Below are 288,358 nucleotides of genomic sequence, written 5' to 3'. Positions count from 1 at the left end.
ACACAGTATTTCTATTTATTCACTTTTTGCACGGATTCATGCAACACTTCATATTTCTATTTATTTATTTTTTGCACTAAATGCACTTTATCACCTATATGCATATATATGTGATTATGTATTGATTTATTGATTGCGACTTGTTTAATTGCTACACCCATTCCGTTATTCAATTTCCTGGTTTGGGATTCACACTGTAAACAGAGTATACCAGTATTATTATTGACAATTGGAACATTCATTCAGTGATTTGCACTTTGCACATATTTACAACACGCAGAGTAGCGCCAAAGCCCATAAACCTATCTCTATTCCTGATTTCTCACTATTAGTGGAAAATATTCTGGGCAGGCAGCAACTCCTTCCAATTATTTTCCATTGCACGGGACCCTTAATTTTTACATTATTACAAGCAATGTCAGAAGTAATACAACTCTATAGAGGGGTGGGTGCTGTGCCCGTCAATCAACATCAGAGAAAAGAATTTTGCCGTAAGTCAAAAATCCCATTTTCTCTTTCGTTCATCGACGGACACAGCTCCTGATCTTCTTGACCATTGGGACATCCCAAAGCAGTGTCAAACATGAGTGGTGGGGACAGCAAGAAAAAAATACCCAAGGCTAAACCGTAGCCAACCAGGTAACAGGAGCTCAACCAAAACAAATGGAGCCCATGTGAAAAACATTAAACCCCCAAAGAGGAAACAAGCCTCCTAAAGAGCAGCCTGCAAAACTTTGAGGCCAAAAGAGGCATCTGCAGATGCCACCACATCCACTTTATAAAATTTTATGAAAGTGTGCACCGACGACTAAGTAGCTGCCTTGCACACCTGCATTACTGACGCCTGAGGACGAAAGGCCCAAGAAGCAGTGAGCGCCCGGGTAGAGTGTCCCTCAACAGGGAAAGGAGGAACCTGACCCTTAATCGAATAGGCCTGAGTCACTGTCTGTCTGATCTATATAGAAATGGTCGCAGAAGAAGCGGATAGTCCTTTTCAGGGTCCATCCGTAAGCACAAATAGTGAGTATGACTTCCTAAAAGAATCCGGACGGTCGCAAGCCGAGGTGGCTCCCTATTTATCCGAAACGCATCCGGGAACGGTTAAAGCGATTCATACGTGCATACATGCACCTGGAAATGTGAGTGTACAACTTTTCACTTGGCATTTAATAAAAAGAATAAAACGATATAAGCACTATCTGGAGCTATCTCTTTCACATGGTATCATCCCCTATGGAGTTTTGGAGTTACATGTAGGAGGATACTGCCAGCGATCTTTCGGTATCTCAGTGGAAGGGAGGAGAAGTGCCCCAGAGGAGATAATATTGTATACGATTAGAGGCATATCTATATCGGTCTTAAGGTGAGTGCCCAATTACGAGGGGGGTGCATGGAGTTTGGTGATATATCGGTCAAGCATACCGGTTGGGAACACACCCACATGTCCACAGACTTGGTGGATTGAGCACCTGCAGCTGATTATTCCACAAGCACCTGGCACTTTTTCTTTATATTAAGGACTCACAGATTATAACGCTTATAAGCACTTTATGGACTATTTATATATTAGAATCTTTATATATATATATATATATATATATATATATATATATATATATATATATATATATATATATATATATATATATATATATATTGGTTTCAGTTTGCATGAGAGAACATAGCAAATATTGATTGCAAGGATTTTTTAAACACAACGGTATCAGCACACAGCACTTTATATTTGGTAACACTGTATGATTATTGAAGCGGGTTACACATTTATTTTTATACTCAGCATTGGAATCACATCAAAACATTGACTTTTCACGAAACAATTTATATCACACAGGTTTATTTTATTTTATATTTTTGGATAGCACACCATACACAGTACAATCTGGATTGGTCACCAATATCGTTGAAATAGCAACTAGGCAGATTTTTGCTCTTGCGCAACACTATTTATTGTATTTAAGATTCCTTACCCATACTAGCCTGCGAAAGAAAGCTGCTCTCCCCCCCCTGTGAGACTCTTAATGTCGTCATCCAGGGTAGCTCCAAACAGACGATCTCCTTGAAAAGTTAAGGCTTTTTTAGAGGTCTGGTCTGTAGACCAACATTTGAGCCACAAAACACGCCTAAGGACCACTGCCGAAACAGACAGTCTAGAAATCAGGGGTGCCGCATCACAGACGAACTGCGGCCCCTGAACCAACTGGTCCGCCAGCTCTGCAAAGGCATGGGGGAGCTGCTCACTCTCCAGGCCACTCGGTAAGAGTTTGTGACATTGGGGCAATGGTGAAGACCGGTCTGAATGCAGAGCTTGCCACAGTGAACATACTGCGGGCCACACAGCCTCCACCTTTCTGTCAGCCGGATCCTTAAAAGACGGCGATTCTTCTACCGGAATCATGGGTGCTTTATTCAACCTGGAAACCGGGGGATCCACCACCGGTGGAACAGTTCACTTCTTAAGGAGGGACTCTTCAAATGGATGCCACTTAGGGACCACAATGGGACGTTTTGGACGTTCCCACTCTTTTGCGACAAACCTGTCAAAATAGGAAGGAAACGGAAACACCTTTGCCGCTCTACACAGTTTGTGAGTGCCAAAGGGAACTGGTACCTCCGCCGAAGCTTCAGCTGCATCCTCATTTTTAAAGTCTCACGCACAGACACAAATCAGTGTGATCACCAGCGCTTTTTCGTGCCCGGCTACAGGAGTGAAGGAATCATACTCACTAATTGAAAACTCAGGGCGTGAGGCCGCAGTGGCCGCCCAAAGCCACCTCTACCCGGGACACAAAGGACTCCAGGATAGATAATTAGGACCCAGAGGGCCCTGCAGGCTGAGGTCGGGTGGGGAAATGTGCTCCAAGGACTCGATGAGGAATAAAGGTAGGTACCCCACAAAAGTGCAAAAACACTGCTAAAGGTCACCCCCAGCACGGTGGTAACACTACCCGGTCGCCCGCCACAGAGCACCCCCTGATCTTGCAGCAGAGAGAGGGAGAGGATCCCCCCCAGACTGTCATCGGCAGCACCAGGATCAAAGTACTCCACGTGCAATGTCCAGGAAGGAAAGAGGACCCAGAAGTCAGCACCAGGGGGGATAAGGAAGGGCTTCCACAGCTAAAACAGATGCCCAGAAGGCTCCACAGTAATGGCCGCCATTCAATTCAATGCTAGACTAACGCAAAATGGCCGCTGCAGCTACACAAACATGGCTGTTAGCCAATGCAGAAAATGTGTACAAAAATTGTTTCTAAACAGATAGAGGACATTAGACATATAAATATAGTTCTATATAAGAACACTATATTTCCCCAATAGTCACACTTATCCGCCGACCCTGCTGCAGTTGGGTGGTGGATTGGTTCTCCACAAAATTGTATTAGACGCAGGTGGGTTTCTCGGGGCAACAGCCCGCTTCTTCAGGAAAGTATTCGATGGCGAGCTTTTCAAACAATAAACATATAGTAAACAAGATCTTCATACAACAGCTGTCATTTTCTGCCCATTGGATCTGGAGAGGTCCCAACTAATCAAAGGTCATCATAAAGTTTAGATATATCATATATCACCAATAAGGTAGACTCTGTATGTAGAGGATATCATATTGGATCAACAAATGGGAGAAGTCAGGAGAAGTCTGAGTCAGTGGAGAGCTTAATTGTTATGCATCCACCAACAGCAGCAGGGTGGATGGATAAGTGTCACTATTGGGGAATTATAGTGTTCTTATATAGAGCTATATGTATATGTCTAATGTCTTTTAAAAATCTTTTAGCTGTATGGTTTTAAATGAATACTTTTTTTTTTTCTTGGGGAAAAAAAAAAAAAAAAAAAAAAAAAAAAAATCGCACTATATGTGCTTTTAAGGTACCTTTTAAAGTCCTCTATCTAGCTTGTTAGAAACAATTTTTGTTGTACACATAGCTTTTTAGGATGTGGTACTGGACAGAAATCTGTCCTTTATAGGGCTGACTTTGTCACTCTCTCCCAACAAAAAATATTCCCATATACAGAAAAAAACTACAACAAAATGGTTGCCCAGCGCAGCTCCACAAGAGAACCATGGGCCCAGGCAAGACAGAGCAAGAAGGGGGGGCCATGGCAGGAGCCCCCAGCCGAGCGCCGGCGGCATAGCCCCACTCATCACCAGTACAGCACCCTGCCCAGGAGGTAGCCAGACCACCATACATGGGGGGATGGGGAGGGGGGACAGATGACCCACAAAACCATCAGCCTCAAGGGGGGGCCTAACGGGAAGGAGGGGAACCCGAGGGTCCGGCCGTCCCAGGGAGGGGCCCACATCCACCCCTAAACCCTCTAGGGGGAAGAGGGGGGGATAGGTACTCACCATACCAGGAACCAGGTGGGTACTGCTGCAGAGAGAACCTCCTCGCCGTGGAAATTGGGGGGGGCTGTCAGCCAGGAGGAACGCTGCAATGGCTGACCTAGCGCGGAGCTGAGGTCTGCGCACGCTTGCTGGCCAGACTGGGGTGACCACTGGATCTAGCTTATCCAGACTGTCGCCCAGTCCGGCAGTTAATTGTAGATCTCACAGGAAAAAAATAAACAGGAGAAAAAAAAAAAAATCCATCTAAAAATAAAAAAAAATTGCCAGGACCAGAGATCCCAGCAAGGAACTAGGTCCTTACTCCTGACTAGGCAAAAAAACATTAGTACCTATAGCAGTATACCTCCTGGGACTGCCCATAGGTGTAGTCAAGTTCTTTTTCGCCTAGTGTCTTACTCCTGTAGGGGGCAGTATAACCCAATCGTCAAGAAGATCAGGAGCTGTGTCCATCAATGAACGAAAGAGAAATAAAATGTTGTTCTTTTGGATTTAGTACTGCTTTAAGTGCTATATTAAAAATCTTACCAACATTTCGAGTCCTTATGAAGATCACATTATTGGCTCCACTCTCCAATGACTGAAACCTGCGTAGATTTTTCTCTGTTGATGTGCGAATCTGATCAACTTCTTTTTTCAATGCTGCTTCAACATCATCATCATCCTCTTCTTCCTCCTCACTGCCTGATGCTATGTCATCCTTTTCACCTAGCTGAATGAAAAGGAACATATTTTTCCTTACCATGGCCATTATTTGTAGACTAATTGGATCAGATGATATTTTTCAGGACAGTGCAAAATAACACGCATGAAAATTCTTTTATGGCATGTTGCAGGTCTGCAAGCCCCACTATCTGCATCAACAGAAACATATAAATCAGATAAATACAGCAGATATCTGAAGGAGCAAAAAGCAAAGTAAACCTACCTATAAAACTTAAAGGGTGTTTGTTGCAATTTACTGCAATAAGCAAATTATCACTCCACACCATGTCTTTAGTTAGTGGGCTCCGTTCACAAAGCAGTATCTTACCACATCAGAGTTATTTTATGAAGTCATGCTGCATTTTAGCAGTGAAGGGCTGTGGTAGTTTACCGCTGGCAATAGTGGGCATCCTTACCACAGGTTCTCACTAGCTGGGTGTTAAAGAGGAGCTCCAGGCACCCCCCAAAAAGTCACCAACTACTAATACTGTAGCTGCTGACAATTATTACTATGGCACTTACCTGTCCAGGCATCCAGCGATGTCCTCACCAGAGCCGATTCTTCAGCTGGCTATTGGGTCCTGGCGCCGCCATTTTCAGTTGATGCTTCACAGTCCATTTCCTGCTGCGTTTTTGAATTCCCAGATTCTCAGTATTCTGGGACTGACCCAGAAGGCTGCAGAGAAAGGAGGGGGAGCCGTGCAGTGAACTGATCTGAAGTGGAAGCGTGTACCTGTGAAACCCCCCCCCCCCCTAAAAGAGGTGTCAAATGTGGCAACGGTGGGTGAGGAGGCAGACATGCAGTGCCTCCCCTTTCAGGTAGAGCTCTGCCTTTAGGAGCGAGTGGGCGGTCGCCGGCGTCCCTAAAAACCAGTAACTTTTGGTTGTGAAAGAGCGGGCGGCCACTGCGTCCTTAACTGATGAGTCATCAATAAAAGCTTTATTTAAAAACAATATATATATATATATATATATATATATATATATATATATATATATATATATATATATATCCCCTGGTTCCTTAACCACTTAAGCCCCGGAGAATTTGGCTGCTCAAAGACCAGGCCCTATTTTGCGACTCGGCACTGCGTGAATTTAATGAACAATTGCGCGGTCATGTGACGCTGTACCCAAATGAAATGGAAGTCCTTTTTTTCCCACAAACAGAGCTTTCTTTTGGTGGTATTTGATCACCTGTGCGATTTTTATTTTTTGCGCTATAAACAAAAAAAAGAGTGACTATTTTGAAAAAATAACAATATTTTTCAAATTTTTTTATATGAAATTCTCAAAAAAAATGTAAGAATTAAAATTTAACATTTTAGGCCAATTTGTTTTCTGCTACATATTTTTGGTAAAAAAATAAAATAAATCGCAATAAGCGTATTTTGATTGGTTTGCGCAAAAAGTTATTGCGTTTACTAACTTCGGGAAAGATTGTCATTTTTATAGTTTTTTTCTTTAACTAGTAATGGCGGTGATCTGCGATTTTTTTTGCGGGACTGCGACATTGCGGTGGACAGATCGGACCCCTGACTGACATTTTTGACACTTCTGGGGGTACCAGTGACATTACTACAGTGATCAGTGCTATAAATATAAATATGCACTGTTACTGCAAAAATGACACTGGCAGGGAAAGGGTTAACTTTATTGGTGATCAAGGGGTTAAGTGTGTCCCTAGGGGTGTGATTCTAACTGTTAAGGGGGGGGGGGTGGCTAGTGAAGTAATCACAGAGACATACGATCCTACATAGCAGGATCACATAGCCTCTGTCATTACTTCAGGGAGAATGACAGACAGCTCTTTGGCAACCGACGTAGTACTACGTCACTTTGCCTGTAAGCGGCTGCGTGCCGCAGTAAATGTACAGGAGGCGGTCGGCAAGTGGTTAAAGTGGTTGTAAACCCTCTCATATATCCAGTGAAGTGAATAGTCTCAGAGATAAAACAAATCCTCCAACATAAGTTTTTAATTGTTTATCCGCAGTGTTCTCTTTTATACACCCATTCAAAAGTGCTAAATTAAGATAAGATCCTTCTGTATTTTCAGTATTATAGAGGAGGGGGTGGAGAGCTCCAGTTAGAGATCTAAGACACTTTGTGAGAGCTGATTGGAGAAAAGGAACACACCCCCCTTCACACACAGCAGAAATATGTTCTGAATAGACAAGCTGTGTGCTGAGCTCTCCTCCTCAACACTAATTTTTTCTCAAGTGTCGGGAAAACTTATCAGAAGTGACTCCTGCAAATACCAGAGGAAAAAACGACACTCAGAGCTCTGGAGAGAGACAAGTAAACACTACAGATATGTGCTCAGATTGAATGTTTGAGGTTTACAACCACTTTAAATATTGCATGCTGCGGCCACTACTTATTTATCACATGCATAGGTTACTAAGATTGAGGCAGACCAACAATATCCACTCATTAGATCGTGTACCATAGTGTATATGTTGCCAGTGTTCTGTGAAAACACCAACTCATCAAAATCTCCAATTACGGAAGCTAAAGAATCAATGGAAGTGCCGTGAATTAAATATATTGATCCTGCGAGCTACTATCTAAATTAAGTGAATTTAATCTGCTAGCATTGTTCACAATCCCACTCGTGCTAACTAAATCAATACAAATGCTGCGCTATGTGAACGCTAAATGACTGTACAATCAGAATATAACAATATTAACCACTTGCCGACCAGTCACATTGACTGTACTGCGGCAAAGTGGCTCGTTCCCGTCCAGCGATGTAGACCTACGTCGCTGGACTCCCCCCCTTGTGGGCGGCGCGTGCGCGCCGCCGGAGGCTCGCTCCTGCTGTATTCAGTCACAGCGGGAGTCGGGCCAAGGGGGGGAGCGGAGGTGATCACCGCCGCTCTTCCCCGATCGTCGGGGAATCGAGTCTGGAGATCCGCCCGCTTGTGTAAACAAAGTGGGCGGATCTCCTAAGTGACAGACAGGGTCAGATTGCAGGGTTCAGCATAGCTGAACCTGCGATCTGTCCCTGTGTCACTCAGTCACCTCCCCCCCACACACGTTAGTAAGCACCAGGCATACATTAACCCCTCCCTCTCCAATAAAATTAACCCCTTCCCTGCCAGTGTCATTTTTACAGTAACAGTGCATCTGTATAGCACTGATTACTGTAGTAATGTCACTGGTACCCCCAAAAGTGTCAAAAATGTCAGTCAAGGGTCCGATCTGTCCACCGCAATGTCGCAGATAAATAAATAATAAAATCGCAGATCGCCGCCATTACTCGTTAAAAAAATAAAAAAAACCCACCAAAAATGACAGAAATCTTTCCCTTAGTTAGTAAACGCAATAACTTTTGCGCAAACCAACCAAAATACGCTTATTGTGTTTTTTTTTTTTACCAAACATAGGTAGCAGAAAACAAATTGGCCAAAAATTTTAAAAAAATTTGATTTTTACATTTTTTGGGGGGAATTTCATATAAAAAAATGTGAAAAATATTGTTATTTTTTCAAAATTTACGCTCTTTGTTTATAGCGCAAAAAGTAAAAATCGCACAGGTGATCAAATACCACCAAAAGAAAGCTCTGTTTGTGGGAAAAAAAGGACGTAAATTTAGTTTGGGTACGGTGTCATGCGACCGCGCAATTGTCAGCTAAATTCGCACAGTGCCGAATCGCAAAAAGTGGCCTGGACGTAAGACAGCAAAATCCTCCGGTGGTAAAGTGGTTAAAAGAGTGCATAAGTATAGTGAAATATTGTCCAACATAAACGAGATATCACCATATAACAATGAAAGAGTCCATGCAAATGATTGCAACGAAAATATAAAGCAAAAAAAAAAAATTATATATATATATATATATATATATATATATATATATATATATATATATATATATATATATATATATATAAAACACACAGTGCTTGAACCGCCGTGCAATCCCTTCTCGGTGCAACCTCAATGTGCTCCCCCCCACCAGGAGCCAACTAAAATCCCCCTTGAGGAAGACACCTGACTATTGTGTTGATTTATGTTGGACAATGTTTCACTATATCTTGGATAATTTGGCACTATATTTATGCACATTTTAATATTGTTTTATTCTGATTGAACAGTCATTCAGCATTCACATAGCGCAGCATTTATTGCGTATTGAATAGAAGTGACATGGTTGGAGATTTGATTGAAGAGTAATTTAGCATTCACATAGCGCAGCATTTATTGTGTATTGAATGGAAGTGACATGGTTGGAGATTTTGACGATTTGGCTATTTTGACAGAACGCTGGAGAAGATGGAAGTGCCTGTGACACACTGGTGTGCTGCTATCAGCGCAGTGCTGGATTGGTTGTCAGCAGTGTCTGGCTTGAACACAAGTCCGAACCCACCTGAGCCATCCCACTGGGTAGCTGTCAGCCAATCATAAGTGGCCGCACATATACAGGCTCCTAAATACATGTGTCTGACAGCTTCCCAGTGGTGAAATCATATCTGAACCCACCAGGGCTCTTCCATATTTGCCAGGTAAGTCTCCCATAATGTGGCACACTAATACATTACAGCTAAAAGCTCCTGGGACTCATTTACTGTGGCTTTAACACTTCACTGCTCCTTCCATATCAATGTAAAACATGAGTGAGTTAGATGTAAGAGGCCATGTGGTGCCAGTATAGTAATGTTATCACCCACCTTCTCAGCTCCATACAGCAGGTCCCCATACTCGTTGAGCAGGCTGTAGGCTTCTCTCACACACCTTCCCTCATTCATGTTGCAGGTGATGAGGATGCCCTGCATGCCCACCTCCAGCTGCTTGCTGCCCTTGTGCCGCTTAGCATTGCTCAGGTACTGAGTCTTCCCTCTCTTCTTCCCTTTCTCTACCTCAGAACTCATCCTGGCACACGGCCTCCACACCTCCAGGTACACACACTCACTCGCGTGTCCCTCCGGCGCTTATCTCTGACGTCACCACAGCGCGACTGTGTATTGGATGAGCCATGCTGCTGTGCTTTGCTGCGCTGTATTCTGTGCGGAAGCACAGCTGAGAACAGTGGGATGGAGGGATAGTGTAGGCTGTAAGTGCCTTCCAGGGACAAATTAGAGGTAAACCCATCACTGAAATCCTAAAAGTGTCACTAAACGCTAAATAAGAATATTAACCACTTGCTGCCCAAGACTATTCAACAGTTCTCACATAGGTGTAAAAATCTACTTTTTTTTTGTTTGTTTTTTGCTGGAAAATGACTAAGAACCCCAAACATAATCTATTTTTAAGCAGAGGCCCTAGAGAAGGAAATGGTGGGTTTTGCAATTTTTTTTTATGTCATACGGTATTTGCTGAGTGGTTTTCAAATGCAATTTCAGCCTCGGATGGTTTACCCCCCTTAATGACCAGGCCATTTTTTTGCGATTCGGCACTGTGTTACTTTGACAATCGTGACGCTGAACCCAAATAAAACTGATGTCCTTTTTTTCCCTCACAATTAGAGCTTTCTTTTGGTGATATTTTTATTTTTTGCTCTATAAAAACAAAACACAATTAAAAAAAAATATATATATATATATTTTACTTTCTGCTATATAACATTCCTAATAAAAAATTAAAATCACATTTTTTCATCGTAGGCCAATTTGTATTCTGTCATATATTTTTGGTGAAAAAAAAAATTAAAATCAAATTTTTTCATCATTTTAGGCCAATTTGTATTCTGCCACATATTTTTGGTAAAAAAAACAAAAAAAATCCCAATAAGTGTATATTGATTGGTTTGCGCAAAAGTCATCGCGTCTACAAACTAAGGGAAAGATTTGTGTCATTTTTATTAAATCGTTTTTTTTTTTTACTAGTAATGGCAGCGATCAGCAATTTTTAGCGGGACTGCGACATTGCGGCAGACAGATTGGACACCTAACTGACATTTTTGACAATTTTGGGGGGAGTTACTGTACTAATGACAGTGGCAGGGAAGGGGTGATCAAAGGGTTAAATGTATGCCTAGTGGGTGTTTTCTAACTGTGAGGGGGATGGGCTTATGGAATCAACACATGGACCTGTGTTTCTAAATAGGAGGAACACAGGAGCCCCCTGTTGATTGCTGACAGAACAGCAGTCTGCCATGTTTATAATGGCAGACCGCCATTCTGTCTCCCCATGGAATGATCGCGGGTGCTTGGCAGCAATCGTGGTCGCCGGCCCCATAGATAAGCTTCCCCTCTCGCAAATTCCCCCGAGGAGCGACGTATAGGTACGGCAATTCACACAGCTGAACCACCTTGCCTGCAGTATATCTGTGGCGGGTGGTCGGCAAGAGGTTAAAAAAAAAAATGAATATTATTACACAAAAAAAAAATATAATACCAAACTGTTTGGTAACATATAAAAGATGATGTTAAATAGATACCTAACATGTCAGGCTTCAAAATTATGAAATGGTGCCAAACTACGGTACGTAAAAATCTCTATAGGTAATACTTTAAATGCCTTTACAGGTTACCAGTTTATAGTTACACAGGAGGTCTGGTGCCAGAATTATTGCTCTCGCTATAACGTTTGCAGGAATACCGCACATATGTAGTGCGAACACTGTTTACATATGTGTGCGTGACCTACGTATGCTTTCGCCTTTGGGGACAGGGGCACTTCAAATTTTTTTTTTTATTCTATTTTATTTAAAGTTTTTTTTATTATTACACTGTCTTTTTACATTTCTTTTTGATCAACGTTATTGCTATCACAGTGGATAAACAACATGCGTTGTAATAGCATGGGCAGTGACAGGTACTCTTTACTAAGACATCTGGGTTCTATTAGACCCCAGATTTCTCCTCTGCCCGTAAAGTCGCAGTCCAGGCAAAACCTAACTAACGCTAAACCTGCTCTGTGCCGCATTCTAGACCTAATCCATAGCTCCCAACTGTCCCTGATTTCGAGGGACCGCCCCTGAGTTGGGACAAAGTCCCTCTTTCCTCCTCATTTGTCCCTCATTTTGGTCGATATAGATGTATATAAAATGCACTATTTATCTTTCAAAAAGTGTTTCCTGGTGCTAAACCTTTCATTCAGTTTCTAAATTGCTGCATTTGTAGTTTTCAAAAGCCAGTGTAAAGAAATAGTAGTGGTTAAAAAAAAGCACTTGTGGATTTAACTAATACTTTTTTTGTATATTTCTCCTTTAAGGGGATGTGGCAAAAATCGCTGTACTTATCTATTCTGCAGCTGATCTGCTCCGGTCTCCAGCGGCGGAAGCTGTGTGCAGGAGAGAACCAACAATGGCTGTGAAATGCCAGGGAAGTGACATCACCCATAGAGTTTCCAAGGAGCTTCCGTCGTCGGCTGTCTCTCCTGCCCCCGCCTCCACACTGAAGCAGCCGCTGACAGCTGATGCTGGGACCAGATCGGCTGCAGAATAGGTAAGTTCAGGGATTTTTGCCTTACAGGGTTAGATAGATTAGGTTTAGAATGTAGCACAGAGCAGGTTTTGCATTAGTTAGGTTTTGCCTGGACTTCTCCTTTAAAAGCATCTGCTCACACCAAGATCAGTTTAATTAGATGCTTTCACAGGCCATTAACAGCCTGTGTACATTACACCGAAACCAGAAGTGACAAAATACCCGTTTCTGGTTTCTTAGACCATAGAGATGATCAGGGATGTTCCGGTCCCCAGTCATTTTTATGGCGAGCCAGCGGAACCACCAGCTTCAGTGGGACGGGAGAGCCGAGTAAAGGGGGTCCTTCCGCCGCATGTAAAAGCAATCCAGGGGCTTTTTAGTTGCTTGGATTGCTTTTACATGAAAGAGCATTGCTGGCTGAAAAAAGCAATAAAAATGTAGTACATGAAAAATAGCTGGCTATACTGTTTAACCACCTTCCGACCACCCCACGCAGATATTCTGCTGCAGGGTGGCTGCTGTGCACTGGATCACGTATCTGGTACATGATCAGCACTTCCAGGTAGGAAAGTATGCACACACACGCGCCACCCTGGCTTAGCTGGGATTTGTTACAGCACAAGCTGGTTAGTGGGTCCCAGCCAATGATCGAGAACTGGAAACGGCCGATCGGCTCCATCATTCATGGAAGGCAGCTCTGTGTTGTAAACAACACAGAGCTCCGAACACTGACAGGCAATCTTGCTGTTTTTTTTGTTCCCTGCAAAATGAAAAAAACAGCAAGAACGCTTAGTAAAAGTAGCGCATATTGCACACATTACACACTGTTAGGCACCCATTTAACCCCTTGATGGTAACCCCTTCCCTGCAATAGTCATTAGTACAGTGACAGTGTATAGTATTAGCACTAATCACTGTATAGTGTCACTATTAATGTCAGATTGTCTGCCATGTTATCACAGTCCCACTATAAGCTGCTGATCACCACCACTACTAGCAAAAGAAAAAAAAAATATTCCCGTACCTATACCAGACACTATACCTTTTAACGCATACCAAACATTATACATTTATTGGGACTTTTGTTTACCAAAGACATGTAGCAGAATCTTTTTTGGGCTAAATTCATGAAGAAATTTTATTTTTTTTAGAAATTATTATTGGATTATTTATAGCAGAAAGTAAAAAATATTGTTTTTTTTTTTTTTTAATTTTCTGTATTTTTCGTTTATATCTCAAAAAATTAAAAACCCAGTGGTAATCAAATACCACCAAAAGATAGCTCTATTTGTGTAAAAAAAAATATCAAATATTAATTTGCGTACAGCATTGCATGACCGTACAATTGCCAGTTAAGGTAACCCAGTGCTAAAAAGCAAAAAATGCTCTGGTCATGGAGGTGGTAAAATCTTCCAGAGGTCAAGTGGTTAAAATCCAGTAATACACAGTTTCACCCTGCTCTGCACATGCACAGTGGCTCAATATTTTTAGGCACAGCCGAATTTGTGCAGGCCGATCTGCTGACAGTCTTACAGTGGAACTAAACCCTCCTATCCTCTTCAGCCAAAGAAGCTACCATCCTAGCTAATGTTTGAAATGCAACTGCCATGGTGCTGCACATGTAATCACTTATGACACCAGCCATTTGATGATTTGACTATTTGGTTTGAGGACACAACAAATGTGACAGTTAGCAACCCCAGCATTCCAGGAATGTATGTTTCTGTTTTTTGAAACTGTTAAATCAATTGGTTTAGTTCTGCTTTATAATTCACTGCTGTTCAGGGGCTCTGGGCTTCAGCAGAATTGCAGACTCCAGCAAGAAGAAACAGGAGCAATGCTGGAAGCAATTTACAACACACACTCATTTTGGTAGCATAATTATTATTGCGGGATGTATGTTTCTTGCTAAATTAAAGAACATTATTTTTATCAAGTTGTTATGAGTAAAGTTCTGCTTTAAGTATACGGTATAATCAAAACCTCAGTTTATATCTGTGTGGGCTGCATGTAGGGCAGCACAATAATTTCCATGGGCTGCACTACCTGGCAGAAAGGCAGAGAAAGAGGTCCCTAACCCTATTGTGATATTGCACCAAAGCGCAGGGTACTGTGGCACCCTGCAGTTTGGCGCACAGGAAAATGCAAAGCCAATATGTGGAGGTGCCAATAAGAATTAATGGCACCTCTGTACATCTGCTACACTGTAGCGTGTTTCTCTGTGTGTCTGGAAAACACATGATTTTGCGCGTTCCCAACACAGAGATATGAAGAGGACATCCCCCCCATGAGAAACTAGCAAAAGTACTGTATATGATACATTGTATATAAACAATTACTCCCACCTATGTCCATGCTTCCTTTCCTTCTTAGGCCCCTTTCACACAGGTGGACCGTTCAGATCCGCCTGTCTATTTTTGGCGGATCTGAACGGATGCCCCATGCATCTCTATGGGGCATTGGATGTCAGGGGAGACATGTCCACTGACATCCGATCCGTCAAATCTGGACGGATGGAAACCATATTTTCCATCCATCCAGCGGATCGGATGAGAACGGACAGACGGTCCGTTCCCATCCGATTCCCCCATAGAGAACAGCGGGACCTGACAGCTGTGTTTCTGCACACAGCGCGGAGACACAGCTGTCATCCGCCTGCTCAGCGGGGGATCACCGGATCGATCCCCCGCTGAGAAAACCGGAGTCCGCTCACGGACTCCACTGTGTGGAAGGGGCCTTATGGATCCCTTTTCAGGCTGCTTCTGTGCAGCCACCGTCTCTGCACCCAGTCCACCAATTTGAAACCATGTGTCGTCCCGAGCATGCATGAAATGGAACACATGACAGTCATGTGCAACATCTTGCACATTCTACAAATCTGTTTATAAAAAAAACCCTACAGCTGCAGTTGATGGAATCGTGTTTAAAACCTCCCACTACCATCGCTGATGGCAGTAAAAGGGTTAAGGGAGGTAAATAGTGAGACTGAATGGTTTTCATGTAAAGTATCACTGTTAGATCACACTACTTTGTAGAGTGTGTATTCCAAATTTCACAGCTGGGGAGCAGCATGCGAACATTCATTTGTAACAATGAAGCACTGCAATTTTACCCAAAATGAATTGCCAATGCAGTATTTACCCACACCCAAAAATTCAACAAATTCTACCTCTATAAACACAGTGCATCGCAGTTTGTTGATCTCAATCATGCATCTTTGGGATGTACTGGAAAAACAATCCATAGAGGTCCCACCTCGCAACTTACAGGACCTAAAGGATCTGCTATTGACAGCTTGGTGCCAGATACCATAGCGTATCTTCAGAGGTCTAGTGAAGTCCGTGCTTTAACCGCTTATGGTGGATGATCATAATGTAATGGCTGATCAGTGTACTGGATGTTAGTAGGGACATATAATGTTCTGTGCCATGAATGGGGCTAATAACTCCTGCCAGAGAAAAGCAAAACTCTATATTTACCATAGGAAGTACATTTCTATATCATCTTCAGTGGTAACTGAAAAAATTGCCAAAAGCTGCTTATATTTGCATAGGTTTTGTAAAATATCCAGCTCTTTTTTAACCACTTCAGCTCTGGAAGGTTCTACCCCCTTAATCACCAGGACATTTTTTGCGATTCGGCACTGCGTTAATTTAACAAAAAATTGCCCGGTCATGCAACGCTGTACCCAAATACAATTGATGTCCTTTTTCCCCCACAAATAGAGCTTTATTTTGGTGTTATTTGATCACCTCTGCAGTTTTTTGATTTTTCGCTATAAACAAAAAAAGAGCGACAGTTTTGAAAAAAAAACAATATTTTTTACTTTCTGCTATAAAACAATCCCAATAAAAAATTTTTTAAAAATCAAATTTTTTTTATCAGTTTAAGCCAATTTCTATTCTGCTACATATTTTTGGTAAACAAAAATCCCAAAAAGCGCATTTTAATTGGTTTGCGCAAATGTTATAGCGTTTACAAACTACGGGATAGTTTTTCTACGTTTTATTTATTTTATGTTTTTATTAGTAATGTCGGCGATTAGCGAATTTTAGCGGGACTGCGACATTGCGGCAGACAGATGTGACCCCTAACTGACATTTTTACACTTTTTGGGGACCAGTGACATTAATACAGTAATCAGTGCTAAATAATATGCACTGTTACTGTATAAATGACACTGGCAGGGAAGGGGTTAACACTGGGGGTGACCATGGGGGTTAATGTATGCCTAACAATGCTTACTGACTGGATCTGTGACAGGCACAGAGAGATCAGGGTTTTAGCTTAGCTGAAACTCCTGATCTCTCCCGCCTGTGTGACAGAAGACTCGCCTGCTTCATTTACATAAGCAGGTGGATCTTCTGTCAGTTTCTCTGATGATCACGGGAGGCCGACAGCGATCGGCGCTGCTCCTTCCGCGGCCCGCCTCCACTGAGACCGTGTGCATGAGATCACGTAGATATACGTGAGTTTGCGCAGCCGAGCCGCCCTGCCGCAGTATATCTGCAGTGGGCGCTTGGCAACTGGCTAAACAATACTGTATATTGTATCTACTAGGACCGTTTCCTGAAGAAGAACATTTTACAATTTCCCAGTTGGTACCATTTGAAACCCTTTCTGAAACAACAATAAAATATTTGACGTGCTTCAAGTATTTCCTTAATTTAGATGTCCCTCTCAGAGTTCCTAACAATTCAAATTCCAGGGCTTCCTTTTAGTGAATTTCTGTGGGTGACACCTTGATCTGTACCCAGAGTTCCACTTTTAAATATACAGTAGAATATGTCTTTAATGTAAATGTATCGAAACACAAAACCTTGCTTTTAAGTTTTGAAAACAGGGGAGAAGGGTTAGAAACCATGTTCGTTTTTTGTTTAGTTTTTTTTTTTTTGCGGTCTCCTCATCAGGCAAAATTCACATGCTCTATTTGTCCTTTGACCCTTGTCACTAGGAATGAAAGTGAATGAAAGTGAAGGAAAATCAATCATTTTGAGTTAACCAAAAGAGGAATAGGGAAACAATTTCCTCACTTCTGTGTCTGTGTACAGGTCTGGCAATGAAAATAATTCTCCCCCAATGGAACACAAACAAATGGCAATATCCAGAACCTACAGGTATGGGCAACAATAGTAAACTATTAAACACAGGATCACTTGCCTAACAATCCTTTCTGGTCTGGATTTAATAGCAGCTTTTCCATTGCAGTTAAAGCTTATATGCAATGTTTATTGCTGCTTTTTCTAATTTATGTGTTAATTTCATTCTAGTGGTACAGAACTTTATTCACTTTGGCATATCAATTATTAAGTCTAGCAGACTGTATCTGAACCTACCTTCTGTATGCTCATTCATGCTCAGTCCATCATTTACTCTGACCTGTAAACTGTGTCTGTTTTCTGGTACTAATTCACAGCCAAGGCAAAGGTATTCATGCTCATCTTCCTATACTGTAAGTACTTGCAGTAACTTTCATTTAAGTGTGTCAGAGGGGCCTGAGGTTGCTCTTGGAGTTGAGGCACAGAACAGAGAGCCCAGGTTAATAATCGGCTCCTGCGGGGGTAGCACTACAATAGCTAGTTTTAGCTTAGAGCTCAAATGCAAGCATAGGCTAGAGCTAGTCATACAACAGCCACTTCTGGTAGTTAGGGGTCCAGTTGCATGACAGAATAGAAGCTACTAGAGACTAATGGGCCATACACACTATAAGATTTTCTGAAGACTTTTTCCTTTAGATTTACCAAAACCATATAACCATATAATATGAGGTCAAACCTAAACACTTTCAATTTGTATGCAATCTGGCAGGCCCTTGCACTACATAGAAAAGGTAAATCTGAAGAAAAAAGTCTTCAGATAATCTTATAGTGTGTATGGCCCTTTAGACACAAGGGTTGACTGTGAATTCCAGTGCCACACCACAGTTTTTACTGGTGAGAAACTGGCTTCCAGGCTGCTTGGACAATGGTCTGGAGGATCTATCCATCACCATTGATCTTGTCTTCAGGTCTTCGACAGCAAGACAGAGACAGCATTGCGAACAACCAAACTTTGCTGCAAGATTTATCCTGAGGTATCATATATGCCAGATTATATGTGCTTGATTCCACCAGGAATCGATGGGCCATTTGCTGATAATATCTGTTTGTACATTGGATGTATGTACTAGTAATAATCTTTTCTTTTATAAAAACTTGTATTTTCTCCATACTGGTGTGCATCTATATACTTATGGTTAATGCAATATGCTGGTTGCAGTCATTCATATGCTCCTGATTACTTTGATTAGATTGCTGAATAATTTCCCCAGGAAGGGAATTCATATCTGTTCAGAGAGGCCTCTTCCTGGGTGAAGGCACTGCCAGCTTTATTATCAAACCCACTCTTCCACAGGTTCTGTTTCCCTTATTTACCTACAGGTTTAGTGCACTATCCCATATGGGTAGGGTCATTTCTCATAAACCCCCCCCCCCCCAAAAAAAAAGAGGGCTAGATTTAATTTAAAGAGAAAATGACACACAGACCCCAAAGGTCCCCTAACATATATAACAGACCCCCTAAGGGTCTCTTGTGTATTGTGGGGAACTTTGGAAGGATCTGTGTGCTGCAAACGGAAATCCAGTTTTATCTGCTGGCAATTAAAATTGTAATTGTTTAAGTAAGAAAATGTCACCTTTGCTGCAGCACAAACTACAGCAAGAATGAAAAAAATGTTTAGAGTCCCCACTAAAATGCACACCAATCATTTTCAGTCTGCTATTGATTTTAAGGGGACACCCCACAAAATGTATGTAGCACCCTCCTAGGTAGGTGCTAGGAAAAGGAATAGTTTGCTCCATCTGCTTATCAGGGGAGCCTGATCAGTAGTTAGGCCTGTTGCATGTGTCCATGTGTGATTCATCTGGCCTTAGGGAGTGTCCCCACTGTATCCAATAGGGGAGCCTGTTGGACAGTGGAGGAAACATAGCCAGTGACACACAGGCTTTTATGACTATCCCAGTGGGTAGGCACAACATTGGTGCATCCTGGGATATGTTATAAAAGCCACTGGCACATGTGACAGGGTGTCTTTGGGTGGGAAGCCAGGTCCCAGAAGGAGGGTGACAGTTGTCCCTCCTTCTGCTGCAGTGGATGGTGGTCACAGGTGGTTGGCCTTGTGGACCAGGAGTGTGGAGCTGAGCCAGGAGGTCCAGTGTATGCTGACTAGTGGAGTTGGAGGCAGAATGACCTTGGGAAAAACAGTGTTCGTGAGTACCGGAAAGCTTGCCGGGGGTCTGCCCAGGAAGGGGACCACTCCAGTGGAGAGTCAGTGGACAGGTGTCAGCGCACTCAGCAAGTGAGAAAGGGGGGTGCCAAGTTAGAACCCTGAAGAGTGATTCAGACAGGAACAAATGATCTATCGTCACTTCAGTGGCAAGGTGAAGCAGTGGCCTTGCCGCACACTACAGCTAGTTTCCTCAAGATTGTGCATAGTTCATTGTTGGAGTATCCCACTCATCCCCTCTCCTATCCCAGTTTCAAATAAAAACACAAAAAACCAACATCCCCTGGATTGATTATTGACTGAGCCAAGGACTTTCAATGCTAATTATCTGCTATCCGTTGCTAAGGGTAACCCTGGGGAATCCAGAAAGTGTAATACTTAGCAGTCCTTTAGGGGGCAGTGCTACATGTATAAGGTCTCCATACAAATCCAAACCAGACCATTACTCAGAGCATGCAGACTGGTTGACCAGGAAAGAAAGGGGGGGGGGGGTAAGGATGCGCCCCTCCTCCTGAACCATACTGGGCCATGAACCCTCAACATGGACAAGAGCCTCATACCCACAACCCTTGTCTGGTGGTTGTGGGGGTCTGCAGGCAAAGGGCTTATCAGAATCTGGAATACCTCTTTAGTAATAAGAGGGGCCCCGGATTTCCCCCCATGTGAAAGAGTATAGGGTACGCAGTATCCCTACTCATTCACAAAAAAAAGATATCACCTAGAAATAAAGACACCAAAATGTTTGACAAATCCTTTATTAAAAAAAATATATATATCCTTGTTGTAAACCCGCTGTCATAGCTGACGACCCGCCACGGAGGGCCAAACCCCTATGGTAATACTAGCTGAATGACAGGTCCCTGAAATGTCATCAGTTATTTAAGGGAAGGGACAGGCATAGTGGTCACATCAATGTCCAAATATGGCCATGTGCCTATTTGCTTACATGGCTGGGGCTTCCCTACTATTGTTAGTAAATGAGATGGGTGACATCAGTGGTTGGTAAGGATGCAGCAGGTGCAAGCAACCGCTGCTTCCTCAACAGTCATTGACAGCCAGAAACTGTCATACCATAAATGTTCAGGCATTTTAACAAACATTCAAATAGCTAGTGTTCAGTCCAAACTTACATTCGGACTGAACACTGAGTTCAACCCTAGTCCAAACCTGACAAATAAATTAAAGACATGAATATACATTAAGGTCTCATTCACACTGCGGTAAAAAAGTTGCATTTGCAAGTGTTTTTTATTTAAGGATCTGAATGCAGCTGCATTGTTTTCAGTGGAGACATTCTCACAGCTGCATAAACATGTACTGTATTCAGATCCATTACGCAAAATCCAAAAATCTGCATAGTGTCTACAAAGTATGGGATAGATTTATGGACTTTTAATTTTTTTTATTATTGTTTTTACTAGTAATGGCGATTTTTAGCGGGACTGCGACATTGCGGCAGGCAAATCTGACATCAAGTGACACTTTTTGGGGAGCAGTGACACCAATACAGTGATCAGTGCTACAAAAAAAATCCACTGCTACGGTATAAATGACACTGGCAGGGAAGGAGTTAACTCTAGGGGTGATCAAGGGGTTAAGTGTGCTCTGGGGAATGCTTTCTAACTGTATGGGGGTTGGATGTGCAAGAGGAAAAGAGAGATCTGTGTTTCAGCTTAGCTGAAAACACAAGATCTCTCTCTGCCTTTGTGACAGAACAGCCGTCTGCCTTGTTTACATAGGCAGGCGGCCGTTCTGTCATTCCCCTACACGATCGTGGGTGGCCGGCGGCCATCGCGACCGCCGGACCCACTGATTGGCTCCCGCTGTGTCTGATCCCCGAGAGCCCCTGCACAAAATCACGTACCTATACATGATTTTGTGCAGCCGGGCTGCCCTACCGCAGTATATGCGGTGGGCGATCCGGGAGTTGTTAAACCTGAACACATATTAATTATACGGGTTCCGTGGCTGATTAAGGTGGTAATAAAGCACACGGAGTGCCTTAAATGCATTAAATTAGCTTCACAACCTGTGTAATTAATATATTTGTGGGTTTGAAGGGATGAGGTGGCAACCCTAGCCCCCCCCCCCCCCCTCCTAGCCTGTATATATAGCTTTTTTAGGGTTTTTAGTCAGTCATTTTACTTTATACATACACTACATAGTTAATAATACCTAACTTGTGCAAACTCTCCTCTGGCCTCTCCCACTGTGACTATTAACAAGCATACTTTGAACTGAGTCAGGAAATAGAAGGATCACATTTCTAGGATCTTGTCAGGCAGCCTGTAAGTATTCAGATTAAAATTACCTATCTTATCTAAACTCTGAATATCAGACATTGCTTATGTTGTATTGTAATTGCTCTAGAAATCTGTAATGAAATGCAAGAGATCTGTGATTAGCTGCAGGCAGGGTGAAAAATCAGTTTATTTGTGGGACATGAACACCACACATAGTGTCTATTTTTATCAATGCAATGGCAGAGGCGCCTCTAGGCTTTGTGAGGCCTAAGGTAAAACTTAGACATGAGGTCCCACTAACGCCCATAATGGGAAAAATAATTCAAGCGATAAAAACTAACTGTATAAATTGCATATATTAAGAGCCCTAACCTTTGTACTATGAATTCACGGTTTTTAGAATTTTCTCTAACCAATTCTTCTTTAATCAAAGATCATTAAACATTAGGTATGTATGCAGGGGCGTACCTAGAGCATTTAGCACCCGGGGCGGATCCTATATCTGGCACCCCCCTACCCCAGGCGTGCAGGCGATGAACCGCTCATTGACTTGTCACGTGTAGCGCCTCCACGCACTGCAGCAAAATGTAGGAAGGCCCCCTTTACATTACACAGCCCCCGGGCCCCTTTACATTACACAGCCCCCGTACCCCTGGACCCCTTCACATTACACAGCCCCCAGACCCCTTTACATTACACAGCCCCCGTACCCCTGGACCCCTTCACATTACACAGCCCCCGTACCCCTGGACCCCCCAAATAGAACCCCTTTACAATACAACCCCCCCCAATAGAACCCCTTTACAATACAACCCCCCCAATAGAACCCCTTTACAATACAAACCCGCCCAATAGAACCCCTTTACAATACAAAGCCCCCGCCAATAGAACCCCTTTACAATACAAAGCCCCCCCATAGAACCCCTTTACAATACATCCCCCCCTCAATAGAACCCCCTTACAATACATCCCCCCTCCCCAATAGAACCCCCTTACAATGCAAGTGCCCCCCCCCAATAGAACCCCTTTACAATACATCCCCCCTACCCAATAGAACCCCCTTACAATGCAAGCGCCCCCCCATAGAACCCCTTTACAATACACCCCCCAATAGAACCCCCTTACAATGCAAGCCCCCCCAATAGAACCCCTTCACAATACATCCCCCCCAATAGAACCCCCTTACAATGCAAGCGCCCACCCCCTCAATAGAACCCCTTCACAATACATCCCCCCCAATAGAACCCCCTCACAATGCAAGCGCCCCCCAATAGAACCCCTTCACAATACATCCCCCCCAATAGAACCCCCTTACAATGCAAGAGCCCACCCCCCCCCAATAGAACCCCTTCACAATACATCCCCCCCAATAGAACCCCCTCACAATGCAAGCGCCCCCCCCAATAGAACCCCATTACAATGCAAATGCCCCCCCCACAATAGAACCCCATCACAATACATCCCCCCCAATAGAACCCCCTTACAATGCAAGCACCCCCCCTCCCCTTAGAGCAGAGGAGGAACTGTTGAAAGCAGAGAATGGGAGAGAGACTCACCGTCACTCACGAGCCCTGAATACACAGAGGTCAGCGGGACATCGGGAACTGCCGAAGTTAACTGTGCTAGTTAATGAGCAGGCGATTGGTTGATAGACGGTCCTAGCAACCAATCGCCTTCTCATTAACTAGCACAGTTAACTCCGGCAGCGCCCGCTGTGTATTCAGGGCTCCGTGAGTGACGGTAATCTCTCTCTCATTCTCTGAACAGTTCCTCCTCCTCCGCACTCCTGTGTCAGCGAGCGGCGGAGGCAGTCCGGCGGCCGGCCCCGGGTGTCACCCTGGTGCTCCCTGACACCCCCCCTAATCTGTGGCACCCGGGGCGGTGCGCCCCCCACCCCCCCTGTTGGTACGCCACTGTATGTATGTGTATATATATATATATATATATATATATATATATATATATATATACGTCTGCTCTTACATCACAGTCCCCAGCATTTCTCTATAGGTCATGATTCCCTGAGTCCCTCCTTACATCAGAGTTCAGTGTCCCCCCTTACATAAGAGTTCTTCTTTAAATCAGATTCCCCCCAGCATCTCCTCCTTACATCAGAGTCCACAGAATTCCTCTTAACATTAGAGTCCCCCTCTTAAATCGAATTTCACAGACCCCCTTTACATCAGAGTCTCCAGAGTTTCCCCCTTACACTGTAAGAGGGAACTCTGAAGACTCTGATGTAAGAGGAGTTCTGGGAACCCTGATTTAGGGGGAATGTTGGGGACTCTGAAGTAAGGGAAGTTCTGGGAACCCCAATTTAAGGGGAAATGCTGGAGACTCTGATGTAAGGAGAGTTCTGGGAACCCTGATTTGAGGGGGAAAGCTGGGGACTCTGGTGTAAAAGGGAACTCTGTGGTCACCAAAGCTCACCCTTGCATCAGAGTTTCCAGAGACCCCCTTACACTTCCCTTCCTCAGTCCGCCACAGTCTAGGGCACGACAAGTCCCACTGCAGAAGGCTGCCATACCCGAGTCCCCACAGAGGGCACTGTAAATTCCAGTATAGTGCACTGCCATTCCTCCCTGAGGAATGGAAGCCTTCTATGCTTGGACTTGTACTGCTCTCTGTAGGGGACTGAGGAACTACTGCCTGCTATGCTAAGACTTGTAGTGCCCTCTGTGGGGACTAAGGCTTGGCAGCCTGCTATTCTGGAACTTGTAGTGCCCTCTGTGAGGGACTGAGGATTCCTCAGTCCTCCACATTCTAGGGCACTATAAGTCCCAGCATAGTGGGCTGTCATTCCTCAGTCCCTCACAGCTGGGGGGGGGGGGACAACAGAGTTAAACATCTAAAGGACAACTCCAACCAAAACTACCAATAATGTACAGAGTCCATATGCTATATAATGTCACAGCCCCACTACCCCTCACCTTCCACCTCGGGTGCTGTCATTGTGTAGGGCAAAGGGCTCCAGCTCCACCATGTTTGGCTTTGACGTCAGATATGCAAGACTGGCTCAGCTCCACTCTCTTCCCTGGCAAATGACTCTGGCATCACGGGGGGCCTCTCCTTCTTCCCCAGCCACCCAGGGGCCCTCTCCTTCTTCCCCAGCCACCCAGGGGCTCCTCTTCTTTTCCTCCAGCCACCCAGGGGCCCTCTCCTTCTTCTCCTCCAGCCACCTAGGGGCCCTCTCCTTCTTCTCCTCCAGCCACCCAGGGTCCCTCTCCTTCTCCTCCTCCAGCCACCCATGGTCCCTCTCCTTCTCCTCCAGCCACCCAGGGTCCCTCTCCTTCTCCTCCAGCCACCCAGGGTCCCTCTCCTTCTCCAGCCACCCAGGGTCCCTCTCCTTCTCCTCCAGCCACCCAGGCGCCCTCTCCTTCTCCTCCAGCCACCCAGGCGCCCTCTGCTTCTCCCCCAGCCACCCAGGGACCCTCTCCTTCTCCCCCAGCCACCCGGGGGGCCATCTCCTTCTCCCCCAGCCACCCGGGGGGCCATCTCCTTCTCCCCCAGCCACCCAAGGGCCATCTCCTTCTCCCCCAGCCACCCAGGGGCCATCTCCTTCTCCCTCAGCCACCCAGATCCCTCTCCTTCTCCTTCAGCCACCCAGGGGCCCTTTCCTCTTCCCCTAGCCACCCAGGGGCCCTCTCATTTTCCCCTAGCCACCCAGGGGCCTTCTCCTTTTCCCCTAGCCACTCAGGGGCCCTCTCCTTTTCCCCTAGCCACCCAGGGGCCCTCTCCTTTTCCCATAGCCACCCAGGGACCCTCTCCTTTTCCCATAGCCACCCAGGGACCCTCTCCTTCTCTTCCAGCCACCCTCTTCCACCCCAGCCACCCAGGGCCTTCTTCTTCTCCTCCTCCACCACCAACCATTCTAAGACTCTTCCAACTTCCCTGGGGCTACTCGCCCCCTTTGCGTAGTAGACACCACAAATCTATGACCAGCCTGCAGAGTGACAAGTCGGGGCCTGGTTACCTGTATGTTCCATGCCCCCCACCGATTCCTCCACATCTTAGGATTACATGATCAGACGGCCAATCCCCAGGCAGAGGAGGCGGGGTAAGTGTCAGCAGACAACAGACACCTGGCAGCCGCAGTGAAGGGACTGCAGCACACTGCTGAAACTTTTATATCTGAGGATTTAAAACAATCTTTTACTTGGGAGATTTCCCTGACTGTGCCCTTCTAAATGTTGTCGCTCCGCCACTGGCCACGAGGCCCTGTAGGTGCGAGGCCTTAGGCGACCGCCTAATTTGCCTAATTAGAGAGCCGCCTATGGCAATGAGCAATGTACTGGAACCCACAACAATCTTTTGTTATTCTAACTGCTTGAAACTAGTAGAAGGTGAAATATGTGCTTTTCTGGAGAAGTAAGCCTGAAAACATAAATAAGTCTAATCTCGTTTAGAAGGGTGTAAACAACATGTGTTATCAATTAACGTTTTGCATCTAGCTGGGGCAATGTTCACCAGACAGGAATTCAGTTGTGTAGTAAATAAAAAGGAAAGGACTAGCGTGCATGATCCACCTGCCCTCATGGAAGAGTGCTATGGAGCTCCCTCTGTTGTTACATTTACTGCTCACATGTGTTCAGGGTCAAATCAGGGCAACAAAAATCCCACATGCTTTGCGTAACATTCAGGTGTACGGTTACCTATGTGTTTCATTTCTACCCTCTACCTGTAGACCCTTCATTAGGGGAGCAATTTGACAGATGGTGGAACACTGTTCTGACAACATGGTTGGTGAATAGTTTTCTGCATTCAGAGCCCATATGATTCCATCCTTAGGCCGGCCATAGATGGTCTGTACCGTGTATAGGCAGGCTAAAGGTAACAAGTTGATTGATCGATCAACTTGGGTACAACCAGCCTGCTGGATTTTACTTGTGATTATTGGCTCCACCACCCAACCTCCCCCCCCCCCCCCCCCCCCGGGAAAATACAATGTCTCGGCAGGAGAGATTCCCCTGTGAGCATTATGGTTTCCTATGTGTTTCATTTCTACCCTCTACCTGTAGGCCATTCATTAGGTGAGCAATTTGACAGATGGTGGAACTCCGTTTTGACAACATGTTTGGTGAATGGTTTTCTGGCTTCAGAGCCCATATGATTCTATCCTTATGTCGGCATAGATGGTCCGTACCGTGTATAGGCAGGCTGAATGTAACAAGTTAATTGATCGATCAACTTGTGTACAACCAGCCTGCTGGATTTTACTTGTGATTATTGGCTCCACCACCCAACTCCCCCCCCACCCCCCGGGCAAATACAATGTCTCGGCAGGAAGGAATCCCCTGTGGGCACTGTCTGTTGATGGGGGAATCGTGCTTTCCTGCAACCTGTGGTACATTCAGCCTGTCCATACATGGTTTGAACCTCGGCCGGTTTTCTCAAACTGAAAAAAAAAAAAATCAAGAGGAATGTGGTCACACTTGCCTTCTTTTATCATTGTATCTATAACCAATTCAATACTGGGCACATTCACCCCCTTCCTGTCCAGGCCAATTTTCATCTTTCAGCACTGTCGAACTTTGAATGACAATTGCGTGGTCATGCAACACTGTACCCATATGGAATTTTTATAATTTTTTTTACACAAATAGAGCTTTCTTTTGATGGTATTTAATCACCACTGGGTTTCTATTTTTTGCTAAATAAAAAGAAAAAAGACAGAGAAAGTTTGAAAAAAAATGAAAATTCCTATCAGATACTTACCGTAATTTTCCTTTCCTGATGGTCTCTATGGCAGCCTACGTGTGGGTTAACCCCGCCTCCACTACAAGGGTATAGAACCCCCCTCCCATAAATTTCAGCTCACAGGTACAGCCAGTGTTCCATATCTTAGCCGAATCCAAGACGAGAGGGTGGGAACTCCGGCTGCCATGGAGACCATCAGGAAAGGAAAATTGCGGTAAGTATCTGATAGGAATTTTCCATTTTCCTGACAGTCTCCATGGCAGCCTACGTATGGGAAATAACTAGCCAAACCACACGGGTGGGAATACTCAAACAAAGAAAATTTAATTCATATTGTTAGCAGACAAAACAGTCAGACCAAAATTAACTGAAGATAAGGAGGCAGGCTCCACACAGTAGTGGGTCATAAAGGTGTTGACAGATAACCAAGAACCTGCTCTACAGATTACGTCTGGCGCTACTTGACGTGAAGCCACCCAGGACGTCGCAATACTTCTCGTTGAATGGGCTGTCACCGCCTCTGGAGGAGCCAAACCCTCTGCTCTATAGGCCTGCTGAATAGCTGCCACAATCCAAGCTGCAATGGTCCTGGACGAGGCACGCTTCCCTCGGTTCTTTCCTGAAAAGAGGATGAAAAGGTTGTCTGACTGTCTGAAGGGTGCTGTAGCTTGAAGGTAGACTCAAGGTTTCACCCACATCCAAGGGATGAGGACTGGAATCCTCTGAAGACTGGAAGGTAGGGAGAACGATCTCCTGGTTTTCATGAAACACAGAGGTGACTTCGGATTTGAATTCAACATGGGTATTAGGACCGCCCGGTCCGGAAAGAAGGTAAAAAATAGTTCCTTGTGACCGAGGAAACTTATTTCTGAGACCCTTTTGGCCGAGGTGATCGCCACCAAAAAGACTGTCCTGATAATAAGGTCTTTGATAGATGTAGAGGACATCAGACCAGACTTTGAGAAAGAATTTAGGACGGGAGGAAGGTCCCATTTAGGAGATCTGGGTTTCCTTTGTGGTCTGAGCCTGGCCGCTCCCTTAAAGAATTGCTGGATAAGTAGATGTTGGGCCCACAAGACACCGGAGAAAGCAGACAAGGCCGAAACTTGAACTCTAAGAGTGCCAACTGAAAGGGCCATATCCAGACCTGCCTGGAGAAGCTTCAGGACCTCTTGAATCTCAGGGACTGAAGAAGAACTCCCTTCCGAGTGCGTGAATTCCATAAATTTTGCCCAGATTCTGCAATAAACTCTATTTGTGCTTGGTCTTCTAGAGCACATCAAGGTGGAAATGACCCCCGAGGGAAAGCCGAGGGATACCAACCTTTCCCTCTCAAGAACCAGACCGTCAATTGGAGTATTGCAGGGCAGGGGTGTAATGTTATCCCCTGCGAAAGAAGGTCTGGTCTGAGGGGAAGTGGGATTGGGTTCCGATAGCTGTTCGGCCAGTATGGAGCCACCATCACGATCTCCACATCTTCTGCCTGGAGTCTCTGCAGGAACTGGAGGGAGGCTTGGTGACACTTGCTTCTTGTGAAGTATTTCTCCAACTTGTGATTGCAAGGAGAGGCGAACAGATCAACTTCAGGAGAAACCCCAAGTGACAGAATCCATTTGAATGACTCTACGTGGAGAGACCATTCGTTGTGGTTCAACTGGACTCTGGACAGGAAATCCACTTGGACATTCTGAGATCCCGGAATGTATACTGCGGATATGTTGACCAGATGAGCCTGGGTCCAGGTCATGATCGGATCTAGCTTCCGCAAGAGAAGAAGGCTCCGGGTCCCACCTTGCCTCTTTACATAGGACACTGCTGTGGTATTGTCCATCCTGAGCAGTACAGATTTTCCTTCTATAAGGTGGCAGAAGGCTCTGAGAGCCAGAAATGCTGCTCGAAGTTCCAGGATGTTGGAAACAGGAGTGTGGACTTGAGGAGGCCACTTCCCTTGTGTGACCTCTGTCAGACAATGAGCTCCCCAGCCGGAATTGCTGGCGTCTATCGTAATGATAGTCCATGAGACTGGAGTCAGAGAATGGCAATTGAGCAGATTCTTGCGCTGGAGCCACCACAAAAGACTGGTCCTCATGCTGGAGGAGATGTGAATATATTGCTCCTGCTCCTCTGGGTTCCACTGCTGCAGAAAACCTCTTTGAAAAGGCTGCATTCGACACAGAGCCCATTTGACCATGGGAGCTGTCGACACCATTGTGCCAATGATTTTGAGGCACTGAGAAGCCTTCAGAAGGAAGGAGGATAGAGCTGGAAGGATCCTTTCCCGAACCACCAGGATTTTTTCCAGAGGAAGGGAGATTGTACTCCTGATGGTGTCGAACTGAGCCCCTAGATAAACTAGGGATTGAGTGGGCTCCAGCTGGCTCTTTTGTAGGTTCAGCAACCAGCTGAATTCCATGAGAGTCACAATGACTTGATCTATGTGGGCTAGCAGTTGAACCCTGTTCTGAGACAACAGAAGAAGATCGTCCAGTTAATGGTGTAGACTTATTCCTTTTAACCTTATGAGGGCTACTACAGCCAGAAGGAGCTTGGAAAACACTCTCGGAGAAGTAGACAGGCCGAAAGGAAGACAGGTGAATTGGAGGTGCCGCTCTTCTACTGAGAAACGGAGGTACCTGCGGAAGTTGTCTGCTACAGGCACATGAAAGTAGGCGTCCTTGAGATCTATCGAGTCTAACCAGTCGACTGGTAGCAGCCTTTTGTATAGTGGACAGGGTCTCCTTTTTGAACTTTTAGTTTTTTATGAATTTGTTCAAATAGGTGAGGTCTATGACGGGCCTCCAGGATCCGTTCTTCTTCTGTACCAAGAAAAGAGGAGAATATACGCCCAGGAATTTTTCCAGATCGGGCACTGGAACCACTGCGCCTTGAGACACCAAAGCATCTACATAAGCAAGCAAAACTTCTCTTTTCTCTTCTTGACAAGGTAAACGAGTTGGGATAAATCTGGGGACAGGATCTCTCAGGAAGGACCATGTGTGGCCTGTGGAAACCGTTTTGACGGTCCAGAAGTCCGAGACTGAGGCCGCCCAGACACCCCGAAAGAGGAGCAGATGTGCCCCCACCTGGTATGTCTGAGCGGGCCCAATCTCAAAAAGACTTTGTAGTTTCCTGCCCAGAAGGGGCAGGGTTTCTGGAAGATCTTCGGGAGGATGTCTGACCTCCTCTCCAATTCCTCCTAAAGTCCTGACCAGGTCTGTAGGAACGAGCATTCCTTGCACGATCAGAATACTGCTTCCTGGTTTGCTGAGACTTTTTCTGGCCAAAGAGACGTCTATCTTGAGGAAGGAAGCCTGGATCAGCGAGCCAGGGGCGGAACCATAGCTCTGGATAGTAGACGGAGGACGCCTATGGAAGCTTCTCCCAAAAAGACTGAGGCTATCTTAAGCTCTTGGACTGGAGAGCCATCTATTGCCTCATCCGAGATGCCGCCCAGCTTAGACTCAATGTCAGACACCCAAGTTTCCAAGGCTTTGGACATGGCTGCTAACGCCAAGATAGGCTTACAGGCTGCACCAGCCGTCACGTAGATCATCTTCAGGTCCAGATCTATCTTCCTGTCTAAGGGATCCTTAAAGGAGACTGCATCATCTAATGGCAATGTAACGTGTTTAGCCAGTCTTGTGACTACTGCATCCACGAGAGGGGCTGACTCCAAATGAGTTACATCCTCTGATTTAAATGGATAGAGCTTCGCCAGCTTGGAGGATAGGGAAGACTTGCTGTCCCCTTTACTCCATTCGTCCGTAATGGCGTCCTTTAGCTCAGTAAGGCATGGGAAATTAAGGCGCTCTTTACCCAGGTGTTTAAAGAATTTCCTTTGTTTTACCTGGGGGCCACAGGATCTTCCCATTTCAAGGCTTCCCTAATAGCCTTAATCAATGACGATATGAGAGTGAAGTCGAAACCTCCTATAGCTCCATCCTCTTCAGAGTCCCTGTCAGATGACCTTCCAGAAGTAAAGCTCGGCTGAGAGGGGCCCTGATTGTCACGTACCTGGGAGGAGTCTGAGTTGACGAGGTCGGCCTCTCTTATATCTCCGGCCCAGACCCCACTCAAGGGGAGACAGAGGGTGTCAAAGGCCAGGAGGGACACGAGTGCCTGTGGTTGTTGATGGATCACGATAGGCTGCTTGTCCGGATCCCGGAAACTGGAACATGCAATGATGTATGGAACAGGTGCAGCAGATAGCCAGGCAAGCACTCGGGTAGTTCTGAGAGACAAGGTTTGAGACAGAGTCAGAGTAGTAGGAAAGCCAGGGTCATCAACAGGCGGTGCAGCAGGGTACCAAATCGTAAGCAGAGCCAAAGTCAGGGACGGAGCCGGGTCAGGTTTAGCAGAGAAGCAGAAGCAGAATCCAAGTCCAAGTTCAGAACAAGCCAGGTCAGCAACAGAGAAGCATACAGGTATCATCAGGTCACAGGAAACAGCTGAAGATCAGTCAGCACAGGAAACAGGATTGAACTTCCTTTAAATAGCCTGTCTGGCGCCACACCCATTAGTCATTCTTCTGGGAATAGCCTGTGCACGGCCACACCCCAGACGTCTCCCAGGGATTCCCTGACACTGATCTTCTGGGGCCGCAATAGGGTGTAATGTTCTGGTACCTATGGGTACCCTAATTACTCTTTCATAAGTGTATGCGCCCCACCATTCTCTTTTGGTAAGGTGCGCATACACCTTTAAGACTGATGCTGTCATCACTGAGCGCCGGACTGATGGCTATTTAGATCGCCGGCTCTCACTCACATGTGTTCGTTCAAACTGCTTTGTGCCTTGATGCTAACCTGTCTTGAAGCTCTCATGCTTGCAAGCTTACCTCGCTGTCGGAACCACGCTGCGCTGATCCCTGTATCCCGCTACCGGATCATCCGCTCTTGCCGAACCTCTCCTCTGCTACATTGCTATTAGTGATAAGTACCCCGTAACTTTCATACTAAAGCTTACACTATCTAGCTCTGCATACTAAGGACTATTACTACATCTGCATTATCTAAGATTGCTAGCTCTTGAGCCTACTACCACCTGTTCTTGCACTGGGTTGATCTCTCTTGTATGTCCACCTGCTACTCTGTCATCTGCTACCATACATGATTGCTAAACCTATCTGCATCTCATCTGCTACTATCTTACTTTCAAGAACATTTCCTTTCAAGTGTCTGTCATCTACCATCTCTACCCAACCTGTCTCTTCAGCCTATCATCACTGTGTTACTATATACATAAGCCACTCTAGGAAACATCTTATTGAGTGTGTGTATTTACTTGCTGAATTGAGATCCTCCACACATGATGAGTCATTGAGAGTTGGGAATGGTGTCTCAGCGTTTCTCTACATGACTACTGAAGTGGAATATTTCTGCAGCTGAAAATCCACACCATACATAAAACGCAGGAGCGTTACATAGGGGAGCTGGTTGTAGCTTGACCTTGCACGGGAGCAGCACCCTACTCCTTCAGGGATTGCTGCATTTTCATATTATCATATTTAGTGTGAATTATCATATATAATGTGTGTGTATATATATATATATATACAGTATATATATATATATATACACACACACACACATTATCATCTCAGAAAAGTGAGTACACCCCTTACATTTTTGTAAATATTTTATTATATCTTTTCATGTGACAACACTGATGAAATTACTACAATGTAAAGTAGTGAGTGTACAGCTTGTATATAACAGTGTAAATTTGCTGTCCCTTCAGAATAACCCAACACACAGCCATTATTGTCTAAACCTTTGGCAACAAAAGTGAGTACACCCCTAAATGAACATGTCCAAATTGGGCCCAACGTGTCAATATTTTGTGTGGCCACCATTATTTTCCAGTACTGCCTTAACCTTCTTGGGCATGGAGTTCACCAGAGCTTCACAGGTTGCCACTGGAGTCCTCTTCCACTCCTCCATGATGCGTCTTAGAGTGTTGTGCGTCTGAGTGTGTTGTGCGTCTGAGAGTGTTGTGCGTCTGAGAGTGTTGTGCGTCTGAGAGTGTTGTGCGTCTGAGAGTGTTGTGCGTTTGAGAGTGTGGTGCGTCTGAGAGTGTGGTGCGACTAAGTGTCAAGTGAGTTTAGCGGAGTACCAGAGGGTGAGAAGGTAGATTTAGGAAGCCAGCAAACAGCCACACAGGACAGACTTTAATTACTAAATCCCCATTAGATTAGATTAGTAGGTACAATGCCCGGCGGGTGTGGAGATGCGACTCGGTGTACATCTTGTGGTATGTATGCGTTCCTCGATCATGCGATCAAGGGCGAATACGAATGCGCAAAATGTAAGCATGTTGCTTCCCTGGAAGCTCAGGTCCTGAATCTAGGGAAGCAGCTGGCAACACTGAGCCAAATGTCCATACCGAAGGAGAGCCAGGATCGTACCAGTCAGACGCAGGCTGGGGCCTGCACAGAGGTGGGCGTCGTATTGGAGGTGCAGGCATCAGAGCAGAGTAGAGGGGTGACAGGAGGGGTAGAAGGGGACAAGGCAAGGAGGCTGATCCTGGGCTGGAGCACCCCAATAGATACGCCCGTTGCGTGATGTTGGGGAAACCAGTCAGGGACCAGCATTGCTGGAGCAGAGCGACGCCCCTAGCTGCCAGGGGAAGAACTCCTCCAGTGAGGCTGGGAAAAAGGGAAAGGAAAGACAGGTGCTGGTGGTAGGGGACTCAATTATTAGAAGGACAGACAGTGCAATCTGTCACAAAGACCGTGAGCGCCGAACAGTCTGTTGTTTACCGGGCGCTCGGGTTCGGCACATCGTGGATCGGGTGGACAGATTACTGGGTGGGGCTGGGGAAGACCCAGCTGTCATGGTACACGTGGGTACCAATGACATAGGCAGAGGAAGATGGAGAGTCCTATAGGATTTCAGGGACTTAGGAGCTAAGTTGAGGACTAGGACCTCCAAGGTAGTATTTTCAGAAATACTACCAGTACCTCGAGCCACACCAGAGAGGCAGCGGGAGATTAGGGAAGTTAACAAGTGGCTGAGGAGCTGGTGTAGTAAGGAGGGTTTCGGGTTCCTGGAGAACTGGGCCGACTTCTCAGTCGGCCACCAGCTCTATGGTAGGGATGGATTGCACCTAAATGGGGAGGGTGCAACCGTACTGAGTGAGAAGATGGCCGAAAAGTTAGAGGGGCTTTTAAACTAGGTGATGGGGGGGAGGGTACAGATGTAGAATTAGCCAGTGGAAAGCAAGATCCAGAGGGCAGAAATGGGGACATTAGCTGTAGGGTGTTCGAAGCTCCTAAACCCAGGGGGGGTATGGGGAGAAATCACAAGAGCAGCCTAAAAACAACAAATGAGGATATATGCAACCGGTCAAAATTGCAAGGCTTGTATACCATTGCCAGAAGCCTGGCTAACAAGATGGGAGAGCTGGAGCTGCTGATGTTTGAGGAGGACTTAGATTTTGTTGGGATAACTGAGACTTGGTTTGACAGCTCTCATGACTGAATGGCGACCATTCAGGAGTATTCCCTTTATCGCAGAGATAGAGAAGGCAAAAAAGGGGGAGGGGTATGTCTGTATATTAAGAACAGTATACAGGTAAATATGAGGGATGATATTAATAATGGAGCTATGGACGAGGCAGAATCCCTATGGGTAGAACTTCAAAGGGAAGGCACAGTGGGGAAAGTAATATTGGGCGTATGCTATAGGCCCTCCAACCTGAGGGAGGAGGGGGAGGCGGACCTCCTTTTAAAAATAGGATTGGCAGCAAGGATGGGAAATGTCATCATAATGAGGGACTTTAATTATCCAGATATAGACTGGGCAGAAGGAACCGCGCATCCAGCCAAGGATCGGCAGTTCCTAAATATTTTGCAGGATAATTTCATGGGTCAGATGGTAAATGCACCGACAAGAAACAATGCGGTTCCTACTGATTACCAACAATACAGACCTGCTCACGGATATAGAAATACGGGACAACTTAGGAAACAGTGACTATAGGTCAATTAGTTTCAGTATTAATTACAGTAATAGGAAACACAAGGGCAATATAAGGACACTGAATTTCAAAAGAGCCAATTTCCCAAAACTGCGTTCTCTGCTAGAAAATATCAAATGGGATAGAACCCTGGGAACAAAGAACACGGAGGAAAAATGGGAGTGCTTCAAAAGCATACTTAACAAAGGGACTGACCAGTGCATTCCAAAGGGAAATTAATTTAAAAGAGCAAAACTAAACCCTGGGTGGCTAAACTCCAACATAAAAATGCATGTTAATGGGGGGGCGTGTCAGTGTGGTCATGTGAGCACACGACGGCGGACTCGCTCTCTCCTCACCCAGCTGGACACGCTTACATCAGGAGACTCCCGCAGACCGGGTGCAGGCACTCGAAAGCCCGGCGTGCTACGCGTCCGACACCGCTAAGGTACAGCTTCACCAGCCGGTGAGCATACTGCGCTCGATCCCGAAGCGTGGTGAGATCAGGACCCGCAGCCATCCCAGGAAGGAAAGGCAGTAGCACGGCGGTACCGCAACGGAGGCGGGAGAGACAACACTGACGAGTACCACGGACGGAAACACGGAGCTCCCTCCCCTCCGAACACTGGCGGAAAATCGTGATTCCGGAGCTGCAGCATAATAAGATTTCAGCAGCAGTGAGTTATAAACAAACCCCCCGGGACCCTGAGGTATGACAGAGGAATATGTCTACTAACAAGTATATGACATGCAAAATAAGCAGGCGGTATAATTAAATTACTGTGTGAAGGGATACCCTGAGGGGACAGTGAAAACTGCATAGCAAAGCGGGTGAAAGAAGGGTGAAGCAAGGGGTCCCTAAGCCTGAGTCTCACCAGCAGTTAAATTCTTGAACAGAAGCCTTAAGGGAATTAATAAACACCCTGTTTGAATTTAACCCCAAATTGAGATATGTGACCGGGATGCAAAATTCAACTAAAAAACCCAAAACACGCTCAACTGTAAAAAGACTGACAAACGCTAAGCAAGTGGGAGCCATACATTCTTATTTTCCCCCTACACATGTGATTGACTCTGATAAAAATACATGCCCTCCAACTGATATAAGTAAGGATTATACCCAGCCTCCTATTATAATGACATCAACCTCTAAAAACCTAATACCTATTCACTCAGATGGAGAGGAAGGCTTACCTAGAAAGGGGGGTGAAGCCGACTCGGATATGACCTCTAGTACAGATATTAGGGACCTTATACGGGCCCTACCAACCAAAACGGAAATTGAATCTTTGATCCTTAGACTGGAGGAGAAGTATCAGAAGGATATTCAAGAGGTGAAGGAGGAGCTAAAAGAAACCTCCAATAGAGTACAAAATGGGGAGAAAAATACATCAGAAATAGCTAGGAGGGTATTGAAGCTGGAGGAGCTTAATGAAACAAATACGGAGCGAGTTATCCGATTACAGATACAAATGGAAGAGATGGAAGATAGGAGCCGTAGAAATAATATTAGGATAAGAGGAATGCCGGAAGGTAAAGCAGGGGAAGGGGAAAATTTAAGAGAAAAAGTAAAGGCTATAATAGTGAAGCTACTGACGGAGGAAGACCCTATAAATATTGAAATAGAACGGGTACACAGGGTTAATGGCCCCAGACAATTGGAAGGGGGTAAAACCCGAGATGTACTATGTCGTTTACTAAGATACCAACAAAGAGAGGAGATTCTACGGAAAACATGGGACCTGGGTACAATTGACTATGAAACAGCAAAAATTAAGATATTACCAGACATATCAAGACCCACCTTGCAACGTAGAGCCCTATTACGTCCCCTACTGGATAAAGTGAAAGCTAAAGGCTATACCTATAGATGGGGATACCCGTTTTCGGTAACTATACGGAAAGGACCTAGGTCGTTTATATTAAGGACCCCAAAAGATCTAGAGGGGCTTTTTAAATTTATGGAGATGAGCCCCGAACAAGTACCCAATTGGCTTATGGATCTCCCCCAGGGATCCTTCTCTTCTAATTTTGGATACCACAAGCACGGGGAAAAGACATCTGAGTAATAATGGAAAGAGAGTGATAGAAAATATCAAGGAAAACAGCCTTAATTTTCTCAATCCCACAGATGGACAGACGTTGGAGACGTTGGACCTTTTTCCTTTTTTTCTTTTTTTTTTTTTTTTTTTGGGGGGGTGTACATGGATGCTCCCTACCCACCAAATGGGGGGAAAGGGGAATTATAGACTATATGGTTTTTTTTGGGGTGAGATGACCAAGGAGAGGAAAGTATGCTGATGGATAGACAGCTGATGGTCTCCTCCTCGAAAAACTCTTTGGTATCCCCCCCCCCACCTTTTCCCACCTCCCCCCTTTTTTATTTATTTTTTTTTTTTTTTACGCTCCTCACCCCCCAAATGGAGTGAAAGAGGGAGCTACAGACTATGAAGCTAGAGGATGTTTTATGTGTAAAGATAAGATAAGTGGAGGGCTGGGTGGGGGCAGGGATGGGAGAGAGAAGTGATGGAGGATCTATTTGGAATACATGTATATAGTGTGGTTTAGTAATACTATCCATAGGATGTACATGAACTTTTTTTTTTTTTTTTTTCCTTTACTCGCTGCTCCCTGTCTTTCGCCCCCCCCCCCCTGACATCCCCTGGCGACTCTTCGAGTAGAGGGAAAAGAAACACTATGATAATACTTTGAAATGAACGCCCTCAGGTGATAAGGTATAGTTTTTGGTATATAATTTTTTATCCCCTCCCCCCTTTTTTTTTTTTTTTTTTTTTTTTTAACTGGACTTTTTCCCATCCACCAATGAGAAGAAAATGGGCCCTTCCCAAGCCCAGCATAATTAAATATGTTTTTGTTCTTGATTATCTCCCCCCTTTTTTTTTTTTTTTTTTCATTTTTGAGTGGACACGAGATTTTTTTTTGTTTGGTTTTGATTAGACACAGAGGTTTATTTTTTTTTTCTTTTTTCTGGCTATGTAGCACGAGTAAGTGCCTTTTCACTAAAAATATACACATAAAATAGGGGAAGAAAAAAAACACATTATGTTTTGCATCACACTGATTTTATTTTACTTGAGATTTCACACATCGGAGATAGATGGATATAATACCCTCCCCCCCAGGAAACTGAGAGGGGTCTTTACACCCCCCCGTTTTTTTTTTTTTTTTTCTCCCACACGGAGGTTTTGTTCAAACATTGAGGTTTTATCACAGTAAACATTAATATTATCACAATTACACACTCTTCCCCCTCCACCTCACCCCTCCTTAGGGTTTTTTCTTTTTTTTTCTCTCTTTCTTTAAATCCCTGGTGGATGGGAATGAACTGTAAGAATGAACCGACATATAATGTCAGGAAAGTTAATGGTTTGGATTATAATTTTATTGTAAACATAAAAAAGTTTGATATATCTCCACTTCCCGTTATTTTTCCTCCTCTCCCTTTTTTTTTTTTTTTTTCTTTTTTTTTTTTTTTTTTTTTCGGATAGTAAAGTAAAGCCAATGCCCAACGATTATAATGTGGAATGATGTCATAGTATAGAAAGTAAAGAACTGGGAGTTAAAAATATGCGGTAATGAGTCTGGGTGGGTGAGGAGGGGTGAGGTAGGGGTGAGCTACCCTGATCATATCTGACCCTAAACCCCAATTAGGAAACAAGCTCTAGATAGCAGGTGGAAGTCGAAGAAGGGAGCTTCATAACAAGGGTTAAATAAGGAGGAATCTAACCTCTTTTTAGGGGGGTCTCGAGGGGTTAGGACCCCGAGAGTTGGTGTTTGTGTTTTAGGGAATTTTTTTCTTTTTTTTTTTTTTTTTTTTTCTTTTCCATTTCCCTGCACTGACCCAGGGGAGGAATATGGAAACAGTACGTATCTTAACAATAAACGCGAAAGGTCTTAACATACCGGAAAAGAGACGAATTTTGTTAAATGATCTTAAAAGTTCTAAGATAGATATAGCCTTCATACAGGAGACGCATTTTCGAGACGACAGACTACCAATTTTAAAAAATAGATTCTACCCAACAGCATACCATGCAACAAATGAAGAGACCAAATCCAAGGGAGTCTCGATTATCATTGCACATAATGTGCCATGGAAATACGAACAGATGACCAAAGACCCCAATGGGAGATCACTTTTCCTAAAGGGAACCATAGGTAACGTCAAGGTTACACTAGCCACACTCTACGCACCCAACAGTCAACAAGATGCATTTATAGGGAAGAAGATCAGGGAACTATCAGAGTACAAAGAAGGCCATCTAATAGTGGGAGGTGATTTCAATATCCCTCTAATCCCCTCAGAGGACACATCAGTAGGAAAGTCCTTAATTTCAGTAAAGACCAGGAAACACATATCAAATACCCTAAACGACGCCCAGCTGATAGACGCGTGGCGTTTAATACACCCAGGCGAACGCGACTACACGTTTTTCTCCTCGGTACATCATCAATACTCGAGGATTGACTATTTTTTTATACCGCACAATCAACTACACGCTATTAGGAATATCCAGATAGGTCTAATTACATGGTCAGATCACGCCCCAATTAAGATGGATTATGAACTGGGTGGCGATCAGGAGGGGGGACATCGAATATGGAGGTTGAATGAAAGCCTATTACAGGATGAAACAGTTAAAATGGACATAAAAAGAGAATTAGAGGAATTTTTTCTAATCAATAAAACAACAGAGACAGATACAAGTGTCATATGGGAGGCACATAAAGCTGTAATTAGAGGCACTCTGATTAAACATGGCTCTAGAATAAAAAAAAAACGAACAGCACAATTAGAGAACCTTCTTTTAAAACTACAAAAATTAGAGGCAACACATAAACATGAAAATTCTTTATCTACGAAAGATAGCCTGTTGGCAGTAAGGAAGGAAATCAATGACATACTCTTTTATAAAGCAAGATCAGCGCTACAGATTAGTCGTAAAAAGGCATATGAATTGGGAGATAAGTGTGGGAAATCTCTAGCAAGGGCGCTTCGTGAACAGACGTTAAAAACATACGTCCCACAAATAATAACGAGGAAAGCCCAGAAGGTAGTACATACAAGACAGATCGCTCATGAATTTAGAACATACTACTCATCATTATATAATCTGCGACCTCGGAATCTGACTCCATCTCAAATAGAGAATTATTTAGAGACATCTAAGATGCCATGCTTATCAGAGAGTGAGAGAGAGGACTTGGGTTCCGAGATCACAGAAGATGAATTAAATGCAGCAATCTCTAATTTAAAAGAAGGGAAAGCACCAGGTCCTGATGGATATACAATTCACTATTATAAAATGTATGTACCTCAATTAAAGAAATTTATGCTGGAAATGTTTAATGCATGGGGTAAAGGCAAGAAAATATTAAAAGAAACCCTACAAGCACATATAACAGTAATACTTAAAGAAGATAAAGATCCAGCATCCTGTTCAAGTTATAGACCAATCTCGTTACTAAATACAGATTTGAAAATATTCACAAAAATTATAGCTACTAGAATTCAAAACCATCTAGTAAAATTGGTAAATCTAGATCAAGTAGGGTTCACGCCGACAAGAGAAGGTCGTGACAATACAATAAAAGCATTGAATCTGTTATATGTTGCTCAGCATAAACAGATAAAAAGTATATTTGTAAGTACAGATGCTGAAAAAGCTTTTGATAGAGTAAGTTGGAGGTTTATGATGGCAGTATTAAGACACGTGGGCATGGACGAAACCATGTTGAACTGGATCTCGCAGATCTATTCGGACCCATCGGCAAAGGTGAGAGTGAATGGCGTGTTGTCGGAAGACTTCTCGATCCAGAACGGAACCAGACAAGGTTGCCCCCTTTCCCCTTTTTTTTGTTTATCTTGACATTGGAGCCCTTCTTATGTAAAATAAGATTAAATCCAGATATTACAGGCATTAAAATTGGCCAAACTCAATATAAGATATCAGCCTTTGCAGACGACATGCTGTTCACTCTCACCAATCCGATTATCTCACTCCCGAATCTTCTGAGAGAGTTCGATGAGTATGGAGAATTATCCAATCTTAAGATAAACATAAATAAATCGGAGGCAATGGGAGTGGGGCTAGGACAGGAACTGTTACAACAGTTGAACTCAAATTTTAGATTAAAGTGGACTAGTAGATCGTTGAAATACTTGGGAATACAGATAACATCGAAATTCTCCCAGCTGTACGCAGAAAATTACCCCGTATTGTTGAAATCTGTACATATATTGCTGCAAAAATGGGGAAAGGGAGTGCTCTCATGGATGGCAAGATGCAATATTGTAAAAATGTCTATCTTACCAAAATTTTTGTACTTTTTTCAAACCTTACCCATATTCATTCCACAGAAATACTTTAAACAGATAGACAGTATATTGAAGGAATTTATATGGGCAGCTAAACATCCCAGACTGAGTAAGAAGGTGATGTCACTACGAAAAGAGGAAGGAGGACTGTCAGTTCCAGACATGAGGAGGTATTACCAGACCACACAGTTGGGTAGATTTGTAGATTGGTGCCGCCATAGGAAAACAAAACTATGGCCAACCATGGAACAAGCTCAAGTGGAAATTCCACTGGAAAGAGCTCCGTTTTGCAGTATCATCCAACCAGCTCCTATGAGAACACACCCGATTATAGGTCTTACAATTAAAACTTGCGCAAAAATTTTTCAACAATATAAATTGACAAGAAAATATTCCGCCTTGTTCCCAGGTCCTGGGAAATCCCAAATTCACACCTGGTTACCAAGACAAAAAATTTAGAGATCTGATGGAAAAAGGTTTTTATCAGGTAGACCACTTCATGACGTCAGAGGGATGGATAACAGAGAGGGAGCTGGTGGACCCCCTAGGAGACTTTCGGCTGGATAGATGGAGAGCGATCCAGCTTAGACATTTCCTGGGGACTCTACCAAAGCCCAACGAGGTGACATTACAATATACAAAATTTGAAGAGATTTGTGTACAAAAAGGGACACTAGCACATTCTATATCTAAATTATACTCGATGCTGGGGGACAATGGAGATAGCCGCCAATTACTATATATGAATGATTGGGAGAAGGAATTAAATAATACTTTCTCAGACGTAGAGAAAAAGCGGATATTCCAGTTGGCCCACTCAACATCCATTAGTACAAAAATACAAGAGATGAATTACAAAATACTGTCGAGATGGTATCAAACCCCAGTTAAAATGCATAAAATATTACCAACGAACACAGATGGATGTTGGAGATGTGGAGAGGGAAGAGGAACATTACTACACATATTCTGGCTATGCCCCAAAATGGAAAAATTCTGGAAACAGATTTATGAAATTACACAAACCCTGACAGAATATCGGTTGACAATGGATCCAGCCCTCTTCCTCCTTCACAAAACTAACATACCATCTAAACAATACAAAGATTCAATAATACCCTACCTATTGAACACAGTGAAAATGTGTATTCCCTTAAAGTGGAAAAAAGAGGAACCACCAGACATAAATATGTGGATAAATAAGGTGGAAGAGATTAACAAATTAGAAAACCTGGTACTGAATGCCAATCATAAAATAGAAAAATATAAAGCAATATGGAATGGATGGAATGAGTATATAATCTCGAGACGGCAGAATCCAGTATGAAGGCTTAGGATATAGGGGGAACCCCATAACCAGGGAGAACTCCCCCTTTACTTTTTCTGGCCACTTTTCTCCCTTCCCCCCCTGGGTCTCCCTTTTCCCCTCCCCTCCTTTTTTCTACCCCCCATTTTTTTTTTTTTCTCTGCTTTGTTTTTATTTAGTGTTCTAGTGTTTAGTGTATAGTCTTGTTGTTTCCTCATGGTCTCTGAGTATTAAAAGAGAGGTCAGAGGGTTAAAAAGGTACACAAACAGACCAGCAAATTGGGGGAATACGTAAGATGCGATTATTTCTCATTGATATTGTTTTGTTTTCCCTTACTTTTGTACCCTCCCCAGAGTGGGAAAGTTATTGAAGCTATAAATCTTAACCTCTTTTATAATGTGAATAATACAGGAAACCATGAATGTATAAGAAATGTATGTGAAAAATTATAAATAAATAAAAAATTTAGTAAAAAAAAAAATGCATGTTAATGCTAAAGGAAAGGCCTTAAAAAAATACAAGACTGAGGGGTCATTGGCAGCATTCAAGCATTACAAAGAGTGCAATAAGAAATGTAAAGACGAAATCGGGGCGGCTAAAATAGAACACGAGAGACGTATAGCAGAAGAGAGTAAAAAGAACCTCAAGAAATTCTTTAAGTATATAAACAGTAAGAAAGCGAGGCCAGAACACATTGGCCCCATAAAAGACGATAAGGGAGTTTTGGCCACAGAGGACAGGGAAAAGGCGGTAGTGTTAAATAATTTCTTCTCTTCAGTCTTCACAAAAGAATCGGGGGGCTACACTAACCCAGCTTGTAAGGCCAAACTAAACAACACACCTCAGGAAATACCGCCGTGGCTAACAGAAGATAGACTTAGAACTAAACTAGAGAAACTTAACATAAGTAAATCACTGGGACCGGATGGCTTGCACCCGAGGGTTCTTAAAGAGCTCAGCCAGGTGATTGCCAGACCATTATTTTTGATCTTTAAGGATAGTTTACAGATGGGTATGGTGCCAGCTGATTGGAAAAAAGCCAACGTGGTACCAATATTTAAAAAGGGGCCGAGATATATCCCGGGTAACTATAGGTCGGTCAGCCTAACATCCGTAGTCTGCAAGATTTTGGAGGGGATGTTAAGGGACCACATACAAGACTTTAGTAATGAAAACGGTATTATTAGTAGTAATCAGCATGGATTCATGAAAAATCGTTCTTGCCAAACCAATCTATTAACCTTCTATGATGAAGTGAGCTGCCACCTAAATAAAGGTAAGCCTGTGGATGTGGTGTACCTGGACTTCGCAAAGGCCGTTGACACTGTTCCCCACAAACGCTTACTGTTCAAACTAAGGAAGGTAGGTATGGGCCATAAGGTGAGTACCTGGATAGAGAACTGGCTCCAGGGGAGGTTGCAAAGGGTGGTGATTAATGGGGAGTACTCAGATTGGGCGGGTGTGGAAAGCGTGGTCCCCCAGGGTTCTGTCCTGGGGCCAATCCTGTTTAATTTATTCATAAATGATCTAGAGGAGGGGATATCGAGTAAAATCTCAGTATTTGCGGATGATACTAAACTAAGCATACCAATATCTTGTGCAGGATGTGGAAACCTTACAAGCGGACCTGAACAAAATTATGGGGTGGGCAACTACATGGCAGATGAGGTTCAATGTTGATAAATGTAAAGTAATGCACCTGGGTGCCAGAAACCAGAAAGCAAGCTACTCACTGAGGGGGGAACCTCTGGGTGAGTCTAGGAAGGAAAACGACCTGGGGGTACTGGTAGACAACAGGCTTGGCAGTGGCATGCATTGCCAAGCCGCTGCAAGCAAAGCCAACAGAATACTGGGATGTATAAAAAAGGGGATTCACTCCAGAAATAAAGAGATTATTCTTCCACTCTACAAGACTCTGGTCCGGCCACATCTGGAGTATGCTGTCCAGTTCTGGGCACCGGTCCTCAGGAAGGATGTGCTGGATCTGGAGAAAGTCCAGAGAAGGGCAACAAAAATAATTAGGGGAATGGAGGACATCAGCTATGAGGAAAGACTACAAGCACTGAACTTATTCTCTCTGGAGAAGAGACGATTGAGGGGGGATATGATATCAATGTACAAATATTGTACTGGAAACCCTAGCATATGGAAAAACCTTTTCAGAGAAAGGAAATACAATAAGACGCGTGGCCACTCACTACAACTAGAGGAAAGGTGGTTTAACCTTAAAATTCGCAGGGGGTTCTTCACTGTAAGAGCAGTAAGGATGTGGAATTCTCTTCCGCAAACAGTAGTATCAGCAAGGAGCATCGATAGTTTCAAAAAACTATTAGATGGGCACCCTCAAGACCACAACATACAGGGGTATACAATGTGTGGTTAACAGTAGACACACACACACATCATAGGTTGAACTGGATGGACTGATGTCTTTTTTTCGGCCTCACTAACTATGTAACTATGATGACATCACGGAGCTGGTGGATGTTAGAGAACTCCTCCATCTTCCATTTGAGGATGCCCCACAGATGCTCAACAGGGTTTAGGTCTGGAGACATGCTTGGCCAGTCTATCACCTGGAGGTGTGTTTGGGGTTGTTATCATATTGGAATACTGCCCTGCGCCCAGTCTCCATAGGCAGGGGGTCATGCTCTGCTTCAGTATGTCACAGTACATGTTGGCACTCATGGTTCCCTCAATGAACTGTAGCTCTCCTGTGCCGGCAACACTCATGCAGCCCCAGACCGTGACATTCCCACCACCATGCTTGACTGTAGGCAAGACACACTTTTCTTTGTACTCCTCACCTGGTTACCGCCACACAGGCTTGACACCATCTGAACCAAATATGTTTATCGTGGTCTCAGACCACAGAACATGGTTTCAGTAATCCATGTCCTTAGTCTGCTTGTCTTCAGCAAACTGTTTGTGGGCTTTAATGTGCATCACCTTTAGAAGAGGCTTCCATCTGGGAGGACAGCCATGCAGACCAATTTGATGCAGTGTGCAGCTTATGGCCTAAACATTGACAGGCTGAACCCTCCCACCCCTTCAACCTCTGTTAAACCTCTGAATGGTCTTTACCACCATGCTGCAGCGCAGTTTCAGGGTCTTGGCAATCTTCTTATAGTCTAGGCCATCTTTATGTATAGCAACAATTCTTTTTTTCAGATCCTCAGAGTTCTTTGCCATGAGGTGCCATGTTGAACTTCCAGTGACCAGTATGAGAGAGTGAGAGCGATAACACCAAATTTAACACACCTGCTCCCCATTTACATCGGAGACCTTGTAACACTAACGTGTCATCTGACACCGGGGGGGGGGGCCATGGTTAATTGAGCCAAATTTGGACATGTTTACAAGAATGTGAGGGATGTACTCACTTTTGTGAGATACAGTATATGATACTGTTTTAAACTGAATATGTTGTTTTACAAGGTAAAAGTTCACATATTCTTTGGGTACCCTTGGCCGCTGGTGCTCATCCCTCTGACACTTTGTGTTTGGAAGGCCTTGCTCCCTCACATAAAATGAAGAACTATTGATCCAGCATTTTACTTGAGTGTGACTGCTAGCTGGAATGCCATAGAGAAGAGGCTGTGGGGGACCAGTCACACAGCAATGAGTAAGTCTGCTGGAGCAAGGCAATGAAGTAAGCTTATTCCTCTACCTGTAGAGTACAAGGGGGCACTGCAAAGGCATTTTTTGATGCCTAGATTGGGCTTTCCATCCAATATCCATGAACTACTTGACTACATGGGTATGTTATACCTCCTTGTGGAGCTCTTGAACCCATTAATCCAGGTAAATGGTATTTCATGTCACTAAGCAAGAGAAAAGGTCAAGAGAAAAATTTGACATGTACATGCAGATTGTGCATAAAATGTCTAAGTTAAACATTCTCTCGACTTTTCTCGCTTTTAAAAACAGTGCATGAAGTTAAAAAGAAACTAGGCTCTACTTGATCTATTGAACTACAAAAACTAAAAGTGAACCTCCAGCCAAAATGTTTTGTGGGTTTTTTTTTTTTGAATTTAGATTTGCGCTTATTTCCTGTGATCTTAACCACAGGTCTAAAGGGGAACTCCCTAAATGAGGACATCTGTTTATCAAATTCTGTGACTAAATTGCCTGGATGGGTGACAGATTTACTGTAAAATAAATCTAGGGTCACTTATTGTAATGTTTTATATTAAGACTAGTAATTGTTTGCCAATTCATAAATGGGTCAATTTAAATTAATGATTTTGGCCTTTACTTATATGGTAGGACATAGCTAAGTATCACTGCCCAGTCAGACAATTTTGTAGTTTGATATGTACTATATGCTACGACTGATTATGGGAGAAAACAAATGTAAGTTGAATTAAGGAGGGGTCTGTGTCAGAGTACCAAAAGAAAAAAACAAACAAACAAACATACTCCGCAAGCTTTCAGGGCCTATTGCCCAATTTTATTAATATACATTTTTTGCTCTATGCAGGGTGCAAGGTTAATTCGCAATAAAAACCGCCATAGCAAAGGATGAGGCTGGCTGACTAGCCATTTCTCTTTAGAGGCTCACAAACCAGTGCATATGCACACCATCACCTGTAAAGTGGACGAGGAACCAACAAATTTCTATTTTAAATACATGACTCCATTTTGGTAAAATCTCAGTAAGTCAGCATGGAGCAGTTGCCAGGGAACCCATCCTTATTCTCACTAGTCAGACTCCAGAGGCTAAACAAAATAAGGATCTGAAATCCTGTCAATGGCCCTAACGCCTCTAGCGCCTTTTGCTAAATTTAACCCTTGTGTGGTATATATATATATATATATATATAAACCAACCCTCAGGCCAACTGGGTGGTTTGTCACAGGGGAAGAGGGGGAGTTAATAGTAGACTTCTGGGAAAATAGGCAGAGCAGGAACTAAGCATGGACCATTGGAGATAAAAGAGACAAACTGTAGGCTGAACACAGATTTAGGGTAGAGACAGAAGAGGTAAGATGGAAATTGGTTGTGGACAAGGGGGCATAAAGGAGGTCAAATATAAGCTGATCATGGCAAGGGGGTTGAGGGAAGAAAGGAGAGACAGATGACCATTAAACACTGGAAGAGGCAGGGAAGGAAGCTAACTGGATAAAAAAGAGCAAGAAGACAAAATATGAGGTGTGCAAGTATCAGGGAGAGTGAAATAGAGAAGCCAGAAAGAACATGAAGAAGCAGGATAAGGAAAGAGGAGGCAGAGGGCAGATGAAGATGGATACCTGGTGACTGAGTGTTCCGGCAGTGTGAAAGCTAACGTTATAATCTCTTTATAATACAAAGGTGGCCTCACAGCTAGACAGGGCCAAATTCCTTAAAAACATCCTAGGGGTATGAATGTATAATATAGGGTACACCAGTGGTGTATTTTGGTTTTGTGCTGCCCTAGGCAAGACTAAAATTGGGCGACTCCTATGTAAATTTGTCCCACTCCTTCCTTTATAACGGATGTGACTCCCTCCAAAATTGAAGGACTCCAAGTCCCAGCATGAACCCCTGAGATCTCACGGGAGGGGGGTGAGAGGGGGGTGGGATGAGAGAGAGAGAGGGGTGGGATGAGAGAAAAAGAGGGGTGGGATGAGAGAAAAAGAGAAAAAGAGAGAGAGAGAAAGAGAGAGAATGAGAGAGAATGGGGATGAGAGAGAGAAAGGAGGGATGTGAGTGAGAGGCAGGTCTAGCAACCAGTGGCCGAAAGAGTCTCAGGTGGAGGGGGTGGCTTTTTTGCTGCCCCCCTGCAAAGTGCTGCCCTAGGCCTGGGCCTTGTTGGCCTAGGCCAAAATACAGCACTGGGGTACACAGTTCCTGGAAATGTAACAGTTTAGCACAGCGTACATAGCACTGTAGTTTTGTTCAGTGTAGTAATAACAGGAAATGGAATAATAATGTAGGTGTATTGGTAGCCAGTGGGGTAGTGCTCATTGGTGCAGTGGTGGCCACTAGAGCAACATTGACTTATTTATTGGTCGAGTAGTATTGGGTCTACTTGAAATGCTTGATCATGCTTGTTCAGTCTCTATCCAGGCAATGTCATGCAGGCTAATCCATTTGCACACTGCCTGTGTACATGTGCTTTTGATGTTATTCCTACAACAATCTGCTTCTCCATATTGCTGAGGGCAATGTGTCTGGACAGGGTAATTAATGGAAGAACTCAGATGTGCATGTAATAACTACATACTTGTTGCTCTCGGCTGCTATACAGTAGGTGGCTAAGAGTCACAAATCCCACTGCCACTTTGCTGATAGCCCAGGGATGAAGGGCAAAACTAGCTCTCTCTCTCATTTCCTGGGTTCTCCTTTGATATAGAATATATAAGGATAGGATTTAGCATATGAAGAATGGGGATAACTTTATTATTGATTGTTTTCATTTGTTATTTTTCTCTATAGATTTATCGTTTGGCAAGGCAATTGTTACCATGAATAGTCTTCTTAAAGTCAAGCCATTCACCCACCATTTCACTCCAAGAATCTGTTACAGATTTTTCAGCAAGGACAAGACTTATTTTGCCCCTCAAAATTTTACAGACTATGAGGATATTAAACAGATCCATAAACTTGAGGTGCCAGAATATTTTAACTTTGCAAGTGATGTCTTAGACAAATGGACAAATGCTGAGAAGGTAATCTGTTCATCATCTATTATTATTACATTTTTTTATGTCACTATCAGACACCTTTTCTAAATGTTATCTCTATTCCTAGGATGGCACTAAGGAGCCCAAACCTGCTCTATGGTGGATAGATGGCATTGGAAAAGAGATCAAGTGGAGCTTTGAAGAGCTGGGTTTTCACTCTAGAAAAGTGGCTAACATTCTTTCTGATGCCTGTGACCTGAAACCAGGAGACAGAGTTATTGTCATTTTGCCTCGGTTACCAGAATGGTGGCTGTTTAATGTTGCATGTTTAAGAGCCGGTATGTACATTGCAGTCTTGGAATTTTTTAAATTGAACTAATTGTCATTTAGTAGGTTTGGATAAGCAATATTGCAGTGGCATTTGCTTTAACTAAACTTGTCAAGTATAGGACTGCTGACCTTTTTAAAGGTAAAAAAAAGTTCCAGTGACATTATCCTTATTTTTTTTTCCAACCAGAGGGATAACTGACTTGGAACAATTATGTAGTAAGTAAAGCAAAAAAAAAAAGAAACATATCTTTTTGCATATGTGTCCTAAAGCTGGCCAATCACCTGTAGAAATGTATGCAAATAAATACAAATACAAATATACATATACAAATATGTTTGTTTGAAATTGAGAGAAATCATTTGGCAGAGCTTATGATATTACCATTATGGTCTCGACAAATTTCATCCAAAAAACCCAGAATAATTTGGTTAGATTGCCATACCAATGTTTTGAATTTAATGTTCAATTTCAGGATGCACATGTGCATTACAATAAGTACTATTTTTTTCCCAATGATAACTACATTCACAGAATTTTGTTTGTTCGAGAAAACATTTCTATCCCTACCCTTTGATTTTCCTTGTCACTACGGTCAAAAATGATAGTTGGTTTGATCCTAATAACTATAAGAAAACCAAATGAAAGTTCCAAAAACACATTTTTTAGACCTTAATGCCACTGGTGTATGGCCTGCCTAAGTCAGTGAATTACAAAGTGCTTTATTGCACATTCCGTAGCCCTCTAAAGAGCAATCTGCGGTGGGTATGCTTGTGAGATGGCACTTGACAGGCAGTAAGGTGGCATTATGTTGCCCCCTTCAGCCTGTTTACCACTAAAAGCCAACACCACTGCACCACAATCATGTACATTGCACATGGTTGCCATGTTACACTATTCAGTTGAATGGGTCATGCTCAATGGTTGGTACGGCAACCTTTGCAGCTTGGGGGAGGGGGGTGGGGGAGTATGTAAAAAAACTGTGCTTAACTTTCTGTTTCTACAGTCCCCATCTGCAGCTGTAAAGTAAGTCTAAGTATTAATTGTAGGATAAAGTCATCAGCCTCAAAGCTCACATTTTTAACAATAGGTTAGTAATGGTTACTTCCATATTTCTAAACTGACACATTCTCTATAGCATATCTTGTTGTCTTTTATTAACTGATATACACAGTGCTACTGTTCAAAGAAATTAGAACCATTCTAAGCTGGGGAATAACTATTGGGATTGGAGAGGGTTCAGCTACTAATAGGTCAAGAAGGTCAGTGAGTCCAAAGTACAATTGCTATCTCCTGTTGTGTTCCTGTGTGGTCACTTTACATTCTGTACAGAATAACGCTTCATGCCCACTGGGCTTAAAAAACCGACAGTTCTCCTGGCAGAAAAAAACGCTCATATAGAGCATTTTTTGTAGAGTTTAGACAAGTTTAGGAGAGTGTGACAGGAAGTCAGGTAAATCTGTGGATGTAGTCACAGACAGGAGATACATTTCCACCTGGTTTAGAAAATTCACCAATTACTATAGGGCAGGCATCACTAAATGGCGGCCCGCGGTCCGTTTCCGGCCCCCCTCCTTCCCCCTCCCGGACCGCAGCTGTCTCGCCATTTATCAGCCTGCTCTCCTTTCAGCTGTGATGATTTCTTTGCAGAGCCGACAGCGTGAGGCAGGACAGCTCTGAAGGGAGGGCGGGAACTGCCCTGAAGGGAGGGCGGGAACTGCCCGAGGTAAACAGCCAGTGATTGGTTGCCAAGATGAATGGCAGTCTAAGCAACCAATCACCATCTTGCAGCTTCCTTCCTCCAGACCTGCTATGCCTCGAGTTCTCCTGGCTGTGTAAGGTAGGGGAGACATAATGTAGGAAGGGGGAGAGACACTGAGTACAGCAAAGAAGAGTACTCTAATGTGTATGGGGGCTATGTACTATAATGTGTATGGGGGCTATGTACTATAATGTGTATGGGGGCTATGTACTATAATGTGTATGGGGGCTATGTACTATAATGTGTATGGGGGCTATGTACTATAATGTGTGCGAGGGCTGTGGGCTCTGATATGTGTGTGGGGGGCTGAGGACTCTGATATATGTGTGGGGCTGAGGACTCTGATATATGTGTGGGGCTGAGGACTCTGATATATGTGTGTGGGGGCTGTGGACTCTGATATGTGTGTGTGGGGGCTGTGGACTCTGATATATGTGTGTGGGGCTGAGGACTCTGATATGTGTGTGGGGGCTGAGGACTCTGATATGTGTGTGGGGGCTGAGGACTCTGATATATGTGTGTGGGGGCTGAGGACTCTGATATATGTGTGTGGGGGCTGAGGACTCTGATATATGTGTGTGGGGGCTGAGGACTCTGATATATGTGTGTGGGGGCTGAGGACTCTGATATGTGTGTGTGGGGGCTGAGGACTCTGATATATGTGTGTGGGGGCTGAGGACTCTGATATATGTGTGTGGGGGCTGAGGACTCTGATATATGTGTGTGGGGGGCTGTGGACTCTGATATATGTGTGTGGGGGGCTGAGGACTCTGATATATGTGTGTGGGGCTGAGGACTCTGATATGTGTGGGGGGCTGTGGACTCTGATATGTGTGTGTGGGGGCTGAGGACTCTGATATATGTGTGTGGGGGGCTGAGGACTCTGATATATGTGTGTGGGGCTGAGGACTCTGATATGTGTGGGGGGCTGTGGACTCTGATATGTGTGTGTGGGGGCTGAGGACTCTGATATATGTGTGTGGGGGGCTGTGGACTCTGATATGTGTGTGTGGGGGCTGAGGACTCTGATATATGTGTGTGGGGGCTGAGGACTCTGATATATGTGTGTGGGGGGCTGTGGACTCTGATGTGTGTGGGGCTGTGGACTCTGATATATGTGTGTGGGGCTGAGGACTCTGATATATGTGTGTGGGGGCTGAGGACTCTGATATATGTGTGTGGGGGGCTGTGGACTCTGATGTGTGTGGGGCTGTGGACTCTGATATATGTGTGTGGGGCTGAGGACTCTGATATATGTGTGTGGGGGCTGAGGACTCTGATATATGTGTGTGGGGGCTGAGGACTCTGATATATGTGTGTGGGGGGCTGTGGACTCTGATGTGTGTGGGGCTGTGGACTCTGATATATGTGTGTGGGGCTGAGGACTCTGATATGTGTGTGTGGGGCTGAGGACTCTGATATGTGTGTGGGGCTGAGGACTCTGATATGTGTGTGGGGCTGAGGACTCTGATATGTGTGTGGGGCTGAGGACTCTGATATGTGTGTGGGGCTGAGGACTCTGATATGTGTGGGGGCTGAGGAGTCTATGTTGGGGGCTGAGGACTCTGATATGTGTGTGGGGGGCTGTGGACTCTGATATGTGTGTGGGGGGCTGAGGACTCTGATATATGTGTGTGGGGGGCTGTGGACTCTGATATATGTGTGTGGGGCTGTGGACTCTGATATATGTGTGTGGGGCTGAGGACTCTGATATGTGTGTGTGGGGCTGAGGACTCTGATATGTGTGTGTGGGGCTGAGGACTCTGATATGTGTGTGGGGCTGAGGACTCTGATATGTGTGTGGGGCTGAGGACTCTGATATGTGTGTGGGGCTGAGGACTCTGATATGTGTGGGGGCTGAGGAGTCTATGTTGGGGGCTGAGGACTCTGATATGTGTGGGGGCTGAGGAGTCTATGTTGGGGGCTGAGGACTCTGATATGTGTGGGGGGCTGAGGACTCTATGTGTGGGGGGCTGAGGACTCTATGTGTGGGGGGCTGAGGACTCTATGTGTGGGGGGCTGAGGACTCTATGTGTGGGGGCTGAGGACTCTGATATGTGTGGGGGCTGAGGACGCTGATATATGTGTGGGGGCTGAGGACTCTGATGTGGGGGGAATGGGGGTTAAGGCTGAGTACTCTAATGTCGGGGGGGGGGGTGAATACTGTAATGGGGAACTGAGGACAATGTGGGGGAGCTGAGTACTGTGATGAGGGGCTGAGGATAGTAATGTAGGGGAGTGGGGTTCTGTAATGAGGGGATAAGAAGGGTGTTGATGTTAAGGCGGTATGATAACACAAAGGGGATCTTGGTGAAGGGAAGGGAACTGTGATGTGCAGTGGACAATGTGGAATAGATGTAAGGATGGGATTGTGATATGGGGCTCAGTGTCACAGGTAGGTCAGCCCCTTCATTTTAATGGGCTGCACTACCCATGTGAAATGCAGGAAAACAAGTCCCTGACCCTTTTTTAAAATTGCGCAGTACCAAGCTGTGCTGAAGTGTGGCGTGTTCCTCTGCGGGCCGGGAACATGTGCAGTTTCACCTGCATTCCCCAGCTGCAGAGATGGGACCGCCTAGGAGAGGGTGCTGTAATGTAAAGGATCTGAATCAAATCACAAACATGATTCGGACCTCCGCTAGAAGAAGATTTTACTAAGTGGACCTCCATGAATTTTAATTCAGTACCCCTGCTATAGGGTGTCGGCTGCAAAGGTAGCCAGAACTGTCTAAGGACGTTGAACAGACTTCAGCTGTTCGGAATGAGGAAGTTAAGGCCTCTATAATTTGTCCAAAGGAAGTCTATTGATTGCTGCCTCCTGACGCTGTGTGAGCTAGGGAGAGGAGGACAGTCAGATGTGTGCCTCCCGACGCTGCGTGAGCCTGGGAGAAGGATTGCTGCCTCCTGACGCCGTATGGGTAGAGGAGGACAGTCAGATATGTGCCTCCCGACGCTGTGTGAGCATGGGAGAAGACCTCCTGAAGTGATGTGCGCTGAGGAGGGTAACAAGTTTGAAGACTACTCAAGGTGAGGTCTTGGATCGTTTCTATGTAAAAAGAAACCAATGGACATTTCCTGTGTGAAGGGGAAATTAATTAAGACTGAAGACTACTCAAGGTGAGGTCTTGGACTATTTCTATGTGAAAAGAAATAAATGAACTGTTTGCTATGTGAAGAGACAAGCAAAGGAATGTCCTCTATGTGAAGAGAAAAGGGACATGTTCAATGGACATTTGTTGTGTGAAGAGAAAATAAATGGACTATTGATGGTCTGCTGTAGGATCAGCAAAGTCTGCCCAACAGTAGTTTGGAGACAGACTTCCGTAGGTAGGTTCCTGTATGTGAGAAGGTAGCCGCCCACAGTGGCAAGGATTTAATTTGTGTTTTATTTTATTTTGATGTTTTTGACGCTTGCACTTGTGTGAAGAAAATTGCATTAATAAACCAAACTGTTGTTTGCAACCACTTCTCGGCTATCTCCCTGTGTAAGGAACCCCCCCAAAGGGGTCATCCACGCCCACCACCGAGCTAATCCCCACAAGAGTTTTTTTCTCTTGCCTCTGAGGCTGGGTTCACACTAGTGCGAATTGGATGTGGGTTTCTCCTCATCCAATTCGCATGACAGGAGAGCGTGCTCGGCTCTCGATGGAGCCGGTTCACACATCTCCGTGGCGGCTGCAGAGCGGATTGCTCATAGTTCCTGTACATCCTTGGTTTAGTTTAAGGTCTGAATTCCGGCAAAAATTCAGGTAACCCCTGCTGTGAGCCACATCCGATTTAAGTGTGAACCCTGCCTGAACGTTGAGCTCAATATATGCCTGCAATCGTCCTAATGTGCATGGACACAGGATAATATTGAGCTGCTTCTGCAGGCAGAACACAAAACTCCAGTAGTAGCAGCGATTTTTAAGCCAGTGTGCATGGAGCCTTAACCAACATTTCTTTTTTCGTATCCCTTACTCAGTTATCTGTTTTTGTGTATGTAGGAAATTAATAATTAAGCAGCTGTCTAGCTTCACTAATTGCTGCACCAGGGCACTATGGCTTTTATGAAAACCTTGCTACACCAGTCCCTGCTTTCAAAGGATTATAAGGTATTTACAGCTGCCATACACAAAAAACTATTTGCACGACTTAGATCAAATCCAATATGCCGTTATTTTTCTGGATTGTGGAGAAAAGTTTTGAAGCACTCAATCAGAAAACTTGGACAAGTATGGGGAACATATAAACTGTATATTTATTCCCAGGATAATATTAAGTAGTTTTATTTCCAGTTTCCCAGGACAAGTAAAAATATTTTTCAATGGACAGATATATGATCAAGCGCCTTGGATGATAACTTTGGATAGGAAATAGGACAATCCCTATGTCCTAAGGGTCACTCTACATGTAAATAGGGTCAATGGAAAATGCTGCTGGTTGCCTGTAGATATACTACATATATATTGAAAGGAAAAGAAAAACTAGCGCAAATTCTCTTGAACCCAAATCTAGCAGAAAACTAATTATATTCTTTTAGATGGGCCAAATAATTAAAATTTGATGCTTTAAAGTGCCAGTGCAAGGTGTCGTAACTTTCTTTATATATGTGATATTACAGTTTTTGATTGAAGTTTTGGGGAAGTGTCTGCCAAGACACATTCTTGCAAAGTTGCATCAGTTCCAGCACCTTTATATTTGGTTATGCACATCAATGTATGTTTTATATAAGTCATCTCATAGGTTTTATGCACTGTAGCCACTTTAATTCGTTTTGTTATTTGACTGCCATCTTGTGGTCAGGACGTTTATTACATAAGGCACATTTATTTAAACTTTGCTATTGTTTGCACATTGCACCCTAATATATATATCATTATATACTAATTACATAACATCTGCCAGTGATAGATACCATTTTTATGGTCTCATTCATAATATATTTTGCACTCTAGCACATATTTTTGCACTTTAGCACACATTCTCCAGTGTGCAGGTCGGTTTCTCATATGTTGAACTTTAGCTAATTTTTTGCACTTTAGCATATATTTTCCAGCGTGCAGGTCTGTTCTCATTTTTTGCACTATACCAGGCTAGGTAAACTAGCTGGTAGTCTTTCCATCTTTTCTCATTTAGTACATTGTCTCTCATACCATATATAAAGAAAGTTACGACACCTTGCACTGGCACTTTAAAGCATCAAATTTTAATTATTTGGTCCATCTAAAAGAATATAATTAGTTTTCTGCTAGATTTGGGTTCAAGAGAATTTGCGCTAGTTTTTCTTTTCCTTAAAAATATTTTTCAAGCTCAAATAATTTTTGAGGCCAGGTATTAATTATGTACTTTATTTAGTTATGGGCAACATAGTGGCTAGCAGTGGAGCTTTGGAGGTATTGGGAGCTGAATTTGATTCCCCTCACAAAGATTGGCTTCATGACATTTGTATCATGTTTGTGAATTTTCACGAAGATTTTTCTTTGAGTTTCCTCTCAGCCAAAAATGTACTGCTAGGTTAAGTAGCTACCTTCAAAGAAGTGACATTAGCTGATGATTGAGGAGAAATTTTCCAACAAGCCCCTTCAACAGAAGTCAATCATTAGATTGACTTCTGACAAGCAGAAGCAGCCACACATGGATCGAAATTTGACCAAATTCCAATCTATTTATCCATCTATAGTGGTGTACAACCACTTTAGGAATTCATAAGTTTCAATATAATGCATTTTTGCTTTTGGGTTTATTACCACTTTAAAAGAATACGCAGTGTATGTATATATATATATATATATATATATATATATATATATATACACACAAAAACTATGAAGCTTTTAGCATGGTGGTGATAATAATGATTTCCATTACAGGTCTGATTTTAATTCCTGGGACAACGCAGCTTACAGCAAAAGACATTTTACACAGACTAAAGACATCAGATGCAAAGTGCATTATTACTCATGATTTCCTGGCACCAGTAATAGACAGCATTGCAGCACAAGCTCCATGCCTGAAAAACAAAATGGTTGTATCTGAAAGTCCAAGGGAGGGATGGCTGAGTTTCCAAGAGCTTCTCCAGTAAATATTTTTAATATATCTTTTCTGCTGTAACACACTAAAATTATGATATGAAACTTTCTTTGAACTGGTTTCAGGGCAGCTAATGACAAACACACCTGTGTGAGGACAAGGAGTACCGACCCAATGACTATCTATTTCACAAGTGGAACAACTGGCGCACCAAAGATGACAGAACATAGTCACTGCAGTTATCCCATTGGATTAACTGTTCATGCAAGGCAAGTAGCATTATGTTATATATATTTCCTCAATACCTTGCTATTAGAAGAATGCAATATTGGAGATACCAATAAACAAGTAACCCGACAGAACTGTTGAGAATATAGGGAGTACATGCCAGGGATATTATCTTATGTATCTTTTACAGCCATCTACAATGTTGGATTCTAGTGAATTTCTCACCTAATGCTTTTTCCAGATATCAATGGAAGTGCATTAAATTTTAATTTCAGGTATGGTTTTTATTGTGCTGGACCAATGTAAGTATGCATGCATGTAGTAGTCAATACTGTTACGGTGATTGCCATGGTTTTCAGGATCCCATGCTCACTGGCCGCAGAGTCTCGGCGCTGCAATTCATAGAATGCATTGCATTTCCCTCAACGCAACACGCTCTCTGATTGATGAGGTGGAGAGGCAGGGCGGTGACATCACAGTTTTCACCTGGTGCAATTAGAGAAGGCTTTGCCTTCATTGATAAAAATGCAGTAAATATTTGTGGTTTCCTCCAATGCCCAACATATCCAGGATATGTGACAGTTTAGATACCCTGATCTTTTTAACCCCTTCCCACCCATGCCATAGCCAAAAGATAGCTACAGCGCGGCTCACCAGTTTTGGGAGGACGTCGATGGATGTCCTTTCATGTGCATACCCCCCATGTGGCCCTCTGGGGTGCACTCTGTGAGTGCTGTGTTCTTTGGACACAGTTAAACACAGATCGTGGTAAAGGACCAATAACAGTGGCCCTTTACTATGTAAAGAACCAATAACAGCAGCCCTTTACTATGTGATCAGCTGTGTCCAATCACAGCTGGTGACATGTAAACCGACGTGCTGGTTATGGGCATTTCTTTCCTCACCTACTGTCTCTGTGTGAGGAAAGGAGAGCCGATAACTGGCAAGTCTGACAGGGTACAGTGAGTACATTGTTTACACTGATAATCAGGGCACTGATCATTAGTGCCTTGATCAGTGCAACCCCATAAATACAAATCAGTGCCCATCAGTGCACTGTACAGTATATATACTGTGTCATTGAGGTGATTTATGTCCAGTGTCAAGAGCATGAGGAGGAGATTCAAGGAGACAGGCAGTTACTCTAGGAGAGCTAGATAGGGCTGTAGAAGGTCCATAACCCATCAGCAGGACCGGTATCTGCTCCTTTGTGCAAGGAGGAACAGGATGAGCACTGCCAGAGCCCTACAAAATGACCTCCAGCAGGCCACTGGTGTGAATGTCTCTGACCAAACAATCAGAAACAGGCTTATTGAGGGTGGTCTGAGGCCCCGATGTCCTCTAGTTGGACCTATGCTCACTGCTCGGGACCGTGAAGCTCGATTGGCATTTGCCATTGAACACCAGAATTGGCAAGTCCGCCGCTGGCGCCCTGTGCTTTTCACAGATGAGAGCAGGTTCTCCATGAGCACATGTGACAGACATGAAAGGGTCTGAGGAGGAGTGGAGAATGTTATGCTGCCTGTAACCTCGTTGAGCATGACTGGTTTAGCGGTGGGTCAGTGATGGTCTGGGGAGGCATAGCCATGGAGAGACGCACAGACCTCTACAGGCTAGACAATGGCACCCTGACTGCCATTAGGTATCAGGATGAAAACCTTGGACCCATTGTCAGACCCTACGCTGGTGCAGTGGGTCCTGGGTTCCTCCTGGTGCACAACCATGCCCGGCCTCATCTGGAGAGAGTATGTATCCAGTTCCTGGAGGATGAAGGAATTGATACAAATGAATGCCCCCCCCCCCCCCCCGCTCGCCTGATCTAAATCCATTAGAACACCTCTGGGACATTATGTTTCGGTCCACCGCCAGGTTGCACCTCAGTCTGTTCAGGAGCTCAGTGATGCCCTGGTCCAGATCTGGGAGGAAATACCGCTGGACACCATTTGTTGTCTCCTTAGGAGCATGCCACAAAGTTGTTAGGCATGCATACAAGCACGTGGGAGCCATACAAACTACTGAGTACCATTTTGAGTTGCTGCAATGACCTTTCAGCAAAATGGACTAACCTGCGGCATCATTTTTTCAGTTTCATTTTTGGGTGTGGGGGCTTTGAATTCAGCCCTCTGTAGGATGATCATTTTCATTTCCATCAAACTATGTGGCATCCTTTTGTTCTTAACACATTACCCAGTCCATATCAGTATAGACATCCAGCATGATATTTTTTCCTATTGAAATCTGATGTATTTTCAAAGTGTTCCTTTAATTTTTTTTGAGCAGTGTATAATTATAGCAGGTGGAAAAACAAAGCTAAATAATGAACTTCAAGGATTTAATAGTGGTACATGTAGTGTGGCTTGGCAACATGGATATGTGACAGGCATGAAAGGACAACATTATAGAAATGTTCATTTATCTGTTGGTCGTGGTCTGACAAAAGTTTGGATAGAGGGGGCAGCTGTAGTCCAAAACAAAAACTGCAGATTGGCTGTCCCTGGCCTATTCAGCCCTGTCAGATACCAACTGCCTACATGTGCATCCTCCCTTGTGAAGTGACAGGCAAGATCATGACCTTTTCAAGCTGTGCTGCCCACCTGGTTTACTTCAGAGGTATAAAGACTAAGACTAAGCCCCTTGGACACTCAGTGGAACCAAGGATCCCACTTAGGTTTCCCTGTGGATGATCTGGCTCTGATCAGAGGAATTTATTGTCTTGCCATTATTGTGGTTTAGAGAAGTGTTATGCTAAAATAAAACCTATAAGGGCATTAAGACAACAAAAAAACAATGAAAGTTTGCTAAACAGTGAGCTCGCCAAACATGGTCAACAATGGCTTCCTAAAATGGGTATTGTCCATTGATAATTATACCTTTATCAATGAATAATAACTATATTACAATAAAAATAGTAAGCAGTAGTGGTTTCCTTTTTTAGGTATTGGCTGGACTTATTACCGTCAGATGTATTTTGGAATGCTTCAGATACAGGTTGGGCAAAGTCAGCTTGGAGTAACGTCTTCTCTCCTTGGATCCAAGGTTCAACTGTGTTTGCCCATGGTATGCCAAGATTCGATGCAGCTGTCATTTTGGAAGTGAGTCACATGAAAGTAGTTTAATGGAGCAGTGATCATTTACCAGATTATGAATCATTAGTATAGATATGTTTGAAAAGTAAAATTGATGAAGTCTGCATAAACACACAGGTCACATTCCCACTGCTTTCAACTAAAGTTAGATGAATGTGTCTGCAAATTGATTCGTGTTCACCTAATTCGCCCCATTCTACAGTCTTATCAGGAAACAACAATGTATCTGTAGGCCTTCTGAGATGACCCTCTGTTTAGGGGAAGAATGGATTGGGCAAAATAGATTTTATTGTTTGTTTGCTAGTCTTCCCTCATGACAAGCTGGAACCCAAAGAGCTCCCCACTATCTTCTCCATAGAAACAAACATGCAAGTTTGCATAAAATAAACTTGTAGGTTTGTTCAACAGTCATTTTACTAACAATCGTTATTTGGTTGACTTGTGTATGCACAGTCAGCCACCATTTGGTCTTTAGGCACATGGTGTAGATTCCACGGGAAGCAGAGGCGGCTCTAGGCTTTGTGAGGCCTTAGGCAAAATTTAGACATGAGGCCCCACTGAATCCCTTTGCAGAGGTTAAGGAGAGAGAGAGAAGACCCCTCACATCAGAGTACTCACTGGGAGGCAGGAGAGACAAGGGAGGGACTGAATAAATGGATGGATGGATGGATGGATGGATCAGGCTTTACATAACTTTTATTGCCATTAGACAGAGGACCAATAGCCCCCTATGTGGTAGCATATAGGTGATAGGTACTCTTGATTAGAGAGAGCCTGGTGGACAGGAGAGGGAGGGTGCAGCCAGGTGGAGGGGGAATGCAGCCAGGTGGACAGGAGAGGGGGGTGCAGCCAAGAGGGGGAGGACAGAGCCAGGTGAACAGGAGAGGGGGGGTGCAGCCAGGTGGGGGCTGGACAGAGCAAGGTGGGCAAGAGAGTGGGGTGCAGCCAGGTGGGGGGGGGGGGGCAGAGCCAGGTGGACAGGAGAGGGAGGGTGCACCCAGGTGGAGGGGGAATGCGGCCAGGTGGACAGGAGATGGGGTGCAGCCAGGTGGACAGGAGAGGGCAGAGCCAGGTGGACAGGAGAGGGGGGGGTTGCAGCTACAGAAGGTGGAGGAGTGTGTAGCCAGGTGGGGGGGGGGGGAAGGACAGAGCCAGGTGGACAGGAGAGGGGGGAGGGTACAGCCAGGTGGGGGGGGGGGGTTGGAAGGACAGAGCCAGGTGGACAGGAGGGAGGGTGCAGCCAGGTGGAGGGGGGATGCAGTCAGGTGGGGGGGGGGCAGAGCCAGGTGGAAAGGAGAGGGAGGGTGCAGCCAGGTGGAGGGGGTTGCAGCCAGGTGGACAGGAGATGGGGTGCAGCCAGGTGGAGGGGGAATGCAGCCAGGGGGAAAAGAGAGGGGGTTGCAGCCAGGTGGACAGGAGATGGGGTGCAGCCAGGTGGACAGGAGATGGGGTGCAGCCAGGTGGACAGGAGATGGGGTGCAGCCAGGTGGACAGGAGATGGGGGGTTGCAGCTACAGAAGGTGGAGGAGTGTGCAGCTAGGTGGGGGGGGGGACAGAGCCAGGTGGACAGGAGAGGGGGGGAAAGAGCCAGGTGGACAGGAGGGGGGGGAGGGGGAAGAGCCAGGTGGAAAGGAGAGGGAGGGTGCAGCCAGGTGGAGGGGGAATGCAGCCAGGGGGAAAAGAGAGGGGGTTGCAGCCAGGTGGACAGGAGATGGGGTGCAGCCAGGTGGACAGGAGATGGGGTGCAGCCAGGTGGACAGGAGATGGGGGGTTGCAGCTACAGAAGGTGGAGGAGTGTGCAGCCAGGTGGGGGGGGGACAGAGCCAGGTGGACAGGAGAGGGAGGTGGGTGCAGCCAGCCAGGTGGAGGGGAGATGCAGCCAAGTGGAGGGGGGGACAGAGCCAAGTGGACAGGAGAGGGGGGGAGGGTGCAGCCAGCCAGGTGGAGGGGGAATGCAGCCAAGTGGAGGGGGGGGGGACAGAGCCAGGTGGACAGGAGAGGGGGGGAGGGTGCAGCTAGCCAGGTGGAGGGGGGATGCAGCCAGGTGGGGGGTGGTAGAGCCAGGTGGACAGGAGAGGGTGGGAGGGTGCAGCCAGCCAGGTGGAGGGGGGATGCAGCCAGGTGGGGGGTGGTAGAGCCAGGTGGACAGGAGAGGGGGGGAGGGTGCAGCCAGCCAGGTGGAGGGGGGATGCAGCCAGGTGGGGGGTGGTAGAGCCAGGTGGACAGGAGAGGGGGGGAGGGTGCAGCCAGCCAGGTGGAGGGGGGATGCAGCCAGGTGGGGGGTGGTAGAGCCAGGTGGACAGGAGAGGGGGGAGGACAGAGCCAGGTGGACAGGAGATGGGGGGTGCAGCCAGGTGGGGGGGGGGTGGACACAGGGCCGGTGCAGGAGAGAGAGGGGAGAGGAGAGAGACTGGTAAGTCACAGTGCTCACTCACTTGGAATGGTACCGGGTGGGGGATGTTATTAAAGCTGGAGGTGGAGAGGACAGAACAGAGGGGAATTGATCCTCTCCACCTAGGACAGTTACCCTTCCCAAACCATCACCTGAGCACAGTGACAGAGCAGAGAAGAGAGGGGTCATCGAAGGAGAGAGGAGGAGGGGAGGTGAATGGGATTTCTGAGTCCCTTACCTTACATAGCAGGTGGAAGACAGAGGATGCAGCATGTCCGAGCAGAGGGCAGAAGCTGTCCAACTTTTCATTTAACAGGCAGATGATTGGTTGCTAGGACCGCCCATACTAACAAATCACAAGCTTTTTTACTTGAAAAGTTTGACAGCTCCCGCCTTCTGCTCGGACATGCTCTCTTCTACATGCTGTGTAAGGATGAAATTGGCGGTGGGGGAAGGAGGACACACATAGGCAGTCTGCCAGATACCACAGCACTTGTCACCTGTGACCTGCACATACTCCCCCTCCCCCCCAGCCTCGTGTACCTGATCAGGGCGGGCCAGGCACAGTCCTCTTGGAAGCAGCAGCACCTTCTCTCCTGCTGGGGGGGGGGGGGGGGGAGTTCTGTTCTGTGTCATCTTATGCATGCAGTGCGTCTGGCAGCACAGCTGAAGTGCTCACTCCTCACCGCTGCATGCATGCAGCCAGCAGGATGCCAGCGCGATGCTCCGGGACCCCACGCTGTGCTGATTTCAGGGAGATCCTTGCTGCCAGGCTCTTTAACTGGGCAAATTAGGCGGCTGCGAGGCCCTTGTGAGTGCGAGGCCTTAGGTGACCGCCTAATTTGCCTAATTAGAGAGCCGCCTCTGACGGGAAGCTTGACAAATGTAAAGCACATAAAATGTTTTATAAGCTCCTGTTAGCATTGAGTTTTCTGCTCAAAAACCCTCTTTTCTCTTTCGTTCATTGACTGACACAGCGCTCCATATTTAGAACCATAGGGTTATATCGCTTCTTACAGGAGTAGGACACTAGGCAGAAAAAACAACCTGGCTACACCTATGGGCAGTCCCCCTCTGCTACAGGCCTTCAGTTTTTTTTTCTGCCTAGTTCAAGAGTAAGGACCTAGCTCCCTGCTGGGATCTTTGTTTCTGCCAATTTTTTTTTTCTCCTGGTGTTTTTTCATGTGAGATCTACAATCGACTGCCAGACTGGGGGACGGGCTGGATGGCTAGATCCAGTGGTTCCCCTCAGTCTGGCCATCGAGTGCACGCAGACCAGAGCTCCACGCTGGGTCAGCCCTGATATAGCCCCACTCGACAGGGGCTGGCCTGCAAGTTTAACGTCTCGCGAGGTCGCATATGCCCGAGTCGCAGCGTTCCTTCTGGCCGCAGCCCTCCATTTCGGTGGTGAGGGTTTCTGTCTAGAGTGGTGCCTGCCTGGTTTCTTTGATGTGGTGAGTATGATGTCCCCCCTCTCCTCTTGGATGCAGGAGGGGGGTTGAATGTGGTTACCCACCCGGGACGGTCAGACCTGCGGGTTCCCCTCCTCCCCCCGGGTCCCCCTCTGTTTTGTGTGGTCCCTGTGGGCCACCACTTTGTCGTAGCGCATGAGACGGTGGTGGATTTTGACTGGTGTGTGCAGCACAGTACCGGTGGGGGAGCGGGTGGGCGCTGCACGTGTGGTTGTCTTTCCGCCCGGGCACCTCTCCCACTGCAGAGTCATGGCCTGGGTTTCAGGGATGCTTTGGCTGGTCCCTGGGAGCCTCGTGGGCATCGCGTGTGGCAGCCATTCTGCCGTGGTCGGCGCCATGCTTTAGGGGCCTGTACTTCTTTTTCTCCCAGGGCCATGCTCGTCCGGCGGTCATTTTTGGTTGGTCCAAGCATTCGCAGGAGCTGCAGCCATGACAGTGGAGCCTCTAGAAAGGTGAAAATGGCTGTGGGGACCCCTCCTCTTTCCCCTGGTGTGCACTCCTGGGTTTTTCTTTTCCCCTGGAGGCCTCATGTAGACCATTGGCTATCTCTGGTGCGGACAGCGCTTCTCTGATGGGGTGGTGAGTCCTGGTGGGATCCCTCCCTCCCTCTGCTGCAGGTTGTGGGGTGCTTTGTCTCTGGGTACCCCTGCGGTAGTGCGGGTGTGGTGCCTCAGGTCCTGGAGTCCTTTGTTTAATGGTTAGAGGTGGCCTTCTGGTGGCATGCTAGCAGAAAACGCGCCCCACACTCCCCTGCCTCATCTGTCTCATCCGATCCTGAATCTGGCTCTGTCGCCGCAGACGTGGCCCACCCTGCGGGGCTTGTAGCCATGCTCCCTGTTTTGTCAGATAGTGAGGATGATTCCTCCACTACTGCAGCAACGCACTAGAAGGTACTGGTTGATGCACTGATTACATCTGTGCGGGAAACTATGAAGATGGAGGATACAGCTGAAGCGACTGTAGGTGGCCGATCCTTTTGGTACTCACAAGCTGTCTCCCACGGTAAAAATGTTTCCTTATCCCTCCTATTTTGACAAGTTTGTCTACAAAGATTGGGAGCACCTAAAACGCGCCTAAAACGTCCCTTTGCGGTTCCTAAACATTTTGCGGTGAGGTACCCCTTTGAAGAGTCACTTCTGAAGAAGTGGGCTGTCCCACCAGTGGTGGACCTTCTTGTCTCCAGAATAAATAAGGCAATCATGATTCCGGTAGAGAAATCCTCAGCTTTTAAAGATCCGGCTGACAGAAAAGCAAAATCTGTGGCCCGCAATATGTTCACTATTGCTGGTTCGGCGCTAAGGGCGGTCCTGGCTATTGCCCTGGTGTCGCAAACTCTAACTGAGTGGGCTAATCTTTTGTGCCATGGTCTGGGGGGTGAGCAGATTCCCCTTGCCTTTTTTGAGTTGGTGGACCAGTTGGTCCAGGGGCTGCAATTTGTCTGCGATGCCTTTCTGGATGCAGACCCCTTGATTTCTAAGCTCTGTTTCGAGTGGTGCTGGCTTAAGTGTTGGTCTGCGGACCAAACCTCTAAAAAAGCTCTAACTGATTTGCCCTTTCAACGCGATCACCTGTTTGAGGCTACCCTGGATGACACCATTAAGAGTTTCATAGGGGGGGGGGGGGAAGCACATTTCCTCCACGGTCTGGGAAGGGGAAGGAGCCTCGTCGCAAATGCGGCCCTTCTTTCTCGGCACATAAAACGTTTTTTCGGCCCTCAGGGTCCACTGACAAGGGTTTAAAACCTTTCATTCCCTCCTCGGAGGTTCCAAGTGGCCCTGGTCTGGCAAGCCAAGAGCGGACAAGGCCCCTTTAGCATGAAGGTGCGCCTTCACCCATGCCTGGGGTGGGGTGGACATCTTTGTTGGTTTCCGGGCCCGTGGACCTCCTTGGTGAACGACAAATGGGTCCACAAAGTAACTCTGTCCGGTTACAAAATAGTTTCGTTCTTGCCCTCTGGAAAGGTTCTTTCCCTCCAGTATGCGTCTCTCCCGAACCGGCTGCAAGCTCTCTCGGGGCGGTGCAGGACCTGTTGCTTCAGGGTGGGATTGTCCCAGTTCCAGTATTGGAACGGTTTCAATGTTTTTATTCAAACCTGTTTACAGTCCCAAAGCAGGAGGGCAAGGTTCGTCGGATTCTGGACCTCAAGGCCTGAACTGTTTTGCGCGGGTACAGAAATTCAGAATGAAGTTCATGCGCACAGTGGTGGCAACCCTACATCAGGAGGATTTCCTAGCCTCTAACGACATCAAAGATGCTTACTTGCACATTCCAATCTGTGCCCAACACGAGCGTTTCCTCCGCTTTGCTGTGGGAAAGGAGCGCTATCAGTTTGTGGCGTACGCTTTGGTCTCGCCTCTGCTTCTCGGGTCTTCACAAAAGGTGTTGGCCCCAGTTTGGGCTTTCTACGTCAGCGGGGGATTGCTGTGCTGGACTACTTGAACGACCTTCTCTTGCAAACCTCATCTGCATTGATGGATGTCATGGAGGTCACTATCCAGACCTTGAAGGAGTTCAGTTGGCTTCTAAACTACCAGAAGTCTGCTCTGATCCCATCCAGGAAATTTGATTACCTGGGTCTGACTCTGGATTCAGTTCTGGCCAGGGTGTTTCTTCCTCTGGACGAACTCCATAAGTTGCATGCTGTGATTTATCTGTTGCTGTCCCACAGGAGGTCCTCCCTCCAGACTTGCATGGAAGTGCTGGGCCTGATGGTGTCTACCTTCGAGATGGTCCCATTTTCACAGTTCCATATGCGATCTCTATAGAGGGAGATCCTGGTGAAAGGGGACAAGTGTCCAAAGCCTCTGGAAAATCAGATCTGGGAAACCAGGGGGTCCCTGGTCTGGTAGCTTCATTCTCCGACTCTTCGACAGGGCAAGTTTTTTCTCCCCTCGTGTTTGATACGTTCCTTGTGTTCACTACGGACGCCAGTCTGTCTGGGTGGGGAGCTGTCCTGGGGCATACCTCCGCTCAGGGTTGTTGGACACTGGAAGAATCCAGACTGCTAATCAATGTTTTGGAACGTCAGGCGATCAAGCTGTGCCTGGATTACTGGACGGATCGGCTCCGGGGGCTCCCGGTATGGATCCAGTCGGACAATGCCATGGCGGTGGCTTAGGTTAATCACTAGGTTGGAAAAAAAGTGTGTTGGCGGCTCTTAAGGTTTCTGGCAGCATTCTCTGGTGGGCAGAACGCTTCAATCCGGCCCTTTCCACCTTACACATTCCAGGTGTGGAAAATTGGCAGGCAGACTATCTCAGTCGGTAGGCATTGGATCAAGGGGAGTGGTTCCTTCACCTGGAAGTGTTCATCTGATAGGTCTGTAGTGGGGCACCCCCGAGGTGGACCTGTTGGCATCTCAGCTCAACAGAAAGGTACCGAGGTTTGTGGCAAGGTCAAAGGATCCTCTGGCGGACGCCACAGATGCTCTGGTGGCCTCGTGTAGCCAGTATCGTCTGATCTACCCCTTTCTTGCTCTCAAGCTTCTTCCATGGCTTCTGCCCATGATCGAGGCCGAAGGGATTCCAGTCATTTTGGTGGCCCCGGACTGGCCTCGCCGGACTTAGTGCGATTGGTCGCTGACGTCCCTAGGAGGCTGCCTCTCAGGGAGGACCTGCTTTCTCAAGGGCCGATCTTCCATCCTGCTTTACCATCGCTGGCTTTGACGGCCTGGCTGTTGAAAACCAGGGGGATAGAGGTTTGCCTGGGTCAGATATTCTGACTATGCTGAATGTTAGGAAGTCATATGAGGTGCTAGAGACCTAAAGCTAGTGTGTGCCACATCCCTGGTAAAGATACACAAAAGCGGGGGTTCCCCTGATTGGGACTTTATAGGCACATAAAAATTTTTAAAAAATAGATTTTGAAAAAATAACAACTTTTATTTGATAACAACGTAGAACAGGTTAAAAAACAGTGTGCAAGCAGATAAAGACAGGTAGAATAACCACAAATCGCTTGAACTATAAACCCGACATGTTTCGAAGCCAGAAATGTTTGCTCCTTCTTCAGGGGATGGTTCAAAACGGTACTCTAGTAATAGATAAATTGACATGTAAAAAACCATAATTTGTAAGGGTTTTATACATTAAATAGTGACTATAAAAGTTCACATGATAAATAACAAAAGTAGCGAGTACTTACAGGGTTAAATCATAGCTTTGCTTAGGTAGCCTGCACAATTAAAAACATCTGGTGGGTGCGGGTATATTTGGCGACATATATAACACAGTGCTGATAATGAATAGATACACTGGTCAATGGACCACAGCTGTTGGGTCAGGCGAGTGCCACACAAGCACTGGACATCTGAAGTCCTCAAATTGGAGGAGCCAGGAGCGATCTCTTAAGACAGGTATATGTCAAACAAATGGGTACCGCCGATCTGAAAAGTAGGCAGATCAAGGCTGGTTAGTTTAAGTATTGATTAATAATAAAGGGTAAATTGACTGGCAACATTTAAAGATATATGAAAATCTATAGAAATGTATAATAGCAAGGCTACATAAAGAGCCAGGAAAAATGGATTAAAGTTGCTAAGTGGAAAAGCAACTTTAATCCATTTTTCCTGGCTCTTTATGTAGCCTTGCTATTATACATTTCTATAGATTTTTATATATCTTTAAATGTTGCCAGTCAATTTACCCTTTATTATTAATCAATACTTAAACTAACCAGCCTTGATCTGCCTACTTTTCAGATCGGCGGTACCCATTTGTTTGACATATACCTGTCTTAAGAGATCGCTCCTGGCTCCTCCAATTTGAGGACTTCAGATGTCCAGTGCTTGTGTGGCACTCGCCTGACCCAACAGCTGTGGTCCATTGACCAGTGTATCTATTCATTATCAGCACTGTGTTATATATGTCGCCAAATATACCCGCACCCACCAGATGTTTTTAATTGTGCAGGCTACCTAAGCACAGCTATGATTTAACCCTGTAAGTACTCGCTACTTTTGTTATTTATCATGTGAACTTTTATAGTCACTATTTAATGTATAAAACCCTTACAAATTATGGTTTTTTACATGTCAATTTATCTATTACTAGAGTACCGTTTTGAACCATCCCCTGAAGAAGGAGCAAACATTTCTGGCTTCGAAACATGTCGGGTTTATAGTTCAAGCGATTTGTGGTTATTCTACCTGTCTTTATCTGCTTGCACACTGTTTTTTAACCTGTTCTACGTTGTTATCAAATAAAAGTTATTATTTTTTCAAAATCTATTTTTTTTTAAATTTTATGTGCCTATAAAGTCCCAATCAGGGGAACCCCCACTTTTGTGTAATGTTAGGAAGTCTACCTCAAAGATTTAATATCATACGTGGAAAGCATACATTTTGTGGTGTGAGTTGATCCTTGTTCACCCTCATTCCTTTTTAGTGGCTCGGATTTTGACCTTCCTTCAACGAGGTGTTGAGCAGAAGTTGGCCTTGAGTACCATCAAGGGCCAGGTGTCTGCCTTGGCGGTCTTCTTTCAACGACTCTTAGCCACGCATTTATTGCGTACATTCATTCAATGGGTTCGACACCTGATGTCAGTGCGGTCTCTACCACCATGGGATTTGAACTTGGTGCTCTCAGTTCTCCAGAAGCCTCCCTTGGAAAATATTCAGGAGATCCCCCTGCATACACTGTCTCAGACGGTGGCTTTTTTGGTGACTATCACCTCTGCTCGCAGGGTTACGGAACTGGTGGCGTTATCTTGTCTTACCCCCTACTTAGTGGTTCACAAAGATAAGCTGGTTCTTCCTCCACACCTTTCAATCCTACCTAAGGTTGTCTCGGTCTGACTTCTATTTGAATGAAGACATTGTGTTGCCTTCTTTGTGTCCCAGGCCCACTCATCCCAAGGAATTTGCGTTGCATGCCCTGGATGTGGTTCGGGCAATTTGGGTGTATTTGGCAGCCATGGAGTCTTTTCGGAGGTCAGAATCACTGTTTGTGAATTACGGACAGGCCAAGAAAAGGACAAAGGACTGTCTGCTTTTCCTGCGACCATTTCCATATGGATCAGACAGACAGTGACTCAGGCATATTCTATCAAGGGTCAGGTTCCTCCTTTCCCTGTAACGGTGCACTCTATTAGGGCACTTAGTGCTTCTTGGGCCTTCCGTCATCAGGCGTCAGTGGCGCAGGTTCGCAAGGCGGCCACTCGGTCGTTGGTGCACACTTTCATTCAATTTTACAAAGTGGATGTTTTGGCATCTGCAGATGCTTTTTTTGGTTGCATGGTTTCGCAGGCTGCTGTTTAGAGGGTCTGTTCCCTCTTTGGGGTTGTATTGTTCAGGTTGGGCTCCAGTTGTTTTTTTTTTTGTTGAGCTCCTGTTACCTGGTTGGCTTCTTGTGTCTAGCCTTGGGTTTTTTTTTTTTTTGCCCCCCCCCCCCCCATGTTTTTGGCACTGCTCAGGGATGTCCCTATGATTCTGAATATGGAGCGTCAATGAACGAAAGAGAAAAACTGAATTTTTGTAAAATCTTACCGTAAAATTCCTTTCTCTGAGTCCTCCGACAGTCGCCGCCCACTCATTCAGTCTTCACCAATGGGGTATTGACTTCATCTCCATAGGAGCAAGCTAGGCATAAGACTTGTTAAAAACAAAGTAATTTACATAGACACACCTATGGGGCTGTCCCACTGGTCCAATACTCCCTGCTATCAGCATTCCCAACTCAGTTTGGTAACAAGAACCCCAATAGAGGTGCGGGGGCGGCGACTGTCGGAGGACTCAGAGAAAGGAATTTTACGGTAGGATTTTACAAAAATTCAGTTTTCTCTTACGTATTCTGACAGTCACCGCCCACTCATTCAGTCTTCACCAATGGGGATGTCCCAAAGCAGTGTAGACATGAGGGGTGGGAAACGTGACCGTCATAAAGGCAATGCAGCACCCACGTTAGAGAAAGGAACCTTACGTGAACCGCAAGGTAATCCTCTGGGCAACAGAAAGCTCAACAAGAGCAACGACCCAGGAAGCAAATAACCAAAGGGGGAGAATCAACAACCCCCAACAGACAGGGACAGGCAACGACCTGACCCCATCAAGGCACTGCCGCACATAGAACTTTGCGGCCAAAAGAGGCATCTGCTGATGCCAGAATATCCAGTTTGTAGAATTTGGAGAAGGTGTGCACACCTTGCCTTGCACACCTGGGCCACCAAGGCCTGATGCCGGAAGGCCCAGGACGCACTCACCACCCTGGTAGAGTGCGCCTTGACAGGAAATGGTGGAACCCATTCCTTAAATGAATAGGCCTGTACAATGGTATGTCTGATCCATTTTGAAATGGTCGCCGCAGACGCAGCCATACCTTTCCGAGGTCCCTCGGGAAGGACGAAAAAGAGAATCCGACTTCCTGAAGGATTCAGTAGACGACAGGTACACCCTGATCACCCGGACCACATCCAGGGAGTGCAGAGCAAACTCCTTAGGATGTTTAGGATTCGCACACAGCGAAGTCAAGACAATATCTTCGTTAAGGTGGAAATCCGAAACCACCATGGGAAGAAAAGATTGGTTAGGTCGCAAGACCACCTTATCCCTATAAACCACCAGATAGGGGGATCGGCAGGACAGGGCCGCCAACTCCGACACTCTGCGAGCAGATGTGATTGCCACCAGAAAGGCAACCTTTCGTGACAGCACAGGCAGAGGAATCTCCCTGATGTTCTCAAAGGGAGGACGTTGCAAAACGGACAGGACCAAGTTCAGGTCCCAAGGAGGTAAAGGTGCCCTCCTAGGAGGAGCCAAATGACGCACCCCTTGAATAAAGTGCGTATCAAGGAGTTCAACGCCAAAAGGCGTTGGAAAAGAATGGCCATTGCCGACAACTGACCTTTGATCGTGGTCAGCGCAAGACGCTGGTCCACACCAGATTGCAGGAAGGCTAGCACCCTTGCCACCGAAAAGGAGCGAGGATGGAAGCCCCTGGACTCACACCAGGCAAAATAAGCCTTCCAGGTACAGTAATAGATCTTACCGGACGAAGCCTTCCTAGCCTTAAGTAGGGTAGGAATGACCGCTGCAGAGAGACCTCGACCTCTCAGGACCTGGCTTTCAACAGCCACGCCGTTAAAGCCAGCGACTGAAGCAGGATGGAATATCGGCCCCTGAGACAGCAGATCGTCTCATAACAGGAGCCGCCAGGGAGGCTCGACCACCAGTTGCATGATGTCCACGTACCAAGACCGGCGCGGCCAGTCCAGGGCCACCAGAATCACCAACTTCGGTTCCGAGACCAACCTGCGAAGGAACCTGGACAACAACTGGATCGGGGGGGAAGGCATAAATCAGACGATACTGATTCCAAGGCACCACCAGCGCATCCGAGGCGTCTGCCAGAGGATCTCGTGTTCTTGCCACGAACCTCCCCACCTTGTTGTTTAGCCGGGACGTGAACAGATCCCCATCCGGGGATCCCCACTTCGCACACAGCATTTGAAACACCTCCGGGTGCAGGGACCATTCCCCCTGGTCCAGGGTCTGGCGGCTCAAATAATCGGCCTGCCAATTCTCCACATCCGGAATGTGAACTGCTGAAATCGTCGGGACATGTGTTTTGGCCCAAGACAGAATTCCGGTCACTTCCTGGGCCGCCCGGGCACTCCGAAAGGTAACACCACAAACTGATAGTGTTCCTCCGCAATTGCAAAACGGAGGTACCTCCAGCCTGCGCGGCTTTTGACTTCCCTGCCCAAGGCTTCCTCTGGCCGCCATGGCCTTTAAAGGGTTTTCCCTTATCCTGTACTTTGAAGGCACGAAAGGACCCCTGGTTCGGTTTAAAGGAAGGGCCCTGCTTACCGCGGAACCCTTAGGATTCTGGGGCAGCAGAGTGCTCCCGCCCCCAGTGACCCCCTCAGCCAATTCATCCAGGGATTCCCAAAAAAGACAAATTCCCGCATAAGGGATGTCAGCCACCGTCTTCCTGGAAGTCTGGTCAGCCGACCAGCTCTTCAGCCAAATCAAGCGACGGTTAAGCACCGCGACACCAGACAGGTGCGCGTTTAAAGGGGCCTCATCTAAGGCCGCGTCACACAGGTACATAACCGCCTGACTAATCTGGTCCACCATCTCCAAAGTAGTAGGGGGGGCAGAGTCAGCCACGAGGGTGCGTCTAAGCACCTTGGTCCAATCCGCCACAGCCGGAGACACAATGACAGAGGCGAAAATAGGTTTTAGCATGGAACCCGCCACCATATAGGCATGGCGGGCAAGAGATTCCAACTGCCTATCCGTAGGGTCCCTAAACACCGGAGAATCCTCGGTGGGTACCAGAGTGGCCCTGTTCAATCAGGACACAGTATGATCCACTTTAAGGGGCCACAGACCAGCGCGAATCCGTAGGAGACGCAAAGGGGTAACGGATTTGAAACCGTTTTGGCACCACAAAATTGCGCTTCAAATTGCTCCATTGTTCATTCACAGTTTCGTGAAACTCAGCGGGGCAAGGAAACACCTGCGCCGCCTTTCGGGACCTGCGAGTACCAAAAGAGGACCGCTTGCCCGGAGGATTGGGCTCATCCTCTAAATGTAGTGTATCTTTGATGGCAGTAATCAGCGCAGCCATAGCCGCGCGTTCTTCGGCCGCCCCAGGGGGGGAATCATCCACCCCCACATCCTCCGCCTCCCCCTCAGACTGAGAAGAGCGAGATCCCTCAAGGGGCACACTGTCTATGGCAACCATGACCGATTCAGAATCAGAAGAAAGAGAGACCCTAGGCCTTTTTCTAGTATCCCGTTCAGACATCAAAAGATCCACCTTGGACGCTAAAGTCGCAAGTGCGGCAGTCAGAGCAGAAGATTCAGAGGAACCTGAATCATCCAACAAAGCTGGGGGAAATTTGCGGTCCTGGGACTCCATAATAAAAAACTTTTTTTTTTTCAAGGTACTGGCCCTTTAAGCGCACCGCGATCCCCCGCAGTACACCGCTATGAAGGATACGGCAAGCAGACCCACAAACAGGAATAAGCTGACAGCCAGAAGATATTCCCACAAAAAAACAGCAAGACAGACCCCACAAGTGTTACCACACGCCTGCAGATCTCCTCTGTACAGAACAAGGAAATGATGTCACCGCAGGAGGCTGAACTAGGACTTCAGACTAAGGAAACTTGATTGCCCATAGAAAGTAATGGGAGGCTTCGGGAAAATGGCCGCCAACATGTGCTCAGAAGAAAACACAGTGCCACATACAAGATGGCGCCGTAAGGCGCCAAAACACGCTACACACATCGCTGTAGAAGCGCCCACAGAGAAGCCAGCATGCTGCCCACACCTAAAATGGCGGACCGGCATTTTTTAACCCCGCAGCGGTCGCCACATGTGTCTGCACCTCCACAAACACCAGAAGTGTCACACAGGAGAGGCACCCGCACAAAACACCCCCACATAGCGAGCTATCTGTGTTAGAGCCCCCGCAGGGACCGGGAGAAAGGGAGCCCCAAAAACGCACAGACATGAGGGGATACCACAGACACACAGGACTGCCAGCCCCAGACAGATGCCCCACACAGAATGTACTTACCGTACCCGATGGCGTGGGGTGCCTCACATCGACAGGAAACCTCCCACACCAGATGGCGGGGGTGCCGTCAGCCAAAAATGCAGGACGCTAGCAACGCACGGAACCGTGGGTGAGACGTCCAGGCGAGGTGGCCTCCTCGCAGGCTTTCATCCTTGTCAAAGCTACATCGTAGCGAAACATGTAGTTGTGGCAACGGGAGGCTCCAGAGAAGCGAGTGTACTACTTTCCCCGTTCCGTCCGGCTTCCTGTCTGTCTCTGCGGCTGACTTCCGGCCCCCTTTTGTGACGTCATCTGAGTGCGGCTCCCGGTGTTCACGGCGGACACAGCGGGAGTCTAACACATCGGCTCCGGTCTCAGGAAGCGGCCGCACACTGGACCGTGTGAGCCTTCACAATCGAGGACCGCCTTGTTTCAATCCGAGAGTGCCCCCTTCTCCCCTCCATCGGGATTTAGAGGTACTTGTGTCCCATGACTTTCATCAGGGACTTTTCATAGCATGGCTAGGAGATACAGAGGCTTCAAGGTACGGCTGGACAGTATGCAATTTGTTTTAATTTATTCTGGATTTGCTCAATAAATTCTTAAAGACTACACATGTGAGCTTCGTTTGGGGTGTTTCCATTCTATTCATGCACGCCAGAGCGCCATCCTTTCTTCTTGATTGTGAGGAGATCGCTCCTTAACCAATGCAAAATGCTTCTGAGATATTTTCACATTGACATGTAGGGAATAAAGACAAAGAGCATGACTTTTATTAAAAACAATTTATGGGATATACTGGAAATACCCCCTGCCACCACTTCCCCGACTTAAGATCGTCACGATAGGCCGACCGCTACGGATATAGGTGGGATTCGGGATACAGGTGGATGTACCCTAATATTTTCTCTCTTCCTTCTATCCTTCTATTAGTACAATATTCTCTTCCCTCACCCTTTTTTTTTTTTTTTGTCTCTGTCCTAGCATGGATTTCATATGGTGCAATACCCGGATGGGTTATGTAAGAGAACGCAATCAATACTTGAATGACATACATTAGATTTGCGCAATAATTAATATTCTTGAAATAGTTAGGTGCTACAGGTTTATCTCTCAGGAATCTTTTTTATTATCTGAATTTGAATGTTGTATGTCCTATGAGCTGGCACCCAATATGACTCTAGTCAGTTTAAGTGTGAATTTTCCCTATTCTTCTACTTGTTTTGTTAGCAACTTTCTGTGATCATCTTTTGAAAATCAATAAAAATTCGCAGTTTTAAAAAAAAAGTTTGAAAGAATAAAGCTGTCTGATTTCTAAAGGCTATGTATACAATTTTGTAATGTTTTTGCAAATAGGAACCTTCATAAACTAGCCAGTCTTTTCTGTTCTGTATTTTACTTTGCATCCCATTGATTTTTATTTTTTATCCACATAAGTAGCAGAACTCAGGCTTTTGTAGGCTTACGTTTTGCTCTATGTAAAGTCAGTACAGGAAATGTAATGTGTAAACAAGCAACTTTAATCACAGATGTTCTATACTGTACATTAAGTAACATACTGTATTTCATGGAAACAAATGTTTCTCTTTTTTATACAGACACTTGCCAAGTACCCTGTCACAACATTCTGCGCAGCTCCAACTCTTTATCGCATGATGGTGATAAACAACCTTGACAGGTAAAAAAATGTTTTACGCAAGATTGAATAAAGAACTTCAAAGCAGTAATATGGTGTAAACCACACTGTGAATTGTGAAAGATAGTAACTTTTTGCAAGATGGATTGTTACACTGTACTTGCAGTTGTAGCTTTTCTTTTTTTTTTTTATAAAGAAGAGAGGTTGTATTTCTTCTAGCAAACTCACCAATTCATCCTTGCATGTGTCTCTTAGGGACCGTTTACACCAGAAACTGCGCGTTTTTGCATGTGCAGTGACGTGCATTTTTTATGCACATTTGCATGCATTTTTTCTAAGCTCCCATTTTGTCACTTCCTTCTTCTTTGAGCTTTTATGTGCACTACGCTGTGTTGCAGTGCATTTTCATGCATTTCTGTGCATTTGCAATTCAGAAAAATGCAGCAGTCTGTACGTTTTTCACTGCGCTGCACTGCAATAGTGTGAACTATGCCCATAGAATAACCTGGATTTTGGACTGTCTATGTAATTGGAGTGCAGTAAAAAGTGCATCCCACTGCATCTGGTGTGAATGGGCCCTAATTATTTTTAAGAACCTCCCTATCCAGTAATTTACTTTTTTGAATAGCCAAAACCCTATTTAAAATTTTGGGTACGGAAGGGTTAGAACCCCTGATATTTTTTTTAAATGCTTCCTTTGAACCAACTGGGGAGATTTAGAGCCCGTTTACGCTAGAATGCAGTGCAGGAAACCTGCATTCCTGTGCAGTTTCCCACACTGCATTCCAATCACACTGCCCTCGCAATCTGCAGCGGGTGTCAGTGCAAAGGTAACGATACCCCAAACGCAGGTTGCAAATGAAGTACGTTTGCCCACACCAGACAGGCAGAATAGGGAGCCTCTATCTAAATGCAAACTATATTAAAAAGTGACATTATGAATAAAATCATTGAACTCACTAGATGTAGGTGAATAGTGTGCATGTCATCTTTAGAAGAATGGAAGGAAGTGCAGGAAGGAAGGATTTTCTTCCTGTCACTTTTTAATACAGTTTGCATTTAAATGGAACTGCCCTCTTTTGCTTGTCCTTCCTTTATGTGTATTATGTTCTCAGGACCTGATTTGGGGAGCAACCACCATTGAACTCACCCATTTTTTCCTGTATATTAACTCTCACTCCCTAATCTCCCTTGACAGTCAATTGTGTGTCCCAGTAGCGCTGTAGCCTTGCTAACTTCTTTGTGTGAGGTGCGATTTCAGCTCATTCAAAATATGCAATGATCTGCTGGGAAACCTTGGGTCCTGCCATTCATGTGGATGTTACTTTGATGTATACCATCTACTCAAAACATTGTTGCTGACCAAGGACACCCCTTCAAGGTAACAGCCTTCCCGGAAGGCAGTGGCCTCTTTCAGCAGGATAATGCTCCCTGCCACACTAGAAAATGGTTCAAGACTGGTTTGAAGATAGCAACGAGTTTGATGTGTTAACTTGGACTCCAAATTCCCCAGATCTCAATCCAATTGAGCTTCTGTGGGATGTACTGGAAAAAAAAAGTCTGATCAATGGTGCCCAAGCTTGGAATTTACAGGACTTAGAGGATCTGCTACTGATTTGTTGGTGCCAGATACCACAGCATACCTTTTGGAGGTCTAGTGGCGTCCATGCCTCGACGGGTCAGGGGTGTTTTAGTAGCAAAATGGGATGTTTTGGCAACAAAAAGGGGACCTGCTCAATATTAAGTAGGTGGTCATAAAGTTATGGTAGATCGGTGTAAATAAAATCTGCCATTTACTTTAGATATTATTTATGTTTTAGAGCAATATCTTATCTATTGATTTATTGCCATATGTGCTTTATATCAAGTAGTAAATAGTTGACAACAGGGATGCTTGTCCCTGTCTATGAACTTTCAGCACTGCAATGGCTAACAGCTTCAGGTCTTCATGCAAAACAGCAGTTCAGATGATCTGATAGGGACATGCCCAATCCTTCCCCCTCCTCCATTGAGAAAACTTCACGGCTTACACTGCTAGTAACCAATCTTTGAATGGGGGAGGGTTTGATCAGTCACAGGATTCTCTCCCCCATTCACAGATGGCACTTTCTATATACAGGTTCATCTAATGAAATTAGAATATTATCAAAAAGTTAATTTTTTCAGTAATTCAATTCAAACTCATGTATGTTATATAGATGCGTTACACATGATATACACTATATATGATGACAAATATGAGACTTTTGTTTTAGACTGTCCTGTTGACAGTCCTTAAGTTATATGCCTAATGTTGTTTTCAAATATATATGGGCTACATAGTATTAACATATGGTTATGATTGAATCTTTGTATACCCCTAGACACTTTACGTTGGTATGGTGGATACCCGGGGGGACTGGACCTCGGGCGCCTATGGAGGGCGGGGAGGGGGGGGGGGCAGGACCGGCCACAGTGTTGTTCCCAGTGGGGTGGTCGGATGCTGCCCTGTCTCCTCAGCTCAAAGTGGGGAATTTTGTTGTTTGGGCCTAGTCCTTTCGGGGATCTTGCTATTATGGAGCAGGGGGTACACTCTGTTCGTAAAGTACTGTACGGAATACCTTTTCTTGTGTACTACTATTCAGACCTTATGTACATGTAGCATTTGATTACTGTTTGTTATATTGAAAATTTAATAAAAACTATTGAAAAGGATATACACTATATAAATATATACACTATATAAATATTGGGACGCCTGGCTTTACACCCACATGAACTTTAATTGCATCCCATTCTTAGTCTGTAGGGTTCAATATTGAGTTGGCCCACCCTTTGCAGCTATAATAGCTCCAACTCTTCTGGGAAAGCTGTCCATAAGGTTTAGGAGTGTGTCTTTGGGAATGTTTGATCATTCTTTCAGAAGCACATTTGTGAGGTTAGACAATGATGTTGGAGAGAAGGCCTGGCTCACAGTCTGCGCTCTAATTTAAGACAATGTTCTATCTGGTTAAGGACAGGTGTCACGGAGCTTACCTTTGTTGGAGTCTATAACGCAGAGATGTACGCTCACCCTTGCAGATATCCACAGTCCAAGGTGACCAGGTAAGAAAGCCACCTGGGCTGTGAATTTGTGCACGAGGGCTTGGCAGGGAAGGTGCTCCAATAAGCAGGACTAGCAGGAATACAATGGGAAGGGAAGTCCAGGAATAACTGTAGTCACTGGATGACACAAGTCCAGATAAGGATCATAGGAACAACAAGGAGCGAAGGTAAGGATGGAAGCCGGAGTCAGTCTGGAACACACGCTTGGGAAACAGGAACAAAGTCTGTCAAACAGGAACAATGATCAGGAACACAGGAACAAGGATCAGCAATGAACTGACACTGCTCTAAGCGAGAGACAGTGTTTTATAGCTTGCTTAATTGAGCAATTAGCTTCAGGTGGACAATGATAGACAAGAGCACACTCAGGTGAAGTCCAGCCCCCTAGTGCTGCAGGCAGTACCAGATTAACAAGACTGGATCCATATGAGCTGAACTGTGGCTCAGAGGTAGGATAACAGGACAGAATGTCAAAGTACACAGATTCAAATCCCATGTCAGGTACTTAGCAGCAACCACGCCTGGCTGTCGGTAAGCCATGGCGAGAACCGTGACAGTCCCCCCTCTTTAAAGACACCCTCCGGACAGGAACAGGTTCTTTGCAGAGGTCTTTTACAGGATAGGCATTCGCAGCTTTTAATACTTCCTCAAACAACTTCAGGTCCTCCTTACGTACCACAGTGCCATTAGAAGCATATGTGCAGTCAGGTGAAAGAACTTCGTTGTCAGGGCAGGAAGTAATGAACGTGCTTGCTAGAACAGGAGTTTCTTTGGAAAGAGGTACAGATGTTACTGGAGCTGGAGGAGGGACTTCCACAGGGGTATTGGTTTCAATGATTGCCATAGTCTGGGTGCCCTTTTCAGACACAGAACGGGGACAGAGCTGGCAGCAACCTTGGCAGTTTCCAGGCTGTGTTTCTGGGAAGACGGGACGGATCTGCATGGTATCCACTGGGAGATCCTTAGACCTGGATGGACGAGTTGGGCAAAATGTGATAAAATGTCCCCTCTCTCCACAATAGAAACAAAGGCCACTGTTTCTCCTACGGTCTCTTTCTTTGAAGACAGCCTGGTGCGCACGGCGCCGATCTCCATGGGCTCCTCTTTAACCTCTGGAGGATTAAGGCATATTGGAGTAGTGTCAGGGTGACAAGGCCAACTGGTGCAGGCAGGCTTGTACTGTGACCAGGCAGAGTCATATTCGTATGGGTTTGCTTTTTCTCTAGGTACCCGAGGTCTGCGGGAACCGGGAGCAGGCTTGGAAGCAGCTTTCTGGGAGGTAAGACACTGAGAGTCCATGGCATTTATAAATGACTCCCAATTGTCCAAGATAGGACTTTTCTCCTGCAGCTTCTGGTATGCCCATGTCTTCATCCTTCCGGAAAGCAGATTAATAGCAGAATGAACCTTGATAAAGTCACTGTAATAGGTCCTGGGCTTAAGGACAAACAGGAGCTCACAATCCATCCCGAAGGTTTTACATGAGGAACGGGAACCATCAAATCTGTCAGGTAACAAGACATAGGGTTCTGGATGTGTAGGTTCCAGGGCTGGGCGTACTGTGCCTTTAAGTATCAGCACTTCTTGCTGCAATTCAGCCACAGTCTGGGCCAGGCTGGATACCTGCTGGGTGAGCTGCTTGCAAATTTTATGCGGACTCCATATGGTCAGTTCATTATGTCATGGAGCTTACCTTTGTTGGAGTCTGTAACGCAGAGATTTACGCTCACCCTTGCAGATATCCACAGTCCAAGGTGACCAGGTAAGAAAGCCACCTGGGCTGTGAATTTGTGCACGGGGGCTTGGCAGGGAAGGTGCTCCAATAAGCAAGACTGGCAGGAATACAATGGGAAGGGAAGTCCAGGAATAACTGAAGTCAGTGGATGACACAAGTCTGGATAAGGATCACAGGAACAAAAAGGAGCGAAGGTAAGGATGGAAGCCGGAGTCAGTCTGGAACACACGCTTGGGAAACAGGAACAAAGTCTGTCAAACAGGAACAATGATCAGGAACACAGGAACAAGGATCAGCAATGAACTGACACTGCTCTAAGCGAGAGACAGTGTTTTATAGCTTGCTTAATTGAGCAATTAGCTTTAGGTGGACAATGATAGACAAGAGCCCACTCAGGTGAAGTCCAGCCCCCTAGTGCTGCAGGCAGTACCAGATTAACAAGACTGGATCCATATGAGCTGAACTGTGGCTCAGAGGTAGGATAACAGGACAGAATGTCAAAGTACACAGGTTCAAATCCCATGTCAGGTACTTAGCAGCGACCATGCCTGGCGCCATGGCTAGAACCGAGACAACAGGACTCTGTGCAGGCCAGTCAAGTTCCTCCTCCCCAAACTCGCTCATCCATGTCTTTATGGACCTTCCTTTGTGCACATGTCCAAATCATTTGGTGGAGGGGGGAATTATGGTGAGGGGTTGTTTTTCAGTGGTTGGGCTTGGCCCCTTAGTTCCAGTAAAGGGAACTCTTAAGGAGTTAGCATTCCAAGACATTTTGGAGAATTTCATGCTTCCAACTTTGTGGGAACAGTTTGGGGTTGGTCCTTTCTGTTCCAACATGACTGCGCACCAGTGCACAAAGCAAAGGGCCATAAAGACACGGATGAGTGAGTTTGAGGTGGAGGAACTTAACTGTGGAAACTTCACACTGGACCTCATGCAACTTTGATTCTGTGCCTCTCCACTCTTCCTTTTCAGACTCTAGGACCTTGATTTCTAAATTAAATGCAAAACTTTCCACAGTCCGCGATGATTTGGGAAGCCATGTCATCTGCTGATGTTGGTCCACTGTATTTTATCAAGTCCAAAGTCAGTGCAGCCCTCTACTAGGAAATTTTAGTGCACTTCATGCTTCCCTCTTCTGACCAGCTTAATGGAGATGATTTCATTTTCCAGCAGGACTTGGTACTTTTGGTAGTGTGGGCAGGTGCCAATACCTGGTTTAATGATCATGATATCACTGTGCTTGATTGGCCAGAAAACTTGCCTGACCTAATCCCCATAGAAAATCTGTGGGGTATTGCCAAGAGGAAGATGAGAGACACCAGACCAAACAATGCAGATGAGCTGAAGGCCGCTTAAAAGCAACCTGGGCTTCCATAACACCTCAGCAGTGCCACTGGCTGATCACCTCTATGCCACGCCACATTGATGCAGTAATACATGCAAAAGGAGCACCGAATAAGTATTGAGTGCATACTATATTGTACATTTACATACTTTTCAGTAAGCCAAGATTCCTGTATTAAAAATCCTTATTTCTCTAGCAGTCATCGACAGACGCAGCTCTCCTTAATCATAGACTCATAGGGTTATGCTCCTCCTTCTAGGGATAGTCACTAGGTGGAAAAAGACTTGTCCACACCTTTGGGAGCTGTCCCAGCAAGCATAACCCCTCAGATTCTGCTATACTCAAACAGTTGTTTTCTGCCTAGTGTCAGGGATAGACCTAGCTCCCTGCTGGGACTTCGGTCTTAGCTGTATCAGGGAAAAATTTGTTCTTTTTTATTTTTTAACTAGTTAGTTCCTGAGGACCAAGATCCAGATGAAACGCCGGTTGGTATTTGCACTGGATAATCTAGACCCTTAACCTCCCTGGCGGTATGATTCTTTCGGATTTTAGGTGCTGAAAGCGGTACCATTATTTTGCATGCAATTCTTGTGAATGAGCAGCCCAAACCAACTGTATACATTATATAAATATATATATATATATATTTATATGTATGTATATATATATATATATATATATATATATATATATATATACGTATATATATGTGTATATATATATATATACATAAAAAGTACAGTAAAATTGCAGGAAAGGGCATTGGGGAGCAAACAAATGTGATTTTTCTTTATTTTGAACTGTATCAGTGTGTTTGGTGTGTTTTTACATTTGAATTTGCCGCTGGTTCCACCCCCCTGCGAACGTCACGTCGCAGGAGACGGAAGCCGGGGCACGGAGACGATTGGGAGGAAGATCCGTCGCGAGACACCGCCGGGACACATCGCTGGATCCCGGTGACAAGGTAAGTAACCTCTTATACAGGATCCAGCGATGCTTCGGCTCTGAAATTTAACCCCGAGCCACGCTCGGGAATACCGCTAAGGTTAAGGTCTCCCAGCTTGGCCTGTGAGCGTGAGCAGGTTATAGTTCAGAACTAGGCCTCACCACGACAGTGCCCTGATGGATGGGGACGAGCCTGCAAGTGGATCGTCTCACCGGGATGCAACGACCTGGAATGCCCTGAGTCGCAGCTTCCCCTTGGCTAACAGCACCCCCATCCCGGGTGGGAGGTGATCTGTTTTGGAGTGGCGCCCACCTGGTACCGTGGTATGGTGATTAAGCTGTCCCCTCAACACCCTTTGAGGTCGCGGGGTGGGCGTAAGTCCAAAGGCGGCAAATCCAGACCTGCAGAGAAGCTCTCCTCTGCACGAAGCTGCGCCCTCACCCGATTCTGGGGTGGGGGGACGTCTTCAATTCTTTCAGGAACCCTGGACTTCCTTGATTCAGGACAAATGGGTTCACAAATTAATCCATTCCGGATACAAAATCGAATTCCGATCTCGTCCTCGGGACCGGTTCTTCCCATCCAATCTTCATTTGTCCCCAGCCAGGTTGCGGGACCTGTGCGGGGCGGTACAGGACTTGCTTACGCAAGTGGTGATTGTGCCAGTTCTGGCTCCGGAACGCTTTCCAGGATTTTATTATAATCTGTTCACCGTGCCCAAAAAAGAAGGCAAGGTGCGTTCCCTCCTAGACCTCAAGGCCCTGAACCGTTTTGTACGGGTACAGAGGTTTCGGATGGAGTCCATCCGCACAGTGGTAGAACCTCTGCATCAGGGAGATTTCTTAGCCTCCATAGGTATCAAGGAAGCATATATTCACATCCCTATCTACGCTGGTCACCAGAGGTTTCTCCGCTTTGTGGTGGCGGAGCAGCATTATCAATTTGTGGCGTTACCCTTTGGTCTCGCCTCTGCTCCCAGGGTGTTTACCAAGGTTCTGGCTCCGGTGCTAGCATTGCTATGTCGGAGGGGGGATTGCGGTACTGGGGTACCTGGACGATCTCTTGTTGAGAGCGGACTCTCATTCGGTCCTGTTGGGGAACCTGGAGGTCACTGTCAGAACTCTACCATTCTGACAGTGAGTTTGGTTGGAACATCAATTTAAAAATTTCCATGTTGACTCCTGTCCTGCGACTGGAGTACCTAGGTTTGATTCTAGATTCAGTTTTGGTGAGAGTTTGCACAAGTTGCAGGCGGCGATTCAGTTGTTGTTGGACAACAAGCTGTCCTCCCTCAGGGTTTGCATGCGAGCCTTGGGCCTCATGGTGTCTACCTTCAAATCGGTTCCGTGTGCTCAGTTCCATACAAGACCTCTGCAGCGGGAGATTCTGGTAAAGTGGAACAAGGATCCAAAGACCTTGGATTCTGTGATTCGATTGAGTCACAACACAAAATCTACTCGCCTGTCGAGCTGGGGCGGGGTGCTGGGGAAGCTCTGTGCCCAGGGTACCTGGGCGGTGGAAGAGTCAAAACTTCTGATACATTTTTTGGAACTTAGAGCGATCAAACTTTGTTTGAATCATTGGATGACTCGTCTACACGATTTTCCGGTTCGGGTTCAATCAGACAACGCCACGGCGGTGGCCTACATCAATCACCAGGGGAGCACCAGGAGTGTCCTGGTGGCCAAGGAGATGGCCAAGATTCTGACTTGGGCAGAAAGCTTTGTTCCAGCCCACTCAGCGGTACACATTCCAGGTGTGGAGAACTGGCAGGCAGATTACCTGAGTCGTCAGGTGTTGGACCAAAGGGAGTGGTCCCTACATCTGGAGGGGTTTCATCTGCTGTGTGTTCGGTGGGGGACCCCTGAGGTCGATCTGTTTGCCTCTCACCTCAACAAGAAGGTGCAGAGATTCGTAGCCAAGTCTCGAGATCCTATGGTTGACGCCACAGATGCACTGGTGGCTCCTTGAGATCGGTATCGACTGATTTAGGCCTTTCCTCAGTTGAAACTTCTGCTGCGCCTGCTGCACAGGATAGAGGTGGAAAACATTCCAGTGATTCTGGTGGCTCCAGACTGGCCTCCCTTGTTCCAGGTACACAGACCAGATAAGGCTGGTCGCCGATACCCCTTGAAGACTTCTTCTCAGGGAAGATCTGCTGTCTCAAGGTCTGATCTTCCATCCTGCTTTACAGTCGCTGGCTTTAACGGCATGGCCATTGAAAGTCAGGTGTTGAGAGATAGGGGACTTTCCGACTCTGTAATTCCCACTCTCCTGAAGGCTAGGAAGTTGACTTCCAGAAAAATCTATCATCACACGTGGAGATCGTACATTTCATGGTGCGAATCGCTGAAAGTGCATCCTCGCTTTTTTTCTATTGCCAGGGTGTTGGCTTTTTTACAAAATGGAGTTGAACAGCGGTTGGCTTTGGGTACTATCAAAGGCCAAGTTTTGGCTTTGGCTAAATATATTTAAAGCCCGTTAGCCACGAATGGTCTCATCTGGACATTCATCCAGGGTTTGCTTCATTTGGCGCCTCCACGGCAATCCCCGCTACCGCCTTGGGATCTCAATCTGGTGCTGTCTGTTCTTCAAAAGCCTCCTTTTGAGAAAATTTGGGGGATTTCGCTGCTTTCCCTGTCTCAGAAGGTTGCCTTCTTGGTAGAGATCACTTCTGGCCACAGACTATCTGAATGGCGGCGTTGTCTTGTCGCTCTCCTTATCTGGTGGTTCACAGAGATAAGGTGGTACTTCGAACTCATCAGTCGTTCCTTCGTAAGGTGGTTTCTGATTTTGATTTAAATGAAGACATTGTACTGCCTTCCCTTTGTCCTAAAGCTTTCTAAGGAGTATGCCTTACACTCTTTGGATGTGTTTTGGGCGATCCCGGTTTATTTGGAAACCACTGAGTCTTTCAGAAAATCGGACACTCTTTTTGTCCTTACGGATGGACCTCGTAAGGGACTGGCTGTGTCTGCTGCGACCATTTCCAGATGGATCAGACAAACGGTGGTTCAGGCCTATTCACTGAAGGGTCAGGTTCCTACTTTCCAAGTGAAGGCGCATTATACTAGAGCGCTGAGTGCCTCTTGGGCTTTTTGCCATCAGGCGTAAGTGCTACAAGTTTTCAGGGTGGCAAGTTGGTCGTCCGTGCATACGTTCACAAAATTCTACAAGGTAGATGTGTTGACATCTGCAGATGCTTCTTTTGGCTGCAAGATTTTACAGGCTGCAGTTTAAGAGAGATCTTCTTTTTTGTTTTCTCTTTGAGGGTTCCTTTTTTTCCGGGGGAGATCCAGTTGTTCCTGATTGAGCTCCAATTTATCTGGTTGGCTACATTGGCTATTGGCGCATTCAGGTTTTTTGTTCCCACCCCTCATGTTTTGACTGCTTTGGGACATCCCTATGAGTCTATGATTAAGGAGAGCTACGTCTGTCAATGAACGATAGAGAAAACTGGATTTTTGCAAGAACGTACTGTAAAATCCTTTTCTCTGAAGTTCATCGACAGACGCAGCACCCGCCCCTCTACTTTGAGTTATGGGTTTTTTTATGACACTGCTTGCAACACAACTGTTTGAGTATAGCAGAGCCTGAGGGGGTATGCTTGCTGGGAAAGCCCCCATGGGCATGGACAAGTCTTTTTCCTCCTAGTGACTATCCCTAGGAGGAGCATAACCCTAGGAGTCTATGATTAAGGAGAGCTGCGTCTGTCGAACTTCAGAGAAAAGGATTTTACGGTAAGTTCTTACAAAAATCCAGGTTTTTATTGGTCTTATGTAATATTCTAATTTTCTGAGATACTGAATTTTGGGTTTTCTCTAGCTGTAAGCCCTAATCGTCAAAATGAAAAGAAAGAAATGCTTGAAATATATCACTATGTGTAACGCATCAATATAAAGTAGGAGTTTCACGTTTTGAATTGAATTACTGAAATAAATATATTTTTTGAGGATATTCCAATATTATGAGATGCACCTGTACAATATACCATGTAGAAGTGAGCGTAGACCATAAGGGACATGAAAGTTAGTATTTGCAGTATTGCCAGATAACAATGAAGGGAAAAAAGCCTGGACAAAAGGAAAATTAATGCAGTTACTAAAGCTGGCCATACATTATGCAAATATATTTTCTTCCACCATGGATTGAAGGAAAGAAAATAGCTAGATTCCCCCATTAACACAGTCAGTGTTGATGGGGAATCCCTCCTGTTGCGCAATTGTATTCTGACAGCGGGAGGTTTCCCAGCGATCAGAATACAATGCCACCGGTAATGATTGAACAAAACAAACCTAAGAGGCTGAATGTATTGAAGTAGATCAATAGACTGACTTCAATTCAACCTCCCTGCCCACAGATGGTTCGAAATTCATCCAGTTCCTGCCGAACAGGCTGAATTGTGATCCATCTATGGCCGGCTTTAGTCTAAGGACTAGTTTATAAATATGACATTTTGGGTTTCAGTGCCTTTTAATGACAATAAGTATGTAACCATGAATACTATTTAGGTTGACATCTTTTTTCTGTTACAAAAAAAGGACGGAGGTAAAGTTCTGAGCATTGAAAGAAAACATACTTTTTTCCAATTTTCCAGTTTATGATATGATCTCAGGAGAATACAGAGTATTGCAATGCAAGGACAGGGAAACGTTCCCATCTGTTGCCATGCAATTTAACCAACATTTTACTTCATCTGAAATCTGTTTTGTGAAGACTGTTTTATTGTGCATTTTACTGTGACCAAGTTGTAATCTTTTTTATTGATCAATCTTATTTTTTTGAAATAGAAGTATAAAAGGGATATACAGCATTGTATAAAGTTATCCAAAATGGTACAAAGATATGGAAGACAAAAGATAAGATGCAATTACAGCAATATGGCAGTTACAAGTTATGACTATCCGGTAGTAATGGCCATCCGGTAGTAAAAGTACTACAAGAACCTCAGAAGGATATTACACTGACATGCATGAAGTAGACCTCATATTCAACCAATGTTACAGTTGTATACATCATATTGTGTAGGCACAGGCGTGCGCATGGGGTGTGCTGGGTGTGCGCAGGCACACCCTAATCGCCCTCGTGCCCTGTCTGTGCTTTCACTGCTGCCTGCTGGTGCTGCAACGTGTGCCAGTATTACCAATAACTAACTGTGGTCAGGTGCGGGCTGGCAAAAACAGCTGTGCTGCGAGTGGGAGGTTGGAGGTGTTTGTTCAGGGACTAGGGGACCACAGCCGCGGAGTAATTTTAGCCACATTTTCCGATACGGCTTCTATAGTTCCGGCTGCAGGTCTCGCCGGCGTTGATGGAGTGATATACAGCTGCACTCTGCCTCCCCTCTGGCCTCTCTATCCCCGCTTTGGAAGTTTGGCAGAAGCAGCGGAGGATAGCGGCAGGCAGCTAGAGGTGAGCAGTGTCAGTGTGTGCTGCCTGCCAATTCAAATCAATATGAATGTATACATATATTTTTCCCCATACATGCACTTTAAGTAGATTTTTAAATGTAATTTTTTCAAATTGTTCTCACACGTGTTAAAATAACGGTTTGATATCTGATCAGATATCAAATCGTTATTTTAACGTGTGAGAACAATATAAAAAAATGACAATATAAAATGAACTTAACCCCTTGACCTCTGGAAGATTTTCCCACTTCATGACCAGGCCATTTTTTTTTGCTATTTAACTGCACTACTGACAATTGACAATTATAAAAGTGTGTGTGTGTGTGTGTGTATATATATATATATATATATATATATATATATATATATACACGCACATGTGTTTGAGCTTTGGTTTGAGGTGCACACCCTAATGCCATAGGCTGCGCACACCTATGCGTGTAGGATATCGTGAGCTATATTAATAACCTCGGTCTCACATTAAGAAATACTCTGGTAGGATCAGTAGGGCTGCTATACATATGGATGATTGCCAGATATTGGTAAGAAGATGCATCAGAGAGGTTTAGTACTTGTAAGTACTTGTTTAGTACTTGTAAGTAGGTGAGTACTTGCACTCAAGGGAAGAGTACAAAGGAAACAGAAGGGGAGAATGGTAAGAAAGAGAAAAAGGGGAGGGGGTACGCACTCCATTATGGCAGGGGGACACTAGTATCCATTGCACCTTTGGCCCATTGGGCGAATTCTGCTGAATATCGGAACAAGGACCAAGAGGACTATGTAATGGAGCATTGTTCCAGTTTCCCATTTTCCTGAGCTAATAGACGTTCCAGGTCTCCAATCTTGTCCACCTCAATGGCCCAGTTTCCCAGGGAAGGCATATCCGGTGTTATCCAATGTCTAGGTATCACTGCTCTTGTTGCGGCCAAAAAGTGCCGCAGGATGTCTTTTTTGATTGATTTGAATGAACCTGGGATTATTGACAAAAGGACCATCTCCGGTGTGGGTTGAAGGGAGGTCACCACCAGCCTGCAGTACAGAGTAAAAATCGTCTCCCAAAGTTTCTGGACTGGGGGGGCAATCTCACCAAATATGGAACAGAATCCCCCTAGCAGATAAGCACCTCCAACAAATGTCAGGTAGGGAAGTGTCTATGTATTTAATGGTTGAGAGACATCTGTACCAGCTGGTCATTAACTTAAAGCCCTTCGCCTGAGTTTTGGTAGCCAGCGAGAGTTTGTGTTAGGATGAAGCATTTCTGCCAGTCGATGGGTGAGATAGCATGTTGAAGTTCTTTTTCCCAAGCTCGTGTATATTGCGGAAGATCAGGAGTAACAAGGAATACAGTTGGGAGTCGATACGTACTGGAGGACCGCCTTGCAAAAGCAGGTCCTCAAAACCCGAAGGGTCCACTAAAATATCCAATAAGGAGGGAAGTGTACGGAGATAAGATAGGACCTGTTGTCTCTTGAACCACACCGTGGAGTGTTGGAAGGATACCCGGGAGGAGGCCTCAGTCACCAATGATGGATCAGTGTGTAGGATTTTGGCAAGGCGTCTGAGGTTGTCATAACTCCATGGGCCAAACCTCTTCCCATTAGAAGCCAGTAGGAAGGCCGGGGTTCCAAAGAAAGGGGTCATGGGGCCCTGTGACTCTCAGACAAATTGCCGGATGTTATCAATCGGTCCCAAATCTGAAGGGTCCAACAAGTAAGAGTACAAGAGAAAGGTGTATCTCTACGGTGGACAGCAGGTGTCCATGGCAGGGCACATAGGTCAATTGAGTTGAGGTGACGTTCCAGTTGGACCCACAATTTGGATGAGTGGTGGTAGAACCAGTCAACAATACACGCAAGTACTGCTGCCTTGTAGCACAAAGAAGCATTGGGTACTCCAGCTCCCCCTCGGGCCCTGGGGAGGGAGAGTGTTTTGTATCTAATACTAGGGACAGGCCGTTTTCCAGATAAATTTAGAGAACAGCCGATTAAGCTTCCTAAAGTAAGATGTAGGTATAAACATGGGTATCGTTTGGAATAAATATAGGAAGCGGGGAAGCACATCCATTTTCAATGTATTAATCCTCCCAAACCATGAAAATCTCTTGTTGGCATATACGGATAAGTCTGATTGGGTTCTGAGAAGTAGGGGCTCAAAATTGTCAGCAAAGAATCGGGATGCATGTAATCATCATTTTTCATGCACTTTGGTTGTAATAAGTTATTTATCTGAAATGTTGCATTATAGTGTTCACATTTCCTGTTACCTACAACTAAAGTAGAACAGGAAAATATATTTTTTCATGGAGGGAGGGATAAGAAGGTTTATTTTGGCCACCTGTGTCCCATTGGGGAGAGATTACTCTTCACTTTCCGTCCTGTAGCCAAAACAGGAAGTTAGAGAAAATCCCTCTAAATTAAGGAATCTGTGGTGGTCACCAGGGTAACAAGAACTAGTGAACCCATTGTAATATATTCCCACTATTCCTGTTGTGGGAACAACTTAAATTTTGGGATTTTCTTTTACTCGCACTTTTGGTTATATTGGTAAACAGGACTTATAGAGAGGGTGAATGTACCCAATGGTGGCACAAGGAACACTAAAAACCTGACAGCTGTTTCAATCCCTATCCACTCTAAACTAAAACAAAAGTTTTGCCTTTAGTTATACTTAACTCTTGTCATTGTCATTACTGGGAACAAAGATTAATGTATTCCACATGTTTTTTATTGTAAGTGTTTTATAGACATTAAAAATATAGAGTATAGAACAATCCTAAACAAGAACCTAATATATCATTTTCTTTAGTTATAAGTTCAAGAGCCTTAATCATTGTTTAAGCGCTGGAGAGCCCATCAACCCCCAGGTAATGGAGCAATGGAAAGCCAGTACTGGACTAAACATTTATGAAGGCTATGGCCAAACTGAAACTGTAAGTTACCTTTTCAGTAAAGCTTATTTATTAGTTAGACTGCTACAATTATTTTTAGGTTTACTGCACTTATAGCTCATCCGATTCAGAGTGGAATTAACAGATGGAGTCCTTCACATTCCTATACCAGTTAACCTAGAAAAAAGGTCCCAATTCCAATCATACTTTAGGGCACCCAGTCTTACATGCAAATTTCTCAAGGACCAGGCACTCTCAGAAGCCACGCCAACATACTGCAACAGACTACTCTCAGCTGAACTCTCATTGGGAGCATCGTGGTAAAATCTTTCTATTTCAAGAATCGACACCCTAATGCCATAGGCTGCGCACACCTATGCGTGTAGGATATCTTGAGCTATATTAATAACCTCGGTCTCACATTAAGAAGTACTCTGGTAGGATCAGTAGGGCTGCTATACATATGGATGATTACCAGATATTGGTAAGAAGATGCATCAGAGAGGTTTAGTACTTGTAAGTACTTGTTTAGTACTTGTAAGTAGGTGAGTACTTGCACTCAAGGGAAGAGTACAAAGGAAACAGAAGGGGAGGATGGTAAGAAAGAGAAAAAGGGGAGGTGGTACGCACTCCATTATGGCAGGGGGACACTAGTATCCATTGCACAGTTTTATTCATGCAGATGAAAAAGTAAATAGGGATATTTTTTTCACATGATTGGATATTTGAAGAGAATTTTCACACATTTTATTGGGGGAATACTCTTAAAACCTTTAGCTTGTCTAGGTTCATCTCTGTCTCTTTTTTCCTCATTAAACACACTGTATGTAGCTGGTTGCTAAGGAGTGGGACGGGGTTCCCCGCTGATAACAATGTAAAAAAAGAATTGCCAAAAAAAAAAAAAAAACGATTGGGGAAAAAATGGAATGGGGTCCCCCCAATCCATACTAGGCCCTTTTGGGTCTTGTATGGATTTGGAGGGGAACCCCACACCCACATAAAAAAATGGCATGGGGTGCCCCACAAAATCCTTACCAGATACCAGCATGGGGACGAGCGAGCGCTCTCCCCGCTTCTGAACCATACCAGGCCACATGCCCTCAACCTGGGGGGGGGGGGGGGGGGGGCATTTTTGGTGCGGCTCTATTGAAGTCTATTACACGTAACGCACAATCTGCTGCAAGAAAAAAGTCCCTGACCCTTTCCAAAAACGCACCGGCTGAAAAACGCATAATGTGAACATGTGTCATAGGAAACTATGTTAAATGGACTGTAGTGTGTTTCTGAAAACTGCAAAACACAATAAAAAACGCATAGGTGTGAACGTAGGGTTAATCAGCCTCATGCTCTATTCACACTTGTACTACTACTCCAACTTGGATACGACTTTGGCCTTGACCAGGGTAATGGACGACTGTTGCATTGTATAACATTCAGGTATGACTTTCATGCAACTTCTGAGGGTTAACGTTGAAGTCTATGGCTCTCAAGTTGTATAAAAGTCGGACCAAGGTAGTGCATGAACTACTTTGAAGTTTCTGCAACTTTAATTCACACATAAATGAATGGGTATCATTGGAAAACATGGGGAACGACTTGTCATGCAACTTTGATGTCCAAAGTTGCATGACAAGTTGCACAAGTGTGAAAGGGGCCTTAATACATCCATTATGGTTTGTGAAGATGGACAAATAGAATGCATTTAAGTGCATTCAACTTGTAACTGAGATCAGTTTTTGATGCTTTTTTTTTTTTTTTTACATTGTTCATTTAAAGGTTTTTCTGATCGCCTTATAAACTGCATCAAGCTTAAAGTTATTTCTATTGATTTGTGTGAGGAGAAAAGCAGTTATGATATGAACAAATGCCCATGCCCTTACCAGTTCAGCTAAAGTTTTTTTCAAGTACAAGCAAGCAGATATACTGCTTGCTATTCTATGTACACCATGATATATTGCAGGTGCTGGACACATACTGAATGACAAATCTTGTTATTCTATAGGTGCTGGTATGTGGAACATTCAAAGGAATGAAAATAAAACCTGGATCTATGGGGAAGTCTTCACCAGATTATGATGTCCAGGTACTCACTGAAATAAAATATTGTGTTCTTGGACTGCTTACCCACAATACGCATTGCATATTATGTATTATTCATTTAGACTCTAAAAGGATTTTTTAAGCCTTGTATGAAAAATTATATTTTAGAGACTTTGTGTGCCTGTAACAATCTGGGCACATGTACCAGATCTCCTGTACAGTGCCATGGGTCTGAGAATAAAATACAGAGACTACCATACATGTGAAACTAACTTGAAATTTCAGTTTAAATCAGGCAAAAAAAAAAAAAAAAAAACATTACAGGCGCATCAAATATGCAAATCTTAAAGTTTTTTTTTTTTTTTTTTTTTTTTTTTTTAGAATGCAGACAGACCCGGAGTAGAATAGCCTGCCTTCTTCCAATAGATTGTAGAGAAGGATCTTTGCTCTCTGTGGAAAAACTGGTCTGACACCCCCTTTTTTTGGTGCATGCTAGTGTCATATCGAAAGTGAAGAGGTTACTCAACATACAAAAATTCTCCTATCACAGAATTCAGCTTCAGAAGTGATGTCATGTGTTGAATTGTTTTGTATGTGTTCTTTCAGCTCCGAGCATGTGTAGTCTTGCTCTTACGATTTTTTTTTGGACGAAAATTATACTAATGAAAATTGGACGTGTTCATATACGATAAAAATTTTTAGCCTGCACATTCAGTTTTTGTCATCTGAAAATTCAGAATCGGCTGTCAAAAGCATTATACTAACGAACTGAAAATTGTCAGATCGTTCATCAGACAAAATTTTACTTCTAATTTTCTTATCGCGTGTACGGGCCTTTAGACCTAAGGCTATGCAATCAGCAAAGCTCATGCTCCCTGCAGATTCCAGAGCTCTAGCTCTAACTTAGCAAGGAGTGTGTTAAAGCTCTGCAGAGAGGACACTGCTTCCACACAGTGGTCTTCTACACCAGGGGTCTCCAAACTTTTCTGTACAAGAGTCACATTGTATTTTTTGTGTAGCACCCACCTAGTGTAGGATGCTAGGTAAAGTTAGTTGTTGGTTCCTTCTGTAATCAATGGAGTAGTAATTGTTTAGCCTGGTCTGCTCAGGGGTTTCACAGGCTGGGAGATTGATTGCTCTCCTCTCCACATGGTCTTGTGCTGCCCATACACTAGCCAAAAAATCGTTCAAAAATCTGTCATTTGGTCTGTTCGTTTGTTTTTCGTCCAGTTAATGGGCACAAATAGAAAATCGGTTTTAACTTTTCAGAGCTGAAAAATCGAAGGAAGAGTTTGGAAAATTCTGCCGAACGAAAAATAAATTGAAAGGTTAATGTGTTTCTCTTCCGAACTGTTTGCACTAGGCATATGACACAAAATGAATGAAAAACAGATTCATTTATGTCCATTGAATGATTTATCGATCAAAATTCGGTCATTACATGATGGCACGATCGTCTGCTCTCACAGCCGTGCGTTTGTTTTTCGAAAAGGAGTTTGAATGATTTTTTGTATAGTGTATGGCCAGCATTAGTTGTTTGCATAACAGATTACATGATGGTAATTTCTCAAAACTGGACTGGCCAGAACCTGGAGTTGTGCATGGCAACCAGTCGGCTTCTATTTTTCATTTTCAAAGCTGAACTGAACAAGCTGACGCTAGAAGCCAATTGGTTGCACTGAACAGCTGGTCCAGTTTTGATAAATTTCCCCTCAGGGCGTTTTGAGGCTCACAGGGCGCCTACAGGTAAGCATCGTGATTTTTAATTTTAAATGAGAATTACAGTGATATTGCCTACAATAGCTTCGAAAATTTGGAAAGAGGCCACTGTTAAAGCCAATGTTTGGCCTGCAGAGATAAAGAAAGGTGACAATTATATATATATATATATATATATATATATATATATATATATTTTTTTTTTACTATAGTTGCTTTTTAATGCATCACTTTATGCTATGCAAACTAACCATCCACTATGGTTTTCAGGATGTTGGTGCATCTGCATTTACAATTTTCTCCTAATTCTCCTGCAAAGTTCCACAAATAGTTCCTACCATTGCAGTCATCCCAATGCAGCTTTCTGTGATGCTGTTGCAATAATGCTGTACTGCTCCTGAATTCAAAGTACAGTTGCCCCCTCATATAGGCTGTGTCTACTTGCACTACAGTAGAATTAAAATATGTTGCAGGGGGTGTAGCTTGTCAATCAGACCTGGCCACATCTAGTCCTGCCCACTGCTTTCTGGATTGACCACAATGCCTTTATTGCTGAAATCCTCCTACTATGTACAGCTGTGAGACACAAATTAAGGATTTGGCCTAGGCCCCTTTCACACGGACTTTCTGATCCAGTTCACCTGTAAGTTTTTCAGGTGGACCTGATTGGATGCTCCATGCAGCTCTATGGAGCAGCGGGTGTCAGCGGAGACATCCCCGCTGACACCCACTGCTATCCGATCCGGTCCGTGAAATTCGGACGGATCGAAACCATATTTTCCATCCGTCTGGACGATCGGATAGGATCAGATGAAATTGGACAGGCGGTCCGTTTTCATCCGATCTCCCATAGAAGAGAGTGGGGCTCTGACAGCTCCATCTCTACAAAGTAAGCAGAGATGGAGCTGTCATCCACCTGCTTAGCAGGGATCGCCGGATCAATCCCCGCTGAGCAACACGGAGTCTGTCGGGCGCACCGCCCGTGTGAAAGGGGCCTTACTTTAGAGAAGGTGGAGGATTTTTTTTTTTTATGAGGCTTGAACATCACATAGTAACTGGATTTGGTACATGATCAGACTCTCAAATAACACCCTTTAGCTGTTCTTTAAAGAACACATTAGCTATTTGCAAATAAATCTTACCTCAGCCTTTTCCTTGCCTGTGCTATGACAGCTGTCATTACGAAAAATTTTAAAAACTCTAATCTTATGAATATATATATATATATATATATATATATATATATATATATATATACAGTGCCTTGCGAAAGTATTCGGCCCCCTTGAAACTTTGCGACCTTTTGCCACATTTCAGGCTTCAAACATAAAGATATAAAACTAATTTTTTGTGAAGAATCAACAACAAGTGGGACACAATCATGAAGTGGAACGAAATTTATTGAATATTTCAGACTTTAACAAATAAAAAACTGAAAAATTTGGCGTGCAAAATTATTCAGCCCCCTTAAGTTAATACTTTGTAGCACCCCCTTTTGCTGCGATTACAGCCGTAAGTCGCTTGGGGTATGTCTCTATCAGTTTTGCACATCGAGAGACTGAAATATTTGCCCATTCCTCCTTGCAAAACAGCTCGAGCTCAGTGAGGTTGGATGGAGAGCGTTTGTGAACAGCAGTTTTCAGCTCTTTCCACAGATTCTCGATTGGATTCAGGTCTGGACTTTGCCATTCTAACACCTGGATATGTTTATTTGTGAACCATTCCATTGTAGATTTTGCTTTGTTTTGGATCATTGTCTTGTTGGAAGACAAATCTCCGTCCCAGTCTCAGGTCTTTTGCAGACTCCATCAGGTTTTCTTCCAGAGTGGTCCTGTATTTGGCTCCATCCATCTTCCCTGTCCCTGCTGAAGAAAAGCAGGCCCAAACCATGATGCTGCTACCACCATGTTTGACAGTGGGGATGGTGTGTTCAGGGTGATGAGCTGTGTTACTTTTACGTCAAACATAACGTTTTGCATTGTTGCCAAAAAGTTTGATTTTGGTTTCATCTGATCAGAGCACCTTCTTCCACGTTTGGTGTGTCTCCCATGTGGCTTGTGGCAAACATTAAACAACACTTTTTATGGATATCTTTAAGAAATGGCTTTCTTCTTGCCACTCTTCCATAAAGGCCAGATTTATGCAGTATACGACTGATTGTTGTCCTATGGACAGAGTCTCCCACCTCAGCTGTAGATCTCTGCAGTTCATCCAGAGTGATCATGGGCCTCTTGGCTGCATCTCTGATCAGTCTTCTCCTTGTATGAGCTGAAAGTTTAGAGGGACGGCCAGGTCTTCGTAGATTTGCAGTGGTCTGATATTCCTTTAATTTCAATATTATCGCTTGCACAGTGCTCCTTGGGATGTTTAAAGCTTGGGAAATCTTTTTGTATCCAAATCCGGCTTTAAACTTCTCCACAACAGTATCTTGGACCTGCCTGGTGTGTTCCTTGTTCTTCATGATGCTCTCTGCGCTTTAAACGGACCTCTGAGAATATCACAGTGCAGGTGCATTTATACGGAGACTTGATTACACACAGGTGGATTCTATTTATCATCATTAGTCATTTAGGTCAACATTGGATCATTCATAGATCCTCACTGAACTTCTGGAGAGAGTTTGCTGCACTGAAAGTAAAGGGGCTGAATAATTTTGCACGTCCAATTTTTCAGTTTTTTATTTGTTAAAAAAGTTTGAAATATCCAATAAATTTCATTCCACTTCATGATTGTGTCCCACTTGTTGTTGATTCTTCACAAAAAATTATCGTTTTATAGCTTTGTGTTTGAAGCCTGAAATGTGGCAAAAGGTTGCAAAGTTCAAGGGGGTCAAATACTTTCGCAAGGCACTGTATATATATATATATATATATATATATATATATCTTCGATTCCTTTTGAAGATGTTTTAAAAAAACAGATTATGTAAAAAGTACAATTATCCTTTGATGTCCTTCCTCACACTGGAAGTAACACATCTATCCTCAACTTTCCTCAAATAATGGGGCCTATATAATGCCACGAAGCTTTTTGTTGAACATCTTCACTGCCAGGTTCTGCTCTTCCCATGCATGTATAGTGTAATCTCCATTGATCTGAATGGAAAGCCCATATTCTGAAGAAGTACAGAGGAATACAAACTGTCTATTGAAATAAATGGAGATCTTTGTATTCATATATCCACAGTGTAAGTCCACTAAAAGTGGACATTTTAAACCAACCATAGGGTAGAGGGTATGTTGCAACATTCCTAATAGCAATGTAATCTCACCCTTTACACTTCCATACATTCAGCTGGGGTTTGATGAAGAGTCAACAGTTTCCATGTTTCCTCACTGAATGAAGGCTAGTAGCCATTTTTTGATGGGGAGTGCCTTTGTTATACCACTGTGGTGCTCTTAACACTAAAGCCCCGTACACACGCACAGATTGTTGGCCGTAAATTGTCGGCCAACGTCCGATCTGCCGATTGTAGGCTTGTTAGTATGATGCTTCCGACAACCAACTGCGAATTTTCGGCCGAAAAAAATCTGGTGTGCGTGCTATAAAATTTTTGTTGGCCAACAACAGAACGGCCGATTGTTCCTCAGTCAGTACAGATTTCGGCAGACAAAAATCAGATGAGCAAGACTGGGCATGCTCAGAGAAGAAAAAACACACGGAAAGTCAACCATCACATGACATCACTTCTGAAGTTGGTTTTTGTTGGCCAACAAAAGTCCAGTGCAAGTCTAGAGCACATTTAAACCAACAAACAACACTGGGCAAAAGACGGCCGATCGGTTGGCCAACAATCTGTGCGTGTGTACGGGGCTTTAGTGAACAAACTGTTCATATTAACAGCTTTTAAAGCATTGTCACAGTAAAAGCATTTACCCTTAAAAAAAAGGATCCTGTTCCCTTAAAGTGGAGTTCCACCCATTTTTGGAACTTTAGATCTTTGTAATCCCCTTTAAAATGGCTTTTACCAATGGAAACTTTTTTTTTTTTTTTTTGCTAGTAAATACCTTAATTTCGGATTTATTCCTCCTCTCCTCACTTCCTGGTCCGATCGGCGATGACGTCATTCGGCGATCCGCAGTGTCTGCTGGGATGTATTCTATTCCAGAAATCTCAGTAGCTGTATCTGTACTGAGCCGTGCCTGCCCCGCCTCCGCCCCGCCTCCTCTCAATGAATTGCATTGTATGAATGTATTAAGGCTGTTCTCTGCCCAGCCTCCGCCCCGCCTCCTCTCAATACAACTCAATGAGAGGAGGCGGGGTGGAGGCGGGGCAGAGAACGGCCTTAATACATTCATACAATGCAACTGAATGAGAGGAGGCGGGGCGGAGGCGGGGCAGGCACGGCTCAGTACAGATACAGCTACTGAGATTTCTGGAATAGAATACATCCCAGCAGACACTGCGGATCGCCGAATGACGTCATCGCCGATCGGACCAGGAAGTGAGGAGAGGAGGAATAAAGCCGAAATTAAGGTATTTACTAGCAAAAAAAAAAAAAAAAAGTTTCCATTGGTAAAAGCCATTTTAAAGGGGATTACAAAGATCTATGTATTCCAACCTATTAAAAATGGGTGGAACTCCGCTTTAAAGCATGTTATACAGCACAGTGCTTGAGCTGTGTAATTTTGCCCCCTGTAACACGTTAAAAAAACCTGGCTGATCCTACCAGTTTCTGCCCTCCGTACACTGACCATGGTTTATCATGGCTGCTGAGCCCTGACACCATGGTGAGTGTACGTGCCTCCATCATCCGCTGCTATCTGCAGCTCTCATCTGTCTCCCTTCCCTCCCTGCCTGTCAGCTCTCACTAGCGCAGCTCTGCCCCCCCTCCCAGCTGCTAAAAAAACAATGTTATCTTTACACCATCCCCTCTGTTAGATTAAAACCTGTGTCCTAGTGTCTGTGCTTTATTTAAAAAAAAAAAGCTGATTTCAACCTGTTTTCACAGCGCCTATCGGCGCTCACGTGACTCCCGACTTTCTTCTCCTTTCCTCCCGGCTGACATCAGAGGATGTTCTCGGCTCCGCCCGCTAGAGATGTCAGATGTGGGGGAGGAGAGAGCCAGGAGTCATGTAAACGCTGATAGGTGCTGTGAAAACAGGTAGAAATCTGCTTTTTTTTTTAATAAAGCACAGGAACTAGGTTACAGGTTGTGATCAAACAGAGGGGATAGTGTAAAGATAACATAGTGGCTTAATAACCACTTTAGGAGAAGCTTAAAATGCAATAACGGTCTTAACTTTTCAGTGTATCTATCATTTTAGATTGTTGATGGCGGTGGCAATATTTTACCAGTAAATCAAGAAGGAGATATTGGAATTCGAATATCACCCAAAAAACCATTTTGTCTCTTTTCGCAATACACGGTGAGAAAGCTTGTTAACAACATTGCATTCATTTTGAATGTTCTCTATGAAAATCTAAAGAATGCATTAAGTTAGAGCTTTATATAAAGTAATAATCTCCAGTAGGGTTGAGCTCAGGTGTGTCTGGATTCTAGTCGTACCGTGCTTAAGCCCACCAACTGAATCAAAGTACCCCATTTTTAGTGGGTCCTACACTATTCATAGAATAAAAGATAAAACCCACTTCTCTTAACCAAGGGAGATTCTTACTCCTTACATAGGAGAAGTGTGCTAGCTGCAGATTCCACTGCTAAAACTATACTATAAAGGGATTCCTCCTATAACTTCATTACTGGTGGACACTGATAATGAAGTACTGGTATGGGAGAGTGGGATGCTTCACCCAAGTAGTCTGGTCAGGAATCAATATGTAACAACACAAACAAAAATTATATTTTTCACATTCTTTTATATGAAATTCTCAAAAAAAATGTAAAAATCAAATTTTTTTAAAATTTTTAGGCCAGTTTGTTTTCTGCTACATATTTTTGGTAAAAAAAAAATCGCAATAAGTGTATTTTGATTGGTTTGCGAAAAAGTTATTACGTTTACTAAATAAGGGAAAGATTTATGTCATTTTTGTTTTCTTTAGTAGTAATGGTGGCGATCTGAGATTTTTTGCGGGACTGCGACATTGCGGCGGACAGATCGGACCCCTAACTGACATTTTTGACACTTTTGGGGGTACCAGTGACATTACTACAGTAATCAGTGCTAAAAATATGCACTGTTACTGTGATAATGACACTGGCAGGAAAGGGGTTAACAGTATTGGTGATCAAGGTGTTAAATGTGACCCTAGGGGCGTGGCTTGTGAACTCATCACAGAGACATGTGATCCTATATAGCAGGATCACATGACATCTGTGATCACTTCAGGGAGAAGTAAGGACGGCTGTGTTTACATCAGCCGTCCGTCCTTCTCTGTCAGCGGCGGGAGATCGCCGGTGTGAGGCGGCTCCGCTCCTCCCAGGCGAGCGCCTTAATTGTACGGGACTTTGCCTGGGAGAGCCAGCCTGCCGCAGTACATCTGCGGTGGCTGGACGTAAAGTGGTTAAGGTGTGTCCCCCTCCAAACCCTTTTGTTTGTTCCATATTGAGTCCTGACCAGAGCCCCCCCACTTTCCCACACCAGTACTTCATTATCAGTGTCCACCAGTACGTAGTTATAAGAGAAGTCCCTTTATAGTGCAGTTTTGTTTGTTTTTTTTAACAGAAACGTTTTTATTGATTTCCAAACAAGGTTACAGTGCCGTGCTCACAACAAGCAAACACACAAGCAAAATTCAGGGTACAAGGCAACAGAACAGTGTATGAAGTACAAATACAAAGACATCAAGAAGGTAACCAGCAAAGAAAGTGGCAAAACAGTATCAGTGCATGATCTCAGCAACATAAAGAGTGTAAGGCACAATAGCCGTCTGGGGCCGTGGTCAGAACACAAGAAATCTCCGAGAAGGAGGAGCCAAAGGAAAGTGGCAAAAGAGAAAGGCAGTGGGGAACAGCTTCAGTAAGAGGTCAGGAAGGCGGGAGGCAGAGAGGACTAAAAAGGAAAGAGCAGAAGAAGACAGGGCATTACACCATAAGCCCGAGCCCACCCACAGGCCCCAAACCTTGTCAAATTTCTGGGGGCAACCCCTACTCATATAGGTAAGTTTGTATAATGGTAAGACCGAGTCAACCAGGGTCTTCCAGCGGGAAAGCAGAGGGGGGATCAGCCGACTTCCAGTGTATCGGTATAGTTTTCCTGGCATAAAACATAAGGTGGAACACAAATAATTGCATATGGACCCTAGGAGAGACAAAGTCACATAGACCCAGCAGCATAACTCGGGGGTCAGAGACCATAGAGGGGACACCCACTCCCTTGATTTCAGTGACCACCCCCTGCCAGAAAGTCTGGACAACAGGACAGGACCACACCATGTGCAAAAATGTACCAACCTGGCCGCAACCCCGGGGACATGCATCTGAGCTACCAGGATAGAGCCTAGCAACCCTCTGAGGGGTATAGTAGGCCCTATGGAGGAACTTAATTTGAATAAAATGGTCCTTGCCCGTGATCATCCTAGACACAAAATATCCCAACCCCTCCTCCCAGGTCTCCTCAACGAGTGAAGGGATGTCCTCTCTCCATTGAGCAAATAAACGGGGGCAAGAGCCTTCCAGCTTGCACGCTATCCTAAGGTGCACCGAAGAAAGTATACAGTCAGCACGCCTAGTAGTCAGGAAGCGCTCTACAGAGTTGGGGGCCAACGTGATAGCTCGAGGTTATTGGGACTGCAACACGTGTTTCAGCTGCAAGTATCAGAACAGCATAAAAGAGGGGAGAGCAAATTTAGAATGGAGCGTCGGAAAGGGGAGCAGGTCTCCAGCAGACATCGCCGGCTATAGATTGGTAATCCCGAACCGGTTCCACAGCCTCGGGTCCGGGATAGACCGGAGATGCTGCAGCCTGGGGTTCCCCCAAAGCGGGGTATGCGGGGAGACAGTGTCAGGGTCACCGACCACAACTGACATCTGTCCCCAAACTCGAACCGTAGTCCGCATCGGTACGGTCAGCAATTGGTAAACTCCAGGACCACGATACACCAGGTTACTGAGGGCCGTGTAGGAACCCAATATCGCCGCCTCAAGACCCACAGCTGGATTATCCCTCGGTTGCGCGAACCACCACCGCACCGTGACCAACACCGCCGCCCAATAATAATGACGAAAATTAGGCCACGCCAACCCTCCCCGGGACAATGGGAGCTGCAGGTTAGACCTCTCAATCCTAGGGGTCGAGCCCGCCCAAATGAAATCCACCAACGTTCGGTCTAGTCTAAGGAAAAGGGCGTTCGGTATATGGACCGAGGTATTACAGAAAACATACAGGAATTTGGGGAGAAAGATCATTTTGATGAGGTTGATCCTACCTACCGGCGTCAGAGGCAAAGATCTCCAAGTCTGGCAGCAGGTAACCAGCTGCTGCAGGATGGGAACAACGTTATCATCCAGGTATCTAGTAAGGTCCCTCTGAACCTCAATGCCCAGATAGCGGAATTTCGTGACCCACCGCAAGGGCAAAGAGGGGGAGGCAGGAGAGGGGGCTGCTGATGAGAACAAACGACTTGTCCCAGTTGATATGCTCACCAGAGAACGAATCAAACCAGTCGAAGATTTGCAGTGCCAGCTCCAAGGAACCCGCCGCGTCAGGGAGGTACAGGAGGGCATCGTCAGCGTACAAGGAGATCCGCTCGACCAGAGGGCCCACCTGCAACCCACCCAAGGCGGGGGTGGACCTCAGGAGAATGGCCAAGGGCTCCACAGCCAGAGCAAAGAGGCCCGGGGATAACGGGCAACCCTGTCTAGTCCCTCGATGAAGGGAAAAACGAGGTAAGAGAGTGCTATTGGTACGAACCCTAGCCGTAGGGGCAGCGTACAGTAGCCGCAACCAGGAAATAAATTTAGGCCCAATTCCAAACCGACTCCATACCTCCCAAAGATAACCCCACTCCACCGAGTCAAAGGCCTTCTCCGCATCAAATGAGGCCACCACACCACCCGAGCCAAACTCCGCCGTGTAAGAGAGGGGAGTATAAAGTCGTCACACATTAATGTCCGTCCCCTTACCCTGCATGAATCCTGTCTGATCACCATGTATCAGGGATAGAATAACAGAGTTAACTTTATAGTGCAGTTTAAGCAGCGGAATCTGCAGCTAGCACACTTCTCCCAGGTAAGGAGTAAGTATCTCCCTTAGTTAAGAGAAGTGGGATTTACCTTTCATTCTATGAATAGTGTAGGATCCACTGAAAATGGGGTACATTGGCGCAGTGGTGGGCTTAAGCACTGTATGGCCATATGGGGTGACTAAATCCCCATATTTACTTATTAAGATCAGGTGTTTTTAAGTAGCCTTGTAAGATTTGAAAGTAACCTTTTGTTTGTATGTGTGCGCTGTTCTCTGTGGATCCATTTGGATTCTAGTCTGAACCCACCTCGGCGAGGCCATAAGGAAGCTATCATCTGTATGGGCCAGGCATGTGTCTGAGGCAATCCCCACTCTACAGCCCCACCTATAAAAGGGGAATGTGTACATGCAGCTGTGGGCAGTAAATGCCTTGGCTACTTATGACTGGCCCGGTACAGTGACAGCTTCCTGGCAGGCTTGCTCAAGTGGGTTTGGACTAGGACCTGAACACACCTGAGCTCATCCCTAATGTCCAGTCTGAGCACTATGCAAAAGCTATTATGATAAGATGTTCAATGTCAATAGGGTGACCCGGAAAAAACAGCTTCAACACAAAGGGGAGACTTTTACCTTACTGGAGACAGAGCCATAAAAGATGAAGATGGCTATTTCTGGTTTGTTGGACGATCGGATGATGTTATCTTGTCCTCTGGGTAAATATAATTTTCAAATGGATAAAAATGATGTCGATCTTTTACATCATTATTTTGATCACTATAAACAGTAGATCTTAATGCCTGAAGTTAAAACAAATCTTAATGCCTAAACGCAGTTTTGGAACTTTAGCATGTGTTCGTAAGGCCTCATGCACACGGGGCATTAGAAAAAACGTGCTGCAAAACTAGTTCTGACGCCGGAAAAAGCAGCTGTAAAAACGTGCTTTCAGTAGCTTTTTGCATTGGCGTTATTGCACGTTTGGCCACGTCCCTTTTAGCAGCTTTTTTTTTTGCCTCCATTCAAAATCAATGGATCCCTATGGGAGCCTATTGATTTGAATGGAGGGCGCATCGCAAGTCCAACCAGGATGATCCGACTTGCGGTGTGAGAATCTTGAGGGGGAACTCCACCCTAAAATGGGAAAAAAAACGGCGTGGGGTTCCCCCCAGGGTCCAAACCAGGCCCTTCGAGTATGGTGCGGATTTAGAGGGGAGCCCCACGCCAGAAAAAACTGCATGGGGCTCCCCCCCAAATCCATACCAGACCCTTATCCGAGCATGCAGCCCGGTAGGGCAGGAAGGGGGGGGGAAACGAGCGAGCGGCCCCAACCCCCCCCCGGACCATACCAGGCCACATGCCCTCAACATGGGGGGGTGTTGGTGCTTTGGAGCTCTGCACCCCCCACCCCAAAGCACCTTGCCCCCATGTTGATGAGGACAAGGGCCTCTTCCCCACAACCCTGGCCGGTGGTTGTGGGGTACTGCGGGCAGGGGGCTTCTCAGTATCTGGAAGCCCCTTTTAACAAGGGGGCCCCCCAGATCCCGGACCCCCTCCCTATGTGAATGGGTATGGGGTACACTGTACCCCTACCCATTCACCCCATAAAAGGCAGTGTATGTAAATAATGACAGGAGACGTTTTGGAAAGTTTATTTAAAATCTCCATCCAGTCTTCTCCCCCTTCGCTCTTCTGCTCTTTTGCCCTTGGCTCTTCTTCTTTCCCCGGTCCTCCTCAGACGATGTCTCCGGTGATGATGCCGGTCTCCGGTCTCTGCAGCTTGTTATATAGCCATTGTGGGCTTGGCCTCCAGATGACGTCATCAGGAGACCCATCCCCTTATGTCACAGACGACTAGGGTTGTGGGGGAAGAGGCCCTTGTCCTCATCAACATGGGGGCAAGGTGCTTTGGGGTGGGGGGTGCAGAGCCCCCCTGCCCCCAAACCCCTCATGTTGAGGGTGTGTGGCCTGATATGGTCCAGGGGGGGTGGGGCTGCTCCTCTCTTGTCCCCTCCCCTTTCCTGGCCTTCCGGGATGCATGCTCGAATAAGGGTTTGGTATGGATTCTGGGGGGACCCCACGCCGTTTTTTTTGGCGTGGGGCTACCCTCAAATTCCATACCAGACCCAAAGGGCCTGGTTGGAACCTGGGGGGACCCCCACGCCGTTTATTTCCCATTTTGGTGTGGAGTTCCCCCTCAAGATTCTCATAGCGCAAGTCGCACTGCAAGTCTGATCATCCTGATCCGACTTGCGATGCGCCCTCCATTCAAATCAATAGGCTCCCATAGGAAACCATTGATTTTGAATGGAAGAAAAAAAAACATATAACGTGGCTTAATGCACGGTAAGCAATGTTATAGCAACGTTCTTCAGCCTTTAGTAGCATCAGACGTTTTTACAGCTGTAACGCTGGTCTTCAGAATGCGCAGGCTGTGGGTTCTTTTTGCAGCTTAAAAACGCCTAGGCCACTTACAGCTCAAAAACGTCTGTGTGTGCATGAGACCATAGAATAACATGGAGGGGCGTTTTTAAGCTGCAAAAAAAAAAAAAAAACACCTGACGCTACTTACAGCGGCTGTAAAAACGCCCCATGTGCATGAGGCCTAAAGCTGTATATCTCATCACAACTATTTAGTGTATTTAACCATATATTTGGTAGTAAATGTTAATGGATATCTCCTTTTTTATTTTCAAAGTAAAATTGGCACACAATAGTACAAAAAAAAAAGTTTTTAAACATTAGCTGTATATTTATTGCCATCACAATGACCTACCCCCAAAATAAATTCTACTGCGCCTGACAGTAAAGGCAATGCCCTATGTGTGTAAATTATTTATTGTTTATATACTTGAAACTGGGCCAAGAAACAATTAGAAAAGAAAATGGAAAAGATGGCTCTGTTAGAAAAGTTGTTAAACTAACTCCAGCCAAAACCTTTGTTTCTAGTTTTTGATAGCTAGGAGCAGGGTTCCATCATCTGTTGAATTTATTTTTCGTTCTCTGTGCCCTCATTGGGGAGCTAACTCTGAATGAGATTATGATTAAATAGTTCTATTTCTGTTATTTAGGTATCGCATTGGCCCATTTGAAATAGAAAGTGCTCTGATAGAACATCCTGCTGTTGCTGAATCTGCAGTGGTCAGCAGTCCAGACCCAGTCAGAGGAGAGGTATATGACAATACTTTCACAATGTACTAATATTATTCACCTTTATATTAATGTTGATCTTCATCCGTTTACAAAACCTGCACTATTTTCAGACACGGAAAAAAAAAAGTTGTACTACTTGGATTGCCTAAAAGTTCATTGATTAAAGAGACCCTGTCACAAGACTGAGCAGATTTTCATTTGTAAATATAATAGTGCTTTACTTGTACTTACCATTGGCCTCTCTGAGCAATGATTTTATTAACTTCGAGCAGAGTTAGAGGAAGATGAACAATTAGAAAATCAGATACTTCCGGGTGTGCCGATTAACTTCTCTCTGACTACCCTGTTCTTGCCCCCTACCCCCTCTGTCCCCTACGTCAGATATAAATTGATAGTGCTAAAGCAGGAGAACTGCTCCTGAACACTTCCTCAATGTAAACGAATAGCACTGAGGATGTGTTTAGGAATCGCTCTCCTGCACACAGCCTCAACCCCCTATGTGTATATTTGCTGAGGCTGTTTTCAGAGGTTATATTACATTTCATTTACCCATTTTCTTTTTCGAACAGCATAACATTTTGTGCATTAAAAGAGTACACAATTACTTCTAAATCTAAATGTTCATCCCACAGGTTGTGAAGGCTTTTGTTGTCCTTTCTCCTACACACAGTGGACAGGATCCAGGGAAAATTATATCAGAATTACAGGAACATGTCAAGAAGGTGACTGCTCCCTACAAGTATCCAAGAAAGGTAACATATACAATGCAAAGGGCCAATTCACCCAGAACTAATATTTCACTGCTTGCTAGATGCTGGAGTGTTAAACCCACAATTATTGTTGTACTTTTTATTTTATACTATAGAGCAGGGATCCTCAAACTACCTCCAGCTGTTTTGGAACTACACATCCCATGAGGCATTGTAAAACTCTGACATTCACAGACATGACTAAGCATGAAGGAAATTGTAGTTCCTGAACAACTGGAGGGCCATAGTTTGAAGACCCCTGATATAGAGAATGCAACAGGATGTGCTGTATCACCCAACACTCAAATTACACTGCTAAAAAAAAATTAAAGGGACACTTTAAGAGTATAGCATTGTGTCAATTCAACTCCTGGTATATTGATCTGGTCAGGTAAGTAGCAGAGGGGGTTGTTAATCGATTTCTGCTGCTTTTGTGTTAATGAAATTAACATGTGCACTAGATTGGCAACAATGAGACAAACTCCAAAAACAAAATGGTTTTACAGGTGGAGGCAACTGAAATTTTTGTTTCCCTACTCATCTTTACTGACGGTTTTCACTAGTTTTGCATTTGGCTAGGGTCAGTGTCACTACTACTGGTAGCATGAGGTGATACCTATAGAGGTTGCACACGCATTCCAACTCCTCCCAGGATGGCACATCAATACGTGCCATTGCAGAAGATTTGCTGTCTCTCCCACCACTGTCTCAGGAGCATGGAGGAGATTCTAGGAGAGCTGTACAGGGCCAAAGAAGGTCCTTAACCCATCAGCAGGATCGGTATCTGCTTCTTTGTGCAAGGAAGAAGGGGATGAACACTGCCAGAGCCCTACAAAATGACCTCCAGCAGGCCACTGGTGTGAACGTCTCTGCCCAAACAATCAGAAAACATACTTCATGAGGACGAACTGAGCTCCACAGGGCCAAATGTCCTCTAGTGGGCCCTGTGGAGCTCATTTGGCATTTGCCATTGAACACCAGATTGGACAGGTCTGCCACTTGTACCCTGTGCTTTTCACAGATGAGAGCAGGTTCACCCGGAACAGATGTGACAGACGTAAAAGGGTCTGGAGAACGTTATGCTGCCTGTAACATTGTTCAGCATGACCAGTTTGGTAGTGGGTCAGTGATGGTCTGGGGAGGCATACAAATGGAGGGACGCAAAGACCTCAACAGGCCAGACAATGGCACCCTGACTGCCATTCGGTATGAAATCCTTGGACCCATTGTCAGACCCTACGCTGGTGCAGTGGGTAATGGGTTCCTCCTGGTGCATGACATTGCCCGGCTTCATGTGGCAAGAGTATGCAATCAGTTCCTGGAGGATGAAGGAATTATAACCACTGAATGGCCCAACCCTCGCCAGACGTAAATCCTACAGAACAACTCTCAGACATTTTGTTTTGGTCCATCTGACGCCACCAGGTTGCACCTCGGTCTGTTCAGGAGCTCAGTGATGCCCTGGTCCAGATCTGAGAGGAAATAGCCCATCATCTCAAAAGGAGACAGGCATTCATAGAAGCACGTGGGGGGGCCATACAAACTGAGTTCATTGCAGCAACTCAAAATGATAATTTCAGCAAAATGGACTAGCCTTTTGCATAATTTTTTCACTTTGATTTTTGGGGTGCCCTCTATAAGTTGAGAAATTTCATTTCCATTAAACGATGTGGCATCCCTTTATTCCTAACACATTACCCAGTCCATATCAGTATAGATATCCAGCATATTTTCCCCCCATTTAGATCTGATGTGTTTTCAACGCGTTCCTTTAATTTTTTTTGAGCAGTGTATAACACTAGGTAAATTTACAATATGCTGTAAAATTACACTTTTTTCCCTGATTTTATATAGGAGTAATCCAGAGGTTTATGATTACTGCATGGAATGAATAGTGTCATTTGCATCAGATGCCCATGTGATGAGAAATCATAGTAACTTTGTTCAAAGTTAGGTGCTCCAAGCTGGTGGCCATTTTTTTCACATTCAGTTCTGTACTCAGTCTAGTTCCAGACATACCCTCTTAACCACTTAAGCCCCGGAAGATTTTACCCCCTTCCTGACCAGGGTTTTTTCTGCGATTCGGCACTGCGTGACTTTAATGGAGAATTGCGCGGCCGTGCAACGCTGTACCTAAACTAATTTGACGCCCTTTTTTCCCACAAATAGAGCTTTCTTTTGGTGGTATTTGATCACCTGTGCGATTTTTTGATCATGCGCTATAATCAAAAAAAGAGCGACAATTTTGCAAAAATAACTATTTTTCACATTTTTTTTATATGAAATTCCCCAAAAAATGTAAAAATCAAATTTTTTTAACATTTTTGGTCAACTTGTTTTCTGCTACATATGCATGGTAAAAAAAAAAAAAATCACAATAAGCGTATTTTGATTGGTTTGCGCAAAAGTTATTGCGTTTACTAACTAAGGGAAAGATTTTTGTCATTTTTGGTTTTTTTTTTAACGAGTAATGGCGGCGATCTGCGATTTTTTTTGCGGGACTGCGACATTGCGGCGGACAGATCGGACCCTTGACTGACATTTTTGGGGGTACCAGTGACATTACTACAGTAATCAGTGCTATAAATATGCACTGTTACTGTAAAAATGACACTGGCAGGGAAGGGGGTTCACTTTATTGGGGAAGGAGGGGTTAAGTATGTCCCGAGGGGCGTGTTTCTAACTGTGATTGGATATGGCTACTGGTGTAAGAACAGAGATCAACGGTCCTAAATAGTAGAACCGTGTGATCTCCATTTTTACACAGGGGAGAATGACAGGCGACTTGTTTACATTAGCTGTCTGCCTTTCTCCCTTCACAGCGAACGATCGCGAGTGACCTGCGGACATCGGGTCCGCCGGTCACACGCACTGACTTGTTAGGGAACTAGCCGGGCGTGCGCATGCTCGCCCGCTATTGACTCACAAGCAAGTGACAGGCTAGCGACGTACCCATACGTCACTTTGCCTGGCCGGGGCTGACCGCCGCAGTATATGTACTTGCGGCGGTCGGCAACCGGTTAATGCCGACGGAACGCAAATATGCTTCAGGGGGTCGTACTGGGGTGATGCTTGCAGCTAGAGGCACCACCTTGTTACCGTCGTTTAGAGCCGACAGTCTGCTTTCTTGTAATGACAACCGATGACATCACTTCCAGGTACTGAAGCCTTAAAGGCACTAGATAAAAAAATAGCATTCAAAACAGCCAAACCTGGCATTTTGAATGCTTTTAAGTGCAGTGGAGGGTTTGGGGTCTTTCAGACCCCAGATTCCTCCATAAAGAACACCTGTCACTGCCTATTAAAGTCACAAGGGATGTTTACTTTCCTTGTGACAGCAATAAAAGTGATCAAAAAAAGTTGGTAGTTCGGTCAATAGGTGGTGACAAAGCAGGTCAAAAGGCGGGGTGAAGTAATATTTAAAAAATAGATTTATATTTACTATAGCTCATTCACTGTTAGTTTGTGTGAATGAAATCTAGCTTCAAATTACAAGCTTTACCTTTTAACCGCTTGCCGACTGCCGCAAGTAAATTTACTGCGGCGGTCAGCCCCTGCCAGGCAGAGTGACGTTAATTAACGTCACTAGCCTGGGAGGGTCTGGGGAGCGAGCGCGCGCAGCCGGAGGCGCGCTCCCGCGCGGTCACGGACCCCCCCCCCCCCGCGTGTGACCGGCCGGCCCGATGTCCGCCGCTCACTCGGCGATCGTCGGGGGAGAGGGAGAAAGTCAGGCAGCTAGTGTAAACAAGCTGCCTGTCATTCTCCTCGGTGTTAAAACACTGATCAGACAGATCTACTATGTAGATCTGTTGATCAGTGTCCTTTCACCTCAAGCCACAGCCAATCACAGTAGAAAGCACGCCCCTAGGGACACACGCAGCCCCTCCCTCCCAAATAAAGTTAACCCCTTCACTACCAGTGCATATATATATATATATATATATAGCACTGATTACTGTAGAAATGTCACTAGTAACCCCAAAAGTGTCAAAAATGTCAGTCAAGGGTCCGATCTGTCCACCGCAATGTCGCAGTACCGCAAAAAAAAAAATCGCAGATCGCCGCCATTACGCGTAAAAAAAAAAACAACAACAAAAATGACAAAAATCTTTCCCTTTGTTAGTAAACGCGATAACTTTTGCGCAAACCAATAAATACGCTTTTTGCAATTTTTTTTTACCAAACATAGGTAGGATAAAACAAATTGGCCGAAAATGTTAAAAAATTTTGATTTTTACATTTTTTTGGGGGGGAATTTCATATAAAAAAAAATGTGAAAAATATTGTTATTTTTGCAAAATTTACGCTCTTTTTTTGTTTATAGCGCAAAAAGTAAAAATCGCACAGGTGATCAAATACCACCAAAAGAAAGCTCTGTTTGTGGGAAAAAAAGGACGTCAAATTCGTTTAGGTACAGCGTTGCACGACCGCGCAATTGTCCGTTAAAGTCACGCAGTGCCGAATCGCAAAATACCCCCTGGTCGTTTAGCAGGAAAATCCTCCGGGGCTTAAGTGGTTAATATGAAAATGTGAAAAACATTACATCATCAACAAAACTATACCAAGTGAGGCATCCATTTAAAAGGTTTAATTGAAAACTGGTTGACATCTTTCTCCACAAGAGACTTTATAGTATAACATACATCATAATATGATGATTGCAGCATCTTAATTAAACGTACAGCATACGCCATAGGGTAGAAATACCTTGAGGGATCCAGATTTAGTAAGTGCTTTAAGGCAATGTTTCTCAACTCTAGTCCTCAAGTACCCGCAACAGGTCATTTATTTATTATTTCAGGTACTTGTATAGCGCTGTCAATTTACATATACATTGCACATTCACATCAGTCCCTGCCCTCAAGGAGCTTACAATCTAAGGTCATGTTTTCAGGATTTCCCTCAAATGGCTGTGGTAATTACTAAGACAGTGAAACTGATCAAATCACCTGTGCAAAATATTTGAAAGCCTAAAAACATGAACAGTTGGGGGTACTTGAGGACTGGAATTGAGAAACATTGCTTTAAGGCATAGAATGAATGCGCTGAAGGATCCAGGCATGGTATTATGGGTACATCAATGGATCCATGGACTTTCTTATGAGTGCTTTGAGAGATCCAGACATGGTATTATAAGTACATCAGGGCATCGCTGTACTGAAATGGTATTATGAGTACATAAATGGTTCCAGGGTTGATTTTATCCCTTATAAGTAAAAGTAATTTAGAACAGAAGAGAAAAGTTGTTATACTTTGCATAATGTTGTAATATAACAATGCCTTATAATATGAAGGATAAGTGTGAGGCAATTTATTTATTTTTCCCTTACCCCAGTATATATATATATATATATATATATATAATTCTTACTATGATGCAATGTCTGGTATTTTTTTTAAATAATTGCTTAATTTGTTTTTGTGAATACCGACAGATTGAATTTGTTCAACAACTACCAAAAACAGTCAGTGGGAAGATTCGAAGAAATGAGCTGAGAAACAAAGAATGGGGGAAAGTCTAAAAACCAGTAATTACATTTACAAAGTTTTAATTTTAAAAGCAGACTATAGATTTGCATTTTTCACTTAAGTCATTACCACACAGTATAGGCAAATTGAATGCACTCACATTGCCTTTTCATTTCTTTCAAGTGTTTTGGCTGATTAATAGACCTCCAAACAAAGATTTTTTTCAAAATGAGTTTGATAAATATTTTCTTAGGGTAAATATTTTTATTTATTGTAAAGTATCAATAAAAAAACATTTACAAAGTAGCTTCAGTGTGGTTGCTTGTACAGTATCATACAGCACATAAAGTTATAATACTGCTAATATAAGAATCCTTAGGGCTCTTTCACACGTCCGCTCCGGCACTGTCCGCATATCATCCCGCATGATATACGGACATAATGTAAGTCTATGGGCATTGCGGATGTCAGCGGATGACACCGCTGACATCCGATTTTGCATCCGTTCCGTTTTTTTTAAAACGGAACAAAAATAGGGTTCTGTTCCGTTCCAGAAAAACGGAACAGAACTGAAAGGATGAAAATCGGATGGTCATCCGCTGACATCCGCAATGCCATTGACATACATTATGTCCGTATATATCATCCGCAAAAAAAGCTGAGCTAGGAGGGTGTTATAGTACACCAAGGAAGGATGGTCTATTTCTCTTGACCAATTTCTACCCATATATGCTAACCTGTACAGAGGAAGTGTAGATGTGATGTGGATTTCCAGAATCGTTTTTTTTTTTCACTGAAAAAGGATTTTCCTTTTTGCATAATACAGCAGGTAAAATGTTAGCCACTTTAGAGGACAAGGAAGGTGCTCATCATTTTAGATACTATACCTAGTAATGCCAGAGTTAGATTCATTAGTAAGGTAAGTTGCAGTCTGGCGTTGTTAACTGAGAAGAGCCTTGAGCAATATGCCTGTAGGTATGGACGTGTCCAAGTCTCCTGTAACAATGTTCCAATTTCTGTAGTGCATCTGGACCATGTGTGGGGCAGTTGAGGGTAGATCTATTACAATCTCTTTGTAATGTATTCCCTGTAGGCTTTAAATATGCTAAATTCTTTATTTTCTGGAATTTCAGTTTACTTACTTTGAAGATGAGCAAATTATCTACAGCAGCTGAAGAATACGCAAAATTCGGCTCACTGGTGTGTTAGATGCCTGGTCCCATCCACTGGCCTTCTATGTCAATACAGGACACAGAAGTCCAACATGTTCAGAATTGTTTTAAATGCTGAAGATTCTTCAGCTGTTATAGCTTCTCAAGACAGAAAAAAAAAAAAAAAAATAGAATTCACCATACACTGAAAAGAGATTCTTCATCTGTGTTTGCTAAATGAGCTACTATTTAAAAAACACATATGCTTTTGTATTTATCATTTTTCCTTTGAGCTTCCCCTGACTCCAGGTATATATGTGGTCCCTGTGCCTGCCAGGACCTATGGAGTCCCGCTGGAATCTACACTACATGCAGGCTCCTTCTTACAACTACAGTCTAATGTGCAGCAGTTCCCAAGAGCGACAGAGCAAGAGTCACGCTGACTTGGGAGCCCCATCAATCATGGCTGTTGAGGGGAGGAGAGGCATGGCTTTAGCGCGATGTCCCTTTCGTTCTGCTTGTGTGTAGTGCTGGGAATGGGTGCATGAAGGCTTCTAGTTCTAAAAAAGGAGATAGTGGAGACTCCAGCAAGACCTCAGGTCCCAGGAGGCACCCACATCTCTGGAATCAGGCAGCACAGCCAGGTGGCAGTATGAGGAGGAAGCTCAGAGGAGAGAAATTTTAGAAACACCTAAAGCAAAAACAAACAAATGTCCTGCTGCTGCATGGCCAATGTCCTGAAATAGTACCTGACCACTCACACAAATGCAGTAACTTTGCATGCTAAATATATTCACCCTATTAACGAACAGTCCACTAAAGTGATGCTTCTCGCCTAATGACCTATATTGAAAATTTAAAACAATGAGAAGCTTTTTTCATATATAGGAGGGCTTTTGTATTGTACAAAATATTACGGTACTTAAAAACAATTGTTTCAAGAAAATTGGCAGATGCTGTTGAAGGAAACCTTGAGTGTAAGAATAAAACTTGTCAGACTGTCTCTAGTTTCTATACTTTGAGCCACTTGGCTGGAATGAGCACGCAGGTTAGAAAATTAGAAACTGTTGCAGGTGTTTGCTTAAGCCAGGCACTTAGCATTTTCAGTGGGAGATAAAGTTTAAAGTTTTTCATAGTGTGCAGATAGATTAAAGAGGGGTTTCCTGTTAAAAAATACAATTAAAGAAAAAATAAAGGGTATAGAATAGATACACTTAAGTAGTCTGAATTACTGATCTAAAACAAGAATGCAGACCAGCAAAGGCAGAGAAAAATCTACTTGTCTGCATGCTTGCTTGCTTTTGTCAGTGACTGAAAACTAAACAAAAAGAAGCAAGAGTGTCACCGAGACAGCCAACTTATGATTTCAGAAGGAGAGGTCAGATGTTGACTCTCAGGACATTTTTCTTTTTGGCCCCAAAAAGTCTGACACTATAACATCAAATAGATTTTAAGATTAACCAGTCATTTCATAATTCAAAATAGAAAAATATATTTTTATTTTCTAATATTTAAAAAACCTGATGGCGGTTAGGAGAACATCAAATTCATACAGACATTTCATGTTAACAGAACAAATAAAACATGGATTCCATTTAATATATTAAGACTAAATAGCACGGAGTTAAAAAAAAGAAAAAACAACCTGTAAGTCCTCCCAATAAAATCATCAGAATAAACCTTCTGCAATGTATAAATTAAAAGATATGGAGTAACATGTATTACAATATGGCAAGAATTATTCTTTTTCTGCTTAACACCTTTCATGAACTGGCAGCTATTTTTTTATGATAATCACATAAATTTAGGTTGTTAAAAAGTAGAAGCAACATACTGCTTCAGGAATTGTAACAGAGCGATAAGGCTTTTTCAATAAAGCAGTGCAAGGAGCATTAATCAAGTACAAAGCACACTTAAGCCTCGTACACACGCAATGATTGTTGGCCGTGAATTTTCAGCCAACGTCTGATCGTCGGCTTGTTAGTATGATGCTTCAGACAACCGACTGCGACTTTTCGGCCGAACAAAATCTGGTGTGCATGCTTTAAAATTTTTGTTGGCCGTCAACAGAACGGCCGATTTTCCGTCAGTCAGTACAGATTTCAGCAGACAAAAATGTGATGAGCAAGACTGGGCATGCTCAGAGAAGAAAAAACACACGAAAAGTAAACCAGAACATGACATCACTTCTGAAGTTGGTTTTTTTGGCCGATAAAATTTGTGGGCAGTCTAGAGCACATTTCAACCAACACAACAACACTGGACAAAAGACGGCCGATCGGTTGGCCAACAATCGTTGCGTGTGTACGAGGCTTAACTCACAGTGAGAAACTTTAAAACCATTTAATCACTGAATTCCTTACAGTGAACTGTATAGGAAAGAATCACCCCCCCCCCCCCTTTAAAAAACAATTACATTTGGATGCTTTGCAACTTGAAATTAAGACAGTTTTTGTTTTATCCAGCTGTATGAAGGATTTAACACCAGCACGTCAGAAAATAAAAAAATAAACAATCACTGAGTTGGAAAATGTTTCCCCCCGTTAGGTCAGTATTTTTTCAGACCACCTGTTGCTTAACTTACAGCCTTTAGTCTGTTGGGATATGTCTCTACTAGCTTTGCACATCTAGACTTTGCAATATTTGCCCACTCTTCTTTGCAGAACTGCTTGAGTTGACATGACAATGACCCAAAGCACACAGCAAAACGTACCACACAGTGGTTAATGGAGAAAAAAAGGTGAATGTCGTTGCATGGCCCTGTCTTAAACCACAATAAAATCTGTGGAATGACTTGAAGATTGCAGTCTGCAAATGGGCACTATCAAGTTTAAATGAACTTGAGCAGTTCTGCAAATAAGAGTGGGCAAATATTGCAAAGTCTAGATGTGCAAAGTTAGTAGAGTCATATCCCAACAGACGAAATGCTGCAATTAAAGCAAAAGGTAGTCAACAAAATACTGAAAAGGGGGGGGGGGGGGGTGATCTTGTTTCCAACTCTGTGTTTTTTTTTTTTTTTTTTGTGGACATGTTGGGGTTATATCTTTCACTTGGATGTTATAAGTTGCACTAGTAAATACAGCTGGAACAAAAACTGTCTTCATTTCAGGCTGCAAAGCAACAAAAGTTGATTTTTTTTTTAAAAGGGGGGGTGATTCTTTTCTATAACCACTGTAACTGGCTGCCGAGGGTAATGCTCTCTACATGCCATTAGGCTTTGTGAAAACAAATTAATCCAGTAATAGTCCTAAACTCAAGTTTATGTCAGCTTCATAAAATCAGTGATACATGGTTTAGGTGTTCAAAGTTTTAAAAACGATCGGTCACCTGGTAAAAAAAAAAAAAAAAAAGCACGTCCTGCATCTTTTTGTCGCAGGGTCACATAACCTGCAACAGCCTGGCTTGTAAACCTCAAATTTTAGCAGTGTCCAATTAACTTTCATCGAAGACCGACATAGCACCCCAGTATACTGCTACCACAGCTCCAATTTATGGGACATAGAATCAGAGTGCCATGTGATCTATAGCTTCTAGTGGACAGGCAAATTATTACTTTTGGATAGTTTTGCTTATTTAAAGTCTTCTGTATCCCAGGTTTCTCAGAAGGTAGTAATGGTATATCAGGGGATACACTTAATCTATTTAATTAATCAAAGTAGAGTTAACTTTAAAAATGCTTATATAAAAACACATGAGTATTTTCTTTAAAGGATTGTGAAATAACTGGATATACAGTAACTCACATTAGGAGGTACTTGTCAGCTACAGGTTTTCATATACGTTTACATCATTTAATACCAAAGAGAAACACTGAGGTATAGTATAGTTGCTTTGAAAGCCTATAACTCAGGCCCTACACAACATAAAATAAAATCATTTAAAATTGCAAAATTATGAGTTCGACATTATTCAGTCCTGAATAACAGTCCTGTGGTGGATCCTTTAAAAAAACTATGTTCTTAATGATGGCCTTAGCTTAAATGTTTTGTGAGTCTCAGAACATACTGAAGAAGCTAAACTTGTATTTGAAGTAACGGATATTCTACTAGTGGATAAAAAGGATGAAGAGTCTAGAGACTTTTCCTTCAGAAGTGTATCTTCCCATTTGAAATAGCTGCAGCCTTTCCCATTATCGTCTCTCTTTCGTATGGCACAGCTGTAGAAGACCCTACCTTGATTTGGACCTCCATTGGACACCGTAAGTTTCTTTGCCCTACGGCCACAGTTGCACATTGGGGCAGTAATACGGCCAAGTTTTGTTGGCCTATTGTTACTACTCAGATTTACAGTTGAGTTTAAGACTGTTTGAGGCACTTTACGAGAAGGACCACTAGCAAAAGGTAATGTCTGGTTACTCTGATCTTCATGGATGGTAAAGGGCAGTTTCTTTGGCGGTGAAGAGAAGGTGACACTAGAAAGTTTCCTCTTTGGAAAGTAATCCAATACTGAAGTGGTTTTACTTGGCTGCTTGAAAGTTTGAGGAGTCACACCAGGTTTGTTGCTCAGAGCAGTGGGGAGTTTAAATGTGGAGTTATTAGATACTTGCTTCTTCCTACCGACATTATAAATTGTGGTGTCTGGACTTTTGTACACGACTGATTTAGAGTGCAGAGTGGATGGGTGACATGGAATACTTTTGGTAAGAGGCTGCAGGTTTGGTTTATTATCATTAAGTCTTAAAACACTAGCTGACAGCGAATCAACTGGTAACAGAGCGGATTCTTCATTCTTGCAAGAGCTAACACTTTGTTTTTCTTGGGAATCTGCAATTACAGCTGCTTCTTCCCAGTCAGCCAAAATAGACAAATCTGAGCTAGAGTCCACTTCCACACCCGACACATCATTCACAGACATGATAGTGGTGGAGAATAACACATGACTGGGACACTGGGGTGCATTGTTGTCAGGCGTAGATGTAAAAGTGCCAATTTGTCTTCTATTTAGCAAGGGGCCCAGAGAATTTTGGTTTGATTGCCTGTATTGGTTTCCAAAGCCAAGTATAGTAGTAGAGAGTCCATTGAGTAGATTTTGTGCTGGTTGTACATCCACACGTTTTACACCTAATGTGCCATCTTGTTGTCTGCCATTGATTTTATTAGTTATTATGCTTTGAGGAACAAATGGAGTAAATCTGACCTCATTTGTGGCATTTGAATGTGCAGAAGTTGGATGGCTTTTGAAATCTTGCTTGTCGTCTGAAATCTGATTGTCAGCTTCTTGTACAGATCCATTGGTTTGTCTGAGTAAAACCATCCCACTTTGCTCTGAAGGTTTGCATGGCCGTACCTAATTTCACAAACAAAACCCAGAACCTTTCAAAATCGATGAGCACAGCAACAGGTCTGAGAAATGTGTTTTCTTTTGAATTCTGGTTTTATGCAACCAACGGTTTGGATGTTTATCTACATATATCTTGAACATTAAATATCAGGATGAATGGACTGGAGGAAAAATGGAGACCTAAAAAACCAACTGACCTTATCTAAAGATTTGGTTATTTTCATGACACACCCATCACAAATCATTCTCCAAGCAAGTCTTGCTGTGTTTCGGGAATCATCCAGGCCTGGAAGACAATTTTATTAATAATCAAGAAAAAAATGTGACTAAATGGAATCAAAATCTAAAATAAGCAAAGGCAGGTGTAGATGTAAAAGTGCCAGTCTGCCCTCTATTTTGCAAGTGGTCAAGAAAATGTTGGTTTGAGTGCCATTATTATTATTATTATTATTAGTAAAATAATTTTCTAAATTTAACAACATAGGCAGTGGGTTTTTCTACGAGAAGAGATCTTGACACGCTGCCAGCCCTCTAATGTAAACAGCAGTGTATTTCTAAGCTGGTAGAAACCAACTGAAACAGACTCTTGCCTCATGTGTACATACATTTGCTGGTATTAATTATGCACATCATACAGTTACCTAAAGCCCAGCGTAGTAAAATTAAGCAAAAGTGAAAGTAAAAACTGTTACTGATTTCCATGGATAGCTAGAGAGCTGTGACATGAGAGAGAAACCAGGAGCTTGGAACACCTTCAATGCACATATACTGTAAGGACTTGTTAACCATTGCATTAGCCCTCTGAAGAGCGATCTGTGGTTTGACAGGCAGTGAGAGTGTGTTAGGATTTGTTTCCTCCTCACTGCCTGCTTCAACCCCTAAAAGCCTGCAACCACATGCAATGCAGGAGCTTGTGGCGCAGCCCAATTCACTTAAATGGATAACGTTACTGGGTCCTTTGGTGAATGCAGCAGAGAACAGCTGGGATCATTTTTTGCCATGTCAGGATAAAAAGCATTGCAGCCGGGGCATGCATATGGCTGCCTTTGCAGCTTAGGGGGGAGGACTAAGCTCAAATCCCCCTCAACTGCAAGGGTAAACTAAGCCTTGGGTGGGAAATCAAGAAGAATAACACATTTTCTTTGATGCAGTATTAAGCCCCTTTTTTAGGGTCTCTGTCTTTTATTTTCACCTTCTGATCTGGCAAGTAAGTCTTGTTTTACAAAAGAACAAGCTTTTCTGCAGATATAGCAGTTAGATGGTTGAGACAAACCATTTACGGCTGACAGAGGTGTTACAACGATCAGCTTATATGTATGTAAAACCTTTATTCCAAAAAGAAAAAAAAAAAACTGCTTGCTGTAACTGCTTATAAAAAGTGTTAATTTACCACTCTAATATAGGAGGTGTGTTGCTGGCTGGATCACCAGGTACAAAACGGGGGGGGGGAACCTAAAACAAGAAAACTAATGCAGCCACAATGATTGGTAAGCTGCAACATATTCATTTTTTGGTTTTGTGTTTAACACCACTTGCTTGTGATTGTTGAATACCTTAAAAGTACAAGTTTAGGCAAATCCTAACTATATTTAAATCTGCTCCCTCCCACATTAGAAGCCTATTCTAACTAACCTGTAAAAGGAAAAATGTCTATACTTACCTAATCTGAGGGCACTCCAGTCCGGTCATATGATCTCTCCAGTGGCCGGCTTCAGTAAAGAGTAGAGATCACTGACAAGGGCTGCAATGCCTATGTGGTAACGTCACTCATAGTTGGCTGTCCCTCTTCTACACTGAAGCCAGTGATGGGAGCTGACCTGAGCACCCTCAGCATAGGCATCTTTCCTTTACACTGTACAGGGTAGTTAGACCTGCTCCCATTCTAAGCTCATTCTAAGTATAGGTAGGATTTGACTGGGCTTTCACTTTAATACAGAAACATAATGGGAGAAGTATGTGAACCTGAATGTTCTCTTCCAGAAAATTCGATTCCCACATCCTGTAAAGCTCCATTTAGGCCCTTTGGTTTGCGACTGTAGAATAGCTGAAACAAGATAGAATATATCATAATTATCCATAAGAGACTGAACTCATCAACTACTTCCCCACATCCTAAATATTCTACATAGAGCATATTGCACCCCTGAATTAGTACAATTATGGCCTCAGGGACTATTCCCCTTTGTCCTAGATGCTTGAGGGATACAGAGAATCGAATCCACATGTTATGGCGATGCTCAAAATTGTTTCAATATTGGAATGATAATAGATCAGTAATACCTAAGCGCAATCACTGATAGACTAATAAAATTAAATTTGAAATAAAACGGAATATATATTCTCTGTTCCACCAATGGTGCTTTTCATACCCCGAAGAAGTCACGTGATCTGACCCAACAGGTTGGGAGGAGCAGGTGGCGCAACACCGTAATCTGGAAGTGTGCGGGCAGCCATCTTGTTGGAGGTTTTCCCCATTGAAAATGCTGTATACTGCAGTGCACTTTTTAAATTAAGTACACTAAGGTTTAAACAGAAAATAGTATATATTTAGCAGAGAGCACTATATAGTCTTTTTTTGAGTTCCATACTACCCTAAACCATATCACGGAGGACTGAAATGGATTGTGGAGCTTCTGAATACTGGAGTGAGGAGTGCTGCTGTGGCTTAGGATTAGGAGACCCCGATTTAAAGGGGAAGGTGCATAGGACCTAATATTTGTTGGGTCTAAGGATAAGGTGAGGGCATAAGCATTATGGTGATGGGATATGCACAACTGATGAACTACATGTTATAAAGTCACAGTGGAAATCATGAAGAAATTGAATTTTTTTTTTGAAGAGTTGTTGACGCATCTTAACATGAGAGTATATTTATAGTGGTACACAAGGACAGTTTTGGGCTCTCTTATTAACCAGATAATGGTAGTTTTGACTTACCGTAAAATCTATTTCTCTGATGTGGATTGAAGGACACAGCTCCTCATCTTCTTGACTGCATGGGTTATACTGCCCCCTACAGGAGTAGAGTAGGACACTAGGCAGAAAAAAACTGGACTACACCTATGGGGCAGTCCCAGGGGGTATACTCCCACTCTCTGCTATAGGTACTCCGTTTTGTTACAAGCAGTGTCAGAAGAGAAAACCCCAACTCCATAGCGGGATGGGTGCTGTGTCCGTCAATGAACATCAGAGAAATGAATTTTATGGAAAGTCAAAAATCCCATTTTCTCTTTCGCTCACTGACGGACACAGCTCCTCATCTACTTGACTACGTGGGATGTCCCAAAGCAGTGTCAAACATGAGGGGTGGGAATAGCAAGAAAAAAATACTTCCCAAGGCTAAAACATAGCTAACCAGGTAACATGGAGCTTAACCATAAAACAACTGGCGCTCACCTGAAAAAAAATTAAGACACCCTCAAAGAGGACCATGTCCTCTAAACAGCAGCCTGCAAAACCTTGCGGCCGAAGGAAGCATCCGCAGATGCCAACACATCCACCTTATAAAGCTTTGTGAACGTGTGCACAGACAACCAGGTAGCTGCCTTGCAAACCTGCATCACTGACGCCTGATGACAGAAGGCCCAGGAGGCACCAAGCGCCTGAGTAGAGTGCGCCTTAACAAGGAAAGGAGGAACCTGATCCTTAATGGAATAAGCCTAAGCCAGTCTGTCTGATCCATCTGGAAATGGTCGCAGCAGAAGCAGTCAACCCTTAGCGAGGTCCATCCATTAGGACAAATAGTGAGCCTGACTTTCTAAAAGACTCCGTAGCTGCCAGGTACACCCTTATTGCCCGAACCACATCCATGGAATGCAAGGTAATTCTCTTAGGATGTTTAGGCCTGGGAAACAGGGAGGGCAACATGAGGTCTTCATTTAAATTAAAATCAGAGACGACCTTTGGAAGGAACAACGGACATGGACAAAGAACCACCTTATCCTTGTGAACTCCTAGGTAAGGAGAATGACAAGACAGCGCCACCAGCTCAGACACCCTGCACGCAGAAGTAAAAGCCACCAAAAAGGCCACTTTCTGGGACAATGTAAGCAGGGAAACCTCCAGAATGTTTTCAAAAGAGAGGCTTCTGGAGAACTGACAACACCAAATTGAGGTCCCACGGCGGCAATGGAGGCCGCACTAGAGGAATCAATTGTCTCACGCCCTGGAGAAATGTACGCACCAAGGAGTGTATGGCCAACAGACATTAAAAGAAAACCGCCAAAGCCGAAACCTAGAATGATGATGATACTCAAGGCCGAGTCACCGAAAAGGAGCGAGGGTGAACCCTGAGAGATTTACAGCACGCAATGTACGTCTTCCAAGTACGATGGTAAATCTTCCTAGAAGTAGATTTTCTAGCTTTTAACAGCATAGGAATCGCACAACCCTCTATCCTTCAGCACCTGGTTTTCCACAGCCAAGTCGCCAAAGCCAGCGACTGTAAAGCAGGATGGAAGACTATCCCTTGTGACAACAGATCTTCGCTGAGAGGAAGTTTCCAAAGAGCATCGGCGACCAGCCGTACCAGATCGGTGCACCAAGACCGGCAAGGCCAGTCTGGAGCCACTAGGATGACCGGAATCCCTTCTGCTTCCATCATGCGCAGGAATCTCGGCAGAAGCTTAAGAGGAGGAAAAGCGCAAATCAAACGATATGGACTCCAAGGAGCCACTAATGCGTCTGTGGCTTTGGCTAGAGGATCCCACACCGTGCCACAAACCTCTGCACTTTTCTGTTGAGGCGAGAGGCCAACAGATCCACCTCAGGAGTACCCCACCGGAGGCGCAACTGATGAAACACCTCCGGATGAAGTGACCATTCCCCCTGGTCCAACACCTGTCAACTGTCGAGGTAATTCGCCTGCCAATTTTCCACCCCTGGAATGTGCACAGCAGAGAGAGGGCTAGCAGGATTCGTTCTGCCCACCTTAGAATGTCGGCTACTTCCCAAGCCGCCAGGACACTTCTCGTGCCCCCTTGGTGATTGACATAGGCCACGGCCATGGCATTGTCCGATTGAATCCATACTGGACACCCCTGGAGACGACATGTCCAATGATCCAGACAGAGTCTGATCGCTCAGAGTTCCAGTACACTGATCTGTAGCCTGGACTCTTCCCCCCGTCGAGTGGGGCTACGTCGCATCCGACCTAGCACAGAGCTGCGGTCTGCAGGCGCTTGCTGGCCAGACTGGAGGGACCCTCTGGATATAGATTATCCAGTCTGTCGCCCAGTCCGGCACTTAATTGTAGATCTCACAGGAACAAAAAGAGGAAAAAGATTCAATTTAAAACAAAAAAATTGCCAGGACCAGAAATCTCAGCTAGGAACTGGCTCCTGACTAGGCAGAAAAAAAAGTGAGTACCTATAGCAGAGAGTGGGACTGCCCCATAGGCAGTATCAAGTTCTTTTCTGCCTAGTGTCCTACCCCTGTAGGGGGCAGTTTAACCCACGTAGTCAAGAAGATGAGGAGCAGTGTCCGTCAATTAGAGCTGCACGATTAATCGTATGAAAATCGCGATCTCGATTCACCCCCCCCCCCCCCACATATTCTCGATTCTTTGCATAGCTAAGGGAGCAGAGAAAACAGCTGTGGAAAACTCCCAGTAACTATAAACAAAATGATTACATTGTATCTTTCCTCCCGCAAACGCCTATCAGCATTAAAGTCTCCCAGTAACTATAAACAAAATGATTACATTGTATCTTTTCCTTCCCTCTGCCAGGGAGAAAGGAAGTTTAACCTCTTAAAGACTAGACCTTTCTCTGACACTTGTTGCTTGCAAGTTAAAATCATTTTTTTTTGCTAGAAAAGTACTTAGAACCCCCAAACATTTTATATATTTTTTTAGCAGAGACCCTACAGAATAAAATGGCGATTGTTGTAATATTTTATGTCACACTGTATTTGCGCAGCAGTCTTTCAAACGCAATTAATAAACTTTAATGAATAAAAAAAAAAAACGTAACAGTAAAGTTATCCCAATTTTTTTTTGTTACACAGAGAATCGTGATCTTTATTCCAAGCTAAAAAATCGTGATTCTCATTTTGGCCAGAATCGTGCAGCTCTACCGTCAATGAACAAAAGAGAAATATATAGATTATTTAAAAGTAACAAAAACGGATATTGTGGATTTTGTTGGCATTTCCTAAGAACCATTACTCTGGGAGTGTTGAATACATGCACGTTTGATATTTATAGACGCACATAAAGTTAAACGCAGGGACACTTTGGATTTCTGCCATTCTTTTTTATTTTTGTATATTATTTTCTTAAAGGGAACGTTTACACATTTCCTGTATTGTGGTATATATATATATATATATATATATATATATATATATATATATATATACACACACACACACACACACACACACACACACACACACATAATATATATACACACATACATACATACATACATATACAGTGCCTTGCGAAAGTATTCGGCCCCTTTGAACTTTGCAACCTTTTGCCACATTTCATGCTTCAAACATCAGTTTAAAGCGCAGAGAGCATCATGAAGAACAAGGAACACACCAGGCAGGTCCGAGATACTGTTGTGGAGAAGTTTAAAGCCGGATTTGGATACAAAAAGATTTCCCAAGCTTTAAACATCCCAAGGAGCACTGTGCAAGCGATAATATTGAAATGGAAGGAGTATCAGACCACTGCAAATCTACGAAGACCTGGCCGTCCCTCTAAACTTTCAGCTCATACAAGGAGAAGACTGATCTGAGATGCAGCCAAGAGGCCCATGATCACTCTGGATGAACTGCAGAGATCTACAGCTGAGGTGGGAGACTCTGTCCATAGGACAACAATCAGTCATATACTGCACAATTCTGGCCTTTATGGAAGAGTGGCAAGAAGAAAGCCATTTCTTAAAAGATATCCATAAAAAGTGTCGTTTAAAGTTTGCCACAAGCCACCTGGGAGACACACCAAACATGTGGAAGAAGGTGCTCTGGTCAGATGAAACCAAAATCAAACTTTTTGGCAACAATGCAAAATGTTATGTTTGGCGTAAAAGCAACACAGCTCATCACCCTGAACACACCATCCCCACTGTCAAACATGGTGGTGGCAGCATCATGGTTTGGGCCTGCTTTTCTTCAGCAGGGACAGGGAAGATGGTTAAAATTGATGGGAAGATGGATGGAGCCAAATACAGGACCATTCTAGAAGAAAACCTGATGGAGTCTGCAAAAGACCTGAGACTGGGACGGAGATTTGTCTTCCAACAAGACAATGATCCAAAGCAAAGAAAAATCTACAATGGAATGGTTCACAAATAAACATATCCAGGTGTTAGAATGGCCAAGTCAAAGTCCAGACCAGAATCCAATCGAGAATCTGTGGAAAGAACTGAAAACTGCTGTTCACAAACGCTCTCCATCCAACCTCACTGAGCTGGAGCTGTTTTGCAAGGAGGAATGGGCACAAATTTCAGTCTCTCGATGTGCAAAACTGATAGAGACATACCCCAAGCGACTTACAGCTGTAATCGCAGCAAAAGGTGGCACTACAAAGTATTAACTTAAGGGGGCTGAATAATTTTGCACGCCCAATTTTTCAGTTTTTTATTTGTTAAAAAAGTTTGAAATATCCAATAAATTTCGTTCCACTTCATGATTGTGTCCCACTTGTTGATTCTTCACAAAAAATTACAGTTTTATATCTTTATGTTTGAAGTCTGAAATGTGGCAAAAGGTCGAAAAGTTCAAGGGGGCTGAATACTTTCACAAAGCACTATATATTATATATTTTTTTTTTTTTTTATGTATAGATATATTTATCTATATATAATTATATTTAGACATTATCACATAACAGTTTTGTTTGAGTACTGTGCGCCATGAATTACATGGTTTCTAATATTGAGATGAGATTGTGGAGTTAATTTGTTTCTAATATTGAGATGAGATCGTGGAGTTAATTAACTTAAAATTTAATCCCTTGATATTCGTTTTGGGCTGGTTAGACATCCCTGAAAACAATCGATTACCGACTATCACTATACATAGGTTGTTGTATTTAGCCTGGAACCTACTAGCCCTGAAACGGCTCTCAGCTGCCCCTCCTACAGTTGCCCAAGGACTTAGAGAGGGTAAAAGCTATTCTGCTATTGGAGATGCTGACGTGTTCAGACACCTCATCTTCTGATAGATTTGAGAGCATGTGGGGGCTTAGATGGGCACTCTAAATGTGTAGCTACAAAGGATTGCACAAGTTACTAGATGGTTCAGCTTTGCATTTTACTGTATTACGAACTGTTACTATACAGATGCTGTCATGGCACACATTGTTTAACTATTAAAGTCTGTTGCCTATTTGCACACAGTATGGAGCGCTTACATTGTACTAGTGATAGGACTTTTTTTCCCAGCATACTTCTGTTACTGTTTTCTGTTCATATCCAGCGATTCTCTTGCTGGCATGCTCCTATTTTTATTTTATATAGTTTTAGGACACCACATGTCTGTATACACAAAGTGTCAAATATCAGTTGTACACAGTATAAACACATAGTATAAACCGTGCCATGTAATCATAAAACTACATAAAAAAAAAAAACTAGGAGCAGACACAGGTTACTGTTTTCTGTTCATATCAAACGATTCTCTCGCTGGCATGCTCCTAGTTTTATTTTATATAGTTTTAGGATTACATTGCAGGGTTTATACTGTGTACAACTGACATTTGACACTTTGTGTATACAGTACAGACATATGGTGTGTAAGCACCAATATCCATGTCATCTCCTCTGTGTTTGATCTACAGATTTATGTACACTAATTCAAAAATTTATTTTTCAATAAATAAATAGTTCAATACATTTTTCACAAAATATCTGAAAATAAAAAAAAACAAACCCTCAAACAGTTCCCCATATCACAATGTTTACTCACAAAGGAAACAACACAATGTTTGTCTTAATGCTGGGTCAGCATACCTTGTAAGTTAGCCTGAGGTCAATCCACGAGTTCAGAATTTCTGGTTTTCTTAACTGTTTCCTTTTACATTCGTACAGTAAACAAACGCCCAGATCCCAGTCTGAAAAAATTTGGAAACTCATAAAAAAAGGACACATACCATACATCACAGAAACATAATCAATACTTTTTCTATAAAGAAGTGTAATAATCTGTCCTTCAAGTGTAATTAAACTCTCTCAACATCATCTAAAATGTAATCCTCATGCAGTTAGCAAATAGGAAAGTACAGGCATACCCCACTTTTAGTACACAATGGGACCAGAGCATGTATGTTAAACGAAAATGTACTTAAAGTGAAGCAATACCTTTTTTCACTTCTCAATGCATGTAAATACATTAGCTCTATAGGAAATCTTGGTCAGCTTGACATGGCACTGCTCCCAAACCATAAGTGACAAGGACACCAAACTTGGGGAGCATGTTAAGGGGAACCAGGACTATGACATGGTAGATTACCTAGGCAAGCTGGCCGACCACAAAATAGGATATGTTGTAGTCCTGGGTCCCCTCTTGATGCTCCCTAAGTTTGGTATCCCTGTCACTTATGGTTTGGGAGTAGTGCCATGTCAAGCTGAGCAAGATTTCCTATAGACGCCAATGTTAAAAATCGGGAGTAGTGCAATGCCAAGCTGACCAAGCTGTTTCCGTACTCGTGACTGAACATAAAGTGAGTGTCCGTAAAATGGGGTATGCCTGTATATCTTTACTTGTTTTAACCTTTCCTTTTACTTCAGTTGCTTCCTGGTTTGTGGCCTAGGCCAGAATGGGGTCATACATCCCAGGAGTCTTCATGGGCATTTTTTTCCCCTTTCATCTGGAGGAGGGAGCTTCCTCAGCTAAGCACACCCTCCTGCCTGCATGCATGAGCTGAGGGGAGATAGATTCCAGGAAGTAAATGCTACATGGATTATCTACCCTTAAAGTGGCTGTAACCCAAAAGAAAAAACAAAACAAACCACATGCTCCGGTCCTTTTAAGGTACGAGATACAGCCCAGGGCTTTTGCCATGTCAATTGTATGTTGTACAATACTTGGTTGATCTTGCCTGTTCCTGTCTTGTCCTGTGTAAACTGACCACGTTTTTTCAGGGCTGCTGATCCCTGATAGAGTGGTTAGTTTACGTGCCCACGTCATCCAGCTATTGCCTCAAGGTCTCTGCATCGCCCTTCCCACTCGGTCAGTTCTATAGTCTGTGTGCGACTGTGAACGGATCTCCTCCCTGCCCCTCCCCTCTCATGTCTGTGTAATTATTTTCCATGCAGCTGCTCCAGTGCTTGTAAAGTAAAGAAACATCTACTAATTACTATGATCCTCTCTGTTTTAGGTCCCTGTTCAACATATGGTGTGTTTTTTCCTAAAATGATAATACTAAATACCTTCTTTGCGGAGCCTTGCTGTGCAGGCATGTGACCTCCCTCTGCCAGCTTGCATTAATCAGAGGGGAATCTCAGCCTCTCCCACTGTACTCCCTTACTCGGGAAGGCAAGCAGAGGGAAGTCACATGACAGGACAGCAGGGCTCTGCAAAGAAGGTATTTTGCATTATAATTTTAGGAAAAAAAAAAAAAACACAACACACATAGTGTACAGACCAGGGACCTAAGACAAAAAAAAAAATCAAAGTAATTAATACATGTGACTTTATAACCACTTTACCTGCCTGCCGACCGTATAACTTACATTAACGGCGGCAAGGCGGCTCTGCTGCGCAGGATCACTTACCTAGTATGTGATCCTGCACTTCCGGGTCTGGGGAGCGCATGTGCATGTGTTATATACAGCGGAAGCTTATCTGTGGGTACCATGGACTTGATGTCCTCCGGCACCCGCCGATCAGATCATTAGAGAACCAGAACGGCGATCTGCCTATGTAAACAAGGCAGATCGCTGGTCTGTGGGTGGGAAAGGCATTAATCCTGTGTTCCTGCTAAGCAGGAACATGGATCAATGCCTTTCCCTAGTAAAAGTACCTCCCACACAGTACACAAGTACTGGCTAGGCACACAGTTAACCCTTTGATCGCCCCTGATGTAAACTCCTTCCCAGCCTATGTCATTAGTACAGTGACCGTGCATAATTTTTGCACTTATCACTATTCGTGTCACTGGTCCCCAAAGAGTGTCAGTGTCCAATTTGTCTACCGCATTATTGCAGTCCCGCTCTAAGGCGCTGATCCCAGCCATTACTAAAAAAAAAAAAAAAAATCCATAAATATATCCCATAGTTTGTAGGCGCTATAACCTTTGCACAAACCAATAAATATACGCTTATTGGGTCCTATTTCAAAAGGGAGGCCGGACTTACCGTTACCGATAGGAGGCTTTAATTGTTGGTTGAGCCCTTCTATGGATAGACACCCAGTCTCAAGGGCCTCTGTCCCATTGAGGGGGATCTCCCTTGCTACGGTTAATCAAGGAAGTGAGATGATTAGACATTTGAAGACACAAGAACCGTTTGGACAAGCAGTTTTCCTGCTTTTCCAAAACACACGGTATTATGCCCAGGGTTGATCTGGCAGCGGGCAACTCGGCCGTGCTCCCATTAGTCTTGTATAAACCCCACAGTTTGTCGGACCATTCACATGAGGTGATACACCTGATTGTGTCCCCACTCTCTAAGCTGCCTAGGACACACTGGAAATGTAATGCCTTTTGGCTGAAGTTATTTTTATCTCATGTAGAGATGGAGCGGAGCATACGCGATTTCTTTACTAACCAGGAATCTGCTGACTCCACTCTAGCCCAGTGGGAATCATCTAAGGCCTACTTGAGGGGACTCCTAATTGCAGAAATTACTAAAGTTAAATGACACTCTTCCGGGCTGCGGAAGGAGCTGGAGAAACAGGTGCATGAATTGGAGATGCATTATGTACAGGACCCCACTGACTCAGCCAGTAGGCATGGCAGTCTGCTCAGTCTTTTCTAAACTGGCGTTTTTGAGGAAGGGGAGAGCACGGGTCACCTCATGGCTAGGATTGCCAACTCCCAGCAATGCTCCCCTGCTACTGGAGCTATTAAAACTCAGGTAATCTTGTGCACTCCCCAGATCAAAACCTTCAGGAATTAGCGAGTTTTTTTATGCAAAGCTGTATCTTCCTACCACTGAGTATACTCCTGTGGACCTAGCAAACTTTTTAAATGGTATTACATTCCCACAACTTACAGCTGATCGAAGGAGGGCTCTCGAATCTCTGCTTACTTTAGAGGAATTACAGACAACAGTCAATGAGTTTCCTAACTGTAAGACCCCTGGTGAGGATAGTCTACCCAAGGAAACTCGACAAACAATATGCAGGAATACTCCTTCCAATATTGCTGAGGGTATTTAATGCAGCTAGGGAGCGGCAGGTCGTTAATGGGGTGATTACATCTATTGTACACTCAGGCTAAGCTGGATTTACGCCAAATAAATCCACTTTGGTCAATTTAAGGAGACTTTTTCTAATAATGCAATCCCCAGCTGACAAATGTAGGGCATAGGGCTCTGCTCTCCCTGAATACTATGAAGGCCTTCGATATATAGAGTGGATGTATCTATGGGGGGGGGGGGGGTCTTTAGAGGTTTGGCTTTGGTTAAACCTATATCTCCTGGGTTTGCGTACTATACCACCACCCGCAAGGCAGCTAGTCGGGCAACAGGTAGAATGTCTCTTACCTTTGCCCTGGGAAGGAGCACAAGACAAGGGTGCCCTTTGTCGCCCTTGCTATTTGCCCTGGCCACAGAAACCCTGGCAATAAAGATCAGAGATAATCCGAACATTACTGGTTTCCGTTATGGTGATAGGCAAGAAAAAGTGATGCTCTACGCGGATGATATGATGATTCTGCTTTGAGACGTGGAAATTTTCCTACATTAAACTACATCCACTATGTACTCCTTTAGAGGACTTGCAGTGCTCCATACCAATCACTGACTCTTTCAGGTACCTGGGAGACCAGGTAACACCCTATATACGGAGGCTTAATATTTCCCCATTACTGCAAAGATTCCAGGACCGGATTAAAACATGGAATTGCATCCACCTGTCAGTAGCTGGCAGGGTGAACCTAATTAAGATGATTCTTATGCCCCAGGTATTATATGTCCTCCATAACTCTCCAGTTATTGTTCCCCTTAAATCATTTAGGATAGTTTAATCCTTATTCTGCACTTTAAATTTGAAAAAAAAAAAAAAAAAAAACGCCCTCCTCGAGTAAAATTTGAATACCTGCAAAGTCCTAAGAATGATGGGGGTCTAGCCTCGCCCAATCCCTGGCTATACTACGTAGCCACTCAATTGCAACATCTGATAGTCACAATGCATAAGGGCACAGAACAGGAAGCTGCCAATAGCAGCTCTTCTGAAGCTGTGATGTTAGATACATACAGTAAAGGGCGAGCCCATTCCAGTGGCTCGAGGCTCAGGCCTTGGTTAAGCCACCGAAGAAGTTCCCGACATAAAATCTTATTCAGAAAATATGGAATAAAACTAGATATCTTCAGAGAGCAACAGGATACACAGAATTCGCAGAGATTAAACGCATTTGTATATTTTTAGTCTTTTGAGGGTATACTACACCCCCCCCAGATTACATACTATGGGGCCTTTTACCCACCCCAACATACACTAGATGTAAACGAGACCATGGAGACCTGATCTACTGTGGAGGTGCCCAAAGTTACATTCCTATTGGAAGGGAGTGAACACTTAACAGGATGTTTCAGATCTCCATCCCATTAGACCCTTAACCTCGTAAGTTGATAATGACGCATTTGAAGTCAGAGGTGATCAAATACCACCAAAAGAAAGTTTTAATTGTGCGGGGGGGGGAGAGAAGACATACATTTTTTTGGGTACATTGTCCCACAACCACGCAATTGTCAGTTAAAATAATGTAGTGCTGTATCGCAAAAAATTTTTGCTCATAAGGGGGTAAATCTTCCGGAGGTCAAATGGTTAAGATGGCTGTGGCTAGAAATGCTAGGGGGTGTTTTTCAAAGTGATTTCTCAACCATATAAAACATTGAGACACATGGCTAGGGGGAGTTTGCTTTGAATATTACAATTCATTTAAAAGCATTTTCAGTTTGGGGTGCTTAGAGTTATGATAAAGCTTTGGATGAAATAACACTCTAAAAGCTGTGGATTGAGCGTGGAGTGGCTGCAACCTCTGTTAGCGTTCGATGTCTGTCTGTGCATCCCTTGGGGAGGAATATGGATAGGACCATGTAGGTGCTGGAAGATGTTAAATTCTCCACCCTAAATAAAGAAGGAACATGTAACATGTTCCAAAAGGTGAACTTGGCTTTTAATCTTAAATATCTCCTCTACTCCTGTTCCACTAAAAATTAAAAAACTGTAGAAAAAAAAAATGGATTAAAGATTTACATTAAGTAGCTTTGGTATGCAATCCTTTGCAGGACACTTGTCAACAAGAGCTGTTCCATACCTGACCATGTGACAAACGCACACATCTTTTGCTCAGGGCAGGGCTGGTTTGGGAGGACATTGGGAAAAATGATGCCTCTCTCATTCTGGAGTTTTTTAATCCAATTGGAAAACTGAGATAAACAAATCTTTAAAGGAACTCCATCATCTACTTGTTGCTGAAAAACAGAAAAAGTATTAAAACGGCTTTTAAACCAAAGTAATAATTAGCTTTATAAGGGATTACAACAGTTATGTTTGTTCTTTATAGAAGATAGGAAAAAAGGATATGGGAAAATGGCACTATAAAGGAAACATTTGACCCCCACCAAGGTCTTACTGGTACCTTCTTAAGATCAATATTGAAAAAAACAAGACAAAGTTTCAACAATTGTGTAGGATTTAAAGGATCATCAAATCCCAGAACAAAAATTGCAGCTAACAGTCCTTAGATGTGATGGCTTTCTCAAGTGAAGAACATTTTCAGTAAGTACAGTAAATGTCAAATGATCTTGCCAAAAATGCCATGTCACATCGTGTGAACTGAACTGAAGCAATGAAAAAAGTTATATTTCTTCTGTAAACTACTACTCTCCCCATTACATCCACAATGTATTGTTAATAAACAAAGGCAGACATGTTGACATCTATACCTTTGTTGGGCTATCACACTTACGTGCAAGAGACATTTGTTGTTTGTGATCAGTAAAATGTATCCCCAGTAGAGTCTTTAAAGTGTATCCCGGAAAACAAAAATGAAAAAATTAAAGCCCATTAGTTCTTGGATGTGGTGGATGCAGACGTATCTATCTTCATGACTCCCCCCCCCCGGCCATTATTTTCACCTACGATCCTGCCCATAACACACTTCCTGTCCTAGGGTCACATAAGTCATAGGCTGCTCCAATGGACTGAAATATGAAAACCTCCCTTCATTCTATTATGTAGGAAGGAAGGGTTTTGCACTGTACAGAACGAACTGAGGTGGCTGATGACATTTGATATTTCCCTTCTATGCACAGAAGGTGTAAGGACACCAGATTTCTGGCAGGATCAAGTTATTGTGCAGTACTTTCAGAAAATGTACTTTGCACGGAAAAAAAAAACAAAAAAACGAATGCAGCCACCACATCCAAGGAATGTTAAGCTGCAAAAGATTTAATTTTTTGTTTAAATCTGCTTTAACATTATATTCAATGGTCATATTCCCTATTGGAAGATTCCCCTCTATTTCTGTTCTGGTGGTAACTTTTGGATATACCCCCACTTTCATTCCTGGGGACATTGGTGACCAGGACAATTAGAGAGTAAATCCCCCCCCAAAGGGTCAATGCATTTGGGTTTACTTGAAAGGAGAAGGAGAAGTATAGCCAAAGCTTTTTTGCCTGCATCTGATCTGATATCACAGAGCTGGTCCAGGCCCTGAAAAGATCCAGACCATATGGTCTGGGTCCACTCAGATGCCTGGACTGGCAGCCTCTCAGTGTGCCGCTGAGAGCCTGAGCCAGCCACTCCTGCCCCCTCCACAGCACAGCGCTCCAGTGAGCGCTGAAGGAGCAGAGAAGAGCCGGTGACTGACAGTCACCAGCTCTCTGCAGGCAGATGAACAAGAGCTGAGCGATCAGTGGGGTTTGATCAATTCTTGGTCAGGAGCCGGCAGGAGACTGATGCTGCATCCACCTAGGTAAGTATAATTTTTTTTGCAATTATTTGCAATTTTAGATTTTCACAAAAAAGATGTGCCAAAAAAAATTAGTAACTGAGGAGTAGCAACTATAGCTCACACTACTTGCAACTCACATGAAATGTATTTATCCTACATAGAAGAGGATGTCGATTGCAGGGTACAGGCTGCCCAACCCCTAAGGGCTGAGTACAAGTCATAAGGCAGACAATCTCATATCTGAAGCACTGTATGTGTCAAAATCAATATCAGTAAGTGCAGGCCTGCTATTCTATGTGAACATGGAAATTTCAATTTGTTCAATCAAAAAAAAATAGGTGCGATTCCTGTAATCAATAAAACAAAGAGTGCAATTTTCACCTTTACCAACAGATATACCTGTTTTATTCCGGTCAGCTCTGTACAAAATTCAGAAAGAATTGGATGCTCTTGTGGTTGTACATAGGTGTGAAACTCTGATTCAATCTCTCCACTGGATGTATTCAATAAAACTGCAGGAAATTCAACTGAAAAATAGGACAGTTATATTCAGATGAGCATAATTGACAAAGTTTGTTGTGTACACTGAACATTTTGAGTAAAATAAAAAACACATTTAGAAATGTAGAGGGAGCTAACAAGAGATTGCAAATACTCTTAAGAAAATTACATTGTCATTCTGCATTCTGTTTCAGTTTGTTTTTTAGCCATTGTGTAATTTCTGTTGCAGAAATAACTCAAAATGTAATAAATATCAATTTATTTCATCACTTTATTGAATTAAATAATGGAAATCTGTTCTATTTTTAACAACTTAAAAAAACAGAAATTAAAGTCAGGGCTATATAAACATTTCAGTGCTGTTCAAAACATATGAAGACATGCTCTGGTGCACCATGCTCACCACCAGATTAAAACATTATTGAGATTGCTGTATGACATATTGGTGCAATTGTGTATCAGTCTAATTTTGTATATCAGCCTTTCTTAATCTTTAAAATGAAAAAAAAAAACAGTGAAATAACTTTCAGGTCTCAAGGAACCCCTGCCTAAAAGGACTTTATCCACAGCTCACAGTACATTTGCCTAGTGGTAACTGAAAAGAATGTCGGTGAAGATTGCGAAGAACACCGGAGTAAGTGGTTACTTATCTGAGAGGCAGATATTGCTCATTGCTTAAGGAACCCCTAGCAAGCTCTAGACAGCTGTACCTTGTGTGCAAATGCTTCACTTTTATCTGTGCTGCTCTGCTTGGATCCACAGAGCTTCCCCCCCCCCCCCCCCCATGGGGTCCCCTTCACCCCCGGCATGTGCTCCATGGCCCCGTTCATTCCACAAAGCAGTGCAGCTTCGTGTAGAACTTATACAATGCTTGTCTCAGAGAATTAACTCTCCATAGGACTGCAAAAAAATAAATAAAAAAAATGGGGCCTGAATATCTTGAGAAGGCTAGGCCGCTCCCAGCAGGGTGCACAGTAAAAATCTGTGCAGAACAGGGGGAAGAAAGAATACTCCCTTACAGATATAAAAATGATTGATGTCAATGGTTACTCATCTGAAAGGCAGAAATTGCTCAAGGAACCCTAAACCCAGCAGTAACAATCTGATGTTAGTACAGCAATCTCCCCTGCTGAGCTATTGTGTTCTGACAGGGGGACTGAAAGCACTGATTGGGAGTTAGTAGGCTGCTAGTTTTCCAGCATGCACGGCCAGCTTCCATTGGACCAGCTGACATACACACGGGCTAAATGTCGGACATTTTTTATTGAACCGTCTGATGTTGCCTGACATTCGGCCCGTGTGTACTAAGCCTATGGCTCCACAGATACCTAAATGAGAATGTTTGGTGTATATAGTGCATAAATGAAATAAAATCACACTGATGTACCACAAAAACACCCAGGGTATTTTCTTACTAGGATATAGGCTTTCTTGTAGCTGTATCTGGTTCCTTGGAAAATTACACAGGAAGTGTGTTTATTTAGGACTTTTAAAAAACTCAAATTAGTAAGCAATCCAAATACAGTAAAACCTTGGTTTGAGAGTAACTTGGTTTAAGAGCGCTTTGCAAGACAAGCAAAATTTTCAAATAAATTTTGACTTGGTTTACAAGCGATGTCTTGATATACAAGTAGCTTCAAGTCACAGCTGAGTATAAAAGAGAAGAGAGGCGCCTCTAAGTGTAGCAATATGGTTACATTTAATGAAGGTACAACATTTAGCAACTCACATGGTTGATGATTGGAACAGGCACATCTAAGTATGCAGGCATCCAGGCTAAAGCTGTCCACATAGACCATCCTCTGCACCGCCATCTACGTCATCCCTTCCATGCTGCCCCTCGCTTTTAGATCCCTTTACTGCAGTGGTCTTCCCGGTCAGGATTACAGACTGGCAGCCGGCGGTGCAGAAGATAGTCCATGTGGACAGCTTTACCCCGGATGCCTGCATACTTAGATGTGCCTGTTTTATTCATCAACCATGTGAGTTGCTAAATGTTGTACCTTCATTAAATGGAACCATATTGCTACACTTAGAGGCGCCTTTCTTCTCTTTGATACTCTGTGGATTTTGCTTCTTATCCCCTTGTGGAAGCGGCTATTTGTGGATGGACATTTTATGGTTATATAACCTATCGCAATGCTATAATCTTTTTATATGGACTATAAACTGAAGGACTTATGAATAAATGGTTGTGGAACGAATCATCTGAGTTTCCATTATTTCTTATGGGGAAATTTGCTTTGATATAAGAGTGCTTTGGATTACAAGCATGCTTCCGGAACGAATTATGCTCGCAATCCAAGGTTTTACTGTATTCTAAAATGTATGGATCCATCTGAAATGTGCAGAGACTGGACATTCCTTGCAATCTTCATATTTACTCACACGGTGTTATAATGAGAAAGCGTGTGCTCTATTATAGTATGAAATGCAGACCTATTACTTACTAATTTCCTGGCCATAGTGCTTGATGTCCTTCCAGCATGTAGACTCAAAATCAATGATGATCAAGTATTGAAAAAATTGTTCTGCAAAACATAAATAAAAGCACGAGTGTGAAAATTCTCTTGTTCCCATATACGCAAATGAGTTACAGGAATATATACTTACTAGATTTGGGGCTGCTACCATTCTTACTGTTCAGAGATAACTTTGAGCTTCTTCTGATCAGACCCAGCTGCCTGTAGAAACACCACTTAACATATGTAAATATATGTAAATATTACCAGTTAGCATTAGTAGCTGTGTCAATACATACAGTTAGCTACACATTTTTCTATGTAAGGCTAATTATTTCCATTATATAATTTATATAGGTAACAACTGGGAAAAATGATTTTTTTTTTTTTTAAATTGTGAATTTACTAACAGCCTGCCAACTTATGGCTTATATGTTGGTTTACAATTTCCCTCTTCAGTGCCCTTACTACACCGAAAACATTTTTTAACATGAACTAATCGAGGAGACCGATGCGATCAATAGGGATTTTAATATAGACAGTCTACATACAGGCTGTGTAAAAAATGTTTTGGCTGTGCCATTACCTTGGTTCTGTAAAACAGCTAGGGGATAATTAATTTATAGTTATACATGAAGGGCTGGTTCAACTCTATGTTTTAACATTCAGAAAATGTCAGTCCTGACCGGCACAGTTTACATTTTTTTTTTTTAACAAATTAAATGTCAATATGTTACATTGGTTTCATTTCTATGCACCACAGTTCAGGTGCAGTGTGTAGAAACACAGGCTGCTTCAAAGTAAAGTGTTACACTTTAAAAACGGGTGTAATGTGTTACAAATGGTAAAGATGTATATATTTACCTATTTTCAGGCCGCTCCAGTCTGGTCATGTGATGCCGCTCCCTTGTCAGCCAATGCAGCTGCAGGGGAGAGGAGGGACTGCCAATAATGGATGGGCCTATGGGTGACATCACTGTGCCAGGCTTTACTAGCTGTTGCTGAGCCCTCCTTCCTCTCCTCTATTCCACTGCTGGCTGACACAGGGACGATCACGTGACTGGCCTGAAAGTCGGTAACTATATACATTCTTACACCGATTAGGTATCATAGGAAGTTAGGAAGCGGGGGGGGGGGGGGGGGGGCACAGTTTTAAGGCTAGTTAGGTATAAGTTGGAATCCCACTTTAAATAATAAGAAAACACTTTTCTCATATTAGCGTACTAAAGTACCCTGTACAGTACTCTGGGAGAGGAAGGTCAGCGTTTTTGACCAAGTCTAACCAGTTCTAACATATGCACAGTGCTGTCAGCCTTGGAGCATACAGGAGAGGCAAGCATAAAAGTGATCTCAATGTGCAGCTGCAGCTTTATTTTCCAGTTACAGACTGGAAGAGGAGTGGTGGCTAAGGAAGGAATACCTCTGCAGCCTTTTATTTGTCACCCTTTAGAAGAAATGAATACCGTCACCATGATTTCATGGGGAGAACGTTTTTGAACCGTGTGGACAGTTAAAACTTGCAGCTATAGTAAAGGAGGGAAAAAGACACAGTGGAACATAGTTTTGATTTCTACCAAATTTGAATTAAAGGAAAACTAATGTCAGAATTCTCCATCAACTGCGCCAACCTTTGTAAACTGAAATCCAATTGGTTATTATGGAAGTTTTTTGTTTTCTTTTAACCACTTTGCCGCTGCTCACTAGAGCTCTACTGCGGCAAAGTGGTTCGTTAATGTCTGGCGACGTAGACCTACGTCGCCAGACACTCCCCCTTCTCAGTGGCACGCGCGCCGCCGCCAGAGGCTCGCTCCCGCTGTATTCAGTCACAGCGGGAGTCGGGCCAGGGGAGGAGCGGCGGTGATCACCGCCGCTCTTCCCCGATTGTCGGGGAATCGAGTCTGGAGATCTGCCCGCTTGTGTAAACAAAGCGGGCGGATCTCCTAAGTGACAGGCAGGGTCAGATTGCAGGGTTCAGCATAGCTGAACCTGCCATCTGTCCTTGTGTCACTCAGTCACCTCCCCCCACACGTCAGTAAGCACCAGGCATACATTAACCCCTCCCTCTCCAATAAAATTAACCCCTTCCCTGCCAGTGTCATTTTTACAATAACAGTGCATATTTATAGCACTGATTACTGTAGTAATGTCACTGGTACCCCCAAAAGTGTCAAAAATGTCAGTCAAGGGTCCGATCTGTCCGCCGCAATGTCGCAGTCCCGCAAAAAAAAAAAAATCGCAGATCACCGCCATTACTCGTTAAAAAAAAAAAAAAACACCAAAAATGACAGAAATCTTTCCCGTAGTTAGTAAACGCAATTACTTTTGCGCAAACCAATCAAAATACGCTAATTGCGTTTTTTTTTACCAAAAATATGTAGCAGAAAACAAATTTGCCTAAAATGATAAAAAAAATTTGATTTTTACATTTTTTTGGGGGAATTTCATATAAAAAAATGTGAAAAATATTGTTATTTTTTCAAAATTGACGCTCTTTTTTTGTTTATAGCGCAAAAAGTAAAAATCGCACAGGTGATCAAATACCACCAAAAGAAAGCTCCCTGTTTGTGGGGAAAAAAAGGACGTCAATTTCGTTTGGGTACAGCGTTGCATGACCGCGCAATTGTCAGTTAAATTTGCACAGTGCCGAATCACAAAAAGTGGCCCAGACGCAAGACAGCAAAATCCTCCTGTGGTAAAGTGGTTAAGTTCCTTTTTCAGAAAATGGAGAATTGTAAAAAACATATCTGGGCTCCCAGAGTGAAACCACATTAGAACATTGTTTCTGATTTTTAAAGCTCTCCAACATCAGTTAAATGCAGTAATAAAATTGTTCAAAACTTACTTTGCAAGCTGTTTTGTAGTCATTTCGGTATTCCATGCACATTAAAAACTCTGGAGCTACAAAAGGAAAAAAAAGTATATTTTTTAATAACATCAAATATGGTCAATGATGAAAGATGCAACAACTATCTGCCTTGAGCCTTTTCTGTTCAATAGTTTGGAGGTCTGTAATCAGCAAACTTTGTGCTTCCTGCTAAGTGGAGAGCTCTAGCTATGATTCCCCAGGGGACATGCTCAACCTCTGCAGAGAGACGCTGCTTGAAGAGAAAACAACAATTCTTCTCTGCAACATGATGTCTGCAGACAGGCTTTTCTACTGCAGCTTCCTGTGATATGAAAACAAAGGGGGGGGGGGGGGGGGGAAATAATAAAATAAATATTAGGGTATTATGGGGTCGGCATATTAGATAGAATATATAGGATTATATAAAGAATAACAAGTATGTGGTAACAAGTATGTGGTAACATAATGTTGGTTTTGATCTTAAAAGAGCCGTTGCCCAATACTATAATAAGGTAGGACGGGAAAGGGGGGAAAAAAAATCGGGACTTTGAGTGAGGTGTGTGGGGTCGGTGGTCACAGATTTTTACTTTTTGCGCTATAAACAAAAAAAATACAGTTTATTTTGAAAAAATAACAATATTTTTAACATTTTTTTATATGAAATTCCCCCCCAAAAAAATGTAAAAATCTAAATTTTTTTAAATTTTTGGCCAATTTGTTTTCTGCTACCTATGTTTGGTAAAAAGAAAAATCACAATAAGCGTATTTTGATTGGTTTGCGCAAAAGTTATTGCGTTTACTAAGAGAAAGATTTCTGTCATTTTTGGTGTTTTTTTTAATGCGTAATGGCGGTGATCTGTGACATTGCGGCGGACAGATCGGACCCTTGACTGACATTTTTGACACTTTTGGGGGTACCAGTGACATTACTGCAGTAATCAGTGCTATATACAGTGGGTACGGAAAGTATTCAGACCCCCTTAAATTTTTCACTCTTTGTGATATTGCAGCCATTTGCTAAAATCATTTAAGTTCATTCTTCTTCCTCATGAATGTACACACAGCTCCCCATACTGACAGAAAAACACAGAATTGTTGACATTGTTGCAGATTTATTAAAAAAGCAAAACTGAAATACCACATGGTCCTAAGTATTCAGACCCTTTGCTGTGACACTCATATATTTAACTCAGGTGCTTTCCATTTCTTCTGATCATCCTTGAGATGGTTCTACACCTTCATTTGAGTCCAGCTGTGTTTGATTATACTGATTGGACTTGATTAGGAAAGCCACACACCTGTCTATATAAGACCTTCCAGATCACAATGCATGTCAGAGCAAATGAGAATCATGAGGTCAAAGGAACTGCCTGAAGAGCTCAGAGACAGAATTGTGGCAAGGCACAGATCTGGCCAAGGTTACAAAAAGATTTCTGCTGCACTTAAGGTTCCTAAGAGCACAGTGGCCTCCATAATCCTCAAATGGAAGACGTTTGGGACGACCAGAACCCTTCCTAGAGCTGGCCGTCCAGCCAAACTGAGCTATCGGGGGAGAAGAGCCTTGGTGAGAGAGGTAAAGAAGAACCCAAAGATCACTGTGGCTGAGCTCCAGAGATGCAGTCAGGCGATGGGAGAAAGTTGTAGAAAGTCAACCATCACTGCAGCCCTCCACCAGTCGGGGCTTTATGGCAGAGTGGCCCGACGGAAGCCTCTCCTCAGTGTAAGACACATGAAAACCCACATGGAGTTTGCTAAAAAAACACCTGAGGGACTCCAAGATGGTGAGAAATAAGATTCTCTGGTCTGATGAGACCAAAATAGATCTTTTTGGCCTTAATTCTAAGCGGTATGTGTGGAGAAAACCAGGCACTGCTCATCACCTGTCCAATACAGTCCCAACAGTGAAGCATGGTGGTGGCAGCATCATGCTGTGGGGGTGTTTTTCAGCTGCAGGGACAGGACGACTGGTTGCAATCGAGGGAAAGATGAATGCGGCCAAGTATAGTAATATCCTGGACAAAAACCTTCTCCAGAGTGCTCTGGACCTCAGACTGGGCCGAAGGTTTACCTTCCAACAAGACAATGACCCTAAGCACACAGCTAAAATAACGAAGGAGTGGCTTCACAACAACTCCGTGACTGTTCTTGAATGGCCCAGCCAGAGCCCTGACTTAAACCCAATTGAGCATCTCTGGAGAGACCTAAAAATGGCTGTCCACCAACGTTTACCATCCAACCTGACAGAACTGGAGAGGATCTGCAAGGAGGAATGGCAGAGGATCACCAAATCCAGGTGTGAAAGACTTGTTGCATCTTTCCCAAAAAGACTCCTGGCTGTATTAGATCAAAAGGGGGCTTCTACTAAATACTGAGCAAAGGGTCTGAATACTTAGGACCATGTGATATTTCAGTTTTTCTTTTTTAATAAATCTGCAACAATGTCAACAATTCTGTGTTTTTCTGTCAGTATGGGGTGCTGTGTACATTCATGAGGAAGAAGAATGAACCTAAATGATTTTAGCAAATGGCTGCAATATAACAAAGAGTGAAAAATTTAAGGGGGTCTGAATACTTTCAGTACCCACTGTATATGCACGGTTACTGTAAAAATGACACTGGCAGGGAAGGGGTTAATTTTATTGGAGAGGGAGGGGTTAATGTATGCCTGGTGCTTACTAACGTGTGGGGGGGGGGAGGTGACTGAGTGACACAGGGACAGATCACAGGTTCAGCTATGCTGAACCATGCTATCTGTCCCTGCCTGTCACTTAGGAGATCCGCCTGCTCTGTTTACACAAGCAGGCAGATCTCCAAACTAGATTCCCCCTGACGATCAGGGAAAAGCGGCGGCAATCGCCACAGCTCCTCCCCTGGCCCGACTCCAGCTGTGACTGAACACAGCGGGAGCGAGCCTCCGGCGGCGCGCGCGCGCCGCCCACAAGGGGCGGGGTCTACGTAGGTCTACGTCGCTGGACGATAACGAGCCACATTGCTGCAGTAGCAGCAATGTGAGCGGAGCTAAAGTGGTTAAAGCGGAAGTAAACTCAATTTAATAGTTCAAAAAACAGTTACATTCATGTTGCGAATGCCAACTGTCACATTGGTTGTGCTCCCAACCAAACTGTAAAACCATCAAATGGCTGAGGTCATAAGTAATCACATGTGCAGCATCATGGCAGTTGAGATTAGACAGAGGCTAAGATGGCAGCTTCCTTGGCTGAAAATGTTTGGATGGTTTACTTCCACTTTAAGGGGTTAAAACAAATGGAGAGAAGGCGATACAACACCTCACCACCTGTCCACTACTGATGGAAGAGTGGTCTGAATGTGGATCACGCTTCAGGCAACAAAGCAAGTCTAAGTGAAACACATCTCAAACACGCTGTAAACAACGTAGGGGTGGGGTGTTATTGGTGTGTTAGCAGCGTGTTTACTTTGAAATCAATGGAAGAGGAGCAAGGGCTTTGGGGGAAAAAAAAAGCCAACTAAACTAATATATTTGGCACGGCTTCCAAAGACCTGATCAAATCCGCATTCGGCTCAGATTGGATCTCCATGCAAAAACCTGGAAGGGATGTCATGAGTGACATCACTTCCGGGTACTGTCTGGCGCCAGATTTAAAAAAATGACAGCATTCAAAACAGCCAAACCTGGCGTTTTGAATGCTTTTAAGTGCAGAGGACGGGCTTGGGGTCTTTTAGTACTGGTCAAATAAAACAAATTAAAAAAAACATTTTTTTTTGTACGAAAATATTGGCCGATACCGATATGCATTGGCCAAAATATCGGTATAGGCAACAAAAAACCGATATCAGTCGATCACTAATTGTAACTGTACTGTCTGCCCTCGTGTTGTATAGTGCTGTGAAAACTGTTGGCGCTATATTAATTCTGTATAAAAATATTATATGTTGGATCAATTTTGGCGTGATGCGATACAAACACGACCATGTGACCAATACTGTCCGCCGCAATGCACATAATTTTACCAGGGGTCCATGGGGCTTAAAATAAAAAAAAAAACACAGAAGAAACGCCTGCTTTGGATGCTTGTGTAAACTTAACCTGACAGACAGCAAACAAAGACAAACTGGTAGCAGAGATTGTAACCATTCCACACTCTATCCAAAAATTCAGACACATTCCCTTTAACAACAATGACTCCCTCCGTGCTCTCCCTGCTAACTACAACCTAACAATGCATGCTGAGACCCCGTCATCCGCTCCATAAGCCTGCTACAGCAGAGAAGGCCCAACAACAGAATTGCTCAGAGCCTCCTACTCACCCCATCCGTATCCGTACACAGAGCTCCGACCCGAGTCTCTGATAGTTCAAATCCCCCGCTGCTCCACCACTTCCGCTTCGTCAACACTGTGCGACAGTTCGTGAGTCGATTGCAATAGTCTGCTGTACAGTGTGTGACGGCTCCGGCAGGCTGTGCAATCGATCGCGGCTGGAATGGATGTTGTGCGGAACACGTGCAGATGCTTTGCGGATTCTTATTGCTTCTGTCAGTGAATTTCCTGTACGGCCGCTGATATCGTGAGTGCCACCAAACATGATCCGTGTGATATATACCATGCTCCGATCCTTATCTTCTCCCTGTATGATCTCAATGGCCTGGGATTCATCAGAGAATTATCAGGAGCACTCAGCATAGATCCCAACTTATCCCTGATTTCGAGTTGCTGTTCCTGATTTGGAACAATGTCCCTAATTTTAATCTGATCTGTGTAGTTGTATATAAAATTCACTTTTTATCTTTCAAAAAGTGTTTCCCAGTGCTAAACTTTTTATCCAATTTCTAAATTAATACATTTGTAAATTTTAAAAGCCAATAAAAAGTATCAGTAGTGTAAACCATTTCTGGACTGGAAGGTTTTACCCCCTTAATGACCAGGCCGTTTTTTGCGATTCGGCACTGCGTTACTTTAATTGACAATTGCGTGGTAATGCGATGCTGTGCCCCATTAATTGACCTCCTTTTTCCCCCCACACATGGAGTTTTCTTTTGGTGGTATTTGATCACCTGTGTGATTTTTATTTTTTGCCCTAAAAACAAAAAAAGAATGACAATTCTGAAAAATAAAACCATGTTTTTCACATTCTGCTATATGACAGTCCCAATAAAAAAATGTCATCATTTTAGACCAATTAGTATTTTGCTACATATTTTTGGTAAAAAAAATCCCAATAAGCGTATTTTGATTGGTTTGCACAAAAGTTATTGCATCTACAAACTAGGGGAAAGATTTATGTCTTTTTTTTTATTTATTTATTTTTACTAGTAATGGCGGCGATCAGCAAGTTTTAGCGGGACTGCAACATTGCGGCTGACAGATCGGACACTTAATTGACACTTTGCTAAAAATATGGACTGTTACTGTAATAATGATATTGGCAAGGAAGGGGTGAACTCGGGGACAATCAAAGGGTTAAGTATATGCCTAGGGGGTGTTTTCTAACTTAGAGGAGGATGGGCTTGTGGAATCAACCCCAGAGACCTGTGATCCTAAATAGGAGGATCACAGGCACACTGTATTTATTCCTAAAGAGAACAACGGTCTGCTGTGTTTACAACAGCAGGCTGCTGTTCTCGCTCCATGGGGAGCGATTGCGGGTGCCCGGTGGCAATTGCAGCTGCCAACCCTGCAAGTCGGCTTCTCCGCTGGCTAATGGGGGTGCGCCCCCAGGATCGCTCCCCCGGATCGCCGTACAGGTAGGTGTATATCAACAGCGTGCGGCCGGCAAGTAGTAAAAAAAAAAGCACTTGTGGCTTTAAAGTATAAAGGCAAAACATTTTTTTAGTTTTAGAGTGATGATGGATTCGAACACCCGTCAGTTTTTATTGCTGCCTGTGCACCTCTGTTAAAAAGGAAGTAAACTTCCATCTTTAAGTTTTAGCTATAGGTAAGCCTACATTAAGGCGTACCTATAGGTAATGTAAATATCTCCTAAACATGCACCGAGATATTTACTGTCCTAGAAGCCAGTTACGTCACTGGCGCATGTGCTCTGAAGGAACGGCCGCCGGCGCTGTTTCTTCAGAGCAGTGTTCCGTAACCTGCTGGGCGAGAGTGATGTCATCACTGCTCTGGCCAGTCACAGAGCTGTGAACCTAAGTAGGAAGAACGTGTATAGATGGACGCCGTCTCCAGCGATGACATTGCATCGCTGCAAGGCTTGGTTTTCAGGTAAGTTTCACATAATGTGCTAGTATGCGATGCACCGCTGTGCCTTTGCTAAAAGGCAAGTGCGTTTCTGTGTGTTCCCGACAGGGTGGGAAATACTTATTTCGCTTATGATTAGCCCATACAGGTGATAACTTCCTGGTCGGATCACTCAGGTGGGTATTGACTAAAGCCGGGTTCACACATTTTATTTATTTATTTATTTAAGGTTCTTATATAGCGCTGTCAATTTACGCAGCGCTTTACATATACATTGCACATTCACATTAGTCCCTGCCCTCAAGGAGCGTACAACCTAATATCAAAATTCAGCTGGTTCAGCAAGACAATCGTTAGACTGGTGGTACTGATTGAATTATTCATCATATTCTACTTAAACAGTCACTAAACTCTAGTTAAAAAATCGCTCTCAGTCTCCTTTAATTTCCAGATTATTTTTTTTTTTGCTGCTGTAAACCGACTTTCTGTTACCCTAGGTTCACATCTATGCAGCTGCGGTTGATGCTTTTCTGACACGTTCTGCGGTGCATTTTTGATGCATTTTTGCATGCAGTTTAATGGGGGTTTTTTTCTCTAGCAAATTGTGAGTAGCTGGTTGTTAAGGAGCGGGTCGGGAAGCCGGCCGCTGTGTCCTTAACAACCAATGCTGACAGCTGAATGTAAAAAAAAGAATAGCTGGCAATAAAATAAAATCTGGAAAAAAACGACTTGGGGTCCCCCCCTCCCAGTCTTTTCCAGGCCCGTTGGGTCTGGTATGGATTATAAGGGGAACCCCACGCCAAAAAAAAAAAGTGTGGGTCCCTCCAAAATTCATACCAAACCAAGCATGCAGCCCGGCAAATCAGGAATGATGGATCTCCTTATCATAGAGGTGGTGGTTCACCTTATTATCCTCATAATTAGGAGAATGCTCCTGACCTGTAACTCTGGACAGGGATATAACCATACCCCACAATGGAGACAGGATTCAGGAAATCGAGCCCCTAACTACCAAGGTTATGGCCCTCACCAGAATTATAACAGGCCATCTTCCAACTATAGAAATGACAATGATTATAATGACCCTGATTGTCATTATAATGTTCCAGTGCATAAGCAGTTCTTTCCCCTGAGAGATAATGAACACCCAAGAGATAAATTCAAAATCAGGCTGGTCCCAGGTCTCCTTCAATAAACAATCCTCATGAACCTAGAGCCATTGAAACTGAAGGACAACCTTCCCATAGCAAGACCAATCAAAGTTATCCAGGTTGCGGTTTTCACAAAGCCAAACAAGGCCTAAAGCGCCTATTAGAACCACAAGAGGAACCAGGGGAGGGAGGAGGATACAATCTAAACAGAAAAAAGATATAACAGGAGTAGGCATTTCCAATCTTAGCCACATTGTCTTAAATGATTCTGAAAAACGTATCCTCGATAAAGGCCTGAAATTTGCACCTCCAAAGTGTCTGAACAAATTTCAGACATATATGGATGTGCACAAATTTGTTAGGGAGATTAACATCAAGAGATATATGATGAGTAACCTAGTCAAGGAGAATCACATCATCTCCACTGAGTTTCAGCATTCAGGACTAGTGAATGCATCATTATTCAATCCCCCAGGATCTTTAGCACCATCCCTTAAGGTCTTCCGAGACGTAGTCCTGAGAGATCTGAACAGTATGCAAATACGTAAAAGTAGGATGAGCAAAGATCTGGAAGCAGAGCTTGATTCCTTATGTAGTAATAAGGATCTAGTAATTAGACCCGCGCACAAGGGAGGGGGTATAGTTGTGCTTGACAGATGTGACTACATGGCCGAGATGCAGCACATTTTGGATATGATAGACACACCTATACCCATTACCACGTGACCCTAGGTTTCAATACAAGTGGGAACTGGAAGCCATAATTACTAAGGGCTTTCAGCTCAATATTCTTAATAAAAAAGAGAAAGCCTTTTTGGTGCCCAAGCGCCCCTGGACACCTATTGTATACTATCTTCCGAAGGTACACAAGAGTCTAACTCCCCCCCCCCCCCCCCCCCGGGTTGTCCCATAGCCAGTGGTATTGACTCTGTGATGTCCCGGATGGGGAAGTACATTGACTCTTTCCTACAACCATTGGTTCAGCATACTCCATCCTATATCAAGGACATGAGACATATGATCAATTTGTTGTCAAACGTAATTCCTACCGATGGGTTGTGGTTGGTAATCGCTGACGTTTCATCCCTTAACACCATAATCCCCCATGAATTGGGTCTGGGAGCGGTCAAATTGTTTTTGGAAAGAAATTCGGATGTTCCAAATTTACAAATCAACTTTATTATGGAACTTCTCCAGTTCGCAACTAGATCAAATTATTTTTGGTTCAATAACCAATTTTTTCACCAGGACAGAGGTGTAGCCATGGGGGCTAAATATGCCCCCAGTCTGGCTAATCTGTTCATGGCCCAGTGGGAGGAGGATGTCATCTATGACCGCAGTAGACCTCAAGTACTGCTGTGGGCCAGGTACATAGATGACGTCCTCCTCCTGTGGAATGGGACTAGGACAGAATTGGAGTCTTTTATGGAATATCTAAACTCCAATACCAGGGGCATTTGTCTGAACTATGAAGTTAGTCAAAATACCATCAATTTTCTGGACTTGAAAATTTGGATCAGTGACAACAAGTTCGTCACTACCACATATTTTAAGTCCACAGACAGGAATTCATATATTCCTATGGACAGTTGTCATCATGACCCGTGGTTGCGGGCAGACCCTATAGGACAATATATGATACTCAAAAGAAATTGTATGGAATATAGAGATTTTATCTCCCAGTCCCAAATCCTCACTAATAGATTTTTAGATAAAGGGTATGACAACACCTTTTTATTGAATACCTTAGAAGAAGTTGACTCTATGGAAAAGTCTGATCTACTGCAAACTAAAGTGCGCTCCATCAATAGTGATTCTCCTTTTGCTTTTCCTTTTGTTACCACATTTTCTACCCAGTTTAAAAACATCAAACACTTAATAGAACGCCATTGGCATATTTTAAACAATGATAGAGTACTTAATGGCGTTCTACCTGTAAAACCACGGGTCATATTCAAAGGCGTCCCTACCCTTCGGAACAAGCTGGCCCCCGATGTTCTTAATCCTCCTGTTGCTAAACCTAGTTTTTTGAGTAAACTCACTGGTTACTACAGATGTAACAGGTGCCAGGTTTGCTCATTGAATAAATGTAAACTCAGGAATATTAAGGATTTTTCTTCCACCAGCACCGGTTTAGTATATCCTATTAAGCCTTTCGTGTCTTGCTCAAGTACAGGGGTGGTCTATTTGTTGCAGTGCCCTTGCGGCCTGCAATATATAGGCAGAACCAAACATCCCTTTCAGTCCGCATTAACGAGCACATAGCCAATATCAAGAAAGGTTACAAAAACCATTCGGTGTCTAAACACTACCTCCTTAAACATAATTAGCATCCTCCTAACACCCTGTTTTTGGGCATTGATAAATTTAGCTCTCATTGGCGGGGTGAATCCCTGCTTAGAGGTCTTTGCAAGTTGGAAATGTCCTGGATTTACAGGGCCAAGACATTCACACCCTTTGGTTTGAATGTTGATCTAGATGTAAATGCCTTTATTGATAATTCTTAACTAATGGGGATGTTTGTTTATATTTATACCTATTTGTCATTACCTCTACATGAGATCAATGTGAACTCTGTGAGCCACGGCTGTTCCATTCTGTTTGGGTTTGTCTATTTTTATAGATTACATTTATTTAAATTTAATTAAAACCAATAATGCTATTGACACATCCTTCAACATACTTTTCCTGACAGACTCCATGGCAGCATACGTTTGGGTAGGCCCCGCCTCCTCTCCTACCTCATAGGACCCCACTCCCATAAATCTTTGCTCCCTTTCAGCATCAGTGTTCTTTTTTCGTCCTCCTCATACATACGGTGTTATGTTCCTACTATTTTCAAGTCCTATACCTGAAGCAGATTGGGTCGTGGAGACTCCGATAAGCCCTGGCTATTAGCAGGGTATGGAGGGGCAATGGAAGAGACCCGCAGCAGGATCGCTGTGGTCTGGCCGAGAGAGCCCTGCTGCCGCGGGTGGCCTAATTTTGCCCGAAGACACAGTCCGGTGATGTGCCTCTGGGACCCTTTCTCTGCTTGGGCAGGGTGGTAAGCCCTGTAATGGGACCTTTTTCTTTCATTTTCTATTTCCTGTGCAAACTAAATGCTGAGTTTTGTGGTTGGGCTGTTTTTACTTACTATCTGCAGCTCTCATATATTTGTTCCTCCTTGTGTCTCTGTCCGGTGACTCTCGGTCACGGCCGCGATTGCGGCCGTTACTTCCGGGTTGCGCGGTTCTTCTGCGCATGCGCAGTTGCTGCCGGTCTCTGGACTCGGTGCGCATGCGCGGGGGTGACGCGTGACGTCACTCGCGCATGCGCAGTAGCGATCGGCGGCCGCGAGGCGGCGTATTTAAACCCCTTAGTGTGTCAGAGCTGGTGGGAAGGTCGGCACGTTGTACAGCCTCCCCCAGACTCTGACTGGCATTCTGAAGGTATGTTGTATCTTTTAAAGGCGCTTCTTCTGCATTGCGTTTGTCTTGGGGTAAGGTCTAAGTGATATTTGTTTCCTTTTTACTCAGCTGTAAAGAGTTTCTTGCCCATCTGTTTAGCAATTATGGACACATCTCCGCCCCCTAGTGGCCAGCCCGCTCATACCAGGTATGTGCTGGGCATTTAGGGGGGGGGAGGGAGGTTTTGTGTTTTTCTTTTATATAGCTACATGTGTCTGTCTCCAGCTCTTCCAGGTCTGACCACCAGCCTAGCGCACGCAGCGAAGACAGACATTCAAAGTCGCATCACCGGCACTCCTCGTCTAGGTCCAGGCGCAGTTCCCCCCATAATAGGGGACGTGATGGCAATGCTTCTGGTTCCACACATCATGGCCGTTCAGAGCACCCGCATGGAAAGAAATGCTGGGGTTGTAGTACCATAGTAACTGACGGCTCTTCTCTGTGTAAACCCTGTTATATCCAAGCCACGGGTGAAAGGGAGAAGTCGGATCATCATATTGAGGAGGTGGTGCGCAGAGTCCTCAAAGACTCTTTGGCTGAATTACAAAAACCAAGTACTTCTGCAGGACCATCCCGCTCTCCGGAAAGAGATCTTTTGGTTCAGGATCCTTTTGAATCCTCTCAACCCAGCCATCCTTCTATCCTTCCGTCAGAGTCCGAATCTGATTCAGATGACTCCGGTTCAGGTTTTGAGTTCGGCCTTGTCTCCCCTCTAGTCAAGGCGGTGAGAGAAGCCCTTGAATGGGAAGATCCGGCTGTCTCCTCCCCAAAACAACGAAAATATTTCAAACAGCTATGTAAAGAGCGCTTGGACTTTCCATTTTTGGGGGAGTTGGGAGACATAATTACGGAGGAGTGGAGTAAAGTGGAAAGGAAGAATTCTCTGACCACAAAAATGGCGAAGCTGTATCCATTCAAACAAGAAAAGGTGAAGTACCTGGAATCTTCCCCAAGTGTGGATGCAGCTGTGATGCGTTTGGTCAAGCATGTCACCCTTCCAATGGAGGATACAGCCTCTTTTAGAGATCCGTTGGACAGGAGGATCGACGCTGATCTTAAACGAGCGTATCTTTCAGCCGGCATGGCCTGTAAGCCAGCTTTGGCGTTGGCTACAATTTCAAAGGCCATGGAAGTCTGGATTAATGCCCTCGAGGGCACGCTTTGGAGGAGTTTCGGAAGAAGTGCTCCAGAGCTCCCCAGTCCGGGAGCTGAAGTTGGCTGCGGGTTTTCTGGGGGAGGCATCTCTAGACACTATTCGCCTTTTGGCCCGAGTTATGCTGGCTTCAGTTACAGCTAAACGCGCCCTTTGGCTTAGGCCTTGGGTGGCTGATGCTGCTTCCAAACAGGCATGGTGCCGAATTCCCTTTGAGGGTTCTTCCCTCTTTGGGAACAAATTGGATGCAGCCATAACCCGGGCCACGGGTGGAAAATCTGGTTTCCTCCCCCAGGATAAACGCCCAGGCGCTCAGAAGCGCTCTTTCCCGAGAAGACAAACTACCAATCGTTCCAGGGAAGCACGCAGCTACAGACCAGGCAAGTCCTACGGAAGAGGTTGGAAGTCAAGGCAATCCACATTCCAGAAAGGCTCTAAAGGCTCTTCGTCTCGTGACCGAGAGGCCACCAAATCCTTTTGAGGTTGGGCCCGTCCAGGCCTTCCCGGTAGGGGCCAGGTTGCTCCAATTTCGGGAGGTCTGGGCGGCCTCGATCCAGGATCCCTGGGTGTTAAACATCGTGTCTCAGGGACATTCGTGGGCGTTCGACAACGTTCCCAAACCCAGGTTTGTCGCAACCTCACTTCCTCTTTCGGCAGAGAAAAAGAAGATTCTTCTCGCCTACGTGGACTCCTTACTGGTTCAGCAAGCTGTTGTGCCGGTTCCCGAGGCAGAACGAGGGTTGGGAGTCTATTCACCTCTGTTTCTCGTTCAGAAGAAGAACGGCACCTGGCGTCCGGTAATAGATCTCACATATCTCAACAGGTCTATCCGTCAAGAGAGGTTCAAAATGGAGTCCCTAGTCACCATTCAACATTCGATCCTTCCAGGAGATTGGTTGGCATCGATCGATCTAAAAGACGCATACTTCCACGTTCCTGTGGCAAAAGAGTACCATCAGTTTCTCCGGTTTGCTGTAGGTCATGCCCACATGCAATTTACGTGTCTTCCCTTCGGGCTCTCAACTTCGCCTCGCACATTCTCGAAGACCTTGCTGGCAGTTGTTGCTCTCATCAGGACCAGAGGCATCAGATTGCATCATTATCTGGACGATCTCCTCCTTCTGTCCCAGGACAAGCATCAGTTACTCTTACATCTGGAGCAAGTGACATCTACGCTTCAGGAATTCGGTTGGATTCTGAATTTAGAAAAGAGCCATCTGGTGCCTACGCAGTCGTTGGTGTTTCTCGGGGCACTGTTCAACACGGTGGAGTGCACCATTTCCCTGCCAGAAGAGAAAATTCCTGTAGTCCAGAGCAGGGTGTCTCACGCTCTCGCTGCCTCTCGTCTCACTGCTCGCCAGTGTCTAAAGGTAGTAGGGACGCTTGTTGCCACCTCGCCTATGGTGAAGTGGGCTATGTGGAAGCTGAGACCCTTCCAGAAGGGGTTTCTCCAACAGTGGACGACGGAGAATTTGTCACAGGTTATTCACCTGACTCCATTCATGAAGGGATGCCTTCCCTGGTGGTTACGCCGTACAAATCTGACCAACTGCCACTCAATCGCTCCGATTTCCTGGGTAACGATAACCTCCGATGCCAGCAATACCGGTTGGGGAGCCCACTGTCTGACCGAAGTGGCACAAGGCAGATGGAACTTCCCAGGTCACGGAGTAGTGTCCAACGTTCTAGAGCTTCGGGCAGCCCTCAAAGCACTCCAGGCCTTTCACCATCTAACACAGGGGGCTTCTGTGCTGTTAAGGATGGACAACACCACGGCAGTGGCTTATGTCAAGAGGCAGGGAAGAACACGCAGTATGTCTCTCCTCCAAGAAACAGAACCGATCATGACATGGGCTCAGCATCATCTGGCCAATCTCTCAGCGGTCTTTGTCCCGGGAGTGTTGAATGTGGAGGCAGACTTCCTATCTCGTTTCCAACTAGACAACAACGAGTGGTCCCTCCACCAAGAGGTGTTCAACTGGGTGTTATCTCTGGGGATTTCACCCGAAGTGGATCTGTTTGCGAGTCCACGCAACAGGAAGCTTCGGAAGTACTACACGAGATTCAGAGATCCTCAAGCTTTCGGAGTGGATGCCCTCACGGACAGGTGGAACTTCCAGTCTGCTTATGCCTTTCCACCAGTGCCAATAGTACTCCAATTCCTGCGGAGACTGAAGATGGAGGAAGTAGAGATCGTGGCAATAATCCCCTTCTGGCCCAACAGGCCATGGTTTCCTCTGCTGTCCCTTCTGAGCTTCAGGGATCCAATCCCTCTACCTCTCAGGTCGGACCTTCTGTCTCAGGGTCCTACTCTGCACCCTTGCCCTGCACGGCTGCACCTCAGGGCTTGGTTTTTGAGAGGGGGAGGTTGGAAGCTCTCGGATGTCCAGAGGAGGTGATTCCGACTCTCATGAGTTCAAGAAGGCCCAGCACCAACAGGGTATATGAAAGGATATGGGCCAGGTTCATGAGTCATCAGGCCCAGGGGTCAGGTCCAGTAGGTACGCCTACTGTTCAGCAGATTTTAAGTTTTTTGCAGTCTGGTCTGGATCTGCCCCTCTCGGTTAGTTCTCTCCGGGTGCAAGTATCCGCCATTTCAGCCTTTACCGGAATTCAGTGGGCAAGTCATCATCTGATCCAGCAATTTTTTAGGGGAGCAGTCAGGCTTAGGCCTCAGAGAAGGCCAAGATTCCCAAAATGGGATCTTCCTTTAGTTTTGGACTTTTTTTCCTCAAAGGATGTTGCTTCCATGTCTATCAAGGATCTTACGTTGAAGACAGCATTTTTGGTGGCCATTTCCTCTGCTAAGAGGGTCTCCGAGATACACAATCTGGGTCACAAAGAACCTTTTTTGACCTTTTTTCAAGACAGGGTGGTCCTTATCCCCATGCTCGGGACAAATCCAAAAGTGACCTCTGTCTTTCACGAAAATGCTGAGATAGTTCTTCCCACCTTCAGAACTGATGAGAATTCTTCAATCCATCCTCTAGACGTGGGCAACACTCTAAGTCAATATTTGGAGGCCACATCCTCCTTCCGCCAATCGGATTTCCTTTTCGTTCTGCTACATGGCAAAAAGAAGGGAATGCGTGCATCCTCCAGAGCAGTGGCTGCGTGGATCGTTCAGGCTATCCAATGGGCGTATAGAGCAAAGGGCTTGGCTCCTCCAGAGGCGATTACAGCTCACTCTACTAGAAGCGTCGCTACGTCCTGGGCAGCTTCCAAGCACGTCGCACCTGACGTGATCTGCAAGGCAGCATCTTGGTCATCTGTTAATACCTTTCTTTCCCATTATTGTTTTGAGCCTGCTGCTTTATCTTCCGTTAATTTTGGCGTTCAAGTCTTGTCAGTTGACAGTGCCAATTAAAGTTTCTTTGTTCAGCATCTTCCCACCCGGGAGTGTATTGCGAGTTATTTCCCAAACGTATGCTGCCATGGAGTCTGTCAGGAAAACGGAAAATTGATATCAAATACTTACCGTAATTTTCCTTTCCTGATGGACTCCATGGCAGCAGGAGTCCCCTCCCGATTCCTGAGTAGGCTAGTTACAGAACACTGATGCTGAAAGGGAGCAAAGATTTATGGGAGTGGGGTCCTATGAGGTAGGAGAGGAGGCGGGGCCTACCCAAACGTATGCTGCCATGGAGTCCATCAGGAAAGGAAAATTACGGTAAGTATTTGATATCAATTTTCCGTTTTAATGATGAAAAGTGTCTGAAAAACAAGTCCATCAATGGAACATAAGTCCAATAAACTCATAAATCCAAACGGATGACAATATTCTGTGTGAATGTAGATTCAATACCGACACCAGCTAGTGTTTCTCCAACAAAGTAAAAAGTGAACACTCACTAGACCCATATGCTGTCTTATCAGGTTAGGCTGAAAACATGTGAGATAAAGCCAGAGGAATCAAGCAGGGGATGATCTTCTTATCTCTTAACCGGACTTACTTTCCTCAGATGATAAATCCAAAGTGGCAAATTAACAGACAGGAGAGAAAAGAGATCTCCTCATGGTGTAGTATTTATTAAAACTTGCATAAAGGTTAAAAACAATGTACAAAACACAAATGGAGATCCATACAGTGCAACAATATATATAAAGCCACCAGACTGTAAAGACTGGTGGCTTATGGACCACTGGCATATAACCCTGCTCTACGGCTGTTTCGCGCCACGCGCTTCTTCAGGAGCATATCTGTATTGAATCATTTTGGATACTTTTAATTATGTAATATTATTTAGGTTACTGAGTCCTTTGTTCATTTCAGGTCAAACATCAGCCCCGGTTTGATTCACATGCATCTTTTATACAATTTTATAGGATGCGTATGGCTGGAGAATGACTATAAGGGCTCAATCTTTAATTAATGCTTAAAAATTTTTAATTGGTTGACAGCTATTTATTGTTTTTATTTTTTGCTTCTCACTACTCAATACTGGCAATCTATCCCTGTTAAAAATTGGTGCCTGATGAGTGACACTGTGGCTCAGACGGGGGCGTTTGTCTCTTTGTTTTGTATTTAAGTGTCTGGAGTCAGCGCGCCGCTCGTACCCCCAGGAAGATGTCAGCCGTGACAAAACGCGTCGGGATCAGCGTGCTGACTTCACCACGCAACCCAGAAGGACGGGTGACATGGAAGCTGGCCGGCTGTGTTGCGGTTTTAGCGGTTTAATTTTCAACTGATTGGGACGGGGCAAGCCGCGGCGGGAGGGGGGGACGTTCCCTCCTGCTCCTTGTAATGACAGCCGAGCGGCTACTTAGCCGCATCGGTTGTCATTACAAGACAGCCAACCGTCGGCTATGGACACCGGTACCTGGGATGATGCCCCTAGCTACTTTGGTACAAGCACTTTTCGAAATATTGTTCATATTGGCCACCTTGGTTTCCGGGTCCGATATATCAGGGAAAGTGCATATCGGCCCTCGATATATCGGCCGATCCCTACTATTGGGTTCTGGTGCTGCCATCTTGACTAAGGGAAGCCAGAAGTGATGCCTTGCAGTTTTCTCAGCCGGTTTCCGCGAAATGTGCTGCTCTTTCTGAATGGGTTAACTGCAGGAGAGGGGGGGGGTTAGCGGGGGCAGAACTTTGAAAACCAGGTACCCTCCCCCTCCCCCCCAAAAAAGTGCCAAATATTGCAGCCGCGGTCGGTGGGGGGGGGGGGGGTGGTAGGGTGAATGGGACAAGCGCATCTTTAATGTTATGCTTGTTAAAGTATATGTGAACCCTTACCCTGTAAAACAACCCATTCCGTTTAAAATAGAAATGAAAGGCAACACATTTTTGAATCGATAAGTAAAATATATAAATACCTTGTTTTTTCTTTTTTTAAAGTGATCACATGATGTAATCTGTTCTCAGCACATAAGAGGTGGAAACCGCAGGGGGGTATGTCAGCAAGAGGCAGAGAAAAAGCAGTACACTGATCTTCCCAGTGAATGGTGCATCAGCATAAATCTAACCATTGGAGGACAGGCAGGCTGTTCTCCGAGCACAGGATGGATAAGCATCTATGTCTAGTGTGGTCAGTTTAAAAATAGGAAATCAGGGGAACTGTCAGGATCACCAGGAATTTTCCACAAAGAAAGAAATGCAAAAAGAATAGGATACTTTTTACATAAGCACATGGTACAACAGAAATATATCAAGACTATGAAATGTTGCGGTAACAAACACTTTAACATGCTGTCAACAACAAAAATGGGTGAAAAAATGGACATGCTGCAATTTTTCCAAAGCAGCACACCACAGTACATGGTAGGGCATTAATGTATATTGTGGTGCCCTGCAGACGTGTGCATTGGGGTACAATGCAATATGGAACCTTGTTATGATAATGCATGTAATGAGTGTTAACATAATGCAACATACTGGAAAGGAGAAGTGTAAATGTGCCCTAAAGTATATCTAAGACCAAAACATTTTTACATTTTGGATATAGCAGGAAATGGTTACAACTCCGACAAGTTTATATTATGCCATCTGTATCCTGTTGAAAAGATTTTCCTTTACTTCCTGCCTAGTACACAAAATGAAGATATTAGATAATTGTCACTGGAACAGATGTCCTGGTTTACCCGCTATTCTTTTTCTGGTGTCAGAAAATTTTTGAATTTCCCTTCTGTCACTGTCCCCAACGGGACAGATAGAGTGAAACTCGCTAGTGTGGGCACATGCTGCAAAAAACATGCTGCAAAAAAACCTGACGAAGGTTCTAACCCCCTCATGCTCTATCCAAAACAACGTTTTGGTTACAGATACATTTTATAGTGTTACTAATCATACAAATGTAAAATCAGTCTGTATATACAGTAAAGCACGATTTTTACACTCTCTGTGGAACCCAAAGGGGTTATTCCTCCCAATTGTGTAAATTGTCTGTTTGGTCCTCTTCCTCTGATCCTTCCCTTCTTCCACTGTCCCCTATCCATCTACTGACAAGATAGAGCCTTTGGAGTCACTCTGCACATGCTCAGTTTGGTGTGCATTGCTAGAGAGTTTTTTTCTTGGGAGGGTGCATGTGATCAGCCCAGGGCCAATCAGCACTGTCCAGACAGAGGGTCAGGGGTCCTGCAGCCTCATAGGACAGTCAGATTTGAATGGAAACTCCTCCTACAAGCTTTTCCCAGACACTCATAGAAGTCACAATACTGCTATATACTGCTGATGAGAAAAGATATTTAGCAGTTTATATTTACTAAAAAAAATTGCATTTCCATGTTCTGTGTACCGTGGGAGACCAGATATAGTAAATGCAGGGTCCTGGGTTTAGTAATACTTCAACTAAAGTGTATCTTTTTCCAGTCATAATATTTTTGGAAGTGTTCAGTATTCTAGTTCCATTACATTAGATACTAATCTTAATTCTTTTTACAGGTCTATAGCAAAAAATGAGTCAGAAAACTGTAAGGAAATATAAGAGGCCACACAGTGCTGAAAAAAAACAGACAAGTAAGAAGAGAAAGATCCAGCTTGAAAAATCAGAAATCGAAAGCTTTGCCATGCAAAGAACCAAGGTAAAAAAACATTTAACCAAAACATATTCACTATTTTAAAGCTGAACTCTTGGAATTCAGCCACTCTGTATAATGTGATGGTTTTTCAGGGGTGTAAAGGAGCTCCAATACCCAGCCTAGGTATCTCCGCTGTCTAATCCTTGAAGCTGAGGAAATACTAAAATATCCAAGGCAACCCCCCCCCCCCCAGTAACTGGACGACACACAGTTCTGGGAGTCAACTAGAATGAACTGTTTATTGAAACACAAAACACAAGAGATCTACACTCTGGGAAAACCCCTCCCTCTTAGAGCCATTCCACTCAAACATACACACCCCATAATAAGCTTGCTCAGGGCAGACAGGAACAATAGAACAATGGAATGAAGATATTCAACAATAACAAACCCCCACCCCCTTGGCAAGGGTCTATGAAACACTTCTGCAATATCCTAGCAATCTGCAATATTTCTTTATATATTTCCTCAGGGACACTGTTCAGAACTATTATGGTCCCAAGTGAGAGTCCTTCACTCTTTCAACACAAACCACACTCTCAGTGTCCATTCCGCTACACTGCTCCCCTTTAACCACAAGCCGGCATACACAGTCTGATCCATAATGGATCAGCTTGGGGTTGTCCGGGGAGTACTCACAGATCACTTCTCTAGTTCAGTTTAGCGCGATAACCCGTCGGCATTGCCATTCTGTTTTCTGGGGTGGTAGTGAATAGTAAAGTTATACGGTTGTAACGCCAAACTCCAGCACAACAACCGGGCATTGTTCCCTGCCACTCGGTTTAGCCATACCATCGGGTTGTGATCCGTGAGTAGGGTGAACTGCTGTCCGAACAAGTAGGGCTGAAGCTCACTTCCCTGGGGAGAAGCTTCCTGCTCAAGTAGGTTACGGGTTTTTCTCTGCCATCTTCTCCAACCTGGCTTAATACTGCTCCCAATCCAAACATTGAAGCGTCTGGACCTCAGAAGGTTAGTAGGTCTCCGTGATGTGGGCCTGGGATCTGGACTTGCAGGAAAGCTGAGGGCAACTGGCCTAGGTTGTTCCCCAGTAAGATGTCAATGGGGAGCTCCTGTATCAACCCCACATCAATCAGACCTGACCCCGCACCCCAATTCAAGTGGACCCTCGCAGTGGGTAGCCGATGTACTGCTCCCCCTGCCATCCGTACCACTACTGAGCCTCCGGTTCGGGGGGCATCTGGGACCAGGTGTCGCTTGACCTAGGTGAGAGTGGCTCCCGTGTCTCAGAGACCTTGTGCGGGCTTTCCATTTAACTGGACGGATTGTAGATGGTGCTGTCGGTTCTCTGTAGCGGCTTGCACCGGGTTAGCTTCGTGAAGGGTACCCAATTGCTCCTCGGTGGGTTTGAACCTGGGAACGACTGGGGGAACCTCTGCGGGATAGTAGGGGACCGTTGTCCGTGCTGAAGGGGGGGACCCTGGTCGGATCCATGCAGCTTGTTTCCTGCTCTGGGTACAGTCTCGTCGATAGTGCCCAAACTGCTTGCACCTGTGGCACTGTACCCCACTGCGGGACGGGTATCTGGGTGTCTGGTGTTTGGAGGAGTTTCGCCCCCTTTGTGGTAGTGGTGGTCCTGTTCGAATCCATAAAGCGCAGTTCCGGTTCTGAGTGCAGTCTCTATGATAGTGCCCAAATTTCTTGCACAAATGGCACTGCACTCTTTTGTGCCCGTGGTATCGATTTGCTGGGGGGTTAGGGACTAGTCTTAATCGTTGTGGTGCTGGTGACCCTAGGTTATTGTTCAGTGGTCTGGGGTTTGGTCTGAAGCTAATGTGTGATTACCAGCTGGCATCCTGATATTCATCGGCCTGTCTGGCCGCCTCAGGGAGAGTGGTAGGTTTGTGGTCTCTTACCCACTCCTGTTCCCCTGGGTTTAGTCCATTATAGAACTGTTCCAGCAAAATCAGCTGGGTGATCGCTTCTGCTGTGGTTGCCTGACTGGCTTGTAGCCAGGCTATGGCTGAACTCTGCATACGGCAAGCCCATTCGGTGTGGGAATCCTTCTCCTGTCTTGGTTTCCCTAAAGCGTCTCCTGTACGCTTCTGGGGTGATGGCATATCTTGCCAAAATCACTTCCTTTACCCGGCTATAGCTTGAGATTTCCTCCTCTGGCACGGCTCTGTAGGCTTCTGCTGCACGGCCTGATAGTTTACCAGCTAGGATCCGTACCCAGTCTGTCAGGGGTACTTGGTACAACCTGCATTGCCGTTCAAAATCTTGCAGGAAGCCATCAATCTCTTCATATGCTTTCTCAAACTTTTTAAAGGCATCATGTGGTACCTTTAATCTTGTCTTTGGTGCCTGTGTAATTGGTGGCCGTCTCTTCAAAGCACGCTGCTCCGCCAGTCAAGAGTTTTTTTATTTTGCTACTTTTTCCCATAACAGCTATTTTATAGGGTGATGTGTACCAAGATGCCAACCTCTTTCATATAGCTCCAACATAAGTTTGAATTACTAGGAGAGATTTGATGCAATCTGAAAGGGGATCTAGTTCTGAATTTCTGACAATATCGACCAGTATTTTTTTATTTTTTTTGGCAGATATCACCAGATATTCACATTTTCAGCATTTTATAAACCCCCTCTACATTTTCATATGTTAGGCAATTACTATTCTTAAATCAAAATGGGCCCTCAACTCCACCGCAGGGGCTGGTGATTCTACTGGCTGGTTGCAGCGGCAACAGGCCTTCTCCTATGTACGTTCCTTGCCTTCGCTGGATGAGGTGCGAGGGGATCCGACGGCATTTGACGCCCTCCTGCTCCAAGACGATCCTCCTACGCACACGGTATCCCTACTATACTCCTTGCTTCTTAATACTCTCCGTCCTGATCTCCCGACCTACACCGCCGCTTGGGACAAAGACTTGGGTCGAGTTCTCTCGGTTATTGATTGGCGTAAATGCTTCGCTATGACTCACTCGCTGTCCCCCGATACCCGCGTCCAGGAGAAGGGTTATAAGCTCTTGACACGATGGTACCGGTGCCCCTCTTCTACTAAATACGTTGACCCCCTCCAATCCGATGTTTGTTGGAGATGCTTGTTGTCTAGAGGCACGATCTTACATATTTGGTGGGAGTGTCCTCAGATCCACCGGCTATGGGCCAACGTCTTTGCTCTCTACTGCCAGCTACGGGCGACCACAATCTCTGCCACACCAGAACTGGCCTTGTTGTCTCTGGTGCCCGGTTCCTTCCGTTCCATTAAGAGGGATTAATTAGAAGAATCAGGTTCTTCTTGGCAGCTGTCATTGCTGTGATCCCCAGACATTGGAAAACCACCCATATACCCACTAGGCTGGAGTGGACCCTGGAATTGGATGCCATTAGGGACATGGAGAGTCTGTTGGCGCTGGAGGGGGGCAGGGAGGAGCATTTCTCCGCCACATGGATGTCCTGGGATATGTTCCGGTGTTCGGATGCCTTCAAGTCCTGGATTGATGCCACAGTGTTACCTGGAGCCGGTGGAACGTAGTGGGATGTGTGCAGCACCCCTCCCCCTGTTTGATCTCTCTTCTCTACCTGTACTTGCTGGTCCTTCCTAGTCTCTTTTTCTGCTTCTGCTGCCCCTTGCTCTCATTTTTCTCTGTCCTTACAGATATGTCATTGACCACGATTGTGGTCTCTCCTCTGTTCTTGCCACATTACCCGATATAGTGCCTTGTCATGGCTCTCTGACCTCAACACTTGATAGTCTCTCTAGTCTGGAAACCTGCTGCACTGAGTTATACCACTGTTTTTTTCTTTTATTACTTGTCTGTTATGGCCGCCAGGTACCCTCTTGGGGTATGACGGATCTTTTTATGTGCCACCTCACCACGCTTGGGTCCCTATGGGCCTGGAGGTTCTCTCAGAAGACACGCTATTGTCAATGACTAATAATGTTTACTGTAATTGCCGTATCTACTTGTATTCTTTGTTCTTGATATATGCCCTGTGCTATGAAAATGTATCCTTCCTTTCTTTTCCAATAAACAAAGATTGAACTAAATCAAAATGGGCTATATGTCATGTCCCGCGCAGGTAAGAAAATAAAGCATCTAACCCTTAATACAGACACATTAATGTTGCTCTTTTAAACATATTTACGTACATTTTAAAACCCAGTGAGATTGTTTGGTGCATTTTAGGAATTCCTTGATTTGTTTGGTTTAATAATTGTGTTGTGTTTGATTTCCAGAAAGCACCACGGTTATCCCCGGCGTTGTTTAGTGATACCTGTGAGATTCAGCATGGATCGTTGCGTCAACTCATAAAATATGCTGTGTTAGGAAAAGAGCACACAACACAGGCAAGGTACATCAAGAAGTATTTTCCTGCTTGTGCTGAAACATTTTAGATGTATCAATATTTTTGCCATTTTATAACTTAGTCAGTTCTGCCGGGACAGCTTATAGTAAAGGAAAGCGGAGAGGCAGCTGTTATTTAAATATTATAAACCAAGCATTCCATAGTTAAGCCCTTTCCTGTTTCAGATATGCTAAAAAATGAAATGTGGAGGATTGACTGCAAATAATAATGCGCACACATACAGTATTTACTTGTCTCAGGCTTATCTCTGGATTTTTTTCTAAGGGCCGGTTCACACTTGTGCGATGCGGGAAGGCTGCGAATTTGCAGCCTATTCCCGCATCGCATCCGCACAAGAGGCAGTTCACACTGCCATATGCGATACGCAGGGGGTGTCAATTAAATGTTAACGACACCCCCAGTTTGATCGCATATCGCAGTGCGATCTGACAGTTCGCACAGGATCGGATCGCACAAGTGTCAACCACCACACCTGATCCTGATGCGGCTGAAAAAAAGGGTCCTGTGCGTCTTTTGTGCGGGTGCAGTGCGAATTTCAGCCATACAAAGTGTATGGCTGAATTCGCATCCACACATCAGATCGCATGTAATGAAGGAGCAGTGCGCTCCGAATTACATGCGATCAGCGCACCCGCAGTAGTGTGAACCGGCACTAAAGCATATTTAAACTCGGAAACAAAAATGTAATATATTGCAACTTTCCAATATTTAAATATGGTGGCTGCATCTGTTTTCTTTTTTAGTTTGTTTTTTTCTTTATTTTTACTTAGTGATCTGGCCAGTAACACAGTTCCTGTCTTGAGGTGGCTCCATTCTATGAAGGAGCAACTTGAACAGCAGCATTGTCAATTGGGGAGAGAGTAGTGTTTTATTTAGATTGACTTAAAGTGATTGTAAACTATCACACTTTTTTATAAATGATCACATTCCCTTTGTTCTCAGCTGCATAAGAGCTGGGGGGAGGAAAAACAGCAGCACACTGAGTTCCCAGCACAGACCCAGGTGTATTCTCCTGCTTAGTGTGGTCAGTTTTTAATTGGAAAGCAGAGGGACTAGCACAGTGATGGCGAACCTTTTTGAGCCCAAACTTCAACACAAAACCAACTTATTATTTTCAAAGTGCCAACACTGCAATTAAACTGCAGCCACCCAGGTGATTATCGCACGCTCCAAGAGGGATTGTAGTCAATTCAACACTCACCCGCCTCCGGCGTCCAGTGTCGGTGTGCCTGGCAGGGCTTCTCCTTTTGTTGGTGCCTTTGATCACCCTCCTCACTCTTGATGGGGTCCTCTCAGCACCATCCTCTTGCTCCTCTCTGGATGGTTCAACTCCAGGGGCTGTTGTGGTTTTGGCTCTCTCCCCCTCCTGAACCACCTCAGCTTCCTCTTACCCTTGTCCCCACACTCCTCTCACTCTTGCTCTCCCTTCTCTCTCACCCCTTTTTTTTCCCCCAGGCTCCAGGCTGTCCCTCCTCTTATTTTCTCAGGGCATGCTGGGGGCTGTAGTTTTTCTTTAATTGATTAAAATGGAGCTATAGTCTCCAGGGACTCTATGTCCCATGGTTCACTTGTCCTGGGTTCTCATTGGTCCTTGGCTTCAGCCAATGGGGAGGCAGGAGAAATCAGAGTGGGCGGGGATCCCTGCAAGCGCCGCTCTGTCCCTGTCCTGCGCTGCTTGACAGAAGAGAGGGGGCGAGCGGGGGGAAATGCACTGACAGCCCACGCTCGCTTCTTCTCTTGTCATAGGGCGGGAAGTGGCGGCGGCTCTCGCGTGCCCACAGAGAGGGCTCTGCGTGCCAGCTGTGGCACATGTGCCATAGGTTCGCCATCACTGGACTAGCAGGAGCACCAGGGATTTCACACAAAGGAAGCAAAACAATGAGAACAGAATACTTTTTATTTTTAATACAATTACATGGTACAGCAGGCACATATCAGGAATATGAAGTTCTGGGGTAATAAACGCTTTTACAAATTCGAACTTCAGTGAACACTTTTTAACCCATTACACTGGGATGTCAAACTCAATTTCATTGTGGGCCACATCAGCATTATGATTGTTCTCAAAGGGCCAGTTGTATCTGTAAGACTAGATGTCCAGAGCACCCCACCCCCCACATCAGATGTCAAGAACCCCCCTCCCCTCCCCTCATCACAAGTCAAGAGTACTCCACCTTCTCTTACATTACGTTGCATCCCCCTTACCATGTGCTGCTGCTAGGAAGAAGGTGAAGCTGGGAAGCAGAAAGGAGGGCTAGAATCAGCTGCTGGAGTCTGCTGAATGCTGAGACCAGGGGGGGCAGAGACGAGGGGGTGCTGCGGCTGCACAGAGAGGTGCAGAATCTGTAGGAAGAGTTCTTTCATCCTCTCCTGCCGACCGCTGAGGGGGGTGCAGAGATGAGCCTTTCCACAGCTGCACAGAGAAGCCCAGGATCTGGCAAAGGAGTCTGTCCTCCTCTCTGCTGCTGATTGCGGAGACAAGGGGGGTGCCGCAGCTGCAGGAGAGGTGCCAGGGTCACATGAAATGGCTTGGAGGCCCAGATTTGGCCCACGGGCCTCGTGTTTGACACGTGCATTACAGCAACAGTTTTTTTTTTTCCTTTTGGGATAAAGATTTTACATAGATTAATAAAAGTTGACCATTGTAAGCACCCATGTCAGTGAGAAGCGGGTTATCTCAATCGTGTAACTGACATTTTTCGGTAAAGTAAGTGGAAAAATAACAGACTTACTGGCCAGATCGCCAGGTTAAAATAAAGGGAAAAGGCCTAAAAAAAAAGAACTAGTGCAACTACCACATTTAAAGTGGTACTAAAGGCAAAATAAAAAAGTACGTATATGCTGCAGACTTGTTACTAGCATTACCAAAGCAGTCTTAGTAACTTAGTTTTATTACCTATTCATCCTGTCAGTAAGTCTGTTTTTCATTTCCCTTTAGCAGACTAAGCTTTTAGACAAACCATTTTACATTGACAGGAGTGCTTACAGAGGTCAGCTTTAATTCATTTGGTTAAAAGCTTTAAAACCTGTTTTTGTAACTGCTTAAAAGATATTTTATAGAGTTACATTTAAGGATACATTGACACTGGCGATTTAAGCCAGTGCGAATTGCAGGGGCAGGAATCTTTTCATTCCTGCTTCTCCTGTGAGTGGCTAGATGTGTCCGCCAGCCTTGTTCACTGTAATGACAGTTTGCTGACGGCCACAGCTACTCGCGGCTGTTCTCACAGCTACCAATTACCTGCGGTGATCTCTGCTGGACACATCACAGCTGGTAATCAGTGGCTGTGCAGACAGGTGTAATAGCTGCGGCTGCCTGCGATTTGTCATAGTAAGTGAACAGGGCTGGCACACGCATCTATAGCTGCTTACAGGAGATTCCTGCTGCTGCATCTCGCACTGGTCCAAATTGCTGATGTGAATGTAGCCTTTCTTTCTGTTAGATTTACCAAAAAACATATAATTTGAGGTCAAAACTAAACAACAGTTTCAATTATTTCCTATTAGGCAGGCCGTTGTACTACATAGTTGAAGGTGAATCTAAAGAAAATTGTACAGAAAATTGTCACTTATGTAAAGTCCATATAACATTACTGGCTGGAGCACCACATGAAAATAGAGGGGAAAAAAACAGAAAACGAATGCAGCTTAATTGCAATATGTTCATTTTTTTGAGTTTAGAGAAGTTTTAAAGATTGATAAGCTGTAGAGTTACATATTTGGTTTTGAATTTAAATATGCTCAAACCCAAAAGGGGAGGCTCCCCTTGTTTGCTCTCCCCCCCCCCCCCCACTCCTTCATTTGCCACTTTTTGGGGGGGAGCGGGTACCTGGATTTGACAGACATCCACGTTTGGCCCTTCTTCCTTCCCCCCTCACCCTCAGCCCTCCAGGTCCCAGAAGACTGCAGGGCCATTCACAAAGCGCAGTTGGAAACTGGCAGTGAAGCCGGAAAGGCTTCACTGCATGTTTCCCTTACTTTTAATGCCAGCGCCTGCACCCGAAGCCCATTCAAGAATCAGCTCAGGTGTTGACATTGCTGGATCTCTGGACAGGTAAGTGTCCTTATATTAAAAGTGAGCAGTTACAGTATTTGTAGCTGCTTACTTTTAATTTTTGTTTCGGGGGGGGGGGGGGGGGGGGGAGACAGGAATCTCTCTAAGTTTATTGGGGTAACCCTTTACTGTAGCTGACAGATGACCTTGGGATCCATTAGATGAAGACTAACACACGTACATATTTTCTACATTACATTATTGGTCAGTAGGGATAAGTGTATTTAAACAAGTTTTTCTTTCTTCAAGCTGGTGCAGCATTCATCATCAAAAGCGTCTTCGAGGTGTTGTTGTCATTGTGTTGGAGGACCTGAGTCAACATCACTTTTATCAGTTTTATATGCACTTTCTCTGTCTTCGGAGACTCTTCCAACATGTAAGTACAGACCTAAAAATTGGCCTGGAGGTTACATGTACAAAGCTACAAAATATGGTAAAATTAGAATCCAGGCAAACAAATGCATACTCTATGAACAGTGTTTAGAAAATGTTTTCCTACCAAAGGACTTTTAGTTTTTTCCAGTCAATTTTTCAAAACAGGTAACACTGCCAGGCACAGCAGGTAGTTCCTCAACCACCACTACAGCATCTGCAAAGCTTGGTTTGCAAGCCTATTGAGACTAAAAAAAATAAAACAAGACACGTGCTGTAAAATAAGAAGTTTTATACTTTTTAGCAGATGATTAGTGAAAGCCAAACTCTGGGAATCCAGTTATTTTGCACCATAATTTCACTTTGTTACATATGTACAATACAAACATTATATATATATATATATATATAAATACACAGTATCTCACAAAAGTGAGTACACCCCTCACATTTCTGTAAATATTTGATTATATCTTTTCATGTGACAACACTGAAGAAATGACATTTTGCTACAATGTAAAGTAGTGAGTGTACAGCTTGTATAACAGTGAAACTTTGCTGTCCCCTCACAATAACTCAACACACAGTCATTAATGTCTAAACCGCTGGCAACAAAAGTGAGTACACCCCTAAGTGACAATGTCCAAAACCACATTTTTGCTTGCACATTGTTGGATAGTGGAAGTCAGCAGAGTCTCACCTCCTTCACTAAGCACTGGGGAAAATTCCCTTGCAAAGTGCAACTTCCCTTACAGAGTGAACAGTAGATATGCCTTTAGTAAATCGTCCCCATTGTGTACACAAGGAAGGATAAGATCTCGTATCTGAGTATAGAAAAAGAAAACGCGCACAATTTGTTATACGGTGTGCAGAAGTAGATGGACCCAAGGATCCAAAGCCTTTATCTATGAATACTGCAAAGATAGAGTCTTTCAATTCCCTGTATGGGCACCTCATTCATAGTTGTGATGGTTTACAGGATGTGTATTTTAACGTTTTTTTTCCTAATAGACCATAGCATGTTTCTTGTGCTTCAAGGAATTCTGCATTACGATGGAACAATTCCTGCAAGAACCACAACTTCCTTGGGGGCTGTAAATGTGCAATATACAGCTGGGTGTAATAGGTGGACAAATTGTAGTATACACTGTGCTAAATACACTTCAGATTCCTTTTGTAAGAGATCAGCCTTGATGGGGATACATAGGAGTAGTGACATTCCACGTGTGTTTTAATGGTTTCTAATGTGGACTAATGCTTGGCTCTGATGTGGTGTGAGTTATAACACCTACCTGTTTTCTCTGTATGGAAGATACGCCCAGGAGGGTAATAATTTATAACCCACACAACAAAATTTGTCAAGACTTGCTATATAGCAGAGGATCCCATTCTTCACTGACCTTCATACTGTATCTATTCATCAGACTGTTTGTTGGATCAGACTATGATAAACCAAGGAGATTGTTCATTTTCTCTTGTTGCAAATATGTATTAGTATGGTTTGTGACTAGTATAACACCAAAAGTGGGTTATATTTAGCGCTGTGCGTACTACAGTTTTTTCTATACATTTATATAGGGTTTGCTGCACTCTTTCACACTTGGTGCCAATGTTTTTCTCAGCACTTTTTTTTCTTTAATTGCAGTGGGTGTAATAGGTGAAAATAAAAAAGAAGCAACTATATCATTGTATAAGATATGGTATTATAATGTGTGATTGGAAATAAATTGTTGTCTCACATAAAAAGGCAAATATAACAAGAATAATCAAGAGATTTTTAACTGTTTCCATCTTCACTCACTTGTATCACCGTAAAGAGGTTCAGCTTGCCGCCTCCTCCCACCGACTTTATTTCTTCCCTTGTTGGGCTGGATCTTGATGATGACAAGGCCAGGACAGAAGAACGGGCCGGTACCAATGATTTGCACAACATGTTGAATGGTAAGGCATTCTCTAATAATCCCAAACATTTTAAAAATTTTCTTAACCCTGTGCATGCAAAATTCCTGGGAGAAGTATGTATACAGCGTTGTGAAATAATGCTGTAAATTAGGAAAGCTTTAGAAATTGAAGTGTTAATAGTTTATTTTTTTATCAATTAACAAAATGAAAAGTAAAGGAGCAGAAGAGAAATCCAAATCAAATCAATATTTGGTGTGACCACCCTTTGCCTTCAAAACAGCATTGGTTCTTCTAGGTAGAATTGCACAAAGTTTTTAAAGGAACTTGGCAGGTAGGTTGTTCCAAATATCTTGGAGAACTAATCACAGATCTTCTGTAGATGTAGGCTGTCTCAGATCCTTCTGTCTGTTCATGTAATCCCAGACAGACTCAATGTTGAGATCAGGGCTCTGTGACAGCCAAAAATCCACTTCCAGGACTCCTTGTTCTTCTTTACACCGAAGATAGTTCTTAACCACTTCAAGACCAGGCCTATTTCTGACATTTGTTGCTTACAAATTAAAATCAGTATTTTTTTGCTAGAAAATTACTTAGAACCCCAATCATTATATATTTTTTAGCAGCGGGTGGATTTCCTCACTCGATCCCCGATGATCGGGGAAGAGCGGCGGTGATCACCGCCTCTCCTCCACTGGCCCGACTCCCGCTGTGTCTGAATACAGCGGGAGCGAGCCTCTGGCGGCGCGTGTGCCGCCGAGAAGGGGAGGAGTCCAGCGACGTAGGTCTATCTACATCGCTGGACGATAACGAGCCACTTTGCCGCAGTACCAGCTCAGTGAGCGGTCGGCAAGTGGTTAAATATGTCAGTGTTTTTTTTTTTTTTCTTTATCAAAATATATTCATCTTTAAAGTACTCTCAGCATCAATTGCATAAAGTCTTTTCTCAGATGAGAAGTGTTTTTTCATTCCTAAGACTTCTCTCATTTCACCTACATCTTCCTATCTCATGTTTAGAGAAGGTCATAAACACGAATAGAACAAGCACAATAAACTGCAGCAGTTTCAGAAATCTGTACCGTTGCCCTGGCCAAACACTGCAGTTTTACTTCTTGTTATTACTTACCAGTTATCACTGATAGGAAGGAATGACATGACCATTGCTTTTTCCTCAGAGGCCTTTAAAGAACATGGAAATTTTTCCAATGGGGGACATCTTTTCTTGTGACAACTTTAGAAAGTGAGATTTCCCTAAATTTGGAGAGATTTTCTGTTGTGTCTCTGGGACAGGAAGTAAAGGGAAGTTTTCCAGTGGTTTTTACCCTTCACCACTCTGTCCAAACATAGAAAAACCATACTGGCTTGACTTGTTTTCATGCTTCAAACTGCCTGGAGTTCCTCTTGATGAGATGTATAGTGCTGGATATGACCAACTTACAGTGTTGACCATATTTGATTAACCGTAACTTTCTTTCTTCTAGATCCCATTAACAAGCTCAGTAGTTCTTCAGCAACCAAATGTAACCTGGCATGTAACCCCATCCTACGAAAATATGGAATGGAAAGGCATGGCCTGACAAGGTATCTACTTTCTGTGGAAGAGATGAGGAAAAATGATTATCCATTTGTAGGTCAGTTTTCATCCCTAAACGTCATTAAATCCACATAATACATGAATGAACATAAATCAAAAACAATCTATAAATGGCGGAGATGACCCTTTCATTAATATGCCCTTCCTTCATTCATAAACTATACTATTCATATACGATGTAACTGTAAAGCACCTTTTATTCATGGAAGGGAAAGTAGAGCTTCTCTGAATGGAGGAGGTGGGTGGAAAGGGCAATATCAACACTCGATGATGATGAGCACCTTTGACAGGTCCCTTGGCTCTATTAACCCCCACAGTATCAAAAGTCACAAGAATGGCTGAACACAATTTTAACTTCCTTGGCATGAAAAACAATTCATGTATAACAGTGGCCGCCCATCCATTATGGGCGCAAGGGCACCGCCCCCCATCCATGCGTCCGGCCCCCTAATCTACATGCAGGGCGCCGGACGCATGGATTCCAATGGGGTTTTTTTTTTTTTTTTAAGCACGTGATTAGAGCCAGAGGCTCTAATAGGCTTCAAAAAAGGGTGGGCTCAGGGAACAGAGCCCTGAGCCCACCCAGTTGTGTGACAATAGCGAATTAACAGAAGAATAGCCGAAAGTAGAAGGCATCCAACTGGCCAAGGTGGAGGAGACAACCACTGAGAGGGAACATGGGCACCGAGGGGGAAGCCGCCGCCTGTCATTCCCGGCTAGGTAAGTAAACTGGCGTGGGGGGTCTGGGTCCGGGGTCCAGGTCCGTCTGCCGCTGGAGTGATTGGAGGGGGGTCCGGGGGGTCCGTCTGCTGCTGGAGTGATGGAGGGGGGGTCCATCTACCACCCGTCCCCCCGGGGCTGATGGAGCACCGGCCGCCACTGATATATACAGTATGTATGTCGTGTGTACCCAGCAGAGTGTAGCTTGAACATTAAACCCACCTCTTACAGTACTTGAATATTCTTATTTATGCCAGGATTTTAAAATTAGTATCTTATAAATGATGACCTGACAAATCCCAGGAATGAGGTTGTGTGCATAAAAAATAATAGCTGATTACATAACTTTACACTTCCTCTAGTGTGGACATCTCTGTAAAAAGGAACTGCAGTCCTCTCTATAGTAGCTCGGCTCCCCTACCCACGGCACTGCCATTATGTCACATGCGCAGATATGCCAGAGGGCTCTGCCCATCCTTCAGGTCCTGATAGAGGCCTTTGGCACATCTGTTCATGCGTAGGTGATTTTCCGCGCATGTGCTAACACACGGAAGATTTGGGACTTCCCTAATAGCCGTCATTGCGCCTGCAAGGGAAACCTCTCATGTGCGCAGATGTTTGGGGGAACCCACCTGTGTGCAGATTTGCCTCAGGGCTCAATAGGTTTCCAAAGCCTTGTGGCACACCTGCGCACACTCAGGGGACAAAAACATAATTCTCGCCTAGTTGAAAAATATGAAATTGCTGCTTTGCAGCACAAATAAATGCCATCAAATAAATGTGTTTTTTATTTCCATTTGTAAGAAAGGGAGGAGGCGGGGCTACATGAAATATATTTTAGGGGGAAGGTCTGCTTTAAATTAGTCCACTGTGTTGTGTGTTGGTCTTATTAGCTACTTAATTAAGCATTCATTTGTTTTGTTATATGTTATATCATCTATCTATATTTTTTACAGGCTCCCCAGATACATATAACTATGTACACTCCAACTGCATGGAAGACCCTACTGACAGTAGTCCTTTATTTGGGTTGGACTGTGAAATGGTAAGTGACAAAATCACCATATACAAGTCAATATGGGACTGTGCATCCTGATTGGTTAATACTGCTATTACTACTATATACACTGTTGCTACTACCGCTGTTTAACTAGTTATCAGTTATGGCAGTAGATCTGTGCATTGTTGTTTGCCACTAGCGCTTATATCAGTATAGGAACATTTTATGACTTATATTGCTCAGTTGGTATTAAAATTATTTACTAAGGCTGGCAATACAGAAGTCATTTTCTTTTGTTCAACCACACTTTAAACCAAAGAAAATGACCTATTTCCCCCATGCACACACTGGAGGTGGATAAGGCAATCCCTCTCACAGAGCCTTTGTATTCTGACAGCGGGGAGACTTCCCCGCTGTCACAATACACTGATTGTGCTTATTTCCAATGACTTGTCTACAACCAGCCTGTCCATACATGGATCGACATTTTCGTCTGGTCCCTGCTGAACCGGCAGATTGATCCATGAAGGGGCGGCTTAACTTTGTCCCGGTGTATCACTAAATTTTATGTGTCCACTGAATATGATGTTAAAGCAAAATTAAACCCAAAAACAAAAAGTTACTATATTGCAGCTTAGAAGTCCTTAGATGTGGTGGCTGCATTCGTTTCCTTATTAAAGTTTTTTTCCTTTATTTTGACCTGGTAATTCTGCCACTAACACACTTTCTGTCCTTGGGTGACCATGGTTACTCACTGCGCAGTTTCTATGGAGGAGCAGCTGACCCCCCTAGGCTGCTGGCCTAAGTGGACTACAAACACCTTCTCTTCTCATCTCAATTATATAGGGAGGATGGGTTTTGTAGTTTACAGAAGATAGCTGGAAATGCTGTTAACGTTGTTTGAGCTTCTGTACAGTGCACAGAAAATTACAAGGACACTGAATTTCTATCAGGATATAGAGAATTTTTTTCTGTCCTTGAGGAAAATGTAATTAGCCTTAAAATGGAAAACAAATGCAGCCAGTACATCTAAAGACTGCTATCCTGGAATATATTAAAGCGGAGTTCCACCCATATTAATAAGTTTAGATGTATGTAATCCACTTTAAAAATGCTTTTACCAATGTAAACTATTTTTTTATTTTTTTTTTGCAAAGAAATACCCTTTTTTTCTTCTTTATTCATCCGCACTTCCGGGTCCGGCTGCCTATAGGCAATTACGTCACTCGGCGATTCGCAAGGGCTCCTGGGATAGCGGGGTCATGTATCCCAGCATACCTTGCAAATCAGCCTAGTGACGAAATCTCGCATTATTACACCGGCAGCAGCTGTACTCAGTGATGTATTGCTTTGAGTCCGCGCTCCGCCCTGCCTCCTCTCAGTGAGCTCTACGGGATGTATTGCTTTAAGTCCGCGCTCCGCCTCCGCCCTGCCTCCTCTTAGTGAACTCAGCTTTAACTTTTAGTTCTTGGTTTAGTAACTTTAGGAGCTATTTTTCTAGTACTGACACATGACCAACTCTATTTGCAGTGTTTGACCACTCGAGGGAGGGAGCTGACCAGAGTCTCCTTAGTGGATGCCAGTGGTTACTGTGTTATGGACGAACTGGTAGTGCCTGACAATCCCATTATAAATTACCTAACCAGGTATTTTTGTCTGTCAGATGATCTCTGTACTTATATTGCAACAAGTAGCTAAAATAATATCTATAGTAATATTATTTTAATATTTTATAATAATAATATATAGTAATATTCAAAATATATATGTAAACATTGCTGTATACTAAATAAGATGTTTAAAATACCAACATAAAGGGGATGGATACTTATGCAGTCCCTTAGTTTGTATTTTTTCATTATAATAATTTAAATTATCTTGTTGAGATCAGATTTTGTTTTGTCATGGTAATCTGTGTCAAAAAAACAAAATTAAATGCACTGGGATTCAATAAAACATTAACCACTTACCCACTGGGCACTTAAACCCCCTTGCTAACCAGACCCATTTTCAGCTTTCAGTGCTCTCACATTTTGAATGACAATTACTTAGTCATGCAATACTGTACCCGTATGAAATTTTCATCCTTTTTTTCACACAAATAGAGCTTTCTTTTGGTGGTATTTAATCATCATTGGGTTTTTTATTTTTTGGGCTATAAATGAAAAAAGACCAGGAATTTGGTAAAAAAATTAATTTTTCTTTGTTTAGTTTTTAAGCTTTTGCTAATTTTGTAATTTTTCTTCATACATTTTGGCCGAAAGTTATACTGCTACATATCTTTGGTAAAAATAACCCAAATAAGTGTATAATACTTGCTCTTTGTGAAGGTTATAGAGTCTACAAGCTATGGTGCCAATCATTGAAAATTGATCACACCTGATGTACTGCCGGCCTATCTCATTTCTTGAGACCCTAACAAGCCAGGAAAGTACAAATTACCCCTTTTTGGAAAGTAGACATTCCAAGGTATTTAGTAAGAGGCATGGTCAGTCTTTTGAAGTTCTAATTGTTTCCCACAATTCTTTGCAAAATGAAGATTTTTTTTTTTTTTTTAATTGTCATATTACTAAGGTATTTCTCACACACTGTATACTGCTACTGAGTATGGTGATACCACATGTGTGAGACTTTTACACAGCCTGGCCACATACAGAGGTCCAACATCCCAGTAGCACCTCCAGGTGTTCTAGGAGCAGAAATTACACATATAATTTCTTCACAACCTATCACACTTTTGAAGGCCTTGGAGCACCAGGACAATGAAAATGCTCACAAAAATGACCCCATTTTGGAAACCAAACACCCCAACACATAATCTAGGAGACATAATGCGTCTTTTGAACATGTCATTTTTTTTCCACAAGTTTTTGGAAAATGTGGAAAGAAAATGAAAACGCATTTTCCTCTATCGTACATTGACAGACGCAGCTTCATATCTTCTTAGACCATTGGGTTATTCTCCTCCTATTGGGAATAGTCGGGAAAAAGCTTTACCGCGCCTTTGGGGCTGTCCCTGCAGGAAGCCCCACACACTCAGCTACAGCTTCCAGTTTGTTTCTGCCTAGTTTAGCAGTAGGACCTAGTTCCCTGCTCAAACTTTGGTGGTACTCCGACCTAATCAGTCTTTTCTTCCTAAGGTGGTTTCATTCATTTGAATGAAGACATTGTGCTGCCTTCCCTCTGTCCCAAGCCTAAGCATCCCAAGAAAATTGCCTTGCACTCTTTGGATGTGGTTCGGGCAATCAGGGTTTATCTGTCAGCTACTGAGTCTTTCAGAAAATCACATGCTCTATTTGTCCTTACCGAGGGACCTCGTAAAGGATTGGCTGCGTCTGCTGCGACCATATCCACATGGCTCAGGCAGACAGTAGTTCAGGCTTATTTGCTGAAGGGTCAGGTTCCTCCTTTCCCTGTAAAGGCGCATTGTACTAGAGCGTTGAGTGCCTCTTGGGCTTTTCGCCATCAGGCATCAGTGATGCAAGTTTGCAAGGCGGCAACTTGGTCGTCTGTGCACACGTTTACGAAATTCTACAAAGTAGATGTGTTAGCATCTTCAGATGCCTCTTTTGGCCGCAAGGTTTTGCAGGTTGCTGTCTAAAAGAGATCTTTTGTTCTCTTTGACGGTGTATGTTTTTTTTGGGTGAGCTCCAGTTGTTCCTGGTTGAGCTCCATGTTACCTGGTTGGCTAAGTTTAACCTTTTGGGGAAGCACGTTCTTTTTTGGCATTGTTTTTTCCCACCCCTCATGCATATACTGCTGTGGGACGTCCCAGTGGTCCAAGAAGATCTGGAGCTGCGTCTGTTAATGGACCATAGAGAAAACTAGATTTTTATACTTACTGTAAAATCCTTTTCTCTGAAGTCCATTGACAGACGCAGCACCCGCCCCTCTACTTATGAGTGAAATGGGGTTTTTGTCTTCTAAACACTGCTTGCAACGAAACTGGAAGCGGTAGCTGTGTGTGTGGGGTTATACCTGCAGGGACAGTCCCATAGGCGTGGTAAAGCTTTTTCCTGCCTAGTGTCCTATTCCTGATGGGAGGAGCATAACTCAATGGTCTAAGAAGATATGGAGATTTGTCTGTCAGGGGACTTCCAGAGAAATCGAGACACAGATCAGGCAGGGGATAGCGGTGCTGCAGCCTCCCTCCTCTCCTCGCATGCTGTACCGATCGCTGTGCACAGCGTGCGAGGAGAGAACTGAACCGGACATGTGCCGGTTTGTTGACAACTGATCGCTACGTCGTGGGTCCCTCTGACCTGGCGAGCACGGACATTTCCGTGTTTGCGCCCCAGGGGGAGCACGGGAAGTGCGATTCTGGGAAGACGTCATTGTATGCCCTCCCAGAATAAGCTATGGCCCGGCCGGCAAGTGGTAAAAACCAATGCAGATGAATATTTTGGATAGGAACTGTAAACAGTGGGGAAAATAATTATTTGATCCCCTGCAGATTTTGCAAGTTTGCCCACTTACAATGAAATTAAGGGTCTATAATTTTTATCATAGGTGTATTTTAAATGATAGAGACAGAATATCAACCAAAAATCCAGAAAAACAAATGATATAAATTGAGTTGCAGTTCAGTGAGTAAAATAAGTATTTGATCCCCAAGCAAAACATGTCTTAGTACTTGATGGAGAAACCCTTGTTGGCAAGCACAGAGGTAAGACGATTCTTGTAGTTGGTTACCAGGTTTGCACACATCGCAGGAGGGATTTTGGTCCACTGTTCTTTACAGATCTTCTCTAAATCCTTAAGATTTCTTGGCTGTCACTTGGTAACTCGAACTTTCAGCTCCCTCAATACATTTTCTGTAGGAATAATGTCTGTAGACTGGCAATCCACTCGATTGCCTTGGCGGTATGTTTTGGGTCATTGTCATGCTAGAAGACCCATCCACGACCCATCTTCAGTTTTCTGGCTGAGGGAAGAAGGTTCTGATCCAGGATTTTACAATACATGGCCCTGTTCATTGGCCCCTCAATGCAGCAAAGTTGGCCTGTACCTTTAGTAGAGAAACAGCCCCAAAACATAATGTTTCCATCTCCGTGCTTGATTTTATGGATGGTGTTCTTAGGGTCATAGTCAGAATTTTTCTTCTTTCAAACACGGCGAGTTGAGCAAATGCCAAAAAGCTTAATTTTGATCTCATCTGACCACAGCACTTTCTCCCAATCCTTCTCTGAATCATTTAGATGTTCATTGGCAAACTTCAGATAGGCCTTTTTGAGGAGGGAGACCTTTCGGGTGCTGCAGGATTTCAATCTATGGCGGCATATTGTGTTACCAATGGTTTGTTTGGTGACTGTGATCCTTATCCCATGAGGCAAAATCTTGCATGTAGCTCCTGACCCAGGGCGATTGGTTATTTTTTATTTCTTCCATTTGCGAATATTCGCTCCAACAGTTCTCACCAAGCTTCTTGCTGATGATCTTGTAGCCCATTTCAGCCTTGTGCAGGTCTACAGTCTTGTGCCTAATGTCCTTTGACAGCCCCTTGTTCTTGCCTATGATGGCGAGGTTTGAATGGAAGAAAGAGATTCTGTGGACAGGTGTCTTTTATACACATAACGAGTGGCCATTGGAAGCACCTTCTTAAATTGAAAGGACTAATCTGTGTACCACATGTAGCCAGTCTGTGGAAGCCAGAATTTTTGTTGGTTGGGAGGGGATCAAATACTTATTTTACTCACTTAACCGCAACTCAATTTATAACATTTGTATCATGTTTTTTTCTGGATTTTTGGTTGATATTCTGTCTCTGTCATTGAAAATACAGCTATGATAACAATTATAGGTCCTTCATTTCTTTGTAAAGGGGCAAACTTACAAAATCTGCAGGGGATCAAATAATTATTTTCTTCATTGTATATACACTACTGGTCAAAAGTTTTTGAACACCTCCATTTTTCCGTTTTTTATTATTATTTATGCAGTTTATTGTATTGGGTTTCCTGAATTCCAAGAATATAAAATATAAAAATTTGAGATAAGAAATAAAATCATGATGTCGTTGTGCTGGACAAATTTTGACACCTCAAAATAGCCACTATTTTCAGATATAATAGAAGAACACTCATAGCACTTATTTTACAATGAAAATCATATTGTTCAGAAAGATTTCCCGTCACTGTTGCAGAAGTTCCCACTAGTGTTGCAGTTGTATTTTGCTTTGCTGCCACCTGTCTGGATCCCAAATCAGCTTGATGAATATTATAGGTGCTTTTTTTAATAATTGTTGTAAAATATATACTTTTGTGTCTTGCCTATTGAGGAACACAGAAAGTCTTTGGGTTATACTATGGTTTGGACACTGGCAAAAAAAAATATATATATAGGCCACTCTAGGATACCCTCTACCGCTACTAGGGTGCCTCCGTTATTTCAGCTCTACCACATAAAAGACTAACTTATTTTTTTCTAGAATCCTGTTTTTTCTTAAATCAGGACTCATCTCTACATCACTGCTGGAGTTTGCCCAGTCTCTGAAGAGAATTACTTATTAGATCTCCTTTATTCCCCGTTATGACAGGCTTTGCGGCAGAAGAGGTTATTGCTGTAGGGCTTAGTGTTGATGTCATCCATTGGCTGGTATGTCATGCACAAGCTCTACCCTCTATTTCCTGCCATGTAGCATTGAGGAAGCCTCTCCCCCTTGCTGCACCTGTTTGCGAAGAGCCTCATGGAACTTTGATCTATTCCTGCTGCCTGCCTGGAGGGACTTCTGGTCACCCGACCCTTACCTCCTACCAGCTGTCTTGTGAGTACCTAAAGCCTTACCTCTTACCCCGACCTATTATGTTGCCTTACCACCATCTAGTCACAAGAAACCTCTTCCTTGTCTACTTCACAGGATAGAGACTGAAGGCTTTCTGGTGATCCTCATTGCCATCCTGTTTTATGGTTGCTGACTTTAACAGCATGTTACAGCCCAGGAGGCAGGGGCATCTCTGAGTCTGCAATCCCTATGATGCTCAAAACTAGAAAGTCTCTAAAAAATTTTCAAGGTTCATCATCGCACTTGGAAGGCCTACATGTAGTGTGAGTGTCAGGGAATCAATACCCTGCGCAGGCGCACTGGCGCCGCTAACCGGCGAATGCCTATGTGCATGCGCGTACAAAGAGGCATCTTGAATAGCTAGAGGCTACCTTACAATAGCTCGAGGCTACCTTGCAGTAGTTCGAGGCTACCTTGCAGTAGTTCGAGGCTACCTTGCAGTAGTTCGAGGCTGCCTTGCAATAGTTCGAGGCTACCTTGCAATAGTCAGAGGCTACCTTGGAATAGTCAGAGGCTACCTTGGAATAAGTTCAAGGCTACCTTAGAATAGTTCGAGGCTACTAAATTGGCGCCAAAACAGCCTATTTAAACACAGCAGTCACTCCAGGTACTTGCTGTGTTATCATCAGCTCTCCTGTATCCTGTGCCTGTTTATATTCTGCTGTTCCTGTTTACCTGACCCGGCTTGTCTTTGGATTCTGATTACCTGCTGCCCGCCTTGACCTTGGCTTGTCCTGACTATTCTCCTGCCTGATCCTGATCTGTTTATCCGCTACCGGCTATTGGTCCTGGACCTTATTCTGGCTCCACCAGGGAATCCGGGGGACCGCGACCTGGTGTTAGCAAGCAGCCAAGTCCATCCCCACCATCTGGGGCCCTGGTGAAAACCGGCTAACACTTAGACTCCGCGCCTCTGGTGAACCTGTGGCATGCCAGTTACCCGTTAAGCCACTCCTCTTACGTCAGGCTCTGCCACATTACCCCGTGACAGTGAACCTCAGGGCTTCCACCTCAGAAGTTTCTCCATCGTACAAATTAATTTCTTGGCCAGGTTTTTGACTATTATTTTCTGTTTCAGTGACAGAGTGACATGGGTCTTGGTGGATTCTTATGGACTCAAGGATTGGGTTCCACCCTTTCCTGTCAAGGCATACTCTGGATCTGTGATTGCTTCCGGGGTTTTTTGAAATCCAGCAACTGTTTTTGAGATTTGCCACCTGAGCTTATGTTCCCACATTCTCTGACAGGTGGACATTGTTACCTCATCTTATCCAGCTTTGAGTGTAAGGTCCTTCAAGAAACTTTTTAAGCAGCAGGCAGTTCCCAGTTGCTTGTTGTTTTCTTTGACTTCTTGGCGTTTAGTTGGACTGCTTTTGGATGTCCCAAAGATGAAAGGCTTCCTGTGTCCCTCGGTGGATAAGAAAAGAAAATGGGATTTTTTTGTTGTTTTAGCAAGATCCTATTTCTTGTGATCCATCGAGGGACACAGGTCCCACCCCATTGTATTCATAATCATGCTTTTAGTACTGCTTTGTTACAAGCCTGAAGTATACTGGTAGTGGGAGTGGTTGTACCCGGCTGGCCATACTGATAAACCTCATTCCATGAAAACATTAAAAAAACTAATTTTCATCACTAAAAAGTGATAAGGTTATCAGTAATAAATATGTGATATATAATATGTGTCCTAATCACAGTAATACCTTCTAAACACATTGATGCAGTGCAACAGTGTTGATAAGAAATGCCTGGATTCTTTCCTAAATGTACATAATATAGCTGGATACCAATATTTATAGGTTGATCCAGGGAATATCCAGTTGCCTCTTGGGGGACCAGGAAGGAATTTTTATCTCCCGCTGGAGCAAAATGGATCATTTCCTTTTTGTTTTGTTTTTTTGTTTTGTTTTTTTTGCTTTCCTCTGAATCAACTGTGGGTTTTGGATATTGTATATATAGAGGTTTTCTATTTGAACTGGATGAACCAAATTAAATATATAACTATCTACCTGCTTGTTATGATTCTTTATTTGTTTCTGTAATGGTAACCAGGGGAGAGCACTTTTTCATATGACTGTATGCAGCAAAAGAAACCAGATGTTTGTGTCATACAGGTTCTCTGGGATAACAAAAAAGATGCTTCTTCCAGTAAAAACAAAGTTAAAGGATGTCCAGAAAAAACTGAAAGAGATTCTACCCAGAGATGCTGTTATGGTGGGTCACTCCTTAAACAATGACCTCAGAGCTTTGCAGGTAAGTAGTAATTGAAGGTAGCTAATATATGAAGATCTTGTGTAATCTACCATTTGTAATGATCATTGTGTTTTTACAGATGATACATCCAAATATCATCGACACATCACTACTTTTTGCTCGAGAGTTTGGAAAGAAGTTTAGATTAAAGTTCCTGGCCCAGGCAGTATTACAGTATGTACCTGTATCTAGATTTATTAGACATTTCTCTTTGTTGTGCTTTCTAATTTAGCTTTGAATGTAATAAGAATCAATGTGTTCTTTATTTCACTTTAAATAGCACCTAGCTAGCTCCTGTGGCTTAAAGAGTAACTTGTACCTATAGGTAAGCCTATGATAAGGCTTACCTATAGGTACTGTAAATATCTACTAAACATGTACCGTTTAGGAGATATTTACCTTATATGTAGCCAGTGACATCACTGGCGCATGCGCTCTGAAGGAACGGCTGCTCGTGCCGTTCCTTCAGAGTCCCGTGCCGTGACCATCGGCTCCCGCGCGCGTGCGCGGGAGTGACGTCACCGCGGCTCCGGCCAATCAGATGGCCGGATGCCGCGATCCTGGAAGACGGGCGACTGGACATGTCGCCCGTCATAGAGGTAAGCGGGCGGCACGGCGGGGGCTCGTTCTAAGGTAAGTATTTCATGCATACTAGCTCATTATGCGTTTCTCTTGCAGGGTGAAAAAAAAAATGTGGGTTTACAACCTCTTTAAGCTGTCTTTGGGAGAATTAGGTAGTAAAGCTTAACCTAAATAAAAAAGCAAAACATTGCATATCTCCCTAAAATGTAAATCCCCTAAATTTTTCATCTTATTTCTTTAAAATTCTGTAGACAATTAATACCCATAAATACCTTGGAGTCATTCTAGAGATCCCTGTCTGCATCTGTTTCCCTAATACTTGTGTCTACCATAATTTCTGCTCTTTCAATATCCCCCTTTGTAGTCACACATTCAGATGCACTGAGAGAAGAAAGTGTAATGATCAGGGATGAGCTTGAGTGAAATAACACATCCTTGGCATCCCTTTAGACAAGCTTTTTCCTCCCTGGTGGTTGCTGGATGGTGCAGACTTTATCTGTGCTGATAAAGTTGCTCAATTATTGTTCAAGAAGCAGGTCTGAGAATGTAATCAATCATCTGATAGCAAAGTCTACACCATGCAGTGTCCAGCTCCCTATCTGGAATATACATGTCTTAAAGGGTGCCCAGGGATGTGTTCTTTTACTTTTGCCATCAGCAAAAAGGTGATGTAATAATGTCCCCTGTTGTCTGTTATAAAGAGCCAAAAAAAGCAGCTGCAGCTACAGGGATAGACTGAGGATATGCACATATTTCAAAGAAAGCATACTGTATTACAACAGTACTAATATAACATTGGGTGTCAGTGATTAATTGTTATTACTTAATGTAATGAATGTCACTTTAGTACTTGATTGTTTTTCTCATGTCATCACATGATATTCTCATCAAAACATTCAGCTCACACTCCAATATATTTCAAATGCATGGATTTGTTTTTTTTCCATACCAAATAATTTTCCTCTGAATGTCTTTCTCCTGATCTGGTATTTTATCACATGAAAGGTAATTTAAATTACTCCTTTTCTAATTTCCTAATTGGACACCTTGTGGAACCTCACAATTAACTCTAACCAAAAGGTAGAGGATTTTTAGCACATGAAAACTTATGGGTTTGTCTTTGGAGTTGACTTTTCAATATTTAACGCCAAAACAATCTATATTATACATGTGATAAAATGAGCCGATAAATACAATGGGATAGTAGACAGGATTTCTTATACTCTAAACTTAGTCTAAAAATGATGACACTGCACACTTAACTGTTGAATTTAAAAAGGACGCGGCCAATTATTATTTAACAAACACTTAAAACTTGAAAACAGTTCAAAACAGTCAAATAAACCCGGCCACTACGGCCCAGGTTAAAACAAATAATTAATAAATAAATCAATTATCCAAACTTAAACCAAAACATATTGTGACACAAATTCAAGGAAAATATCGTCCTCCTTTGCAATAAGCAATGGTGACCCTACAAATAATATACTGGCCGCGACAAACAAAAGGGGAGGGAGGGGAACAGTAGGGTTTGAGTTGATGAGGTGGTCTGAAGATTCTGTCAGCTGTGAGCCCCCTTAAATAGCGCTGAGGCGAGCTCTGAAGGCGGAAAGGATACAGGAAAAAAACAGGTACCGCACCTAATCTTCCTGTCTACAGGGGAGGCCTAATTGGATAGGGGCTTATTCTAACCAACCGCATGCTAAGCACCCTGTCTCCCCCCGGCTACAAGGTTTCCTCACACTCCAAGCCCGCCAAATTAGCTCCCTGTTGCTAAGCTTAGCCCCTGTCACCCTCCCATAGATAAAAGGGGGTTAATTAGATCTTTTCTGAATTGAAAACACAACTTTTTACAAAAGTAGTAAGCGAGATATGGTAATTACAATGTATGTATTAAAGCGGAGTTCCTGCCACAAAATTGATAAAATTGATTTTGGGCCATCTGCTTGCTAAGGGAAACCTGAAAGAGAAATGGATAGTGCCTGTTTTTTTTTTTTTTGTTGGTCACTTACCTTATTATAGAAGAAAATATACTCACCTTCCTTCCACTTCCTCCCTCTTGCGGCCGCGGCCCGCGCCGTCACTTCCGGTTTGCAATGATTCCTGGGAGCTGAACATCATCGCTCCCAGGAATCAATGCACTGCACCGGCCCCGCTCGTCACTTCCGGTGCAGGCGCGGCATTCGCTGCTAAACAGCTTCTGGGCATGCCGTGCCTGCACCGTAAGTGACGAGCGGGGCCGGTGCAGTGCATTGTAGGACTCCGACGTCACGAAAGAGGACATGCAGAGGGACGCTGCGGCTTCAGCTGCCCACACCTGAGATGGCAGCGCTGGAGAAGAACTTTTCAAGGTAAGTATTTCTTCTTACAGGTAAGTGCGACCCGGGACAGTTCAGAGGCTATCCATTGTGGAATGTACTAGCCCTGACTGTCCCGGGGGTATTTTTAGCTCAAATTGACCCCTGAGGCCAGAACTCCGCTTTAATAAAACGGACACTTCCTTTGGATCTGCTGAATTTTTTGACAAATAGGGGTTGATTTACTAAAGGCAAATAGGCTGTTCACTTTGAATGCAAATTTTCCCTTAGCTTAGTGACTTTTCAAAGAATACCCAATCACATGCAAAGATAATAAAAAAAAAAAACATTTTTGCTTGCACATTGAATTGAATAATGGAAGTCAGAGTTTCTTATCATCAATTATAATCATCAGTTATCAACTAAAGCTAAGGAAGATTCTCTCGCAAAGTGAAAATTCTCTTGCAAAGCGAACAGCCAATTTGCCTTTAGTAGTTTTAGCCCCAGAACCTCTCCTTTTGATCTTGACTCTTTATTTTTTCAGTTGAAATAGCCCTTGCTCATGCCAGGTTTACTTTTTTTGAATATATGTTGGCCATGTTAAAATTGTAGGACAAGGTATAGTGCAGTATGTGCATAGTATGTTCTGTAAAAGTATGTTTGTGGTGTAAAGAATGCAGACTGTACTTTTAATCTCATTGTATTCGCAGGAGCGACATTCAGAGTGAAGATTTGGTTGGTCACAGTCCCTCAGAGGATGCTGTTGCTGCTTTGAAATTGGCGCAGTATTTTATTGAGTTTGGTCCAGAGAAGGTATATGGCTTTTTGTAAATGTCCCTTTATTCTTCAGTAGTATGCCCAGAGGTTTGGACCCTAGTGCACTGCCATCACAACCTCTGCAATGTCAAAAGAGCACCTATACCAGTAAATGACACTATTGGTCCCACCAACATATACTACTAAACCACTATTCACTGATTATTCAAAATGACTTTCACAATTTTACTCTTTTCAGATTCTTTTGAAATACTGGAAGATATTGCTTAAAAGTGTATGTCCAGTCAAAACAAGTTTTCTTAGGTTTTAATAGAAAAAGAAGGATTAGAAGCCCTGTATTTATGGAATTTTTTTTTTATTACTTGTAATGGCGGCGATCAGCGACTTATAGCAGGACTGCGATATTTCTGCAGGCAAATCAGACACTAACTGACACTTTTTTGGGAACCAGTGACACTATTACAGTGATCAGTGCTAAAAAATATGCACTGTCACTGTATTAATGACACTGGCTGGGAATGGGTTAACAGTTGGGGCAATCAAAGGGTTAACTGTTTGTCTAGCCTGTGTTTGTGCACTGTGTGGGAGGTCCTTTTACTAGGGGAAGACATGGATCCTTGTCCTTGCTTTGCAGAGATACAGGATCCATGCCTTCCCTACTGATAGAACGGCAATCTGCTTTGTGTACATAGGCAGATATGAAAGATCGGCGGACATTGAGTCCTCGGTACCCACTGATCGGCTCCCGCTGTGCATTATCACAGAAGGAGCGAGCAGCCGGCAGCGTGCATTCATGCCCGCTACCCGGGAAAGTGCAGGATCATTTATATAAACATGATCCTACGCACAGCGCCACCCTGTAACAGTAAAATTGCTATTGGGAGGTCATGAAGTGGTTAAACTATTTATTTATACTTGGCAAGAAAAATAACTTTAAAACCAACTCTCTAGCTGTGCATGTACTGTGAAGTAATTCATTACTAGAGATCCTTATCCACTTCCTTACCGCTGGATGTCATATGACGTACTGGACTTTAAGTGGGGATATGATGATGATAATGATGCCTGCATGCAGATATAATTTTTTTTAGCTGGCGATTCCCTGCAAGTAATAGTAAGAACAATCATACTGGTTCAGCTGCTTGATCGTTATTACAGGCTGCGGGAGGGACATTCCCCTCCTCCGCCACCCTCCGGTGCTTCTACCGGCTCACCCGTGCGATCGGCGAGCCGAAGAAGGAATGCGCTGGTGGCGGAAGTACACCATAGAGGCTACCGAGGACCAGATGGTCCCCAGCAGTCTCTATGACTCTCGGAGGCCTGGGCGCTACGTTATGACGTAATGCCTGGTCTGGCAGTTGTCACTACTGCTGTGATCTTGAGATCGTTTTTTTTTTTTTTTTTAGTTCAGGCTTTTCAGCCTGTAGGAGAGATCTGAGGTCTTATTGACCCCAGATCTCTCCATAAAGAGGACTTGTCATCCCTTATTTCTATTACAAGGGTCGTTTACATTCCTTGTAATAGAAATAAAAGTGATAAAAAAAAATTAAAGGGAAAGTGTAAAAATAAAAAAATAAAATAAACAAAAATAAAAATTGCCCCCTGTCCCCGCGTGCTCGCACGCAGAAGCAAACGCATAGGTATGTCATGGCCACATACGTAAACAGCGTTCAATCCATACATGTGAGGTATCGCCGCCAATGTTAGAGCGAGAGCAACAATTCTAGCCCAAGACCTCCTCTGTAACTCTAAACTGGTAACCTGTAAAAAAATTTAGAGCGTTGCCTATGAAGATTTTCAAATACCAAAGTTTGGCGCCATTCCACGAGTGTGCGCAATTTTAAAGCCTGACATGCTGGGTATCTATTTAAATTGGGCTAAATTTAGTTTTTTTTATTCATATTTTTTTTTTTTTTTTAAAAAACACGTTTTAAAAATTGTTGCGCAAATACCGTGTGACATAAAAAGTTGCAATGACTTTTAATCTCTAGGGTCTCTGCTACAAAAATATATATATATAATGTTTGGGGGTTCTGAGTAATTTGATGATTTTTACATGTAGGAGCAGTGTGCCAGAATTGGTCTGGTATTGAAGTGGCTAAAAAAAAATCAGGGCAAAGACTGTTGTCAGGATCAGTGTCATTACGTGGGTCACCTGCTGGTGGCACTGTTTCTGGAACTGAGGGGCGCAGTTCCAGGGCCCACCAGCGGGTGTCTCCCAGCAGCTGGACTGTTCTTTTAATTAAGCTGCACCTGAGGACTGCTGAGGGAATATAAGCCCGCCCTTCACTGAGGCTCAGTGCTTCAGTATTTTCTCTGCTAGCCGTGTCCCTATCTGATCCTGAAACCTGTATCCTGAATGCTGTATTCTGATCCTGTTCCCTGTACCCTGCTTCCTGTACCTGGCTCCCTGCTTTCCTTGTCTCCTGTCCCTGTCCTGTCCTGCTATTGTTTGCTCCATCCTTTTGTATATAGTTTGTTAGGTTCTATTGGGGTTTTGTACTGTTATCATTTATATTTTGTTTACTTGTTTATGGTCACTGGTGTTGGTATTGGAGTGTGTCATTTTGCTTAATAAACTTATTTACATCTTTATCCATCTTGGTCCTGATTCCTTGGTGCAGCCAACTGATCTGATCACTCTTGCTGGATGCCTGCATGTGGTATCCCTGACAGAATACTGAAGCCACTAACGATCAGATCGGTTGCACCTGGGAATTAGGAATTTTCTGGTTGTTGCAAGATGCAGTCAGAGGAGGTCTTTTATTTTTCTTTGCTTGTAACAGAAGACAGGGAATATTGTCGCCAAATTTTGAAAACTTACACTAGTGAGCAGTTGTTGGAATGCATCCGTCTGGCCCACTCGTTTGTTGACCAAGGCAGAGTTTTGTTCAAAGAGATTCAGCCACTTATTCAGCTCTGTGCAGAATTGGCTTTATCTAATACCCCTAAGGGTGGTGATGATTATTCTCCTCCTTTTAGTGTCTCTCAGGTGGTATCTCTTGTGTGGCTCTTGGAAGATGATAAACCCTATTTTATTGAACATTATTCAGTGTATTCTCCAGAGGCCCTGTTGGATTGCATGACTGCTGTATATTCTCTAATCAGACAAGGGGGTTGTAAATTGAGTTTTGTTCAGGCCTTACTGCAAACCTGGTCAGATCTTTCCAATTTAGCATCAGCTAACTCACACCAATCCACTTCTGCCTCTGGACACCAGTTTTCTCAAAGTTTCTCCTCTCCGTTACCCGTAGCAACCACAGCTGCAGTTAGGTATGGTTTGCTTTCCACTGCTTGTTCATATCCTGGCTTAACGAGTTGCACTTTTCCTGCATTTAACCCTGTGAAAACTTCCTCTACTACCCTGTTGCCCATAGCAACCTCTCAGAAATTCTCCTCTGTAACTGTCTCTCCTTTTCCACCATCTCCCAATACTGCCATTTCACTTCCATCTACTTCACAATCTATTCATAGCCCTGCAACCACTAGCAAGATTCCTGTATCTAAACCTAAAAAGAAAAGGAGATTTTTCCCAACACATACAATTATACCTGTTACCCAGCCTGCTGATCCGGTGCCTGTTTCTCAGCCTGCTGTCCCAGTGCCCGCTGTTCTGATGCCCGCTGTTCCAGTGCCCACTGATCTGGTGCCTCCTACGGAGCCTGCTGATCCAGTGCCCACTGATCTGGTGCCTCCTACTGAGCCTGCTGATCCAGTGCCCACTGATCCAGTGCCTCCTACTGAGCCTGCTGATCCAGTGCCTGCTGTTCTGATGCCTGCTGATCCAGTGCCCACTGATCTGGTGCCTCCTACTGAGCCTGCTGATCCAGTGCCCACTGTTCTGATGCCTGTTGTTCCAGTGCCTGCTGATCCAGTGCCCACTGATCCAGTGCCTCCTACTGAGCCTGCTGATCCAGTGCCCGTTGTTCTGATGCCCGCTGATCCAGTGCCCACTGATCCAGTGCCTCCTACTGAGCCTGCTGATCCAGTGCCTGCTGTTCTGATGCCTGCTGTTCTGGTGCCCGCTGATCCAGTGCCTCCTACTGAGCCTGCTGATCCAGTGCCCACTCATCCGGTGCCTTCTACTGAGCCTGCTGATCCAGTGCCCGCTGTTCTGATGCCTGTTGTTCCAGTGCCCACTGATCGGGTGCCTCCTACTGAGCCTGCTGATCCAGTGCCTGCTGATCCAGTGCCCGCTGATCTGGTGCCTCCTACTGAGCCTGTTGATCCAGTGCCCACTGATCTGGTGCCTCCTACTGAGCCTGCTGATCCAGTGCCCGTTGTTCTGATGCCTGTTGTTCCAGTGCCCGCTGATCCAGTGCCCACTGATCCGGTGCCTCCTACTGAGCCTGCTGATCCAGTGCCCACTGTTCTGATGCCCGCTGATCCAGTGCCCACTGATCCAGTGCCTCCTACTGAGCCTGCTGATCCAGTGCCCACTGTTCTGATGCCTGTTGTTCCAGTGCCCACTGATCCGGTGCCTCCTACTGAGCCTGCTGATCCAGTGCCCGTTGTTCTGATGCCCGCTGATCCAGTGCCCGCTGATCCAGTGCCCACTGATCCAGTGCCTCCTGCTGAGCCTGCTGTTCTGATGCCTGCTGATCCAGTGCCCGCTGATCTGGTGCCTCCTACTGAGCCTTTTGATCCAGTGCCCACTGATCCGGTGCCTCCTACTGAGCCTGCTGATCCAGTGCCCGTTGTCCTGATGCCTGTTGTTCCAGTGCCCGCTGATCCAGTGCCCACTGATCCGGTGCCTCCTACTGAGCCTGCTGATCCAGTGCCCGTTGTCCTGATGCCTGTTGTTCCAGTGCCCGCTGATCCAGTGCCCACTGATCCGGTGCCTCCTACTGAGCCTGCTGATCCAGTGCCCACTGATCCGGTGCCTTCTACTGAGCCTGCTGATCCAGTGCCCGCTGTTCTGATGCCTGTTGTTCCAGTGCCCGCTGATCCAGTGCCCACTGATCGGGTGCCTCCTACTGAGCCTGCTGATCCAGTGCCCGCTGATCTGGTGCCTCCTACTAAGCCTGCTGATCCAGTGCCCACTGATCTGGTGCCTCCAACTGAGCCTGCTGATCCAGTGCCTGCTGTTCTGATGCCTGCTGTTCCCGTGCCCGCTGATCTGGTGCCTCCTACTGAGCCTGCTGGTCCAGTGCCCGCAGATCCGGTGTCTCTTACTCAGCCCGCTAATCCAGTGCCAGCTGATCCCGTGCCCGCTGTTCTGGTGACCACTACCCAGTCTGCTGACCCAGTGCTTGCTGTTCCAGTGCCCGCTGACCCAGTGCCTGCTGTTCCGGTGCCTGCTGATCCAGTGTCTCTTACTCAGCCCACTAATCCGGTGCCAGCTGATCCCGTGCCCGCTGTTCCGGTGACCACTACCGTGCCTGCTGACCCAGTGCTTGCTGTTCCAGTGCCCGCTGACCCAGTGCTTGCTGATCCAGTGCCCGCTGAGCCACGGTCTGCCGCCCTGTTTGATGTGCCACTGTCTGTTGCCCAGCCTGGTGTGCCACTTCCGGACATCCTGCATGCCGCTGGCGCTCCCCTGCTTTATGTCCAGCTTGCCTTCAGTCCCAGTGTTGGGACATGTGTTGCAATGAGGGCAGGTGTATCCCTAATGTTACGCCTCTTCAGGAACTTGACCTGTGGGGTGCCTAGACGGCTTCCAGACCCTGGTGGTGGGGCGCATGATCAATTGCTGGACTCTGGTGGCACGCCTTCCGGCAAGTTAAAGGCCTTTGGCCTAGAGAGTGCTAGAAGACCCACAGACATGGAGGGGAGACCTTTTTGGATTTTCGGGGTAGAAGCACAATGGAGCATCCGGAGGCCGCTCCTTAAAGGGGGGGAACTGTCAGGATCAGTGTCATTACGTGGGTCACCTGCTGGTGGCACTGTTTCTGGAACTGAGGGGCGCAGTTCCAGGGCCCACCAGCGGGTGTCTCCCAGCAGCTGGACTGTTCTTTTAATTAAGCTGCACCTGAGGACTGCTGAGGGAATATAAGCCCGCCCTTCACTGAGGCTCAGTGCTTCAGTATTTTCTCTGCTAGCCGTGTCCCTGTCTGATCCTGAAACCTGTATCCTGAATGCTGTATTCTGATCCTGTTCCCTGTACCCTGCTTCCTGTACCTGGCTCCCTGCTTTCCTTGTCTCCTGTCCCTGTCCTGTCCTGCTATTGTTTGCTCCATCCTTTTGTATATAGTTTGTTAGGTTCTATTGGGGTTTTGTACTGTTATCATTTATATTTTGTTTACTTGTTTATGGTCACTGGTGTTGGTATTGGAGTGTGTCATTTTGCTTAATAAACTTATTTACATCTTTATCCATCTTGGTCCTGATTCCTTGGTGCAGCCAACTGATCTGATCACCCTTGCTGGATGCCTGCATGTGGTATCCCTGACAACTGTAAATTAGGATTTCAGGCAGTCTCTAAAAGCTTAGAAACATCCGCTGTGTGTTTACATTGGAGGGCTAACAGGCTGCCAAGTTTCTGGTGCAAGAGAAAGTAATAGGGAATTGGCTACGGTTTCAGGGCTTCTGTTGTGGACGTTAAAGATGCATTTCTCAACAATACCTGTGGCTACAGAGGTCAGTTAGGGATTGTTTCATTGTGCTTTTACTGCTTGTTCTTAAAGTATAGCTAAAGGGGAAAAAAAATGTTTTACTTTTCACCAGAATAAAAAGTAATTTGAACACCTATCGGGTTTTTATTGCTGTCTGTGCTCCCGATAGGGAGATTCACCCTCATTATTTGTCCTATTTACCCTAAACACCGAAAGTAAAAAAATCACAGAACAAGAATAGAGAGGACATTTTCCTATAAGGACACTTGTTCTGGGACCCTGGTGACAGCGAGGGATTCCCTTTTTTGGAGGAATTTACTCTCACTTCCTGTTTTGGTGTTGGGACAGGAAATGTCCCCAATAGGACACAGAAGGCGAATAAAAAAAAAAAAAAGCTGACAGGAATAATAACCTTCCCTTAGTCTATCCAAAATGACAAAAAAGGTTTGCCTTTAATTCTACTTTGTAAGTAGATTCTACATTCTATATTCTAATATGTAAATAATAAATGTGCATAACATTATGAACACAAATGGAAAACAATCATTCAAGCACACCACATGTTACAGCTTGATTGGATATAACAAGACTTGTGCCAGATACTGCATGGGATTTGTTTAAAAGTTTCAATCATATCTAATCTAAAGCACCATGGCATGCACTCACAGGTCAATTGACTTTGAAACAGAAAACCTTGTGATCATTGGAAGATGTGTGGGCACCTTAGTGTACATCAGGGGTATGCAAACTGTGGCCCTCCAGATGTTGCAGAACTACAAGTCCCATGAGGCATAGCAAGACTCTGACAGCCACTAGCATGACACCCAGAGGCATGATGGGACTTGTAGTTTTACAACAGCTGGAGTGCTGCATTTTGCATATCCCTGATGTACATCTTTTGTCTTTCTTTACTTTAGTTATAATCATTCAAGTTTCAGACCTCAGTCTACCAGTTTTCAATAGAAACTATCGGGTTAAAATGCCCTCTGAAACCCTGTGTCTTATGATCATAGATAGCTAAATGTGTGGATCAAAGGTCCTAGGTGTGATTAAAAGGGTCACCCTCACCTTTTTCTTGTTATTTATTTTTTAACTAAACACAATGAAACAGGAGAAGTGAGACTGTTTAGTAAAGGTCATAGGTGGAAACTCTAGTAGAATGGAAAACCTTCTTCTGTTTGCCCTTTTGATTGTGGTTCCACATTAATGGAAAATACTTAAAGGCTAACTCCACATTTAACAGGTTACAACCATGTTGTTAAGCACACCCTTCCCCCCTGAGAGGGGGGCAGGGAGTATACGCAACTGTGGGACCCTCTATCCCCCAACCACTAGTGTTAACGAGTCTTAAATCAAAGCTGTAAAAAGGTATGGGCAAGGAGCTGGAGGAAGGATTTTCAGGAGCCTGACCTTCCACTGATCATGGGTGGAATGCTTTGCAGGCTCTTCCGGGAATAAATGCACATTCTTTCCTGCTAAAATATGTGCATTTATAATTTTTTTTCTTATGGGTGAACATAGCCTTTAATTTCCATAACATTGGGGATAGATGCCAACCCTGGCTAATCACCACCAATAAGGGAGCTCTTTTTGGGCAGGGGGGTGGCAACCTGGTAGGTTAGCTCCAAAAGTCAGGGAATTCAGCCCTAGGTAATAGTTCAGAGGGAAGATTGTAATTTTAAAAGTTTTTACAACTTGTGATATTTTATATTTATATATAAAAAAGGAAGCCCTGCAGCTATGCAATTTCACAATTTTATGTGTATTCTAGTGTGCAGTCTCATGGCTCCCTGATGTACTAATAGGTATGTCATTTTGTTTTCTGTTCAGGTAGCTCATCTTAAACTAGAATCAATATTTGAAGACGCAAATAATGTATTAAATACAAAAGGTGATACAATTTTAATCAAAGAAAATGGACTTTCTAATCATCTGCAATCACAGCACACAGACAAAAGCAGGTAAAATCATGGCATATCAATAAAAAAGTGGATGTAACGAAAGTGTCTGAATTTCCATTACCCAGTAGAGCTCAGAGCTTAGCTCTCATATACTGTATATAGATGACATCACACACATATATATATATATTTATATTATGATTAGTCTGGTATTGCAGGAAAATATGCATTCTCCTTTTAAACCAGCAGGGGGAGGTAAAGTCTGTTTTTCACATATTCAGTTATTTTGACTGTTAGCTGATAAAAGAGTACTGTTTAAGCACTTGGCCTCCAGCTGATTTACCCTTCTTCATGACCAGGCCATTTTTTGCTATACAGCACTGCGTTACACCACTTCTGGACCACCCGCCGCAGTTTTACGTCAATACTTTGACGTTAAATACCAGCGTTATGGCAGCAGATAGCTGCCATAACCCCGGTATTTTCTTACAGAGCTTGCGGTCTTTTTTCACATAAAAGGGGTCCCAGCAGTGGATTTGCCGCAGGATTACTTTTATGGGCGGGGGGAGAGGTGTGCCTCCTCCCTTTCCCACCACTTCCCGGTCGTTTTCCCCACTTACCGGAGCCAACGGTAGCGGGGAAAACAATCCGGTCCTTTCAGGGTCCTAGGCAGGAAGTCGAGTGGCCCCCACTTGACTCTATGGCCTTGGAGGACCGGAGCAACGTCATACGTCGCTTCCTTTCTACGGCCTTAACCACTTGCCGACCGCCGCACGACTATCTACGTCGGCGGTCAGCCCCTCACAGGCAAACTAACGTAGGGCTACGTTGCTTGCTTGTGAGGGTCTAGGGAGCGAGCGCGCGCCCCCCGGGGCGCGCTCCCGCTCCCGCGTGGTCACGGACCCCCCCGCGCATGTGACCAGCGGACCCGATGTCCGCCGGTCACTCGGCGATCGGCGGGGGAGAGGGAGAATGTCAGGCAGCTTGTGTAAACAAACTGCCTGTCATTCTCCTTGCTGCAAAGACACTGATAAAACGGATCTGGTATGTAGATCCGTTGATCAGTGTCCTTACAGCTAGAGCCACAGCCAATCACAGTAGAAACCACGCCCCTAGGGACACACACAGCCCCTCCCTTCCAAATAAAGTTAACCCCTTCACTACCAGTGTATTTTTACAGTAACAGTGCATATGTATAGCACTGATTACTGTAGAAATGTCACTGGTAACCCCAAAAGTGTCAAAAATGTCAGTCAAGGGTCCGATCTGTCCGCCGCAATGTCGCAGTACCGCAAAAAAAATCGCAGATCGCCGCCATTACGCGTTAAAAAAAAAAACAACAAAAATGACAAAAATCTTTCCCTTTGTTAGTAAACGCGATAACTTTTGCGCAAACCAATCAAAATACGCTTTTTGCGATTTTTTTTTACCAAACATAGGTAGCATAAAATAAATTGGCCGAAAATTTTTAAAAATTTTGATTTTTACATTTTTTTTTGGGGGAATTTCATATAAAAAAATGTGAAAAATATTGCTATTTTTGCAAAATTGACGCTCTTTTTTTGTTTATAGCGCGTGATCAAAAAATCGCACAGGTGATCAAATACCACCAAAAGAAAGCTCTGTTTGTGGGAAAAAAAGGACGTCAAATTCGTTTAGGTACAGCGTCGCACGACCGCGCAATTGTGCGTTAAATTCACGCAGTGCCGAATCGCAAAATACCCCCTGGTCGGAATGGGGGTAAAATCTTCCGGGGCTTAAGTGGTTAAAGGGCCCATTTTTTTTTTTTTTTGGTTTTTAAGTGTAGATGTGAGATCTGTTTACATTCCTTGTAATAGGAATAAAAGTGATCAAAATGTTTTTTTTTTTTTTTAAGGGACAGTGTAAAAATAAAAAATACAAGGTAAAATAAATAAGAAAAAAAAAGTTAAAATGCCCAGTCCCTTCGAGCTCACACGCAGAAGCGAATGCATATGTAAGTCGCACCCACATATGTAAATGGTGATCAAACCACACACATGAGGTATCATCACAATCGTAACGTACTGGTAACCTGTAGAGATTTTTAAAGCGTTGCCTATAAAGATTTTTATGTACCATAATTTGTCGCCATTCGGCAAGCGTGCGCAATTTTGAAGCATGACATGTTGGGTATCTATTTACTCGGCGTAACATTATCTTTCGCATTATAGAAAAAAATTGGGCTAACTTTACTGTTTTCTTATTTTTTATTTCTAAAAGAAAATAGTGTTTGTAAGACTACTGCGCAAATACAGTGACAAAGTATTGCAACAATCTCCATTTTATTCTCTAGGGTCTCTGTTAAAAAAAAATTATATATAATGTTTAGGGGTTCTAAGTAGTTTTCTAGCAAAAAATACAAATTTTAACTTGTAAACAAGTATCAGAAATAGGCCTGGTCCTTAAGTGGGTAACTGACTGCGCAGTGGTGCAACACTGTAGCCAAATAGATCTTTCAGTTGGTAATATTTGCTTACCTCTGCGTTTTTTTTATTTTTTGCGCTATTAACAAAAAAAGACCAACAATTTTGAAAAAAGAAAAAAAAATATTTTATACTTTCTGCTATAAAACCTATCCAAGAAAAAACATTTAAAAATTTGTTCATAAATGTAGGCCAATACGTACTGTTTTACTAGTAACGGTGGTGATCAGCGACTTATAGCAGGACTGCGATATTGCGACAGACATTCTGACACTTTTGACACTTTTTAGGGAGCAGTGACCAGTGCTAAAAAAAATGCACTGTCACTGTACTAATGACAGTGGCTGGGAAGGGGTTAACATCCGGGGCGATCTAAGGGTTAACTGTGGGCCTAGCCTGTGTTTTACTATATTGTGTGAGATGGAATTCAGACTCAGACTACAGAGAGAAGTCTTGCATTAACCTGTACAGTGCCATGCCACATGCCTCAAAGTTGAAACACAAACTTTTGACACAGTAATGTGAAAATTTAGGCCCCTTTCACACATACGGTCCGTTCAGTTCATCAGTTCAGTCACGTCAAAACGTATTCCTTTTTCATCTGTTTTTCTTCAGTTTTTTCATCCGTTTTTTTTACATCCATTACCAATGCAAAAACGAACCGTTTGTCCGTTTACATCCGTTTTTCATCCGATCCGTTTTTTTGACGGATGAAATATTCATCCGTTCCAAAAAACGGACATTGACGGAAGCGGATGAAAATGGATGTTAACTGATGATTATCTGTTGTCATCCGTTTTTCCATAGAGATACATTGATGTCCATTTTTCATCCGTCAACGGATGGATGAAAAACGGACAAACGGACCATATGTGTGAAAGGGGTCTTACTCTGCTATAGACTGTGGTTGTACCAGCCAACAAATGACACTGTGAAATTATGCGATCAATGCACATCCTCTACAGGTGAAAAACACAAGGTGCAGCTAGAAAAGTTTATGATGCCTTTAACCACTTAAGCCCCGGAAGATTTTACCCCCTTCCTGACCAGGGGGTTTTTTGCGATTTTTTACTGCGTGACTTTAACGGACAATTGCGCGGTCGTGCGACGCTGTACCTAAACAAATTTCACGTCCTTTTTTTCCCACAAACATAGCTTTCTTTTGGTGGTATTTGATCACCTGTGCGATTTTTTGATCATGCGCTATAAACAAAAAAAGAGCGTAATTTTTGCAAAAATAACAATATTTTTCACTTTTTTTTATATGGAATTCCCCCCCTAAAAAATGTAAAAATCTAAATTTTTTAACATTTTCGGCCAAATTGTTTTATGCTACATATGTTTGATAAAAAAAATTGCAAAAAGCGTATTTTGATTGGTTTGCACAAAAGTTATCGCGTTTACTAACAAAGGGAAAGATTTTTGTCATTTTTGGTGTTTTTTTTTTAACGAGTAATGGCGGCGATCTGCGATTTTTTTTTTTTTGCGGTACTGCGACATTGCGGCGGACAGATCGGACCCTTGACTGACATTTTTGACACTTTTGGGGGTACCAGTGACATTACTGCAGTAATCAGTGCTATATAAATGCACTGTTACTGCAAAAATGACACTGGCAGGGAAGGGGTTAAATGTATTGGACAGGGAGGGGTTAAGTGTGTCCTAGGGGCGTGCTTCTAACTGTAGTGGGACATGGCTATTGGTGTAAAAACAAAGATCAACGGTTCTACATAGTAGAACCGTCTGATCTTCATTTTTAAACAGGGGAGAATGACAGGCGGCTTGTTTACATAAGCCGCTCTGCCTTTCTCCCGCTGTACCGACTATCGGCGAGTGACCGGCAGACATCGGGTCCGCCGTTCACACGCCCGCACTCCTCCCTGAACGAGCCGAGGCGGGCGCGCGCTCGCCCGCTATTGGCTCCAATACCAGTGACAGGCGAGTGACGTACATCACTCTACATCGTACATCTCTACTCGTACATCTATGTCACTCTGCCTGGCCGGGGGTGACTGCCGCAGTAAATATACTGTGCGCAGTCGGCAACCGGTTAAATATTTGTTTTGTGATATTTAGCACTAAAATTTAATGTTTTTGACAATTTGTTTTAGGGCTCTTTCACACGGGCGATCCGATCAGATCCGCCTGTCAGTTTTTTAGGCGGATCTGATCGGATCCTCCATGCAGCTCTATGGGGCAGCGGATGTCAGCGGAGACACCTCCGCTGACACCAGCTGCCATGCGTATCCGATCCTGTCCGTGAAATCCAGACGGATGGAAACCCTATTTTTCCATCCGTCCAGGGATCGGATGAGAGCGGACAGGCGGTCCGCTCTCATCCGATCCCCCATAGAAAGCAGCGGGAGCTGTGACACCTCCCTCTCCACACTGCAATCGGAGACGGAGCTGTCATCCGCCGGCCCAACGGGGATCCGCGGATCGATTCCCGCTGAACAGCACGGATCCGCCTACAGAGGCGGACCGTGTGAAAGAGCCCTTACACAGGCAAAAGCATGGAGATTGTTGAAGATTTTTCTGTGAATACCTGCACACAGATATATTGTTAAACTATGAAAACATTCTAGTGTGCCACAGAACAATCTCTCTATAGAGCAGGGGTCTCCAAACTTTGTAAACAAAGGGACAGTTTACTGTCCTTCAGACTTTAGTGGGATCAGACTGTGCCCAGTGGGAGTAAACCATGCCAGATCTTTGGTATTAGGTTGGTGTCAGTGGGAGATATAGTACCCCATCATTGTTGCCAGTGGCAGGAATAGTACCCTATTGTTGGTTTTAGTGGTAGGAATAATGCCTCAAGGGCCAGATAAAGGCAACCAAAGGGTTGCAGTTTGGAGAATACTGCAATGTTACTTTTTTTTTTTTTACATTGAGCTAAAGGCATAACTTTTACAGATTGATACATTGTTTTCCTTTACCTTGCTGGCCACTATAGAGTCCCCCCCCCCCCCCAGGGTCCATTCACACCACATGCGATGGGACCATGTTGGTTGGCTATTCCAGTGCAGTCCCACTGCATAACAAGGTCAAATGCCCTTTCTCCATATCTGCCTTGTTCGCATCATTGAATTGCAATGGTGTGCAGTGAAAAAAGTACTGCGTGTGCTACTTTTGCGCAGCCCAATGCAGTGCAAGGCAATTCACTGCCCTTACACTGTGCAGCCGTCAGTTGAACTTTATGAAATGTCTTTGTGAAATCTCAGAGTTTGGTTAAAAAAAGGAAACCGTGCGATGCACCGTGACCGGCACGTCATCACTGCACTGATCTTGGCTGGGGCCGCACTGCACGCCAGCCTCTGGGTTATAGCTCTCATTGTTATTTTGTACATTTCTAAAATATCGACTGCCTATACCATGAGATAAAGAGCACAATTGTCTTTCTCTTAAAATATTGACTTTATTGATTTATCTCAATTCTTATATATTTGCCTCACATTTCTCTGGCATTTGTATTATTCACCGCAAATTTGATATTTTACTTTGAATTGACACTTATCATCTTTTATTGGTCCCCGGTCTGTTTTTTAATCCCTTGTGCAGTGAATTTGGGACTTTGGTTATTTGTTTATGGGCTGCTGCCTATGAGCCTTTGACACACAGCTGGATGTCCCATTCTTTATATCTATGTATGTTTTACTGTGACCAATAAATTGATTTTTGTCAAGTGGACATTCTTACCCCCAGAAGAAGACTGTATATTGAAATGCGTTGGAGTCTCCTTGTCCACATATACCACTGCATTTCGCCCATTTGGGCCTCTTGCAGACAATTCTAGCGAATAGAGCAACTATATAGTTTTTAATATATATCCTTGTATGTTTATGTATTATGCTGCTGTTAGGCCATTTGTATTAATAAAGTTTATATAATGTTATATTCTATTTTTTGCTATTTTGTTTTTGTTGTTTTCTTTTTACATCATTGGGTATTGCATAGTCCCGTTTCTAAATTGTTTTCCCCATGCAGATTCTGTATTACCCATTGGGATAGATACCCTACCAATTTTTCACAATTTTTTGGACCTTAGCTGATCTATATATCATCTTTTATTATTACATGCGATATTGAAAAGAAAAAATACTGCATGCAATAACAGTTAGTGAATGGACCCCTTAGTGATCTCCAATGTCGTTTTACTTGTCATACATGTTTAATTTATTGAATTGTTCTATTAATCTATTAGTAATATTGCACATGTATTTTTAGTCTTGTGGACTCACTGCAAAAAGTTGGAAAAAAGATTAGGTTTGTAACCCGAACAGACGCAGTGAACAACCGTACCTGTTTGGCACGATTTGAGAATGTTTTGTGTGCGTCAAATGAGGAGGTGAGTGTATTGTTGTGTACTGATATCTGAGCATCAAAATAACTAAATCGCTTTTCCTAATGCCTAATACACACAATGAGATTATTGGACGAATGATCATCCATTTTTTTTATTTTTTTTTTGCATGCTAGTCTTTTATTTTGAAAATTAAGTATGAAATTCTCGTATGACAGAAAGTGATGTAATGTATTGTATCGTATTGTATTTTTAGACTAAAACTGTACTGATTAAATGAAAATAGTCAGATCTGATATCGGTGGAGAACATTTTTCGAGTTTGCCCCTTCGGAAAAGTTTGAATGAAAGCTGTGTGTAACGGAACCGCAACCCACACTGTACTTGTGGACTTCCGTCAGTATAAGGCTTCCTCCCAGTCGTGAACATAGATATCAGATTTTCCAGCCGCCCCTATACAAAGCTAGCTGACACCTTAGCTTGTACTGGAATCTTCTTCTTTATTGAACAGTTTCACACTAAATTTATTCACACATGAGCACATCCCCCTCCTGATCAGATTACCACACACAGGTCGGGGGTTGCCTGATTACATTATCATATGCAGATGAAATTGTATACAGAAATAGAATTAACCTGAACTAACTATCTAGCCATATGGACAGAACAATATGTGAGTCCATTACCATTTAACAATGGAACAGACAGGCTTAACAGAATACACGTCTCACCTCAATACACAAACAATAGGGAGAGCCTCTGACATTGAAGTTCAATACACATTATCATAAGTAAACACAGAACCCATTTGAAGCAATCCAAACCATTAAATATATGTCTTTCACTCCCAGTGAAGGTGAGTACCATGACACTGTGTATTAACGAACAGATTACCGTATGATCGCTTTGAAAGTGGTATTTTTTTGTACGATTTTCTGATCGTGCCTTAAGTGAACACTAATCCCCATATTGGGAATACAGGCCTGATGGGTGATTATATATGTGAGTGATAACCATTTGTGTTAAATATTGAAAGGGGTGTCTAGTTTAGCTGAAGATTTCTGATCTGCTTCTTCGCTGTTAATGTCGTTTCTCCATTCAAATATAATATTATAGTGATGTACAGTGTCGAAAAAAACATGATCTAGGGATCTACAGTGCCTTAAAAATGTGTTCCTATTTGATTTCCAATATTACTTCAAATTTTTCTGTTAAAAACATTTTTGTTGAAGGTATGTCAACAGCGGAGGTAAAAACAATATACAATAATGAACCTAGAATGTTTTAAAAAGGCTTATTGTAATCTCGAGGTGCTGGTGGGCTCTGACTAGGAGATACAAATCTCAATCATTTGTAAATTATCCTAAGTTTGTATCAGTAAGAGAAGTCAGGTGTTCTCGTGAAGTAGAAGAGGTGGGGAGGTATCCTTACTGCAGTGGAAGGGTATTTTGTAGGGAGGGGGAAGGGGTGCAGGGAAAAGACCCTAAAAGATATGAGGATAGAAAAGAAAATGAAAATGGGCCCAGTTTGAAGGTGAAATGTGTGGGTACGTATCATTTGTTAATCCTTGCATGCCAACTATACACAAATATGAGACCCCACTGGACTAGGCTTTTTTCCATGGGGCCGCATAGTTGCATATCTACCTTTGTGTTGGGAGCGCACTGCTAACAATCGGGACCGGAATCTCTCGACTAAGTGTTTCCTTATCACTGTGATAGCCTCTGATTGGCTATGGCAGTGATCAGTCACTGTGAAGCCTGTCCTATATTTTCTTTCTTTGTGAATGGAGGAGAGAGATACAAAAAATTTATAAATCAAGGTTTGATCTAGGTCAGTGCCAGGGTTAGTGTTTTGGCCAAAGTCAGGGTCACTATGTGTTTTTTTTTTTTTTTTTTTTTTTTTTTTTTTAGTATCAGTGGCAGTGTGTTTTAGGTAGGATTAAAAAAAAAAAGCAAAATGGGCACTATTGTTTTTGGGCTGTACTACGGGTACAAACAACAACTAATATGCACATATGTGGTATGCGCTGCAATCGTTAGGAGCAGGAGAATTTATTTTGGGTTGTTCTTTGGTAGAAGGTTATGGTAGTAGCAAGAAATATATAGCTAAAATGTAAAAAATATAAAAAAAAATATATATATATATGTATATATATATATATATATATATATTTACTATTTTGGGCCAGTTTTCCTTTGATAATAAATAAAACAAATCAGGAGATATCCATTACCATTTACCACCAAAAGAAGCCCAATTTGTCCTGAACCTTAAGTGCGAAGGGGGTTAAACTTATGTTAGTTTGCTGAATGAGCATGGCCAACCTGCATCAGCTAGTACTGTATGAAAGGTGACTTGCCTCTATCTGTTAGAACCTATAGATTCAGCCAGGCCTGATTACAGACAGCCCAGGTCGACATATGCTTGGCAGATATTGGACAAGACATGTTGGTATGTCCCTGTCTTTGCAGGGGTTACTCCAGTGCCATTATTTAAGTGCTTTAATTTCCACTCGATGCTAGTAGCATCACAACAACCAATATTTTTATTCTTCCCTTTGTCCCATAACAGCAGACAGGACCAAACCTGATCACTGGTTTTTCCAAAGGGTTGGAAGATTTCTCTGTTCAACAGTAAGCTATCTATGGCAACCCTAAGCCTCACTTTTTTTTAACTTTACAATTCCAGCCAAGTTAAAAGCACATTCCAAGATCAAAGAAATTTTGAAAAAAGATCAGAAAAGATTTGTAGTTATTTAGATTTGTAGTTAGTACTTTTTTACAGGGCTGTGACTTCTGAATCAAGCCTCACCTAATACTTGAGCACCATTGTAATCCGGCAATGTGCAAGAGAGCCTTGGCTCTATGGGAACTGTCCCTCCTCAATGGGTAAGACAGCAGCGGCTGTCCATCACAGCCAGTGAGCCAATAAGGAGAGAGAGTCAGTGAATGGACACACAAAGCAGCGGCTTGGGAGTGAGCCTGATTGGGTGCCCCCCATAGCAAGCTTCTTGCTCTAGATGGCATTTGGCAAGAGGAAGGGGCCAGGAGTGCCAGTGGGGACTCCCAATTGAAGCCCCATGTTGTATACTTGTTATTCAGTCAGGATGCATAATAAGTAAAGAAAATTGCATTACTTTTAATATATATATATATATATATATATATATATGGTAAGTGTTCCAAGCCATCCTGTGTTAGCAGCATGCTGAAGATCCGTACCACTGCTCTAATACAAAGCGCAGTGATCCTATACACCACAGAAAGAGTACTTCATTCATCAATGCTCATGCTCCGTGAGCAGCATTGTTCATTGGAGTATAGCTCATGGGGTTTGTTGGATCATTAGAGACACAACCCACTGCGCTCTGTGTGAAAGTAGCGGTCCAGTTTTTCAGTATGCCGCTGACGAAGGGCAGCTTAGTACACCCAATTACATAAATGTAGTACACATAATTTAATCACTTGCCGACCAGTCACGTTGACTGTACTTCGGCAAAGTGGTTCGTTATCGTCTGGCGACGTAGACCTACGTCACCAGACAATCCCCGCTCTCGGCGGCGCGCGCACGCCGCCGGAGGCTCGCTCCCGCTGTATTCAGTTACAGCGGGAGTCGGGCATGGGGAGGAGCGGCGGTGATCACCGCCGCTCTTCCCCGATCGTCGGGAATCTAGTGTGGAAATCCGCCCGCTTGTGTAAACAAAGCGGGAGGATCTCCTAAGTGACAGGCAGGGTCAGATTGCAGGGTTCAGCATAGCTGAACCTGTGATCTGTCCCTGTGTCACACAGTCCCCTCCCCCCACACACGTTAGTAAGCACCAGGCATATATTAACCCCTCCCTCTCCAATAAAAATTATCCCCTTCCCTGCCAGTGTCATTTTTACAGTAACAGTGCATATGTATAGCACTGATTACTGTAGTCATGTCACTGGTACCCCCAAAAGTGTCAAAAATGTCAGTCAAGGGTCCGATCTGTCCGCCGCAATGTCGCAGTCCCGCAAAAAAAATCGCAGATCACCGCCATTACTCGTTAAAAAAAAAAAAACACCAAAAATGACAGAAATCTTTCCCTTAGTTAGTAAACGCAATGTGAGAAATATTGTTATTTTTTCAAAATTGTCGCTCTTTTTTTGTTTATAGCGCAAAAAGTAAAAATCGCACAGGTGATCAAATACCACCAAAAGAAAGCTCTATTTGTGGGGAAAAAAAGGACATAAATTTAATTTGGGTACAGCATTGCACGACCGCGCAATTGTCTGTTAAAGTAACGCAGTGCCGAATCGCAAAATATGGCCTGGTCAGGAATGGGGTAAAACCTTCCGGTCATAAAGTGATTAAAAATACGCTCATTGAGAATTTTTTTGTCAAAGACATGTAGCTAAATACATTTTGGCCTAAATATATGACTAAAATTGAATATATTGGATATTTTTTAACTGTCAAAGTAGAAAAATATTGTTATTTTTTCAAAATTGTCGCATTTTTTAATTAATATCGCAAAAAAGAAAATCGCACAGGTGATCAAATACCACCAAAAGAAAGCTCTGTTTGTGGGAAAAAAAGGACGTAAATTTTGTTTGGGTACAGCGTCGCATTACCGCGCAATTGTCAGTTAAATTCGCACAGTGCCGAATCACAAAAAGTGGCCTGGAGATAAGACAGCAAAATCCTCCGGTGGTAAAGTGGTTAATATAATGCAATGTTCTTTATTTGTTATGTCGCCTGATTTAAACAAACCTGTACCTTCAGTTGGGCTTTAGGGCTACCTAAGCAGTCTTATTTGACAGGATTGCAGTTGGCACAGCCTGGACTTGAAGTCTGGGAAATCATGCCTCTAAATAAAAAAAAAAATAAAAAAACCAAAGTCATTTCAGAGAGGTAAATAAAGAAGGATTTTCTTGCTAACAAAAGTAAATCTTATCAAGATTGCCCAGCTTTCCTGTAAGTCATAAGGGAAGTCGCAAAAGTGAAAACATTTGCAGTAATCAAGGATATGAAAAAGGGACAAATGCTTTTTCATAGCTCAGCTGTATTCCCGATTCTCTTAGCAGTGTAAACAGCTGAACAATGATTTTATTGCTGTAGGGTAAACCTTTATTGCAAAAAAAGCTGATAAGGAAGGGGGGATTTTCACTTAAAACTGAAATTTCACATTTATATGATAACACAGGTTCCTCTATAATAAAAACCTTTTGTTTTTAGGTCCTGAAAAGAGCTGAAGAAGGAGTACCTCTGTCTCTGCTTACTATTGTTAATTATCAACCTGAAAACATTTTCAGCAGACACAGTGTGGGCACTAATGAAAAAGTAAGTTGATGCAGTGTATAGTGGTGCCATTGTTGTACCTGTCACTAGGTCCTTGTGAAAAGCCCCCCACAACTTCCATGGCCAACATTATATATGTATAAGGCATCTGTCGTTTTATAATCTTTTATAATTAAAGAAGTAAAAAGTAGCTGTTCTTGTAATGGTTTAGGCTCTGAGTTGATACTCATACTCAACATACAGCTTCAGGGTTCTCTTCTCACCTACTGCTGGACTATAGGTGGGAATACCAGGCTATCTGATTTTGCAGTTCTGAGCTGACAACAATGCTGGACAGTTGCTGGTTTCCATTCATTTTTTGTGTGTTGCACCCAGTTTCCATTCAACCACAGCATTGCCAGTCAACCTTCTCTTAGGTTACTGAAGATCCCAACATTTATTGTCTATTTCTGTGCTAAAACATTATAGCCCAGAGTTGATAAAAGTCTCATGTTTGTATTATAGTGTTAATCACCTAATATCTGTAAAATAGATTTAATAAATCATTTTCAACAGATCCTTTGGGGTCCAGAAGATGTGGTCACCTAAACATTTTACTTCTGGGAGAGTAACTAGGAGATAAATCTATAAAATATTGCATCTGCCTAATTTATAGTCTTCTACCCAACCAGCTTGGGTCTCCTTTTTTTTCTTTGTAAAAACCCTGTTGTTTATAGGGATGGGCCGAACTCTCCCCTTTTCGGTTTGCAGCAGAACTCTCGAACAGGGGAAATCCCATTGAAGTCTATGGGAGCCGAACAGGAAAAATCAAGTGCCCATTTTTAAGGCTTATATGCCAGTAATTGGCCATAAAAGCGGTATGGGGGCTTGGGTACTGCCCCAGGGGACATGTGTCAATAAAAAAAAAAAAAGGAAACAAAACAATCGTTTTTTAGAAGCAGTGATTTTAATTATGCCTAAAGTGCAACAATAAAAAATGAAAAATTATTTTAAATATAATGCCTCAGGGGTCCCCTTAATATGCCTGTAAAGTGGCACATCTGTAGAAACAGTTAAATTCCATTTAAAATGACTCATGGGCACAATTGCTGGCACCCGGCTACTTAGGAAAAAAAAAGAAAAAAATGTCGTAGGGTCCCCCCTCCCCAGTCAATACCAGGCTCTTTAGGTCTGGTATGGATTTTAAGGGGAACCCCCCCAAAATCCATACCAGACCCTTATCCAGGCATGCAGGCTGGCAGGTAAGGAAAAGGGGGGGGCGAGCAAGCGCCCCCCCCCCCCTCCTGAACCATACTGGGCCACATGCCCTTAACATGGGGGGGGGGTTCTTTGAAGCAGGGGAGACCCCCCCCCCATGCCAAAGCACCTTGTCCCCATGTTGATCGGGACAAGGGCCTCTTTCCGTACAACCCTGGGCTGTGGTTATCGGGGTCTGTGGACAGGTGGCTTATTGGAATCTGGCAGCCCCCTTTAACAATGGGGGCCCCAGATTCCGGCCACCCCCTTCTGAATGGGTAACAGGTACATAGTACCCCTACTCATTCAAAAAAGTATACAAAAGTAATAACCACAGGAGACTGATTGCTTTTCGGAGGAGGTTGGAGGATTCAGTTAAAGTGAGTCAGAAGTTATTGCTTTGATGCCTCTTTAGATGACCCATAGTGCTTTGGAGTGTGAGAGCAATGGATAAAAATGTAACATAAAAGACTTTCCTTTTAAAATGTTTAAACTTTAACATTTAATACCTGTAAACATTTTTTATAAAATTGACCCCAAACCCACCTAGTTTTCCTTTACGAATGTACCTACCTATGCATATGTAATATACAAAATAAAAGTGAATATTGTGTTTTGTTACTGTGAGTTGTGTTCATATTACCCAGGTTATACGGAAGTATGAGGAGATGATGACAATATTTGCTGGACCCTTCAAAGAGCCTGTGTGCCTACAATCAGTGAAGGTTCATTTCCAAAGCTGCGGCCCTATCCATTCACTAAATATTATACTAGACACTTGTCAGGTAAGACTCATTTATAGGAGGATGTTTTGGGAAACTAAAGGTGGGAAAAGTTTACACTACAATTGCTGATTCCGGCTCATACTATGATTTGTACTAAATCCCCTTGTCTAGTGAAAATGAAACTAGTGGGGATCACATGTAAGGGATTTTCCAGAATACTGTGTAATTTCATCAACTTGCTCTGCTCTTGGTTTTGATTATACTACTATATACCTGTGTAAATTGACTTTTTCTTTGCTTTAAATGGGTATTGCATTCCTATGCAAGTCTATGGGAGTGTAAAACCTGCTTGCAGGTAATAAATAGGTCAACCGCTGGTCAGATACAGCTGTCAGTGAACTCTGCATGATCTCAGAAGCATCTCAAACTGATGCCATCGACACAAGTCTGAAGCCTATCAATGCTGGCCTTTTAAATGATTGAAACAAGGCTTATGGCTTTAAAAATGTGCTAGAACATGACCATTTTGGCCATTTTTACTATTGTTTAATTTTTTTTTAAGTTGATATGCTTTGATATTGGGTATATACACGCACACACGTATAACTGATAACTGACAGTAAATGTTCAATAAAATATTTGTACAAAATAATCAACTGTCTTTTCCATTACTTATGTCATAGAAAAGAGTTTGCAAAAAGTTATGTAAGATAGGTAATAAATAAAAAACATGGTAATAGATACATTAACCTAATTAAAGTGGTTGTAAAGGCTCAAGGTCATTCTATGAATGAAAGTAAAAAACTTTATGTGTGGCGAACTCAGTCGTAAGTTCGGACCCTCCTCCTCCTCCCCCCACCACCGGGCCATTCACAAAGTGCAGCGCGCTTCGCGCATATGCAGTAGGGATCAGCTGTGAAGCAGCAAGGCTTTACTACCGGTTTCCCTTAGTTGAGATGGCGGCAGCAGCACCTGAGAGCCGATTGAAAAATCGGCCTGGGTGAGAACACCACAGGATCCTTGGACAGGTAAGTGTCCTAATATTAAAAATCAGCAGCTACAGTATTTAACTTTCATTTTTTTCTGAAGGAGCCTGGAGCTGCGCTTTAAAGAGCAATGCATTTACTTTTAACATACACATGTTTAGTTAACAAAACAACAGAAAAGTCATTGCCGAAAGCAACCTTCACTTAAATATAGTTTCTGTTGCTTTTTGTAGTTTGCATTTTGGCAGTTTGCTTAGCAAACCAAAGCCTAGAACTGTATCCTAAAATAAAATTGTAAGATGTGAAAAAGTTTGCTTATTTTTGAATGCACTTTCATATAGTAGTTAGGTTGAAAAAAGAAGTCCATCTATTACAACCAATATAATAACCTATCTTTTTTTTTTTCCTCAGCCTTATGTCTGCATTAAGTACAGTGTCTTGGAAGCTGCTCAACTTGCTGTAAAACATTTGAATGGCACATATGTTAAGGGATGCTGCATTAAGGTAAGAGGCTAAAGACATGCACACAAACACACTGAGGCATAAGTTAAAAGAATTTTGAAAAACAAAAAAAAAAGCTATGCCCTCCAATACCTTTTTAGGCAGGGTTCACACTTGTGCGATGTCAGACATTGCATGTGATTCGTACAGCATTGCTGTGCAGATCACATGCAATGTCTGTGCAATGCGATATCAGCCATATAAACTGTATGGCTGAAATTGCATTGAATTCGCACCAAAATGGTGCAGGACCCTTTTTTTTGGTCTGTACTGGAATCGGATATGGGTATGGGTGTTCACACCTATGTGATCCAATTCCTGCACCATTTGACAGTTCGCACTGTGATCTGCAAACCGATCTGGGGGTGTCATTACCCTTACATTGACACCCCCAGCGGTTCGCAGTGTGTACCAGCGTGTGATTCTTGTGCGATGTGGGAACCGACACTGAATCGCAGGGTTTCCCGCATTGCACCAGTGTGAACCAGGACTTAAAGAGATGAAAAGGGGGAATGAGTTTAGAAGTACTTTCTCGGTGTTACTGTTGGTATAGGTTGCACAGATGATGTTGATTGGAGGCCTAAAATAATAGATTCAGAAGATAAGTCGATGGTCATATTTGAGAGTCCCAAGTTCTACTTGGTTGCCCCTTTGTAGCTGCAGGCCAGCTTCTGTTAAAGGCTAAGTCCATTATGAAATGTAATTTCCGTTCTAGGTGAATGAGTTCAACTACGGAAAACACTGTAACTATGTATTTTACCTAGTTTAAATCATTCACTCCTCTGCTTATTTAACATTTAGAGCACACAGCTTTACCAGCCTTCTGTTTCCTGACTATAAACTGGTAAGGTTGTTGTCTTTCCATAACAAAATAGTTTTTTTTATTACTGTAGGTAGTCCAGGAGAGGATTGCAACCTTGTTCAGACTTAAATTGTGTGATTCAAAAGTAGACGTGCAAGTGGTGATATGTGGGAGCTGAGGTGTTTTCCACCCAGAATTATCTATTCAAAAAAGGTGTAGTTTCTTTGCTCCACTTATGTACGTACATTTTTAGTTCACACTAGCACATATATTACATGTTGGGCACCCTCGCCATGAGATTTTGGCAAACTGTGATGATAAGTATGATACTGATCTATTGGTGATTTGTGTTATTGATATGTACTTCTGTTTTCATTTGGCACTGGTTGAGAGAAGGGGAAGGGGGGTGCATGGTATACCATATTGCTGCAACTCATTCACAGGAAATGTATTTAGGATGCCATACTGTATCCTATAATGTGTATAGTTTGTACTATACATGTGCTGTGTGCTAGGTTTGGCACATGTGTGAAACATAGTGAAAAGATCCTTCATTTTGTCATGGAAAAACAATTTTGCAAAACAGGTTTGCATCCTTTATAAAACTCTGTCCTTTTCATGTACACCTGAAATGTTTTCAAAGCTGGGTTAAAATTAAAACCCAACTGAACTTTTAGTATAAACCAGTTAAATACATTCCAGCTGCATGAAACATAAAGGAGTGCAAGACCTTACTGTTTTTTTGTTTTTTTTAGAGATCAGCCACAGCCTGAGTAGAAAAGCCTGTCACCTGCAAGCATGCTAGAGAGCGGGACCCTTGCCCTGTGTGAAAGCAGTGGTTTTCTTGTGTGAAAGCAGTGGTCTTCTTGCAGAGGTCCAACAACCCTACCCCCCCCCCCCCGACCGTGCTGAGTCAGACTGACAGCTCTGCTTTTTTCACAGCTCATGCCTGATGTTGCTAAGAACTTTGAACCTTTGCAGAGAGACCACTGCTTCCACACAGAGTGCAAGGGTCTTTCTCTCCAGCATGCTCAGGCTTTGGCTGCTTTAAAAATCAAATGAACTGTGAGACTTTGCACACCTTTGTGTGTTGATGTATGGAATGTAATTAAGCTGATTTAAAAGATAGGCCCACCTTTCTGACCATGGTTCATGTTACTTTCAAATATACACCTCCCCCAACTTTACTGAATCCCTGGATCTACTCCCAGCAGGCACCTATATATTTTTTTATGATTGCACGATATCGGTACCAATACTAAGCATTTGCAGGAGTACCTGTATTCGTGCAAATGCTCCGATACTAAAACCGATACTTTTTGTGCAGTGCGATTTGAGCCCATACAAAATGAAAGGCACAAATTGCACTGCAAAGAATTGCATGTGATTTAAACAGGAATGTGGTGTGCTTCCTGTCCAAATCACATGCGGTTTGCTGCACCGCTCCAGTGTGAACCCAGGCTTGTCATAGTGACTTCAGCCTTGGTTCACACAGGAGTGCTTCTGTGCATGGCTCCGCCCGCAGAGATTTGTGCATGGAGTGACTAGTACCATCTGCCACTGCGACAGTTCTCAATGGAGCACAAGTGCGGCAATATCACCACACTTCTATTCCAGTGCTACTACTTAGAGACCTGTAACTTGACTACTGTACCTTAGCACGTCCCTGGGCTGTTAGGAGTAGCCTGTAGGAGCCTGAGCAATTGCAATACATTGCATGCTCAAATGTGAAAAAAGAATACATGCACATGTTTTCAATCAATGTGGGAGCATATATTATTTTATTGTCTGAGGTGGAATATGTCTTTACCACTTCCCAACCGTGTTATAGCCGAAAGACTGCTACAGTGCGGGCTTAAAATGCTGGGAGGGCGTCCTTGAATGTCCTCCTGTTCTTGTGTGGGTGACGCGCTTTGTGATCGCCAAGTCCTTGGGACTGGGCTGATCACAGATCAAGGTAAAGGGCCAATAACAGCGGCCCTTTACCACTTGATCAGCTGTCAGCCAACACCGATAGCCTGAGGAAAAAAGAAGAAAGCCGTTAACCGGCTTCCGTTACAGGGACATTGGTCCCCTCAGTGGCCACTAGCACTGCTAATCAGTGCCCACCAGTGCCTTCTATCAGTGCCCATCAGTACTTCCAATCATTGCCATTCAATGCTGCCAATCAGTGCCACTTGTAAGTGCTGCCTACCAGTGCCCATCAATGCCACCTATCAGTGCCCATCAGTGTGGCCTCATCAGCACACATCAGTGAAGGAGAAAAATTACCTGTTTGCAGAATTTTATAACTATAAAAAACATTTTTGTTTTTTCAAACTTTTTGTTTAGCAAAAAATAAAAAACTCAGTGGTGATTAAATACCATCAAAAGAAAACTCTATTTGTAAAAAAAAATTCATACAGGTACAGTGTTGCATGAATTGTCATTCAAAGTGTGACAGCGCTAAAAGCTAAAAATTGGCCTGCTCAGGAAGGGGGTATAAGTGGCCAGTAAGCAAGTGGTTAAACTCAAAGTTTACTTGTGCTTTAAATAGTGCATATCTAAATTCTTTTGTGTAGAAACACATACAAACACCATTTTTATTACTCATAATTTAGTCTTTAGTATGGGTGCAGCTGTAGTAAAAGAGACTAACATTGTGTCATGGCATTTATTAGTAAGAGTGAGCATAGTGCATGACTCTGTGCTGAGATATAGGAAAACAGAGTAGAGGAAAAGAACTTTGCTCCTTTCAAAGTTAAGTGTTCCATATAGGGAACCATTATTGATGAGATATTGACTGCTATTCTAAATAACACACATGATATTTTTTCCTCACCCTCTCAACATACTGCATGGTTATCTGAGTTCTGTAACATTCTCTTTGAACCTCGTCACTTATTCCTGACAGCCTCTGGGGGCTTTCCATGTCCCTTCTTTCGCTTCCCCTCCCTTACAGAGCATTGGATCTTATCCACTTCCCCTTTTTACAGTTAGTACTTACAGTTCCTTGGTTGAGGGATAAGCTGTGTACTAAGACTGCCAAATTCACTTTTGCAACCATCTTCTAGCATCCTTTAATGTCAACCCATCAACGAGAACTTTGAGACACTTACTACCATGAATGGAGAAATTGATCTCTGTCTTTAACTATGATAATGCCCATAACTTATTCTCCAATATGTTTAACATTTATGTATTTGAATCCCTGTTATCTTTCTGTACATGATTTGTGATCAGATACTGCATTCCAACACCCCCCCCCCCCCCCCCCCATCCTGGGCCAAGTTTGTCAATGTCTGATCAATATAACTTTTTGATAAAAGAAAAAACTTTGCTCCTTGTCTTCCCCATCTTCTAGTGAAGTTCAGTTTTTGGGGCCCACTGTATTTTGCTGTTTCAATTACTGTATTATGTAAATTATACATTAACTTTTCAAGAGGTTGAGATTAATTTATAGGTTGCCTCACTGCCCAAATTGACTTCTGGAGTAAGATAGTGGGAAGAACCCAGGTCTGCTCCCTTTTGCTTCCCAATATTGCTGCTCATTTTAGTCCCTAATTTGTTCTGAAGGCTTCCTAAAAGTAGTGAAGATGGCAATGTCTGCTTCAAACCCTATGGCATTAGTTTATGCTACTATATGAGGAGTCGAGAGTCTTGAGAGATAGACGTTGACTCTGGCCAACTTTATTCCTGCTGCATGGGAAGAGATGGCCCTTGTCACACCACATAAGGCATGGCCAGGCTTGGCTATTTTGAAGTGAGATTGATGGAGGCCCTTGCATCTCACACCATACATTAAATATGTTCTGGACGTAAACATTTCATAGGAAATAAGAGCCTAATTTTCTTTGATATCTTCTGGAGATGATAAAAAATTGGATTCTTTGGTATTATTGTAGAAAAGATTTGCCCGTGTGACTAAAGTCACATAAATAGAAACCATTTGTTTTGAAAGCATGCCAGTTAGTTTTATTCCTTTGTTATTTTTCTAAAAAAAAATCTTGGTGATCCCTGACATCTGAGGCTGTAAGACCTAGGTGAATTGAGATGGGAACATTTGGAGTTCAGGCATTTGTCAATGTGTAAGCAGGGCTGGGAAAAGGGGTGGCTGCCCTAGGCACTGTGGTATCATGTGAGGTGGGGGGGGGGGCGCCACATGTGGCAGGGGGTAAATATTGTTCTAGGAGGTACATTTAGGGGGGGGGGGTGCTAAGAGTGGTCATTTGTGTGAAGAGGGGAGATGGGGGGAAGAAGATTTGTATTGGAGGGGAGATTTGAGGGGAATTCATGCTGGGAGGGGGAAATTTTAGGGGTAGAGAATTTGTGATCGGAGGGATGAGTATATTTTTTGGGGGGGTGGGATGGTTGGGCCAAAGATTTGTACTGGGAGGGGGGATTTCAGCAGGGGGACGGATTTGTACTCGGAGGAGGGAGAGAGGGAGAATTAATGCTGGGGGGGGGGGTAAGCATGTAGATTAGTGCTCAGTGTTTGTGTGGGGGGATTTTTGCAGACACATATTTCTTGTACATCGTCGGGAGGGGGTGTCGTTTAGCATGTTCGCCCTGGGCTCTAGATGACCTTTTCCCGGCACTGTGTGTAAGCATTGACTACAGTGGAAATTTATTTAAAAAAAATGAGCATGTTATCCCTTCTAAAGTGACACTGGTAGAACTAAGTACTGGCTGCCCAATATATTTTATAGGTAGGCAATGCTAAATGTAAAAAATTTTAAATAATTTTTTAATGCCGGTTTCTCTTTAAATTTGCACACCTTGACACCAACATAAATTGACAAATGATATAGGAAATGTAAAATGTGTTCCAGGTCTGATGGTATGATGGCATATATTGGTTACATATCTCTATATTACTTTCATTGGATCGGAGACCAGGGGGAATGCTTTTTGAAGCTGTGGAATGTAACCAATATATGCCATTACGGATACAGACCACGGAGTTATATGTCTGATTTGGGATGCCCCCCCACTTCGGAGGTTTATGCGATTTATGGATTTTACGCTCATGCTGTACACGGTTTTCCAATTGTGATATATATCTGGTTGATGGCGACTGTATCCACAATCTTTGATTCCATATTGTAAATTGACAATCAGTCGTAGACCCCAGCTTCCATATCATTTGGGATATATGTTGATACACACTACACCGTATTGCATATACTTCTTGTGGTTGGGGTTTTTTAGGTTCTAACACATTGAGAATTGGATCCTGAAGACGCCCATAATTTGGGTTAAACGCTTCATTCCGAACTGTGTGGGATTACCCTATTTTTTGAACACTTTATTATATGGTGATATGTATAACATGATATATTTTTATGTCAAACCTAGGGTTTGCTGTTTTTAACACTTTTTGCAATTTAACAATAAAAATAAGTTGCTTTTAATTATGACCTATACCGTCTGACTTTTGGGCACATTAAAAATCCCCATTTTCTATTGTCCCCCCTTTTCCCTTCCTCTTCCCTTCCCCTCCATTCCTTTCTTTTAGGGGGAGACCTGGAACACATTTTACATTTCCAGATTTAACCAGGGGATTGTGCCAGAATTCATCTTACAGGTGTCCCCCCACCCAATCTTTTTTGAGAAATAAAGTATCTAGTTTCTAGACATGCACTTGGCTAAAGATTTTGGTACCTTGGTACCAGTCAATAAATATATCAATAGATGCATCGTAGAACGCCATAACATTTCAGGGATCATTTTGACCATGTCTGTTCTTGTTTGGCAGGTTCAGAGGCTGATAACCAGGATGTCACTTGATTATGAAGACATTATAAAGGAGATGGAAGAAGATCCAGAAAACAGGGATACTATATATGTCTCTGGATTTATGAAACCCTTAACTGAAAATTATCTTCAACAGCAGTTTAGTCATTTTAAAGATATTAAAGCAATTTTTGCACCGAAGAATCTAAGAAGCCAACACCATGAAAAATACTGTTTTATAAGTAAGTAGTTGAAGCTGGTTGCAAGTAATATAGTGAATTTTAAGGCGTTTGGCCTAAAGAAAAAGTCTGATGCATTTTAATTATTGTATAGTGCAGACATTTTATGTAAATCTGAAAATGCTGGAATTCTGCAAGTCTGTAAAGATCTCCTTTACTTGTTTTATGGCCCGTTAAAAAACAGTACTGCCCCCTTAAGGCCAGTCATTGCTGGAGCGAATACTGCACTGTGGGGAGTTCAGTGTCAGAACTATCCCCAACCTCACACGAGCAGGAAACATTATTTTTTTATTATTTAAATTAAAGCAAGGCAATACATGATATGAGTACATATGTTTATATTTCAAGTAGCCAAGACAGCATCTATATTAAATGTTTGTACAGCCCAAGCTTTTTGTCTTATTGTCTGTACATAGCATCTGCTACTGGTGAACATATATATAAATATATAAACATATATATACATATATATAAACATGGTCGAACATCTTGAGCAGCCGGGTGGCAGTTTAGATTACATCTTCAATTTCCTTGCAACATCACAGAAATTTATAAAAAAACACAAAGTAAAGGGGATACAACAGGGTAAATATATAAATTGGAGGTAAAGCAGGGTTTATTTACCATCCTTGAAATAGGTGCTGGTGTCTTTTGGCTCCACCAAATTCAGTTTGTAAATGGATGGAAAACCGGCTAAAAGACCGTATTCAGAGAGTAGTGGTTAATGATTCTCACTCTGAATGGTATAAGGTTATCAGTGGTGTATCCCATACATATCAGTGTTGGGACCCTTACTTTTTAATATCTTTATAAATGATATAGGGTCTGGGATTAGAAGTACCATTTCAGTGGACACCAAGCTATGCTGTGCAGCTTACAAGCCAACTTTAATGCACTGTTTAATTGGGTGTATGTGGGAAATGAGATTTAATGTTGATAAATGTAAAGTTATGCACTTGGGGGCTAAGAATATGCATGCATCATACATACTAGGGGGAATACAACTGGGGCAATCAATGGTGGAGAAGGATCTGGGTGTTCTGGTAGATCCTAAGCTTAATAATTGCATGCAATGCCAAGCTGCTGTTTCAAAAGCAATGTTATGCAATTGTATTAAGAGAGATATGGACTCTAGAGAGAGATATAATTTTGCCCCTGTACAAATCATTAGTAAGACCTCATCTGGAATATGCAGTTCAGTTTTGGGCACCAGTTCACAAAAAGGTTATCGGGGAACTGGAGAAAGGGCAGAGAAGAGCAACCAAACTGATAAGAGGCATGGAGGAGCTCAGCTATGAGGAAATATTTGAGGAACTGAATTTATTACCTCTTGAGATGAGGAGATTGAGGCGGGATTTAATCAATATGTATAAATACATAAGGGGTCCACATAGTGAACTTGGTGTAAAGTTATTCACTTTCGGTCATTACAGAGGACAAGGGGGAATTCCTTACTTCTGGAGGAAAAGAGATTTAATATTCACATATGGAAAGGCCTCTTCACAGTAAGCTGTGAAAATGTGGAATAGACTTCCACAAAAACTAGTTCTTGCCATCATCCTAGATTGTTTTAAAAAGGCTGGATGCATTCCTAAATGCACAAAATATACCTGGATACTAATTTTTAACCACTTGCCTTCTGTGCACTTAAACACCCTTCCCATCCAGGCCAATTTTCAGCTTTCAGCGCTGTCACACTTTGACTGACAATTGCGCTGTCATGCTACACTGTACCCATATGAAATTTTTATCATTTTTTTCACACAAATAGAGCTTTCTTTTGGTGGTATTTAAACACCTCTGGCTTTTTTATTTTTTACAAAAAAAAAGAATAAAGACAGAAAATTTTGAAAAAAAAAAAAAAGTTTTTCTTATTTTCTGCGAGTAAATTTTGAAAATAAATTTTTCTCCTTCACTGATGTGCGCTGATGAGGCGGCACTGATAGGCTGCACTGATGGGCACTGATGAGGTGGCACTTATGGGCACTGATGAGGTGGCACTTATGGGCACTGATGAGGAGGTACTAATATGCCGCACTGATGAGCACTGATAGGCGCCACTGATAGGCGGCACTGATGGGCGGCACTGATGAGCACTGATAGGCGGCACTGCTGGGCACTGAGGTGGCACTGCTGGGCACTGAGAGGTGGCACTGAGGTGGCACTGCTGGGCACTGAGAGGCGGCACTGACGGGCGGCACTGATGGGCACTGAGAGGCGGCATTGATGGGCACTGGCGGATGGCACTGATGGACACTGACGGGTGGCACTGATGAGCACTGATGGGCAGCACCATCAGTGCCCACACTCAGTGCCCATAGTGCTGCCAGTCAGTGCTCATCAGTGCCTAGATGAGTAGGCACTGATGGGCACTGACTGGCAGCACTATGGGCACTGATTGTGGGCATTGATGGGGGGCACTGATGGCGGGCACTGTGGGCACTGTTGGGGGCAATGTGTGTATGTTTTTTTACCTTGCAGTAATCAGGGCACTGGTGATCAGTGCCCTGATTACATGTCTCTGTGTCCCCGGCGCTGTGAGGCTCCCCCTCCTTCCTCACACTGCAGGCTCCGTGTGAGGAAGGAGCGCCGGCGATGAGAGATGATCTCATATGTTTACATATGAGATCATCTCTCATTGGATGGTCCGATCACGTGGTGAATGGCCGCTGTGATTGGCCATTCACCACGATCTGTGATCGGCTGTGTCCAAGGGACACGGCCGACACAGATTCTCCCTGATGCGCGCTCGCGGGAGCGCGCGGGGAGCCTGCTTCTGGGAGGCCGTTTAAAAACGGCCTCCCGAAAATTCGAGTCCGCGCTGCAGCCGTATATAGGCTGTAGCGCGGATAGGAGAAAGTTAAAAGTAACAACACCTGGAGTAGTTGATTCAGGAAATATCTGATTGCCTCCTGGGGGATCAGGGAGGAATTTTTGTTTCCCTCACTGGAGCGAATGGATCATGCTTTATTTTTTTTTTGCCTTCCATTGTATCAATTATGGGTATAGGATAGTGTACATTGAGGTTTTCTTTGAACTAGATGGACTAGTGGCTTTTTTCAACCTAAGTATGTAAAACTCTCAGTACTTTTAAAGACTTAAAGAATGTCGTTAAAAAATACCTCCAAATTTTTTTTGTTTTTAACATTTGACTTTAGAATGATTGGACTTTCCCAAGCAAAAATCACATACTGTACACTGTTCGTCTGAGAAACATTTTCCATCATGCCCTTCTAATTTTATCATCACTTCAGTTAAAAACAAACATTGATTTGATTCCACTAATGATTAGAAAATCTAATGAATGTTCCAAAAAAAAGAATTTTAAACAAAATTATACTAGTGTATGGCCAGGTTTTCTGCCTCATGCTCCATTGTTTTTATAGAAGTATGTTGCACGGTGCAGAACTATTATTCTTTTCCAAGCAGCATCACTGAAAAGACAGTCCTGCTGAATCTGGATGCAATGGAAAATTGCATGGACTAATTAACTTATGCACACTGGAAATGCTTTCTGGTCAGCATTGCTTGTTGCCTGAGATCCCTCTTAAAAGTGGAACTTAAGTCTCCCAATCAACATTGATTATTTGTAATCCTCATGCTGCTAGCATTGGTAAATAGATAGGAAAGTGTATCATATTTACTTGTTTTAAACTTTTTTTTTTTTTTTACATTTCTTCAATTACTTCCTGATTTCTCGCCTTGGCAAATTATGTCATACATCCCAGGAGTCTTCAGGAGGGGAGGAGAGGTGGAAAAGTTTTCTCAGCTAAGCACACTCTCCTGCATGCATGTTAGGCTGGCCATACACTATACAATTTTCTTGTTCAACTTTCCTTTAGATTTACCAAAACCATGTAATATAGGGTCAAACCTAAACACTTTCAATTTGTATGCAGTCAGGCAGGCCCTTGCACTACATAGTTTAAGGTAAATCTAAAGGAAATTGAATAAGAAAATTGTATAGTGTATGGCCAGCCTTAGAGCTAAGGGCAGATGGATTCCTGCAAGCAAATGCTACATGAAAAATCTGCCCTTACTCCAAATGGCCACGTCCAGAAATGCTTGTTTTTCAAAGTTATTTCTCCACAAAATAAGCATAGAGATATGTATAGATGGGGCAGTTTTCTGTTAATACTAAACATGAGTTAAATAGTGTTTTTGGTTTGTGGTGCTCAGATACAGTGAAGATCCAATTTAAAGATTGTTATTTTACAGGCTCTACGACTGTTGCAGTTTATAAAGCTGCCCATTTATTATACAATGTTCTTGTTCAATTTCCTTTAGCTTTACCTTCAAATGTAGTGCACAGGCCTCCTGATTGCATACAAACTGAAAGTGTTTAGGTTTGACCTCCAATTAAATGGTTTTAGTAAATCTAAAGCTAAATTGTACAAGAAAATTGTATAATGTATGGCCAGCCTAAGGATGTTTTCTGACTTTTTGCAGAATTCCAAAGCCCACATAGTGCTGCTGTAGCTGCTGCTCATATATGTACCCATGGTGGATTCATGTGTCAGAAGGCAGTCACCTCCAGCCACTTTCTTCACTGGTTTCAAGATGCAGTGCTTAGGACCCCCTCACACACAGAGTTTATGCTTGAAAACAACCCTAAGGTAAGAAATGTTTGGTAAGTTTATAGGCAATAGCTTATATGTACAATTGAAACCTCATGTTAGAAACCTACATGCATACCAAGCCTATGATAGCATCTTTAAAAAGCTATGGATCAAAGAATTGGAATCAGACCTATGAAGAAGCTGTAAATTTAGTATGAAGCACTCGATGACACAGAGGGTAGAAAGCACCTAGAAGATAGCCTTTGAGTAATTAAAAGTGGCCCAGAGGATGTAAAATAAAACTGACCATTAACTGCAAGAGGAGGCAGGCCTAAAAAAGTGAACCATGAAGAAAAGAAAGGATAATAAAGTCCTAATCCCAAGGAGTAAAGGTGTTCTCGCAGAAGACATGATATGTTTAAAGCGGAGTTCCGGCCTCAGAAACTTTTTTTTGATAAAATACTGCCCAAATAGTGATCCTTAGCCCTTAATATATCCGCTAATCCGGTAGTTAATAGTTTTTTTTTTTTTTTCAAATATTTTTATTTATGAAAAAGGAACAACAGTCGAGAAACAATTTGTGACATGTATCATACAGACATATGTAAGCAAACTAAAACAGTAGATCGATGATCAACGAAGGTCCTGGCATAATCGTAGGACCCATCCCCGGTGGCGGGGATGGTGCAGGCACTTCCAACACGATGCATAGATAGCCAGGCACTAATACAGGTATGTAGAAAAGCTGCATTACGGAGAAAGGAAAACCGCTTCCGGCTGTCGCTCCCCAATTTTATCTAAAGGATGGGAAAGATAAGAGAAAACAGAGCCAAAGAATGGGTGACACACAGAGAAGACAAAGAAGGACGGTGAAGGGATTGGGACGGGGGGGGGGGGGGGGGTAACAGAGGGGGCAACTCCCCGCACGGACAAAACCCACGGGCATTCCCGAGGTGAGAATCAACCGCACATCAGAGACCTGCCCTTGTCAGAGAGCACGAAGACATTCCAGAAACCCAGAAACCCCATATCTTATCGTATCGTTCCCTGCAATGCTGCCTCGTGAGGGTGAGGTCCTCCATCCTGTTTATATCTTCCATCCTGTGCATACAATCCCCTATAGTCGGTACTCTGGTCGTCTTCCAAAGCACCGGGATGCAGGCCTTCGCAGCACTCAAAACATGGGGGATAATTAATTTTTTACTCTTCGAGATCGGTGTAGAGGAGACCTGAAGTAGGAAGAACTCCGGGATGTCCGGGATTTCCCTGTCCGATAGTTCCCCCAAGAGGGCCCGGACGGCTTGCCAGAAGGGACGTAGACGGGGCATGACCAGAAAATGTGGAGTATCGTGCCTACTTCGCTCTGACACCTCCAGCAAAGGTTCGACGTGTCTGGGAAGATTTTATTCAAAATAGAGGGAACCCTATACCACCGGGTGAGGATTTTATAGTTTAACTCTTGCAATTTCGCGCAGGTCGGGGTCTTCAAAGCCAGGGTGTACACTTTCAGGCGTTGCGCCGGGGTGAGATGCAGCTGAAGATCCCGCTCCCACTTGTCCAATCCAGGGAGGACATAGTCCTCCCCCGGTGAGATCAGGAGGCCGTAGGATTTAGACAGCGTGCCCGGCAGGTTCCCGTCCCCCACGCAGTATTCCTCAAATGGAGTGAGGTCCCTGGAAAATGCCGAGGGGTCTGGTAAGGAGCGAAGATAGTGGTGTACCTGGGCAGCGTGCCAGAACCCCAGTCGAAAGGAGCCACTACTCGACATCAGCTCCTCTTTCTCTATCGCTCATTGACAGACGTAGTCTTCTTGATTCTCAAGAGCTGGGTTATGTTGTCTCCGCAGGAGTAGGACTAGGCAGAAAGACAAAACGTTCTGGCTCCACCTTAGGGGCAGTCCCTGAGGGTATATCCTCCCTCTCTCTGCTACAGGGAATCAGTTTTTTTCTGTCTAGTTAGGAGTAAGGACCTAAGTTCCTTGCTGGGATCTTTTGGTCCTGGCAAGACTTTTTTCTTTAAGAAAAATACATTTTTTAGGTAGTTTTCTCCAGTGTTTTTTCCTGTGAGATCTTCAAGCAAAGATGCCGGACTGGGCGACACTTGTGGTCACCCCAGCCGGCCTACGAGCGCGCGCAGACCATGGCATTGCGCTTGGTCGGCCGCGACACATTCAAGTAAGTATGCGGGGCCGGGCGACGGGCTGGATGTTGAGATCCAGTGGTCACCCCGGTTTCTGCCTACGAGCGCGTGCAGACCAGAGCTCCGCGCTGGGTCGGCCGCGACGGAGTCCCAGTGGAGGGACTGACCTTGCGAGTTAAAAGTCTCGCTTGGACGCCAAGAACCAGAGAGTCGAGGCGTCCGGAGTGGTCCACAAACCCCCACCCCGGTGGAGAGGGTATTGTGAAGAGAGGGTGCCTGTCGGTTCGGTATGGTGAGTAAACGTTCCCTTTTTTTCCTCGTTATGAGGCAGTATGTATTATGGGCCCCTCCATATATGGTCAGTATATATCTGATACTTACAAGTCCCCCTTGTAATACAGCATGTGTTTGTGGGAAGTGGACTTGGTTTAAGAGCTAACACTCTACCCAGCAGACTGTAACATTACAGCTGACATAGGAGGTATAATCCTACCTTATGTGTAGTATATCTTCTGTAGATCCATATATCGCCTCTTAGCAGAGATGCAGGTGGATGTGCTGGGAAAACGATTTCGGCGGTCCGCCGCCATTTTGCCGTAGACCAAATGCATGTATGTCCTCAGGTCACGCCGGCCGCCATGTTTTTGGAGTCTTATGTCTCTTCTATGGGGGCGGCCATGTTTTGTGAGCCCAGCTACCTCGTGGAGAGCTGGGAACGCCGGAAGGCGTACACAGGGGGCGGAGCCACGTCCTTCTACCCGGGAAAAAGCAAACAGCTCCTTCCAGTCTGTGTAAGACAGACGCTGACTGCAGTTGGTTGGAAACTGCACTGCATCGGTTGGTGAGCCTTGGGGGTCCCTCTCTCTCTCTCTCTGTGGGATCGAGAAGCAGGTACTCTGAGGGGCGCTATTGCGCCAGGGGGAGACACACAAAAAAAAAAAAAAAAAAAAAACGTTTTTTTGTTTTGCTGGCAAAGGTGTCCTGAGTTAACATGGACCCTGCCACTCATGTATCTCCTCTGGATCCCCTCGAGGGGTCTGCGGGATCCTCCAGCACCCCATTGACAATTGAATCATTGTCAGCTATTATGGAAACTTTTGTGTCCCGGGTGGAAGTGGCTTGTCAGGGACAGGGTGCAAGAAAGCGACCCCCGCCTAACCCCATATTATCTGAAACCTCGGATTCAGACTCTGAGCCCATTTCTGCAGTTGCAGGTACTTCATCTGGGATTGGTGTCTCGGGTCCTGTCTCTTCAGACAGTGAGGAGGATGTTTCGGCATCAGCCATAGCCCGAGAGGAAGCGTTGGTAAACGCACTCATTGTATCTGTTCAAGAAACCTTAAGGTTACAGGGTATTCCATCGGAAACAGCTGAAACTGAAATCCCTTTTGGGACTAAAAAACGCATCAAAGTGGCGAAGGTTTTTCCATTGCCCACATGTTTTGGCAATCCAATCGAAGAAGAATGGCGTCTGCCAAAACGCACTACTTACTATTTCTAAACGCATTGACAGGCGTTATCCGTTTGAGGAAACCCTTATTAAGAAATGGACAGAACCACCTGTGGTGGATTCACCAATTGCTAGATTGAATAAGGCCACGGTTATTCCTTTAGAAGACGCTCCGTCTTTTAAAGATCCAGTGGATCGCAAGATAGAAGCTATGTCTCGCACCATGTTTTCCTTGATTGGATCAGCTTTCAGACCTATAATAGCTATTGGTCTGGTTTCGCAGGCTGTAACTGAATGGACCAAGTGGTTACGCCGGGACTTAGAAGAGGTCCCTCAGGCGGTATCAGATTTGTTGGAACAAATGATACAGGGGTTACAGTTTGTGTGTGATGCGGCGTTAGACGCCACTCCTTTATTGGCGCGAGCATCAGTCTCAGCAGTGGTTCTCAGGCGTACACTGTGGCTAAAAGGTTGGTTAGCCGACCAAGGTTCCAAAAAAGCATTGGCTAATATCCCCTTTTCAGGAGAGCGTCTATTTGGAGCCAACTTAGATGAGATCATTAAAGATCTCACGGGTGGAAAGAGCACCTTTTTACCGCAAAATTTTAAAGGTAGAGGAACTCGTCAAAGACGAGGGCCTTCTTTTTCTGCTCACAAGAGGTTTTTTCGTCCCGCGGGTGAAAAAACTAAGTCCTCCAAAGCTCCTGCAAGAGGCGTCAGGGGTCGTTGGTCGGGCAAGCAAAAGCCCGCCCCCTCCAGACCTGAAGATAAACCATCCAAAGCCTGAAGGTGCGCCCCCACCCATAACTGGGGTGGGGGGACGTCTTCGCCGGTTCCCGGATCCATGGCTTTCCAGAATCCCGGACAAATGGGTTTGCGAAGTCATAAGGTCAGGGTACAAGATCGAGTTTCGATCTCTCCCACCGGCGCGATTCTTCCCTTCCAATATCCGACTATCCTCAGATCGTTTAGAAGATCTGCGGAGAGCAGTCACAGATTTACTACAACAAGGAGTGGTAGTCCACGTTCCTTGGACAGAACGGTTTCAAGGGTTTTATTCAAACCTATTTACAATACCCAGGAAAGAGGGCAAAGTGCGTCCAATTCTGGACTTAAGAGCACTCAATTCTTTTGTCAACATAAGAAGATTCAGAATGGAGTCCATTCGCACGGTAGCAGCCTTCCTGCATCCAGGGGATGTCCTAGCGTCCATAGACATCAAGGACGCCTATCTTCACATTCCCATTTTCGCAGGACATCAGCGGTTTCTACGCTTTTCCGTAGAAGAGAACCACTATCAGTTTGTGGCGTTACCTTTCGGTCTCGCCACGGCTCCGCGGGTCTTCACAAAGGTGTTGGCCCCAATGTTGGCACTTCTGCGCCAAAGAGGCATATCGATCCTTGGTTACCTAGACGATCTTCTGCTTCATGCAGAGTCTCCTCAGACCTTGCTACAAAACATAGAAATTACTATGATTTCTTTACAGGAATTCGGGTGGCTGGTGAACCAGCAAAAGTCATTTCTGGTTCCCACCCAGAGGCTCGAATATCTGGGTCTAATTCTAGACACAGTCAGGACAAGAGTTTTTCTTCCGGTAGGGAAACTCCGAAAGATTCAATCAGCAGTCCAGTTGTTACTGTCCAACAGCTGGTCTTCCCTTCGGACTTGCATGAGGGTTCTGGGGTTGATGGTGGCTTCGTTCGAAGCAGTCCCATTTGCCCAGTCCCATACCCGAATTCTTCAGCAAGAGATTCTTCTCAGATGCAATCGGAATCCGGAATCCCTGGACAATCAGATCCGATTGAGCAAACAGACCAGAGAGTCTCTGGTCTGGTGGCTTCGGTCTCCGATGCTCAGCCAGGGAAAGTCATTTCTGCCAATATATTGGACGATAGTGACCACGGATGCCAGTCTATCCGGATGGGGAGGAATTCTCGGTCAGTTATCTGTCCAGGGACTTTGGTCCCCGGAAGAATCCAGGTTACCGATAAATGTATTGGAACTGAGAGCGATCAGACTTTGTCTGATTCACTGGACCGAGCAGCTCCAGGGCAGCCCGGTTCGGATCCAGTCGGACAATGCCACGGCCGTGGCTTATGTCAATCACCAGGGGGGCACCAAGAGTGTCCGAGCGGCCAAAGAAGTGGCTTGCATTCTTCGCTGGGCGGAACGATTTGTTCCAGCAATCTCTGCGGTGTTCATTCCGGGGGTGGAGAATTGGCAGGCAGATTATCTCAGCCGTCAGACCCTGGATCAGGGGGAATGGTCCCTCCATCCAGACGTTTTCCACCAGTTGTGCCTACGGTGGGGCACCCCGGATGTGGATCTGTTGGCATCACGATTCAACAGGAAAGTTCAGAGATTCGTGGCTCGCTCCCGCGATCCTCTAGCAGAAACCGCAGACGCACTGATCGCCCCGTGGGGGCAATACCAGCTAATATATGCCTTCCCTCCTCTCGCGTTACTGCCAAGACTTCTTCGCAGGATAGAGGAGGAAGGAATTCCAGTAATCCTGGTAGCTCCGGACTGGCCTCGTCGAGCTTGGTACGCCGACATGGTCAGACTGGTGGCGGACGTCCCGTGGAGACTTCCTCTCAGGGAGGATCTACTGTCTCAGGGACCGATCTTCCATCCTGCTTTACGATCGCTGGCTTTAACGGCCTGGCTCTTGAGACCCAGGTGCTGAAGGACAAAGGTTTGTCAGCTTCAGTTGAAGCAAGGAAAGCGACTTCCAGAAAGATTTATCATCGCACATGGAAGTCCTACATTGCATGGTGTGAACCTTTGGGGTTCCGTCCTCGGTCTTATTCGATTAGTCGAATATTGGCTTTTCTGCAACAAGGGGTTGAGCAGAAACTGGCCTTGAGTACTATCAAGGGTCAGGTCTCAGCATTAGCCATCTTCTTTCAGAAGCCTTTGGCTACTCATTCCTTGGTGCGGAATTTCATCCAGGGGGTGCGACATCTGGCTCCGCCAGTGCATGCGCCGTTACCCCCCTGGGATCTTAATTTAGTGTTGTCGGTTCTTCAGAAGCCTCCCTTTGAAGATATTAGGGAGATTCCTCTACCTACGTTGTCCCAGAAGGTGGCCTTCTTGGTGGCTATTACTTCTGCACGTAGGGTGTCAGAACTGGCCGCATTATCTTGTCGTTCCCCATATCTGGTGGTTCATAAAGATAAGGTGGTTCTTCGTCCGAATCCATCCTTCCTACCAAAAGTGGTTTCAGAATTTCATCTAAATGAAGAAATTGTATTACCTTCCCTGTGTCCTAAGCCCAGTCATCCTCGGGAGTTTGCTTTACACTCCTTGGATGTGGTCCGGGCGATCAGGGTATACTTGAAAACGACAGACTCGTTTCGCAAGACGGATTCACTTTTTGTGATCCCAGATGGACCCAAAAAGGGGTTGCCTGCATCTGCCGCGACCATTTCCAGATGGATCAGACAGACGGTAGTACAGGCTTATTCTATTAAGGGTCGGGAGCCCCCGTTCCCTGTTAAGGCGCACTCCACTCGGGCACTTAGTGCGTCATGGGCCTTTCGCCATCAGGCGTCAGTGGTCCAGGTGTGCAAGGCGGCTACCTGGTCGTCGGTGCATACCTTTACTAAACATTAAGGTTTTGCAGGCCGCAATTTGAGGAGACCAGTGGTCTACCTCGAGGGTTTTTCCGTTGGAAAATTTTTCTTTAGTCTCATTCTTTGTTTATAATGAGCCTTTAAAACTTCTAGTTTGGCACCGGTTGGGCCTTCTAGATTGGATTTGATTTGTCAATCCCACCCCTCATTTGTGGCACTGCTTCTGGATGTCCCAGCTCTTGAGAATCAAAAAGACTACGTCTGTCAATGAGCGATAGAGAAAAATGGATTTTTGTAAGATCTTACTGTAAAATCCTTTTCTCTTAAGCTCATTGACAGACGTAGTACCCGCCCCTCTATCATTGAGTTGGGTTGGGTTAAATTCTCTGTACTGCTTTAAAACAGAACTGATTCCCTGTAGCAGAGAGAGGGAGGATATACCCTCAGGGACTGCCCCTAAGGTGGAGCCAGAACGTTTTGTCTTTCTGCCTAGTCCTACTCCTGCGGAGACAACATAACCCAGCTCTTGAGAATCAAGAAGACTACGTCTGTCAATGAGCTTAAGAGAAAAGGATTTTACGGTAAGATCTTACAAAAATCCATTTATCGTGGGCCACCGAGATTCCCTGAGGAAGTGGACTGCATGAGAAACGCCTCTGGACATCAATTCGCGGAAAGCCGAGTCCCCTAATCCAGGGGAAAACTCTGGGTTACCCAGGATCGGGTAAAGCGGGGATGTCCGTGTGGATATGGAGGGGTGGGAAAGAGCGCGACGAGTGGTAGTAATCGTCACGCCTATCGTGGGATGCGCCCGGATGCCTCGCGGAAGTTCCCCCCTAACCCACGGCATTCCCTCCAGGGAGGTGGCAGTTTGCCCCCTCTCCAACTGCACCCACAGTTTACCCGTACCATGTCTCCGCCAGTCAATCAGCCGGCCGAGGTGGACCGCCTGATGATATTTAGCTACATCCGGGAGAGCCAGGCCCCCAGAGTGCTTCGGTAGAGTCAACTGGGCCCGAGACAGTCTCGGCCTCCCGTGAGCCCAGATGAATTTCAGGAAGATGCCGTGAACTTGGGCAAAGAATGAGGCCGGGATCCTCACAGGCAGTGCCTGCAGCAGGTACAAAATCTTCGGGAGGATCGACATCTTAATTAGGTTGCACCGGCCGAACCAGGAATGCAGTCCGGTATTCCAAGTCTGTAGCAGGCCACGAATATGGGTCAGGAGGGGCGGGAAGTTCAATTCATAGATTTTGGCCAAATCCGAGGGGATCTGGGTCCCGAGGTACGTCAGGGCTCCCTGAGTCCATCTGAAAGGCAGCGTTGTAGACAAGTGCGCCAAGATGGGGGCCGGAACGCCCACCCCCAGAGCCTCGGACTTGTGAAAGTTCACTTTCAAGTTAGAACACCGGCCGTACCGTTCCAGTTCCATCAGCAAATTAGGTGCTGAGATCGCTGGGTTCGTGATGGAGAAGAGCATATCGTCGGCGTATGCCGGCACCTTGCACTCCAGGTCACCAACCTTAATTCCCGATATATCGGGGTTGGCCCGTACCCGCCCCAGAAATGGCTCCAGAGAAAGCGCGAACAGCAGCGGGGATAGGGGACATCCCTGCCGGGTACCATTAGAGATGTCAAAAGGGGCAGAAAGTACCCCATTACATTTCACTTGGGCCGATGGGCGAGAGTAAATATGCCCTATCCAGGACATCAACGTATCCCCGAAGCCCATCGCCCTCAACATAGAAAGCATGAACCGCCAGCTGACGCGGTCAAACGCTTTCTCCGCATCCATGTTGAGTAATACGCAGGTCGTTTTCGTCGACTGGGCCATGTGGATAAGGTTCAAGACCTTAGAGGTATTGTCCCTTGCCTCCCGGGAGGGAATGAAGCCCACCTGATCCAGGTGGACCAAGTGCGGCATATGGTGGCTAAGGCGATTGGCCAGAATCTTCGTGAACACCTTCAGGTCTATGTTCAGCAAGGACATAGGCCTGTAGCTGCCACAGCTGGAAGGGTCCTTCCCGTCCTTGGGGAGGACCGATATGTGAGCCCGAAGCGTGTCCGGTGGAAAAGACGACTCCCCCCTGCCCAGCAAGTTAAGCCACGCCACTAAGTGAGGTCCAAGGACCTCCAGGTAGGTGGAGTAATAAGGCAGGGTGAAGCCGTCAGGACCTGGAGCCTTCCCTGCCTGCAAAGCTCCCACCGCTGATTGGAGCTCCAGTAGGGTAATGGGTGCCTCCAGTTCCTCCCTGGCCTCAGCTCCCAAAGATGGGAGGACCACCGAGGCCAGGTATTCCTCCACGGCGGACGAAGTGCCCCCCTGGTCCGGGAGGTTATACAAGGAGTCATAGAAGCCCCGGAACGTGCTAGCGATCTGTTCGGGCAGCGTAGCGGAACCCCCCGCGGGAGACGTGATACGGGGAATATAATTGGCAAGTTTCTGCGCCTTAACCGAGGCCGCCAAAAGCCTCCCGCACTTGTTCCCCTCCATATAAAAGGCATGTCGGGCCCTCTGCAGGTCAGCTTTGGCTTTGGAGAACATAAGATCCTGCACCTGGCGGCGGAGTACGAACAGTTCCTGTTCATCTGACTGGTCCAGGTGCTTTTTGTGGGAGGTTTCCAACAGGTGGATCGCCCCCAAGAGTCGCTGTAGTTGTTGAGATCTCTGCCTCTTCAGCCGAGCACCATGTTTCAGGTACACCCCCCGAATGACCGCCTTATGGGCCTCCCAGACGATCCCTGGATCGCAGTCATCCGCGGTGTTAGTCCGGAAGAATTCCGTAAGTTCCTTCAGAACGTCCGAGCGGACCTCCTCGTTATTGAGGAGGGAATCGCTTTAGGCGCCAGAACCGCGTCTTCCCCCGCATGCCATCCGCCAACTTGTACACCAGCGAAATCGGCGCGTGATCAGAGAAAGTCACCGTGCCGATCGCGGACTCCAGCACCGCGTGTAACTGGCAATGCGGAATCAAGAAGTAGTCTATCCTGGAGTATAACCTGTGGGGTGGCGAGAAAAAGGAATAGTCTCGTTCCCCATTGTGTTGCATTCTCCACACGTCGATAAGCTGAGCCTCGTGGAGAGCACGAAGAATTTGTTTCCGCGAGGTGTGGGGCACTGAAGAGCCGCCAGAGGACGTATCCACCGTCAGGGATAGCGGGACGTTGAAGTCGCCCCCCAAGATCAGCTGGCCCACCTGAAAGGAGGCCAACCGCTTAAGGACTCGGGCGATAAACACGTCCTGGCCATCGTTAGGAGCATAGACACTCGCCAGTGTCACCATAGTCTCCCCAATGGTGCCCCTCAGAAACACGAAACGGCCATTTGGATCCAGTAGGGAGTCCTGGCAAGTCCAAGGCACCCTGGCAGCCACAAGAATGGACACCCCCCGTGACTTGGCAGCAGCGTGCGTGGAGTGATAGGAAGTGGGGTAATACCGGTTAGTCAGTCGCTGCAGGCGGTCTGAGCGGAAATGCGTCTCCTGGAGAAACGCCACATCAGCCCGCTGGCGATGCAATTCGTTAAGAAGGACCTTACGCTTCTCCGGGACGTTCAGTCCCTTAGCATTCAGGGAGACCACCGTGAGCTCGTCCAAGGGGGGGGGGAAGGGACCAAAAAGGGCTAGGAAAAAAACAAAGGACCAGACAATGGGTGGGAAGGAAGAAAAGGAGCCGGAAAGAAGGGGGAGAAAGAGGGGCAGACTAGAAGAGAAAAAACGGAAACTGAAAGGAAAAGCAGAAAAGTAGAAAAGGAAGTCGGGGTAGGAAATACCCCGCTTCAACTAACGGGCAGCTAAGCCACCAGGCGCTCGGAGACCCTTAAGGGATCTCCAGCACAGGCCTATTTGGGGATGCGGGTAGACAGGTACAGCCTGAACCGCGGCCTCCGGCCTTCCACCCCGCCCAACCCCAGGTGTGGGCAACATGAGGAAGGAGACAGAGGCGGCAGGGCAACCAAGGGACCGTCGTGGACGGTAGCGAGCTGATCCCACATGGCAGGGAGCTCGTCTATTCAAAGAGAACAGTAGAGAAGAGCAAAGATCCGCACTAGAAGAGTGCCAGAGGAGAAGAGCCGCAGCCGGCTACACAGCACCGTCACACATCAGGAACATCAACTAACAAACAAAACCCATAATTGTAACAGTAATTGCAATAAATTAACAGTACCCCGTTGGAAAGGGGGTCCGAGCAGCCATCTCCCGAGGTCCCGTGGGTGAGCCGACACAACATCACCACCATGGGGGCCAGCCTAGTGGGCAGGGTCCGACCCGCACCCCCCACCAACACGCCATCCCGTGCATCCCGAACTGTGTGGCCACTCGAACCCCCCTCCAGGAAGTCAGAAGGCACATGACCCCCACCAAGAGACCCTCGACACTCCCCACACCAGCAATAGCAACGGCCCCCCTCCCCCAATACAGGCAACAGAAAAACGCAAGCCCAATTCCCGGCAAAGCCCGCCAACCCCCACCCGACAATGCACCCCACATGTCCAACCTGGAGGGACCAGAAGGCCAAGCCCCCCAAAACCCCGTCCATGTCCGAAAGTCCCTGGTCCAGAACGGCAATACACATCAACTGAACAGTCCCAGGGACCAGCCCATAGTCCACCCCACCCCCCAACCCCCCATCCCAAACCACCAGAGCAGGGCGTGGGCCAAGGGAGGGGGACCTAGACCCAAGGCCACCCTGGGGGCCACCCCCCTAGGACACCCCAGCCAGGGATCCCGGGGCACCCGAACAGGGGAAGGTGTGTAGCAGCAAGGCAGTCCAGAATCTGGGAACATGGGTCCCCGGGGACACAGCAGCAGCGGACTCCAGGCATGGCACAGTGCACCGAGAGATCCATATGTCCGGGGCAAGGAAGGCAGTGTGGGGGCGGGGCGGGGAGGGCACTCAGACATGACAGTGTTCTCCGGCATTCGGGGCAGCGTCTAGGCAACCGTGCCAACAGGGACAGTGGGCAAAAAAAAGGGGGGAAAAAAAAAGCATATAAAACAAGGGGGGGAGGAGGGGGGGCACGGGAGGGCCAGCATCACACAAGCAGGGGTCCATCACCACATAACCCCTTGCGGGGCGACAGCAGGATTCCCTAGGGAACAGGAAAAATCAATCCGGTGGGGATATGCGGGGTAGGCGGCAGTGCACCCCTATACTCACAGGACCGGGCTGCGCACTGTTCAGTCTTCACAACGAATCTCCGGCACCCGGACCCGGATCGGCGGCGGGTGCGTTGCGGCCGCGGGGGGGGCGAGGCACCTCCGCTCCGGGATGGTCTGTTCCGTCGTTCGGCAGGTCGTGGAAGCAGCGTCAGCCAGTTCGGCACCTCCACTGGCTGGGTCTCCAGGAACTCAAAGAGGGACGGCAGCTCCGCTGGTGAGCGGAGGGTGAAGGAAGAGTTACCCTTCCGGATAGTAACCGTCAGCAGATATCCCCAGCGGTATGTAGCACCCTCCTTCCGATTCAGGTCCAGGACTGGTCTCAGAAGGGCCCTACGATACAGGGTAGCTCTGGAAAGATCCGGCAGGATTTTAACCTGGGCCCCGTCGAAGTCCACGGTACCGGCCTCCCAAGCCTTCCGGATCACAAGGTCCCGATGAGTATACCGGTGGAAGCGGCAGATCACATCCCGTGGCCGAGCAGGATCCGCCGACCGGGGGCCAAGGGCACTGTGGACCCGATCAAACTCCATATTAGCGGGAAGGTGTTCCCCCAGCAGGTTTCCCAGGATGGCGCTCACGGTGGCGGACAGGTCCTCTTGGCCGGTAGCCTCCGGCAGTCCCTTGAGGCGGACATTGTTCCGCCGACTCCGATCCTCCAGATCCTCCATGTGGAGCTGCATTGCCACCGCGGCCTCCCGATGAGCAGCATTCTCCCGCTCCACCGCTGCCAATCGCCGGTCCACAGAAGCAAGGGTAGCCTCACCCGCCGTTACACGGTCGGCCACCCGCTCGACCTCTCCACGAACCTTCTGCACTTCCCGCTGGTGCGCCGCCTCCAGGCGGCCCACAATGGCCTCAATGTCCCTAGTGCTGGGCAGGGAGCGAATGAGCGCCCGAAGTTCTTCATCCACACCCGTTACAGGCTGGGACCCCGAAGTCGGCGGGTGAAATGCCGCTGGGGTGTCCAGGATAGTCCCAGTAGAGGAGGCAGGAGAGGTGGAGGGATCATTCCCGCCGGGAGGGCCCTGGGCTGTGCATGGCCGCCATGTTGCCAGCCGGGGAGGAAGCCTGGGATGCCGGAAAAAAGTGCAGAATTTCACAGCTGGAACGCTTCCCAGAAGAAGATCCTACACCTGCAGGGGTCCCCAGGGTTTTCCTCTTTCTGGCGACCTCATATCAACGTCCACTGCTTAGGTAAGTCGGGCCGGGTGAAGGAAGGCACGGAGCTCAGCAGGGGTGCGACCTCAGCCGGCCATGTCCAGACCACGCCCCAGTTAATAGTTTTATATGTTTTTATTTATCAGAAATTCTTACTTTAAAAATCCTTTGCTGAGCGTGGCCATCTTTGCTGGGGTTATACGAAGCCGCAGTGTGTAGATGTCTTCCCTTCTTCCTGGTTGTGTATGCAGAATGCGGTGCGAAATCTCGCGCATGCGCAGTACTATGCGATCGGTTTCCATATCATCGCGTCATTTCCTTTTTGCAAATAACGCGATGAGAGGAGCGGCCGGCCGCCTACGTCACTGCCCATTGCCTTCTGGGAGTGATGAGTAAGAGCTCCCAGGACGCATTGCGGGACAGGAAGTGACGGCGCGGGCCGCGGCCACACAGGGAGGAAGTGGAAGGAAAGGTGAGTATATTTTCTTCTGAAACAAGGTAAGTAAAAAAAAATTTGGGAATATCCAATTCTTTTTCAGGTTACAATAAGGAAGCGGATGCCACAACATGTAAAGTAACGATTTTGTGGCCGGAACTCCGCTTTAACTTCCAATACATAACTTGCAGACAAAGTAACTGGAGGCCAGAAGGTGTAGTGATTAATCCAAAGTGCTAATACCAGTTCCAGAGTATCAGGGAGCCCCCAATCTCTCCTGTACCTGGGTTGCAACAGCCATGCTTTTGACATTTATGACTAAGAATAGGGAAGAAGAAAGAACCAGGGAGAATTTGCAGTCAGAGGCCACTGCTGACTACTAAGGCCTTAAACCTGGTCAAATCCCTCCAGTCGGAATCTGGGGAAGTCTGGTTCCCTGCTGTGCTCTGTGGTTGCTCCCACCAGGCTGTATGTCCATACAGGACACAATGGTGACATTGAGGCCAGCACATCAAACTGCTGAACTCAGTAGAAGGCCAGGAATTCTATGCTCTTAGAAATGTTGGATTGTAAAGATTTTTGAGACAGAAGTTTTCTCATCACCACAACAGAGAGATCAGTGGTATGAGCAGTGGAAAAGGTGAATATTTCCTGTCTACTTTGCTGGATGCCCTTTTAATTTGGGGACAGAGTAATTTTAAGTAATAATTTACAGTATATAGTTTCATGAAGAGGCGATCTCCACCCAGGCTTCATGTGCTAAGGCTATTATTGCATTCTCCGTTGTGAGTGGTGTAGTTAGCCTAACATTATACTCTCCTTAGGACCAATTTCATTTTTGTGCCGCTTTAATAGGATTTAGGATACCCAAAGTACATCTGGCAGATCTTTATATCCTAAAAAAAAAAATTAAATACTAATTTCTTCAGACTTGAGCAGTTGCCACCTTCAGTATGTGGGTTTAGTTTTCGTTGTGGCAGCACCTTTTTAAAATATTTTTGCTATTGGGGAATGATAAAAAATACCTTTATAATCAAAAGAAAACTCTAAAAGAGTTTGAGAAATGTTTTAAACTTATATTCAGAACAAATTGTGTGTTTGTGTTGCTTTGCTATGATTTTTTTTGCATGCACAACACATCTAGCATGCCAATTGCGGACAGTCTATAACAGTGTGTATGGACTCAAATTTTATTGCTTTCCTTATCTGGAGAGAGCTTTCTGGAAATTGTTCCATCCTATCCAGGGTTTTTTGAAGGACGTGAAGATTTCTTGTTAGATAAAAGATAAAAATAAATAAATAAAAAAAAAAGAATATTTTGTCTTAAAGCCTACAGTTTGCCTAAAAAGCATTGCTAATCTGAATGGGCAGCAAAACCTCTTAACGTTGCCTGAAACTATTTTATTCTCTTCTAGTACCAATATTCCCATAGTATTGTAATTGTACCAATAATGGGTATACCAGGTAAACAAACTTAACATGCATAAAACAACAAAAATAAAAAAACTACTGACACAAGTGGTGGAACTTCCAGGGTTGCAAAGGTAACACTTGCTTGGAGGGAAGGACCCCAGCCAGGGGTCAGGGGGGCCCTTCATGGTTTCTTGCACTGAGCCCTGAGGGTTCTAGGTACGCCACTGACCCAACCTGCTTATACATAGTTATTAGACTGTTACCCTAAAATCCATTTCTCCCTCTTTTGAGGCTCTGTGGATAGAGGATGACTTTTTTCTAGTTCAGTGTTCCCTGCAGTGGAAACTGATTGAGTGTGATTATTTTACATGTGTAAAATTAGGTCATTTACTGCATATTTTATATTACACATGGTGTATTTCCCTCAAGTCAACCGTATCTTTACAAATCCTGGTTATTAAAAATACATCTAAACCCTAAAACAAAAAAGTAAAATATTCAGCCTTATATAGGTATGCACTTTTTCTGAATGCATACTTGAGATCTTTTACCTTTAAAAACAAATCAGCATTAGTAGTTGTGATATTTCTATTCATTCATTATTATGAGATTTTTTCATAACCCTGTTTTTTTTTTCTCAGGCTAATCTTTCAGAAATAATAAAGAACACGGATATGAAAATTGATCAGATTTATAGGAATCTTCCAGTGAACACCCTGTGTCTTATCCTTTTCCCTGGTAACAATAGGTGAGAAAAATGTGTGTAAAAAAACTCAGTAACAGGTTAGCTTATTTTATTATTCATTCACAGTCTTACCTAAGCTATACTGGAGAAAACTTGCTAAACATTCTTAGTTACTATTTATACAGTAGCAGGTTTAGTAGCACAGTTTGTACACTTGCACTTTAAAGAAACCCTACAACTAAATTATAGTCCTGAAATACTTCAGTACCAGCCTATTTTTGCAGTTTGTAGTGCTGTGCCTCCCCCCACCTTGCCACCGCCTTCTGCGAGACCTGGGCATCCTACCTGCATGGCCACCGAAGACCAGATCAAAGCCGCATTCGGCTCTGATCGGGTCCCCATGCCAATACCTGGAAGTGATGTCATGACATCACTTCCGGGTACTGGTGCCAGATTAAAAACAATGACAGCATTCAAAACAGCCAAACTTGGCGTTTTGAATGCTTTTAAGTGCAGAGGAGGGGTTTGGGGTATTTTAGACCCCCAGATCCCTCTACAAGAGGTACCTGTCAAGTAAAAAAAAAAAAAAAAAAAATTAGAATGTACGAAAATATCAGCCCATATCGGCCGATACCGATACGCAATGACCAAAATATCGTTATCGGCAATGAAAAACTATCGGTCGATCTCTATTATAGAAAAAAGAATTAGGAAAGTTTCAATCAAAGTACCCTTTTATTTAGCTATCCCCTGTTTTGTTGGGCTGAGTGGTGGTTCTATTGCAGAAATAAATTCACAATTCAGCTTAGCTTAAAGTGGCATTAAGTCCAAAACCAAAAATGTACTATACTGTAGCTTACAGTACTGTAGCTCTACGATTAAGCCCTTGTGGGCATGTCAGAGGGTGTGGCGTGGGGATTGGTACATAGCGGAGGCCATCTCACACATGTTAATCATACAGACTGGATTGGGAGAGTGGAGATTTTTCTAAGTATATTGTAGCTTACCAATCATTAGATGGGGTGCCTACATTAGTTTTCATTTTTTTAGGCTCTTTTTGCTGTTTTTACCTGGTGATCTGGCCAGTTAACGCACCTCCCGGATTATACAAACACCATTCTGAATGAAGGAGCACAGGGGGCAGATTTAGACAGCAGCATTGTCAGTCGGGGGGGGGGGGGGAGGGAGTGTTAGAAGTACTAGCAGATTTAGATACAGTAACAAATTGAAGCTGAACTCCAGCTAATTCTGCATAATCAATTTCAGAAAATATAGTTTTTTACATTAACATAACTGAATTAAACAGTCCATGTTATTTTAAGATGGCAGTGCCAAAGTTTGATGAGTGTTTATATTTCCATTATAGGGACGGTGGAGTCCATCCAGGCTTTGGTTTGATGGGAATAAAAACTGACCACATGTGATTTATAAATTATTTTATCATTGTACTTTTCAAATTTTTTATTATATAATAATAAAATATTTTTTTCAAACTGGTTTAGGCATTACTGTTTTATTATATGGTACAATTGTTGAATATTTTCTTTCCATTGTTTATTTGGAAATCAATCTGAATGAGGTTTAATCTACTTGGATGATTTGGGATTGTACTAAACACCAGACATAAGGAGGTAAGTAATTACAAAGACAGGAAGATGATGTAAACTCATGCCGAAAACCTGTTTCAGAGGGCCAGTCTAACTAAACTTTCTCCAGGCCTTGCCTTGGCCAGGGAACCGTATATTATACTTGAAAGTGATGCTGCCAGTTCTATCTAGTATGTTGGTATTTGGCACCATGTAATTCTCAATGCAGGGTTTTTACTAGTGAAATAAATAATTGTTAGTCTTACCCCTTTAGTCCCTTATACAAGCTTAATGGCTACCTATAACTTTAAAGCTGGTTTAGGGTTTCTTTGCTGTTTTCTTTTTTTTTTTTTAATGAAAAAAACTTCAACTTTAAAGCCTGACCAGAAAAAAAGATTTTTTTCTCTTACCCTAAAATCTTTTTCTTAAAGTCTTTTCTCTAGCGCTCATTGACAGACGTAGTCCTCGGTGATACACCACCTTCGGGTTATGTTGCCTCCACAGGAGCAGGACTAGACAGGAAATTAAAAAGCTCTGGCCACACCCTAGGGGCAGTCCCAGAGGGTATATCCTCTCTCTCTCTGCCTCAGCAAATCAGTTATTTTCTGTCTAGTTAGGAGTAAGGACCTAGATACCTTGCTGGGATCTTAGGTCCTGGCAAGAATTTTTTTCTTAAAGGATTTTTTAGACAGCTTTTTTTCTCCAGTGTTCCTGTGAGATCTTCAAGCAAGAAAGCTGAGCTGGGCGACGGGCTGGATGTTGAGATCCGGTGGTCACCCCAGTTCAGCCTACGAGCGCGTGCAGGCCATAGCTCCGCGCTGGGTCGGCCGCGACAAAGTCCCATTAAAGGACTGAACCCGCGAGTTAAACGTCTCGCTGAAACGCCAAAGACCATGAGTCACGGCGTCCGTATCGGTCGACAGCCCTCCCGCCCCGGTGGAGAGGGGTACTGTCAGGAGTTGGTGCCCGCCTGGTTCCGGTATGGTGAGTAGTATGTTCCCCCTTTTTTCCCTGACGGGTTTTGTGGTGAACGCGGGCCCCTCTCTGTATGGTAAGAAAGAGTCCTTTCTATCCTATAACGTGTCACAGATCCTCCTACTTTGAGTGTGATTTTATGTGTGCAAAAAACCAGGAGGCTTGGTTTGGGAGCTAACAATCTATTGTATACATGTTTAAAAGATGTAATCTGTGGCATTCTGGGAATCTTATGGGTTAAGTATAAGCTACCTACCAGTCAGAAGCCACGGACATGTAGACTGCCTTCCAAATCAGATCTCCAGCTATTAGCAGGCCTCCCGAACGGCCATGCGGTCCGCCAGGGCCGGTACCGCCAACCACGCCATATCCCCATGCAGAGAGAGTGTTGTGTGCCCTGCAGCACACCGCTATTCAGTACAGGCCGCCGCCATTTTTTTTGCTGGATCGCACGAGCCGCCATTTTGGCGTAGCCTCGTGTCTCCAGCATGGGGGCGGCCATGTTTGAGGTGATCCTACACCTCGTGGAGCTTGGGGGAGGCGCCGGAAGGCGTGCAGAGGGGCGGAGCCGCCTCCTTTCTTCCTGGGCAGCCAGCCAAAAGACTTCCTGTTTGTCAAGACAGCGCTGTAACCTGTTGCAGTTAAACTCTGAGCATCAAGTGGTGAGCCTGGGGGTCTATCTCTCTCTCTCTCGATCGATAGGGATCCCTAGCAGGTAACACTAAGGGGCTTTTTGTGGCGCTGGGGGTCAGAAAAAAAAAAAAAAAAAAAAGTTTTTTTCTTTTTTACTTTTGAATTATATTATCCAGGAAGTAACTGGAGTTATCATGGACCCTGCCACACATATTCCCCCACCTGTTTCCCTCGAGGGGGCCTCGGGACCCGCCGGTGCACAGAGTATAGAGTCATTTACAGCAATTTTGGAGTCTATGGTGGCTCGGGTGGAGGCGGCCTGTCAGGGACGGGGGTCAAGGAAGCGACCCCCGCCTACCCCTATACCATCTGACACCTCTGACTCAGATTCAGAGATGGTCACGGCAGTTGCAGGTTCCTCTGCAAGGGCTGTTATCCCAGGTAAAGCCCCCTCAGACAGTGAGGAGGACGCTTCTTCTCTTGCTATAATTCAGGAAGAAGCATTGGTGGACGCACTAGTTGTGGCAGTGCAGGAAACCTTAAAACTTGAGGCTTTACCGGCAGAGGCAACTGAAACAGAGATGCCTTTTGGTACTAATAAGCCCATCAAGACGGCGAAGGCTTTTCCTGTACCTAAATGTTTTGGTAATCAGATTAAAGGAGAATGGGAGCATTCTAAACGTACCTTTACTATTTCCAAGCGTATTGCTAGACGCTATCCGTTTGAGGAATCCATCATTAAGAAATGGACGGTACCACCAGTCGTGGATCCGCCTATTTCCAGGCTGAATAAAGCCACGGTTATTCCAGTGGAGGACACTTCGTCCTTTAAGGATCCGGTATATCGAAAGATAGAAGCAGAGTCCCGCACTATCTTCTCTCTGATAGGGTCAGCATTTAGACCAGTAATTGTTATTGGTCTAGTTTCCCAGACACTTACGGAATGGGCGAAAATGGTACGCCAAGATCTTAGGGGAAAAGATATTCCCCAGGAGACATCTGATTTGATGGAACAGATCATACAAGGGCTACGGTTTATCTGTGACGCAGCCTTGGACACTACTCCCTTATTAGGGCATGCATCTAAGTTAGCAGTGATCCTCAGACGTGTGCTGTGGTTAAAATGCTGGTCAGCTGACCTAGGTTCCAAAAAGACCTTGACCAATCTCCCTTTTCAGGGGAATCGTCTATTTGGGGCCAACCTAGATGAAATCATTAAGGATGCCACTGGGGGCAAGAGCACTTTTTTGCCACAGGCTGCAAAAGCTAAGGGACCTCGCAACAAGCGAGGACCTTTCTTTACCGCCCATAAAGGGCGCCCGGCTGGTACTAGCGGGAAAGGCAAGACTCCTCCAGGAGGGTTCAAGAAGGGCTGGTCGGACAAGCAGAGGACCAACCCAGCCAAACCCGAAGTAAAGGAGTACACAGCCTGAAGGTGCGCCCCCACCCGGTTTCAGGGTGGGGGGACGTTTTCACCGGTATTCAGGACATTAGATCGAGCATCAACCACTACTACCGGTGCGATTCTTCCCTTCCAACATTTAAGTACCACAGGAAGCGGTAGTTACCGTTCCCTGAATAGATCTTTTCCTTTACCTTTTCCTAAGATTAGTCCCGATACCTCACAGGAATCGGATCTGGTTGACCAGATAGGCCAAGTAGCCTCTAGTCAGGTGACTTCGGTCCCTGAGGTTCAACCAGAAAAGATCACCTTTCCTGATAACTATCAGGTATCTGATAAATGTGTGGGAACAGAAAACGACCAGACTTTCTCGGATGGTCGGGGCCAGATAGCTCTAGGGACGCCTGGTTCAGATCCAATCAGCGCCAGTGGTCCTAGAAATTCTAGGCTGGCCTCCTCAAGCCGGCCTGGCCGACTTGGACATGTTAGTCGCAGACGTTCCGTGGGAACCTCGTCTCAGGGAGTGTCTGTGGTCTCAAGGACCAATTTACCTTCGTGCTATACAGTCGCTGGTTTTAATGGCCTGGCCATTGAGACCCAAGTACTGAAGGACAGAGGTTTGTCTACTTCAGTCATTCCTACCCTTATTAAAGCAAGGAAAGCGACTTCCAGCAAAGTCTATTATCACACATGGAAGACTTATATTGCGTGGTGCGAATCTTTAGGATTTCCTCCACGTACCTATTCGGTGTCTCGAATATTGGCCTTTTTGCAACAAGGGGTTGAGCAGAAGCTAGCCTTGAGCACCATCAAGGGTCAAGTTTCAGCATTAGCAATCTTCTTTCAGAAGCCTTTAGCTACCAAATCCTTGGTGCGGAATTTCATCCAGGGGGTGCGGCACCTGGCTCCTCCAGTCCGCGCGCCCTTACCGCCCTGGGATCTTAATTTGGTTTTGTCGGTTCTACAGAAACCTCCCTTTGAAAACATCAGGGAGATTCCCTTGCTTACTTTATCCCAGAAGGTGGCCTTCTTGGTGGCTATTACTTCTGCTCGCAGGGTGTCAGAACTGGCTGCATTATCATGCCAGTCCCCATACCTAGTGATTCATAGGGATAAGGTAGTACTTCATCCTAAGCCATCTTTTCTTCCTAAGGTGGTTTCAGATTTTCATCTGAATGAAGATATTGTACTACCTTCCTTGTGTCCTCAGCCCAAGCATCATCGGGAACATGCGTTGCATTCCTTAGATGTGGTTCGGGCAATCAGGGTATACCTGAAAGCTACGGAATCATTCCGTAAGACGGATTCACTTTTTGTGATCACGGATGGCCCCAGAAAGGGTTTGCCTGCATCTGCCGCGACCATTGCCAAATGGATTAGACAAACGGTGGTACAGGCTTATTCTATTAAGGGTCAGAGTCCTCCGTTCCCTGTTAGGGCGCACTCCACTCGAGCGCTCAGTACTTCCTGGGCCTTTCGCCATCAGGCGTCAGTGGTCCAGGTATGTAAGGCGGCCACTTGGTCGTCGGTACATACCTTTACAAAATTCTATAATATTGATGTGACGGCATCGGCGGATGCCTCATTTGGCCGCAAGGTTTTGCAGGCCGCAATTTGAGGAGACCGGTGGTCTACCTCGAGGGTTTTTTTCTGTTTGAAAAAAAAAAAAAAAAAAAGAAAAATTTTTTCTCTCTTTTGTTGAGTCTCATCATTAAGGATGAGCATTGTAAACTTCTAGTTGGGCCTCCTAGATTGGGATTTGATTTCATTTTCCCACCCCTCAGTTGTGATACTGCTCTGGGACGTCCCGAAGGTGGTGTATCACCGAGGACTACGTCTGTCAATGAGCGCTAGAGAAAAATGGATTTTTGTAAAATCTTACCGTAAAATCCTTTTCTCTTAGCTCATTGACAGACGTAGTCCCCGCCCCTCTGTTTTTTTGAGTTGGGTTAAAATCTCTAAAGACTGCTTTTTCACATAACTGATTTGCTGAGGCAGAGAGAGAGAGGATATACCCTCTGGGACTGCCCCTAGGGTGTGGCCAGAGCTTTTTAATTTCCTGTCTAGTCCTGCTCCTGTGGAGGCAACATAACCCGAAGGTGGTGTATCACCGAGGACTACGTCTGTCAATGAGCTAAGAGAAAAGGATTTTACGGTAAGATTTTACAAAAATCCATTTTTAACACCTTCCCACCCAGGCCTGTAGCAGATTGATGGCCGGGTGTCTTTTCGTTCTTCTGACAGGCTGGACATCATATGACATCCTTTCAGAAGGCCCCGCGTGTCCACCATACACAGCCGATGACCGATCAGTGTACCTACACGCTGCCGGCACCATGTGACCAATCACAGCAGATCACATGACAGTTGTAAACGAAACTTGGAAACCATCCATTGTCCATAATTGTGTTGCTAGCTGTGATTGGTCAATGTGATCACATGGTACAGACAGGGCCAATCATAGTTCATCTGTGCCCAGTCATAGCCCATGTGATTAGCTCTGGCCAGTCACAGCTAATAACAACAAAACAAACTTAATCTATATAATTCAGTAAAATGCTTGCTGCATTCAGGAGGTTCATGCTGGCAATAAAAACAAAATCCAGAGTGGGTAACTCCGGGTAAGAAGGGGGCTAGAAGGGAAGTGTGTGTACCAATTTCTCTTACGTCCTCTGACAGTCACCGCCCGATGGTATTAGCCTTCACTAATGAGTAATGGCGCCCTTTGCAGGAGCAAGACTAGGCAGATAATTGATTATTAGGTTAATACAAAAAACCCTTAAACCTCGGCACGCCGCTAGTGGGCCATCCCATTATCCTGAACCCAATCTGACAATACCTCAGTTTTAAGCTGCCTAGCTAAGGAGCTGGTTAGGTCTTTCTGCTGGGACCGTGTGTCTCAGCTTTCTTTATGTTTTTTTCTGCATTTATGTGTTTTTCTTTACACAATAGATTTTTATTTCTCTCACTATCACTAGTTAGTCAGGGATTCCTTTCTTGGAGGACTACAAGTGACTGCAGAGCTGGGCATCGGACTGGGTATTATAGATCCTTATGGAGTCCCAGCCTGCCAACAAGCGTGGCAGGTTACTGGTAGGCCCAGGCCTCGCAACGACAGTGCCCCTCCGAATGGGGACGAGCCTGCGGAGCTGCGCCTTTGCTGGTGTCTCAACCCGGATCGCCCGCGTGTTGCCAGCATCCCTCCTTGGCTGACGGCACCCCCACTGAGGGTGGGAGGTCTCCCGTATCTGAGCGGTGGCCGCTTCCTGGACTGGTGAGTACTGATACCCCCTTGTCCCTGGGGACATTTGGGGGGATGTGGGCCCACTCTTAGGGGATAGCAGGGCTGGTGGTCTCTGTAGGATCCCCCTTCTGGCCAGGTTGTTGGTTCTCCCTCCCTCCCTGCTCCCACAGGGGGCGCTGTATGGGGTGCTGTAGGGGTCTCCCTGGGGTCCCTGATGATAGCCAGAATGTGTTTGTAAACTTTTTTTGCCGCCGTTTGGAGTGGCTGCTATGTTTTATGGTGTGCGGATTCTAAGCTCTGTTTGAGGACAGCAGCCATGTTAGGATTCTGCACATGCTCCCGATCTTGGATGTGGGCAAATGCCTAGTAAGGGCAAGCAGGGGCCATCCTCGATGTGGGCAAATGCCTAGTAAGGGCAAGCGGCCATTTTCCCTGTGACATTTTCCATTGAGTTTCAATAGGCACCTTTTGTCTGGGCTCGAGGGCTGGGCCTCTAGCGATGTGAGGTCACTTCCTCCTTCTTTACACTTTCTCCTGTGTAAAAATGTGCTGACAGGCTGGGGATTGTGCCCTCACAGTCCTCTGACTCTGAGCCCGAATTGGTTGCCACGGACGATGGTCCCCCTGAGGGGTCCCGGTCCTCCGCTTCTGAGAGGGAGGCGCAGGAACGTGCTACGATGGATGCTCTCATTGGTGTCATAAAAGAAACTCTCAATCTTGACGATGAGCCATCTCAGTCAAGTAAGCGGTCCGTTTTCGGGTTCCGCAGACCCCAGAAGTCAGGTCAGGTTTTTTTTCCTGCCCTGAGGAGTTTCACGGGATTGTGAATGACCAGTGGCGGCGCATTTAGCAAATGTTGGTGGTGCCTAAGCGTTTTTCCATCCGCTATCCATTTTTGGAGGCGGTGGACAAACGTTGGACGGTGTCCCCAAGAAGGGGATCACACGGTGTCTAGGCTGAATAAGTCCACCTTGCTGCCAGTAGAGGATTCCCCGGTATTCATAGATCCGGCAGATAGGCGTGTGGAAGCGCTTTCCTGCCACATTTATTCGGTAGCGGGTTCCCTGTTGAAACCTGTTTTTGCCTCAGCCTTTCAGGCGCTCACGACATGGTGCAAGGGGCTTTGCAGCACTCTGGTGGCGGAGTCGGCCTCTCTGACTGCCCTTGCCATGGTGGATCAGTTCATCCGCACTGCGATGTTCCTGTGCGACGCGGCCTTGGACAAGGCTCCGTTGGTCGCCTGGTTGTCGGCGGTGGGGATTGCGATCCACCGCATTACCTGGTTAAATAGCTGGTCGGCTGCCACGCATCCAAAAAGACAGTGTCTGAGGTCCCCTATGAGGGGGGTCATCCATTTGGGAAAACTCTAGATGAGTTAATTAAGGGGCTCACGGGAGGTAAGAGTACTCTGTTGCCCCAGGTCACCAAGGGTAAGTCCCCCCGCACGCGGAGGGGGCCCCCCTTCCAGACTCAACATAATTGATTTTGTGCCTTTGGGACGCAGGAGAAGGGTAAACCCTTCCAACTTCCCGGTGGCCACAAGAAGCCGTGGTCAGGTAAGCAAAAGGCCGGTCAGTCTGGCTCTGCGGCCCAGTCTACCTCTTCCTGAAGGGATGCCCTCGCCTGTTGTCGGGGTGGGGGGCGTCTGCGTTGCTTTCAGGAACCCTGGTTGTCCGGCTTTCAGGAGAGGTGGGTTCACAAACTGATTCGTTCAGGGTACACAATCGGGTTTCTATCTCGCCCCGCAAACAGGTTCTTCCTGTCCAATCTCCAGCTGTCCCCCGAATGGGGGCAGTGCACGATATGCTTGCCCAAGGAGTCATTGTACCCGTTCCTTCACTGGGAAGGTTTTGCGGGTTTTACTCCAACCTGTTCACGATGCCCAGGAAAGAGGGCAAGGTACGTCCGATTCTGGATTTGAAGTCTCTGAACCGCTTTGTGCGGGTACAGAAGTTCAGGATGGAATCCATCCGGTCGGTGGTGGCATCATTGAGGCCTGGGGACTTCCTGGCTTCCTTTGACTTAAAGGATGCGTATCTACACATCCCTATTTTCGAGGGTAATCAGAGATACCTCCGCTTCACGGTGGCTGGGGAGCACCAGTTCGTGGCGTTGCCTTTCGGTCTCGCTTCGGCTCCCAGGGTTTAGCTTTACTGCGTTTACGGGGCATTGCGGCCCTTGGTTACCTGAATAACCTTTTGTTATGTGTCATGTGTGACCTTGGCGAGCGTTCTGACCGTTAAGGTTCAGACGTTACAGGAGTTTCGGGTGAACCTTCAATTTTCAGGAGTCAACAATGACTCCCTCAACTCGTCTTCAGTACCTAGGGATGGTCCTGGACTCTGCTCAAACTCGGGTCTTCCCTCCGGAGGACAAACTCGGGACACTGTGGGAGGAGATCAGAGCTCTCAGGCTCAACGATCTCATCTTTGCGGACCTGCATGCGGGTTCTGGGCCTGATGGTCTCGGCCTTCAAAGCAGTTCTGTTTGCTCAATTTAACAGGACTCTGCAAGAGGATGCAAGCCGGATGGGACGGGACGCCTTAGTTGATCACCAAGGGGGCACGAGGAGTGCCCGGGCGGCCAAGGAAGTGGCCGAGATTCTATCTTGGGCCGAATCGCATGTACCGGCGATCTCAGCCGTTCACATTCCGGGTGTGGACAACTGGCAGGCGGACTATCTGAGTCGCCAGACTTTGGGCCAAGGGGAATGGTCCCTACATCCGGAGGTGTTTCACCTCCTGTGCACCACGGTGGGGGACCCCGGACGTGGATCTGTTCGCGTCCCGTCTCAACAATAGATGGAAAGGTTCATGGCCAGGACTCGCAATCCTCTGGCAGATGCTGCGGACGCGTTGGTGGTGCCTTGGCACCGCTATCGGCTACTGTATGCCTTTCCTCCTATTAAACTGTTGTTCAGGTTCCTCCGCAGGTAGGTGTCAAGACGGATGTCAGTCATTCTAGTGGCCCTGGACAGTCCTGGTACGCAGACATGGTTCAGATGGTCGTCGAACCTCCCTGGCGGCTTCCGCTGCGAGACGATCTTCTGTCTCAAGGACCGATCTTCCATCCTGCTTTACAGTCTCTGGCTTTGTCGGCATGGCTGTTGAAAGCCAGGTCCTGAGGGATAGAGGTCTTCAACAGGCGGTCATCCCTACCTTGTTAAGGGCTCTGAAAGCCACTTCATGGAAGATTTATCACCGCACCTGGAAAGCGTATATCGCTTGGTGCGAAGCGCATGGTCTTCTTCCTCGTTCCTTCTCGGTGGCAAAGGTCGTGGCCTTCCTGCAGAAGGGCGTGGATCAGTATCTGGCGCTGACTACAGTCAAGGGTCAGTTGTCGGCCTTGGCCATCTTTTTTTCAACGCCTTTGGGTGTCGCATTCTTTGGTCCGCACCTTCATTCAAGGGGTGCGGCATTTGGCACCCCCGAGGAGAGATCCCTTGCCTCCATGGGATCTGAATTTGTTTTTTTGTCGGTGTTACCACAACCTCCCTTCGAGAACATCAGAGAGATTCCTCTGTCTGTGTTGTCACAGTAAGTTGCCTTTCTGGTGACCATCACGTCGGCTCACAGAGTGTCTGAATGGGTGGCCTTGTCCTGCCGTTCTCCTTATCTGGTACTTCCTAGAGATAAGGTAGTTCTGCGACCGAATCAGTCATTTCTTCCCAAGGTGGTTTCTTCATTCCACCTCAATGTGGATGTCTTGTTGCCTTCGCTGTGTGCTCAACCCAAGCATCCTAAGGAGTTTGCCTTGCATTCTCTGGATGTGGGCCGGGCGGTCAAGGTCTACCTGTCCCCCGCAGAGTCGATTCGGCAGTCTGCTTCTCTAATTGTTCTTCCTGAGGGACCTCGGAAGGGATCGGCCGCCTCCGCGGCGACATTTCAAAATGGATCAGACAGATGATTGTTCGGGCCTATTCCATCACGGGTCAGGTTCCTGCTTTCCCGGTAAAGGCCCATTTTACTCGAGTCATTAGTGCCTCTTGGGCTTTTCGCCATCAGGCGTCTGTGGCTCAGGTGTGCAAGGCGGCGACTTGGTCGCCCGTGCACATTTTCACAAAGTTTTTTCCAAACTTGCTGTTTTGGCATCTTCGGATGCTTCCTTTGGCCGCAAAGTTTTGAGTGCGGCGGTTCCTGGTATGGTGAGTAGCTGTCCCCCCTCTCCCCCTGGAGGGTTTTGGGGTGGTCGTGGGCCCCTCCTTGGACGGTCGGACCCCCAGGTTCCCCTCCTTCCCGTCAGGCACCCCCATTCATCTGTCCACCCCATCCTCCCCCCTCCATTTATGCTGAGGCTGTGTGGGTGGTCTGGTCCACCCCCTGGGGTGGGGGCAGGGTGCTATGCTGGCGATAGGGGTGGGGGGTGCGCTGCCGGTGACCAGAAGATCGGCTGCGCGGGGGGTTGCATCTGGTGGGGGCTCCTGCCATGGCCCCCTCATCCTGCCCTTGAGGCTTGGGATCCCTCCTGGGTCCCTGTGAACCTCATGGTGCCGTGCGGGGCCAGCATTTTGCTGTTGCCTTTGTGTTTTCTATGCGCTTCGGCCATGTTTGTGAAGTCCGGCGGGAATTTTCCTGTGGTTTGCCATTGAAAATAGCGGCGGCCATGACAGTGGAGCCCTGTGGGCAGCAATTTCCGCAGAGGGAGCCCCTGCTCATCCCCTGGTGCTGACTCCTGGATCTTTTAATTTCCTTATCGCTGCATGTAGAGTGATGGCTGCAGGTGCCTGTTTCTGCTGGGTGGTGAGTCTGGTGGGGTTCTCTCCCTCTCTGCTGAGGATTGCTTGGTGCTTTGTGCCTGGCAATCGGGTTGTGCTGCCATCCCGGTAGGGGTTGTTCCTTTGCAGTGTTTACACTTTTTGTGGGGTCCCCCTGGTGACTCATGGAGTCTTTGGAGCACATCTCCCTACCTAATCCCCTCTCTGAGGCTGCGGGGCCCTCCGGGTCCCAAACATTTATCGATGAACTGACGGTGGTCCTGGAGTCTTTTGTGTCCTGGGTGGAGGTGGCTTTCGGGCGACGGGCTAGCAAAAAGCGCCCCCTGCCTTCCCTTACCTCATCGGTCTCATTAGATCCTGAATCTGCATAGCTAATTTGGGGTATCCCACTATTCCCTTCTCCTATCCCTAATTTATAATAAAATACAAAACAACCAAATACCCCTGGACTGGTTATTGGAGCGAGCCAAAGAGAAAGAAACGCAAAAGTGTGTTCCTGCTGAGAGCCTCAATATATGTGCCACATCCCGGTATATAGTGGAAAAGAGGGAATTCCCCTAGGATTGGGACTTTTTAGGCAACAATGGAATGTCTTAAACAAATGATAAATATAATAGATATTTTAATGAAAAAATACACAAAAAAAGAACATTGAACAAGCAATTGTATGCATAAAAACAGTTGCAAGCGCAGGTATGTGTGCAATATAATCAGAGAAAACTCAACCAAAGGACTAGGAGATCCGACGCGTTTCGGGGTTCTTGAGACCCCTTCGTCAGGGATAACACTGATGTCCTATCTGTAGGTGTTCAAAAAAGCATAATGTATGAAATTCGAACAGATCATATCTGTGATACAATACATGCATAACATATTACAGATGATAATATTGTACTTACATGGTTGGTTTACACAAAGGTTTAGAGCTTGCAAAAATAAAAACAAGAAGAAAGCTGCGATCCAAATGCCACCATATGCCTGAAAGGTTTGTTCTTTTTCACTTAAGCTGTAAAATAGCCATCATAGGATGGAGGTAAGAGGAGAAAAGGTGGATTTTGTGATCCTCAAAACACTCCTAATTCAGAGCAGCTGGAGTCCAAATGTAGCTTGGCTTAGCGAGATAAGTCAGACATGAGCCTGTCCATACTGCAGAAAAACCATAAAAGGGAAGAATGTAGGTACCAGAGAGCACTAAAAGCCATTCCTAATTCTTTCATATTCTATAGACAATGAAAGTGTATGTCCCTGATAGAGAGAAATAAACTAACAAAAACAATGGCGTGTCTCTATTTTTGAGGTCCCATGAATGCCACCATGTCTGACTGATGTCAGTTATATTTAAATTGTAAGAAGTGCCAATTAAGTAAACCATATAAAGGAAAATACATTTTCCAATTAAATGTACACTGAATGCATGTGAATTCAGTGTACTTATATGGTAATAGGCAAAGAGATACTCATCTCAAACACAGAGAGGGGAAATGCATAGTGGCATATCATAGGAGTCCAAAGAGATGCCATTTGTTAGAACAGGAGAGGGCAGAGAGATACAAATCTCGAATGATACTGCATAAAGATGAAAGGGTATAGATATAAATTAGAATGCAAAGAAACAGCGCTAAATAGGTAAAAAGGACTGTTGAAAAGTTACCTTTGAACTGACAGAGGATCAGAGACCTGCATGGACGCCCTTCTCCCAGCAATGGATCGCACAAATGATCCACGCTGGGAGCCGGTGTTATATTGTCCATGCAGCTGATCCTCATTAGGCAAATGAAAGCAAATCTCCGCCGCCAGCTGAGGGCTCCCTGGGCGGTGTCTGCCGAGTGACGGACACTGCACCCGACGTATCAAAGTACGTCATGATGCCGGATGTGGGCGTCACCGGCACGTCATCGCCCACCGACACGGAAGTGATGTCAGCGCGTCGCACCAGGAAGTGCGATCGCTGACATTCCGGGGATGTGGCTAACACTAAGAAGTGTCAGCAGAGTGTGTACCCATCTACCCGGATAGAAGGGGGCCTGCCAAAATATATTGACAGGTCCCGCTTTCCGTGCCGGGCTGTGCTGAATAGGAGATGAGAGGAGGACCACTATGTGTCATAAAAAGACTCCATAAAGTGATACTGGCTTACAAAGAAAGCAAACTACTTATGATGAAAAGTGTATCACTATGTTGTTATGAAATGATTGTATCAGATCAATAGACAATAGGCATTTGGATGGTGGTAAACGCAGCTGTCTGCCTGTTTTTTTACAATGGGCAAAAATATATACACAGGCATTGGTATGTACAAGGAAGATGGTACAAGAATAATTATAATACAGAATGTAGCAGGTATGAAATGTACATGACAAAGCCAAATGGGGTAGATGGAGTATGATATAAAAAGTACATGAAATTGTACACTATTTCTCCATCCCACCCGAGTAAAAACCTTCCAAAAAGGGCTTAAACGAGACTGCCTCGTTAAGTCCGGGGGGCTCAGTAGCTCTAAGTGAGTATATCCATCGAAGCTCCAGCTGCAGGAAACGTTTGTTCCAGTCTCCGCCCCTGGAGCTGGGATGGATACGGTCTAACACCAAGAACTTGACCTTTGGAAAAATACCCGCATGTACTGATGCAACATGGCGCCCCAAGGGCAATTCAGGATCGCATGTCTGCATGCTCCTGATGTGCCTATATATGCGCCTCCAAAACTCCAATTTAGTCTTTCCCACATAAAAACAGTTACAGTTACAAAGCAAAAGGTAAACCACCCCAAAGGTGCGGCAGTTTGCAAAATGCTTTGCCTGAAATTTTGTACCGTTAGGTAAAATGATGTTGCGTTGCACATGCATGAATTTGCAATAATTGCACGATCCACACATGTATGTGCCCCTATATCTACATGGGTCAGAATTGGGTGGTTGCTTGAACTCGCTCGAAACTAATTTGTCCCTAAGCGCAGGCGCTCTCCTATATGTAAATTGCGGTGTCTGGGGAACATGAGGACCCAACAAAGGATCCAAAGTCAGGAGGTGCCAGTATTTGGAAACTATACTGCGTAGGTCCTGGTGCTGCTGGGAATATCCTGTGATTATTCTCAAAGTGTCATTAGTATGACGTTTTTTTGGAATCAAAAGTGTGCTTCTGTCACACATTAAAGCTTTTTTGTACGCTTTTTTCAAAGTTTTTTGGGAATAACCTCTGAGCAGCAATCGGCTACGCAGGCCATCTGCTGCTGTTTTAAATAGGATAAGGTCAGAACAATTGCGTCGAAGGCGCAAGTACTGACCAGTTGGTATAGATCGTATCAAAGGTTGGGGATGAAAGCTGGTGGCATGGAGGATGGTGTTCCCCGCAGTGGGCTTACGATAAAGACCACTGCGGAGGACACCATCCTCCCCCTTGGAGATCTCCACATCGAGAAAGGTTATCTTAGATGGATCTGTAGATAAAGTAAGGGAAAGATTGAAATTGTTCCTATTTAATCTCTCAATACACCTGTCCAGGAGGTCACGAGGGCCGTCCCAGATTATAAAAATATCATCAATGTACCGAATCCAAGTTCGGATACAATCGGTGTATAGTAGGAGAGATTCGTCAGAAAGAAAAGCCTTTTCCCACTCCCCCAGGTACAGATTGGCGTAGGATGGGGCACAACAAGTCCCCATCGCTACGCCCTGCACCTGGAGGTAGTGGGAATTTTGAAATGTGAAGACATTATGAGTGAGAATATACTCCAGAAGGGTCAATATAAACTCACCATAAGGGTCCAGATTTGCTGGGCCTGCGATGGTGTGGCGTACAGCTGCAATTCCCTTGTGGTGGGGAATTGAGCTGTACAATGCCTCCACATCGATGGCTACTAGCAGACAGTCTTGGGGGACTCTGAGATCGCTAATTCTTTCTAAGAAATGGATCGTGTCTCGCGTATACGATGGCAATTGTATAACAAATGGTTTAAGGAAGGCATCAACAAGCTTGCTGGCATTGTCCGTGATGGAACCACATCCGGATATGATGGGTCTCCCCGGGGGATGGATAGGGTCCTTGTGGACCTTGGGGAGGGCGTAAAAGGTAGGTGTTATAGGGAACGTGGTACGTATAAATTCCCAAGTATCCTTTGTGATGATGTTGTTTAAATACGCCCCATCTATCAATTCATAAAATTGTGAATTATACTTATGGATGATGTCCTGAGTGATTCTTCTGTACCATTGTTGGTTTTTTAGAATCATGTGGCACATGTCAATATATTGGGTATCATTCATCAGAACAATGTTGCCCCCCTTGTCAGCTGGCTTAATGACAATGGAGGGATCATCGGCAAGGGTGTTGATAGCCCGTCTCTGTTCAAAAGTGACGTTAGAGTCCGAGAGTGTCTGCGTTCTTAATTTATCCAGGTCTTTGGATACCATTTTCAGAAAAGCATTGATATTTGCATTCTGAATGGAAGGATATTTATCTGACTTTTTCTTTAAGGTAGGATGGGATCCGGGGACGGGAGTCTCCAATGGTTGAACACCAGCTAAAAGGGATGGTAAATCGACTCGATCTATTAAATCCTCATTCTCCTCCAATAGAGATATGAGGGTATCCAAGATGGGGCCTTTATCTGGGGTACCTGCCGAGGCTGTGTTAGTATGTCGTTGAAAAAGGGTTTTAAAATTTAGCTTGCGAGCGAAAAGATGTATGTCTTTAAGAAATTCAAATTTATTCAAACGAGTACTGGGGCAAAAACTAAGGCCCTTTTTGAGTATTGAGGATTCATCCTCAGAGAGCCTGTGATTGGAAAGGTTTATGATTGTAAGATCCGCGTCAGACGCAGGGTCAGGCATTAACTGGGTTGTGTTGGGACTTGGGACAGTGCAGATAGTTTTAGAGCTTGTTGGTGAACAAGCTCTAAAAAAGAGGGATCATACAAATCAAGTGTAGTGGATAGTGTGGATGGTGATTGAATTGTAGACAAATTATTGGGTGGCGGGGGCTGGGAAGTGTTATGTGGTTGGGAAGTGTTGGTTGATGATTGGTGAGTGGTGGAAGGTTTAAACATTGGGAAAATTCCCTTTTTAGTATTGAATTTTTTTGGGAGGGACTGAACATCAGTTGACTCCTCGGACAGTGGTCTCTTTGGCCGGTCAGCTAGTTTTTTAGTTTTGGGTTGGGAAACATGATAGGAAGTGTTAGTGGGAAAATCTTTTTTGTTGGGGTTGATGTTGTGTTTGGTTTGTGTCCAGTTATATGCCTTCCCCTGTTGAAAAGCAAGTCTGTCACGGTTTAACTTTTTTTGTTTATTGTTCAGGATGTTTTTGTTGTAAACCTCAAGATGTTTTTTGAGCCTTGTCTCCTGTTCTATGTAAATTCTGTGTGTTTTAAAGGCCTGGATTTTTTCACATAATGTGGCAATTTCTAAATCCAATTTTTTGGATCTAGCTGAATACTCCTCTATGAGGAGTTTCATGAGGGAGGCAGAGCAGTCTTTTAAGGACTGTTCCCAGTTGGATTTAAAAGTGGTACTCAGATCTTCTAATAATGGAAATACTTGAATTCTTAAACCAAAGGGGTTAATATTTTCTTGAAGGTAATCTCTAAAAGATTTGGCATGCCAGAAAAGAGAAGACCTCTTCTCTAACAATTTGGATAGATGGAAAAATGAGGATAATAAATCAGTATCGACATATTCTTTAAGGTTGTACTCACTCATATATTGGGTCATAAGTGCCTCCCAATCATCGCCAGTGAATCCCGACATTTATAAGCCTTAATACGCCAATGCCCAATACAGAGCCCAAAGTAAAATAAGAATAATGTGCAAAAATATTTGAAAGAGAAAATTGAATATATCATTAAAAAATACAATACAAAAGAATTTTTTGTTAAGCTGAACCAAAGTGTGGAAAGGATGAATTTCCACTAATGGTCAGCAGCTGAGGATATCAACAGGAACGAGCGGGGAAAGTGGTATCTACTACCAAAATGCAATGCAAAAGTGTGTTCCTGCTGAGAGCCTCAATATATGTGCCACATCCCGGTATATAGTGGAAAAGAGGGAATTCCCCTAGGATTGGGACTTTTTAGGCAACAATGGAATGTCTTAAACAAATGATAAATATAATAGATATTTTAATGAAAAAATACACAAAAAAAGAACATTGAACAAGCAATTGTATGCATAAAAACAGTTGCAAGCGCAGGTATGTGTGCAATATAATCAGAGAAAACTCAACCAAAGGACTAGGAGATCCGACGCGTTTCGGGGTTCTTGAGACCCCTTCGTCAGGGATAACACTGATGTCCTATCTGTAGGTGTTCAAAAAAGCATAATGTATGAAATTCGACAGATCATATCTGTGATACAATACATGTGTAACATATTACAGATGATAATATTGTACTTACATGGTTGGTTTACACAAAGGTTTAGAGCTTGCAAAAATAAAAACAAGAAGAAAGCTGCGATCCAAATGCCACCATATGCCTGAAAGGTTTGTTCTTTTTCACTTAAGCTGTAAAATAGCCATCATAGGATGGAGGTAAGAGGAGAAAAGGTGGATTTTGTGATCCTCAAAACACTCCTAATTCAGAGCAGCTGGAGTCCAAATGTAGCTTGGCTTAGCGAGATAAGTCAGACATGAGCCTGTCCATACTGCAGAAAAACCATAAAAGGGAAGAATGTAGGTACCAGAGAGCACTAAAAGCCATTCCTAATTCTTTCATATTCTATAGACAATGAAAGTGTATGTCCCTGATAGAGAGAAATAAACTAACAAAAACAATGGCGTGTCTCTATTTTTTTTTTTTTTTTTTTTTTCCATCTAAGATAACCTTTCTCGATGTGGAGATCTCCAAGGGGGAGGATGGTGTCCTCCGCAGTGGTCTTTATCGTAAGCCCACTGCGGGGAACACCATCCTCCATGCCACCAGCTTTCATCCCCAACCTTTGATACGATCTATACCAACTGGTCAGTACTTGCGCCTTCGACGCAATTGTTCTGACCCTATCCTATTTAAAACAGCAGCAGATGGCCTGCGTAGCCGATTGCTGCTCAGAGGTTATTCCCAAAAAACTTTGAAAAAAGCGTACAAAAAAGCTTTAATGTGTGACAGAAGCACACTTTTGATTCCAAAAAAACGTCATACTAATGACACTTTGAGAATAATCACAGGATATTCCCAGCAGCACCAGGACCTACGCAGTATAGTTTCCAAATACTGGCACCTCCTGACTTTGGATCCTTTGTTGGGTCCTCATGTTCCCCAGACACCGCAATTTACATATAGGAGAGCGCCTGCGCTTAGGGACAAATTAGTTTCGAGCGAGTTCAAGCAACCACCCAATTCTGACCCATGTAGATATAGGGGCACATACATGTGTGGATCGTGCAATTATTGCAAATTCATGCATGTGCAACGCAACATCATTTTACCTAACGGTACAAAATTTCAGGCAAAGCATTTTGCAAACTGCCGCACCTTTGGGGTGGTTTACCTTTTGCTTTGTAACTGTAACTGTTTTTATGTGGGAAAGACTAAATTGGAGTTTTGGAGGCGCATATATAGGCACATCAGGAGCATGCAGACATGCGATCCTGAATTGCCCTTGGGGCGCCATGTTGCATCAGTACATGCGGGTATTTTTCCAAAGGTCAAGTTCTTGGTGTTAGACCGTATCCATCCCAGCTCCAGGGGCGGAGACTGGAACAAACGTCTCCTGCAGCTGGAGCTTCGATGGATATACTCACTTAGAGCTACTGAGCCCCCCGGACTTAACGAGGCAGTCTCGTTTAAGCCCTTTTTGGAAGGTTTTTACTCGGGTGGGATGGAGAAATAGTGTACAATTTCATGTACTTTTTATATCATACTCCATCTACACCATTTGGCTTTGTCATGTACATTTCATACCTGCTACATTCTGTATTATAATTATTCTTGTACCATCTTCCTTGTACATACCAATGCCTGTGTATATATTTTTGCCCATTGTAAAAAAACAGGCAGACAGCTGCGTTTACCACCATCCAAATGCCTATTGTCTATTGATCTGATACAATCATTTCATAACAACATAGTGATACACTTTTCATCATAAGTAGTTTGCTTTCTTTGTAAGCCAGTATCACTTTATGGAGTCTTTTTATGACACATAGTGGTCCTCCTCTCATCTCCTATTCAGCACAGCCCGGCACGGAAAGCGGGACCTGTCAATATATTTTGGCAGGCCCCCTTCTATCCGGGTAGATGGGTACACACTCTGCTGACACTTCTTAGTGTTAGCCACATCCCCGGAATGTCAGCGATCGCACTTCCTGGTGCGACGCGCTGACATCACTTCCGTGTCGGTGGGCGATGACGTGCCGGTGACGCCCACATCCGGCATCATGACGTACTTTGATACGTCGGGTGCAGTGTCCGTCACTCGGCAGACACCGCCCAGGGAGCCCTCAGCTGGCGGCGGAGATTTGCTTTCATTTGCCTAATGAGGATCAGCTGCATGGACAATATAACACCGGCTCCCAGCGTGGATCATTTGTGCGATCCATTGCTGGGAGAAGGGCGTCCATGCAGGTCTCTGATCCTCTGTCAGTTCAAAGGTAACTTTTCAACAGTCCTTTTTACCTATTTAGCGCTGTTTCTTTGCATTCTAATTTATATCTATACCCTTTCATCTTTATGCAGTATCATTCGAGATTTGTATCTCTCTGCCCTCTCCTGTTCTAACAAATGGCATCTCTTTGGACTCCTATGATATGCCACTATGCATTTCCCCTCTCTGTGTTTGAGATGAGTATCTCTTTGCCTATTACCATATAAGTACACTGAATTCACATGCATTCAGTGTACATTTAATTGGAAAATGTATTTTCCTTTATATGGTTTACTTAATTGGCACTTCTTACAATTTAAATATAACTGACATCAGTCAGACATGGTGGCATTCATGGGACCTCAAAAATAGAGACACGCCATTGTTTTTGTTAGTTTATTTCTCTCTATCAGGGACATACACTTTCATTGTCTATAGAATATGAAAGAATTAGGAATGGCTTTTAGTGCTCTCTGGTACCTACATTCTTCCCTTTTATGGTTTTTCTGCAGTATGGACAGGCTCATGTCTGACTTATCTCGCTAAGCCAAGCTACATTTGGACTCCAGCTGCTCTGAATTAGGAGTGTTTTGAGGATCACAAAATCCACCTTTTCTCCTCTTACCTCCATCCTATGATGGCTATTTTACAGCTTAAGTGAAAAAGAACAAACCTTTCAGGCATATGGTGGCATTTGGATCGCAGCTTTCTTCTTGTTTTTATTTTTGCAAGCTCTAAACCTTTGTGTAAACCAACCATGTAAGTACAATATTATCATCTGTAATATGTTATGCATGTATTGTATCACAGATATGATCTGTTCGAATTTCATACATTATGCTTTTTTGAACACCTACAGATAGGACATCAGTGTTATCCCTGACGAAGGGGTCTCAAGAACCCCGAAACGCGTCGGATCTCCTAGTCCTTTGGTTGAGTTTTCTCTGATTATATTGCACACATACCTGCGCTTGCAACTGTTTTTATGCATACAATTGCTTGTTCAATGTTCTTTTTTTGTGTATTTTTTCATTAAAATATCTATTATATTTATCATTTGTTTAAGACATTCCATTGTTGCCTAAAAAGTCCCAATCCTAGGGGAATTCCCTCTTTTCCAAAGAGAAAGAAACTGTTCATGTCAAGGTTGCTGTCGGTAACTCAGGGGGACCCAAAAAGTGTACATTTGGCAGTCCTTGCGGGGGCAGCGCTACATGTTAATGATAACAGATAATGAGAGCACTTGTATTGTGAATAGACCCATTTCTCATGAAAGAAAACAAACCAGAAACACTGATGTAGAATACATAAAAGATTTTTTTAGTGCACCAACAATTTGCACTATTTACCCAGAGAGGTATTAAGTCCCAACTTCAAAAATATGAAAAAAAAAAAAAAATCCACCCTTGCAGTAGGGGATAGGGTTTCCACCTCATCCCATTAAACCTGAACACATATTAATTACACAGGTTCTGGGGCTAATTTATTGCAGATAAGGCACTAAGTGAGTTCAATTACCACCTTAATCAGTCACAAAACTTGTATAATTAATATGTGTTCGGTTTTAAAAGAATGAGGTGGCAACCCAAAGTTGCCCCCCCCCCCCGCACTGCAAAGGGTTAAAATGTATTCAGTCAAGGGAATACTGTACAAGTTACTTATCCTATCCCCAACTCCAGTGCTCTCCTCTGTTCTGGGGATGGAGCCCTGATATCATGTACAATACATAGACCAGGGATCCTCAAACTATGGCCCTCCAGCTGTTGTGAAACTACACATCCCAGGAGGCATTGTAAAACTCTGACATTCACAGACATAACTAGGCATGATGGGAATTGTAATTCTCATACAACTGAAGGGCCATAGTATGAAGATCCCTGACAGACAATAACCTTGCACTTTTTTAACTAGTATTCAACCCTTGTTGTGCAGAGGACCCCACTGTAAGAGTGGATTTTTCATATTCCTGAACTTGGGCTTTAATAATGCTCAGGTTCCGAGAGTGTAGGTAAATTTGAATAATTTCTTGTAGAAATACTTAGGTTGGCTTTACTTACTTCTAATAATGCTAGTTTCCTGGCTATTATGCTGATCTGTGGACTTCAATTTTGACATAGATCAGTTGGAGGAGATTCTACATACTGCAGGTTAGCCAATAAGCTACAAATTGTGTCCTAAGCACCCAAATAAAGGGGAGACAAACTACCCGAGGATCCATCCAGATGTACACACTGTCCCCAATTGTAAAAATAGAGAAGCACCTTTATGCAGAAGAATTGTCAGAGGGGCTACCAGACCTTTGGCTTTAGGCCCTATGGCCTAAGTAGGACTGTGGCAGCAAGTACTTATAATCCTGCAGAGCAAGTAGATGAGGGGAAAAAGCAAGATTCCTCTGGACCTTCTGTAATGAGGCAGGAACACACAATGTCGCACGAAAAGTAAGTAAGCATCCCACGCATTTGTACAGACATCAGTCCAATTGCAAGACAAGTTTTGAAGCTTGTAACAAGCAGTCACAACTAAAATACAAATCTTCAGAATTTGCTCCAGCCTCTGAATAAAACAGAATGCTACCCCTGTGGTGAAGTGATCCTTGTTAAGCAACTGTACCTTTTCTAACACAGTTTGACAGCTTAAGATTGCGGAAATATCTTTGTAGCCATTGGCACTCTAACAGACCCAAGGCCTGGAACAGCAGGATGACCCTTTAGATGCAAGGTGCTACAAACTGCATCAATACGGTTTTAACCCCATGTATGCCAGTAGCAACAGCAAGAAACTATGGTGACCCAAAAACAGCCTTTTCTATAAAAAAAAAAAGAAAGAATTAGAAATGATATTGGACTACAGTCCTGATTTGATGACCCTATGAGGGTCATAGATAGAATGCCAAGGATGGCACCAGAGCATGCTCGGAGCCTTTGTAGGCAGACTTCTTCCCAAAATGAGCACACAAAGTCCAGTGTGGACAACAAGGGAGGCTTTGCCCCAGCCCAACTGAACTGAAGGAGGCACTGATAACAATAGGGATTTCAGGTTCTGGATTACAGGCATAATTTCCTTCTCGGAATACCGGTTAAATACCCCAGAACCAGGGCCGGCGCGACCCATAAGGCAGCTCAGGCAGCCGCCTGAGGGCGCCATGGTGGTAGGGGTGGTAAATTTGCATACCTCCTGGTCCTGCAGTCCCGGCGAATCCTGGAGCAGAGCAGAGCAAGTTCCAGCACTTGGCTCCAGTCACCTGCCCGGGAGGGGCGCGCTAATATGGGCACCAGGCAGCACCAGTTTCTCCCCCTCCTCTCCGCAGCCTGTGACATACGATGATTACGATCTCCGCTCGGCTCCACACTCTCCCCGCCCACAGCCGCCACGCCTTTCAGAGAGCGGACTGAAGCCGCCCTCTCCTCCTCCCATGGCTCTGATGTATCCCTGCTGTACACAGGAGGAGTCGGGGAGGAGCCGGAGGAGGGAAATCATGCCATGCTCCGTGCTGATCTGAGGTCTGTGATTACAATTTAGATGACACTGGGGGGGCAATATAGATGACACTGGGGGGAAGGATGGACAATATAGATGACGGGGGGGATGGATGGACAATATAGATGACGGGGGGGGGTTTACAATATAGATGACACTGGGGGGACGGATGGACAATATAGATGACACTGGGGTCTGGGGGGACGGATGGACAATATAGATGACACTGGGGTCTGGGGGGACGGATGGACAATATAGATGACACTGGGGTCTGGGGGGACGGATGGACAATATAGATGACACAGGTCTTGGGGGAACGGATGGACAATATAGATGACACTGGGGGGGACGGATGGACAATATAGATGTAACTGGGGTCTGGAGGGACGGATGGACAATATAGATGACACTGGGGTCTGGGGGGACGGATGGACAATATAGATGACACTGTGGGGACGGATGGACAATATAGATGTAACTGGGGTCTGGGGGGACGGATGGACAATATAGATGACACTGGGGGGACGGATGGACAATATAGATGACACTGGGGGGACGGATGGACAATATAGATGACACTGGGGGGGGATGGATGGACAATATAGATGACACTGGGGGGGACGGATGGACAATATAGATGACACTGGGGGGACGGATGGACAATATAGATGACCGGGGGGGGGGGTTTACAATATAGATGACTGGGGGGGACGGATGGACAATATAGATGACACTGGGGGGGGGGCGGATGGACAATATAGATGACACTGGGGGGATGGATGGACAATATAGATGACACTGGGGGGACGGATGGACAATATAGATGACACTGGGGGGATGGATGGACAATATAGATGATGGGGGGGTTTACAATATAGATGACACTGGGGGATGGATGGACAATATAGATGACACTGGGGGGATGGATGGACATTATAGATGACACTGGGGGGATGGATGAACAATATAGATGACACTGGGGGGGGGGGGTTTACAATATAGATGACACTTGGGGGGACAATATAGATGATGTGGGGGGACAATATAGATGACAGTGGGGGGGGGGCAATATAGATGACACTGGGGGGGACAATATAGATGACACTGGGGGGGGACAATATAGATGACACTAGTGGGGGACAATATAGATGGCATTGGGGGGGGGGGACAATATAGATTACACGGGGGGGAATAATATAGATGACACTGGAGGGGGGACAATATAGATGACAGTGGGGGGGACAATATAGATGACACTGGAGGGGGGACAATATAGATTACAAGGGGGGGGATAATATAGATGACACTGGAGGGGGGACAATATAGATTACACGGGGGGGAATAATATAGATGACACTGGAGGGGGGACAATATAGATGACACTGGGGGCATTCTGTGAATTACATACTCCTGTCCCCTGCATTCTGTACATAATGTTCTCCTTTACCCTGTTCTCTGTGTGTCATGTATTCTTAAACCTAGCACTGACTACAGCTTTCTGTGTGTTACATATTGTATTACACACCCTGGACCCCTGCAGTCGGCGTTATGCCTCCTTTGCATTGCACATCGTCGACCCCTTGCCTTACATACTCCTACACTATATACACAATACTGTACATTATATACTTCTCACCAAAGTCTTCATTATCTCAACAGTTACTGGTTGCTAAGGGGTCCCAGATTATTTTAAAGAAGGTCTTCTTTAAGGTAGGCTCAGATAAAGTGTAAGCTCTCTGTATATTTTCATTGTCTGCAAAACCATATGCAATGGAAGCGTTGCATTCTTTTTTTTGTGATGATTGTGCTGGGGTTTTATAAGTATTTGTGAGATTCTTTCTTGTAGCATAGCAGTAAAAGCATATTTTATGGGTACAAGGAAACCCGGCTTTTGTTTACCACACTCTTAAAGCGGAGTTCCACCCAAAAGTGGAACTTACGCTGCAGCGCCATCCCTCGGAAGTTCAGCCCCCCTTCTCCTTCCCCCACCACCGGGGCAAATACAAAGCACGGCGCGCTTTACGCATGTGCAGTAGGGAACTGGCAGTGAAGCCAAAAGGCTTCACTGCCAGTTTCCCTTATGACAAATGGCGGCGGCAGCACCTGACAACCGTTCCCGAAAATCATCTGGGGTGCCAACATCGCAGGTTCCCTGGACAGGTAAGTGTCTATATATTAAAAGTCAGCATTTACAGTATTTGTAGCTTCTGATTTTTCATTTCTTTTTCCCCAGGCAGAACTCTACTTTAAGCTACGTGCACCACAAGTCACTTCCTCCCTCAAGTGTCCCTCATTCTGAAGTATAAAAGTTATAAGGAATGCAGGTGGCAGGTGAGGGGGGGGCACCAAAATGCACCTTCGCCTGTGTATACAAAAATCCTTGCACCTGCCCTGCCCAGAACTAGTGGGGCAATATGGGGTTAGGTCACCTGCGATAGTTGGACTGTCCTCTGTGTGTCTTTGGGAAGAAATGTTGAGTCCCCAAGCAGCCCAATCTGAGGCAAGGCCTTCAGTAATCACAGACCTAGGCAGGTAGTGCTGATGAGAGTTTCAAGTGGCCAGAGATGCACATGGTGCTTCAACAGCAGAATAGTGCTTCCTCTAGGGTCAATGGCATAAAAAAAGTGTGCAGAGCGGGCACAGCAAACCACATATGGATAACACCAGCACACCCTCACCTTAATGCTTATCACGGTAAAAATGGTGGGGTATTTGAAAAAGCACCCAGCGGTGCAACAGCAAGGTAGTTCCCAGTTCTTCAACCCAACCTTACTTACTGAGTCATCAAAGACAGGGTCACACCTGCGGCTGTTCCACAGCTCTGGACCTGGACAGAGCTCCTTTGCTAACGAACGCAGTACACAAAGGTCTGGAAAGCGCCACAATGCACAGCCCAGTGCTCAAAATTCACATTACAGGCTAGCCACACTCGTTCAGTCCAGCGGTGTATGGGTACAGCCTCCAAAGTTAGTGCTGAGGAAATACAGATACAGGTAGCTCCTATATGGAGCCCAGCTCAAAGACATCAAACCCTTTTCTGTAGCCTGGACTGTACCCCAGTTGTGACCCTGTCTCTGAAGACTCATGATGGCCGGTTTGCTTGAAGCACCAGGAACTACTTTGCTGTTGCACCACTGGGTGCTTTTTCATATTTTCCGCCATCACTAGTTTTACTGCTCGAAGTTAGGTAAGTCTAGCAAAAAATAGCCTTTTGTTCCAGCAGAGTTGAAAGAAAGGTGTGCAACCTTCTAGGATGCTAGCAAAGGTGTGCTGGTAAGAGGAGATGTTATATAGGAGTTAGCTTACATCTTTTCTGTTTGCCAATGTCTCAACCTCATGTACGAGACAGTATAACCGGACTATTTCTGAATTCTTGTTTTCCACAACAGAGAATAAAAACTATTGCAGCCACTACAAGCGAGAACAGGTATACTGCAATATATTACCAAATTCTTGGGTTTAATTATGCTTTAACCAGCTATAAAAATATTACCTGTATAGTGTCAACCTTAATTGCAGCAGTGGAGGATAGCAGGAGATTAATTATTCTCAATAGCTCTTCTGTATATTATGCTAAAGTGAGACCAATGTTTGGAGATAGGAACTGACTTGCAAAATCACAGGCTCCTATTCCCAGAACACAGGGTTACTTGCAACCCTAGAACATTTACAAAGCAAAAATGGGAATCCAGGCACCTTGGTCAGGGGAGGGTTATTTTCCCATTTAAAATGTAGCATGAAAAGAGCTCACTCTGTACTGTTATCTTGTGTTTTTTGACACAGGGTTTCAGCTAATCTGATATTGCTGCAGTCAGAATTATTTTGTAGGCCAATTACTGCAAGATCTGACATATGAAATAACACAGGGCATGGGAGTAGCTAGAACTGCTTTGTACTAGTCTGACATTCTTTGTTCAAAGCTCAACAATAGAATTCTTTTCTCTACACACAGCAGAAACTCTGAATACTCCCAGTTTATTGGCATGATACTGCAATGAATGAATCACTGGCTCACTTTCCTGCTAATAGCCTGGAAAGCTATAGAACAGTAACCAGAGCTATATCAGTTCAAAAGGCAATATAGATGACATAATAATCCAGATGTATATGCAACGCATTCTTCCTTTGAATTTCTAAAATCATTATGAACATATTCTGCAAGTTCAACTATAATAAATAGTTCTAGGTCTTAGGCCTTGTTCACACGTTCCTCAGCTGTTTGTATAGCTATGGGAAGCTTTTGCAAGCCATTTGCAAAGGGTTCAGGAAGCTTTGAGCAGCTTTGTTAAAGCCTTTAAGAACTCTTCAGTTTCAAACCAAACTCCAGAAAGAAATGAAATTTAAATCAGTTACCTTACTCTTGAGTCTTGATTCCACATATCCCTTCCTAGGATATCCTGCAGTGTGATGGAAAGTAATACTGTTCTATATGAGCCAACCTAATTTTGTGGCATGAGGACCAGACATTTTTCCCCATGTGTTTTCTTCTTGGGCACTCGTCCCATCACCAGCCACGCGAGTTATCATGCCTCTGGAACCTATGAGAGAGGACCCGATCACTGGGAGTCTCTCTTTCACCAATAGGAGGTGTCCAATAAAATTGGAATTTGGATCTTTTTCTTTTTTTTACATACCAGAGGTTAGTTAGAAGGGGAAGTGGAATGGTGTTACTAATATGCTAGAGTTGGGCTTTAAGTTTGGGAATGTTCATAGATTATTCCCTGTGTGCCATCTTATTTTAAACAAGCTTCAAGTAATGTTCCTATAAATGTAAGTCACACTTGTAACTTGCAACTGTTATTAGTGTAAACCACACTTGCACCGCACCACAAAGCTATTTACCTCTGTGTACAAATATACAAAAAAAAATTGTGAGGGAAAAAAAAAAATTTGGATTCAAGATATGAGTATTAAAAAAAGTGCTGCTGCCCCTTTAATAATCGACCATAGCAATCAATCAACCAAATCAGTGTCTGAAACTTTATTTTGGTTATAGTTTCAGACACTGGTTTGGTAAGATTCAAGTAATGCTGAAGTCTGCTAGCAGCTTAAGGTGTACAGTTAGCACTAACTGACAGTCACTCATGCAAAGCCGTGGCCAAAATATTTTTATGGCAATTTTTGGGACAGATAGACTTTTCTTTTGGTGCTAATTAATAAAACGGTTTATTTTTTTACTATAAAAAAGGAAAAAAAGGAAAAAAATATTTAAAAGAAAAAAAACTTTCCCTTGCTTTCTGTCAAAATAAAATGGACATTATTTTATGAAAACCCTTAAAATTACCCCTTTTCGCAAAGCAGATATCCCAAGGTTCATTGCTGCCACATTTTGTTTTAGAAATTAAGAAGGATACTGGTATTAAGCTTGGTAATGGTGCCTTAGATACATCATACAGTGCCTTGAAAAAGTATTCATACTCCTTGAAATTTTCCACATTTTGTCATGTTACAACCAAAAACATAAATGTATTTTATTGGGATTTTATGTGATAGACCAACACAAAGTGGCACATAATTGTGAAGTGGAAGGAAAATGATAAATGGTTTTTAAACTTTTTTACAAATGAAATATCTGAAAAGTGTGGCGTGCATTTGTATTCAGCCCCCCCCCCCCCCCCCCCCCCCGAATCAATACTTTGTAGAACCACCTTTCACTGCAATTACAGCTGCAAGTCTTTTTGGGTATGTCTCTACCAGCTTTGCACATCTAGAGAGTAAAATGTTTGACCATTCTTCTTAGTAAAATAGCTCAAGCGCCATCAGATTGGATGGAGAGCATCTGTGAACAGCCATTTTCAAGTCTTGGCACAGATTCTCATTTGGATTTAGGTCTGGACTTTGACTGGGCCATTCTAATACATGAATATGATTTGATCTAAACCATTCCATTGTAGCTCTGGCTGTATGTATGGAGTCATTGTCCTTTTGGAAGGTGAACCTCTGCCCCAGTCTCAAATATTTTGCAGACTAACAGATTAAGGACTGGAATAGTTCCTCTGGATTGGCATAGGGCCAATGTGGTGCCTGTATTTAAAAAGGGATCAAAGTCCTTGCCAAGTAACTATAGACCTGTTAGTTTAACTTCTATAGTCATGAAGATACTATAGAGTTTAATAAAAGACCACATAGATGAGTTCTTGCTTGAAAAAAATATTTTAAGTAACAGACAGCATGGATTCATGAAAGAAAGAAGTTGTCAAACAAACCTGATTTCTTTTTATGAGGAGGTAAGTAAAACCTTGGACAGAGGGGTGGCTGTAGTATACTTGGATTGTGCAAAAGAGTTTCACACAGTTCCCCACACACGGCTAATGTGTAAGATAAAGTCTACTGGCTTAGAAAGATCGGTTTGTAATTGTATAGAAAATTGGCTAAAAGATAGAATTCAGAGAGTAGTGGTTAATGATTCTTACTCTGAATGGTCTAAGGTTATCCATGGTGTACACCAAGGTTCAATGATGGGACCCTTACTTTTTAATATCTTTATAAATGATATAGGGTCTGGGATTAAAAGTACCATTTCAGTCTTTGCAGATGACACCAAGCTTTGCAGTGCAATAACTTCCTTACAGGATGTCTCCAACTTACAAGCTGATCTCAATGCACTATTTCATTGGGCAACTCTGTGGCAAATTAGGTTTAATGTTGATAAATGTAAAGTTATGCACTTTGGGGCTAAGAATATGCATGCATCATACATACTAGGTGGAGTAGAACTGGGGGAATCCATAGCGGAGAAGGATCTGGGTGTTCTGGTAGATCATAAGCTTAATAATAGCATGCAATGCCAAGCTGCGGTTTCCAAAGCAAGCAAAGTCCTTTCTTGTATTAACAGAGGCATGGACTCCAGAGAGCGAGATATAATTTTGCCCCTGTACAAATCATTAGTAAGACCTCATCTAGAATATGCAGTTCAGTTTTTGGCACCTGTTCTTAAAAAGGATATCGGGGAACTGGAGAAAGTGCAGAGAAGGGCAACCAAACTGATAAGAGGCATGGAGGAGCTCAGCTATGAGAAAAGATTAGAGGAACTGAATTTATTCTCCCTTGAGAAGAGGAGATTAAGGGGGGATATGATCAACACATGTATAAATACATAAGGGATCCATATAGTGAACTTGGTGTTGAGTTATTCACTTTAAGGTCAACACAGAGGATAAGGGGGCACTTTTTACGTCTAGAGGAAAACAGATTTCGTCTCCAAATACGAAAAGGTTTCTTCACTGTAAGAGCTGGGAAAATGTGGAATATACTCCCTCCAGAGGTGATTCTGGTTAGCTCACTAGATTGCTTTAAAAAAGGTCTGGATTCTTTCCTGGGTGTACTTAATATACAGTAATTGGGTACTAACATTTTTCTTAGGTAAAGTTGATCCAGGGAATATCCGATTGCCTCTCGGGGGATCAGGAAGGAATTTTTTTACTCCTGCTGTAGCAAATTGGATCATGCTTTGCTGGGTTTTTTCGCCTTCCTCTGGCTCAACTGCAGGTATAGGATTGTGTACAGTATATGGGATTGTATGGTTGGGTTTTCAATTCTGGTGTTTTTTTTGGGTTTTTTTTTTTGTTTTTTTTTGTTGGTCGAACCAGATGGACTTGTGTCTTTTTTCAACCTGACTAACTATGTAACTATGTAAGATTTTCTTCTAAGCTTTCCCTGTATTTGGCTCCATCCATCTTCCCATCAACTCTGACCAGCTTCCCTGTCCCTGCTGAAGAAAAGCATCCCCACAACATGTTTCACACACCATGTTTAGGCCAAAAAGTTCAATTTTGGTCTCATCTAACTAGAGCACCTTCTTTCACGTTTGCTGTGTCCCCCACATGGCTTCCCACAAACTGCAAACTGAACTTCTTATGGGTTTCTTCTTGCCACTCTTCCATAAAGGCTAGATTTCCGAAGTGCATGACTAAAAGTTGTCCTGTGGATCGATTCTCCCACCTGAGCTGTGGATCTCTGCAGCTCCTCTAGAGTTACCATGGGCCTCTTGGCTACTTCTCTGATTAATGCTCTTCTTGGCCGGCTCGTCAGTTCAGGTAGACGGCCATGTCTTGGTAGGTTTGCAGTTGTGCCATAATCTTTCCATTTTCAGATGATGGATTTAACAGTGCTCCTTGAGATGTTCAAAGCTTGGGATATTTTTTTATAACATAACCTGCGTAAACTTCTCCTCAACTTTATCCCTGACCTGTATGGTGTGTTCCTTGGCATTAACGATGCGGTTTGTTCACTAAGACTCTCTAACAAACCTCTGAGGGATTCACAGAACAGCTTAAGCTGGCCATATATTATACAATGTTCTTATTAAATGTCCTTTAGTTTTACCTTCAACTATGTAGTGCAAGGGCCTGCCTGATTGCACACAAATTGAAAGTATTTAGGTTTGACCTCATATTGTATGGCCAGACTCTATTTACCAATTAGGTGACTTCTGAAGGCAATTGGTTTCACTAGATTTTAGTTAGGGGTATCAGCAGTGGCGCCCCCCCAAATCTAGTCACACTTAACATCAGCATGAAAAAAAAAGCGTACCTTTAATGGCAGCGGGGCCCCGGACACATTGCTGGCTATGAGAGGGGTGGGGGGTTTTGGCATCATGTGCCTCTTTCTTGTAAGCTGATTGGCGTCACTCTAAAATGTCCTCGGGGCACAGAGTGATGCACCCGAACACTCCCACTCGTGATTGCCGTCCTCTGATTGGCCCAGGACGTTGTAGGGGCAGGTCTTTGGCTTCACTCTGACTGCTTCCCTCACCCCATGCAGACGTTTCCATTGTCTCTCTCTCATCTCTGCTGGCTGCTGCTACACAGGACGCTGAGGACTAGAGTGAGGACGGGGTCGGATGGACCGATTCAGAGAGGACTCACTGGAGTCAGGGTGAGTGTGTGAGCTTAGTTCTTAGTTGCTTTCAGTCTCAGTTCTTGTTGAGTTCAGATCGGGCTATGGGGCTGCCTGACTGGGGGAAGGAGAATCAGAATCACCCCTTTTGTTTGCTGCAGAAGTATTGAAGCTCCATCTGCTGGCTGAGGGTGGCATGATCTCCCTGGCTGATTGTGGAGGGAGCAGAAAAAGTGAACTGAAAATGCTTTGTGCCCAAACAAAATAGTGGGTCTAGATTGAGGCACAGACTCACCCATATACAGGCATAACAAAAGCTATTTTAGTAATACATATAGCATAATTCAAATATTACAAGCCTCCGATGCTAAATCATCTTCTCTTATGAAAGCATTTGCTCTAAGACCTATTAAACTTTTAGCTTAATATTTCAGTGAAATGTAGTCTCAAGACTGGTTTTGTAGCTGATAATACTAAAGTAGCATTTGTAATTTATTTTCTAGTTTTAACCCTGGGCTGCAGTTTGATAGACGAGGAAAGTACCAGTTTGTTTACTATGTAGTCCCATCAGATGTCAATAGTTTAACCCTGTGCACAAAAGTGGTCTAGCATTTTTTCAATGCCAGAGAGGGTGTTATGTTCAGTATGATTGAAGATGCATAGCATTTTCATTCCATAGCAGATCATTGTTTTTTTTTTTTTGTATTGTGCATGTAGTCCTGCATATATAATACCAAAAAGAAGGGTGGAATGGAGTGGGTAGAGTCTATAAGGGGTGGGTGGGACTTCTGAGAAGTGGGAGGGGTCAAAAACAAAGGGCGGGGTCTAACGCCCCACCATCTTAAAACTTCACCAGCCGCCACTGGGTATCAGAGTAAAGGGAGCTGAATACAAATGTTAGTTCTTTCAGTTATTTATTTGTAAAATATTTTAAAAACCATTTATGATTTTCCTTCCACTTCACAACTATGTGCCACTTTGTGTTGGTCTATCACATAAACTCCCCCAAAAAATACATTTACGTTTTTGGTTGTACAGTGACAAAATGTGGAAAATTTCAAGAGTAATGAATACTTTTTCAAGGCACTGTATCCAGTCATGACCAAAAATATTGGCACCCCTGCATTTATGTCAGATAATGCACAAATTTGCTCAGAAAATTTTCGAAATGACAAATGTTTAGACATTCTCATGTTTATTTCTTTTGTTTTTATTGGTAGGACACAAAAAAAATGGAGACACAAAAAGCCAAATTCGACACATCCCATGCAAAACTCATAACTCAAATCAATTGCTTCCTGTAACCATCAATTAGTTTCTTACACCATGAGTTTCTTAATCCATTTCTGGGTGCTTTGGGTAGTTGTCCTGCTGTAAGACCCATGGCTTCAGATGGAAACCCAACTTTGTGACACTAGGCCCTACATTACACCCCAGAATTCTTTGGTAGTCTTCAGATTCCCTAATGCCATGCACATGGCCAAGACATCCAGTGCCTGAAGCAGCAAAGCAACCCCAAAACATCAGTGAACCTCCACCATGTTTGACTGTAGGAACTGTATTCTTTTTACAGGCCTCATTTCTTTTTCTGAAAACAGTAGAATGATGGGCTTTACCAAAAAGCTGTAATTTTGTTTTGTCTGTCCGCAGCACATGCTCGCAAAAGGATTTTGGCTTCCTCAGGTAATTTTTGGAAAACTTTTTGTTCATTTTTTCTCTTTCGTCCACATTCATTGAGATTAGCTACAGTGCCATGGGCTGTAAACGTCTTGACAATGTTGCACACAGTGGACACAGGAACATTAGGATCTCTAGAGATGGACTTGTAACCATAGTCCATGCTTTTCCACAATTTTTGTTCTCAAATCCTCAGACAATTCAATTACAGGAGCATCACAATTTTGGAATGCAATTATTTCTTACAATTTTGAGAAGATGCCAATCATTTTGTCCAGTCCATTTTTGGAGTTTTGTGTGGAATGCTTCAGATTTGACTTTTTGTTTCTCCACTTTTTTGTGTCATACCAATACAAACAAAAGAAGTAAACACGAGAATGCCTAAACATTTGTAATTGCAACAGTTTTCTAGGCAAAGTGGTGCATTATCTGACAGAAATGCAGAGGTGCCAATATTTTTGGCCTTAACTGTAAACTTATACAGTGGGAGGAAGCGGTAAATGGATAAAGGGGCTAATGTATAAGTCACATACAGTGGCAGGATTGAGATAAAGGGGATATTGTTCAGATTTGCAGGATAAGAGTTAGGGGTTATTATCCAAGTCATTAGTAACAGCATCAGAGATGTGTATAAAAGGGAGAGGGGCATGAAAGAGTTAAAAAAAAAACTCTATTCCTGTGTCACTGCACCAGAATGAATGAAGCTGCAGCCACTGATTTATTCTTTCCCCATTCACAAGTACTATAATCTCTCTCCTTCCTCTGTTGTAAGAGAAAGGGGAGGGATCAACACTGTAAACCAGGGTTAGGCAACCGTAAAGCGGTGGAGATCTACCTGAACAACATGGGAGAAGTCAGTTACATAGTTAGTCAGGGTGAAAAAAGACACAAGTCCATCTAGCTCAGTGGTTCTTAACCTTGTTGGAGGTACTGAACTCCACCATTTTCATATGCGCATTCACCAAACTCTTCTTAATTAATTGGAAAAATAAAATATGATTTTTTTCAAATTCAAAACATAGGTATATATTTAGGACGGTATATATTTATACATAGGTGCACAAAATGAACAAAACCATTAAAGAACAAAACCATTGCATTAATACTGACCGCTGACCATTTGCATTAATACTGACCGCTGACCATTTGCATTAACCACTTAAGCCCCGGAAGATTTTACCCCCATTCCGACCAGGGGGTATTTTGCGATTCGGCACTGCGTGACTTTAACGGAGAATTGCGCGGTCGTGCGACGCTGTACCTAAACGAATTTGGCGTCCTTTTTTTCCCACAAACAGAGCTTTCTTTTGGCGATATTTGATCACCTGTGCGATTTTTTGATCACGCGCTATAAACAAAAAAAGAGCGTCCATTTTGCAAAAATAGCAATATTTTTCCCTTTTTTTATATGAAATTCCCCCAAAAAAAAATGTAAAAATCAAAATTTTTTAAAATTTTCGGCCAATTTGTTTTATGCTACCTATGTTTGGTAAAAAAAATCGCAAAAAGCGTATTTTGATTGGTTTGCGCAAAAGTTATTGCGTTTACTAACTAAGGGAAAGATTTTTGTCATTTTTGTTGTTTTTTTTTTAACGCGTAATGGCGGCGATCTGCGATTTTTTTTGCGGTACTGCGACATTGCGGCGGACAGATCGGACCCTTGACTGACATTTTTGACACTTTTGGGGTTACCAGTGACATTTCTACAGTAATCAGTGCTATACATATGCACTGTTACTGTAAAAATACACTGGTAGTGAAGGGGTTAACTTTATTTGAGAGGGAGGGACTGTGTGTGTCCCTAGGGGCGTGATTCTAACTGTGATTGGCTGGGGCTTCAGCTGTATGCAGAGTGATCAACGGATCTACATAGTAGATCCCGATGATCAGCTCTCATACAGCGAGGAGAATGACAGGCAGCTTGTTTACACAAGCTGCCTGACTTTCTCCCTCTCCCCCGCCGATCGCAGAGTGGCCGGCGGACATCGGGTCCGCCGGTCACACGCGCGGGGGGGTCCGTGACCACTCGGGAGCGCGCCTCCGGGGGCGCGCGCTCGCTCCCTAGACCCTCACAAGCTAGTGACGTAGCCCTACGTCACTTTGCCTGTGAGGGGCTGACCGCCGACGTAGATAGTCGTGCGGCGGTCGGCAAGTGGTTAACACTGACCGCTGACCATTTGCATTAACACTGACCGCTGACCATTTGCATTAATACTGAGCACTGACCATTTGCATTAATACTGAGCACTGACCATTTGCATTACCAACCAACTAACCAAAAAAAAGGCTCTCCTAACTTTAAAAAAAAAAAAAAAATGCCATACCAATACTGCCCACTCACTCACTGTGTATAACTGTTATACACAGTGGGTGGGCGCCTTTTTAGTAAAACACTTCTCTGCAGAGAACACCACATCTACCTACCTTAGTCCTCCTGATTCTGGGCTGGCTGCTGTGCTGGCCTAGTAGTGCATAGCCTGTGGGCGGCCTGCTCTGGGCTGGGTCTGGTGTCAGACTGGTGTCAGACTCACTCAGTAAGTCACTTGAGTGAGCCACCACTCACTAAGCCTCCTCCTAGGCCTAGAAGTTGGACCTCTCTCCCCTCTAGTTTCCAAGTCCCTGCTCTCACTCCGCTCAGTCTGTCCTTGTCCTCGCTGTCAGTGCACTGACTCACAGCGTGTCAGTGTCACATGACACGTGAACCACTCTGCCAGGTCCGGGCTCTGTACTGTGGGGATGTTGTGTGTTTCCATGATGACGGTGCAGAGCGGGAGCGGAAGGACGCGCCCGAAATTGGAGAAATAGTCCCTGACAGCGAAGTGGTACTAGCGGAGGGTGTGCGTGTCATCACGAATTATATGAGTCCTCTGCCGAACCCGCGAGACTGACTCACCGAACCCCTGGGGTTCGATCGAACCCAGGTTAAGAACCACTGATCTAGCTCAACCAATAAACAAAAAAGAAAACACAGCCATACAATCCCATATACACAATCCTATACGCACAGTTGATCCAGAGGAAGGCAAACACAGCAAAGCATTATCCAATTTGCTACAGCAGGGGAAAAATTCCTTCCTGATCCCCAGAGAGACAATTGGATATTTCCTGGATCAACTTTACCTATAAATATTAGTACCCATTTGACATTAGTCAAAGATCATGGGGCACAGTGTCTACCCCTTTAGCTTTTGAGGCAGCAGCCAAAGGTCTACACGTGGGCAGCAGGAATTAAACCCCCTGTTGCTTTTGGTGGGTGCTACCGCCTGCTAATCGCGACCAATTCAAGTAAATGGGACCACTCTGCAAGCGCCTTGCAAATGCATGCTTCTGCAGGGGAAGAAAGAAAGATGGTGGCACACTGCAGTGAAGTCAAAATCTTTAAAAATTCTTTTTTGTCACCATGCCAGACAAACATACAGGAAATAGTTGACGCGTTTCACATGAATCATTTGTGCTTACTCATAACATAGACATAGCCCAGACTTCAGCTCTTTAACCACTTAAGCCCAAAACCTATTTTTAACACTTTTTGTTTACAAGTTAAAATCAGTATTTTTTGCTAGAAAATTACTTAGAACCCCCAAACATTATATATATATATATTTTTTAGCAAAGACTCTGGAGAATAAAACGGCGGTCATTGCAATATTTTTTGTCACGCTGTATTTGTGCAGCGGTCTTTCAAACACCATTTTTTTGGAAAAATTCAGAAAAATCAAATTTCACTGCATTTAAAAAAAACTAAACAGTAAAGTTAGCCCATTTTTTTTTCTATATTGTAAAAGATGAGGTCACGCCGAGTAAATAGATACCCAACATGTTATGGTTAAAAATTGCGCATAACCGTGGAATGGCGACAAACTACGGTCACACTCTGGCGATCGCGGCGATACCTCACATGTGTGGTTTGAACAAGCGATTTCATTCGCGGCGCGACTTCCATATACATTTTCTTTCGTGTGCAAGCTCACGGCGACGGGGGCGGCTAAAAATTTTTTTTCTTCTTCCTATTTTATTATATTTTTATTTTTTTAATTTTAACACAGGTTTTTAAAAAAATAAAATCTGATCACTTTAATTGCTGTCACAAGCAATGTAAACATCCCTTGTCACAGCAATATGCAGTGACAGGTACTCTTTATGGAGGGATCGGGGTCTAAAAGACCCTAGACCCCTCCACTACACTTCCACGGCATTTTTGAATACATTCACTTTTTGAAACTGCCGCCTTTAGCAGCCGAGTAACCCGGATGTGATGTCATGGACGCCGCCTCCGGGTTACGTCATCGGACACCCGATTGAAGCCGCATCCGGCTTAGATCGGGACTCCATCCAGCCGGCGGATGCGCCGGCTGGTTGCGCGGGTCTCCTGGTGGGACGGGGTAACGATCGGGCGGCTCCTGAGCCGCATCGGTCGTTACCGCCGGAAAGCCGAGTACCGCCTCTAAACAACGGTACTGGGATGATGCCGCTAGCTAGAGTCATCATCCCGGTACAACCACTTAAAGTGAGCCGACGTAGGTCTACGTCAGTTTGCGTTAACTGGTTAAGTAATTGCCGAGGTAAATAACCAGGCAGTGCATGACAAACAGACACAGGTGAATAAAATCAGTGATATATAAACTAACACCTATGAAACAAAAAGAAAAGAAAAACTGTTACCATAAAGTATATGCGACTGTAAATGGTCATAACTCCATATAAATCATAAATATCCTCACCAAATTAGTGAATTAAAACAAATATTATACACCAAGTTGGGCAAAATTATTGATAGATGTAAAAATATGTGAAAAATCAGTAAATCATATAAAATTAATAATCTAGCTGTGCAAAATTCACATATAAACAAACTCAAAATAAACAATGTAAACATAACATTAAAGTCTCAAATGTGCTCAAGGCGACCACACTGCCTAAAATTGGGCAGAATCACTATGTAGTGTAATCAAAGTTCCAAAATAATTAGACAAATAAATAACAAGTGCTCCTGCTAGTGGCCAATAATCCTGGAATGGTAATCATTTCAGTCTTTAAAATCCTAACTGGACTCTCCAGGTGTGATTCCCGTGAATCAAACAACAATCACCATATTAAACCACCACCAATGTGCACACCAACTCCCATTGGATGGTTCCTTACCAGAGACAGTGGACCCCCATTTTCATGGTATGGGCAAAAGCTCTTTGGGAATAACAGTATTGGTAATTCTCTCCCGGTTAGAATGAACTCAGAGGGACCTCTTGTGCACGATTCCCACAAGAGAATATGGAAGAAAGAAAAAAAAACTCTCCTCGTGTGATACAGTTTTAAATTAACAAATGTATTAAACTAATCCTTCTCCCATTGCACTTACATAAAAAGCATAAAACAGCACATTGATAGATTCACAGTAGGGAGAGGAGCGCCCCAGTGGTCCTTACCACCTCCATGGTGGTTGGCAGACCACAGACGCCGTGTGAGGGGTGTACTCACTTTTGTAAGATACTATATGCTTCAGTGCCACCAAAAATCAGACATGTAATAATTTTTTTTAAATGCCGGGCACTGTAACGTATGCCATGTCTGCTGCTAGTTATGGTACACTGTATGGGGGCACCATGCAAAATAAATGTGGACTCAACTCACTGCACCATGGTGCACTTTGCAGCAACATGTGATAAAAATGTGCAGTTTACCACATTGTAAGGGGCCTTAAAGTGTATGTAAACCCCAGATGTAATTTTCCAGTAGGTACATACTGCATACACTTTCCTTAAGGTGGAGTTCCGCCACCCCCCCCCCCCCCCCCCCCCCGAGAAAAAATCTACAAATACTGTAGCTGCTGACTTTTAATATTAGGACACTTACCTGGCCAGGGATCCCACAATGTCGGCACTCCAGCCGATTTTCGGATAGGCTCTCAGGTGCTGCCGCTGCCGATTATGGTAAGGTGAAACCGGCAGTGACCAGCAGGAAGAAGGGGGAGGGCAAAATTTCCCAGGGACCTTGCCGTGGCGATGGGTATCTGCCAAATGTGGCACCAGAGGGGGGAGGAAGCAGATAAACGGAGCTTCCACTTTTGACTGGAACTCCGCTTTAAGTAAATCACATTTTGTTAATCTGTTTCCAACATCTAGCCAGTAACAGCAATTTTTAATTCAGTCTGACAAAGCTAAGCTGCGGCCTCTCAATAAGCAATAGAATTTTCAGTGTGCAATGTAAGCCCCTTCAGCTGTCCATTAGGCTTTCAGGCCTGTGCATCTCTCCTCCAGACCAGCTGACAAATGAAGGTGCTTGTATGGCACAACACTTTTTAAGAGCGTTTTGAGAGGCATTAGCTTAGTGTTGTTAGCCTACAATATGAATTGCTGTTACAATTGGGATCTTCAGGCTAACAAAATATCTTAAACAATTATTTTTTTTGTTTTTCTTTGTTAAATCTGTATACAGTGAGCAGTGATATTTTGGTCATAGTTTTGGTCAGCTACAAGTTTGCAGTGACGAAAACAAAACAAAAAATAAAATTCAAATCATATCAATTGACGAAAACTATGACGAAAATCAATTCCAATTTTCGTCAATGAATAAAAACGGAACAAAAATGTGAGGGAGGGACTTTTAACAGCTTTCCTTGAATCTCCGCCTGTCTGTTAAAGTTTCAGCCCCCTCACAACCTCACAAGCTGTAGTAGCAAAAAGACGTAGGCTCCCTTATTCTGCCTGCTGCCTGGGAGTTCTAAAACAATGCCCTGCAAACCATGTGGTGTGTGTTTCCCCTCCCAGCAAGGTAGCAGTGCTTAGCAGTGTGTAAAATAAAAGCCTCCCCAGACCAGTTCTCTGCCCTTTGCACTCCCTCACTCCCATTTACTTCCCTATCCCCACTATGTTATTCGATTTTTACTCCAGGAGTATATAACGAGTTTGGAAATGCATTACAATTTAACTAAACCCATTCGGTTTTAGTTGACAAAAAAAACGACTAAAACTAAAATGGCATTTTAGTCTAAACACTATGACTAAAACAAAATTTGACGTCAAAATTAACACAGTGAAACAGGATGCTAAACTCCTTGGTAAAAAAGATTTAGGGTTTACATACACTTTCAAGTGCAAGAGTATTTGGTTTTCTATGCTAATTTATAAAAGGAAGGACTATTAGGTTGTTGGTTAGGTGGGTAATATAGTCCATTCCAATTTTTTTAAATCAGCTCCTCTACAACCTTCTTTGTGTACACTTGCAGACCTGAACGCTATTAATATGTGATGTAACTTAAACATTTTGCATTTATGATATCAAAGTGTAAATCAAATCCCATTAGCTGCGCAAAACAAGCGCTACCCACGTGCATAAAATAAATAAATAAATCAACCCAAATAAGTTCATTCAAAGTGATTATAACACATGATTAAATCTGTTGTTAGTGCACATAAATAAACATAAGCAGTCCACATCCAGTCTATTGTGCTCCAAATGATGATTCAAAAAAATTGACGATACTCCAAGAAATTAATAATAAATGATGAATCTTAAAATAATCAATGATCGGGTGATAATAGGTCCCGTGCTGAGTAAAAGGTCACCAAAGATTCCACCACCTCTGTGATTCCACTCCCCTTCAGCCAAGCAACTCACCCCACAATATTGCCCACCATCTTCATGATAGGGCTAACAGCGCAATACAGCAAGCGTTGCAATCTTATTAATCCACTCCAGGTAGGTGTTTATTGGCCAGCTTCTCCTCTCCCATATATATGCAAAAGAAAACAGAAGAGCCCCACTAGCCCAATAACGTCTATAATCTTTATTATAAACTAAAGTAAAAGCCTGACAAGATTGCACTCACAAACTATATATAAGATTAGCGCATAAATCAGAATAAATTGGTATGGCGTGCTCACCCAGTCCTCCCCGCCTCCACGGCTGTATGTCTGACCAGCAAGAGACACCACCGCTCACCCGATCACTTCTTCCGGTATGCCGTGTAGCCACGCCCTGACACGTTTCGTCACATCTGAATTTATCAAAGGGGGGTGGCTACATGGAGAGGCAGACCGGTTTATCAATGCTCTCAATCCATTTTTTAACCCCTTCTGAGTCCATATACAAAGCGGCGCTCTGCAGTGTAACGATGTAAACAGTTAAACGTCCAGATTAACTATCCATCCATGCAGTTAACCCTTTTACAACCATACTGCTCTGATATAATAGAATGTGATAGGAATTTTAAAAGAGATGTATGGGAATTTTTTTTTGTAGATTTATACATACCTAGGTGGATGCAGCATCGGTCCAATGCTGGATCTGTCCCCCGCTGGCTCTAACACTAAGAACCAAGTGATCAAACACCACCAATCACTCGGTTCTTAGGGCTCCCTGAGCAGAAAGCTGGAGACTGTCAGTCACCACTCTCTGCTTGGTCCCCCCCTCACTCACTGGAGCGCTGGGCTTTGGAGGGGGCGGGAGCTGCCAGCTCAGGCTTTCAGCAACTGAGAGGCTGAGCCTGATGCCGGTCCAGGCATGTGAGCAGATCCTGATCATAAGGTTGCGATCCTTCCTGAGCTTGGACCGGCTCTTTGACTTCAGCCCGCTATCTGCTGAAAATGGGTCACAGGAGTACAGAACGATGTTCACTCTGGTGATCCATAGGGGGAAGTACAGCCAAACAAGCTTTGGCTGTGCTTTTCCTTTAAATCACCCATGTCAGTGTTAAGTGGTTTGTCTCAGTCATGTAAACTGATACATTCTGTTGGAGAGCTTTTGAAATACAACAGACTTGAGCTGGCTGGATAACCAGATAAAATTAGCAAGTCTAACAATGGAAATTGATGCAGCCATCACATCTAGGAATTGGTGAGCTGCAATATAATAAATGTTTGCTATTGGATTTAATACAGTTTTAATCCTTACATTCATTTTGTGCTGCTGGCTCAGCCATGTAAAATGGCTTCACCCCTATGTGTTTCATTATGCATGGTAAAACATACAGTAATACACGATAGTGTGATGGAGCCTTCCCAGTATTCATCTTGAGAAAGACCTAGCCTTTTCCATCCTTGCCCACCACCCTAGTCCATACACACCCTGGAGCTTGAGAGGGAGGTTGAGCAGCAAAGAATCATGTGATCTTCACCCAGAACAAAGAAAGATCTGCTGAATTTATCCTGCTATAGAAGATAAACATAAGACCTAGCATAGCTTTAAGTTTCGTGGACAGCATTCGTCTCACTTAAAGTTGATGTTTAGTTTATGTAAAAAAAAATTACTTTAGTAATGTGAGTGTTCCCACGCTCTGTGCTAAGTAAAGGTTTAATTTGTAATTAGACTGCTGCCAGGGGAAAGGTGTGGTGTCCTTTGGAAATTAGAAAAAATAGTGCTCTACTCAATATATGTCATAACCAAACAATCCAAGAAATATACAGTATATATAAGTGTAAACATCCAATTCTATGAAATTTTGGGTGATGGTGTAACTTTACCTGCTATGGGTAGGGTTTAATTTCATATATGAAAAACTGTTGAACAGTGCTGATAATATGAACCTCTGATGACGCTTCCAGGGTGAAGCGAAATGCATTAGTGATGGGACTTCCACTGACGTCAAATCCTGGTATTGGAACGCAAATGCAAATCACGGCCATTGCGGTATATTTTTCAACAAAAATACATTTTATGAGTGTGCATTTTATATAAGCTTATAAAACAAAAAGCTTTTTAAATTAAACATGGTATTATGCCATTATCTGATTTTTTTTAACAGAAAAATGCCATGATCTTTTAATTTTCCTCGTACAACCTGGGGAGATACGAGGAACAGCTGAGAAACCATCTGACAGAAACACCTAGGATTCTCACTACAGGCGATATTCTTTGTGGAAGTCAGTGAATGAGGACACAAGAGGAAGAGGAGCACGGCCCCTGCACCATTGTCATTACATGTTATTGCAGGGATTGCACTTTTAAATTAAACCTACCTTGGCACAGAAGATATACAACACTTTATGAACTTTAGTCATACTATTGTGATTACTTTGTTTATGGATATATTATCAGCACTGTTCAACAGTTTTTCACATATGAAATTAAACCCTACCCATAGCAGGTAAGGTTGGGGATATACAGCATTACCCAAAATTTCATAGAATTGGATGTTTATATTTTGTGTGTTTTTTTTGGGATTGTTTGGTTATAACACATATTGAGTAGAGCACAGACTGCTGGGATCTCACACTGCTAAAGAAAAAAAAAACCCACAAAAACAGCAGATTGCAGCTTCACTGTGTAAGGACATTTATTCCAAAATTAAAATATTAAGCACATCTTTTTGAAAAATGTTATCTAAACAATATAGATAACTTCACCAATTTAAAGCAATTTTTAAACATAAAAATATACATAATGTTAATGATCGTACTTCTTAAAAATAATTATTGAGAGAAGTCCCAGCCCAGTAGGGACTTTAAATCTGCATAGGTTATATAAATAATGACTTTCATGCTAGAAAGCTAAATGAAAGCACACAAGTTACATGCCACGGTTATCTGACCAAACAATTTGATGCAAAGTTTACCATTATCTTTTCAGTCCTCACTAGCCCTGAGAATTATTTAGTGTGCTCCCCTGACCAATGGGAAACCCAAAGCAGCTGAAAGGATTCTGTGCAGCAACTATTTTTATCTTCTAGCCTTTAGTTCAATGTACAATGTGCCAGGTTTTAAAAACATTGCGTTTACTAAGCTGTAAAAGATCTAGGCCAAGCAGGGCTTAAAGTGATTGTAAAGTCTCCGGTCTTAAAAAACAAAACAAAAACAAACATCTTATACTAACCTCCTCTGTGCCGTTGGTTTTGCACAGGGCAGCACAGATCCTCCTCTTCTCTGGTCCCTCTTCGCTGCTCCTGGCCCCTCCCTCCTGTCGAGTGCCCCCCCACAGCAAGCAGCTTGCTATGAGGGCACCCAGGCCCAGCTGCAGCTCCGTGTATCCATTCAGACACAACTGCTGTTCGGCCCCCCCTCTCTCTCCTGATTGGCTACCTGACTTTGACTGACAGCAGCAGGAGCCAATGGCACAGCTGATATGTCTCAGCCAAACAGGGGAGAGAGTCCCTGGGGCTCAGGTAAGTATTATGGGGGCTGCTGCACACAGAAGGCTTTTTATCTTAATGCAATACTCTTCGAAAATGATAGCCAAAAGCTGTAAAATACAAATGAATGACCGCCCACCAAACTTTTGCTGTGCGAGTCATACTGTGAATCCTTTATAGACCCTTGGTCAGTGATGGTGAACCTTGGCACCCCAGATGTCTTGGAACTACATTTGACATGATGCTCAACTACACTGCAGAGTGCATGAGCATCAGGTGAAATGTAGTTCCAAAACATCTGGGGTGCCAAGGTTCGCCATCACTGCCCTAGGTGGTGCAGGTTGACAGGATGTGTTAATATAAACCTGTTACAAGCCCTTAGTCAAATTTGATCACATCAAAGTGATCAGATCAGATACAGGAAGCTGAAATGATGTGCAAATTTCAGTTGCAATATTCTAGCTTGGCCCTGCTTTCTACCTCCTGAGCCTAACGTTAAGTCGAAGCAGGCCTTTTAGTGGACAAAGCTGAATTTTTACATTAAGGGCCCTTCGCTCTTTTCTGTTCTGCTGTAGTGCATTGCTATGCAGAATTTCTCGTGTTGGTCTACAAATACATTGCGGTAGATAAAAAAAAAACAACGACCCTATAACTCCTTTTTATAGCATCCTTCAGGAATAATTCACTTGAGAGATGGCTCCACTAACACAAGTCTGAGAGAGTTTAAAAGGGCTCCCAAGAGCCAGTAGCTTTAATAATCAACAAGAGGACAATAAACCTATAAAACCCATCTAAAATGTACAAGATTTAGGGAGGGGGAGCCCCCCCATCCTGGAGAATTCTAAGTAAAGGAGTTTTCAAGATTATTATTTTTTTTTTATAAACAACCTCCCAGGATGGTATACTTGAGAGGATAAAGCAAATTGTTATCTAGGGTGGGACCTCAGCTTACCATAACCCCAAATGCTTGATTCTGAAAAGGTTTCACCATGTAGCAGCCTCACTTATCTACTCCGTTAAGGCACTGGCCTGGCTCACCCCAATGAATTTTTAAATCTGACAAAGTTCACCAGCAAAAGCATTGAAATTGCTGATAGCTGCATGTATTTATCTGACAATGATGGATTCTTAAGAATTCCTTCCTTTATTAGGCCCATTGCAAAATCACAAACAAGGTGTTGGTCACCCTAAGTCCACCCTAAGTCCTTGCTAGTCTATGCACTTCACTTTGCACCTATGGATATCAAAAGTAACAAATTTAAGAGTTTTAGAATAAGGAGGGCAGCAGTGAGTCATGGTTTTCTATGAACAATTGAAACCACTTTGACGAGAAATGCAGTACTTGTTCTCAGAAAAACCCGGTCTTAGGACATAGAAAAAGGCGGCTTTTTGACTGGGAGTGTGTGGAGTTCCCATACCCTACATGTTAAATGGATGACCACTTAAAAACAGTGGCAACATAAGCTGTTGCAAAACAGTTTGTAGTTCCTATGGAGGAACTCTTGGAATGGAAACCTTGGACCTTGCAAGAAGCAGACTTTCAAACTTTTAGCGTTGTAGGAATCCTAAACTAGAGATGCCCCTGTCCTTCAGAACCTGGGTTTCAACAGCTATGCCATTACAGCCAGCAACTGAGAATCAGGATGGCAAAGCAGTCCTTGGGACAGAAGGCCCTTATGATTTGACAGAGCCCATGGAGAATCAGCATACTCCATCTAGTCCAGAGCATTAAGGACCCACAGATCACGGAGTCAGACGCAACAAGAAAAAGGAGAAGGAAAGTTTTCAGCAAATCATAAGACCTGAAAATTTAAGGCTGCAGTGTTCTGCCCAACTGTCCCCACCCCGTTCTACAAGAGATGGTTCAACAACAGCAGTGATTTGGTCTCTTAAAGGCATTTTGACCTGTCAGACATAGTTTAACAAAGAAAAGTCATAGGACCCCTTGGCGAAAACAGAGCACAAGAAAGGGTTTCTAACCACTAATTGGTTGAGTCTTTAACCACTTTAAGACCGCTCACAGTAATATTACTGCGGCAAAGTGGCTCGTTATTGTCTGACGACGTAGTACTACGTCGTCAGACACTCCCCCTTCTGGGCGGCGCTTGCGCGCCG

At 44.3% G+C, this 288,358-nt stretch overlaps 4 protein-coding genes across 4 annotated transcripts in view; 2 read left to right on the top strand and 2 right to left on the bottom strand.

Moving 5' to 3' along the window:
• THUMPD1 (THUMP domain 1 NAT10 acetyltransferase adaptor) overlaps positions 1–9,972 on the bottom strand; it is a 15,304-nt gene extending 5,332 nt beyond the window's left edge. Inside the window, exons 1-2 of the mRNA XM_082260143.1 lie at positions 9,743–9,972; positions 4,892–5,075 (exon numbers count right to left, since the gene is read on the bottom strand). Coding sequence (XP_082116269.1) covers positions 4,892–5,075; positions 9,743–9,943 — 385 coding nt within the window. The 5' untranslated portion in view covers positions 9,944–9,972. The remainder of the gene's footprint in view (positions 1–4,891; positions 5,076–9,742) is intronic.
• A 39,684-nt stretch (positions 9,973–49,656) lies between these two features.
• LOC309559173 (acyl-coenzyme A synthetase ACSM3, mitochondrial-like) lies at positions 49,657–115,087 on the top strand. Its single transcript, XM_082262320.1, has 13 exons — positions 49,657–49,903; positions 49,986–50,196; positions 57,801–58,008; positions 58,086–58,229; positions 61,124–61,280; positions 77,243–77,322; positions 92,607–92,730; positions 94,691–94,771; positions 101,715–101,816; positions 106,116–106,243; positions 108,596–108,695; positions 109,310–109,429; positions 114,862–115,087. Exons 1-13 carry the CDS (start codon positions 49,700–49,702, stop codon positions 114,946–114,948), a joined length of 1,746 nt encoding a protein of 581 aa, XP_082118446.1. The 5' UTR covers positions 49,657–49,699; the 3' UTR covers positions 114,949–115,087.
• Positions 115,088–119,997: 4,910 nt separating this feature from the next.
• On the bottom strand, positions 119,998–143,263 carry ERI2 (ERI1 exoribonuclease family member 2; the record flags this gene model as incomplete). Its single annotated transcript, XM_082262314.1, has 9 exons — positions 143,207–143,263; positions 140,516–140,586; positions 140,353–140,433; positions 137,801–137,928; positions 135,761–135,917; positions 130,290–130,390; positions 123,289–123,370; positions 121,524–121,612; positions 119,998–121,332 (listed from the first exon to the last, which is right to left on the bottom strand). The coding sequence occupies exons 1-9, from the start codon at positions 143,227–143,229 to the stop codon at positions 119,998–120,000; spliced, it is 2,067 nt and encodes a 688-aa protein (XP_082118440.1). The 5' UTR covers positions 143,230–143,263.
• A 4,409-nt stretch (positions 143,264–147,672) lies between these two features.
• On the top strand, positions 147,673–241,525 carry REXO5 (RNA exonuclease 5). Its single transcript, XM_082262313.1, has 20 exons — positions 147,673–147,753; positions 162,018–162,157; positions 166,356–166,471; positions 170,790–170,916; positions 172,730–172,853; positions 174,293–174,442; positions 176,082–176,170; positions 177,656–177,771; positions 185,021–185,159; positions 185,239–185,333; positions 188,749–188,851; positions 197,200–197,330; positions 203,939–204,059; positions 209,219–209,323; positions 211,165–211,302; positions 212,640–212,732; positions 219,269–219,488; positions 223,935–224,101; positions 240,020–240,126; positions 241,430–241,525. Exons 2-20 carry the CDS (start codon positions 162,032–162,034, stop codon positions 241,485–241,487), a joined length of 2,325 nt encoding a protein of 774 aa, XP_082118439.1. The 5' UTR covers positions 147,673–147,753; positions 162,018–162,031; the 3' UTR covers positions 241,488–241,525.
• The last annotated feature ends 46,833 nt before the right edge of the window (positions 241,526–288,358 follow it).

The sequence above is a fragment of the Pelophylax lessonae genome (assembly GCF_965119305.1).
Source record: "Pelophylax lessonae genome assembly, chromosome: 6".
In the NCBI taxonomy this organism is placed as follows: Eukaryota; Metazoa; Chordata; class Amphibia; order Anura; family Ranidae; genus Pelophylax; species Pelophylax lessonae.
Note: the sequence above shows the minus strand (reverse complement) of the source record. Positions and strands in the feature narration are given on the sequence as shown.

What these genes read in the sequence shown, in the direction of transcription:
- LOC309559173 (XM_082262320.1), top strand. Translation starts at nt 49,700, where the DNA reads ATGAATAGTCTTCTTAAAGTCAAGCCATTCACCCACCATTTCACTCCA. An exon ending in AGTTTCCAAGAGCTTCTCCA is followed by an intron (nt 58,009 to 58,085) that starts GTAAATATTTTT and finishes AACTGGTTTCAG; the next exon opens with GGCAGCTAATGACAAACACA. An exon ending in GATGTTATCTTGTCCTCTGG is followed by an intron (nt 106,244 to 108,595) that starts GTAAATATAATT and finishes TCTGTTATTTAG; the next exon opens with GTATCGCATTGGCCCATTTG.
- REXO5 (XM_082262313.1), top strand. Translation starts at nt 162,032, where the DNA reads ATGAGTCAGAAAACTGTAAGGAAATATAAGAGGCCACACAGTGCTGAA. An exon ending in TTGAGTTTGGTCCAGAGAAG is followed by an intron (nt 188,852 to 197,199) that starts GTATATGGCTTT and finishes TTTTCTGTTCAG; the next exon opens with GTAGCTCATCTTAAACTAGA. An exon ending in CAGCACACAGACAAAAGCAG is followed by an intron (nt 197,331 to 203,938) that starts GTAAAATCATGG and finishes ATGTATTTTTAG; the next exon opens with TCTTGTGGACTCACTGCAAA.